At 34.9% G+C, this 238,754-nt stretch overlaps 3 protein-coding genes across 7 annotated transcripts; 2 read left to right on the plus strand and 1 right to left on the minus strand.

The window, feature by feature from the left end:
* The first annotated feature begins 58,345 nt into the window (after positions 1-58,345).
* LOC128223386 (GTPase-activating Rap/Ran-GAP domain-like protein 3) lies at positions 58,346-189,546 on the plus strand. Its single transcript, XM_052932667.1, has 23 exons — positions 58,346-58,856; positions 104,377-104,446; positions 108,955-109,032; positions 112,425-112,509; positions 114,466-114,584; positions 117,698-117,853; positions 122,013-122,088; positions 122,324-122,422; positions 122,712-122,815; positions 123,919-124,030; positions 144,221-144,266; positions 144,623-144,729; positions 145,928-146,034; positions 150,243-150,347; positions 151,368-151,442; positions 152,371-152,434; positions 154,746-154,793; positions 156,504-156,602; positions 157,569-157,682; positions 158,113-158,279; positions 163,354-163,527; positions 170,942-171,011; positions 189,410-189,546. The coding sequence occupies exons 1-23, from the start codon at positions 58,510-58,512 to the stop codon at positions 189,544-189,546; spliced, it is 2,559 nt and encodes an 852-aa protein (XP_052788627.1). The 5' UTR covers positions 58,346-58,509.
* On the plus strand, positions 173,005-177,052 carry LOC128224306 (actin, adductor muscle-like). Its single transcript, XM_052934117.1, has 2 exons — positions 173,005-173,221; positions 175,462-177,052. Exons 1-2 carry the CDS (start codon positions 173,096-173,098, stop codon positions 176,464-176,466), a joined length of 1,131 nt encoding a protein of 376 aa, XP_052790077.1. The 5' UTR covers positions 173,005-173,095; the 3' UTR covers positions 176,467-177,052.
* Positions 189,547-194,234: 4,688 nt separating the features above from the next.
* LOC128224170 (endothelin-converting enzyme homolog) lies at positions 194,235-233,681 on the minus strand. 5 transcript variants are annotated; one of them, XM_052933909.1, is made up of 20 exons: positions 233,599-233,681; positions 222,856-222,971; positions 221,309-221,439; positions 215,926-216,065; positions 214,479-214,682; positions 213,396-213,515; positions 212,732-212,908; positions 211,945-212,130; positions 211,208-211,300; positions 209,891-210,024; positions 208,751-208,863; positions 208,025-208,134; positions 206,677-206,853; positions 205,716-205,819; positions 204,906-205,016; positions 204,226-204,293; positions 200,707-200,831; positions 199,571-199,738; positions 199,173-199,249; positions 194,235-198,203 (listed from the first exon to the last, which is right to left on the minus strand). In XM_052933909.1, the coding sequence occupies exons 2-20, from the start codon at positions 222,957-222,959 to the stop codon at positions 198,104-198,106; spliced, it is 2,442 nt and encodes an 813-aa protein (XP_052789869.1). In that variant the 5' UTR covers positions 222,960-222,971; positions 233,599-233,681; the 3' UTR covers positions 194,235-198,103. The 5 variants fall into 5 exon arrangements, with proteins under 5 accessions (XP_052789869.1, XP_052789867.1, XP_052789868.1 ...); XM_052933907.1 differs by having other exon boundaries at positions 233,603-233,629; XM_052933908.1 differs by lacking the exon at positions 233,599-233,681 and adding an exon at positions 224,066-224,159.
* Between the last annotated feature and the right edge of the window lie 5,073 nt (positions 233,682-238,754).

Raw genomic sequence — 238,754 nt, forward strand, 5'->3', positions numbered from 1 at the left:
CTTCTTTTACATTGACGTACTATTCATACATTTTGAATAAAAATCTTGGCGCGTTTTCATACAATTCGTACATTTAACTTGTCGCATTTTCATTCAATTTAAACATTTAACTTGGTGCGAGTTTCATACAATTCGAACGATTAAAGGCCTAGTTTAAGGAATGTTTGTCCATTTCTATAATAAAACCTCCAAAACTGCACAGCAGGATACTCAGATCGGAGATCTGATAAGAGGGATCAAGGCAAGTAGATTAAGATCAATAAACAGAGGTTGTGTACTATACACTTTTTTATTATCTATTTTATTTATTTATTTATTTTTTATTCATTTTTTTTTGGGGGGGGGGGCGCACTTAAAGAAAGGCTAAAACTAGGCCTTTAACATTTTGCGTTTTCATTCCATTCGAACATTTAACTTGGCGCTTCTGTCATACGTATTGTCGATCGGTTTGTCTGAATTCATCTCTTTAATACCAACTGTATATTATATTCGATAAATTAAGGTCGTTATCTCACTGATATGAAACATATATCTTTCTTATAAATCAATTCAAACCCAATACATGTTGTAACAACCTCATTAAGCAATATCCGACGGTGTCCTACTTATTAATAATTGAATATTTGAAGCACTGATTTGATATCATTATATATCACCACAAGATGGAAGACGTCCGTCTTTAGCCCTTGAAGTGACGATGATATAATCAGCACACGTACTTATCCTGAGATTAAAGTGGTCTACCAATCAGTCTTGGAACATCGTAATCTAGCTGTCGTTGAATTAAAATGAGTGTAAGAATCTTCAGAGAAAATAAGGAAAAATAATATACAGATTAGAGAAAATCTATGATAACGTCTCCTTGATATTTCCAAATCAAATCAACACTTTCTTTGTGTGAAAAAGTAGGTCAATGCTAAAAGTGTTTAGAAGCACTTGATGTTGCCATCTTCCACATGTGTAGAATCATTATCTCGATGTCATTTGGACCACGAGTACAACGTCGATAAGACGAACATTTGATTGTATCAGAAATACAAATGCAACATCTCGATCTGCCTTTGAACCGGGGCCTTGTTTGAATGAGGTCTCTTAGTTGTAAATATATCGCTGCTTAAGAGGGTTCTTGGACACATGTAAAGTTACAGACAAAATTTATATGAGAAAAATATGCTCTTATGATATTTTTATTGAAAAGCAGTAACGTCCATAACGGGGTTTCGCATAGAAATTGACGATCTTTAGTTTTACGATCTGTATTAAAGTATGTATGGGGTTTTGTCTTACAAATACATCAAAAACAGTCCTTATGTTCGGTACATTTTGAAAGGCATTTACAGTCAAGTACTTAATAGCTGCACTCTTACAGATTGACTTTTTTACAAGTTTTTATTGTTTGTTTTTGAATATGCCAAATCGTTCTGCAAACGTCTAGGACCCAGTGATATAAGACTTCTGACGTTAAATCACATCACAGTTTTTCCTATTTACGTTCGAAAATTTTGCTTTCTGTTTAAAAGCGTTACTAACGCTTTAAGAAAAACGATTTTTACGGCTATTTCCCAAACAATTGAGACCAGTTTATCAGAGTTATCTTCTATGACTGAATAAAAGGTATTGAGGCCAAAATCAGCTGACTCTGAGACAAAAGTTCAAAATTGTCAAAAACTATCAATCTGTGAGAGTTCAACTTTAACCTTGATAGTGAGAGTTCAACTTTAACCTTGATAGTGAGAGTTCAACTTTAACCTTGATAGTGAGAGTTCAACTTTAACCTTGATATATTAGTTTGAGCCTTTAGAGCCCAGAACAGTGGTGCTTATAAAAACTTAACCTTAGAACCACTTCCTTCCTTTCATTTAGACAGGTCATTCTAGAATCCAATAATTCATACAGAGAGAACTACTGTGTAAGGGGAGCGACTCTTTGTTATTGGTGATAAGCTCAAATATTAAATGTAGGTTAAACGTTATTAACAACCCTGACGATAGTAACTTGTTTTTATATTCTTTTTTAAATATAAAGATGTAATTAATAGATAAATTTCGGCCAATCAAGAAACATTCTGCCTAACTTTAACCAAACCGAAAAATAAACGAATTTTTCACAATTGGCTACCAGGTAGTATGTCTTGGACTTATTTTTGTTTATTCGAGTTTATCAAGGTCTGCCCGCGCCCATTGGCTGCATTATGGCTTGACCCTGCCGTGACGCCATCACGACTTAAATTGTGTTTAAATGCCGTAAGTGACATGAGATTGAAGTGACAGCAATTCGCAGTCAAATATAGACATTGGAAGACTTCAAGAAACAGAGTGAGATACAAGAAATCCGGGTGCGATACCCTAGCTCTTTGCGAAGAGACCTCTTGGTTCTTTAACGTGCTCGGTGTAAAGCACCGATACACGGGATACAACTTTCCTACACAACTTTCCCAAGCACTACCCTTTAAATGGCAAGCGCCAGGCAAGGGAGCTACTTGTACCAGCTTTTAACGTCTTTCGGTATGACGCGGCCTGGGATCGAACCCACGACCTCCCGCTCCGTAAGCGGACGCTTAACCACAAGGCCACGGAGACGGTTGTCTTGGTCTTAATAGTTAACATGATATTATGACTTAAAGAAAGCAATCTATCGTAAGGATTTAAAGAAGTGCTTTAAGATATTAACATCGATATTGTTCCTTAGTTTAATTTAAATTGATTAACCATTATATTTTGTGCCTGGGTTACATGTTTGAATAACACCATAATGATGCTTCTATTATGATTTAAAATGTTTAAAGGGAAGTAATAAAAGGAAATTTTACTAAGGTTATATAGCATCTTTATGAATTGTGATTTTTTTTAATAACATTATGTCCATTTGAAAAAAGCTATGTATGAAAACTTTAAAATTATTCAAACTTAACATTGTTTAACTTTTAAATGAAACTTTACCAGTATCATTCTCTGTTTAAATAATAGATTGCTTACTGTAATGCACTAATTGGATTTTCATTAAAGTTGAAGCAAAAACTACCATAAATGATTATGGTAATTAAATGATATTTGTAAACAGCCCATTAAGGCAAATTTGCCGATATTCCAATATTCTTAACTGAACTGTTTTATGATGTGCACATGGTTCAATAATTTATATCACTGCATCATGGTTTGTTCCCCAGTTTGTGCATTGTATTTTCCAAGAACTGGAAAGCTGTGATGATCTCCAGTGGCGTGGAGAGAGTGCACATTTTGACAGAGATATCGGATACAGCTTCCCGTCAGCCTTTTGAGGGCCGTGTTCCCAGTATATTTACACTAGTTTTCTGCGTACATTGACTGATCTGTCAGACTCGACTTAAGGCAGATTATAGCAGTATTTGAACTTCGGTATCGGAATATTAGTGCTGGACTGTCGAAAAAAAAATCCGGATTTCTTACAAAAATGTACTGAGATATAAAGAGACAGTGAAAGTATTTATCGTAAACGCAAAATATTTATTCTAAATGCGTGTGGTATTTAAATGTGTTATTGTTATATGGGTGTAAATATCTAGACGTTTTTTGCTCTAGTATCAACTAGCCTATTTTACAAGTTTTAATTGAAATTTTGCTAACGACTTTTAATCTGAAGTACAACTTAAAGTGTATACGTGTAGCTACACATTCAAGTACACATACACACAGTATTTCGCTACCTTTACTTTTTCTCAATTTTAAGTATGACCGTCAAGAAAACCGTCTTAATATTAAAGGTCACCTGCATTCCTTTAATGTCATAACACTTGTGAAAACGTATAAAACATATTTGGAGATTGTGGTATATACGGAACAATGTTTGTAAACTCGGATTGAAGAAGTTATTTAACAGAATATTGTTTTAGATGTCACAAAACTCATAATATTTGAATAACGTGTTTTATACTTCTAGTTAAAATAACATACTATAATAGAAAACAATTTAACGATGCATCGACACAGTTGTACGGAATCCACATTAGATACACTGTCCGAGGGGATTTGTAACCTTCGTCGCTCGCTGTCCTCAATACGACGTAAGAAAAAGGGGCAGTTGTCCCCTTCCAGTGTAGCCCCTGGGATCAGCCCATCTGTCCACAGGCCTTTAAGAGCAGTGAGGTCCAATCCGATCTCTAGTGGGACAACAGACATGTAAGTTACCATTCTGTGGCTCATAAATAATCATTTGACATGAAAGAGGATATTAAAGAATATTCATGCTTCAAGAACAATTTCAAAAGTAGATCAACCAAATCTTGCACAATTGTCGGACATGCTTCATGATATCAGAACTAAGTTTGAAGTCAATCGCCGAAAGGTTTACGTCCGCATGGTTGATATGATGATAACATCCGTAACCTCTGATTAATTTACGGATTTTCTTGCCATACCGATCAAGGTCTGGTATTGACGAAACGCTCATTGTATCGACGAAATATAAGGTTCCTGTCTTAAGAGAATTGAGAACGTCTGTTTCTGGTATTGTCCAGCGTGAAACATTATTGCTATACCGACAGTCTCTAGCTTAAGAAAACGATATCAAAGGAAATACCTAACCCTAAATGTCTTAGGCGTTCATTTATTTCAATATATCCTCCGGGGATTAGAACACAATGTAATATATATAAGCATGTTTAAATATGTCAGTAGAAAAAGTTAATTTATGGAAGAAGTAGCATGAGAGTAATATATACATGTATACAATGGGTTCAAGTCAAACACAATATTTATGACAAACTAACAGCAATTGTATGATCATACAATATAGACATAATCATCTTACGGAATATATGCACAAATGCCACTGTATCAGTATTATTAAAATTTCTAATAATTAAACATTTTTTTAAACGTTAAAGATGCACTCCCCAAAATTGAACATTTTGACAGTTTTTGTCTTAGAACGAGCCAATTTATGCGAAATTTAAGACTGCTGATAAAAACATTAGGTCGCAGATTTTTATATTTAAATTCAAAAATTGGTGTTTTATGCATTTTATTAAACCGTTAGAAACGCCTTAAGCCATAAAACATTTATTTTCGAACGGAAATATGAAAGTCTGCGATCTGATCTTTTGTCAGCAGTCTTTTATCACTGGTTTGCAGATATTTAATAACAATATAATTTACTCATTCCAAGACGAAAAATAAAAAAAGGTGTAAAAACGGTGAATTTGTGAGAGCGCAGCTTTAAAGTTTGACCATTTTATATTTAAAACTTTCTACAATAGCGACATTCCCTGATATAGATCTGCTAGGTACAGAATCCCGTTTCTCAAAAAAGAAAAGAAAATGGTTTTGCCTCCCTACCCACCCAATTTGTTTTGGAGATGTTGATGGAAACCAAGAACTTTCCTTTGCCTTATGTAAGTTGTTTTCACCAAATAGGGCATCATTTCTTGGTATATTGATTCCTTAAGCTTCAAGTTTGATCGCCTTCAATAATGCAGTAGTCAGCTATACAAGCCGGACAAAAAGAGGGAGAACGAATTCTATGAAAATATACGATTAAATATGTTGGATAACTTAGATTATTGTTGTTCTTTATTTAAAAAAAAAAATGTTACTTAGATGTACATCTTTATACGTTTTTTTTAATCCTCAGTGAAATCGTGGGTCTTTTAATCGACCGTTTCAATGCGGAACCCCAATATTTATAAATAGTGTTCATTGTTTTTCCTATGTCGTACGAGATTGTTCGTGATGTAATTGCTTTTGATCGTCAAATCTTATTATAAACAGTTTCTTGATATCTCTTGACAAGTTGAAGGTTATGAAAACTTAAAATAGTTTGACCTCCAAGTGAACTCATATTTCGATGTCTGTTTCAGTGCGGTGCCCATAACATTTATTGATAAAGTCATCTTTATGTTAATATGTTGTTTCCCCCTCGTACAGTGTCGATTAAGCCATAAACAAGATATGTTTTTAAGTTTTGCTACTGGGCTTGACCTTGTTATGTCTATTGTTTTATCATTTCTAAAATCATCAACACGAAAATTTACTTTTGTTTTCACTATTGACGGAAAAATCTAGCAAATAGTAAACAAGAACCAGTTCTTTTAACTGAAATATATTAGTTGTCAATGTAAAAATCAATGCATTGTATGGTTAGTTCATAGTTATGTTGAATTATTTCTAAAGTAAATTGAAGACAGGTGTTTTTGCTGGTTGATTGGCCTGTTAAATTATTAATGCATCGGTTTTTTTTTCTTGTGTCCATTTATAATAGTTGCCATGCAACTAGACAAAAGATTGGATTTCAAACACCGCTCTTGTCCATTGTGTTTATCTGCTAATTAATTCCCGCCATATGGCGAGAATTCAACTGTTTACTTTCCACATGAACGGTCACTATTCTGTCAGATCTTAAAGGGACACTACATAGGTTGATGAAGAAACTGGTGTGTTTTTTGTTTTTTTTTAAATTTTAATTCATTATAAATGTTTTACTCATTTGACTCTTATGATTAAAACAAAACAAAAATTAAACATAAGCATTGTGTACAGGTAAGAAAATATTAAACTTTTTTATATTATATTTTATATTTTAAAGCTGCATTCTCACAGATTGAACGTTTTGACAACTTTTTTTTATTTTTTGTCTTGGAACGAGCCAATTTTAGCGAAAATCCATGGAAACCAGTTATATTAGACTGCTGACAAAAAATCAGATCGCAGATTTTTATATTTAAGTTCAAAATTGATGTTTTATGTATTTTTCTTAAACCGTTAGTAACGGTTATAGCCATAAAACATTCATTTTCGAACAGAAATATGAAAATCTGCGATCTGATCTTTTGTCAGCAATCTTATATTATTGGTCTGCAGATTTACGCAAAAAATGCTATTTCCAAGACAAAAATAAAAAAATGTTGTAAAAATGGTAAATCTGTGAGAGTGCTATAAAATATATAATAAACAAATATAATTGACTACGTGGCCATGAATTCCCGTGCTAGCTATAAAAGCGCCAACATAGCGTTATTTTATCTTTATCTGTTCAATAGTCAGCCTTTTTTGTTGTGTTTATTAAAGGCCATTGTGTGCAGCATAATAATGAATTTACATAAAAAATAAATAATAATTTTGGCACCAACCCATAGTGTGCCACCTTAATACCAGACGAATCACTCTGCCTTGACAGTTGGCAGAGGAGGAATGTCAGAGGTGATTAAAGTCATTCACTACAAATGAAAAATATAACCGTTCTTCATGCTGTTTTTTTCCACTGAATATTATTCAGTGTTTCAATTTGTGGTAAAGAATAACTATAAAAGATCGACATGAAAAGAATATTAAATCATGTTTCAATACAAAAATGTTCTTCAAAAGAATATTTGGCAACCATTTCAACATAGACTATTACATTCGGAATTCCTCGGTCATTCCCAACGGAAACAGCATCGGATGTATGTGGACGGTTTACAATATCAGAACTCATTACATTTAGCTAAGCTGCAAGTAAATCGCGTAGTGACTTCAAATTAGCAGTTAAACTCAAAGACATTTCTTTTGTTAAATTGTATTATCAATGCAATAATACACTTCATTAGCAATTAATTCAAACTTGCGAGTCATACAAAATACACGTTAAAACAATAGAATTAATAATTACTATAATTCAAAATTTTACGAACTACTTCTACTGATGTACCGACATAGATCCGAGGTTGATTTCGATGGTAAATTGCCGATGAGTTCCTATTGGTACTAATATTATAAGACAATCTGTTTAACTAAATGACCTTTTCAGCAACATTCTGACTAAATCTGAAATATCTAGTATGTAATTGCTTGGCATTTTGGCGAAATTTAACGATTGATATTACAGTTTTCTGGCATATGCGTTATAATGCATGATTCGTCTGCACTTTGAATATATATTTGTATATGAAATACCAAGGAAACATACTTAGGAAGCACCCAAAGGAAATCTCTGGCTATCATTTTACGACCATATAGTGCTCAATTGGCGGCGGATGATATGATTGTTTCACAAAACAGTCCGTCTAGACGGGAATACAGCAAATAAAGCAACAAACAAATGCAATATACAGCTATATGATAACTGGTTATACATATGAAAACAGAAAATAAATGATGTACACGTCGAATTATTAACATGTCTATACGCGCAAAAAAACAACGGATTCCGTTAGGGCCATCGCCTATGAATGAGTTGATCTGAAACGCGATACTTGATTGTACGATGATGAAAACGCGAAATCACGAAGCTACGGTAACGAAAACACTATAGTATAATGATGAAAACGTAACAGAACGATAAAGAAAAAGCGATACTACGACAGTGCGATGATGGTAGTGCAAAATACTTTACAGTACCATAAAACGATAACGATATCGCGATATTACGATGGTGAAATCACGAGTAGAGATTTATAATTGTAAACGATATTATCTGATATAACAACGATGAAATATATTGAGTTTAAAAAAATAAATATCTTGAGTTTGAAAAATAAGCTTAATAAAATAGATAATTTTCCCAAAAAGTTAAAAACACACTTTAACGGTTTTGTTCGACAAACTCACAAAAGAAAATTATTAAAACTCAAGCAAAACAGCAAAGGCAGTCAACTCAAACGTGCTAGTTCGTTCTTCTAGGACACAGACAGAACGGTACATATATTATATATAAGTGAACACATTGTGAAACATTTTGCGTACGGACTATTGGAGTATTTCTTCAGTATGTGATTTTGTTAGGTATAAGTATGTACTTGACAGAAGTATTTTTTTGAGAATCAATCTAATACAGATTAAGCTGTGGTAAACAAAGAAGAACCATCGGGACTTAAGGCACTGCTATTGTTTTATAATGGCACTTACATTCTTTAAGGATTCCGCTTAACTTTACGAGAAGAATATACTTAACTTTAAAAGCATGTTAATGCTTAAGGAAATTATAGCCACACTTAAGTATTAAAGTCTGAAATAACCATCATATTTACTAGGATTTAACGGAAGAAATCAGAATTTACAAGCACACTGTAATCACCTTTCCCATAGCAACGTTGGTAAGACTGGATTTGAAAACCTCAATTATGACAAAAAGAGCCTACATTAATAATCCGCAAGAACAAAGGAAGGTTTTTTACATAAAAGCCTACGATATAAGAGCTAAATTTGTTTAAAGGAATGGCAGTGTGTTGTCCCTAGCAACCACATTGGGAAAGGCGTACTGATTCCTTAAAAGGCGTAGGCAAAGACATGCCACTTTATTCCCAACGGCCCTTGTAGTTCTAATACCAGTAAATATACCTGTATATGCTTGAACCAATCGGAACTGCTCGGTCATTTTCGATCGAAAAAACTCGGATGTATATAGACGGTTTACAATGTCAGAAATATTTGCATTCCACTACGCTGCAAGTATATCGCGTAGTATTTTTAATTGAGCAATTAAACTCGATGCCTGTAGTCTTGTGAATCTTAATTATTTATGCAATACCATACTCCACTGGCAATCAGTTCGAACTTGGTAATACAAACTGCACGTTAAAACACTAAAATAAATTGATACTTATATCTAAAATTTTACGAACTACTTCTAATGATCCGAGGTTGTTTTCGATGGGAAATGGTCGAGGTCTTCCGAATGATGTACTGGTTCCTCTTGTGAACGGCACAAAACTACTTTAATGAACGTGATGGAGAAATGATATAAAACTGCGTTTAACGATGCTATGCTCGTGCGGAAACGATCGATTTGCATATTAATACCAGTAAAACGTGTTTGAAATTTGTATGATCATTCTTCACAAAAACATATCATTATCCCTACGAGGCGAATTAATATATCGATGTCTAGTGGCGAAAAGGTTGTATCTTCTCCTTTGTTTCGAAGTCACTTGGACCCTTATAGCTTTAAACCCCTAGAACTGTACCTTAAAAATACCCATGAACACAATTGATTAGCTTTACCTTGCATTAACCTCCCACGGGGTTTAGACATCGTAAAATTATAACCGATTGTTTACTGTCGTCGACAAATTACGAGTATAGTTTGTTTTTTATTGTTATGAATAAATAAGCAGCCTTTTTGCAACCGTTTGAGCAATTATTACGAGTTCCCCATGGGATAAAACACACACCTAACATTTGGAGTTGAAATAATCTGTACCAGTAAATACAACTTAAGAGAAAAGGTTAATATATTTGATATTGTTCCAAGATCTCTGGCTTTGTGAAGATCCGACTATATAATACATTAGATTCTCATTTATAGTAATGGGAAGATATTATCTTCAGTGTGCAATCTGCATATTACAGAAATGTGTTTCTTAAGGCTGCACTCTCACAGATTGACCATTTTCCTCCTTTTTTGTATTAGAAGGAGCTAGTTGTTGTGCAAAAAATGTAAATATTTATGTTCGAAAATTGATGTTCTATGGCTTAAAGCGTTACTTACGCTTAAAGAAAAAAATGAAATTTTCGGCAGTTCTCCAAACAATTGAAAGCTATTCTATAGTGAATTTTCTTATATGACTTGATTGAAGTCATTAGACAAAAATCAGCTGAATCTAAAACCAAAACGAAAATGAAAAAAACACTGTCAATCTGTTAGAGTGCAGTTTAAAGACTGCTTGTTCCGGATTCTGTTCTATTTTAAGGCCCTTCTACACTGAAACATCAGAAACATGGGACTATAACATCTGTCCAAACAAACGATTCGTTTAATATGTACTTGACATGAGTGTTATACGGATGAGGCTATGTATTTTACACGGCGAAGAGTAGCTGACATGGCTTGGAATAAATTGCTATCTTTAATATTTTGTAAACGATCTCCATCTAACCAAGTGAAACGGCGTGAAAACAGTAACAACGCTAGCGGAGTAAGAGACTTACACAGCGTTTTTGAGAGTAGGGTTTCCAAAACAAAACCGCCATCACTTAATTGATAATATTCTTGCATATCATAAATTAAAGCCCGACTTTGAATGTTTCGCTTACGATATGGTTTTTTTGAAACGCTGTTTATCCCACATCTGTGTTAACGCCTGAAAGTTTACAATTTAAGCCAGACGAATTTTTTTTAAACGATGTCAAGAACATTTCCTCTTGGTCTCACAATATCTCATTTTAACATTATATCAGTATAAGCTTTTACGAAGTGTTTCATCTGGTCTAAGTGGAAAGAGTTGTTTTAAAATCTGTACTTTAGAGAATTTATATTTTGTCACGAAGTGTCGATAAGTCATTACAGTGTCAACAACTTTGTCAGTGATAATATAAGACTACTTCAGATCCGTTCGTAAAGGAAAACTGTCCTCTTCTCTTAATTACTCCGATATTCATCCTCTATTTTGGAACAATATTAAGGGAAACAAACTCAATTATGGTCTTCGAAATAAATTCTATAATAAACTAAAAACCTTCAATGATGCGAATTTGACATTTTCATTTCTTTCTCAACGTAAAATTAACAATTCCTTGCAGAAAATAAGTAAAAGGGTTGAACAATTGCGTTCTATTTCAATGTGACATGAGCTTGAGCCAAACATTCAACGTGACCGCAAACTTTACCATGAAAATATTCAAATCACATAACGTGAACGTGAATACAACATCTACACAACGTTTTACACTGGTGAATATTTTGGCCAATCTGCAAAATTGAAAAGAAAGGTTTACGGCCCTTCATTATTTTGCCTTTTTCTTATTACCAGGTTTCTGTTTTCAAAAGGTGTCCAAATTGGTCATTCCAAACATGTTGTAGTCTTGGGCCTCATATGGGTCACTTCTTTTAAAAGTGGCTTGATTTAAGCAGTTTTTAGCTGCCTTCCAAATCCACCTCAAATGAATTAGCATTACTTATACCTGGGTTAGTATTCACTATTAGTTTTACTCGGATCTAAGAACGATGTAGCTAATCGGATTACGTGTGTTATAAATAGCGGACCTTTACAGTGAATGCAGGCAATGATGAATGACCTTAAGTTGCATTAAATACCACCCCTGGTGCAGTCCTCATTTGTCTCAAAAACGAGGTTTTGTTTGATTGTAAAATAACCCACCTCCATCGAAAAAAATATGATGATGCAAAGAAATTGAAGAAGGGTGTTCATCTTCAGTACAATCTTTATTGCCTTGTATCGCTTGTCGAGACAGTAAACAAGGCAAATAGCAGGATATTGGTAAGCCAAATTTGCAATTTATAAAAACAAATGTAATACTGCAATCGATTGGTTCAGAACACCCAAGTAATTTGGTGATTGTGCACAATAATAAGACAACTAAATAAAGTGTTATTCGGCGAAACAATTGTTATTTATATAAATGTTCAAATCAAGACGTTCAAACTGCGGCAATACAACTTGTTTCGACCGAAATATTCGCGCTACTATGTACTATCAACAATAGCTTGTGCAGGTACCCGTGACCCAATTGAAACACGGTTCCATGTCAAACCTTGAAACGTATGCTTAAACAGTGGGAAAAAATCCTACTAATATATTGTATGTTGATTTAATTAGGACAGCGCCGACTTTTTTCCGACAATTTACAACGAATGATAGTTTAAGTTCATAGTTAAGTTATTCTTCGTTTGATTTTGACGAAAACTGAGAGCTTTTAGAAGCTCTCTCTTGTCCATTTTCTGTGTAGAAACCTACATTTTTAGATGCCATGAGAAAGTACCCCAAGCTGGGATCAAACCCACAACCTCTTGGAACAGATGCGGACACCACTAGAGCAATCTTAACGTCTGAACTATTAATAGTACACAGATGCAATAGTAAAATGACGCCTCTAATCATCACACAAGGAGAATGGTGTCGATGTAACCGCTTCCATCGAAATTACCTTTCACTGTTTTGCTGTTATATAATTTGGTATCGTAATTGAATGTTTTGATGCTAAATATAGCAATGTTAAATTGTTTCCATGGCTATGGATTTAGCAGCCTTTTTGCACCTTATTTAGGAATATTTCTTAATGGACTTGTTTATTCGGAAGGGGGTACTTCAGGTTGGCAATTATTTATATATGACATCTTTAGCTATGAAATGCATTATGTCTATAATTTCTACATCGACCTGCTAGTCTAAACCATCACAATACCGGTCAACATACTCTTCTGATATTATGGGATGGATTTAACAGGCGTGAGACCACAGTTATTTTTACTATATGTTTCATATAGACACTAACCTGGCTTTTGACTTTATACACACCCCAATTGAAAAACAAGGACATGGCATCTCTAGAACAATTCAAGACATAAAATATAATCACAAGAAAACACCATGTTGACCATTGACCCGACTGTCAAAATTGAGTTCAAATACATAACCCTTCCGCCAGGGAGTCAATCGGCTACAAACAACTAATTTTCAGACTTCCACAAGCTATGATTTTTCCATTATTTACATTGAAAACTATCAATTTCTGCAATAGAGTGTCAAATTCAGTCAAGTTCTCTGCAAAAAGAACATTTTTTGCTTCTTTTTCATTCAATTTTAATAAAATATTGATACTTGAACACAAGCACTCTTTTTTTCTGTATTCACATCCGGATCTTGGTCAACGGGGGGCAGATAACTGTGGTCTTGAGCCAACAACCAGCCCACCACTTATAACTTACTTAGACATTTTACCTGGAAGTTTAAGATTATACTTGAGTCAATTACGTCGATTTGTACATCCACTTCGTATTCAAACTGGTAGATATGCCAGAAATAACATACCTAGGTATTGTCAATGCTGTAATTTTTTGGATATCGAAGATGAATTTCACTTTATATGCATCTGTTCTTATTTTGATGCTCTTAGAAGTAACTTTATAAAGAAATACTATTTTGTAAAGCCGTCAGTGTTTAAATATATCAAGTTGATAAATTCAACTAACAGAACGGAACCTATAATATTGTGTATCTTTGTTAAAATATCTCTTAAAATAAGATCAAGTAACTTAATGTCACTACTTAATTATATTTATAAGCCATGTTCACCTTCTCATTTATTATTCATTGTTTTTGCTTTTTCCACATATTTGTATGTTGTAATGTGTGTTTATTATTGTTTATTATCATAACTCATTCACGTTGACAAATTATACATTATATCATAATTAGGTTTCGAGGCAGCGTGGGTATATTTTATATGAAAATAGAAGGAAAAAAGTTTGGGACCAAGCTCCGACCTCGAGGGAACGCCGGTTCTCGAGCGACCGCTTGTTCGAGGGAACGCAGTTTCACTGTATTATGAAATGTATGTTTTGTGACGATATACTATGTGCAAGTCAATAAACTGTCTGTCTATCGAAAAAATATAATGGTCCGTCAATGTAACACCGTCAAAAAGAGTGATGAGATATATTCAATAATTAAATTTTGTGTCAATCACAAGTAAGCCAATTTATTAGCGCAACATCTGGTAAGGAATTATTACGAAAACCTTCAATTAATTATAACTTATGTAGGCATTCAAACAATCCGATATATTTCCTTGATCACCAGCATGTCTGCAATGACATTCTTGCACTTGGTTGATATTGTCGTCATTTTAATTAATTATTTCCTTAAATTTCTTTCCAAGTATATCTGAACATCTCTGTGATTATGTTTAAAAGTTGACATAAATAATATTATTATACTGGCTTGTTCTGTAACAGATCAGGAGAATACCATAAGGAAATGTAACACCTGTTGTCACATTATAGTGGCATTCTAGAAACCATGACCTATATATAGTACAGTTTAAAGTAGATATCTTGTTCAACGTGTTGACATTCAGTAACTTGTGGCTTTTCGAAGTGTTTTCTTCGGTATTTGACCTATGAAGTTTCATTTGATGTCAATGACTCACGGAGAACCTCTCCATTTCAAAACTATGTTGCACTTGGTAACCCCAATTTCTTATTTATTCTTCAATGTTTATATTCGTGTTTATTTCGTAAACGGTAATTTGTATTGTTGCTCTACTTAAACATTTATATCGGCATATTCTTTTAAAACTCAAAACACGCCCAAGTAGCAAGTCGCTCAATTGCCAAACGCATTAAATAATAGTTAGATGACATGAATTAAAATCTTCACGATTAAGAATGGGCGGAGCGAGAGCGTAGGAAACGACCAAACGCACAATCTGGCGCAGGGAGTGTATTGCTGATGAGTGGCAGAGGGTGGACCTTTAAACACCCGTGTACGTTGAAATTCTAAGTTCTAGTTTAAGGAATGTTTGGCATGACAATCCCCTGCTGTGCATCTCCTGCTAATTGCACTGATGTCAGAGTAGGGGCCAATTTCCTGTTTATTTGTTTATTGGCTCAGAGCCATTAAGGGTCCATTTCTATAATAAAACCTCCAAACTGCACATCAGGATATTCATATTTATTTTATCGAATCAACTTTAGATTTCAATGTTTGTTTTTAGTATTTACCTTGAAATTATTTACAGGATCGCATGCATTAGAAGATCATAAATGTGTTCTATAAACGAATGAAATCAATAAATAACTAGCTGTGTCGATGCTAAGCTTTTGGAAAGTGTTATTTGATTTTGATAACGAATACAGTCACTGTAAGCCAGACACCATAGTGAAGATAGTACTGTACTTCACATTTCAACTTTCAAGTATTTTGTTTAATTAAGATATTCAGTGCGTTAAGGCCAAGTTTGAATGGCATATGTTTTAAGAGAATCCTTAACAGTGCAACTCCTAGAAAGGTGTTTAATGTGAGTTCTCTGAGGAGAAGCCTTGAACTGGTGGTTATCTTAAGTGATTACTTTACAGCACTAAATACAGAGCTACCAACATTATGTTCGACCTGTAATTTTATTTGGTGTCTTAAAATCTACGCTTGATTGTGTGTCATGCTACGCCAAGAAGTCAGAACTTCAATGACAAATGCAGTCACTGTAAGACTGGCACAATTGTGAGAAGATTACTGTACTTCACTTTTTTCATACGGTGCGTTAAGGCCAAGTTAGAATGGCATATATTTTAAGAGAATCCTTAACAGTGCAACTCCTAGAAAGGTCTACAGTTTGAATTCCACTGACATTACCACATTCAGATTGCATTTTCGTCATTGTTGGTAGTGTAAGTGTCTACGCACATGCCCCCCGCCAATGTGATTACCTATGATAGGATTTTGATGCTAACATTTAGACAAAACGCTGAGCAAAACACCCGCAAAATTTCCAAATGGTCAAAAAGTGGTTTTATTTATTGAATTGTTTACACTAGCTAGTGTTTTTGCATTTGCGAGATATTTCGCACCAAACACTAATAAAGTTAGCAATTATTTTTGGTCTTCTAAACACTAAGTCGGCGCCCCCCCCCCCTTACCACTCATCCCCCGCCATCCCCCCCTCCGACCCCCCCTCCCCACCTCTCGGCCTGTCTACGTAAATGGCAAGAAGACCAAAAAAGAATACTTATTATTACTTAGAATAAAAATCATTATAATAAATGAGAACGAGACATACAGGAAGCTGGTGTATATAATTATAAAAGGTACAGTGTATGCTTAAAAAACACCACAAAATGTCATATTTGACCAAAATTAAGGCTGGCACCTTTTACCTTTGAACCCTCGATATATACATGACATTTCATCCAGCCGTTAGCGATAATGTTAACATTTAAATGCTAAGTGACCTACCTTGTGAAACGATCTTGGTATAATTTGAAATTTTGTAGGCCATGATATATACAAAATGTGTTCCAATGAGTTTCTGCCAGAGCATTTATAAAGGATATGCCAACAGTATGTTAGTGAGTATTCTTTGAAAAACAACAACATAATACCGTTCGTTTGAACTTGTTTTATTGTGTTAAATCACCGACTACTTAGTACAATACAAGCATAAGCACAAATAGAAGATTCACTTGGAATAATTAACGACCCAGAGAAAAAAAAATATACCTACAACTTGTGATTCGATTTCAAAATATATCTTGATAATTCGTGTATCTGTTGTCTAAAAAATACTGTAGCTCTATGTAACCTTACCTAATCGAAGTTCAATGAACGTTAATTATTTCCGACAATTTACAAGCGCTGTCTCAGTGAAATTATGGCGGTTATGCCTCCAATAATCACGCGGGGAGAGTGATCCTGGTGTGTGAACGATTTTATGGAAATTACCTGTCACAGTAACGCTGCTTTTAGATACAGGATTTTATATCGTAATTGAAGTTTTTGAACCCAGATTTAGAAGTGGCTAACTGTTTCCATGGTAATATGTTACGTTTCTTTAGAAATATTACTTAACGGACTTGTTTTTTTCTCTCTAACGAACTTAATTAAGGTTCAGACTTTATATGTAAAAATACAGTCATTAAATTAATTTTTATTAGTACTTTCTTTATGCAAGACTTCGTTTAAAGTATATCAAACGGGTTGTTTTCTTTACTTTAACCATTATATGCTTTACAACGATTGTGAAGGAAGCTATGATAGGTTATACTAAGTCACTCTCGTTGGCACGATGTTGCGCGAGAGTGTGGTCTTGTGGGGGAACCCGGAGAAAACCCACTTGTCCGGCTTGGTGAACACTAACCAAACTCACATGCGCCCGGGCCGGAAATCGAACCCGGGTCGCCTTGGTGAGAAGCGAGTGCGCTAACCACTGCGCTAACCGGACAACCTTTTTTCTTTGTAAAAGTACAGTACGGTCAACATGCTGTTAAAGTATTATTTGAACCCTTTTACAACCAGCGAACGACTTAATTATAATAATAGTCCGTAAAGGCAACAATGTCACCCTACAAAATGAATGATTACAGCATACAGTCAAATCCTGTAAGCTCGAACTCTTCCCTGGGACCGGCGAAAATACCACGGATGATTCGAACGAAGCGGGAATGCTTACATTCAGTGGACATAAATAATACAGTATATTAATAATCAAAAGTAAAACATAATAACTAGCTGTTAATACGCACTGCTTGGCCCTATTTCTGCATAGAACGCTATGATTAGCCTTTAGAACGCTTAAAGTCGCTGTAAGCCGGAAACCATATGGTGTTATTAATATCCGTGACATTTTTTAAGACGGGCTTTTAGGCAGATATAGAACGGCTTAGATTTGAGAGAACTTTCTAGAAAGCTTCATTAACTTTGTGTCACCGAAGTTCAATCGTTAACCCGATATGTTTAGAATTCGGGATAACTTTAAAGCACTGATTCTCTGTAGCGGGTTCATCGTTTAATATGATTCGCTGTGTGTAACATGTTGATGATGTAGATTGATTTTCATACACATTACGGAACAGTTATTAATTATTTATTTTTATTAAACCATTCATTTCGATATAATATATACATACTACATTTCGATTAATAGAGTACAACTTTCTAAGTGTTTGATGCGAATGGATCCACACTAGTCAGTGCGCATGCGTGAACCATTTGCTGTTCCATTTTAGCCCTAGGCTTTTTAAATATTAAAATCAGACACCTTCCGGCAATCAGATTGGCAGAGACATGACGGTAAACATTAAGATGTTTGTTAGAATTAGACCGATTACAAACTTACTGTCCTGTGATTGATATTTGAAAACCCAAAATACAACAAAAGCGAAAACAGTACTTCATAAACTTGAAACTCTCGCGTAAAATCGTGCCAACGAGAGTGATTAATATTTTGTTGTAATAACTTGTTCCACAATAGTTGTAAAATATATTTGTTAAAACTCAACTTTTAACCACACTCATTGATTTTATTCATTTGCACAACACCAAGAAAGTTTCGAATAAGTTTGCATCTATACAGCTGATTTAAAATACAAGTAAAGTAAGTACCCACGAAAATGTACTTTTTCGGAAAAACCACGAACTTTTATGCCAACGAATATAAATGATTTCACAGAAAAGTAAAATAATAAAAAGGCTGAAGAAGAGTAAATCGATATTATACGAAAAACAGGAGCAAAAACCGGTATTTTTTCCGACACTAGCACTTTGACTTGACTCCGGATAATGAGGATATCTGTCATACAGTGTAATTTTCTCAGCAAACAGTGGATCTCATTTCAGTCCCGTATCATTAAGGGCTCCAGCTTTCTAGATAATCCAATAAGTCGTTAATAATCCTTGACATGTTGCAGAGTCGACAGTGTTGATACATGCGTGCTCCGTTCTATGCCAGTTTGTTGACAAACGTGATACAAGATACAAGATACAAGAATATTTGTTTAAAGTTGGGTAAAAGATAACAAGAAACATTAGCTCAATGATCTTTGATTTTCCGATGATTTTCCGACGTGGCATAAAAAACTTACATAACATAACAAAACTTAGCAATGAACTGGTTACCTGGAAATAAGGCATAGAAGTTTAAATAGGTGATATATTGAAGAAGTATTTGCTAATCTCTTCATGTTGCTCTATCTATGCATATTTGAGTTGTTTTACTTTTGGTCCTTCGTTTGACCGTTGGCGAATACAGCTCATTTTTAGTATATATCTATGCATGTGAAAGCATCATGATACAACACGTAGGATTGATAAGAGCATAGTTTACAGTGATAACATCAAATAGTTTTCCTGGTTTCACGACCAGTTCTTTCAGATACGTATAGTATACATATTAAACAGCAAAGAGTGTATGTAGCATTATGTACATGAGAAATACAGCACGGTATGGTAGTGTAGTTGGTAAAAATAATGTTATGAATTACATAGAGGACAAGTGTTTGTTTCAGTCTAAAGTCGTAATATATTTCACCGAGTATATAGAGATATAAAATCTACGCCCCTCGTGACATATTCGCTTTTAGCGTTCATGAGGTGAAACATATTGTAATCTTACAGTAAAACAAACATGTAATTTTTGCCTAAATTTGAGTTGAAAGTCATTTCGGAAATGACATCGTTGAAATTGTGTCCCAGCCCTGTTCGCGCTGACTTGTGATTTGGAAATGAAAGCTGGTTTAAATGTAAAAAAGTGAAACAGTCATATCAATTTGATATTTTCGCTGTTTTCAGTTCACTGATAAATATCACTCTATAAACTACCGGGAAGCATATAATCGCGACATAAATCTTGACTTGCAAATCCAAATATGATTTTCATAGCGTGTTGTGATAATCAAACAACAATCTGATTTGATCACTTGTCTGGCTTACTCAATTTCTAACCAGACACGAAATTGCATTACCAATATGCTTTGCTTCAAATTTAAATTCAGAAAATATGAGAATATCGTGTTGGCATGCGCTCAAACAAACTTGTGTAAGGAACATTAAAATCACGCGATTTTTTGTATGAGATTTTAATGTACTAAAGGTTAAGAAAATATGAGACCAGACAGATTGAATGACTTCTCGAAATTTATATACGAAATGTAATTACAAACAAATTAATGTATGCGTAAGAACAATGCTTACCGTAGCGGATTTAAATTGTATCATGGAAAATAATGGTATTGTTGTTTGATATTATACACATCACCTAACGGTCATTGTTTATTTTTGCTACACTCAAATATTAATTCGACGTAAGTAGTAAATAATAGCTTTCTTAGTGTTTGGCGCGACACAGCATTACATTCTGACCTAATGCTGAAAGTGGCAAGAAATGTACAAGGTCCTGCTTGTGGTATATTTGCTCAGTCCAAATATAGTAGCGATAACTTTGGGCTTTTAACAACTTTTGTATTGTGTCATCCTTATTATCAAATTGCATGTTGTGAAAATAAATAAGGATGTCCTCATTTATTACTTTCTCTTACTTTTCCTACTATTTGTAAAGGTCTCATATTTGATTCGTTATTGGTAAAACCTTCTGTAATGAATTCCTTTTTTGTAAAGATTTTTTTATAGACAAGGTTTTTATATTTATTTGTTATTTAATTACCGCTTACCTCATAAGTCCAATGCAGCACATATTGAAACATTACCGACCTGTGATGGCCTGGTGCCTTTTAACTTTTTCACAACTTGAAACTGTCGCTCAGGGCTGGTATTCAATATCTTTATTTTAAGAAAGTAACACATTATGACATAATTGCAATGTCAACTATTAAACATCATATGTTCAATATGGCCCTTTAAAACAGAACATAATGACATACAGCTTTACAGAACGGAACAGAAAGGTGATTTATTTGGATTTAAACATGTTGTTTCTCCTCCATACAAATAATTATGACACAATTCACACATGTATACATTCTATTATACATTCAAATATACACTCTATTTAATATCAAAAACGATAAACAGCAATTCATATACAGCATTAATGAGTAATTAAACATGTTAATTATTACATAATTACTTATGCATGTACACAATTGCTTATTTTCATACTTTAGGACGAAAAAAATACTCTATTTTCTCCTTCTATTTTGTCATAAAATCTTCCATTGTATTCCTTCCCTGAAAAAACTCAATCTTGTTTGTATTTAACCGCTCGCAAAAGCAAAATTATTACAAGTTATGATAAAGTGAAGGAATAGTTATTACAAACTTTATCATTAAACTAGTTGATTATAGTGAACTCGATCTAAATAATTACCTGTTCGGCACTAAAACACAATTTGTAGTCCGTAATTCAGTTTACTAATAATTAGTTTAATCGTTTTTCAAATTACCAGCTCAATTCTGAACAATAATTTTAGTACCTAATTAAGGTTTTAATATCTTATTTTAGCTTCTTTCAAATTACCAGCTCAGCAGTAAACGTATTTTTTAGTCCGTAATGAAGGTCTTAATATCTAATCTTAGCGACTTTCAAATGGCGGCATGAAAACAGTCAATAAAGTCCTTGTTATAGGCATTTTCCCTTAATGCCTAGATTTCATGATACGGTTTATCTAAAAAAAATTGCAATTACGTCAGGAAATTATTCGAAGCTTCTAGATGCAAATTCATGTGTCTTTTTTCATATAAATAATCAATAAAAAGTCTTTAATTTGACGTCAATACGCGTACATATGTATATATAATTAGATCAATTTGTAATCTAATTCAGATGATACTTCAGAAAATGCGAAGGCCAAGTTCAAACGAGAACTAACAAAACTCTGTTTCATTGTCTTTCATTAAAACTATTTCTTTCTAATTATTAACAAGTCCCCAATATCTCGAAACTTCCTAAGTCCATTATAACTAAGCTCACTATATGTGTTATTTTACTTCTAAAACAGATTTTAGGCTTTAAATAGTATGTGGTTTGGCTAATCAAAATAAGTTACTGAAGTCTGTTAAGCTAAAGAAGTTTCTAGACATGTGGGCCAAAAGCGGCTGAATTTGAAGTTCCCCGTACCGTAATATTTATCTTTGGCTGAAAAGAAAGCATCATATTGATTTTTGATATTTCTTAGCTGCATACGAGTATCTGTACGTTTAAAGACATACGTCAATATATATTTTGACATGTCTGCATTTCCTACAGAATTGGTTTGTATATCCGTAATATTTTCAATTTACTTGTCTTTTTTACGGTGTGTGTCATGTCACAGGAATGTAATAACCAAACGGAACTAATATGCTGACAAAAGAGAGACACATTATTCAAATGCAACGCCTGACAGGTGTAAGACATTTCATTTGACCGCATCTGCATTTTGTCAGATGAACTTGAAATGAATATAACGCTTGCGTCGCTAAGAGATATCTTATTAAGAAAGATGGCCTTGTTGTTGTAGGTTAAGGTTTAATAACTATACGTCTTCTTTTATTAAGAAGAAACAAGTCAGTCTGCTTTACATCAACGGTTGTAATGTGATACCGTCTGCCATTTGTTGTCTGGAGTTCTGACAAGTCCCCCGCAAGTGGTTGTAACAACTATTGACACATGATTGTGACTGATGTCATAATATGCCTTAGTCGAGATTTACTTTTTTCGATGGTACAGTAAAACTGCGATTGCTCGAAGATGCCGCGGACTGAGCTTAAACCTCGAGTGGTCCGATGTTTCGAACGACCCAAAGTTCAAGTTGAGTCGGTTTTGAAATGTCTTATAATGTATTTTCAAAATTTGAAGTTGTAAGTTTACTTCGGCACCGATTATGTATAGCGTTGTAGAAATCGCTCATATGTTCAAAAGCTGTCGAAGTGTCGTCCGTATGAGAGTTGATTAGTTTCTTTTGCATTGTGATAAAAGGAGACTGAATATGTCTTCTAAATATTAGCAGCGACGAATTTTGTAATCTCAATGAATAATAGAAGGTGCACATACATGATTTGTCACCACTTCGCAAGAGTTCTGCGTATTCAATTTAGGTCCAGTAGAAAAAAATAAAGTCAACGATTTATGATCATAGGATTAACTTTAGTTGAATATTGAATACAACCCCAGGAGATTGACAGACTATGATAAGTTATATAGGTACAAAATGAAATCAATGCGGATAAGCCAATAAACGGTCAAGAAAAGACTATGCACAGTTTTCGTTTTCCCTTTCCAAATGGTGTATTAATCAAATGCACGTTTATATTTTGGAATATCTTCCTAAATGTACTTCTATTTGTTATGTAAGTATTGCCTTAATTTTTGGTATTATTTGACATTAAAAGAGTGCGACCGTAATTGGAAAACGAAATTATTCCCCTGAAGAATAGCTCTGTTCTTCTAAGATACTTCTGATAGAATTACAGCAAACCTTTTGTGACTTCTTTTAAACCAGTTACAAACGTTTTTGGCGACGCTTACTATTTTATATGCAAATTTCGTACAAGTTAACGTACATTTAACGTAATCGTTGTATACTTTCATATCTGTACAGCTTTGATGTGTTCATGGTGACGCTTGTGGTCTGCAATACTTCTTACACATATTGAAACATATGTTATCTGTGCTCGTTTAATAAAATATATAAACACATCCTGTAAACAATTCAACTTTAAAAGATAACAACGATGCCATTATCAACAACGTTAATACAGCTCTGAATAATCGATTCATTGTTTCGCAGGCTGAAAGAGTATAGCTAAATAACTTGATTGTTTTTCTTTCTTAATTAATCGCCTTTTGTTGTTGTTGTGTTTTTAAAATATGAGTAAGTAAAGTAATCTCTATAATAAAAAATATAACATGATAATAACTTAATGACTTATTTCATTTGTTAATATCTTAAATTAACCATAGTCCAATGACATTTTTTCACTGCATTGTGATTGTTATACTTAACATTTGTGGAGCTATGGCAACCAATTGCAAACGGAAAGCCATTGTCAGCGAAAGATTAACATCCTTGACCTTGCCATTGAGTGCTTTCAAGGAGATGAAGTGTCACTGATGAATTTGTATGAAAATGCTGATTAAAGAAACACAAGTAAGCCAATGTTTTTCAATGTTCGCCTGCACTTGTATGAAGTGGTTTAAACTTATTAAACGTACTCTAAAATATACTTTCAGTTAATGTCAATGTAGAACAACTAAACTGACTGACTCCAATTTAATTTCTTTGGTCCTTGTAGACAGTATCTTAAATGGAATTCAAGACAGTCCATTGAGATATGTGGATCTTATATGTCACGTATCAGTCTGAAATAGACAGGCTCATGTTCGTCCGAACACCCCATTTCTTTTTAAATGAAATACCAGAATTGAAATGAAACAAATAAATAAAGTTGTTGCGTAAAAACTGAACGTACGAAGGGAGAATACTGCATTCTCTATTGAACCATTTATACTGCAACAAATAAAAACAAAATAAAACCTCTGTCTGTGACCTTTATTTACAATATATCTTTACGAAGGTAAATTTGTACACTTCTCTATCTGCGCAGCGGTCCCTGTATTCATCTTTTGGTTGTCAAACATCTTTATTTTGATTCTCAGAAATGTTTCCTTAGACACGCTATAATTGTATTATTCCACCATCAGACATCATTGTCTTTTTACTGCTTCGTATCCACGTATTTATTGGTATGTATGCTCTCTAGACAGTCGTTGTTTGTGCGTAGATGTATTTGCGGTGATGATACTTAGGACGGTGCTCTAGCTCAGAAGGTCATCTCACTGTTATTACATGTACTGGGTAAATGTCTTGGGTTGATATGAATGTTTTCATTTACGTTCTATCGGTCAATGCTCCATGTATTGCTATTGCAAATACAGCCGGACTGTGATTATGTTCACACAACAGCTTCTTGACTTCGTTTAATATAAAGAAACGGGCATACTTACCAACACAATTTGCCTTCTTGCAAGACAAACACTAATTGCCATAGCCTTTGATAGTCCAGTCTAGAAGTAAAACGGTATTTTTTTGCATTATCCTATATTGTGTGCGCCTTTAGGTCCCGAGTTCTGGTTCAGAAGACCTGAACAACACGTACTTAGAGAGAGAGTGGGGTGGTTAAACCTCATGTTTTTATGACTGGAATACTCACGTCATGTACTTGTTGAGCAAATCTTTATTTTAAGCTCGAACGATTTACAACGCGGTCTTGGACCAGGGGAGTTTATCTTGTTTATCTGTATTGACAAAGATAAATAAAATAATATTTATATGTGCGAAAACATAAACGGTCTTTCTAATTAGGTATCTGTCTAACCATAAATGTTCCGCATCATATGATAAGGAAGATCTTAAAAAATATCTTTAACTGGTGTTTGTTTTGGGTTGTTTTCAAACAAAAATACATTCATATTTGTTAAAAACCCCACTGTTCTTTACGTTGGTAATATAAACACTAAAATTATATAACAATACAAAAGAAAACATCCTTGCAGTTTCAATCAGGAGCTTAAACTCAAAAAAATAAAATCCTAAAAACATTCTAGTAACATGGAAATAACTTTCCAGGGAACGGTACTGAATATTATTTACATTTGGCTTTTGAAAAATTAGCGTTTCAATCCATTTTCACAAAAACAAAACATTTCAATTTATAATGCTCTGAGAGATGAATTATTTTCGGTCAGCAAGCACTTTATCAGGCATAGAATAAAATTGAGCTGAGCTTCGCAGCTAGGCGGATTTAATGAGAGTTATTCATTGTGCAGCGCAAATAAACTGCTGTATGATTTATTTGAATGCCTGTAATACATTGGTTTGAACTGACTGCATATCATTTATAACGTATTTTGTACGGAAAAATACATTTAATATCTGAAACAATCAATCACATTCAAACAAAGGTATTCATTGACATGCATGGTACTGTCTACAAACAGTTTGGCTATTCGATATTTTCTGGAATATTGAAGAAATTGAAAAGCATTTGACTCGAAGATAGGGTGTCAGTGTTCTAAAACAAATATTTACTTCGTATTGAAAATACTCTTGTTCGTAGCAAGAATATATGTTTAAACTCTGCGCCCAAAAACATGTTAAGTATCGGGCTTTTGTTTGTCATCGTCAAGCATTGACAAGCTCAACTCTAATGAATTGTCTAAACATTGCTAACAATATCATGCCGGCTTCAATCGATATCGGTTGTCCAAAATCGATGTCACTATCATTGTTAATCTGCATTTACAAGGAAAGTATAAGAATATATGTGCGAACAGAAATATTCTTTCTTACGTTCTATGTGGTTAGGTATCTGTTTAATCTGAATATTTAAAAATGTCTTAAAATATTTTTTTTTATATTCTGAAGGCCCTTCGTTTGAATTAAAGGAACACCTTTCTCAAAATGATTAGCCAATAGTAAGTTTGGTTTTACTCAGTAACTCATTTAAAATGTAAGTAAAAATTCTCAGCAGCCAATTGTCCACATCTTATTCTTAGGCTAGTTGGCACGTTTAAATGATTTCATTGGTCAAAATTATTTTTTGGATAAATATTGACCAATCAATAAATATTTGAGCGAAATTAAATCAAACCATAGATTTAACCAGTTTTGTAGTATTGGCTGCAAGTCATGTTAATTGTTGACTTCTAGGTTCAGCCCAAACGAGTAGATCTTAATATTTGGACATATACAAATTCTTATCTTGCCCACGGGCAAAATAAAAAAAGTACCCGTATAAGCAAAAACTAGTTAAGATATTTGTTTGATTATACCAGTTTGTTTAACTGGGGTTGGAGTAAAAAAACATTACCATGGCCGCTCGTGTAAGATACATTTTGGTTCTCCATAATCCTTGAACAGGGTGTAAGGCGGAAACACGGCACGTTTCCGCATATAACCCTCCCGTCTTACACGAGCGGCCATGGAAGATACTTATATTGTTCACTCCATCCACCTTACTGACTTTTCAATGATTTAATGAACGGGCTGTTTAAAGACCATTGTACGTCTTGGAATGATATTAAAATGACAGAAAAAGGCAACAATTGCATTTTAAATTAAATGTTTAAGTGGTCCTACCCTCTGGTTGTATAAAAACAGTTCGACCGCAAGTTGACAACCGTCAGCCAAAAAGCAGTGTGTTTGTGTTCACGCATAAACCAGCCACCTATTCGATCCCTCCTCCATGACACATATGAAGGATGTCAAACCTTACGTGATGAACTCTTTTTGTTACCCTCTTCCACCTGTGTCTATTTCAATTATGAAATTAAAAATGTTGCATGAAGGTGATCACAAATTTTAGCAAGTTATTTATGCATACATAATTCTGCCTCACAGACAAATAACTGTCTGTGGAGAGTGCTAGTAGTCAAATCCGTTATAGTTCACACACAAGCAGCCAAATATTCAATTCAAATTTTTCTGACCTTTGGCCAGGATACGTTATGCCATAAAGATATTCTTTATCATCTAACTTCTCGTTGCCCTCCGCTGTCTTAGCCGTTTTCAATTTGATATCTTATAATGTGCAAGATTTCCCGCGGTATGTGAATTACGTATGTATCTGTCGGCCTTACAGACAAATAGCTGTTAATTCAATACCCTGTAGAGAGATTATAATCCCCTAAGACAGGACTAGACTATTGTAATGCCGATCTGTATGATATCTTTCAAGATGATGATTTGAGTTCATAGTATATTTGTTCATACCTAACTTTACGGCATACTTTATATATGCCCATAAACAGTGTGTGTATACCACGTGATAAATTACGTCATATATGCTACGTCGGAAGGCAACATTTTGCTTAAAACGAACACATAAAACAAAGATAACCTTTCTTTTACAACACCATTTTAAATGAAACAAAGGGCAGTCTATGCCGCTTTAAGAGTCCCCCACCCTAGTTTGATAAGGTGATTAGTTTCATCAAACACTTCGACATACCTGATTCCAAAATAATGTTTTGATAGTGCTCCGTCAGATGACCGTATTGTGGAAAGGTTTGTCGAAGTGTTTTAAGAAACTAAGCTCTCAATCAAACTCTGGTAAAATATCGAAGGCGGGGCTCCGTAAGCGGCGTAGACTGCGCTATTTTTCATTTAAAAAAGTGAAGAAAAAGTGAAGTTATCTTTGTTTAAAGTGTTCATTCGAAGCAAAATATTGCCTTCCGACGTAACATTTATGACGCAATTTATCACGTGGTATACACACACTGATAAACAAGGACTTGAAGTACCTCATTATTCCTTAACCGTTTTTCTGTCATATATCCTTTGAAATCCTAAAACAACTTGGTCAATGGGACATTTTGGAGTAAGGTATAATTTTCTGAGATATCAGAGCATCGCATCTTCTCTGTATCGTGTCATTAAGAAGCTTTTTTTTTCCTGAAAAAATACAGAGCCATCAATGGCATTGTTCAGAGTTGACTTTTTCTTTTATAAAAACTGTCCTTGGTGTCCGTTGCTGTTGCCGACTCAGCTAGCTTGTAGATCCAAATGGAAGTGAGATTCGTATGCTCGTCTTTAATTGTTCGCTGAAAGAATTTTTGGACAAAAACAAGCCACGCGCCCATTCTTTCGAATTCATTTTATGAATAAACTTCATTTGAGCCTGAATTATACGAGGAAGTGTACAGCTCTTCAAGTGCTTTTGGTACGTTTTTTCAACGTCGCGTTCGCTCATGGCTACTAAGTGTTGACTCATTATCCGTTAGTATTGTTTAATCATAGGCATACATTTGATATTTACAGCTAGTTTTCATCTTCAAACCTGTAAAGTAGAAAACATATAACTTTAATAATCTGGTTTCTTTCGAGTGTTCTTCACACAAGCTACCATTGTTTTTGTCTACAGCTGGACCACTCGAATACTTAGTAGATTAAAGATAAAGCGTCTTCATATATGGGGACGACCCGAACGCTTGAAACATTGAACCAGTGGCTGGAGCTCAGGTTTAAGGGTAATACTGGGAATCTTAGAACATGCAGTATTTGTAAACAAAATTGCTTAACAGGTTAATATTAATAATAGATTTTTAAACGGTATAAAAATTAGTAAAAGACAAGGGTTGCTGGTGTATCCTTTACGTACACCAAAATCTCAAATCGCGATACTTAAACCGACTTAAAGTTTCTGTAATAACAACGTACCCGGTACGAGCATCATTACCATTTACCGGAGGTCTTCTCCAAAATTAAACAGATTATAACATACGTAATTGGAACAAGGGTGTCTTTCTATGGGCGCACTAAGTTAATTTTAATCCCATAGAGAATTGCTTTGTTCTTCTTAGACACTTCTATTATATAATTACGGCAAACCGCGGATGGTTTTGTGCCATTCTGTGTTAACTTTGTTGTTCATCAAGTATGTTCTGTGGCTTTAGAGATGTTTTCTTTTCCGTCTGTAAAAATATAAATCACAATTTACCTACAGTGTACCATTCGCTTGATAAGACAGATAGGCAGGCAGACAGACAGAAATGTTTATTGTCGTGGACATGTTATATAAGAGCCTCTTGACAAAATATAATAAGTATAAACACACATATAAATATTCAGTATGGTCTCAACGATGCATGGCCTGAATACAAGGAAAAGAAAAAGGAATAAGTCAGTTAAAATACGAGAAATACTTTACGAGAAAAAAGATCGAAATCAAACTGTGATGTATATAATTAATAGAGTAATGAAATATTATGGGCGGCTATTTACAAACGTCAGAATACTTTAAAATTCGAAACGATGTTTGTTTTTTTATATAAGAATTTCTTTCTCAGAAATGTTTTATTTATACATTTACCTAAGCTACTAAGTATGCTTACGTTCTTTGATAACTTTAGGTTCGATACACTATAATACATGACGCACTCAATATAAAGTTTATTTTGAATACAGGTTCAATAAGCCTCATGGTCCGTGAGAAAAACAAAATACACGAATAAACATTTACATAAATAGGTTTCTTATAAAATGTGATTTAATCATTGTTTTACATTTTGATTAGTACTGTTATAAGTCAAAGCATTGCGTAAGTTTTTTTTTATTGTTCCGTATATCTAGAAACATACATATGTGAAAACATTCGCGGTTGCCCGTAACCCTAATCCTAACCCTAACCCTAACCAACCAGCATTCATTTCAAGATCTAGTGAATACATGTCTGTTACACACATTGATGCAGCTAGACTATCACTCTCTCTAATGAACATATCAACGTCTTCATATTTCGCCAACACAACCTACACGAATCGTTTATCAATTTATCAGATGAAATGCATTTCCCGGAATGGATATGAGATCTATGTTTCGCACTTAACTATACAGTTACTAGTGTATTATATTTGTCCTTGAAAAGACAATGAAACGACAAAAAAGGAACAATTTACCGAGATGACGGCCTTGACAACTTCCTTATCGGCCACAGAAGTTTACCCGGTACGTGTTATAACAGTGAGATGAGGTTCTGAGAGGACAAGTCTTAAAGTTATACTCTTATTCAAAATCAATACATACACATGAATAACAAACACATTTTGACTGATGAACCTTTAACTACTAACTAAATAATGAAATTTTGAAAAACATTGATTACTGATAACAAGATTAATTCGAAGTATTTAATAGCTGAAAACGCAAAAATATTAAATGATTGGTAAGTGCTAAAAGATTTACTGTGATCTACCATCGTCTTATAAGGTACAAACACCGTGTTTTCAGTACCTTTCTTTCAAAATAAACCTAGTATTCTTCATAAAAAAACACTGAATTAGACATCTATTCAGCCTTTTGCGTATGTTAAAACAATTGTATTAATTGTGGAAAATTTGATTTGGGAGTAAGACTGCATCTTTAAGCATATCTCCTTGACTACAGTGACGCATTGACTCCCTAGGTATCGTATTATACCAGTTGTTTTGATGGTACACTTCTAGGATATGCAGCAGTAAAAAGACGCCACTTTTGTTAAAGGGTGGCAGATTTTGAAATACTGTATTCAAGGAGTGCCTGTGAAAGAGAAAGGTATAGTTCTGGGAAAGAGTCCAGACGGAAATATGATACAAAAGGACGAGTATAAAAGGTGTAGGGCAGACAAAAGTTGTTGACAACAAGATTATTCATAAAGAAAACGAAAGGCTATGGTTACATAGGAGTTAAAGGGACATTATGTAGATTAATGCAAAAAAAATGCATTTGACGTAATGATCAAAACAAAACAAGCATACGATTTGTGAACAGATAAAAAATTATGAGCTTTTATATAAAATAATCATTGACAGCTTTGATCACAAATTAAATGGTGTAAACAACGCCAAAATATCGCCCATATTTTTTATCTGTTCACAAAAAATAAGTTATTTAAAATTTATATTTATCAGTCAAATGAGTTTATCTTAATAATGCATCAAAACTTTAACAAGACAACACATGTTTGCATCAGCATATATTGTGCGCCTTTATTAAAAGGATGTAGCATCTAATTGTTTTGATTTTTTACAGTACACATGTTAAAGCAAAGTAAGCAAGACGCCATTTTGCATTTATGTCACGTGATAGCTGTCGATGTATTGAACTTATAACCACTTCATTTGGAATATGTTTGGGTTTATATCTTTACCTTAGTGCAATAACTCAATAACTGCATATAGCAATGTAAGCAGATATTGAGTTCTTGAACTAAGGTGACGATATGTTCAGTAATAATTATATTTAAATGTATGAATCTCGACTTGTATCAGGTTCAACATAAAAAATGTAAAGCAGAATTCTTATTTGAGTATTTGATATTGCACGTTGCTAGGAAAGAAAATTATTGAAATCAGTTGAAAATGAATGGACAACACCTTAACATGATACAACATGTTTGAATTGCTTATCTTTATGGTGATTAAAGAAAGAATTATTCAATAAAAAATGATGAAATAAATGTTCTTTATTTCGAATTGCCCTCAGATGACACGTGTGTATTCGTTTAACAGTGAACTGGTTCAACAAAGCCAAGATATTGTGAACTCTTCAAAATATGTCGTCTGGAGACAATTGTTTCCGTTCGAGAACGGTTTCTATAGTTCACAAGGACAAAGACGTGAGAAGTTGAAAATGTCACTGTGTTAATTGCCTTTACAAATTTCAGGGAATAGAATTTGTCATTGTTTAAATTAAAGAGACCAGCTTGTGGTGGAATAAATTCATATACAGAGTACATGAACTGTGCGCCTCAAACATGAATGACGCAACGCCATTGGTCCAGGACTGGTCAAGCGGTGACCTCTTATTGTTTCATATTGGGCCACCAAATTTATATCGTACCCAAAGGCGTCTAATTTTCCGATCCCGATGAACGTTCCGATGAATAAATCAAACATTTAAACAAATAAACAGTTTTGTCGGCGTGATATACTCGTTACGGGGTTAGCAGGTAACCCGATATGGGATATACGAGGTAAAGGAACCATATTCGGGTTCGAGATTCGCCGTATATTCCATATCGGACCCCGTAACTTATAATATTACACGATCGGCCGTGGAAGATGCTTTTTCTCCCACCTTAATTTAACAAAATATAGTAGAAATGAATTTAATTTATTTTTTTATACGGGTACTTTTTTATCTTTGCCCTTTTTTATCTTTTGCCGTGTGTAAGATAAGGATTTACAGCATGGCAAAATATGTGATGTACGTATCTGGGTTGGGCGAAACGATCATTTTTTTTATGGAATAGTTCTGTAAATGTTCACTATTTACCAAGTATTAAACACCAAATTTTCAAATTAAAAAAACCGAGATCCATTACAAGGACTGGCGAAGACGTGATTTTGAATCTGGTTTTTTGTCAAACTGTCAATTTTAACTTTGTTATACAGTCGTTACAATACGTACAAAGACAATACGCGTGGAATTAACTTTCAAAAGTAAAAGCAAGCTTTATTATCACTGAATGTATTAGGTTTCTGTGTTTAAACCTCACTGACCATTTCAAATAAAATTTAAATTTTAGACACAGAAATATTTGTTTGCAATAAAATAATGCGCTTGATATTGTGAACATTCGAAGGAATTGTCTTCATAATTTATAGTAATTATTACCTCTTTTATTATTGCACTTTATTTGAACTGGCAGTTTGATAACTTCTTAACATATCTACGAATAGAACATTAAACATAAAAATGCAAGAACTCCATCCTTTCATAAATCCATAATATCAAACCCCAGGCGACCTTCAAATGATTATCCAAGAACGATTATGAGCTTTATGCACATTTGGCTTTCGAGAATAAATTCCTGTTGTTTTAAAGTTGGTAATCGATACACCGCATTTAAATCTAATTTCAAAACACAAGCTATTTTAATGATGGTATTTTACGGTCAGAAAGCACTTTGTCGTGATGTTGGTTTTATATGAGATTGACAGGATTTGGAAAATAAACCATGGAATGGAATCCCTCATTTTATATTTCCCGATGGTTGATTAAAAAAATACCGATGGCTTCTATTAAATTTCAGTTTAAAGGCCTTGTATTAGGAATGTTCGGCATTATAATCCCCTGCTGTGCATCTCCTGTTAATTGAACTGGTAACTCCAACTAAAAGACAAGATGTTTTGTCCATTTCTAAAATAAAACCTACAAAACTGCACAGCAGAATACTCAGATCGGCGATCGAATAAGAGGGCACAGGCAATTAGATTAAGATCAATACACAATAGGGTGTGCACTATACACACGTGAACACAAAAAGTTAATATTTCACTCGTATGAAATCCACTCTATATACATCTATAGTTTTTGGCGTTTACTCGGTGATATACAAGAATATCTTACTGTGACAACAAACAATTGTCCTCTATTGCTGAAGACTTTTCTTGAAAATTTCATTTTGAACTAGTATTACAGTCATCAAATTTAGTTCCCTCGTTGCGGATTTTAGGGTGGTGGAAAGGGGTGAGCTCCCGGCGCGCGTGAACAACCCCCCCCCCCCCAACCAACCAAGTAAAAAGAAAAAAAGGAATAATAATGATACTAATAACAAAACTTATAAAATGATAAAAGTTGTCCAAGTGAACTGCTTCAGACAATATGGTAGTACGTGTATACATTTAAAGCTGCACTCTCACAGATTTACTGTTTAACAACTTTATAATTATTTGTCTTGGAATGAGCAAATTTTTACGTCAATATCTACAAACCACTGATATAAGACTTCTGACAAAAGATCAGATTGCAGATTGTCATATTTCTATTCGAAAATTAATGTTTTATGGCTTAAACCGTTACTAACGGTTTAAGAAAAATGCATAAAACATCAATTTTTGAACTTCAATATTAAAATCTGCAATCTTTTTTTTTGTCAGCAGTCTTATATAATTCCTTTCCATGGATTTTCGCAAACATTGGCTCGTTCCAAGGCAAAAAAAAATTAAAAAAAATGTCAAAACGTTCAATCTGTGAGAGTGCAGCTTTAAAACACTAACTTTATCATTTTAAACTGATAAAGTCTAATTCGTTCTTCAACAAAATGTAAAGACTATATGTTTCGGTTTCGAGGCGGAGGGGGTTCACTCTTAATTGCGACCCTCCATCCGTTACGCCCCTTCACGCATTAAATCACGGAGCCGCACATGTGTGGCTGATTTAAATACTAGCTTTTATCAAGCAAATGAAAAACTGTTCGAACGGAAACACCCCTAATGAGGATGCATATTACTTGATAGTCCATTTTGCGAAGCTGCGAAAAGTTTCATCTAGAATTATGGTAATATTGTTGTTTAACAGAAAAAATATTATGGCAGGCGCTACAGTCTGTTAAAACCCATTTTATGATGAGAACTCATGCCTTTACAATTAAACATTATGTTCTGTATTATCACGCAGATGTTTAAGATTTAATATAATCATTAACCTTAATCATTATAAAGCAGACACCTTGTTCGTAACAGATATCATTTGCATTTCGATACACTTTAGATTTGTTATGTTCAATTGTTCGGCTCAGGCTTGGGTAGGACGATCTGCATACTTTTATAATTAAAAAAGCTAGAAACACACTTAAATATGCGCTCATAGTCCCAAATGGATGGAATACAATTAATGAAATTGTTTAAATACACCAAAATAGATGAATTAATGTCGAAAACAATGGTTCTTAAGAAGGATACCGAGTTTAATTTGAAAGGTACGTGCAGAAAATACGGTTGTTCCATCTAATGAGATGATAGTAGATCGCAGTAAATCTTTTAGCACTAACCAATCATTTATATTTTTGAGTTTTCAGCAACCTTGTTATCAGTAATTAATAATTTCTATAAATGCGTTATTAAAAAGTAGGTTTCTCACTCAAAATTATTTTTTTATACATGTGTATGTATTGATTTTGAATAAGAGGGTCACTTAAAGTGAAGATATTTTCAATTTACATACCGGATAAATTGTGGAATACTCATTATTCATACAATGACCAGCTATTTGGATGTGTTATTGTCTTTCGCCAATCGCCTGCAGATACAACCAAAGCCCACCATCACTGATTCCTAGCCAGGACGTTTTGCCATAAAACCAAGCGTAATTAATTAAACAATGCCATAACTTGGTCTGATCAATTGAACAATGTATGGTTGCATAACCAACTTGATTTTGTCTGCCGTTCTGCCGTTCCAGTCAGGAGGAAACATGTTTTAATTAAAAAATGATACGAATTGCCCCATTTTATGTAGGCATGTATGTGACTTCATACAGACAAATAGCTACCCTTAGGGCAACTGCATGCTCCTGAGAAAGATCCACTGTATGTACATATGTTTATATTGCATATTTCACTATACTAGTTTGTTTTTAAACTGGTGTACTGCATAATGTTCACGATGGCAAACTGTAGGAGTATTGCATGTAAAGATTTCGTACCTAGTACACAAGTAGTACTTTTCTTCTGTCTATCTTTAGTAGTTATCAAGAATCTAACACTTTTTAAAGAAACTTAGAGGGATGTTCAACAGCTTATATTGTTCTTGATTGTAACGTGTTCTACACGAGGACAAGGGGGCATTCAATATTGATCTTAATTGGATCTATACATGGTGTAGCTAATCGGATTATATGGTATTAATAACTTACCAATAGAGTGAATGAAGCAATGATGTATGACCATAAGAGTTACATAAGTTGCATATTGAATACCAGCCGTGGACTATATTATAAGTTCCGGGGTTATAAGACGACCCGATATGGGATATACAGGGCAAGGGAAACCTTATTGGTGAGAGCGTTCACCCACTATCCCCGTTACTTATATATCACGTCGACAACCTGTTAACATGTTTAAATGTTTCATTTACTAGTCGGAATATTCATCGGAATAGGAATATAGACGCCATTTTGGTACGATATATATTTGGTGACCAAATATGGAAAATATATGGGGTCACCGCGTGACCCGTCCTGGACCAATGGCGTTGCGTCATTTATGTTGGAGGCGTGATATACGATTATATTGGTCTTGATTGTGTCTTGTTCTAGTGACAAAGGTTGTTCAAATGACGCATTATTATCAGACATTGTAGTTCATCTGTGTTTCGATAAAACAAAGTGAGGTATTGTCATAACCCATCGGTGTGTTTATTAACGTCGCCGTGCAAAAACTTTGGCAAAGCTAAATTATCGTTCAAGATATTAAAATAAAATTTGGTTCACATGTTGTTAGAGACAACATTACGCATGCGCATAGAAAGTGTATGGTGTGTTTTTGTTTTGTCTAACTGACAGCAGTTACCCCTCATTAAATGTTGATAAATGCTCAAATATTGTCGTTGAAGACCACAATCTTAAAAAAGCGTTAGTAACGCGATTCAACGAAAGGCTGTAGAGTGATTGGTTGATTAACAATATCACGTGATGTTGCTTATGTATTCAATAAAGGTTAACTGAAATATCCGTCAGTGTATGTACTAGTTCGTGTGGTTGAGTGGATATGGTATCACATTTCTATTTTGTGCTTGTCTATGCCGGTGTCGGTTCATTTCTCACTACAACAAGGGTTTTGTTTTTACTTTTATTGTATTTTATTTCTGCAATTTTGTATTCTTTACTTACATACACTACCAATACACATAAAAAACGTTATAACCTATAACAACGAAATTTGACCAGCTTGCCTTTTGGGAATAAAAAGATGAAACTAATGTTCTATGACACTTTCTTGAGAAGATAAAGACTTTCCTGGATCATATGCTCATATCCATCATCCTAAGCTGGAAAACATTGAAATGCTTTTAAAGAAACCCGTTTCTTGGCGACTGTTTTGCATAAAACAATAAATTCGTGACATATCACGGTCTCTCAGACAGCGTTTCAGCCTAAGTGGAAACCAGATATGTGTGTATTTTGAAAACTTAAACGCGTATATAGGCAATTTTAATGCTATAATAAGAGTGATTCTAAACACTGAGACAGCAGGGCGCTCGTTGGAAACAGCACATATTTACAAGTGGTAGTTTTATAGAAACGTGAATTCTTTAAAGTGTATATCAATAGTATATAACACACCACTGAGATATGCCAGTCGTGTAAAACGAGTAACAAAGAACGAGATACATGTATGTAAGTCGTTTTCACGAGATGAAAAAACAACCATATGTCAACTCTACGCCACCGTAGTTTTTTAGCGATAAATGCTTTGAATTTTAAGCGTTTTGTTCCAAGCTCGGATCCAATCAGATGCAACTTTGTATTTATGTGTTAAAATAACATAACCACAGAAAAGAACTTTTATAACGTAATTCCTAGCTACATTAGTGAATGGCAATTATAGTGTTCGCTATACGACATATATGCAACCTTAACGATGTAGAAAATGGGTACCATTTCGTTTTAAGATGTCCACTATATGCTGATATTCGTAGAAGGTATTTGCCAAAATACTATTCAAGACATCCTAGTATGGAAAAATGTATTACTCTAACGCAAACAGATGATAAATCTCTTCTGGTTAAACTAGCGATTTATTGTTTAAAAGCTTTCAAAGAAAGAAATGATTATGTTTGAATACATTTATGCTTTTTCTAGAAATATTTATATCCTTGTACTGGATGTTATTGCATGTGTTTTATATTTGTCTTAAGATTAGTTGTATTGGTACTGTTATCTTTGCACTTATAACTATTTAGCACCGTTATTAAACCACTGTATTCCTTTAAAGTACCATTGCCTAACATTTGCCTAAACGTTCCTCTATGGAGAGTAGAGAGTGAACACTCTCACAGGTATCTATAGGCGAGATGAAAGCTGTTGTTTTTTCTCTATCACTATATATAGAAGTTGAATAATGAATCATGCATTTGTTCATCTATTTATTGTTTATCTGTATGTGTGTGCGTATTGTTTATGTTGTGTAATGTGACGATGAGCTGTTGATATGCTTAAGTCAAAATAAATTTTCTGTTCTGTTCTGTTCTGCTACACGCACCCTGTCTATATGTAATACTTCTTTTATTTTAATGCAACAATATTGAGCTCGCTTAATGTTTTGTAAAATGACAATGTACGCGAAATACAATAAGTGTACCTTGCTTTGACAGTGGTGCGCTTGACCATTACTTTTATTGATCAATTAAATCAAAACGTCGCTGTTGTATTTTTAATACGGAATTACAGTCGAACTCCGTTGGCTTGAACACGATCGGCGATAATACCTCGAGCCTCGAAAATATCGAGCCAAGGAGTAATGCTTATCTTCAGTATACAGAAATCGGTCCTTTACATCAAGTTCGAGCCAACGAGGAATTCGAGCCAAGTGAGTTCGAGCCAACGGGGTTATAATGTATTTGCCAGTATGTATTCATATCTTATATAATCATATACAAACATAAACATACAGCTAATATTATATGATGTTAATCATTGAAACATGTGTTTCTTATTATGTAATCGTTTTTATCTAAATATCATGACATTCGTTTCTTGCGTGTTGCTATTAAAGTAGTTCTAACCCTCAGAGGTTTTTGGTTTCCTTCGGATCTATCTGTTGTTCCATTTGAGTCGCTGTAATTACTCGTACAATCTCATCAAGTCACCGCCAATCTCTTTTTTCCTGCGACTTGATTAGAAATGTCAGTTCCTCGGTGTAATCTTCTTGTTGGTAAATTCAATTACAAATAGCGTTAGCTTCGAAACACCATAATTTGACGTTTAGTGCAAAGACCAGGCCATGAGTTACAGGAAAAGGTGATTCTTTTAACTTTTTTTTCGGATCAACTTCAGAGTTTGTTACAGTTAGTTCAAATTTGATTTAAAAAATGTTTGTTTCCAATTACCCGACGGGCCGTTTTTTCATCCTGACTCTGCACTTTTTGGCCGTAATTTCCTTAAACATGTGCATTTTTTAATAACATATTAACATTTGACTATTTTCTTTTCATTTATTTCTACGATAGTGATGTATCCTGATATAGAAACAGTAATGGTACAGAATCCCGGTGCCCAATCAATGTACAATCTTGTAGAAATATGACGAAAAAATAAAATTTTCAAAATAGTATCATTCCGTCAATGGGCGATTACCTTTCCAAACAAGATACCTGTCTCAACTCGAACCACCTTGTCATACATTTCATCGTGAGCTTTCAAGAAAGTACATAAATCCTATTTTCTTTAACGAACCCGAATGTAGACTGTTGCGTCGATCGGAGGTCCGTAAAACACCTAGTTGTTTTCTTCCATCTTGCTCTAGCTCCAACACGGGCCTAGCCCCATTTTCTCAAGCAAAATTAAATTTCTGATAACACGATCAAGCGTAGTTATGCAACGGTCCGCTGTAGGCGGATGTGCATTCATAGTATAACATTTCGTTATAGACGGAAGTACATTCATAGTACGAATGTTTGCTTGGTTGGTTTTATGCAAATAAGCAAAGCCAGGGCTCCGTGTGGATAGAAAATTTAGTGTATATAAAAGCCAGTGGACCCTACACGCTGAAATATGGGTTTCTATGAACGGATCTGTTGCGTCTTTGACGTCGCACTTTACAGTTAATTCGCTGTGCTGACAATGTTGCACGTATTAGTTCCTGCAAAAGCACTCTAGAGCTCAGAATCCATCCAAAATACTTTTTATTAATATCAAGTGTGTTTCACCCCCTCAGAGATATTTCTGAGACTTGGAAGGAAGTTAGTTTTAAGATAATCCAGTTTATTATTGTTAAATGAAATTAGTTTTTGTTTGTTTGAAATATTGGAGCCTGATGTTTTCCGACGTTAGCAAAATCATTTATAAATATAGTGCATTGGATTAAACCTAGCTAGGGTTTGGTAGCCTGTTAAAGTCCGTAAACTAAATGGGACGCCCAGGGACGTGCTGTTTAGTAAGTGGTCCGTGGTTTATCGATAGAGTTATAATAAACAACAATGAAATTCATAGTCATCAACCAGTTTCAATTACATAATAAGGGAAATAAATCCTGTTCATTTTAGGTCTAGATGTTCTTGAGTTTCCTCATCTTGAAACTACATTTTATTTTAAACATTCTCTCTCTCTCTCTCTCTCTCTAGAATAATATAAATACATCATGAGTTTGGACGTGTAATCAGAAGGAGATGGGAGACAACGTTGACAATGAGTTTAGTTGTCTCTTGAAGACTTGTCTCCCTTTCCTAGACTTTTAACAAAGGGAAGGAGAAGGGAGACAACGTTTGACAATGAATTTAGTTGTCTCTTTACGACTGATCTCCCTTCTCTACAGCACTGTATGAACTTTATGGTAATAATGAAATTGGAATTTGAAATAAAATGAAATGGATAAAAACAGTTCCTCCAGTTCAAATCAGCTAAGCGATTTGGCCACTAAGTTGATTGGTCCATGTTAACGTCTAACAGGACTGTTTTATCACTGTATATTTCATACTTTACTTATATAAGACAAATTGTACTTAAAAGAGTTACAAGCACTATTAAATGAAGACGTTATTTGCTTATCAATACATGCAAAATGTACTTTCCGATTTTTTTATGATTCTATAATTCTTAAATAAAGATGGTTGTGTTATATTTGTATAAGGTCATTTATTATGCATAAAAGAATCGGTAACAATCAATAGTTTAAGCAAAAATACAAGTACATGTTCATAAACTGCTATATGACAATAAAAGTCGAGTTTGATATTGATAAATGACGTGAGTAATGTTGTAACATAGGGGCAAGCAGATTATTTAAGGAAACAGTATGATAGCAACATTTGAACAAAATACCGAACTTAGTTTACTAAGCGCCTTCTTACACGTAGGAAAATCATTCGGAGCTCCTCGGTCATTTTCAATCGAAAATAACCTCGGATGTATGCCAGTACTGCAGTAGAAGAAGTTGAAAAACAATTTTGAATAATAGGTTAAATTAACTGTAGGTATTTTACGTGTATTTTGTAGATCGAAGTTTAAACTGATTGCCTGTAAAGAGTTTTATTGTATAAACAATTAAGATTATTAAGAGTAAAGTTAGTAATTTTCACTGCCAAATTGAAATTACTACGCGATCTTCTTGAAGCGTAGTTAAATGTAAAGATTTCTTACATTGCAAACTGTCCATATACATCCGAGGTTGTTTTCGCAGGAAAATGGCCGAGGTGTTCCGAATGGTAGGTTAACATGCATGTGACATTCCTACAGACATTGTCCATACCACGCGGTTTAAAAACATTATACATATTACAGACAAGATGGAATTTCATTTTTTTCACTGAAGCTACTTAATGCGACATAAGTAAATACAAAACAGCCGTATAAATCTTTGGTGGACGTGGACACATGCTTGCTTAAAACTATCGTGTACTTAATCCAATTTAAACAAATGACGCCACATGTGCTATTCTCATTTTCTTGCTTGAATAGTGAACAGTTCTAAAAGGGCTTTTACATTCGCATGTGGCATACAGAACAGAACAGAACAAAACAGATCAGAACATTTAATTTCACTATTGCATTACAACCATCGTCATACAAACACATATGCAAAGAATACAATGGCATGTTACATGTGAAAAAATATAATGCTAGCATATCATATTTCCATAAACACATAAGCAAAGTAGAAACTATAACTGGTGGGAGTACATGTATAGTATCTTCAAGGTTTAGTTTCAGGAAGGTTTGGCATGACAATCCCCTGCTGTGCATCTCCTGCTAATTGCACTGATTTCACAGTAGGGGCCAATTTCATGTGTATTTGTTTATTGGCTCAGGGCCATTTAGGGTCCATTCCTATAATAAAACCTCCAAAACTGCACAGCAGGATACTCAGATAGGAGATCTGATGAGACAATTAGGCAATTAGATTAAGATCAATACACAGAGGTTGTGTACAATATACGACTTTTGGGGGTTTATTTTAATATAACAAAATGGAATTATTGAAATGAGTCAGCAGTTAGTTACGAACACGGAGCTTCAGCGTGGGAGAGATAACAAAAAGTGAAAACCCTCATTTCCGGCTTTAAAAAGTCCGGCGTGTCTTTTTTAACAGACTGTTTTCTAGTTACTTCCATTTTTTCGAACCATTTCCGACTTGTGCTTGGATTATGTGTCCGGGATCATGTGTTATGTAAATGTATGTTTAAGTCTGTACTTCTACAGATGACTTCCGAGTTTTGTGTATATTTCGAGTGACCTGTCCTCTTACCAGATCGGCTTACAATGTTGCATCATTGTTCTGTTTTGATGGTAACTTAATATGCCATTAGAAATATTACTTGTATATTTATAGGCAAATCTGGTCTCGTCTGCATGGAAATCAATTTGTAAACGTTTTTAACCATCAAATTGAGAATTGGATTGGTATTTTTCAAAAGATATTATGAACTATAACATTTATTTCCTCTAATAGCATTGACGATATTATATTAACATCACGTATACATTTAATAACTTAATGAATGCTTTTATAGAAAAGGATATTCAGTGCTGCTTAAAGTGACACTCTTATTCAAAATCAATTCACACACAAGTATAACAAACATCAATTTTGAATGATAAACCTTTAACTACTTACTTTATAATACATTTATTGAACAAATTTAATACTGGTAACAAGATTGTAACCGTGTATTTTATAGCTGAAAACGCAAAAATATTAAATTTTTGGTGAATGCTAAACGATTTACTGAGATCTACTATAATCACAAATGGTAGAAATACTGTGTTTTATGCACTTTTCTTTCAATTTAAAATAGGTATCCTTCATAAGAACCATCCTTTTTCGACATTTATTCATCCTTAATAAAACAATAGTATTAATTGTGATAAATCTTATGTGGGAGTAAGAATGCTTCTTTAAGCAACCTGATATAGCATAGCGTAAACAGCGCAATAAATGAATTATGTGCGATGGATTAATGCCATTTTTTAGGCTTTATAAAATAATACGGTACCATATGTAACATCAGCATGACACGAGAAACGCTGCACTAATTGTCATTAAATCTGCTCCATGTTAAAATTGCTGTACCAATCCTCATACAATCCGCCCCATGTGTTAAACGCTGCACATTTTGTTATGAAAACTGCACAATATGTGTGTGTGTTTTTTTAATCAGCCCTGCACCATATGGGACCATTTTAAAGGTGCAGTTTTTATGACAAATGGTGAAGAACTTCAGATTTACTAGCGAATTGTTAACATTTACTTTTAGATGTCAGTATCGGAGAAAAAAAAGGTTCTAAATACACCATTTCGGGAGAAATGTTAAAAGTTTCTAGGTGTGTGTGTGGGGGGGGGGGGGCGGGGAGATTCCCCCCTTCAACATTTTAATTTCGGTTCAGAGGGAGGGGTGAATGGCAAAAGGTTTTGCCCCTATTTTGCGCCCCCTCTAACATCAATATCTATATCAGCCCTTGGATATGGGGCTTTCGTTACATACTGATTCAATGGAAGTTGCGTTTGATTCCAGCGAGTATTTTTATGTCAAGTGCGGCCCAGTCACCCACATTCTTACACAGTTTCACATCGAAGACACCGAAAACGATATACGCTGCCCGAACAATTTTCACTCGTGTTCATTCTTTGAAGTTTTTCCGCATTTACCAATAACAGGATCATCAAAAGCATATTCAAATATGGTAGTAAATATTTTTTTTAATAATATCATTGCATTGCAGGTCGACCAGGTATTAAATGTGAAGATATCAATACATAACAACAATTTCAAATCGTGACGATGTTGTTATAATTCTCAGGTCTTAACGATTTGTCCAGCTGCAATGTTCAATCAAAACTATGCAAATCTGGGGACGTCTGTTCTTTTCTAAGATACTGCAGACATGTTATCTGTCACAGCCAATCGCATTAATATTCCCAGAAAAGGTCTCCATGCGCGGATATTAGGTTTATAACGGATTTGCCTTACACAGATTTATGATTTCCTATATGCGTATCGATCACAGCTAAACGGCACGAGTGACAGAGTACAGTGAATTATTGTTGCTATCGTTTAAACAAAATAGTCACCATGTAATGCACCAGTCAATTGTAACCACGGCCCCCAGGTCCGGGGAATAGCGGGGACTTTGACTTTCGGTCCAGCCAACCCCGGATAAAATCCCCTCCCTGCGGGGACGAACTGATGGTAAAATCCCTGCCAAATGCCCCCGAACCCCAGGGGCCCTATGTAAGGCCCATTCTCCGCTATATTTTGCGAGAAGATAAAACCACCGCAGTCGACCGGCACTGCGGGACCACCTGGAAGGTAAAACACGGCCCATTTCCCCGGCTATCCCCGGTATACCCCCGGACCTGGTTGGGCCGTGGTTACAATTGACTAGTACATAATAGTCAGTGTTTATGTTTGGCTTTCTTAACTATATAGTCTTCCGGCCGACGCATCCCGGCGCCGACTTATCGTTTAGAAGACCAAACATTAATGCTAACTTTCTTAGTTTTCATAGCGAAATGACTTTATACAAGCTAATGCGCATGAACGAGCTTCCAAATGACTCACTTAATAAAAAAATAAAGGACTGAATGGAGATTTGGCGGTTTTGTTCGTCGTTATATAGAAAATTAGCGGTTGTAATCTGCTTAATGTTGTTGTTTTCTGGTCATCTAAATGATGAAACGTTAATTTGTCCGCCGATCCCATTGACGCAATCTCATTAAAATCATATCGTGACGTTCACTTCATTTCATTGCGTTATGTACGATCTGAGAACATGACGTTAGAGGTCACCACATAGCGTAACGTCGTGAAGCGTGTATTGGGGATCTGATTTTAATGAGATTGTCATTGACGGAGCCATTAGGCTGAACACAGGTCTTATAAATGTTACACTGTTTAGACCATAGGATAAAAAATCTCGTAATAAATCTTCCTCGTTTATATCTATCACAGACAGGCCATTGGTGGTATTCAATAACCAACTTAAGTTAATCTTATGGTCATACATCATTGACTTCATTCACTCTATTGGTCAGTTACTAATTACAAGTAATCCGATTAGCTAAATCGTTTTTAAATCCAATTGAAACCAATATTGAATTGCGACCGACACCTCTTTTAAGACAGTAATAAGGATAATGATCCGTAAAGTTAATTCTGCAATGAAAATAATCTTTGAAAGCTGCAAACGAAATATTTTGAAAAACAAATAGTTTGGTTCTTATGTTAAATTGTGTGCATTTTCCCCTAAAACCAATATAAAACAGTATTAGACAGTAGTCTGATATGTTATGATATCAAGATAAGTGTCAAAAAGCCATTATTCCAGAAAAATCCATAAACATAAATAAGAATTCTTCCATCATAAAGATGATTACAAATTTTGCCAATTTGTCTTGATAAATATAGTCTGAGAGTAAATAAGTTTCCAGCCTTCTAATGATTAGTTGTGTTTTGAACAAGTTTATTTCAAGGAAATTGCCTTGTAATGGTCTGCCGCGGATATTACACGCGTCGACACAGTAATTTAAATGATGTTCGTGATTATCGCTGTATCCTTTAACTTCTTCAAGATTCCGATTCTACAATTCTCAGTAAAGAATTTCAATTTCAACACAATGAAATAAATCCAGTTGCCAACTTAAAATCTGGCGCTTGGATATCTTCTTAAGTCTCTTATAACAAGATCAAGCCGCAAGCTAGTTGTATTTTGATTAACTTGGATTATTGTCTCATTTGAAGGTGTTCTGAGACTTTTTAACAAAATCCTCTGTTTCATTTTTAAAATTAACTACTTTTTGTATTTTTTTAACCTTGCTAACAATGGTACAGCTGGCTAAATGAAATAAAGTTCTTAAAGTGACTAGACATCAGATGGTCCAAAACTCGGCAAATACATAATTCATCACTTTACATGATTAAAAGAACATTTGTCTCAGCTGTCTCGGCTGAGTTTAACCGTTTTGAAAAAAAGCGCATAACGGTTTCCCAGTTTAAAGTGTGTATTTTTTGCACGTGAAAGTCACGTGATTAGTACATATACATATTCCGACCCTTCTGTTAAATTTACTGGAATTCTCTTTCTCTTGCAATAGTATCATCTGGTATCTAGTCCCGAGGAGTTTGGGCATGAGTCCTTAGTGTTTTATAGTTAAATCCTTGTTTCTCGGTCTTTTCCCTGTAATTAAAATTGTATTTTGCTATTGCGATCACCACACTGCCATCTTCATTGAAAAAACAGCTTTAGTTCAACTCCAAATCTCTTGCGAACTGCACAAGCGATGTGTCACTGATAATGCTGTTATTGTGGAACTTGTTTCTCGGAAAGCATGGTTCATATCAACATATGATACCGAATCTGTTTTTGTCACAAACTTGATCTGTTAAAAGGGTGATCCTAGTGGGAAACAAAGCCGCATTGGATTAGATTTAGGTGTCTTTATCTGAAGGCATGAATCAGTGATTAGAAACAAAAACATATCAACATTTGGTTTAATGAGACATTTGCAGATCACTGTTGATGGTAACTGTTATGTGGAAAACATGCATGTATCTATGCAGCGAGTTCAGTTACCAAACAGAGAGTCAAAGTGGTCTAGTGGAAGAGGCGTCTGCCTTCCACCCATAAGATTGTAGGCTCGACCCCAACAAACGTGATTGGTAGTGGTAAAAACGTGTCCGTCTCTGTCATGCAAGTAGTTATGGGTTCGATCCGCTTTAGGGTGAGAGTTGTCTTGCTGTATATGTGTCTGACTCTCACCCATAAGGTTGTGGGTTCGATCAACACCAGGGTGAGGATATATATATATATATATATATATATATATATATATATATATATAGAGAGAGAGAGAGAGAGAGAGAGAGAGAGAGAGAGAGAGAGAGAGTTATATATATATATATATATAGTTATATAAGTGTCTCCCGACCAGTGTTATAGTGGACTAGTGGAGTAAGTGTCCTCCTCTCACCCAATAAGCTGTGGGTTCGCTTCCCAGCAGGGTGGAAGTATTTCATTGGTACGGGTTTCCCCTCTCACCAAATATGTTGTTGGTTCGATCACCATAAGGGTGAGATTGGTTTGTGTTACAGGGGTCCGTCTTTCACCAAATAGATTGTGGGTACGATCCCCATCAAGGGTACACTCTCTACCAGAACTGGTTTCCACGAAGGAAGCTAACCCGAGAGTGATTTATATAAGCTCTCGGCCGTCTTCGAAATTCAGCTAAAATAAATTTGAATGAACTAAAATAGATCAGCATTAACAAAAACAAATAACAGTTTGTAAATTCCGAAGATTTTCGTAAATTCTATTTATTTGGTTGTTGGAAATCGCTCTGTTTCCATAACCTAGTAAATGTTAAAGCTTCACAGAATGAGTGTTTTGACATTTATAAAAATGTCTTAGACTCCGCTGATCTTGTCACCAATCCCTTAATTCAGTCTTTTAAGATATCTCACAATGTAACAGACCTCAATTGTTTAGTAAACTGCCATTTTCTTAAAGCGTTAGTAACGATTTTAGCCATAAAATATTAATTTTCGAAAGGAAATAAGGAAACTGCTAAATCTGCAAAACTGGCTCAAGACAAAAAAAATAAAAGGTTGTCAAGTTGTAAATCTGTTTTTTTAAGAATCGCTGACCATTAGTGACACAAAAGAAGTTTTGTTTTAGATAAGTTCCCTTCATAGTTAAAACAAACCCTTTTACTAGTCTTAATTTCAATACATTTTTGTTGTTTCTTCTCACTGTTTGAAGCTTAAGTGATAGATATTTGCATGATTTTCAAATGGCTTCCAGGAACGTAGCTAGCCCTTTAGCCATGTGGATTCATAATTGTGATAGGGGTCCGGGGGCATGCCCCCTCGAATTTTTTTGAAAACCATGGTGCAATCTTGTGCATTCCGGCTGTTCTAAGGTGCTTTATTTAGTACTGGAAAATGGACAGTATTTGGGTCATGTAGTCAAGTACGCATACTGCAACTTTGCCTGATTTTGTTTGTCAGAATAATGTGCGTTCGGCCCTGTACTCGGGTATAGGCAGCTACACGCCTGTCTTCTTCTTTGTAATGATCTACAAAAAGTCGAAGCTTTTTCAGATTTGACAAAGGAATTGGTTGTCGACGGTTCTGTGGAACATTTTTAAGTAGTTGGATGTTTTAAATGTAAAAAAAACACGAAAATGGTTCTAACTTGCATAGCTAAGTGCATGTAACATTAGCCGCATGGTAATTATGTGTGTTTTGTAAGCTATTCTGTATAGAAAAATATTCCATTTCCGAACAATTGTAATTGAATTGTGTAATTGAAACTCGGCAAAAGACTTCCCGCACGCATTAATGCGTTAAACGGATTTAGACACCTCATTGTGTATTTGTTACAGGGACCTTCAAACGAACAGAAAATGATACACGTACGTGTACATTTCTTAGTTCTTAGTTTATAACCAGGTTAAAGCTTAATGCACCAGTCAATTGAAACCACGCCCCCCCCCCACCCAGGTCAGCGGGTATGCTGGGGACAGCCGGGGAAATGGACCGTGTTTTTTCCCTTTCGCAGTACCGAGTTAATGCGGTGGTTTTGTCTCCGCGCCGAATATAGCGGGGAATGTGCCTTACCTAGGGTACCTATGGTACGGGGGGCATTTGGCGAGGATTTTACCATCAGTTCGTCCTCGCATGGCTGAAATTCTAACCGGGCTTGGCTGGACCAAAAAACAAAGTCCCCGCTATTCTCCGGACCTGTGGGGCCGTTGTTACAATTGACTGGTGCACAACATTGACTTCTTCATGTTGTTCATTGATGTTTTAAGGAAATGATTTCCAGATAAGAACGCCCCTTCTTTAATAGATCCTAGTTTGATTTCTACTCGTTTTCTGGAGTGGTTCATTAGAGACTTGAATAAGAGTTAATTTTATATCTAATCTTGGAGTTTTGATTATATTACATCGTGAAACCATAGCCTCGTTAGGATAATAATTCTTGGAAATGATACCAGAAGATTCCAGCACCTTTTATTGTTTAAAGCTGCACTCTCACAGATTGAACGTTTTGACAATTTTTATTTTTATTTTTTTGTCTTGGAACGATCCAACTTATGCGAAAAAGCATGGAAACCATATATATAAGACTGCTGACAAAAAATTAGTCACAGATTTTTTCTATTCTAGTTAATCAATTGATGTTTTATGCATTTTTCTTAAACCGTTAGTAACTCTTTAAGCCATAAATCATAAGTTTTCGAACTGAGATATGAAAATCTGCGATCTAATAATTTGTCAGCAGTCTTTTATTACTGGTTTGCAGATATTTATGCAAACATTTGCTTATTCCAAGACAAAAAATAAAGAAGTTGTAAAAACGGTAAATCTGTGAGAGTGCAGCTTTAGAAAATGTCTCGGCATCAGCTTACTTTGACATCAATGCTTTATTTAATACAGTCATTTAAGATAACCATCAATAGAGCAGATGTTTGGAAACTGCCGAAGTATCATATTTTCTTAAAGCGTAAGTACCGCTTTTAGCCATAAAACATCAATTTACGAACGTAAATATGAAAAACTACGATCTGATCTTTTGTCAGCAGTCTTATCTTATTGATTTCCACACATTTACAGAAAAATGGCCTTTTCAAGACAAACAATTGTGAAAACGATCAATCTGTGAGAGTGCAGCTTTAATTTCGCTTAATTCCTTCAAGCATTCACCACACGAATTATTTAAGAAAGAAGAAGAACATTAAAGAGACAATGCCATGTATTATCTTCGTGTTCGCGTATTTGCCTCGCATTTTTGGAAGAAAAAAAACTCTAAATGTTGCTGATTGTTAGACGCGTGGGTTGTACTTTTATACACAACTTCACTCGTAATATTAACATGAGTTTGCTTTATCAATCGTTTTGTTGTATTCATACGCCAAAATCGGAAGTATTCCACTCAAGATGTCAATTGTGATGACCTAAGTATTTGCCCCGACGTACGTTTATGTATAGTTTTTGTTGTTCATTGAGTATATGTCTAAGTGTTTCATTTTCATTGTTAGAAAGTATGTTCAGCGTCTTTGTTAGCAAGTTGTTGTACATAATCATATTTGAATTGATAAATGTACGTCATGTTCATGTTCGTGGAAGCATACTATTATAATACAGTTGAAAACACGGAATAAGTCTGTTCAATACATTACACATCATAATATAAGTTGTTTAAATGGAAATGCCAAATGTTAGACAGTTAAATAATAAGTACAACATAACAGAAGCGATAGAATCACTAGTGTTATAGTGTTATCAAGACACAATGGATTTAAAAGTTCGTCTGCGATTTGGCAGTCATCATCGATCGTACTCCCTGAAGGACAAACGGACGGTCTCGTACCGCGATACTGGGGAGAGACTACACGAAAGTCCGAGTGTTCCGAAACTGTCCTCCTACAGTCCGACGAAATTGGAACGTCGCAGCACGTGGAAGGACGAGGTTGCTAGGAAACGCTTTAGCAGGTTGGCTATACGAGGCAATCATTTAGCATGTAAAATCTCCTGAAGTAAGGTTAAGAAGAAATGTGGCTTAATCAGCTGCGACCTTACTGTAAGTCAGAGAATACAATTCTGCATGTGTTGTAACATGGATCCGCTTCGTTATATTTCGCCTTTGAATACAAATTAAATTTTCAGCCAATGCAATTGCAGATAGGCAAGCATAAAGTACTATTTTTATAACTGACCCCCCTACATCCGTGTATAGTACACAACTTATGTGTATTGATATAAATCTTTATTTTATTGCCCTGTGCTGTCTATCAGATCTCAGATCTGAGTGTCCTGGTGTGCAGTACTGGAGGGTTTATTAATTAAATGAACAAAACATATTATCGAATAGTTTTAATTTGTTTTTGTTTTTTTCAAATAATATTAAATTTATTGTTACAATGGTAGTAATTTTACAAATTACATATAGTATCTAAATAGCATTATTTGTATAATACAACGTAGATGGAATTGAACACGTTTTTACCCTTATTTGTTTACACTACGCACACTACGCACACTTCGCCCATTCTTAATCATTAAGAATGCACTTCATGTCATCTAACTTATACTCAATTAAGATTTTTAAACAAAATAACAGTTACATACCTAGCCTAGTAAACGTAGATTTAGATAAACAATAATACACTGCGCGTGCTAAGTTGATTTGTTTTATTTTATCTGGAAATGTAAATACACATTAAACTGCTGTCATTGACGAATGAGGTTAAATCCTGGTTTGTGGATAGAACATGGATATAGCATGTCTCCATTCATTACCCACCGCTTACAGGAGATGGAGTACTGTATAAATATTTAAATATTCGATTTTCCTGGACTTTTCCCTGAAGTTATATTTGACTGACCTTGATAAAATATATGCCCTCAAAATCAAACAATTACAAGATGTTTTACTTTGAATGTGACAATGTGCCGATTTCAAAACTTTGTTCAAGTAAACCATCTTGTGAACATCATAGTTGTTGACTTTCAAATCGTTACTGCTCTATAAGTTAATGAAACACTTTTGATCTGCTCTATTTCTTAAACGATTTGAGACAACTGTCCCAAGCTGTAACTGTTTATAATATTCAAATATGTGAGCACATCATTAAATAGTTCACGTTCGAAAGTTAACAACGATGTCTTTACTAATGATGTTAACTTTAATAAGTTCTGAACAATCGACCTATTGGGTGTAGAGACAAAGTCATAAATATTTGACTTTAAATTGGTATGTTAAATCGTTTCAAACATCAACATCACGGTTGTGACATTAGCCAATGGAATTCTCCGTTCTGTTCTATTAGTAGTTTGATTTCTCTAGTTTTGACGTTCCATACAGAACGTGTTCTTTATTTAAAGTAGTTTTATTTTCTCCAGTTATGGCATTCCGTACAGAACGTGTTCTTGATTTAAAGTAGTTTATTTTCTCCAGTTATGGCATCCCATACAGAACGTGTTCTTGATTTAAAGTAGTATAATTTCTCCAGTTATGGCATTCCGTACAGAACGTGTTCTTGATTTTAAGTAGTTTATTTTCTCCAGTTATGGCATTCCATACAGAACGTGTTCTTGATTTAAAGTAGTATAATTTCTCCAGTTATGGCATTTCGTACAGAACGTGTTCTTGATTTTAAGTAGTTTATTTTCTCCAGTTATGGCATTCCATACAGAACGTGTTCTTGATTTAAAGTAGTATAATTTCTCCAGTTATGGCATTCCATACAGAACGTGTTCTTGATTTAAAGTAGTATAATTTCTCCAGTTATGGCATTCCGTTCAGAACGTGTTCTTGATTTAAAGTAGTATAATTTCTCCAGTTATGGCATTCCATACAGAACGTGTTCTTGATTTAAAGTAGTATAATTTCTCCAGTTATGGCATTCCGTTCAGAACGTGTTCTTGATTTTAAGTAGTTTATTTTCTCCAGTTATGGCGTTCCATACAGAACGTGTTCTTGATTTAAAGTAGTATAATTTCTCCAGTTATGGTATTTCGTACAGAACGTGTTCTTGATTTTAAGTAGTATAATTTCTCCAGTTATGGCATTCCATACAGAACGTGTTCTTGATTTAAAGTAGTATAATTTCTCCAGTTATGGCATTCCATACAGAACGTGTTCTTGATTTAAAGTAGTATAATTTCTCCAGTTATGGCATTCCATACAGAACGTGTTCTTGATTTTAAGTAGTTTATTTTCTCCAGTTATGGCATTCCATACAGAACGTGTTCTTGATTTTAAGTAGTATAATTTCTCCAGTTATGGCATTCCATACAGAACGTGTTCTTGATTTAAAGTAGTATAATTTCTCCAGTTATGGCATTCCATACAGAACGTGTTCTTGATTTAAAGTAGTATAATTTCTCCAGTTATGGCATTCCATACAGAACGTGTTCTTAATTTTAAGTAGTTTATTTTCTCCAGTTATGGCATTCCATACAGAACGTGTTCTTGATTTAAAGTAGTTTATTTTCTCCAGTTATGGCATTCCATACAGAACGTGTTCTTGATTTTAAGTAGTATAATTTCTCCAGTTATGGCATTCCATACAGAACGTGTTCTTGATTTAAAGTAGTATAATTTCTCCAGTTATGGCATTCCGTTCAGAACGTGTTCTTGATTTTAAGTAGTTTATTTTCTCCAGTTATGGCATTCCATACAGAACGTGTTCTTGATTTAAAGTAGTTTAATTTCTCCAGTTATGGCATTCCATACAGAACGTGTTCTTGATTTAAAGTAGTATAATTTCTCCAGTTATGGCATTCCATACAGAACGTGTTCTTGATTTTAAATAGTTTATTTTATCCAGTTATGGCATTCCATACAGAACGTGTTCTTGATTTAAAGTAGTTTATTTTTCCAGTTATGGCATTCCATACAGAACGTGTTCTTGATTTTAAGTAGTTTATTTTCTCCAGTTATGGCATTCCATACAGAACGTGTTCTTGATTTTAAATAGTTTATTTTATCCAGTTATGGCATTCCATACAGAACGTGTTCTTGATTTAAAGTAGTTTAATTTTTCCAGTTATGGCATTCCATACAGAACGTGTTCTTGATTTTAAGTAGTTTATTTTCTCCAGTTATGGCATTCCATACAGAACGTGTTCTTGATTTAAAATTTAATTTCTCCAGTTATGGCATTACGTACAGAACGTGTTCTTGATTTTAAGTAGTTTATTTTCTCCAGTTATGGCATTCCATACAGAACGTGTTCTTGAGTTAAAGTAGTTTATTTTCTCCAGTTATGGCATTCCGTACAGAACGTGTTCTTGATTTAAAGTAGTTTAATTTTTCCAGTTATGGCATTCCGTTCAGAACGTGTTCTTGATTTTAAGTAGTTTATTTTCTCCAGTTATGGCATCCCATACAGAACGTGTTCTTGATTTTAAGTAGTTTATTTTTTCCAGTTATGGCATTCCATACAGAACGTGTTCTTGATTTTAAGTAGTTTATTTTCTCCAGTTATGGCATTCCATACAGAACGTGTTCTTGATTTAAAGTAGTTTAATTTTTCCAGTTATGGCATTCCGTACAGAACGTGTTCTTGATTTTAAGTAGTTTAATTTCTCCAGTTATGGCATTCCATACAGAACGTGTTCTTGATTTAAAGTAGTTTAATTTCTCCAGTTATGGCATTCCATACAGAACGTGTTCTTGATTTAAAGTAGTTTATTTTTTCCAGTTATGGCATTCCATACAGAACGTGTTATTGATTTAAAGTAGTTTATTTTCTCCAGTTATGGCATTCCATACAGAACGTGTTCTTGATTTAAAGTAGTTTAATTTCTCCAGTTATGGCATTCCGTTCAGAACGTGTTCTTGATTTAAAGTAGTTTATTTTCTCCAGTTGTGGCATTCCATACAGAACGTGTTCTTGATTTAAAATTTAATTTCTCCAGTTATGGCATTCCATACAGAACGTGTTCTTGATTTAAAGTAGTTTATTTTCTCCAGTTATGGCATTCCGTACAGAACGTGTTCTTGATTTTAAGTAGTTTATTTTTTCCAGTTATGGCATTCCATACAGAACGTGTTCTTGATTTAAAGTAGTTTATTTTCTACAGTTATGGCATTCCGTACAGAACGTGTTCTTGATTTAAAATTTAATTTCTCCAGTTATGGCATTCCATACAGAACGTGTTCTTGATTTAAAGTAGTTTATTTTCTCCAGTTGTGGCATTCCGCACAGAACGTGTTCTTGATTTAAAATTTAATTTCTCCAGTTATGGCATTCCATACAGAACGTGTTCTTGATTTAAAGTAGTTTATTTTCTCCAGTTATGGCATTCCATACGGAACGTGTTCTTGATTTAAAGTAGTTTATTTTCTCCAGTTATGGCATTCCATACAGAACGTGTTCTTGATTTTAAGTAGTTTATTTTCTCCAGTTATGGCATTCCATACAGAACGTGTTCTTGAGTTAAAGTAGTTTATTTTCTCCAGTTATGGCATTCCGTACAGAACGTGTTCTTGATTTTAAGTAGTTTATTTTTTCCAGTTATGGCATTCCATACAGAACGTGTTCTTGATTTAAAGTAGTTTATTTTCTCCAGTTATGGCATTCCGTACAGAACGTGTTCTTGATTTTAAGTAGTTAAATTTTTCCAGTAATGGCATTCCATACATCAGTTAAACAAAACAATATTATGTTTTGAAGATCCTTTGCATGTTCTTTACATTACAACTTAAAATCTGCATCATTAACTACGGTGAAATTAAGGTGGCATACGTGCTAATGTTTTATCTCGTTAAAACTTCATATTTAGCCAATCATAATCCTGCAATAACATCAACATTTTCTCAGCCATGTTTACAATGTCGCGAATTCGAGTAATATTATTACAAAATTCTGAAAGACCAATTATTTTTTTAACGAGAAACTTAAGTCGTTTTAATGAGTTACTAAGTCATATTGAAGAGATACGTAAGTTGATTTAACGAGTTACTAAGTCGTTTAAACGAGATAAAAATTACAGGTGTGTCACTATAAGCCACCTTAACATACAGTTCATATCATTTCAAGTTTATTTTGATTACGAGTGATGAATCAATCTTATTTTATATCTTCAAACACATTATTGGATCGTTAAACATGGCATGGTTGCTTGGTTTTCCATGTTCAGCAGGACAAATGTTATGTAAATAGTCTAAATACTAACCAAAGTTTATACAGCGTTCACATTTGTTGTGACTAGATATTAATATTATTTCAAACGGCAGTAGTATTGTTCTCTATGTTAATAGGATACACTTCGTATTTGTCGGTAAGGTTTCTGTGTTAAGTGTTTTAGCTGCACTTTCCGACAAAGTTATACGAGTGGCATGTGGATGAAGGAATTTACACTGTGTTAAGTACTTCATTGTCCATAAAAATGAAATGTTAACGGAAATCATAAATACATGAATTAAAAATTAAGTTCAAACTTACAAACTTTATAAATCCTGATTTGAAGAACAGTTAAATATGTGAACATGTTCATGTGTTCATAGATCGTGTATATATTAAACAGTGCCGGTATTTATTCAACATCTTAAGTCATTTCTATACTTAAAGGAACTCGCTCACGTTTTTTTTTTGTTAAAATGCATTTTTTGGTATAACGAAACTAAGTGTGGCAAATCATCAGGAGTGTTAAGACTAAGAAACCAGAAGCTGGAATCCTTCAGCAAATGCTTATGTGTTCTCAAATATCGTCTTTGAAGACCACAATTTTCATTAGCGTAAATAACGGCTATGAGCGATTCGTTGGTGCGTGATTGGTTGATTGACATTATCACGTGATGTTATCGGTGTATTGTTAAAAGGTCAAAATATCCATCACTTTTGAGTAAGTCCTGGAGGCCTAGAGGTTATGGCGCTTGTTGACTATTTTTCTTGACTTGAACCGGCGTGTGTTCGCACCCCACTTAAACCAAAACACTTTTTTATGCTATAACTGTTTATTTCCTGCAATTTCGATATCATAAAGTACAATAACGATAAAATGAGTTTTTCAGATGCATTAACGGGAAAACCTATTTTTGGTCTAAAAACATGAGCGAGTCCCTTTAAGTCATTTTCTTAAATTGGGTAGCTCACTGGTCATATGACATAATAATTTAAATTTTATTTGGGAGTAAGAGTGCATCTTTAAATTGACAACGAACATTTTAGGAAATAAATGAATGACCTAAAGCTGCACTCTCACAGATTTACCGTTTTTTCAACTTTTATATTTTTTGTCTTGGAATTAGCAAATTTTTGCGTAAATATCTGCGAACCAGTGAGGAAAGACTGTTGACAAGAGATCAGATCGCAGATTTTCATATTTCCATTTCAAATTTAATGTTTTTTGGCTTGAACCGTTACTAACGGTTTAGGAAAAATGCATAAAACATCAATTTTGGAGAGGACATATGAATATCTGCGGTCTGATCTGTTGTCATCAGTCTTTATCCCTGGTTTTCAGATATTTACGGAAAAATTGGCTTGTTCCAAGACAAAAAATAAAAAAAGTTGTCAAAACGTTCAATCTGTGAGAGTGCAGCTTTAAAATGATCTTATAGCATCGTAAGCATTTATCACTGAATACAAAACTGCGGGGGCTGATGGTGGTCGCCAAGTGTCATATCCACAGATAAGAACTATTGACATTGCAAAGGTTTGGTTGAGAGGAAATTATCAGCTCACACATGTTGATTTTGCCGTGATAAATATTGGTTGATATCAGATTTACTAATGGATAGCGGACTGACGTAATTATGTAATTCCAAGTAGGCGGGAAGGTCATGTTCTCTATTTCAAACGTTCTTAGACAACAACAGTGGTGAAATCCCAGGGTACCCACAGTTTCCCCCATCCTCCTAAACTATGTTTATTAATAGGAGAAATTCTGTGTTATAATCCCCAATAATTTAATGTTGCTTACTGCGTTTCACAGGAACCATTTCCAATTCATTGCTTAAGGCTCGTGTCTCTCAGACTATGCTTTTACGGAATAATTCTTGCCAGATATGTTTTCTTTGAAGAGGAATTTAGAATTTGACTAAGCCGTCAAAACCCGTATGTACATGGTAATAAAATTGTGCCTAGACACAAAACAAAGTTACATTGCAAGGCAAAGAGGTAAAATGGAAGGATTTCTAGAGGGAAAAAAGGAGGAATAATCAGAGTTTAACTAGCCTGTGTCGAAGAAACGGAACTCATATATAATATTCTTCCGCCGCGGTAAGACAAACTCATGATTAGTTCGTTATTAATAAGTAATGAAGCTGAAACCGCCTTGTACTGCCGTTACTGGAAAGGGTTATAATAAACACAAACAGATAGAGATACTTCGTTGAAAGAAATAGATGCGTTAAATGTAAGACAAGCTGTGATTTTATTTTTTTAAACTTAGAAAAATCAAAATGGAGCGACTTAAACTGAACTTTAGGGAACGGTCGGTGAGTGAGCCGAGAAGACCGTCAAAACAATTGTTGGAGAAAGTCACCGCGTTGCGGGCAACGTCCGCCAGCAAATCCAACGTAAGTGTCCGACCCGGAAACGGAACTGAGAAACAACACCGAAATGGAATAGAGAAGAAACGGGACTGGGATTTGCTGCATATTAAGAAGTTCTGGGTCAAACATGGCTTCAGGTTCAAGAAAGACAGACCAGCCGTCGGCATGAAGCCGGGAATTTCTGTGCCCCAGCTGCACGTTGTGTTTGTTGATAAGCCCAGCCTAATGGATGATTACAGGCTTCGTGCAATGAGGTAAAATCAGATAAAGGCTTTTAGGTGGAATACACTATTTTAATCTTTTTCCCCGAAATAATAATAAAACTATTTCTACCAAAATGATATTTCTAAGGCATAAAATGAGATTAAATAAGAAATAGCATTTCATTTTACATTGTCACGAAAACGGATGTGTTATAACATACGCCTACCTCAATATCTTTAGAAATTTGTTTCCAATAAAGTAAATTTTATGTGTTGGCGTATTCATATTTCGTTGAGATTTTGTTTGATATATATAACAATATTTGGTTTTATTGTCGTAGCCGCATAGTAGTAAAAACTTATTGCAAATAAATTGTGCCGATTTAAAATACCGTCATGTTTATTTTTCAGTCACTTTCGACATGCCGAATGATAGTACAATACCTGTTATGGTGTAAAACCAATCGTGGCTTATGTAGTTCTTTTATAAGATTTCAAGTACGATATATTGTCATATGAAACAAGTATTCATGGGCTGATCTTTTTAATCTCCTGATATTGCTATGTTGCTTGATGGACAGTGACTCGATTAAATAAAGATCTAAGTCGATATGTGTCGTAAATTTTAGTTATCTTGTCGCATCGTTCCGTTATTTTGCAACATATAAAATTGAATCGAACTTTAGCTGGTATTATACATAAACATAAAGTTGAGGAAATAGATAAAACAAATCAATGGTTTGATTTTTGTGACTTTAATAATATTTAAGAATATTGAAATAGCGAATAAAATCCTATATTGAAACTGGCCCCAGGGTGGTAATTGTTCATGAGTTTGTGCGTGCGAAATACACAAACCTGACGGCTCTCTTCGGGCCTATCCAATTTCAAGTCATACGACTCAGGGGCTATGATTACGAACAGTCTCAAGACCAAGTCTAGACTCAGACTCAGATTTACATTTTTATAAAAAGAACAAAAAATGTCAAACATATTCGCGTGACCATCTCAGCATAAATTGTATATTATATTATTTATGATGTTTGTGTCTGGTCAAAGGCTGATATTGCCAATAAACTGAAACTGTTTTTACATTTACATGTATAATACGATTCGTAACCATATAACCGCACCGGCAAATGTTTTACAGTTACACCCAGTAGATATAAAACCATCATTATTAGAGGTTATTAGCTGGATTTAATTATTTTCAGCTAACTACTAAGCAATTCATGACTGTAGCACACAATACTTTTATGGTCATTTTCCATCATAAACCTAAATGAACATATATATATATATTACCCCCATTGATGAACGTAATTGGCCAAATCAACAGGTCAGCTGTACGCCATCTATTCTTGGCGCAGACATCAGGGAATTGTCCTGACTTCAACACGTATCTATTGAATTGCCTTGAGACGAATAAGCTGTAGAATCATCTGCATATTACCGTATCATATTAGTAATATCTTGTCTCTTTGCGCGGAACAAGACAACATTTCCAATATAACACACCCTGTATATCTTCAAAATATTTTTTTGTATATTGCATATTTGTTTTACATTTCGTCGACAATTACCAAAAATAATTTATTCATAATAATTGAATACAGACCCTTAAGGACAAAAACATTGTAACGCAAATCGAATGTTTTTTATATTTGAAATTGATAATTTGTTTGTAAGGACCATTTCCCTTTCATTTAACGTTTGTACACGATCTGGGGTTTCCCCAATTCATTTGTTGTCAAGGTTACAGACGACGTTTGTGTTATTGTAAGAAACAGTTGCATTCGGAACACCTCGGCCATTTTCAATCGAAATCAACCTCGGATGAATGCCGGTACGTCAGTAAAAAAAGTTCGTAAAAATTTAAATAAAAGTATTATTTAATTGTAGTATTTTAACGTGTATTTCGTATTTCTAATTCTAAATTGATTGCCAGTGAAGTTTGTTATTGCATAATATAAATATTTAAAATTGCCAAGAGAAAAGTCATTACGTTTATCTGTTAAAATCAAATTAATACGCGATCTACTTGCAGCGTAGTAAAATGTAAATATTTCTGACATTGTAAAAAGTTCGTATTCATCAGAGGTTGTTTTCGACGAACAATGGCCGAGGTGTTCCGAATGTTGCCTCGAGTTTTGTTATTATATTGTCTCTACATGGTTACCTTAACCTTCGTCATGAAAGAGTTTTTAACTATATTATTGGTCACCACATTTTTTTTGTCAAACGAGAAGGCAGTTTTTCTCAAATCAGCAGTCAGAAGTTATTGATTTAATCAGGAAAAGCACTATATAAACAGTGACTGGCCCATGTTGTTGGTACTTTATACAATAAAATGTAGACCACTAAAATGTTAAAGATGGTAAGTATGTAGTTACACGAATTAAAAGGCTGTGAGACTGCGTCGCATCAAACTATTTATTTGCGTACGTACATACCAACAACTTTTAACCATTTCATGAAACGCATATTCAGTTCCTGTTTAGTACGAATAACACAAAAAAAACCACAACAAGATGTCGGAATTTGAATTATTAACTTCATATTGAACCTAACAGATGGTTGGATGTGTTGTCAATGTGAAACAGAACCGCGAAACAAATTTCCATTGTTTTGTATCGGCTGACTGTGGCGCCATGTTCGGCAATATTTAATGTATAGTTTTAAATTACGATTTTAATCGTAGAGGTTTCCCCGTAAACCCCTGAAAGATGGTATCTTTAATCTCCCAAGGGAGTTATTGATGTGATTTGACTTGAGCCAGAATCCTATCCTGTCTCAATTGCTTCCACCGTTATTTTCTACTTCGCTACAACTAGGAGTGTTATATTTCGATTTAAAGTGTGTTCATTTTAAAAAAAAATATCTATTTAGAATGGTTCGTGGCATAATATTTTGTCATTATACGGTAAAATATGTTTGCCTCTGTGACCAGACTGCAAGTCATGTATTTTAAAGGGATTCCCCGTAATATTTCGTCATTATACAGTAAAATCTGTTTTCACCTGTTACCAAACTGTACGTCATGCTATTATTGGACTAGGGCACTTGTGGCCTAGTTCATAGCGATACTCACGATATCTGCATTCTCAAGCCGCATCTGGGGGTTCACTGACGTAATGTATTCATACGCTGTATTTTGATTGGTTGTCGTTAGCGAATTTGAATAATCAAAGTAGTAACAGAACTGATTACAATGAAAAAATCCAATTAAAATAGTTCTCCTAACAATTCAAGCTAACCGTATGTTCTTTTAATGAAGCACAAGAAATTCATACGTAGCTAGTGAGTTAATCGGGTTAACTATATGAATGTTCTTGCATACGGTCAGATTATATGCAATAAGAATATGAACATATTGGAAAAGTACGCATCGAAATTTTCCCGTTCAATGCTCTGTATTAAAACTGGTACCCTCTTTCTCTTTTATCCGAAAAGAAACCAGTATCAGATAACCGCGGTGCCCATCGTGCATTCCAAATGTCTTGTGAATTCATACGTAAAGCGACTAAAGTGTGCGGTCTAAGTAGAAAATAACCAGGAAAGTTTTAAAAAAAGTATTGTTAATATCCTTTGTATAGAATGTTGGTATCTATTTATAAAAAACTATATCAATTGTTATAAAAAAATCCGAAGTCGGTCCCTGTTCTTTTTTTTCGACATAATTTGCATGTTTCCGTGATATTTTCTTTTCGATACAAAGTTTATTTTTAACTAATCATTGTATGGCACTAAGCTCTTTTTCAAACACAACATGATTTTTGATATTTATTGTTCAAATATTATTAATGTTAACTAAAACCCATATGCCGCGTACCTGTATAACTTTATATTTTTGAGGAAAAGTAAATCAGGGTACCAGTCTACTGTATTGACCTCATTTACTCTGATCAGAGCGGCCGAATGATTCAGACATGTATGTTATCATTACTTCCGGATGCTGATGATGTGAATTTCATACGTGTTTTATTGAAGAAATTTATCAATAAAGACGCCATTGAATGATTACCACCATCAAACGGATTTATTTTCATCTTACCGTGGGTAGCATTTTTAATTTGACACGTAAATTTTCAAGCAATACAAGTTCGTTTGATAAAATCATGTGATTTCAATTTTGCATGGAGATAAAAAATATCAAATATGCGCATACTTATTTATGAAGTTTCATTCTAAATGAAGCCAAATAAATGAATATGTGCACAGCATCTGGCTTATGAATAAGATGATTGTTTACCTATGTGCATAGAAAAGTCTTGGAGCCACTCTCAGTGTTAGTACATTTTGTTTAATGACATTGTGATAAACCATCGCCGTAGGTAAAACAATCTTGCCTGCTCAATTTTGATTTCCTCTCGTATAATGCACCAGTCAATTGTTACCACGGTCCCTTGGGGATATACCGGTGGGGGGAAGGGTTGTGTTTTAACCTTTCAGGTGTCCTCGTAGCTAAAGAACTTCAGCGAACACATTATATATTACCTTTTTGGACTTGTTCAATGTGTTGTAAACATAAAAAAAAAAAAAATATCAACATTAAAGTTATGGAAGCCAGAACTAGTGTCCTCGCAATGCCGGGAGATTGCGGTGGTTTTGTCTTCCCGCAAATTATATCAGGGAATTGCTCTTACCTTAGATCCCCGGGGTGCGGGGTTATTCACGGGATTTTACCACCAGTTCGTTCCCGCAGGGCAGGGATTTTACCGGGGACTGGCTGGACCGAAAGTCAAAGTACCTGCTGTGCCCTGCGGGGGGGGGGGGGCGTGGTTACAATTGACAGGTGCATACTTCACAAGTTCTTTTTCTGAAGACGCTTTGTGCTCACTTTTTGTTTTCTAGCCAAGAATGAAAATCAATAATCAGTCAGAGATACAGTATGGTGATGCATTGTTGTTGATATATCAATATAAATTTGTGAAATATTTGAGGGAAAGGTATTTGGTTATATAATTTACAAGTGTAATTTTTGAGTTTTTTTAACAATGCAGTGCCGAATATTGTGGAGATAGAAATGAATTAATTTGTATTAATCAGTTGACTTGTGGCGTTTAGGGAACAAAATTAAAATCAAAATATTCAATGAAGTTCCATTATCACCCAATGTTGTGGAATAGTGAAGTAATGAAGATTTAACCTCACAACAGTCTTTCTCAAATACTGTCCAGTTTTTTTATGCTTAAGAATAACTAACCTGGCAATGTTAGAACAGAAATCGTCTTGGCATGAGATTGGATCACAAGGATCATTATGCACCAGTCAATTGAAACCACGGCTCCCACATCCGGGGGTGTACCGGGGATAGCCGTCGAAATGGGCCATGTTTTTACCTTTCAGTAGGCCCCGCAGTGCCGGGTCTTCCCGGAAAATACAGTGTGGATGGGGCTTAACCTAATGTCCCTTTGGTGCGGGTGCATTTGGTGGGGACTTAACCACCAGATTATCTCCGCAGGGCGGGGAATTTAGCTGGGGTTGGCTGGACCGAAAATAAAAGTCCCCGCTATTCCGGGACGGGGGGGGGGCATGGTTACAATTGACTGATGCATTAGCTTGTGTATTCAGATTCAGGGTTTTGGTGCGCAGTTGAAAAATTAACTAATTGTCTAATTACATATTAAAAGTTAAGAATATATATTTATTTATATAAGTTATACTTTACAATCCAAATCAAAGATACATTGTACTATCCAACGCAAGAAATGTTTGTTTATTCAAGTAAATAAAGCAATCCCCATACCAAGGAAACCAGCTTAATTGACATTATGAGTTGGAGTTCAAATTGCTGCAATTAAAGGCACATCCAGTTTTCAGAACTATTCAAACTTTGAATTAGCAACCTTATTATAGTTATCTGAACTACTTTTGCAAAATGAAAGCTTTTTTAGATTTACAAGGACGGGTGAAAAGTATTTGCCAAATGTACTGCAACACCTGATACATGTTGCCTACGAATCCAACAAATTCTAGGCACTCCAAATGTTACAGTACTATTCAATTCGAAGTGCCTGTAAAGAAAGCTACTTGATTTTACATTCAACATCTTATTTCTGTATGACATATTGGACCAGGGAATCATGAACCTACAACCTTTTGCAACTATTGAGATAGGAAGCTATCAGGACAGTGACAGAGGACAATACAAGAATGGTCAACTGTTGCATTTATTGAGTTATCTAATGCATACAAATTAAAACGGAGAAAATAATTATCATTTTTCCAAACTACTTCCTTAGCATCTTGTATGTAGTCTGACATGTAGTTGTCTTTTACAATGATTGTTCAAAGTTACAATGGCCCTGTGGGTTAAAGATGCTCTGTCCATAGGGTAACCGGTTTTGTACATAATAGGGTTATAAGTACTGCATACAATGATTGTTCAAAGTTACAATGGCCCTGTGGGTTAAAGATGCTCTGTCCATTGGGTAACAGGTTTTGTACATAATATGGTTATAAGTACTGCGTTTTGATCCAGGAGGTTGTATTCGACTCAAGTAGATTTTTGCAGATTCGGTTTTCACAAGGCACAAGCCGAGTAAAATCAAAATCTACAAAAAAACAACCAGAATCGAATATGACATTCCGCCATATCCGGATCAAAACGCAGTACTAATAATCCTTTATTTTATACATTTGAGATTAGATCCCTTAGAAGCCACATCTTTGCATAATAAATTGCATTTTAAGGATGCACTCATTGGTTTAATGACGTCAATTTAATATTGGGCAACATACTGGTTATGACATGACATCACAAGAGTGGTATATGGCCGTATTGCACTGGAGCGGAGTATGGATTAAAGTATTTTGTGATATGTATTGCATGTGGATTGATGATGGGTATATAATAAAGAATATGTTTGGTATTCCATTCTCACAAGCAGTGTGATGAACTGCTGACACAATTATGAAATTTGATGGTCAATGTATTTAAAAGACATTTCAATATTTCATACTTGATAAACAATATTCATCTCATCTTAGTCTACTCAACTTGCTTTGTACAAAAGTCTGCAGCAGTAATAAGAATAGCATGAGACAGAAGGCAGTGCCTAATATTTATCAACAGCACTAAGTTATCATGGGAACATTTAATATTAATTGAATACAAAGCACTAATTAAGAGGCAGAAAATAATTCTTCACTTTTCAAATAAAAACTACTTCCTAATAGCATTGTGCATGCAGTCTGACGTACGTGTACAATGTAGATGTCTTTTACAAAGATTGTTCAAAGTATGGCCCTGTGGTTTAAAGCTCCCCTGAAAAAAGAGGTGACAGGTTTTTCTATATAGTATATAATTACATCATTGAAAATCATCTCTGAAACTGCAAATAACAGACCTTTGATATAAAAGATTTGATCAAATTAAAGAAGTATGTGTACTTTGGTTAACATACGCATAACACGTAAATTAATTTGTACAAGTCTGATTAAACGACTTTGAGAAATTCAAAAGAACTATGAATTTATCTGATTTAACGCTTTAGCCCCACACCCTCATTCTACACACACTTAACGAGATTTTTCAAATTTCCTTTGCAGCTTGCAAGCAATTTAAGTCAAAAATTTAAGCTAGCCAATTAAACAGTGACCACTTGTGATGTGAGCCGATTTTTTCAATGCTTAGAACATGGTTGTCAACATTTCCCTAAATGAAGCCCTAGTCCATCAGTGATATTTTAAACTGACTAGACACCAGATGATACCATTGCAAGCAAAAAAAAAAAAGAAAACTGTTAAAAACTCACATAAAATTAATATCCTTCTGTACAATGCATTTAATCATACTTACTGATGCATCACACCGCTAACGACAAATATATCGTTCGCAGTCTTTTGCGTATTTTTCCAATTCGAAATTTATTGGTTTTGTCTACCACGTAAATCACAGTAAACTATAAAAATAGCGTCGGTATATTATCTTAACTAATCACGTGACCTTCACATACTAAATATTCCCACTACAAGACACCATTAAACGCTATTCTTAAAGGGGTAAACTCAGCAAGCTGAGACAGCGACGAAATATTATATTAATCATGTAAAATGAGGTATCATCGGCCTCATAAAAGTTCGTATTGAAAATTCTAAGCTTTTTAAGGAACTACTGTATATGCCGCTTTAGGGACCATCTGGTGTCTTGTCCCTTTAAATGTTCCTATCTTGATTGAACTGTATTTCCGTGTGTCTCTTCCGCTCTATCGCTGCAAATAAAATTAAGTAGGTTTATCTGCTATAGGGTAAACTCTCCCAATTAAAGGCTTGAACGTTGGACACATTGATTGATGAACATCTTTTTAACGATTTCTATCCTATATGCTGGACGGTGACAGGTAGACAATTGGGGGTACCATTATTTAACGAGCTGCGGAGTATCAGAATAAGTACCCAGACCTCACACTCCGAAAGCGGATGCCCAAACCACTGGGCTACGGAGGCGATATATTATGTGATGTAATAAAACTACATAGATCTTCCCAATAGTAAAAATAAACCTGGTCTCTTATGATTTGACAAGGTTACATATCATTTATAAGATATGTGTGTCACAAGGTTGTATGTCAGTTTTGATAACAACATAATAAAAGTGCGTTCCATATCAAAACGTTGGTGCATGCTAGTTTAAATATCAGGCTTAATACTCTTTCTAATCAGTATTTGCAAACACAAATAACCTTGATTCCACCGTATGTGAAATACACAATTGTTTTCTGTTCATATTTTGAAATATACGTAATAACGCGGTCATAATAGAGGCGATCCCTTTTCCCGGTCTCTTCCTGTATTAGCCGGTCTCATCCGGTCTCCTTATTCCCTAATTCGTTTGTTCCGCCAGTCAGATTTTTGAAATGCTTTATAACTAACAGTGGCATAAACGTTTTATTTTCTGGCGAATATGGAGCACCATAATAAAAGTTATTCATTTTCTGGCAAATTTGGAGTACCATAACAAACGTTATTCAGTGTCTTGCGAATTTGGAGTTCCATAATAAAAGTTATTCAGTTATTCTGGTGAGTATGGAGCACCATGATAAACGTTATTCAGTTTCTGGCGAATATTGAGCACCATAACAATTCAACTGCAAAACTCTCCAGTGAAGATATCTGGAAAACTCTTATTGCTGCCTCTTACCGAGACAAAGACGTTCTAGTCGCGGTAATGTGGCTATCTAGCACGAAATGCCAGCGGTCAGACATACTCATGTTATCTTACGACATATGAACAAATAAGCTTTTTCTCTGTAAGTGCCATTAACAACGACCTTTTGGTGCCTGGTGACTCCATATAATGTTGGTAACAATTGAAAGATAACTTTATGATAACTAATATTTAAAGCTGCACTCTCATAGATTGAACGTTTTAACAAATTTCTTTTATTTTTTGTCTTGGAACAAGCCAATTTTTGCGAAAATCCATCGAAACCAGTCATATAAGACTGCTAACAAAAAAAAAGATCGCAGATTATTATATTCAAGATAAAAGATGATGTTTTAAACATTTTTCTTAAACCGTTAGTAAAACATTAATTTCGAACGGAAATATGAAAATCTACGATCTGATTTTTTGTCAGCAAACTTATATCATTGGTTTGCAGATATTTACGCATGAATTTGCTCTTTCCAAGACAAAAAATAAACAAGTTGTAAAAATGATATATATCTGTGAGAGTGCAGCTTTAAGTTTAATTCAATTATTACAGTTTGTATATTCGCTCTTAATTTCAACTGAAAGTGTTCGTAAAATAGTTTGGTGTTTTAAGACTAAGGAAGTTTGTTTGTTGTACTACGAGTGTTTGTTCTTCGAATTTCAAATGTTTGTTTAACGAACATCTTCAGCAATATGTGATATATATATACTACATCCGTCTCCACTAAAACGCACAAGACGCGATCTTTTCAATTTAATGTAAAGCTCTATATAAATGCAAAGCTACTTGATGATATATTCCGAGGATGACATTGATTTAGTGTCTAAAGTCCCTGGAAATTCTGCTTTTAGCAAGAGGATTTTCAATTCTGTCACAACAATATTGTTCTAGATGTTTATGTTCATTTAGGCGACTTGTTTTTATTCGTTGATTTCAATATACCAATAGGATTCGACTGATCAAGAAAAGGGTTGACTAATAATTTAATACAGGTTGTTTTTTAATTGAAAAATATCAATATGGTATTCGTATAACCAAAAACAATTAAATATACTTTTTGATAGCTGTGCTCGTTCCCTAAATTAATTACAATTTTATCGTTTCGGCATTTAAGCAATCGATAGTGCAGATCATGGTAAATACTTTATTAAGTTAAGGACTTTTGCGAAAAAAACTTTAAAACAAATCAATTCTGTACATCAAAAACATCATGGGGCAGCGGGGGGCGTGTGTGTGTGTGTTTGTGTGTGTGTGGGGGGGGGGGGGGGTACTTACTGTCTGGTAATAGCGTTAAAATGTGCATTTGTTTGCATTAATGGAGTTTTTATAAGTGGAGTTGTATTACTGGAGGTTTCTATTACAGGGATTTACATTAATGGAGTTTGCATTAATTGAGTGTGCAATACTCGGGCTTTTATTACCGGGGGTTTAATAACTGGGGGTCTTAATACTGGGGGTTTAATAACTGGGGGTCTTAATACTGGGGGTTTAATAACTGGGGGTCTTAATACTGGGGGTTTAATAACTGGGGGTCTTAATACTGGGGGTTTAATAACTGGGGGTCTTAATACTGGGGGTTTAATAACTGGGGGTCTTAATACTGGGGGTTTAATAACTGGGGGTCTTAATACTGGGGGTTTAATAACTGGGGGTCTTAATACTGGGGGTTTAATAACTGGGGGTCTTAATACTGGGGGTTTAATAACTGGGGGTCTTATTACCGGGGGTTTAATAACTGGGGGTCTTAATACTTGGTTTCATTCGCATTACTGGGGTTTGTATTACTGGGGTTTGTAATAGAAATTTCTTTTATACTATGGATTGTCTGGCTATGAACTATAAGTGCCACATACATATGCAACATGTACAGGTCTAATCTCATTATCTGAAATATATATGAGGTGTATATATATGCTATTTTAAGTGACCTGCATTATATTCAAATTGTTATAAATAAGTATTGCGTTATCTGAATGATTCCAATTATATTTTGAATGACATCATAAAAAACTAATTTACTTTTTGTTGCTATGGTGACGCCGAGCGGTGCTGAAGTAGTTATGGTTTCTTGGCTAGGTGCTAATTAGTCACTGTTTCAATATATGCAGTTAAAAACTAAATTCTTAGAAGGACCTAGTACTAGCTTTGAGTGCACGAACATCAAGGAATTGTGATAGAAGAAATAGAATTACAGAACTTAAAACAAACGTAATATGTGACGAAAAAACGCAGTAGTTGAAATAAATGGTTATGTTTCATGAAAAAAATATTCTGTTACTTCGGTTTGTTAACGTTTTAAAAGCAAAATGGATTTACTTAAGCCTAAATTCAGAGAACGCTCTGTTAGTGAGCCAAAGAAACCTTCCAAACAGCTGTTGGAGAAAGTTGTCGCAAAACGGACAGCCTCTTTCAGAATACTGACCGCTAAAGTAGATAGTGCCGAGAAACTTACCGAAAAGAAACAGTATTTGGTTCATGTTCAGAGGTTCTTGGACAAGCATGGCATCAGACAAAAGAAAGAGCGCCAATCCGTCGGTATAAAACCGGGTTTAGTCGTACCACTGCTGAAGGTTGATTTTGTTGATAAGCCCAGCCAAATTATTGATTACAGGATTCGAGCAATGAGGTAAATTTTGAAACAAGCTATCTAAATATAAAACTCCTTAGATTGATCAAGAAGGGACAAAACCTTGATCGATAATTGTCAAAGAAATGATCGCTGAAAATGATCGTTGAAAAATTACTACATCTTAAAACGTTGCTTCCAATTTGTTTTTCGTTAAACTACTTAGGTTAGGTGTTTAATAGCATGTAAATAAACCTTTGATTGCATTTACATCATCGGAAATTGATCGAAATGACTTGACCTAGTATTTCCGATATTCGATTGTGATTTTCAATCCCTAGTTTCAATCATACCTTTATTTGTATATCTAAAACAATGATAAACAACACAACTTTACTGCCATGCAAATATTAATACCATAAATACTACAGAAAAAAGACCCAGCGTCCGTAATCACTTACGCCTCAGACTCGGGAAAGCAAAACTTTAATTTTCTGACCAAAATGCTATTACAGGAGCAAGTATGGTCAAATTGCTATTCCTTTTTTAAAAATATTCGGTTTTACAATGAGACACACAGCTGTTGTCAAATATAGTAAGTTGATAGAAATTTTGAACATTAAAGAATTCAATTTTCTGAATGAGTTTCAAACTGAGACTTAGGCGTTAGTGAATACGGCAAAGCCAAAAAGACTAAACGAGAGACAAAAAACAAACATGACAACACACACTTAGCTATACCAAACACCCAAGACTTACCACAGATGCATCGAAATATATACAGTCGAAACCTGTTGATTCGATATCCCAGGTTCCGGCTAAAATACTTCATCGCGAACATCGAGCCAAGCGAAAATGCTTACATAGAGTATAACATCGGTTCTTTACATCAAGTTCGAGGAAACGAAGAATTCGAGCCAAGCAGTTTCGAGCAAACGAGTGTAAAGCAAATTTGGGGGTTTGAGACAAAACGCTTCGCGACAACAAACATCAAACAATTATCAACCGTGATAATTATGCTATTATTTACACAAGCCAATATAAGTAAAATATTGGACATCCACGTCACCGATATAAAAGTTCATTGCTTTTATCAAGAAGTATATTTATAGAAATATATTCAAAACACTTTGTGGCTCGCTTCAGGGATCAGCTACAATTGTTATTTATTGACGGTTGAATGAACTATCTTAATTATTTTCTGGCCTTACTCGGTAATAAACCTTAACAGAGTTACCTCCTCCATCGTCATCAGTGTTGATTCGAAGCACTCAACATCTGTGGAACTAATTGCCAAAATAAACAGGTCGACTATAGATCGTTCCTAGCGCAGACATATGGGAACTTTCTTACTTCAACACGTACATATATTGAAATGTCTGGAGACCAATGAAAGATACAATCATCCGATTCTTATTGAGTTATCATATTAGTCGTCTCCTGGCGCATTTCACGGACAGCAAGGCGCGGAACACGCCAGCTTTTCCAAAGATATACCAATCCTATATACATTTAGTTTCCAGTGTGTCTTACAGTTCGTGAAAAGTATCTCAGAGAAATCGGTAACTTAACCCACGTGTTATAAAGACAAACCTCTTAGGATTATAAGTTTTGACCCCATTCGTTGTTAATATTAGATGATCTCTTGTTTCTTGCACACCGTCAATATTGCCGAACTGGAAAATTCACTCCGGCACCTGCGCAACAACGCGAAATTTCTTATTTCTGATATTATATTGTTTATGAGAACTAAGTTTTGACAGTTCAATTGAACGTCACTGAATACATATTTGAATAATAATAATTATATAATCACAAAACGAAACATATCTTTTAAAAAAGTTGTCTTTGAAAAACTAGTTGACGTCAATATTGCACTAAAATCTCCACATATATTATTATTTTTTTTTTTTTATATTATTATTATTATCATTATTATTATTATTATTATTCATCTAATTCGACCAACTTTTTTCATTGACCTAATTTGGAGTCCGATTGGCGGAAAAACAGAACTTGAACAGTATGATCTCTTGATCTCTTAAGCGAAACCAGATCCACTAAACAAAACGTTTTTGTTTTGTTTCTGATGTTTCAGATATCTTTTTCGAACAACACAATTTATATTGCATGAAATGCCCGTAACACAATGACAGAGACTACCCTCTATATCCCTAGCGACGTCTGGCGCTATGTAATTGATGTTAATTGACTTGGGCTCTCAATCATATCTGTCCACGATCCGGCTGAGCCTGTTGGCGGTGGACGTTTTCTCTGTACTGTAATGCTAAAAGATGCACTCTTACTCCCAAAATAAGATTTACCACAGTTAATAATATTGTTTTAATATTCCAAAAAGGATGAATAAATGTCGGAAACAGTGGCTCTTATGAAGGATACCCAGTTTAATTTGAAAGAAATAAGCATAAAACACGATGTTTCTACCTTTAGTTATGAGACTATAGTAGACCACAGTAAATCTTTTACCATTCACCAATCATTTAATATTTTTTGCGCTTTCTGCTGTTAAATACACTGTTACAATAATTGATGCTTTCCAAAAATGCATTATTTAGTAAGTAGTTAAAGTTTATCAGTGAAAATTGATGTTTGTTATACATGTGCATGTATTGATTTTGAATAAGAGTGTCACTTGAAATAATGTGTGGTATCTTTTATTCAATTTGTGTTTTGTGTCGGTGCACTGTGTCTTTCTAATCTTCCAGGCTAATGTTTCATCAATATACGGTAAAATGTGCATTCCCAAGGAATCCATCTGTTAGTGGGGTTTCAGATCTCTGCTCTTCCTTCAATAAATGTGTCTAACTTAATTACAAAACATACACGATGTGTCTTCTCAGTCTTATCGCCGGAAATGTGACATAAAAGTAATTGATGAAAATACAGAGTGACAATCCTATCTGCTGAGAAATCATAATGATTGTTCTTTATGGTAAAAGGTGAAATGATAAAAGATCTTACATACAAACAAAAAATCACCCTATTTTTCACATTACCTTCCATTAGATCTGCTGTAATGTAGTGAGTGACGTCAGTAACGGTATTCATAAAAAACTTCTTAAGCCATAATTATGATGTCTTAAAGGGGCTGTACTCCGTATGATAAAATAGCGAAAAAAAAGAGAAAATTGTCGAAAAGTGACATAAACTTGGCATCGATGTGTACAATGCATTGGAACTTACTAATTGAAGTACCACATAGTTTACAATGTATTTAAGTTTAGCAACTATTTCGTATTTTTCCATTAAAAAAGATTACTTGGTATGTCTACCAGGTAGAAATCATTCCTTATGCGTGATTGGCTAGTCAGTGTTAGCACGTGATATTACCGATGTAGGTCTAAAGCTTAATTATGTCACCATATTAGCATAAGTCTTTGTAGCTCAGTGAGTAAAACTCTGTTCTTCAATTTTGGCGACGCGGGGTCGAACCCGGTCTCCGACACATTTTTTCTTTTACATTTTGGTACCTTTTTTACAATTATGATATCAAAGCGTAACACATTCTATTAGATAATTGTCCAGAGATTCGTAACAGAAAAAAACTTGTTTGATGCCAATCTGTGACACAGTCCCTTTAAGTCATTTACCAAAACTTTTCATAGTCAAAATTATAGCATTTCAATTTTAAAAGGGGCATTAAAGTTTGATTTTTTCTTAATGTTTTATGAACATACCTTTTTCGTCATTGTTAAGAATTCATATCATTTGACCTGTAAGATACTCAAAGAATTGAGAAAGGTACTTAACTCAAGAAATGACTTAAGCAACCAATTGTATAAAACTTGGTTAAGGTATATAAAAGTTATCTTTTGGTTTATTTAAACATTTAAATGATTTGATTGGTTAAAAGTAGTTTTTGGATTAATACTGACCAATCAATAACCTTTTCGGCTATTTTTGACAAAACCAAATATTTATCCACTTTTACACAATTGGCTGCAGATGTTCAATGAATACTGACCAAGGTACTCCGTCCTCAGAAGGTTTTTATACCAGGTCTTTCAACAGAAATTTGATACACATATGTCATGCAATGTATGTTATTATTTCTAGTTCGAAGAATCCATATTTAACACAATGGCCATTTTTTCTTTCTTGTCTCATTTTAAAAATGTATTTTCTTCATTACCGCACCTAGTTTGCAAAAGTGCGAATTTTTACTGATAAATCTAGACGAACACGGCCATAGTGTTGGTTCTTAAGGATTGCAAGTGGTGAGATCATTATTCTAGCGAGATGAAATCTTTAATTGAAAATGTCTGAAACTGTTTAATCCCATCAGCATTTCCTGCAAACGATGTTCACGTTTATTAGGCAATTTTCAGACAAATTCCTGTTAGCGTGTGCGAACATTTCGGAACAATTACATTAAACTTTTAAGAATTTGACATATTTTTGTACTTTTAAAAATAGTGTTTAACACTGAAACTAATAATCATTTACAAATGTACTCTGTAAGTACGAACGAGTGTTGATGTTATACAGTTAAATTTACAAACAGTCATTGAAATCCTACCGTTCCAAGATAGTTATTCTTATGCTTAGTTTGTTTTCGTAATTTGTGGCAGTCTTCTCCATTAGTCAAGGGAAATCACTGCGTAGGCAATTGGTGTTCTATTTTTATCTCTGTGCTTGGCTCTTGTCCCATAAAACAAGATTACAGGATTTTTTGCTACAATTCCAGTTGCGGAGAATCATCATGATTGTACTTTATTGTACAGGGTTAAATGACGTAAGATATGCATGCATATACACAAAAAGCACACTAATGTTTGTACATTCTATTTCATAACGACTGTGGTAAGGTTGTGAATGGCATGGTGGCTGTAAAATGTCCCTGGGGCCATGATTACGAACATGCTCAAGTCTCGAGTTCAGACTTAAGTGGCAAAACTGCAAATCGTCATTTCATTGTAACTTTTCGTATTGTTGATTATTGATAATGTAATTTGATGTTGAAATAATACGGAAACAAATGGAACAAAGATGATTATTTGTATTTCAACTCTTAGCCTAGACCTGAGGCCATATTACAGAAGCATCTTAAGTTAAGAGTTTACCTTTTTCTTGAATTCAACAATTTGCTTAACTGCTTTATTTCACTGGAAGATCTTAGCGTATTTTCTGCAATTAAATTATGGACACCAAAGTTTTTAAAAAATGAAAACCCCATTTTAAAGAAACAGTTTTTTGAAAAGAATTATGACTATTCCAAATGTTACACTTAAGTTTGAATAAAAAATAAAAACTTAAGATACTTCTGTAAATTAAATACGGACCCAGGACTTGATATTGTTCGTAATAATAACCCCAGGTAATCCGTCTTCAGTGTTTGTTTTTTTATTCAGGTCCTACAGTAAAAATACGCTACATTAATTTTCATAAATATTTTATTTTATTATTTCTAGCTTATAGAGTTTAAAAATAAGCTACAGAAAAAATCCTATTATTCATATAATCTAAATACGCATTTTTTTCATTACTGCTTCTAGTTTGCAAAAGTACGCACACTTAACTGTAAAGTCTAGACAAACACAGCCCAAATATGGGTTAAACACGTCTTAAAGAGTTAAAGTATTGATAAACAAAATTAGTTTTTTGTTTTATTTTAAGACGACGACGTGGCGGGATTTCTAGTCTAGCAAGATGAAATCTGTAATTTAAAATGTCTAAAAATGTAATTCCTTTAGCCTTGCCTGCAAAACAATTTTCACGTACATTGGGCAATTTTCAGATAATTTCCTCTTAGCGAATGTGACGGCAGGAATTTGTCCGTGTGTAAAAATCGTTTCAAGCTAAAGGCTAAAAGGAATTTAAGACATGTTCAATTATAAATTTCATCATCTCACCATAGCGTCACCTCAAAATAAAATACGGATTGTGTTTGTGTTATGCCGCGAGGTTTTTAAAAAATAAAATAATGTGGCTCTCGTTGCCTAGAGGAGTATTAAAGAGTGCACTTTTGCAAAAAAGGACGATTTTGCATTTTCAAATAAATGTTGACTTTGGCCTCTATTTGATTGTGGGTTCCTTTAACTAGCAATACTTAAAGATATGTAATGAAATATATCGAGCAATTTCAACATACCAAACGGACATTTTACTGACGAAATTAAATCTATCTTTGATCGGAGGTATGGAAGCGTATATCGTATATACTAATGACTTGGTCATGTAGATTTGACGACCTGTTTTATGTCGACTTTACTAGTTATATTACGACAATTGTCAAACAAAACTCGACTTGTTATATATTCACTTATGTCGACTTTACTGTTGTCGACAAAACTATTTCGACAAGATTGTGTCGAACCTGTATTGACAAACCCAAGAAGTAAAGTATCCAAAATGCGTATTGCTGAATTTATTATCTAAAAGGGGCTAGCTTATTTTTTTGTGTAAGTCACTTATATGTATGACGAAATAAAAAAATCGCAAACCAGTAGGAGTGTTAAAACTTAGATACTGACATGCTAAAATATTGTCAATGAAGTCCATGGTTTTAAATAGCGTCTGTAAAGTTTTTCAACAAAAGGCCTAAAGGTTAACTTATCCTCATGTTATGTATGACGCCTTACATGAGGTTGAGTTGTCAGTTTCTTAATTTTCCTTTTCTGTACCGGCGTGGGGTAAGCTCCAAACTAAGAGCCAGACTAGTTGTTTATACTTCACGTGTATTTGTTCTGTAATTGCGGTATAAACGAGTAATAAAGTTTAAATATAAGTGTTTTCAGCTGCAACATTGGGAAAAACGATGCCAAAACATGACCTAGTTCCTTTATACCAATCCATCGTAAATACAATACAGTAACTGTTACATTTTACAATATAACGAATAGAACATAATATAAAACACTTTCTGGCAATCTCTCATCTTCGGCAACCAGGGTATTTATTCCTCTTCATGTTTTTCAGCTCTAATATCAAATTTCCCGTTTTCAATTATAAAAAACGAAATTAAATGTTCTTTATAGTATTGATTCATTCAACTGAAATAATTCAAAAACAATAAAATGCAAATGACTTGGCGTAATTAACAGCTGTTTGCAAGAAATGTGTGTATCAGCCAGTGTATTATTTTTAAAGACATTCAGATACTTTTTGTTTGTTCTCAATATATATATATGTAATTATGTATTATGTATATATATTAATACGTCTCCCCTTACACATACTACATACAGTATAACCACGTTGGTTCGAACTCGCTTGGCTCGAACTCCTCGTTGGCTCGAACTGGATGTAGAGGACCGACTTCTTTAACCTAAATATAAGAGTTCCCGCTTGGCTCGAGTTTTCCGAGGCTCGAGGAATTTTCGCCTATTCCTAAGAGTTCGAGCCAACGGAGTTTGACTGTACATAACATGTTTGAATCTAATTGAATGGAATGTCAGTCAAAAGTGAAGACTATTTGTCAGAGGGGGTAGGGTGTAGAGAGCAAAAGTTTGCTGGATCATTCTCTGACATAGGGTAAATGGTTTGGCTTATGACCAGATGAGCTAGTTTTCAAAATTAGTCTTAACTGGATCCAAGAACGATGTAGCTAATCGGATAACTTGATTTTCATAACTGACAAAAATAGTAAATAAAGTCACCGATGTATTGTCATACGATTAACTGAAGTTTTATATTGTATATCACCCCATAAGTCTTTCAATAACCGTTTGTTTTCCCATGACACAAATGAACATGAACCGTAAAAACTAATCTATTTTTACAATATTTTACATGATGAAAAATGCAAAGGTGTGGTAAAGTGTTACGTGGGCAGTAAATTAGTATTGTAATATTTCAGATTGACCCCTGTTGTTGCTAGGTGACACGAAAAGGAACATCATTTTTTTTAACAAATAATACCTCGCGTTGATTAAAAGCACTCTTTTCACACATTGAAATTGTCACATGTGTTACAAACATGTACGACTATGCCACAGAGTATGTATGGTGAAAACTACGAGCCCTCTTTCTTTAGCACAGCGTTTACCTAAACTGATTTTTTTTATAACATTAGATACATGTTATAAAACACGAAGATGTGTGTTATTTCAAATCATATCATTTTGTTAAAGGTAATTTTGCTGTCTAAGGGTTTTGAAGTTTATAATTGTTATCCTCTTCCTGAATTGAATGGCGTGTATATAAAGCATAAAGATTTGTGTTATATCATATCATGTTATTTTTCTAATGGTTATTGTGCCTTTAGGTGGTTCAAGTTGATCTTCTCTTCCTGCAATGAATGTTGATGAGCTCTTCTGTTAATAAAAAAAATAAGTTTCAATAATTTTATTAAAACAATGAAAGCTAAAGGAACAAGCACAGTAGGCAAAAACCGTGTTTACGCGTATTAGGTTTGGGTCCGACAAGCCTTGAACGGGATACACACAACAAACAACACAGACCGACCACACTTGCATCAAAAAGCTTTATTAATAAATGTTTTGGTAACCGGCTTAGAACGCTCTGTTAGAGGACGAGTTCACTGGGGGTCTCAACTAGTTGATGCGCGCTTAACCTCACACTTGTTAAGACGATTATCCCAAAACTACCCTCCCAATAAATAATTATAAGGACTTCTTGGCAGTCGTGTACAATCCTAAGATCTTAGTTTATAAACTACCAAGTAGTAGTTCGATTACATGAAGTAAAATATTAATGATTAAGAATGTGCATAGTGTTCGTAGTGAACACGACTTTCTTAATCAGTAAGATTTTACTTAATGTCATCTAACTGATTTAGAACACAACCTCATAGGGTTACACAATCAGGACGCAAAATCTGACACAGAGAGTATGCATCGGTGGGTGGTAGTAGGCGCTTTTTAAAAAAAAACTCGAACTTTGAATTAATTATTGCCTCTTTGCAATTTCATTGATTAAAAAAGTTGGTTGTATTCTAAAAGGTGCTAGTACTTGACTTGTCTGTGTCGTCACAGTTAATATGAGAAGTTTTATTATTAGCCATGTTTCCTGTTATGTGTAAAGTTTAAAAAAATAACGCGCTTTAAAACATAAACGGAGAAGATCTAACAGTATTGATATTTAACTGCCCATAAAACTCCCTGACATCATTAACGTAAGTGAAACAGTTGATTCAAGAGATTGGAAATAACTTGAGGAGGAATGGAGATCGAAGAGAAATATAGGCGAGGCAGGCCACAATTAAATAATTAAATGAGAATTTGTTTCTATTTATACCAAAGAGGCTGAAAAACTTTCGTGTCGCGTTTTTTTGTGAGTCGGTCAGTGATGGTATTCAATATTGGTCTTTATTGCATCTAAGAAAGGTATAGCTAATCGGATTACTTATGATTAATATCTGACTTATATAGTGTAAGAGTTCAATGAGATATGACCTTAAAATTAACTTAAGTTGCAAATAGAAGACCATCCCAGGTAAGGCCAAACAAAATTTATATCAAGTTTGGCCTACTGTATGTTGTATGCTGTTTGATCACTCGTAGCTCAATACCTCACAGCATAGTACTGAAAGGAGATAATATGATTATTCATGAGAACTTGCGAATAATTTAGATTACTTTACGACAGAGAAGCTCTTCTACCATATAAAGTATTAATAATTCACGTTCAGTGAAGGTGTACTCCCTGAGTTACTCCATCGAAAACAACCTCGGATGTATACATTAGTAGTAAAATCAAATCCTAATAATAATAATTAAAATTATAATATATAATAGTAATAATAATAATAATAATAATAATAATAATAATAATAATAATAATAGTAATAGTAATAATAATAATAATAATAATAATTATAATTATAATAATAATAATAATAATAATAATAATAATAATAATAATAATAGTTAAATGTAAAGAATTCTGATATTGTAAACCGTCCATATACATCCGACGTGTTTTCCGACGGAAATGGCCGAGGAGCTCCAGATGCCCGTATCTAAGTTATGTTTGCGATTCAGTTTCCCGCTTGTAGTGTATACGCTGCGATGAAGCCGGGATACAAAAACAGAATGATAACGTAAGATAATGTAACCCTTTTATGAAAACTCAGGGCTGAAATATACAATATTCAAATGACTTGTTTTCTCAGAGCAATTATCCCTTCGCTCTTGAACTATATATAACTATACTAGCAAAAACCAGAAACTCAATGTCTATTTGTCTAAACTAAGCTTCCGGTGTTATAACATGATACTTAGCGCAACTATTTGAGACATAAATGTATGTATTGAGGTACTACCTTAAATCTTGTGAAAATTATAGAATTAGGTCATTTTTTACAAAAAACACACTATTTCTGGGGATTTTAAAAACCTGTGGTGTTTATACCAGCACAATTTCGTTATTGCGTTATTATCTAAGAATGTTAGAACTGATATAGAACTGCCCAATCCATATTAGATAGCCAGCTGGGAAAACTGATGACTTATTGCAAGCCAGACAAAATTATCTGCACACATATCTGTTTTATTATGCTCGTGTCATTTTGGTGTAATAATTTTAATGTAATTAATATGTTTAATGCATAATGGAATATGTTTCTAAGCAACTATACCTTATATATCTGGAACTTCATTCATGGTCAAAACATAGAAAGTTTCTTAACATTTATATATATATATATATTCATTGTTATCCGATAAATAGAATGTGTTGATATTAAAGAGACTCGCTCATGTTTTTGCAAAATGCACTATTTTAGGTATTGATGACTGAACCCTTCAACAAGTGCTAATGTATGCCCAAATATTGTCTTTGAATTCCAGGACTTTGAACAGCGTTAGTTAAGCCATTCAACAAAAGACTTATCAGTTAAGCTATCCTTCTGTTTGTGTATGAGTCCATGTGGGCATGGCGCTGGTTTTATGCATGTCTAAATGTATAAACTCGTAAACCGTGAAATCTTTGATCATCACAAGACTTAGTTATGTATGCGTTCAATAATTTTGTTAAATAGTCTCTTTATATTAGTTTCACTTTTTGGATATGCTCCTTTTTATCAAAAACTTTAAAACCGTCTGATGTGTTTCTTTTGTTTTTAAGTATATTCACACTCGATCTAAGGCAAAGGCCATTATGGGAGCGTCCCGATAATTCTTTTTGTCATATTTGTTTTTTGAAGCATAGTGCACAGCCAGAATGTAACCCTGGTTAGAGGTACCCTATTTTTATAACGTGCACCAGTGCATATATAGCACTCTCACACGGGAACCCCAGTTAACGTCCCTCCCGAAAGACGAATTTTATTTTTAGTGATGCGACGGCGAATCGAACCTGCGACCCCTGGATTGATGGTTCGATTCCACTTGTTAGAGCTACCCTGGCTCTTTTATATGCACCAGTGTATAGCACTGTCACGCATCACCCCCATAAACGTCTCTACCGGGATACGATAAATATTTTTATTTGTGGTGCGGCGGGGAGTCGAACCTGACACCCCTGTATTGACAATGAAATGTGTTACCACTAGACAACGGATCTGCCAATGTTTCATACGCCACTGGCCTTCTTTCATACTACATGAATGAATATTATTTAAAGAACCGCCGCCTTTATATCCAACCTCTGTGCTACAATTAGAAATTAATATGAGTGCATTCGTATTATTTAAATGTCAGGACTATTTCTGTAGATATTTCATTGTACTTTCAAAGCACGCTATGGTACCATTAATGTTAGGGAGATTTTACTTTAGGACATCAGAAAAACCTTCCATTACAGCTGGGGCTTAAAGTCAACGCATGCTAAAATATCATTACGATTTACAAATGAATTGTGAATATCGACAATGAAGTTATAAATGTATGAACAGTGCTTCTATATTAAAATCATTGCTTATGTTCATATAAAAGTTGCACTCTTACTCCCAAATAGGATGTGCCAAAGTTGATACAAATGTTTTGATTTTCCGAAAAGAATGAATAAATATTGAAAACAATTGTTCTTATGAAGAAAACCGTGTCTAATTCGAAAGAAAGGTGCAGAAAACATGGTATTTCTACCTTATGAGACGATGGTTGATCACTGTAAATATTTTAGGACCCGCCAGACAGTTAATTTGTGCGTTTTCAGCTATTAAATAAACAGTTATAATCTTGTTTTAAGTAAATGATTTTTTCCATAAATGCAATATTTCGTAAGTAGTTAAAGGTTTATCACTCAAACTGTATGCTAGTTATATATTATGAATTGATTTAGAAAACGAGTGTCACTTTAATTATGGTAGATGTGCTTTCCAAGTATACCCTTTGAGGGGGGGGGGGGTCCAGGAAAAGGACTCTGAAGCAGTTCATTTTATATATACAATGTATATACTCGTATATATGTGTGCATGCGTGCGTGGGTATGCGTGCGTGCGTGCGTTGTTTTAAAAGTGGGCTTAAATATATTCTACAGCTTAAACGGCGGCACAGGTGCGGGAGCGTTTACCTATATATTTAAAATAAATTAGTTGCTTTTATAGAAGGCATTCCATTAATAGTTTGGAAGAACGGTTGGTAATTGTTTCACCTTCGCTTGCTCCGTGTCAGTAGTGTAGTACAGCATGCAATGTTCAATGTCATTTGTTTCGGCAGCAAGCGACATCTCTCCACCGATTGCAATCAAAGAGGGAAAACTCCGTGTGCAATTCCCTGGCTTGTTTTCCGATAGTTCTTTCTCTTGTATCCATTCTCATTCATCAGAAGTGTGATAATGATCAATTTAACGTAGCACAGTACTTTAAAGGGCCGCCACTCGCCAACCCGCGGTGCGTTCGGGGCGATCCAGGTACTGTTGGAAAGGTATCGACGAGACCAGTCCAACGGCGAGGCGTTTAACCAGGTACCCGGCCATATTCGGGGACCCGCATTACTCTGGTGTACAAGAATGCTTGTATCAGTCACGGGCATTCTTGACTTGAAAGAAATTTATTGATTCTTTAAAGCTGCACTCTCACAGATTGAACGTTTTGACAACTTTTTTTTTATTTTTTGTCTTGGAACGAGCCAATTTATGCGAGAAAACATGGAAACCATTTATATAAGACTGCTGACAAAATATCAGATCGTAGATTTTCATATTTAGGTAAAAAATGATGTTTTATGCATTTTCCTTTAACCGTGAGTAACGCCTTTAACCATATAACATTAATTTTCTAACGGAAATATGAAAATCTGCCAACTAATTTTTTGCCAGCAGTCTTATATCACTGGTCTGCAGATAATTACGCAAAGGTTGCTCATTCCAAGACAAAAAAAGTTGTCAAAACCGTAAATCTGTGAGATTGCAGCTTTAATGGGCAACGAAGAGCAATAATGGTGCGATATATTCCGATACACTAAATGATTCTCTAAGTTCACAAACGTATTTAAGATTATCCTATATAGCTTTATTGATCGTTTGCTTTGTGCTCTGTTATTGCTCTCACTACATTACTGCATGTATTTAGTGGTGATTAAGTTGATGCTAGACACAGAGGCTGCTGGTCGAGAACTTTTTTAACATTTGGTCATTCATTATGTTTCCTTACATCGATTCATACCGATGTTAAATAAATTATTCGACTGGAACTCAACAATCAATCTGAATATAATATAAATATAAGTGATCTCGTAGCCAATATAGTTTATTTATTGCACTAGTGTTCCATGAAAAACTGCTGCAGATCAGCTTCTTTGAACTTTTCATTAAAAAATTGGTTTACTGAAAATGACTTTTTCTGTTCGATTATTAACAGATATTCATAGCGCTAGGATTTGGCATGGGAAAGACAAAGTGTATAAATGACACGTAGAGTAGCCCAAACAAAAACAAGTAAAAAAAACTTCAAAGCGGCTTTTATATGGGTTAGTCTTGTCCCTGGTCTTTACATTTAAAAGTTTAAGGGTAGAAATCATGACTGTTTTCCGAGTTCTTAAGAAAGTTTCCCGGCGCGGATCGGACCAATATCCGCTAGGTTGAGAGGCGGACACTAGACCACTCCCACCAGCAAGAAATTCGGGCCAGGACAATAAATAGGGGGTTGAGGAGGGGGGGGGAGCAAATCCACTGACAACCTAAGACACATTTTTATCTAAACTATGAATGCAATAAGAATTACAACGACAAGCCACAGACTCACTGCGATGATGGTCTATGAAGTAAAGACTGAATTCCATGGTAAAACAGATATTCACCACGAGCCAAACAAGTTCACATACTCATATCTTGATCGGGGTACATATATTGGCGCAAAAACCGGTGTCAGATCATGATATATGGACATAGATTTATCCTGTGTTCACCTAGTTGTTTCAAGGGGGTTCGCCTACCCAAGGGAGCTCCATTACCGGTACAAACTTGTCATTATTGACAACCAAGGTAGCCAAATGGTAAAAAAATATTGTCTGTGGTATTACCTGTGTGCTACTGTGTCTTAATCACTTGTGTTCTTACATCATATATCCAGCATTTTATTGCTACTTTTTGTTAATATATCATAACTATATCTGCTGTACATAAATATGATCGTTTTATTTAACTGGTCACGTTTATTTGCAACTGGTTGTGGTTAAATATAAAGAAATATTATATAAAACTCCCGAGGATAAATCTTCCATAACACTGTCATATAAGAACGTTGCTTCCCTCAGAAATTGTAGCAATTTACCTTAATATCTTGCCTACGGTAGGTATGACCTTGACCCGTGCTTATATGACAGTTATTTTAAAATTAGTGTTCAATATGAATAGTTCGTAGCGGAATTTTTTTAAGCCAATTGTGTACGAATTAAAGCTCACGTTTTATGTAGGAAATGCGTCAATACACTGAACGCCTTTGAAAACACACCACTTGGTACAAACATACATACATAATGTTCTTCAACCGGTGTTTTTGCCGTTTGTGCGACGTCAATTTCCACATTGACGTTACATGTTTCAGCATGACAATGCTCCCGCCCATACAGCCCGAAGGACCACTCAATTTTTTGTTCAAAACAATGTAACTGTATTGGACTGGCCGTCGTTGTCTCCAGACATATCTCCTATTGAGCATCTCTGGGATGAGCTCGGTAGGAGGTATAAATGCACGAATTCTTCCTCCACGCAATGTTGCAGAATTACACAATGCTATTGCGCAGGAGTGGGCCAACATCCCACAACACTGCATAGCAGCTCTTACACTGTCCATGAGGCGGGCCGGGCCATACACTCCTTACTAGCAAACTGTGATTTGCGGTGTTCGATCGTGTCTTACGTTTACAGTTGTTTTTCAGCTAATACCACACACGTGACTATGAAATTTGCATACAATATTCATAACATATTGTTTGTTGTAACTCGAAATTTTTAAAACATTCGATAATCCATTTTTGAATAAATTAATGAAAATGTAAGTGGTGCGTTTTCAAAGGCGTTCAGTGTAAGTACCTTGTAAACACTAGGGGATTTAGGAGGGCGCACAATAAAATTGATAATCCATTTTCAAAAAAATGACATGTTATATAAAGAACTATGTAAATATTTCGTTAATGCTAAATGTGTCGTTCATGCTAAACGTATTGCTATAGTTAAATGTATCGTTATAGCTAAATATATCGTTAATGCTAAATGTATCGTTATAGCTAAATATATCGTTAATGCTAAATGTATCGTTTATGCTTATGGTATTGTTATAGCTAAATGTATCGTTAATGCTAAATGTATCGTTATAGCTAAATGTATCGTTAATGCTAAATGTATCGTTATAGCTAAATGGATCGTTACAGCTAAATGTATTGTTATAGCTAAATGTATCGTTATAGCTAAACGTATTGTTATAGCTAAATGTATCGTTAATGCTAAATGTGTCGTTATAGCTAAATGGATCGTTACAGCTAAATTATCGTTAATGCTAAATGTATCGTTATAGCTAAACGTATTGTTATAGCTAAATGTATCGTTAATGCTAAATGTATCGTTATAGCTAAATGGATCGTTAATGCTAAATGTATCGTTATAGCTAAACGTATTGTTATAGCTAAATGTATCGTTAATGCTAAATGTATCGTTATAGCTAAATGGATCGTTACAGCTAAATGTATTGTTATAGCTAAATGTATCGTTATAGCTAAACGTATTGTTATAGCTAAATGTATCGTTATAGCTAAATGGATTGTGACAGCTAAATGTATCGTTATAGCTAAATGTATCGTTATAGCTAAATGGATCGTTACAGCTGAATGTATCGTTTTAGCTAAATGTATCGTTAATGCTAAATGTGTCGTTATAGCTAAATGGATCGTTAATGCTAAATGTATCGTTATAGCTAAACGCATTGTTAATGCTAAATGTATCGTTAATGCTAAATGTGTCGTTATAGCTAAATGGATTGTTACAGCTAAATGGATCGTTATAGCTAAATGTATCGTTATAGCTAAATGTATCGTTATAGCTAAATGGATTGTTACAGCTGAATGTATCGTTATAGCTAAATATATCGTTAATGCTAAATGTGTCGTTATAGCTAAATGGATCGTTAATGCTAAATGTATCGTTATAGCTAAACGTATTGTTAATGCTAAATGTATCGTTAATGCTAAATGTGTCGTTAAAGCTAAATGTATCGTTAATGCTAAATGTGTCGTTATAGCTAAATGGATTGTTACAGCTAAATGGATCGTTATAGCTAAATGTATCGTTAATGCTAAATCTGTCGTTACAGCTAAATGTGTCGTTATAGCTAAATGGATTGTTACAGCTAAATGTGTCGTTATAGCTAAATGTATCGTTAATGCTAAATGTATCGTTAATGCTAAATGTGTCGTTATAGCTAAATGTATCGTTAATGCTAAATGTATCGTTAATGCTAAATGTATCGTTAATGCTAAATGTATCGTTATAGCTAAATGGATCGTTAATGCTAAATGTATCGTTATAGCTAAATGTATCGTTAATGCTAAATGTATCGTTAATGCTAAATGTATCGTTATAGCTAAATGTATCGTTAATGCTAAATGTGTCGTTATAGCTAAATGGATCGTTAATGCTAAATGTGTCGTTATAGCTAAATGTATCGTTAATGCTAAATGTATCGTTAATGCTAAATGTGTCGTTATAGCTAAATGTATCGTTAATGCTAAATGTATCGTTATAGCTAAATGGATCGTTAATGCTAAATGTGTCGTTATAGCTAAATGTATCGTTAATGCTAAATGTGTCGTTACAGCTAAATGTGTCGTTATAGCTAAATGGATCGTTACAGCTAAATGTGTCGTTATAGCTAAATGTATCGTTATAGCTAAATGGATCGTTACAGCTGAATGTATCGTTATAGCTAAATGGATTGTTACAGCTAAATGGATCGTTACAGCTAAATGTATCGTTAATGCTAAATGTATCGTTAATGCTAAATGTGTCGTTATAGCTAAATGTATCGTTAATGCTAAATGTGTCGTTATAGCTAAATGGATCGTTAATGCTAAATGTATCGTTATAGCTAAACGTATTGTTAATGCTAAATGTATCGTAAATGCTAAATGTGTCGTTATAGCTAAATGTATCGTTAATGCTAAATGTGTCGTTATAGCTAAATGGATTGTTACAGCTAAATGGATCGTTACAGCTAAATATATCGTTAATGCTAAATATATCGTTATAGCTTAATGTATCGTTAATGCTAAATGTATCGTTATAGCTAAATGGATCGTTACAGCTAAATGTATCGTTATAGCTTAATGTATCGTTAATGCTAAATGTATCGTTTATGCTAAAGGTATTGTTATAGCTAAATGGATCGTAAAAGCTGCATGTTTCGTTAATGATATCGAGAAGCAGTTTTAAAATGTGTAACAAATGAACCTTTTTACAACATGAATAAGTGCATTTGAACTTGGTGGATCTGTTTACACACAGTTCAAGTTGCACAAGATGGTCTCTACTTTTCAATTAATCCATTGATTTGTTAGTGGGATTTCATTGTTTTTTATCAAGTTTCGTTCCATAATTATTGTTATTCTCTGAATTTTATTCTACCCAGACAATTAAAACTGACATTTATGCCATCATTTTGATGGCTCAGTAATTGAAGATAATACTCCTGGAGTGAACTACCAGAGGCCATTAAAGGAATTCCAATTTGTTCTTGAATCTTTTCTGTGAAGCCATCTTAGTTTTAAAGAGTTTGTTAGTTTGAATTAATGTGGTATTCTTTGATAATGCGAGGTTTGCATAAATAGCAGTAGTGGATGTAATATTAATTGTTTTCGAAATGTCCATGTTTAAAATGTGACACATGGAATTTTGTAGATGATATTAATGTAGCATGCTGACATACTTTGTCATTATATGTACAGCCGAAACCCGTTGGCTCGATGCCCTATGGGCAGGCTAAAATACTTCGAGCCTCACGAAGATCGAGCCAAGCGGGAATGTTTATATAGAGTAAAATACATCGGTATTTAACATCAAGATCGAGCCAACGAGAATTTCGAGCCAAGCGATATCGAGCCAACGGGTTTCGACTGTACATCGTTAAGTTACTTGTTAAACATATGACAATAGCGGGCGATACTACCAGACAGTGTACTTGTATTATCATTTAGCCATGTGGATTTCAAAGTAATGACACTTTGGTGCCACATTAAATGTTCTCTCAACAATTCCGAGGTATAGCGTATCGATTCTGAAATGCCCAGAGTTCGGAGTTAAACCTTACTGAAGATTGGGAGGGCTTGCAAGAAATATTTGGATATCTGACGATCGTTCGCTTGGATTCCGATAGTGGTGGACAGCTTTTGTTATAGCGTGATGATTGTGCTTTAAGAATTGTTTGTCTACTACCAGTCTCTTTAGCTTTGTCGACAAACAATACCATCGCCGTGACCATTTGCTGTTGTGAGGAAATCTTCTCCAGAAGGATTGAGAATAATTTGTTTTACGCTGGACAAATTTAATCAGATTGCTTTCGCTCTATTTCAAATAACGACGTCGTTTGTTGAAGCTTAGTTTGCGAATACAAATATAGTTTTCATTTCTCTAGATAAAATCCAAGGTTTAGGTAGCAAAACTGGCTTGCTTGAAAGATTCGATGGAATCGTTTAAACTCAAACTCCGCTCACGGTCAAATTCTATGAAAGACCGCATACGTCCACACGTTTATAGGGAACGTCAACGTCACCAATCCGAGGTGTTCCGAAGTGACTTTCGAGCGTCAATAGCTCATTGTAATCATGAATTACTGCCGACAGTCTTACTTGCGGATTATTACCGGCGTCGTGCCCTAAGGTATTATAATGTGTTGTAGTTAATTTATAAGCCATTGTTGTTCGTTTGAAATGTCTCCCATTCACAACAATTTTTCATCTAGATATGAGTTTGTTTTATTATCGTGTTTTATGTACCGTGACACAAGAATACCAACCCTCGTAGTTTAATTCTTATTTTATTAACGATATCTTATAAACTGAAGTTTCTGTATTTAATTGAACTATTTGTGTTATGTGATTCATGTACGGTATATGTACGGTATATATCGTAACTTATATTTTAAGAGTGGTTTCGAAATACTACGAGTACGTGTACGTGTACGTCTGGACTTCTTTTTGTGTACTACGTCATCAAGATATGCGTATTGTACACGTTTATAGTTACGTGTACGGTTACATAATGAAAGTGAAAACAGTGTTCAATTTTAATGCATTATTATGGTTATCTTACTCGGGCACAAAAACCACATATGAATTGTGTACATGTAACAAAGTATAAGCCTTAATGAACTGGGGTCTCAATAAATATATAATATATTCTAATAGCAAGTGACCACAAATTCTACCGTTAAAAACGCTAAAATATCCATTTTTATCTATTCACAGATCAAATGTTTATTTATTAGTAAAGTCAAATGAGTTAAAACGAGTTAAACACAAGATTTCATTAAAATGAAACATAGTTATAACATAAACCTACATAGTGCGCCGTGAACATTACCTTTACGTGTATGTGTTGGTACACGCACAAGTTCACGCAAACTTCATGTTCAGAAAAAATGCTCTCATGGATTTATTTATATTCAGGATTTAAAGGAACACAACATTAATGTCTGTCATTTCGAACAAAAAGATAAACCAAACTAAAAGACCATTTAAGAATACCGTACGTTATATAAAGTTAAGCTTCACATTCACCTAACCTACATTCGGCCCTTCGTTAAGCGGCCGTAGTGCCTGCTTCGTAGAGGTGACCGTTTAAAACAGGTTAGACATTATAACATAAACTGTGGATAAATACAGAAATAATAGCTAAACAGTTAAACATTAAATGGGACCCGCTCATGTTTTTGTCAAATACACTTTTTTGTATGACGAAATAAAATGTGGCAAATCATTAGAAGTGCTAAATTAAGGTACTAACGGCTGGACCCTTCAACGTTGATATATGCTCAGAAACCGTCTTTGAAGTGCACGATTTTAGAACAGCGTTTGCAACGCTTTTCAACAAAAGGCTTAAAGATAAAGTCATCCTTATGTTTGTGTATGAGTCCTTGTGGGCGTTTGGTTTTGTTGTCAGTTTTCTGATTTTTCCTTCACTGTACCGGAATGGGTTCGCTCCCGCGTTATAATATAAATGTTTACTACGGGGAAAACGTTGGTGTAAAACCATGAACAAGTCTCTTTAAAGAGTAGCATATAAACTAAACTCAGTTATTATTAGCATTATTAACGCGGTATCTTAGAATTTATATCAAAACTGACACAATTCAACTCTGATATTAATTTTACAATTGAAATTTGAAATTGCCATGCAAGTGTCAACGTATTAAATATTTAACGGAGATTTTTTTCGCATTATTATTGAAAACACGACACTTTTAATGAATTGTTATTAAAAAAACACTGGCGAAATGAGTTTGTGGCTCCTTCTATTTTTCTCAATCCGTATAAGTTCACACGTTCTAAGATGAAGATAATATTATTTGTGTTTAAATATGTTCAACAATTGGAATGGCATGTTACATTTTCTATAAACGTTTGAACTCTTCTCCTGGGCTTTGTATTTTTCTCCATTAAATGACAAACTCGAATTACCTTTGTATAGAAATAGGGAAATCTACATCGGTGTAACGAGTTCATTGTTTAAAATTAGACGATAAATAACGAGCGGAGTTGTGTATCTGTTCCTCTACAAGACAGCAGAACACTGACACCAATTCCCATGAGACTACAGCTAGTTAAAGAAAACATAAGTATTTGCTCATGAGATGTGACATGTTTAAGCAAAACAAAATGTGAAAAGACTGAAATGGATTCAAAACTTTCTTTTTTCTTTTTACGTGACGTATTTTAAATTGGTCCGTAGCTGATGTTGAAATACAAACTCGTAGATCATCCTTTGTATTACATTTTCGACTTGAAGTATATATTGTATTTAGCCATTGTTAAGCTTTTTTTGTTCTATTGCTATCTTTATTATCGCGACCCGCTGGTCAGCTTGTATTTTAATCATGAACGAATAAGTAGTATGTAACCGTTGGGTTGTATTTACTCTGAGTCACTTATTTTTCAACCCGCCGGTCAGCGAGTGCGTCTTTCATAAAGAATAAGAAGTATGTAACCGTAGGACTCTTCGGTTGAGTATTAATGACTTTGAGTCACTTGTTTTCGCGACTCGCTTGTAAGCGAGTGTTTTTATCACCAACGAATCAGTACTTTGTAACCGTAGTGCTGTTCAATGGAGTATAAATGCCTTTGAGTCACTTGTTTTCGCGACTCGCTAGTAAGCGAGTGTTTTTATCACCAACAAATCAGTACTTTGTAACCGTAGTGCTGTTCGATGGAGTATTAATGACTTTAAGTCACTTGTTTTCGCGACTCGCTGGTAAGCGAGTGTTTTTATCACCAACGAATCAGTACTTTGTAACCGTAGTGCTGTTCGATGGAGTATTAATGACTTTGAGTCACTTGTTTTCGCGACTCGCTGGTAAGCGAGTGTTTTTATCACCAACGAATCAGTACTTTGTAACCGTAGTGCTGTTCGGTTAAGTATTATTGATTCTGAGTCACTATTTTGGCAAGGCATTGTGTTATTGTTTCTTCACGAAATAAGATATGATTAAATCCATACGTTTCGGCATTGATGCAAATATTATATTTGGGGTATTTGTTTCAGCAGCAACGTTTTTTTTACACAGCCGTACACAACAATGATCCACGTGGTCATCGTCAAAAAACAAAACACGTGTAAATACGGATCTTTCGTTGAATGTTTTAAATCCTCAAACAAACAACATTGTACATTAATTTTAGCTGGCTGGCTGCCTTAACTCAACAAACATTTACAGGGATTATGGAAATATCCCCACATAAACCGTAATGATGAAGATTTAAAACGGTTAATAATGTCGCTGGAATTAAATCGGCTTAAGCAGGGATCCATTGGAAGTCAGGAGTAGCTTTTAATTCACCAGTAATTATTTAGCTTTGTATATCACGACTCCCATCCTGTATATTGGAATTACGTCGATATTTATTGCTCTATCTTGCCCCATCAATTGGTGTAATTGACCAAAGTACATCTAATGTTAGGACGAAATTGGAGTGATAATAATCCAAATATGGGCACATGGGTAGTCCAATTACACTTAAAACACTCACGCATAAGTACACATGCAGATAGATAGATGCTCTCCTTGATGAAGTCAACTCAATTTGACCTATCCGCGGGAAGGGGGGGGGGGGGGTATTAATTTTATTTAGGTTACACTGTCACGATTGCGTATGTGACGAGGTCAAGCCATTATAGGGGGTGGGGAAAGCTTATATACCCTCGCCATCGGGTAAAACCCATTCGGCAAGCCATTATAGAGCGCGGGCAGAGCTTTATTAACTCAACAACAACAATAACAACAACAACACAACAATAACAACAACCAGCCCAAGCAATACACAATCCATTGTTTATATATGTGCAGTATAGTATACAGGTTGGAATCAACATGTGTTCGTGTGTTTTTGAATGTATTTAGAAATGTGATACATTAATAGAGTAATACAATATTCGTAATTATAGTAAAGAGCATAATAAGGAGATACGCAGAGTCATTAAAGGTCATTATAGGTTAATTTGCTTTGAGGGAGAGGTGTTTTTGAAAACAATATTAAAGTTCAAGGTCATTTAAATTAATGTCATTTGAGGGAGAGGTGATGACACTTTCATGTTTTTGTAAACAGTATTAAAATTCAAGGTAATTTAAATTAATGTCGTTTGTGGGAGAGGTGTTTAGACTCATATTTATGTAAACAGTATTAGAGTTCAAGGTCATTTGAATTAATGTCATTTGTGGGAGAGGTGTTTAGACTCATATTTATGTAAACAGTATTAGAGTTCAAGGTCATTTGAATTAATGTCATTTGTGGGAGAGGTGTTTAGACTCATGTTTATGTAAACAGTATTAGAGTTCAAGGTCATTTGAATTAATGTCATTTGTGGGAGAGGTGTTAAGACTCATGTTTATGTAAACAGTATTAGAGTTCAAGGTCATTTAAATTAATGTCATTTGTGGGAGAGGTGTTTAGACTCATGTTTATGTAAACAGTATTAGAGTTCAAGGTCATTTAAATTAATGTCATTTGTGGGAGAGGTGTTTTGACTCATGTTTATGTAAACAGTATTAGAGTTCAAGGTCATTTGAATTAATGTCATTTGTGGGAGAGGTGTTTAGACTCATGTTTATGTAAACAGTATTAGAGTTCAAGGTCATTTGAATTAATGTCATTTATGGGAGAGGTGTTTAGACTCATGTTTATGTAAACAGTATTAGAGTTCAAGGTCATTCAAATTAATGTCATTTATGGGAGAGGTGTTTAGACTCATGTTTATGTAAACAGTATTAGAGTTCAAGGTCATTTAAATTAATGTCATTGTGGGAGAGGTGATGAGACTTTTATGTATGTGTCAACAGTATTCAAAAAGATTTTCGAGGTAATCTGCTATTTTTTTCACGAAGACAGTATTAAAGTAAGTTATTGAAGGTAATTTGCTATGAGTAAAATGTGTTGAAGCTTTCATGTTTATAAAAAAGGCATTGCAAATTTTGGAGGAATTAATTGCTACGTTAATTTTCAAGATTTTCGTGTTTTGGGGTGATAAACGGTTGGGTATAAAAGAATTGCCGGACCGGACCAAATCCGGACCAACGGAAATCCCCGAACTGTTACCGGAATCAGAATCGGAATCGTTCGGAAGTTTAATACTGAAACAAAATCCTTAATCATGATCGGAAGGGGAGGTTGTTGTATATTGTCTGTAAATCATGGTCGAAACAGAAAATCTAGCACTCTACTGTTTGTTTTAGAAAAATCTCTCTTTTTATAATATTAACATTTTATGAAATCCGCAAACTATATCTAGCCGAAAAAAATCATCGGAATAATTTTTTATAAAGAGACGAAAAATACTAGTGACTTCTGTCTAGCAAATTACCTTAATAATTTATGAGAAACGAAATAATTATACTTATGATGGCCAAACACAGATTTAAACGATCACATTTCAACGCTCTTATTAATTTTAAAAGCTGGAAAAGAAAATTGAGATGCCAGTTTATTCGCATCAAATAACAAAAATACGATTCGTTATGAATAATATATACGGGCTCAGAGAAGTTATGTACTAAAAACGATGTTTTAAATTCAAGAAATTTACTTTTTTTATTAATTCTCATGACAAGGAATAGCTAGTTATTTTAATACGTTGGAAGAAAGTTTAATAATGTGTGAGTTTACGTGTTAAAAGTAAAGTATTTTGTTTGACTAAGAAAAAAAGTCAATTGATTCTAAAGACATATTTAAGCAGAAACAATTTTACTTCGTTTTTCTCGTTTTGTTCCAAAATAGATTCATATTATTTTGCATATATGCATCTGTAGACAACGCGGAAACATCAATCACCGCATTTTTCAATAAAATATGACTTACTTCGTAATAAATCACGCTACCAGACTATCTCTGAAGCATTTATTTCCATGTGCCGCCATAGAACATGTGTGTTTTTATTTATTTGCCTAGCTGCCCGAGTTCCAATACTCTTCTTTGATTTCTGCTGCATGCTATTTATATTGTGGCCGGTAGCGTCCATTTCCATTCCGCGAGATATTTTGTCTGCGGTACATGAATAGTCGCGGGTAAGCCTCTGCGATTGTTTTTGCCTTTTGAATTAAAAATGTTGCTTTAATTGTCTTTGTTGTCTCAGACAACTTATTCATGTCTTTATTAACCGTTGCAGTAAAAAAATGCTGTTGCTTAAAATGATATTCGCGACATGTTCACACGCTAAGATGAAACAAAAAATCTCGAGAGTTGTATCCCCTACCCGTGACAAACTCAACACCGCGGTTACTTCCCTTTGTCGTACAATAATAACTGCAGCCACGCATGACAGAATCACGTGACGTCATTTAAAAAATTAAAATGATACTTTTTTTGAAATAAGAAAAAAGAAAGGAAAACAATGATATTGAATGGAAGTCTAATAAAACGAAATACGTGAATATGTGTTTAAAACATTTTCCCCAAAAAAGAAGAAGCTAAGATCCAGCTATTTTCTTAAGTGGTGGCAAACAGCATCTGTTCTAGTCAAGGGTGATCACTGCGTATAAGTTTGTCTAGAAAATACACAAATGAACATTCTATAGAGATATTGCTTCTGCTTTTATCCGTTGTACGAGTTTATTTATAAATAAATGGAGAAGTGTGTACTAGGGAATTGCAGCTGCAACTGCAGGTTTTAGTTATTGAAAGTCTGGAGCTCTTGTATAATATGGTTTATGGCACCATAACAGTTTATAGACCAAAGACAAACACAACTAGAGTTAACTGTCCCATTTGATGGCAACACCATCTGTCGAGAATCGTAAATCAAGCAGCATCATGTCAACCTGTAATATATGTTCCTAGTGTCTACAGTCCTCATTGCTTGAGTGTCACTCAAGGAGGCACCGGGGGTCGATATTTATAAAGAGCGCAGTCGTAAATTTCAATTATCTTAATGTCAGACATTCAATATTTTGATAAATATTAGTAAGAATTGATCTTTAGCCAGTAATGAAAATAAATTTAAAGTCAAGGAAGTTTGTGTCTGTTATACATATTTAAGATTGATAAAGTTGCGCCTTATATCCTTTATGACCCCCCCCCCCCCCCACACACACACACCCACCAACCCGTCCCCTCTTGGTCGGTATACATAAGGCATTTGAATCATTACCAAACTTAATTCTAATTAATAGAATATACATAATCTAATTAAAAGCTTTTTGATACATCAGGAATATATTTTCACTAAAGTGTATAAAAACTAAGTCGTGCAACAAGTTGTAACATATTACCATAGAGACACTTCAAATTGGCAATGGATTTTCGAAAGGTATGGTATCTTATGAATATCAGCATTAGTGTAAACTGTCACTCGTATAATCATGTACCAGAAATATTTTGCTTGTATCTTCGTTATTGTATAGAAATTGTGTTGCTGTAACTAGAACTCACAACTTGTTTTATACTGTTGGCTTTGATGTTTTTCTCTAAGGCCTAAAAAAATTGTTTGGTTAGGGTTACATCCTTTTCAAAAATAGGTAGGGTAGGTAGGCTTTTTTTTATTATGCTTTATATTAGAATGTCATTTTCATCATTGGAGAATGGTGTTAAAGTTCTCTTCTTTATAAGCATTTAGGGTTTTAAATGACATATTGAAAAGCAAAAAAAAAATTTTTTTTTTTTTTTTTTTTTTTTTTTTTTTTAGTTTTTCATTTTTTTTTCAAACTGACTATAAAAACGGTAGGGTCGGCGCCTATTCCGTAGGTAGGGTCGGGTAACCCGAACCAAATGTATTTTTTTAGGCCTGACAGAAACCGAATTCAGGAAGGTTTAGTTCACTTTGTAATGTTTTCAGACCTGTGTCCATACTTAGTAACGTTTAATGTATAGGTTTGAAACACGACCAAGATATCCATTTTTGAATGTATCGAAAACCTCTATATATCTTTCTGTGGTTGCCAGATGTGTAGATTTGTTATAACAACTCTCTTATTTGGGACATGTGCAGCAATATTTATCGTATTTTGAAGCTTTAAAAGCAGCACTTTTACAAAGAAAAATAATAAATCATGTTTGTGTCCTGAAGATGAAACTCAGACTTGGGATGCTAGAGAATGTTTGGTTCTTTTCTTGTACTGATAAACCCCTATAAGTAAGCTTGTATCATTAAACACGTTCACAGTGATAGGCTTGTACCTGAAGTTCCATTAGCTTACACCATTAAACTAGACCACGGTGATAGGCTAGACTTGTAGCTTCATTGACTTGCTTCAATTTGCTGGCAGAAGGATTTTTTATTAAGAGTTATGCTGTTCATGAGTTGCTTCAACCAGATTTGCTCTGTGAGCATTATCAATTAATCACTCTCGTGCATGACCGGCTTGGTAAAGAGTGGGATTAAAGGCTTGAAATAATCTTAATCGATTTATTTTTAGACAGTAAACAATGAATAATTATCAATCACACATTTCTTTCAACTTTCCTTCATTTATGGTGCAAAGTTAAGAAATCGTAATATAACATGTTTCCATAAAGAAATGTTAGCCAGACGGCTAAAGCGATAATTTACCAAATTATTCGCTAGCTTTAAATCGAGACTGGTCGCTAGTCAGGCGCAGGGGTTATTTCCTTTTATCAAGGGAAAACATTGCGATTGAAAAAATCGCTACATATTTACGTGCAACGATAAGAAACACTTGGTACAAGAGTTTGTGATTTTGTTACTGAAATAGCCGATTCCTTTATTCCACGCAATTACGCACATTAAGCTATTTCGCAGCCATTCCAGGGCGAGGGAACATGTCCGTTGACATTTACTCCGAAATGAATAATTGGCTGCCATTTGGGTGGTGGGGGATACATGTATTATTTAAGGATTGATCGCATTATTTCTTGCGTTTATGCTGTATGAACGCAGTACGGCACGCGAGCAAAGTCGTTGAAGTGCACTAGCGCTTTTTGGTCATTTGATTGCTTGCCCTACTGCGTTCATACAGCATAAACGCTAAAAAAAAAATGCGATCAATACTTATATTGACATTTTAAAAGAAATTTTCACCGTGATTAAACATAATAAGTATTTTCTGCAATAGGATATTTGTTTTTAAAGGAATGAAAAAGACAAGATACGTTTGTATGAAAGAAAAGCTGATTTTGTAACGTCGTATGTCATTGGTTAATTGACTTCTTGATTATCCAATTGGACTGCAATGACGTCATAATACCTTGCGTGGTATTCTATATAAACGTCAAGTTTTATCTACACAAAGGTTGAGGCGACTGTAAATATTTAATTTTGGCTGCAATTTTCCCTGCTTAGTTAAATCACTTATTAGAATGTACCAACTTATGTTTACTCTCATTCGAATTATGATAAAACAGATAATTCAGCCCGTCTTTGATGCCTTGCATCAAAATTTGTCTTGCAAAAAATCGTAACCCTGTTAGCTGGTCTCCGCCATAGTAGTGGGTGTTGTGTCGTATTGATTTCTCTTGTCTAAACGACTGCTAAACATGCCAAGTGGCAGTCAAGTCTGCTTTATACACGACTCTCTTCCAGCCCGACATGACACTTGAATCAGCCAAATCTGAACATGTCATTTAACAGTTGTTATCGACTCGACACAAATTATCACATTCGTAAAAGAGGTTTGATAAAACTACTGTTTTGTTTCTGTCATATGTAATTTCTGTATTGAACAACTCAATATCTAGCGAGTTTCCATGCCCAGAAATCTCCGATAATAATAGCATTCAGTCATAACGACGCCTTTGGAAGTGATGGTTTGACATATCTTTCAATATACTTACTTTAAGATTTTGTTTCTCAGTTTTTATATTTCATTGTGTATCAAGAACTGTCATAAGGGAAGACTGTGCTATTGATAAAACCTGAGATCTCATAAGATCGTCAGTGAAAAACTGAGAAAAAAATAAAAATACTATGTGGCTATAATTATGTGGTAAAACAATGATACAATGAATTATTTTTCGGATAAAGTTGATGGGATTAAGTGTAAGATTCGATCACGGTCGAATTCCATCGATGACTGGTTCCATGCACGTAAATCTCTTCACCAAAGACGTAACCGCTCGGACGATGCACGTGCCGATCTCATGCCGTCCATCGAAGAATCTGACGGGAACGCGGCAAAATCCGTGGATCATTTAATGACACATTATTTTAGGGAGCGGACGTTCAGGTACTAATGGGGTTGTCGAGTTAGTGGAGTTGTATACGTACTGGCTTCTCACATATTCGGCTCTGGCTCGATTTCCGGCCTGGGCGCCATGTGAGTGTGGTTTGTGGTCACCAAGGCAGACAAGTGGGTTTAAACCGGGTACTCCGATTTCGCCCACAACACAAGACCATTTCGCGTAACATTTTGCCAACGAGAATGAATGGTAAAATGTGGTAATAACTTGTATTACAAACGTTGTAAAATAAATCAGTTTAAAGTACTAATTAGATAAAATGCGATGAAATAGGAATGCGTTACATAAATTCAGTCAATCAGTTGTAAATTAACAGATGATCAGACATGAAAATTTTCATACGGTGTCCTGATGGGGGCTTGTTCATGGTGGCGGTAAGCAAGTCGTAGAGGTCACTCGCAAGTCCTCTGAGATTAGCAGCCAGTTCTGTTCTGTTATTGTATATTTCATATAACTATATATCGTATATTCTTCTATTGCTCTACCTGTGCGAGCACCGTATCACACAATGCGTTGATTTGTAGTCATTCATAAACAATCAATTTACCTGAACAGGTGTTTTCGTTCATGTGACTTCACCCCAGATTTTGATTGGCTGACCGATAATTTGGAATTTCCTGCTCGGAATATCCTCGGAGCCACCCGTTTATACTCGGTAAACATCGGTATAAAATGGTATATTACCCGAAATGATTAACGTTAATGTTATGACGTAGCGTTCTAGGCAAACATTAATCAGGGACAAGGTCTCACGTTCGATTTCCGTCTTTCTTTGGGATAGCTACATGATCGTTATGTTTAACAGATTTCATTCTTCCACAATAAATTAAAAAGCCATATTAAATTTCAGCTTAGAGTAAATCACAAACACAAATAAAACCTAATTATTGTACTTAAAGCATGTAGAGAATGAATGTGTTTAACGGAATAGGAGTGAATTTGACAATTGAAAAAAGGTTGTTTCTATTTTAATGAATTCACCAATATATTTTTTACGTTTTTTTCCACTAAAGAAAGAGATCTTTCGTTGCGCAATTAAAAACTCGTGGACTAAGTGTTTGCGATTGTAATACAACTTTGAAATTACAAGTAATCTTCACAAATTTCCGGTTTCCATTGGTAATCGATGGCTTTCATGACCTAGACTTTGCCATGGTTCAGTGTCGAGTGTTATCCAATGATTGTAAATACCTCTCATATCCGAATCAAGTGTTCAAATATCACACCCAATAAGTGATTACCCTAGCTTTGTTCAAAGCAAATGCTTCCTTCACACTTTCATTTATTATCGAAGTGACCTGGGCGGTGGATTGTAAGCTTATTTATACTCGCTCTCGGGCCTTGCTCATTCGACGAGTGCTCCGATAAGACTGTTAGTCATATTTTTGGAGCATAGTGCACAGACAGAATGTAGCCCTGTTGGTAAGAGCTACCCTGGTTAAATATGCGCAGTGTATAGCACTGTCACACCTGACCCCCATTTAACGTCCCTCCCGGAAGACGACTAGTATTTTAAGTGGTGCGGCGGGGAATGTAACCTGCAACACCTGGATTAACTGTCAAGTGTGTTAATTCTTCACCAATGATCCGCTACAAACATGGGGCCGTATTCTATAAAAGAAAATTATCTTTAGCCTTAGACACGCCTGAGTGATTTCAATGCATTCCATTTGCCAATTATGTTTTTAAGCCAGTCAGAACGATCAGATTCTACTCTTAAATTTAAATTTAATCTGAGTAGTTAATGGAATGCAGCCCAAAGAATACGGAATGCGTACGTGCTTTTACTTACAAATTGTCAAGATCTTTAGATGGGGATTCTTTTCTTTTTCGAAAGAAACCGAAGTGCAATGTTGCTTAATTTCACTCGGTTAACTTTATTAGTGGACTTAATGAAATGCGTCTGGTATGAAGATTGGGAAGGGCTTTCTTTAATACTTGTGGTGATTCTTCAGAGAGCTGTTGTTACCTCCCACCAGGGAAGTTGCCTTGAAATAATTATTAGGTTTTCTAAACGGAACAGCCTTCATTGTATGTTTTCCGGAAGTTTATAGAGAATTATCATTGAAATAGAAATTGATATTTCACAGTTTCAAACAGTGAAAATATCGTATCAATAATTTCGGAACTGTTTTGAAATGTAAGCCCGCCCTCGCCTCAAAATCAAACATTAGCGCGCACTTGTCTTGGACACAACTTTCGTGACGTCATTTCAGGAATGCGGTTTCTTTTAAAAACTATTTGGCGCGCTTTTCTAAACACTACATTTAACTGATATTTTATATCTTTTAAATGCATAACATTAAAAGAAAAAATATTTCGTTCGTTACTCTTGTGAAATACAGCTTTTGGTGCATACTCGGTAAAATATATTAAAATATTTCACTTAGACGAATAAGTATCCTCTATATATCATTTTAAACATGTACTTTTATAGATGTTGATCTATCTCACATATATATGCTTTAATCTTTCATTTTAATGTTAAGTTGCGAGTTGATGATATGGATAAAAACATATTAACAAAATGCTCGTGGATATCCGAATTAATAGCAATAATTACGTAGATTACATTTAATTGACATAAACGTTGATTTTCTCCGCAATGCTGCAATTCACAGTAAGATATATTTCCGAGGATAATGAGACATAATTACAATGTTGTTTTTTTGCAATCAAGTATACTAAAGTTCATATAAAGCTGTCTAAACTGTGTATCGTTGTAGGGTTTCAAAAAAAAAGAAACCATAGCTCGTCACACGTTTCTTCGTCAAAGCTGCACTCTCACAGATTGAACGTTTTGACGACTTTTTTATTTTTTGTCTTGGAACGAGCCAATTTTTACGTGAATCCATGAAAACCAGTTATATAAGACTGCTGAAAAACAAATAGATTGCAAATTTTTATATTTAAGTTAAAAAGATGATGTTTTATGCATTTTTCTTAAACCGTTAGTAACGGTTTCAGCCATAAAACATTAATTTTCGAACGGAAATATGAAAATCTACGATCTGTTTTTTTAAGCAATCTTTTATCATTGGTTTGCAAATATTTATGCAAAAATTTGCTCTTTCCGAGACAAATAATAAAAAAGTTGTAGAAATGGTAAATCTGTAAATGAGTAGCAGCTTTGAATAACCTAAATGTTCCGTAAGAAATAGTTGAACAAACGTCATATTCCAATGAGTAGGTGGTTTTGTAAGAGCTGCCTTATTTGCTGGCCTGCTGTTACATGTACTTAGAGGCAATTTCTGATTACATAAATCACTGATCCATCATTCGGAACAATGAGCACTGTCTTATATTGCCCGGCCAATATCCACGCTGCCTTCTCCATCTCGCGGAATGAAAACGAAAAAGTAATATCTACCTCTGTGTGTCATGTTACTTAGGACGTTCTAGCTATCGACCTTCGATCTGGAGATGGAAAATCACGGGGAAGGTTATCGGTTGATGAAGGCTTGTGGATTGCCTTGTTAGACGTGATGTATTTCATTACGGAATGTCTCCGTTCTTCCCAAAATTTTCGTGTGGGAAGTGTTGTGACATCATTAAATTTCACGTAGTTAGTGAAAGTCAACGGATGTTTGTTCAGCTTGTTAACGGTTCAGTAATTCATCAAGTGTAGTTAAGATTTAATAATTAGCTTACATTTTGCTCTAAAAACATTAGATTTTCTTGGGAAGGAAAACGTTCTCGGTCCTGCTATTCACTTATGCCTTGAGTGAGTTTGCGACGCAGATTCGGAGTACCAAAAATAATAGTTTGGTGTAAAATTGTTGTTACAGAAGCGAAAGTGCAGTTACTGTTGAAAATAATGCTTTTTGACAAATCAGGCATACATCCGTTTCCAAAATTAGTTATAGTAGTGTTATTTTGTTCATTTAAGAAGTCAGTTTTCGTAGACCGAGTCCTAAACGAGGACTCAAGACGTTCGTAAATATATGGACCCAGGTTTTTATTTATTTTGTATATGTTTAATAGCCCGCGTTATTGAAAGCAGTGTCGTTTAAGGTTTGCTTTGGCAAAGAGGACGGGACTTTCGTTCAATACCCTATTTGTTATTTCAACTCGCAAGTAGCGCGAGATGAAATAACCCGCGGTGTTCAAGCATGGTAAAAACCTGTCACACCAGCACTCGTTGTCATGTCTGCTTACTTCATGTGGTGGTGTTAGTAGTTTATACTCCGGGTCCCGGTGTTAGCACATTGAAGGGTCAGACACAGAGTGACAGTTCAACCACCGCACACCTATCCTGGGAGGTTAACCAGTACTAGGTGCATTCACCTCTGCAAGGAACTGACAACTTCTGTACATGCCAGGGGCAGTGGTACAGTGCGAATGGTCGTAGAAAGGATTTCATAACCAATCACAACAGAAGTGACCTGCTCCGCCCGGTTTGTCCGATTCACAGTCCACTGCTCTACCGATTGAGCTAACCGGGCGGACTACTTACTTCATGTACATGGACACAATCCCAATGGGAGCGTAACTAAGTTCAGCGCTGCCTCCGTTGTGGTGTGACAAATTGACTTCACACTTTCCGGCAATGTCATCGCAGTGTTTATCAATGTTTTCTCTTTTTCTATTTCCAGTTCGCCGGCTTCAGACCTTGCGGCGCGCCGAGGTGTTTTCAGCAGACGACATTATGGATCTGTGGAGTTGGTAAGTGTAAACACACACACACCCTCTCCCTCTGTGACCATATTAACAATTTTCTTCACTTTTAAAATGCACTATTATTCCCAAATAAGATTTACCACAGTTCATCATATTGTTTTATTATCCAAAAAGGGTTAATACATGTCGAAAAACAATGGTTCTTTATTATGAAGGATATCGAGTTTAATTTGAAAGACATGAGCATAAAACACGTTATTTCTACCTTATGAGACGATAGTAGGCCACAGTCTTTTAGCATTCACCAATCATTTAATATTTTTGGGCTTTCTGCTATTAATTAAATACACGGTTAAAATCTTGTTATCAGTAATTAGTTTTTGCATCAATGCATTATTTAGTAAGTAGTTAAAGGTTGATCAGTCAAAACTGATGCTTGTTATACATGTGTATGTATTGATTTTGAAGTGTCACTTTAAACTCTTTACACTAAATGAATATCGTTGTAAATTGGCCAGTACAATCTCTTAAGATGTTATACTTTACTCGTTTATCAGTATGTTTTTGAATACAGATGTGGACATAGTTATAAAATACTTTCGCATTTTATACCATCAGGCGCGTAGCTGACTGCACGCAAATACGTAGTTGCGCAATGAAATTTTGACATGTCGAAGTTTTTGTCATACCATACCGCCGAGTTTGAATTAAGAACCGAAGTGTGTGTGTGTGTGAGGGGGGGGGGGCTAGGGGTGAAGGGGTTAATATGATGTCCTTCATCGATCTGCGTAATCCCAAATTGGCCCTATCTACGCGCCTGGCCATCATGTGTCAATTAAATGAGATTGGTCTACCTGGATTCTATTTGATTTCTGCAAATTATGTATATTATCATCATTATTATGACATTTCTGAATCGCTTGTATGCATTGACATAAAACAGATATCATGAAATCGTGATATACTTAGATATGATATTTATGCATAGCTAAATAACTGTCAGGTAATTTGAACCTATATATTCATTCAGCACGAGTTGTAAGATCTCTTTGTATGGGAACAGCTTGTGAAAGTATTATGAATATAAAAATGCCAGCTATCATGTGTTTCCCTGGCTAGGCTGCGTGGCAGGTTATCGTCCCGGCCGATATCCGGTAACATGATCGGAATAAATAATTTACGCAAGTTCCTCAGTGCGCGTTCGGCAAGAATCGGGATATTCCGCCAGTTAAAATATTATAACGGTTATGGTCATGATCGTAATAGACAAAGAAGGAAGTTTCCAATCAATGGGTTATTTGTCCGTAGCATGATAAAATGTGTTTTCAATCTATAGCTAACGGGAAGACAAATAAAACTAAATTAGAAAGAGTGAAAAAGTTATTTTATGACATCAACATAGACGTCATAGTTTTTTTTATTATTTTTTAGGGCAATATATTCTGTGAGAGTGATTCTTCGGGTGCACGAACAACGTCTTAGACTGCCATTTGTTTAATTTAAAATAAATTATCTTCCATTTAAGTCCTCATTCGAAGCAAAATGTTGCCTTCCGTCTTATCATTTATGACTTAATTTATCACGTGGTGTACAGACAATGTACTTGTAGGCCACTTTTCTCCTTGCGCATTCCGTTGCATATGCAGCAGTTAATGTTCCGTTTTTGCAAAGAGACAAGTGCCGTACCTTAGTTTAAAAAATAAGTACACATTTTTAAAAGTACCACCTGGTCGTTGTGGTTTTCCATGGCAACGCAATGTTGCATAATGTGTACTTATACGAAGTGATAAGCACGCACCCAATTGAGGTATTATTATATCATGTAGAATTATATCCTTTAGAAAAAGTCCTTGTCGTCAGCAAAGTACTTCCTCGTGTTACAGTGGCTTCTGTGGTAGTACACACAAACCAAAGTGACAATATTAATGTTTAATATCTGTTTTTATCATGATTAATGGCATTTCTTCGTGTGTTTATTAAACAAGTATGTGAAGGAAAGTATCGTTTTTTTATTATTTTCAATTTAAGAGTTGAAACAAAGTTTCCTTAAATGAAACTCGAAATTTCGATTTATCCTTGTCGAATTGTAGATTTGTTAAAAACAATATCAATTTCCAGAAATGTATTCCTTAGATGCATTTGTCAACAACATCTGGTAGATTCGATTTGCATACCAATGTCCATATGTTCCCCTGTGATATGCAAATAAGGCGTCAAGTAACTGGGCCTCTCGTGGCAGTGATTTCCGTACACTTATCTGTATAAGTGACAAGTTTTATCGTGAGGTTGCTTAAAATGATGCCTGCAGTTGCCAGAGTGTGTCGTTGACTATAAAACTCACACTGATATAAAAAGCCAGGGACCGTTTCAAAAAAGATCACAGTCGATTTTAATTATAAAATAATTAAAATGATATCGGAGTCAAGAAAATGAAGAAATTGATAGCCTACTATTTGTGAAGTTTATACAGCTTTAAGATTATTTGCTTTACGAATGAAGTCTTTTCTTGAAACGAGCCCCAGAACTCATATAGCATTGTTGGACTACACAATTTGAAAACCACATTTTCACAGAGTTTTGTAAACATTGTGTTCCGTCAAACAGGCGGTCACATACCGAAGGACATATTTCACCAAAGTTGTCCTATGTATCCTCTGCAATTATACAGCGTCTGTCATCAGTGAGATAGTAAACGTCTTTCATTCGTTCGTCTGTATTTGTGTCTGTCTGTCAGTTACTTGGCTAGACGACCAACCGTGGCTGGGTGCACCTGCTCCTCGATCCGTTAGTTCATATTATGTTGCACTCAAGACCTAGTCGATATAATATAAAGTTCACATGTACTAGTCAAATTACTTTTAGTATAAACGCATTCTGTAAGTGGAACTTGATTACTTATACTCGGATTTCTCGAAAACTCTTACTGCTACAAGCTTAAATATAATATTTTGTTTAGCGAAATTACTTTTAAATGTCTCAGAACTAATCGAAGTGAACATATGAATCCACAAACGGTGAATGCTTAGCTTAATTTGTTTTTTAGTGACTTAAGATTGTACTGGGAATTGGGGCGTATAGTTGCGCTAATTACCGTACGGCACAAGACACAATATTGCTTGCATGCATGCAACAGAAAACAATTTCCTTTGCTCTTCAGGAATGGTAATGTTGCAATTAAACTTACAGGTCGAACATTTGCTACCAAAATAAGTTTAACAAGTCTAGAGAGACAATTTTTTCTTGACTGTTTTGTCTATGCATATTGAAATGAATCATAAATACAGGAGCATTTAAAAGACCTGCTTTCGTGAGCTGCCAATATTAAACGTAGAGGTCTTATGATGAGCACCTTGCAAGGCATATATATTGTTGGAAGCGTTTCTGTATTTGTTAATAACGTCTGCGGTACACATTGGGCTGTTGTTATTGTTTATCTCATACTAGCCCCAAAGTCTCGAAACATCTTAAGTCTCTTATGGCAGGATTAAGCTAGACTCACTATTTTTGTGTGTGCGTTGCCCTATAATTTGCGTTATATCTACATCCTTAATACTTTGTAGACTATGAAAAGGAATCATCTTTATGATAATAACAATAAACCATTTTTCCTCAAATAAAATTTAAGTATTATTTTGGCTAATTGAAATAAGCTACATTAGCCTGTTAACCCGTTAAGATTTCTATGTCGGACTAGACCCGACACCACTGAATTTGATCGGTAATAGCGCAAGGCACAAGTCCAAGCCGAGGAACTACGATTGTGAACAAGATTGTCCATCGCTAATAAAACCCATCCAGCCGCATCTTTAATGCCTTTCATATCAACATTTGTCTTGTACTAACAATCAGTGTTTGTATACCACGTGATAAATTACGTCATATATGCTACGTCGGAAGGCAATATTTTGCTTAAAATGAAGACCTAAATAAAAGATATATTTTCTTTTACCACACCATTTTAAATGAAACAAAAGGCAGTCTATGCCGCTTACAGAGCCCCGCATTCGTTTCATTACCGGAGTTTGATTAGGTGATTAGTTTCCACAAACACTTCGACAAACCTTTCTCCAAAATAATATTTTGACAGTGCTCCGTCAGACGGCCGTATCGTGAAAAGGTTTGTCGAAGTGTTTGAAGAAACTAAACTATCAATCAAACTCTAGTAAAAGACCGTAGGCGGGGCTCCATAAGCGGCGTAGACTGCGCTATGTTTCATTTTAAATGGTGAAGGAATAGTGAAGTTATCTTTGTTTAAAGTTTTCATTCGAAGCAAAATGTTGCCTTCCGACGTAGCATTTATGACGCAATTTATCACGTGGTATATACACACTGATAATGAGATCGCTGAAAAGTTAATGCTTTTATACATCTGTTTCATCGAGAAAACCCGTGTGTCATTTACATGCGTGTGTAGCTTTCTCGCTGTAATTAGGCTAATAGTAACTTTGTGGAAACACAATAAAAAACAAAAGCAACATTACGTTATATGTTAGCATGGCGAATTGCACATAACATGCTTATTATCTATCCATGCTTATGACCTATATTTTCAGTTGAACTCGAGTGACAGTGACTCCCCGCTGAACGCTGGTCGGTTCCGGGTGGAGACGGGGGATAGAGCACAAGAAGAGGTTTGTAAGATGAAACTGATTAAAACCAATCCTTTCTTAGATTTAAGCCTACATGTCCAGCAAATGGAAGCACCTATCGGCTTTAAAAAAGTTCATGCTAAATCGTTACGAATTGCAGTTAAGAACTTGCCAGACATTTGGTCATTTTTGTTCCAAGTCTATCAAAGTCAGATAAAAACTATCGTGTTAAATCTTAATGTCTAAAATAGGGCTCGTTCGCTTTGTTCGTTCGCTCTTTTATTCATTTGGGTTATACAGATATATGCTTTATGATTTACACTGACTAGGGACTAGTTTAACGAAAATATAAGAGACAACACATAGGTTTCCATCCTTGAATCCTATGATCCGATTAGACCGAAAAGTCTCTGATTATTATTTTAGATATATGGATTTCTTCTTCTTATGATGTATACAAACGTGCGTGGTATAATCGTGCGTGGGGTCTTAATGTTAATTTGTGGTGCTTGGTGACCCCATTTAGTGGTCAACACTTTTTTTGATGAGAAGGCAGTAAACTTTAAATTTGCCAAATCATTTAATTAAGTAAATCAGCAGTCAGCCCTTATTGATCTTGATCAGGTGAACCGGAAAATATAAGCCGTGACTGGCACATTTAGTGGTAGCTGACACAATAAACTGTATACTACTAAAACATTACAGGTTTTTAATATGTACTAACAATGCGAGTGCGTCACAACAAAGCAATTCTTTGGTTAGTACATACTAACACTATTTAACCACTATACACACATTTGGTTTCATCTTAAATTTGGTATTACTTGCTGTTACAGTTTTTATTTGTGTTCTTTATTTCAACTGAAATCAAACGTCAAATAGCATAAAAAAATTATGTTGCCATTTCGCGAGGCTAAAAAACTTTATTTTATGCGTTGATGTATTTTCTATGAAGTCGCCATCCTACCGGAAGTGTCTATGTTGTGCTTAAAGATCTTGATAATATATGTGTCTTTTATCCTGAAAGGTCCAATTATCAATAACATGACAAACTCTTCTAGTGCGTGTCACAATATTGTTATGGAAACGAAAAATATAGATTAAGTATAGATTAAAAATAAGTTACCAAATAGTCTTGTTCCCAAACACGCAAACGGTCCATAAACTATTGCCCTACAACTAACAATATGTATACTGTTAATTAAGGTCTGATATTTAGAAATAAATACTCAAATGAACCTTGACATATTCTGTTAGCAATCCAAGGGCCTTGGTTTCAGAAGTTTGTAAAATTTATCAACGTTGTTAACGTCATCTTTGTAAACTTAAAGATATGTATTACTCTTGAAGATAAAGGCATATACTTATACATAATTATGCAATTATCCTACCCAGATTTGGTACAATGTTTAAGCTGTACTTGTTTAATTGAAACATAGGTGCACATAGAATGTTTCACCTTCAAAAGTTAACAATGATGTGGTTACTCACGTTGTTATTTTTACCAATGTTCTGAACAATCGACCCAATGTATACATTCAAGATGCACATTTCTAGACGGTGAAAAAATCTTAGATCACATTTTATGTCGAAAACTGCAAGGGTAAAATAATTTAAATAATACTCGATATTAGCTGAGGACGTTTTGACTATTTGACTCAGGTAAAGTAAGGCAGTGTCTTGTAGTGAAATTCCACGAAACACATTGTTTGACTCTGGAGTCATGATTTTATAAAACAAAACATAATTTATCATGCTTTAAATGAAACAACTCTTAAGGCTCAAAATCAGCTTTTATATAGATAGTGACGTCAGTGTAAACAGCTAATAAAGATGTTGTTTAAGAAATTGTCTTTTTCACTATGTATTTAAAAGCAGGATTGTTCAATATGCTTTACTATTCGGTATATTGCAAAGGTACATCAGTATAAATTGTACACATATGTACCGTGTCAAACAGCACATATATATAGTGATGCTAACATGTCCCTAAGGTAAAAACGTTAGAAGAATTTTACTTAGACTGTATCTTTAGTGTGAATAGCTTGGATGGTGATATACTTTCCTCAAGGCGATGTACTTTAAATTTGAGATTTCTATCTCAGATTACATATTTATTTTTTTTCTTTAAGAACCTAGAGATTTATCTAACTTAAAAGTATGCAATAACAATTCTCAACGTTTTGTTCCGCCAATGAACTCACTCCGATCAATACTGACTTAATACAAATAAAAGCAAGTTTATTTCAAAGGCATTTTTAATCAAGATCTTACCAGCATACAGCATTCAAGACGTTCCTTACGGCACAAGCGATCTAATTCAGGGAAGAAACCATAATGGTAAACTTTGTTATAAAAATATGCGGTACAAGTGATGTGCAGTTATAGAATATCAAATACTACTACATGTATTATTGAAAGAAAGATATATAAATGCTCGCGGTTACTTTGATCTTTCTTAGATCATTTGATAGTATGGCATATTAACTACTATGTAATAAAACAGCAATCTTGTTTGAAATGCTATATTTTTCGGCAAATTGACAAAAGTACAGTAATATAAATAAAACAGCATATATATTGATGCTAGCATATCCTTAAGGTAAAAACGTAAGACGATTTTTTAATTAGACTACATGTATTGTAAAATGAAAGATATGTGAATGATCTCGCTTTCTTTTATCTTTCTGAGATATCGGCAGCAATATAGCATAAATCTTGAATAAGTTGTCCATAGGTTAGCGTTAGTCACTTTTGCGAATTTAAATGGTTTGATTGGTTACTATTATTCGTTGGATAACTTTTTTACCAATTTATAAATGTTTTGGCAAACTTTAACCAAACCTGAAATTTAAACAGTTTTATGCGATTTGATGCATTTTACGTTTTTTTCTTATTATTTTTGAAGATATATCTTTAATAAAATTGGTTGGCTGTACTATTTAATCAGTTTTCATCAAGAAAACATGGATTTTATTTACAATGACTACACAAAAAATCATATAAGTATATTATCTTAACTTTGTAATTGCTTGACACTATTTACACGCAGCTTATACAGAAATGGAATATTTAGAGCAACAAAATTAAGAACAAATCAGTATTGAAAAAATAGGAAATGTTAGATTTTATCAGCCAATTGTATAACACTGGTTAATTCTGATTGGGTAAAGTTAACCAAAAGGTTTATTGATTGGTCACTATTTATCCACTGATTACTGTTAACTAATCAAAATGCTTGATTTCGCTAGATTGCCAAAAGATACCTTGTGGATATCTTATCCAGTTGTATGCAAATGGCTACTGATAAGAAACATAAATGTACATTCTGTTAAATGTACATACAAACATATTGAAATAACAATAGATGTTTACAACGTGTTACCATCGATTGAACACACGATATATATTATGTTGTCATGTTTTTCTTTCAGCCTTCAAGCCCACTGAACAGCCCTATTCACCTTGAAAACCCCGAATTTCAGACGAGATGGTATTTCAAATACTTTCTTGGAAAATGTAAGTACGAAATACCAAGCATTTTTCCAGTCGTTAGTAATGATTATGTTTGTACTCGATATCTGTTGTAAATAGAAAGCATTAGATCTGCTGAACTACTAAAGGGCGTGACTGTTATCATCTGATCGCCATCGATTTTTTTGCTAAAGAACATGCAAAAGTAGGCATGTAGCTTCAAACTTTCAACAATGAGAAACTAAGTCAAGGCACGGAGTCTTCCTTTTCCAAGTTGGCCCTCATGTTTCCCTCGTCGGATAACCCGGAAAAAACTACTACGCTATGCTTCGTTGTGTACCGTGGGTGATTGGCTAGGAATTTCTCGTTCTCATGAATAAATAATGCGGCAGTTTCATTGGTTCCTCAAGGTAACAGATACTTTCCTTTTGAAAAAATGTGTGGCGGAAGTTGAAATTGAACCGTGTCCGCCTTTTCAGTACAACAATAGTTGTCAGCAGTCGAAAACACTCGGCCATGGGGGCTACTGACACTTTAAGTTATTGAAGACTATTTATTTGTAAAATGCGAACTCTTTGAGAGAAGAGTTATCTCCCCTGCCTTATTCATATTCATTAAAACACGATTTTGATGGTCAATTGACCCAAGGTATTGATGAAGTATAACGGATTAAAGTACAATGGTCGCCGACGATGTACTTTCAATGACTTTGAGTCCATACGTCATTCAATGATAAGAGTAAATCTCCCTTTTGGCTTCTAGATTTCTCTTTAATACTGCTCGGGGATGAGTTGGGGACATGACATGCTGCAGCCAATAGGCGCAGAAATAACTTAACATCTCTTACACCAGGACAAGAACATGCGGTCATAGACGGTGCTTTGTAAACAGTCTATAAATAAACATCCCGACCTTAAAACTGTACTCTCACAGATTGACCGTTTTGACAACGTTTTTGTCTTGGAATGAACCAATCTTTGCGTAAATATCTTGAAACAAGTAATATGAGACTGTTTTGTGGCTAAAAGCGTTACTAACGCTTTCAGAAAAAAAGAGAGTTTTTTCGGCATAAAACATCTGCGATCTGATTTGTAGTCAGCAGTTTTATATCACAGGTCCGTGAGAGGGCAGCTTAAAGCATGCCTCATAGAATTCAGTGAACAAAATCCACAATAAAAGGATCAACATCCACGTATTCCCCGAAAAACGTTAGCAATATTCAATTTTCTTCACAGACTAGAAAACGATATGTTCTCTTATGCTTTTGTATAGTTGTCCCAAGTGAGTGTCCCCGTATAAATATGCTACAGAAGATTGCTCTTCCTTTACGGCAAACCCATTTCCTCTTATTAAATCCTGTCTGGAAAGACACAATTGGCTAAATTCTGAAATAGAATTGGCTCTGTTTGATTAAACATTATTTTTCTCATATGTCTGGTTGGATGACACTGTTATTGGGGATAACAGAAAAGTACAAATGGCAGATGTTGTATTAACGGTTAAGCTCATCAATGCGTTCTTCTGTTTCCTTCATTTCACTAGTGTGATTTAAAGGGACTAGACACCACGTGGTCCTCAAATAAGCAATTACAGTATTTCCACCAAACAAGCCTAGAAATTTCAATACGAACTAGTATGAGGCCGATAATGCATCTCTTACCATGATTATAAGAATACTTCGTCGATATTTCATCTGAGTTTACCCATTTAAAAATAACGCACAGTGGTTTCCCAGTTTATAGTGTGTATATTGAGCACGTGAAAGTCATATGATTAGTACAGATACATATACCGGCGCTATTTTTAAATTAGCTGAGGTTTACGTGGTTAAAACCTATGTTTTAGTTAAATCACCATGAAACAATAACTTGCACTAGTTTTTTGTTTATGATATTTGATGCAGGGCTGTTTTAATTCCATTGTGCCAACTTTGTTATTTGGGTGTACGCATCTGTAACATAGCTGTTATTTATTTATTTATTTATATTGTTTTATTGCCAGTGTACCAGAACTATGTTTACATCGACAACGAGAAGGACGTTTACCTACTATCTGTGGTGGTCACCGACGCCAACAACCACAATGTGCCACAATACAGAGCTATCCTTTGGACCAAAACCGTAAGTCTTAAGTGTGTTTTTTCCAATTGATATGTCATGCTCTGGGGCAGTATTAAATATAATTATTATCCTTAGATGTGCCTCAGTGATGAAATTCAGTTTGTCGGACAGTTATTTTCACAGTCCTTTAAAACTAGTGGATACAACTCTTAAACTTAAGTTCTATGTTAATTGGCTGTTGAATACAGCCGCATATTGGTCTTAATTGGATTTAAGATTGATGTAGCGTATCGGATTGCGTGATCTCAATACAAACCAATACAGTGAATGAAGTCAATCATGTATGACCAGAAGATTGATTCAAGTTGAATACTGAATACCACCTTGTTGCAGTTGCTGCGGATGTGTTATGACCAATTGATATTACATGCTCTGGTGTTGTCTACTGCATGGCCGCAACTAATATATGTATTTTTAGTTTTCAAAGAAATAAATCAATGCTTTGTTTTAACCTTGGATATATAATCTGTGTTGAGCTCTCGACTCATTACTTTTCTCAGTTCCACTCATGCACTAGGCCAGTAGCCATGGTCCAAAGTATGCATCTAGTCCGGGGATTGAACCCTAAACACCCTGCGATCTGATTCTCTATCAACTGGGCTGATTGGCCTGGATAATTTGCGTACACTCTGATCTGCTGGAGTCAGTACCAGAGCTTTGCTTCATAATTGTGTTTGTTACTTGCAGAAATATTAAAATGTTCATTGTTGAAATATTTTTTATATTAACAGACCATAGCACTTTGAAGACTTTTAATAGTTATTGAATAAAACCCGTAATTGAAAAAATAGTTAAAGGAAGTCACTTTGATAACCCATTCCAAGAATATTTTGACTTTATATTTGAGTAACCCAATCAAAACTTCAGGAACAAGCAAGGTTGCCTAAAATTTAACCAATAAGGTTGCATAGTGGTACCAGTCTCGCATGACCTTGACCTTCAGCCTGGATTCATAGAATTGAAATCGCGGTGTGACAATAACAGCCGCAAAATGAAAAGAGACACCTCTAGAGCAAATGATTGAAAACAAAACAAATATCAGTGTCGAAAAGGAAAACAAGTTCCTACTGTTCAATCACAACTATGCACTTTAACTATTCAAATACAGAAGCCGATATGTTGAGCTCTGCACTTTTAACTGTTCAAATACAGTAAGGATCACTTAGGCGAGTCCTGATATAGCTGTTCTTCACTTTATATCAAGTATTGACATTTTCGTAAAACTTTAAATGTAATTGCTAGAAAAAATATCATGACTCTTTAATACTTTTTTAAAAGATGTATTTGTTTAAGCCCATTCAGCGTCATAAACTCACGAACAAGCTTTACATTAGCAGAATAAAAGTGTTCTCAAATAAAGCGTGAATCTCCCGCCATTTCCTGGTTTTACATTTTTACGACAAATTAATGAACACTTGTACTGAAGGGACTTATCGCCTTTCCAAAGAATTGAGAAGTAACCGACTTGACCGATTCTGAACTTGTATATAAGGGGGTTCCACAGTGCAAAAGTCGTTTAAAGGACCAAACCTAAAACTGTTTAGAAAAACAATTTTTATTTAGTTTTGAGGTCCAGTATTTAGCAAGCATAATTCATATATCCATTGCAACATATAAAGCTGTAACAAGGAGTTGAGCAAATTTTACGAAAAAAGATTTTATCAGATTTCTAATAAAAAAGCATTAACATTTTTCCGGTTATGTCTTAATACAAAAATATGTTTGTGTCAAATTGTCAGTACTTCCCAATCATCAATGTCTTGAGGCTTTGAAATGATTGCAGCTATTTAAAAAATATATATATTTGCATTTTTGTAACCTAGAAATTAAAATAATCCACAATTTGTCATTATTTTATTGAATATCATTCTTTTTTTAAAAATATATCATTAGAAACGCACAAATTATAGTCTCGGCCATTTTGACATAAAAACAAAGTTAAAAATGTCGACAGACTTTTCAGAAAAAAATGTGACTGCTTTTTGATCCAACATCTGACAAAATCTTCTTTCGTAAAATTTGGTCAACTGCTTACCTCCCAAAAACATGTCACAACAAATATATTTTTACTCCGGAAGAAGATAATTCCTCAAAACTAAATAAAACAGGAACTTTTGAAACATTTTAATTTTGGCCTTCCCAACCCATTTGTACACTGTGGAAGGCCCTTAACGATTCTTTAAATTTTTATATTCGTTATTTAAGAGTTTGTCTCACGGAGCATGCATTTTATTTTAGTTTCGGTTCCTGATTGACTTTAATGCAATATCTTGATTACTTGGAGGACTACTTTTTTCTTGTTCTGCTCGGCAGTAATGAGAAATGCGGATATTTCCTCGGGAAATAAGGAAACTGCTTGCGACTGAATGAGTCTTTAGCATGAAGTGAACTTTCTTTAGGTGTATAATAGAAGCATATAAAGATAAATGGTACATTTTCTTTAAATTTAACAATTTTGAACAATGTATTCCACTTGGAGAAAGTGTTATGCTCAACGCATTTTCAGCAAATCAAATATTGAAACTTTGGAAAGTTATCATTAATGAGAGCACTATTTTAATGCGTTAATTTTTTTAAGAAATATAACAAACCAAAATCGGCACTTGATTTAAATGTTTTAAACTTATCTCAAGATGTCTTATGTCTTTGTCACATGTTCTGATTTGAGTCAAGAACATACTATTTACGATGATAATGATGATGATGATGATGATGATGATGATGATGATGATGATGATGATGATGATGATGATGATGATGATGACGATAATGACGACGACTACGATGATGATGATGATGATGATGATGATGATGATGATGATGATGATGATGATGATGATGATGATGATGATGATGATGATGATGACGATAATGACGACGACGACGACGATGATGATGATGATGATGATGATGATGATGATGATGATGATGATGATGATGATGATGATGATGATGATGATGATGATGATGATGACGATGACGATGATGATGATGATGATCTGTCGACTTTCTGACTTTCTTTGTTGTACTGAAAAGCTTCGTTTACACAAATGCTTGGCTAAAGCATTATGTTCTCCAACGTCTAATATCTTTCTTTTTTCTTTTTATTTCAGGGTGCTAAGCGAATATCGCTTCCGTATAACCCGAACAAGCCACAAACAGTAAAGGGGATACTGAACCACCTTGACATGGACCGCATAGAGAAGGGCCCGAAAGAAATATTCAATCCTGAAATACAGAAGGAAATCCTCGTTCTAGAGGAGCAGGAGGTAACAAGAATGGTCTGAGTTAACAACGTTCCGATTGTTCACTACTTTGGTAACGTCATCGTTGTTTACTTTCATATCGTTACTGCTCTGGAAGTTTAATGCATACACTTTTCATCTGCAGTACATTTTTTACATTTATTCATTTTTCTTATAGGATTTGAGACAACCGTTTCAGCTGTACTATTTGTATTCAATGACAGTACATATTGTCAACATAAGGGAAATACTGTTTCCCGAGGTGAAGCCGAGGGTAACAGTATTTACCCGAATGTTGACAATATGTACTGTCACACTGGAAGCCATGCAATATTTATTTTATTAAACCGAACACAGTTACATTTTATACAAATAAAAAGATGTTTCACCATTACACAACTTTAAAGTTTAATCAATTTATTCTGTTATTATTGTTTGATTTCATTAGTTGTCATTTTGCTGCACATGTCCTTTAAGAAATAATGCAAACACCGGAAGTGACCAGATTTAGAACACATTTTAATAAGCGCTTACCACCTCAGACTTGGGAAACCAAAAATGCCTATATTTAGACGCGCGTGCTATGTGACAGTATCATGTCAACCGGTCAAAACGGTACTGTCAGTGTGTGACAGTACGAAATTGCCCATGATGGGTATATGAGAAATTAACATGGGCAGGTCATGTGAGGTATAATAAAATAAAATAGCTCACCTTTAAAAGTTAACAATGATGCCGTTAACTTAACAAGGTTCTGAACAATCGGCCCACTTTTTACATTAATTGAATGACAGAGATGGCGTTATGTAGGACTGTATGTCTGGACTAGACACTAGATGATAAATTTGCAATAAAAAAGGAAAATTGTCAAAAACTTACATAAAATTGATATCGTTGTGTACAACGCATTGACTCTTTCATTGTATCACATCGCTTACGACGTATAAATCAATCGCAGTTTTTGCGTGTATTTCCAAATCGAAATATACTGGAGTTGTATACCACATAAATCCAAGTAGTTTTAAAAATGGCGTCGGTATATTTTCTGTACCAATCACATGACTTTCTAAACGTGCTAAATATACCATATCTAAACTGGGAAACCATCATGAGCTACTTTAAACGGGGAAAATCCGATTAGACAGCGACCAAATATGGTGTTAATCATGTATGATCGGTCTTATACTAGTTCGTATTGACAATTCTAGGCTTGTTTGTTGGAAATAATGTATTTGCCGATTTTGAGACCATCTGGTGTCTAGCCCCTTTAAAAGACAAAGTAAAAGCTTGTTTATGTTTTTGCAAAAGAAATAATTTAATGCATGCTGAAACACAATGAAATGCTTTGTCTGGGGAGAGTTAAGTGGAATGAAAAAATAGCACCATTGTTTATCATCTGAAACAGGAAAATACGCTATTCCCAAGAGAGGCATCTCTAGCAATTACATCGTCAGAGAATAAAATATACGTAAATAATACCTTTCAGCTGAAATGCACTGCTTGCGTGGTAAGGTTGATCTATATTGAAAGATAGGTTGTCTAATAAGAGTATCGTGCTACCAAAAGCATGCGTCAACACATTAGCAAACGTCATTTCAGTAATGCATACAATATAGGCTTAAGCACTCGGAAATGTTCACAACAGTTGAAAAAGGCTTTAATATGGGATTCAGATAAAGGATTGTACCTAGACACCTTAATGCAACATTGCATTTTGGTTTCAATCTTGACTTAGGAAATAACCTACATTTACAGCCAATGACAACTTTCGTGGGTGTTTAAAGGCCCCCCTACTGCCACTCATCCGATACACACTCCCTGTGTCACATTTTGTTTTGACATTATGTTTACAATTAGGTAGTATTCTAAGACAGTTTGATGACCTGAAGCTCGCTACGATCACTCAGCCCATTCTCAATCATTAAAATGTTACTTCATGTCATCAAACTATTACTAAAACAATAAACAGAAAACTACAGGGCTATGCAAAACCAGTAAAACTAGCTGTATCACGAAAAGTTGGCGTTATTACATTGGATCGGCCTGTGAAACACGAGAAAACAGGAGGATTAAGACTAGCTAATGTTCATGCAACCTCATAATGCAACATTGAAATATAATTTTGGAAAATAATTCTTCGACGACAGCGCCGCTGTTTATTGAATTATTTTAGCTGAACCATTGTTCATATCGTTTTATCATTTTAGTGGGTGGTTGTTCCATCGACAATTTTGGAGTCTCTGTTTAATTGTTGTTTATTGCTACAATTAAACAAGAAACGTTTGGCAAAAGTGAAACATTCAACTATAATAAAGTAATAGCATTGCCTGAATTGGTGTTTAATGTGTTCTCGTAGACCGATTGTCGCATGAATAGAGATTTCCGAAATAAGTAGATTTTATGTTTGTTTTAATTGTTTTTAAATGGTGAATTAATGCTTAAATGTTTATTATATTCTTATACAGTCGAATCTCCCTATGTCGAAGTAGTTGGAACCTCTAAAATACTTCGAGATAACGAACATTCGATACAACCGAAATGATATAAACAGTATAAATAAACAGATAAATATAAAAAAAAAACTTCAACATAACCAAACATCGAGATAACAGAGTAAGCGAGTTTCGACTGTATTTAGAATCACGCAAGCAATACATTACTGCTGGCATTCCAAAATAAAGTCCTGCTTAGTTCTAAAACATTGTAATTCTCAGAGAAAATTCATTAGGTGTTGACAAATCCATAGCATTTTAGTATGTACAGTTCATGTCGGTACACAACACGGTTAATGCACTCTCCATGAAGTGCAATAAAAGGTAGCGATGACGTCAGTGTTGATATAAAACGAGATAAATTCGCGGGATTTCAATCCATTAAATACTTACCCAAAGACAAGTTGATTCCGCAAAAACATCATGCCAGAATTTACTGTGATTGCATTTTAGGGGATTTACGCAAAACATAATTATTTATGGTATTGTGTGATTGCGTTTTTGTCTCTTAAGCGCATTTGACATAATAGTGCTACTAATACTGACAGTATCTATAATTACGAATGCGATGTTGATCAGTGTTATTTCAGTTACATTAATTGATTTCAAACCATTAATTTCTTACTCAAAGAACAGTTGATTCCGAGAAAATATCTTGCCAGAACCTACAGCCATATCTTGAATGCCAAAACCGCGTTTGCTCGAACTCTCATGAACCGATGAAAATATCTCGAGCCTCGAAATATTCGAACCAAGAGGAAATGCTTACTTTCAATATTAATAAATCAGTCCTTTACATTCAGTTTGAGCCAACGAGGAATTCGAGCCAAGCGAGTTCGAGCCAACGGGGTTCGTCTGTATTGTGATATCACGTTTTTGTCTTTTCAAAAGCATTTTACGTAACAAGAAGTGATATACGTATATGTAAGAGTTAAATTTGGCGATCTACAGAAAAAAAGAGCTCGATCAGAATCGATTTACTCAAAATTATTGAACAGAAAATTTGAACAAAACCCTCGAATTTTCTTGGCCAAAACAAAATGCTAACACCAATAATACTTTGACTCTGATGGTATCAATCATTACGGATGCGTTGTTAGTAAGTTTAACTTCAGTTTCATTACTTGATTTTATATGACTATATTGAACATTGTTAAAGTTATGGTCAATACTTTTGCATGAAGTCGACGATGCCGACAACAGCGTCGCCAAGGCAATGCCATTAATTCGACCTTAAAAAACAGACGGTAGAAAAAGATGTATTTATATTGATTACAATTATTGTAATGTCTTCATGTGCTTGTGTCTTAAATTATACGAACAATATTAGAACACGTAAATGTATGACACACATTATCAATGATATAACTCCCCCTTTTGCATACGCAATTTTTCTCAGCGCATACAAAGCCATCGTGTATCTGTTATCCATACTGTAAATATGAGGAGTTCTGGCGTTGATATGACACGCAGAATGCATGGCCTGTCTGAAACGTGGCCTGTCTGAAACATGGCCTGTCTGAAACGTGGCCTGTCTGAAACGCGGCCTGTCTGAAACATGGCCTGTCTGAAACGTGGCCTGTCTGAAACGTGGCCTGTCTGAAACATGGCCTGTCTGAAACATGGCCTGTCTGAAACGAAGCCTGTCTGAAATATGGCCTGTCTGAAACGTGGCTCGTGTTCTATTTCAGGGATCTATCAATTTCAAATTCGGTGTGATCTACGCGAAGGAGGGACAGTCATCAGATGACGAATTTCTCAGCAACGGTAATACGCTTTCTTGTTGAATGTACCAGTCAGTAATCATGAACAGCTTTGTCAGCAGTAATTTGTAATAAAAAATGCGGACCCGGTTCAATTCCGGCTTCTGGTACCTTGTGAAACCAATGAAACTGCCCTGCCTTTTCACTTATTCATGATTACGAGATGTTCATAGCCAAATTATTTTTTTGTATATTTTCGTTCGGAAGTAACCATAATTATGATTATTTATTTTTTCCAGAACGGGGAAGCGAACACTTTGAGAGATTTTTAAAACTTTTAGGCGACCGTGTGAGATTAAAAGGATGGGACAAGTTCAAAGCTGGCTTAGATGTTAAATGTGAGTGAATCTGAATAAATCAGAATGTTTTTTTTCTAGAATATTTAAACTTTTAAGAAAGGAAATATAACTGTTTTAAAACAGATATGACTTTTGTGAAAGAAAACTCATTTTGTAAAATAAATGTTAAAAAATCAATAAATCGTGAAAATAAAACGTTTGCAAGATACGGCGTGTTTCTTAAAGTATGTCATTGACATGGTATGACCCCTAACAGTCTTTAAATTTTAAACATACTGTAAATTAATGATCGTAGTTAATTACCAGACGTTGATGTTTTCCTTTGAAGCAAACACGACGGGAAAAGAATCTATATACACAGTGTATGAGGGTCACGAAATCATGTTCCATGTGTCCACAATGCTGCCATACTCCTCAGAAAACAAACAACAGGTATGAAGTGGTGTTCCTACTTTACTGTTGAAACACACACTAGGTTTGAATTGTGTTCCTTTATTTGTATTGGCACCATTGAAGGGATGGTGTATAGATGCTAACACATATTTTAATGATATGACCATATTAAATGCCGACTTGATGAGTTATAAGCGCGCTTAATGGAATTCTTCTACTGCGTGCATACAGGATAATCGCAAGATATAATACGATCAATACTTATATTGACATTTAAAATAAGTATTCATCACGATTAAAAATTAACAGTATATTCTGCAATTGGGTATTTGTTCTTAAAGAAATGTAACCGACAACATACGTTTATATAAAATAATAATAAATTTGTAACGTCGTATATCATTGGTCAAAAGACGTCGCGCTTATCCAATCGGAGCGCAACTTTGAACTAAACAATTACGTCACAATTTGTTGCGTGTTAAACAATATGAACGTCAAGTTTTATCTATACTAAGGTCTAGGCGAATGTAAATAGTACAACACATATTGCACGCAGGATAAATTGCCGCTTCTTATTATTTGAGTTTTAAAATTGTATTTTACTCATAGAATATCATTTTCTCCCACCTCAGATAAGAAGATCCAATAATTTAACCATGCTAGAAATTCTAATCTTGCCCACGGGCGAAGATAAAATGCCCGTATGGAACTCCTTTTTAATGGTCACCACATTGTAATTACCCCCCTTGTAGAAGACAGTCGTCTGTAGCATCATGGAAATCTTGTCTTGAGGCAATATTTAGAACACTAATTAAGTATTTCGCCAGTGTGGCAGAAAAAGTACCTACCATAGCCGCTCGTGTAAGAGCCTCGGTAAACCTCGTTTCCGCAAAACACTCTCGGGTCGGTATGAACCGTTCTTACACTCTCGGCCATGGAAGATACTTATAATCCTTAGGTTGAAATGAATGAATGGTCTTGATGAGTAACTGATCCTGTTTAAATTGCAACATAATATTTCTAAGTGTACTCTTAACGATTGTGTAAATGAAAAGAAAATTCCAATTTAAATTGAAGAACATTATATCATCAAATACATTTGATAGCTTTATGGTATTCATTACCTTGTCATTTGGTTTCAGGTGGAAAGGAAAAGGCACATCGGCAACGACATTGTAAACATAATATTCTGGGATGGCGACCCAACAACGATACCTTCGTTTAAACCCGGGATGATGAAGACACGCTTTACACGTATCCTTCAGTTAAGATAAGATTAGAAAAGATAAGATAAATATAAAAAATATTTTACACGTATCCTTTAGAAAAGATAAGATTTGAATAGAATAGATAAGGTAAACATACCCCATAGTTTACACTTATCCTTCAGATAAGATAACATTAGATTAGAAAAGATAAAAAACCCCATATATTTAACACATATCCTTCAGATAAGATGAAAAATCCCACGTTTTATACATATTCTTAAGATGAGATATAATTAGGTGTGCTAAAATATAAGACACTTTTTATTCCTGTCCTTTAGGGAAAATAGATTATATCGGATAATAATAAGTCATTTTTTATACGTTTCCTTCAGATAATATAATTAGGTAAGATAACACAACATCAGATAAAACAAAACCTAGATGAGATAAGACCGACTTATTTAAAAATATCACATAATTCGCAAAATATCTGTATCTAAAGCTCTATTTATTTTATTAAAAAACACTTCTACTTATATCAATTTATTCTATGAAGTCGACTGATCATATATGGATTTGTTGTATTATTATGTTGCCTAAAAGGGTTTAATTCTACGTAAACCATTTAGGTTTGTATGGCGATAAGCAAATTCAGGAAAACAGCGTGGTCTTTTGGGCATTTATTGTAATCAAATATAAATTGCAGATGCAATTTACTGGACATTCCCTGCTATCTGGCCAGTGCGTCTTCTCTTTTGTATATTAGATCTCACGGCACCGATAAAACGTAAGCTTGATCAATACTGGTGTCTTTGATAAGCGGTCGTACAATCTCTTTTCCGGTCATTTCTAAATGCGCTAAATGACAGCATAACTGTACCAAGCCATCAATCCGGTCAATAATAGGCTATTAGCGTAAAACCGCTTCAGTATTTGGACCTTCATAAAGCTTGTAGGGTGAGTCTCTAAGATAATTATTATTTCACGCCGGGTAATAAGTATAATTGATGTACCCAGTAATTCATGTTACATTGAAGGAGATTCGCTTCCCTCAAATTGCAATCGTTTCATTTACACACGTCAGTTTCCCTTCGAAAAGAACCTCGGATGTATATAGACGGTATACAATGAACGAATTCTGTACATTTAACAAGGTTGCAAATAGATCGCGTAGCAGTACTAGGATATATAAACGTTGTCTTCAATCTCGTGAGTTTATTGCTATTGTAAAGTAACTTAATTGAAACCCGATATTGGCAGGTGACGTTTTGACTAATTGCTGTAGGTAAGGGAACCATAATTATCTATAAATATCCGTTCCTCTTGGTTCCTCATCGAAATAATTTAAGATTCTTCGGCTGGCTTTCAATTCACATTAACGTACTTTAAAAAAAGGTCTTTCCATTCGCTATTTATTAAACCGAAAAGCACCACCCGTCCAATTGTGCAACCCCAACACATTAAATCTTTTAATACATCAAGTCAAAAAGTAGATTTCACCACACCTAATTTCGATATGCTGTACTAAAGTCTGTAGGCCCCACAACCTAAAACCCATTTACGAAGACTAGTTCAGGAAATGGTTTTATTTTGTCTGTAACATTGTAGTTTAGTAAGAAATATTTGTATTGTACCTGGCAATCATTTCAAGGACACGCATACCAATGCGAGCTGCGAGCACATCTCAATTGATCAGTGACAAAATAGCTGATGTCAGGCAAATGTCTGTTAATTTCCAATGTTTTGGTTTCGTAATCAATGAATCAATGACGCGCGAGCGACTAAATTGTCGAGTGTTAACATGATATCATTGAATAGCGGAAATTAAGAATTGATCATGAATAACTGTGCGTGCAAAATAAGCTTTAATGGAGTTTGCACATTCACGTTTATCTCATACGTAGCTGGCGATTGATCTTTTGCTCTTGATTTAGAGCTGTTGGGATATGTGAAAAGAAGAAAAGAAGTTCAAACCAAAATAGATCATCACTTCTACTACAACCCACGTCCAATTAGTTCCTTTTAATGAGTATATTGATGTTATGTCCCATTCTATTTTAATGAGTATATTGATGTTATGTCCCATTCTATTTTAATGAGTATATTGATGTTATGTCCCATTCTATTTTAATGAGTATATTGATGTTATGTCCCATTCTATTTTAATGAGTATATTGATGTTATGTCCCATTCTATTTTAATGAGTATATTGATGTTATGTCCCATTCTATTCTAACGAGTATATTGATGTTATGTCCCATTCTATTTTAATGAGTATATTGATGTTATGTCCCATTCTATTTTAATGAGTATATTGATGTTATGTCCCATTCTATTTTAATGAGTATATTGATGTTATGTCCCATTCTATTTTAATGAGTATATTATTGTTATGTCCCATTCTATTTTAATGAGTATATTGATGTTATGTCCCATTCTATTTTAATGAGTATATTGATGTTATGTCCCATTCTATTTTAATGAGTATATTGATGTTATGTCCCATTCTATTTTAATGAGTATATTGATGTTATGTCCCATTCTATTTTAATGAGTATATTGATGTTATGTCCCATTCTATTTTAATGAGTATATTGATGTTATGTCCCATTCTATTTTAATGAGTATATTGATGTTATGTCCCATTCTATTTTAATGAGTATATTGATGTTATGTCCCATTCTATTTCGATGAGTATATTGATGTTATATCCCATTCTATTTCGATGAGTATATTGATGTTATGTCCCATTCTATTTTAATGAGTATATTGATGTTATGTCCCATTCTATTTTAATGAGTATATTGATGTTATGTCCCATTCTATTTTAATGAGTATATTGATGTTATGTCCCATTCTATTTTAACGAGTATATTGATGTTATGTCCCATTCTATTTTAACGAGTATATTGATGTTATGTCCCATTCTATTTTAATGAGTATATTGATGTTATGTCCCATTCTATTTTAATGAGTATATTGATGTTATGTCCCATTCTATTTTAATGAGTATATTGATGTTATGTCCCATTCTATTTTAACGAGTATATTGATGTTATGTCCCATTCAATTTTAACGAGTATATTGATGTTATGTCCCATTCTATTTTAATGAGTATATTGATGTTATGTCCCATTCTATTTTAATGAGTATATTGATGTTATGTCCCATTCTATTTTAATGAGTATATTGATGTTATGTCCCATTCTATTTTTAACGAGTATATTGATGTTATGTCCCATTCTATTTTAACGAGTATATTGATGTTATGTCCCATTCTATTTCAATGAGTATATTGATGTTATGTTCCATTCTATTTTAATGAGTATATTCAAGTTTCGTTAGAGGTATGTGGATAATTAAATATATATTTTTCTCAATTACTTTCCTCATAACATTCCAACATTTTGCTTTTCTTTGATTGTTCTTCAGGTTTGCCAGCACAAAAGTTATTTTTTTAAGAATATTAGATTTGATTTATATTGATTGGCAGGCAGTTATTTTAGATCATTCGTTAATGAGACGAAAATATCTTGATAAGATAATATCACTTTTATTCTCGTCATAAGTTCATCTCTTCAAGAATTCTTTGAAGTGATTTGGATTATGAATTACGTTTTGTCTTAATTTCCTGAGATATTTCATGTTAAACGTCGTAATTTACATTTATTTTAGGGAATTCATTAATGTTTAAATTGTGCGGTTTATCATTAAGAAAGGTCAATCCTACTTGAAGTTAAAGAAATAATTCCATTGACTGCCGTTCGACTCAAGCGTACATTGATAGGTTTTAATCAAGGACACGAACCGCAGATATTCAAATAAGCACGACTGAAAGTCATATTCAATTCGGCCTTTATATGTTTAGACAATGAAGAAAAATTATACTATTAATTGTTATCAATAAAAGACAAAGATATAATAGGATATCAGGTTTCCGTTTATTTGCACCAAACCGAAACATATGCGAAATAAATACAACGTTTTACTTTTTAGTATTTTAACACACACATACCTAGGCTTGACATGGGACTTCTGAATGATTTAACTTGGTATAAGCACTAAGGTGATTAAACTTTGTTGTTTTAAGTACTTGTTGTTAATAGTAGTATGAATAGTTCGAGGGCAAAATCGTTTTGATAGTAAATGAAGGCAATATAGTATTTTTCGGTTTAAACAGGGGCTGTGTTTCTAAAGAATCTTAGTAAAAAAATTCAAATTAGTGACAAATTGCTTATATTCTAAGGTGATTTGAAAGGAAAGTAACACTGTTTACTACCAAAATATGAAAATAAGCAAAAAAGCAGAATTAAAAAACGATCCTAAATCATCACTGCGTTAAACATGTTCACTAAGAAGCTTTGTAAATACGGGCCCTTGTGTGTGTGTTTTTTTTTATTTATTTGCCCTCCTGCCTGCTCAGATAGCGCTGCTTGTAACTGACAGGTGTATCCTGTTATCTTATTTATAGAAGGTGTCCATGATTCGTACCTCAACTATTGTCTTTGCCATTCTCTATTCTTGAAACCTTGAATTTAAAAACTACAAAAACCAAACGCAACAATAACAAAAAAAAATGACAAATTAACAGAGTTCTAAGGCATTTTTCTTTGCTAACGAGGCAAGCCAACATTTTCTTAATTGAATTTTCCCTGCATGCGCTGACGTCCTCGAATGGTTCCAAATTATTGATCATTTCACGTGTTTCAAATATTAAGTTCGCCATTCTCTTAAAAGTAGGAATTGACTGTTTTTGCTTCAAGTTTTCTCTTGAATTCTCTATCGACCACAACCTAGTTCTTTACTTATTTGACAATCACATTAGAAATATGTGTCTGTGAATAGTAAATGAATGACAATGTTCCATTACATGGAATAAATTGTCCCTTTGACAATACCGTGAATATATTCTGTTTCGCCATTCAACAGCTTTGTGATAAATTTCAGGTTTCTAGTTTCAATATGTGCAAGCAATACGAACTGTGATACTAGATAATTTTAATGCGTTGTACAACGGTTATTACTTACACGCAATTCAAGTAACACAATGATTTATAAAACATATGTACAGGTTTCCATGTTGAGAACATATTTTCTCCCACCTCAGAGAAGTAGATACAATAATTTAACCATGCTAGAAATTCTTATCTTGCCCACGGGCGAAGATAAAATGCCCGTATGGAACTACTTTTTAATGGTCACCACATTGTAATTACCTCCCTTGTTGAAGGCTGTCGTCTGTAGCATCATGGAAATCTTGTCTTATGGCAATATTTATAACACGTATTAAGTATTTCTCGCTTTAAATGTCACCATAAAACAGTTTTCACGCACCTTTCAAGAAATAATGCTTCACTCTTCTTAGAACTATTTAAAGACCGATCTGACTATTAACATAATCTGAATCACTGCGCGCATATCTATGACAACCACGATTTATCGCATATCCATACGCAATTATTTTCACTAAGCACAAAAGAGTTTCAGCAAAAAATACATTTTTGCTTAATTTTGTTTAACTGAGGTGGGAGAAAGGGCATCTACCATAGCCGCTCGTGTAAGATAGGTTCATCCCGACCCTCGCGCACGGTGTTTTGCGGAAACTCGGTAAACCTCGTTTCCGCTAAACACCCTAAGCTTGGGTCGGAATGAACCTATCTTGCACTCTCGGCCATGGAAGATACTTATAATCTTCTTCTTTTATTAATATTGTATTAAATTCCAAAAGGATAAATACATGTCGAAAACAATGGTTTCTTATGAAGGATACCGAGTTTAATTTGAAAGAAATGCGAATAAATCACGGCATTTCTACCTAATGAGACTATAGTAGATCACAGTATATTCTTTTAGCATTCACCAATCTTTTTTTTATTTTTGCGCTTTCTGCTATTAAATACACGGTTACAATTTTCTTATCAATAATTGATATTTTCCATAAGTGCATTATAAAGTAAGCAGTTAAAGGTTTATCATTCAAAATTGATGTTTGGTATATATGTGTATGTATTGATTTTGAATAGGAGTGTCACTTTAATTATCGAGTTATGTCGAATTACTTAAGTAACATTATTATCTACCTCAACAAAGTTTGACCAATTTCCAGTAACTGTCATTGACCATTTCCGTTCGGGAATAACCACTTTTGTATTTTGAATCAGTCAAATGAAATGATTACTCGGGCAATTCATATGTTGTAATCTGGTCCTTGTCAATACAAAGTCGTTAATTTCAAAATTCGATTTGTTTGAATTAGAACGTTATACCCGCTTTTAATTCATCTATCTAAGTAAAATTTCTGATAAAGCTTTAAAAGCATCAATATTATATACCGAGAGCTAGTTTATATGTATGGATACACTCGTACAAGTTCACTTATGATACAGAGTTACAGTCCATTAGTGAAAGTTGAGAGACATAGGATTCTACATATGATGGTGAATGTAAATTTGATGTTGTTTTTTTCTAAGAATGCTTATTGTAAATAATGGTTTTGTTAGCACATAGAATGTGAACCAGTCACATTAAACTAATGCTCATTGTGTTTCTATACCAGAGAATGTACAGTTAATGCTATCCTATTCATGTTGAAATTGTCATCTGTTGATTTATAAGTTTGCGTTTTATAAAAATATAAACTAGAGTACAAATTATTCAACCAGCCTGTTAAATCAATCATGTGTTCAAAATTTATATGCTACGATGTATCGGAATAACACTTCCATTTAAAATACAGCTTATCAATTTAGTGTAAGAAGTCGATTGAAAATAAATGGCATTGCTTTTTTATCGGGTTGCCTAAAACAATTTTAAACTGTAAAGGAAGACGCACTATTTGAACATTTTAAATTTGTATGGCGAGTAGGAAATTCCGAAAGACAGCCAGACATTTTGGCATTTATTGTTATCAAATATAAATTGCAGATGCAATTTGCTGGACATTCCCCGCTGTCTGACCAGTGTGTCATCTCTTTTGTATATTAGCTCTTACAGCACCGATAAAAGCGTAAGCTTGATCAATACTGAAGTGTCTTTGATAAGCGGTCAGACAATCTCTTTTCCGGTCAATTCTGAATACGCTAAATGACAACATAACTGTACTAAGCCATCAATCCGGTCAATAACAGGCTTTTCAGTATAAAAATGCTCCAGTTTTTCGTCGTATATAAAGCTGGGAAGGTACGTCCTAAAGATAATTATTATTTCACGCCGTGTTATAAGTATGATTGAAGTAGTTCATGTAACTTTGAAGGAGATCGCTACCCTCAAATTACAAGCGTTTTCTTCACAAACACTTGAAGCACCTAATCTATTCTCCTACAAAAACAACCTCGGACGTAAATGGACGGTCTACCATGAGCAAATTCTTTACATTTGGTTTAACAAGGCTACAAAAAGATCGCGTAGTAGTATAAGGATTTATAGCCAGTGTTATCAATCTCGCTAGGTAATTGCTAGTGTAAAGTTAATAAAATCGAGCCCGATATCCGCTCAGGACGTTTGACTATTAAGGGAAGGTATTGTCTTTTAGGCACCACATTCTTTTTTCTTCGTATTTTTCTATAACCATTCGCACCCTTTCGTTCCCAACCGAGATTGTATTAAGATTCTTCGAATATTTGTCAAATTCACATTGACGTCGCAATCCTATAAACATATTTGAAATAAAATGGCCTTTCCATTAGCACTTTTTTAAACCGCATAACACCATCTGTCCAATTTCGCAACCCTACCACATCAAATCTTTTAACACATCATGATAAAAAAGGAGATCTCACGATACCTGATTTCTATTTGCTGTACTAAAGTCTGGAGACCGCACAACCTAAAAACTGTTTACGAAAGATCTTTCAGGAAATGGTTTTATTTTGTCTGTAACATTGTGGTTAAGTTATGAATGTTTGTATTGTGATTGACAATCATTTCAAGGACGTGCATACCAACTGCGAGCACATCTTGATCAGTGGCAAAATAGCTGATTTCAGGCAAATGTCTGTTAATTTCCAATGTTTTGGTTTCGTAATCAATGAATCAATGACGTGCGAGCGACTAAATTGTCGAGTGTAAACATGATATCATTGAATAGCGGAAATTAAAGAGCGATCACGAATAACTGTGCGTGTAGTATAAGCTTTAACTGAGGTTGCACATTGACGTTTATCTCATACATAGCTGGTGATGGTTCTTCTGATGTAGGTTTTAAATGGATTTAACATCAAAAGGTCCAAAAATCGGCAAAGTCAGTATTTTCTAGAATTGTCAATGCGAGCAAGTAGGATGCCAATAGTACATATATTTTTACAATAATAAACGCTGTTGCTGTTTCATCTGTGTTTCCCTGTTTAAAACAAGAGCATAATGGTTTCCCGGTTTAAATTATATCTGTTCATGAGTACAGATAAATATACCGACTCTATTTTTAAACTTACTGTAATTTACGTGGTAGACATCCCCAATACATTTCGATTTTGATAACTGCGCAAAAACTGCGAAAGATTCATGTGTCGTAAGCGATGTGATACATCAGGAAGTAAAATTCAATGTGATTTACACAACGATGTCAATTTCATGAAAGCATTTGACTTTTTTTCTTGCAATCCTATCATCTGGTGTCTAGTCCCTTTAAGCTGTTGAGAAATGCGAAAAGTACGTTCAGACCAGATCAGAATTCCAATTATGTCATTGCCTTCGTCCAACTAGTTCATTTAAATGAGTATATTTAGGTTATGTTAAGGGTATGTGGATAGTTTAAAACGTTCTTAATTAAGTGGCTGATAGCATTCCAACAATTTGCTTTTCTTTGGTTGTTCTTCAGGTCTGCCAGCACTAATGTCCTTGCTTTAAAAATATTAGATTTGATTTCTATTGATTGGCAGACAGCTATTTTAGATCATTGGTTAATGAGACGAAAATATCTTGATATAAAAGTATCCCTTTTATTTTCATCATAATTCCATCTCAGCAGAATTCTTAGAAGTGATTTGGATTATTAATTATGTCTGGGTTTAATTTCCTTCGTGATACAAGATATTACATGCAAAACATCGTAACTTACATCAATAATACGAGGTCCATTAATGTTCATAATTTATCATTAAGACATACCAATGCTATTTGTAGTTCAAAAATAAATTTAATTGGCTCCCGTTCGACAGAAGCTAGCCTTGATATGTTATACTCCAGGGAACTGACCCAAGACAGTTTCAAATATATCTCATTCAAGTTCCTGATCATTCAATTTGCACGGCTGAAAGTCATTTTTCGGTTCGCCCATTATTCTGTTTTGACACTGAAATTTTTTTTATATAAATAGTAATTAATAATAGACAAAACATGATATATGATATCAGGTTTCCGATTATTTCAGACAAGCCGAAACAAAGGAGAAATATAAAAAACAATTACTTTTTGGTATTTTATCACAAACATGCTTAGCCTTCTCATTGCAATTCTGAATGATTGGCTTGTATAATGTACAAAAATAACAACGCTTTTTTAGCTCGACTATTCGAAGAAAAGGTGGGCTATACTACTCGCCACAGCGTCGACGTCGGCGTCGGCGTCCGGTTAGAGTTTTAGGGCAAGTTGGGATTTCCACTTATAAGTCCAATACTCTACATTCAATTGACTTAATACTTCACACAGTTGTTCAGGGCCATCACATGATGAGGTAAGATAACTCCATATTATTCTTTACACAGATTATGGCCCCTGTTTGACTAAGGAACTTAGGTTAAAGTTTTTGGGCAAGTTGGAATATTTATTAATAACTTCTATATCCTTTGTTCAAACGACTAAATACTTCACACAGTTGTTAAGGACCATCACACAATGAGGTTACATAACTCCATATTATACTAAATACAGGTTATGAGCCCTGATTGACTTAGGTTAAAGTTTTAGGGCAGGTTAAAGTTTTAGGGCAAGTTGGGATTTCACTTAAAACTCCAATACCATTAATTCCATTGACTTAATACTTTACACAGTTGTTCAGAGCCATCACATAATGAGGTTAGATAACTCCATAATATCTTTTATACAAATTATGGCCCCTGATTGACTATGGAACTTAGGTTAAAGTTTTAGGCAGGTGCGGATATTGTTTAATAACTTCTATACCCTTCATTCAATTGACTTAATACTTCACACAATTGTTCAGGACCATCACCAAATGAGGTTACATACCTCCATATCATTAATACAAGTTATGGCCCCTGATTGACTTAGGTTAAATTTTTAGGCAAGTAAAAGTAATGGGCAAGTTGGGATTTAAAATAAAAAAGAACAACTTCTATAACGTTCATCAAATGCACTAAATAAAATTCAAAATTATTTACGACCATCTTACAACAAGAAACATAACTCCGTTTTAAGCCAAAATACAAATTATGGCCCTTGAATTTTTTTATTTTTTCATTTCCTTTGAAAGGCATATTTGTATACTCTTAACCACATTTTCATAATGGGAAATCAAGTTATTTGAATGACTTGCGTCATTGTTTGGGCGGGCTAGTTGGAGAGCAGCATCAAAGTCACCTTATGTATCGAATGATTTTAGTTAGGTTTGACATAAAGAGACCAAACATGGTATTATTACATCGTTATTGTATTCTAAGTCAAAGCGGCGTAGTCGAGCCCGCTGTCTTACGACGGCTCTTGTTACGTTATTGTTTTTAGTTGTAGTATGAATAATTCGAGGGCAAAATGGCGTTGACAGTTAAAGAAGGCAATCTGGTGTTCTGTTTTAGCAGGTGTTTTTGGGTTTTTGCTTCATTTGCACTGCTGTCTGTTCCCATAATACTGCTTGTAGCAAAACTATGTCTCCTGTTATCTAATTGAAAGTGTCCATGATTCGTACCATAACAATTGTCTTTGTTCTTTTCTATTCTTGTAGCCTTGAATTTGAAAACGATGATTACAAAACATAACAAAAACAAAAAATGACAAATTAACAAGTTCTGAGGGATTTTTCTTTGCTAACGAGGCAAGTCATCATTTCCTTTAATTGAATTTTTCCTGCATGCGCAGACTTCTGCAAATGCTTTCAAATTATTGATCATTAGTTCACGTGTTTCAAATATTAAGTTTGCCATTCTCTTAAAAGTAGGATATTAGTGATTTTGCTTCAAGTTTTCTCTTGAATTCTTTTTCAACCACAACCTAGTTCTTAACTTATTTGAATATCACTTTAGAACCATATCACCGCGTGTGTCTGGGAATAGTTAATGAAGGACAATGGTTCGATTCATGGAATGAATTGTCCCTTTGACAATACCGTGAAGATAGTTTGAGCAACAATAGTGTGCCATGATATTTTAACAGAACCTTATTCAGATATTTCCTCCATTCAACAGCTTTATGATTAATTTTAGGACTATAGCTGAAACCAGGTTCAACGTGTGAATGCAATACAAACTGTGATACTAAATATATATGATATAATGCCTTGTTGCACGATTTTAACTTTCACGCAATGCTACTTATATAATGATGAATAACACATCTATACAAGTTTCCATGTTGAGAACATATTTTCTCCCACCCCAGATAAGTAGATCCAAATATTTGGCCATTTTTGAAATTCTTATCTTCCCCACAGGCAAAGATAAAAAGTACCCGTATAAAACTACTTGTTACTGTTATCACGCAATTACCTCACTTCTTGAAGACCGTCGTATTTGGCATCATGGAAACCTTGTCTTGTGGCAAATTTCACAATCCAAATGAATCATATCTCCTTCAAATGGCACTAAAATCAGTTCACGATGCATTCACAAAATAATGCTGCAATCTCCTCAGAACGATTTTAATATTTTAATCACTGCGCGCATTTATATGACACCCGCACATTATCAAATATCTATATGCGAATTATTTTCACTACCAACAAAAGAGTTTCAGCGAAAAAAAAATACATCTTAACTTTATTTTTGTTTAATTCAGGAGGGTAAAAGGCATCAACCACAGCCGCTCGTGTAAGAAACATGTAGGTTCATCCCAACTCTTGCGCAGGGTGTTCTACGGAAACTCGGTAAGCCTAGTTTCCGCAAAATGTCCTCCGTTCGGGTTGGGTTGAACCTATCTTCCACTTTTGGCCTTGGAAGATACTTAAAATCTTACACGAGCGGTCATGCAAGATACTTTAATCTTCTTCTTATTATCATTTTTTTTAAATCATTTATTGACGATCGAGATATGTCTAAATAATTTGGTAGCATAAACTTCTAATTTACCTGAACAAAGTTTGACCAATTTCGATTTACTATCGTTTACCATTTCCGTCTGCGGAATCATCAAGTTTGTATTTTGAATAAGACAGCCAATTATATAAAATAGTTTTATAAATTGTATAAGCCATCTATTCTTTGTAAATACAAAATCGTTCATTTCAAAATAGTTTGCTTTTTTTCATCTTTCGTCGGCACCTCTCCTATACAAAGTGGGTAATAAAGCTTTAACAGCGTGTTTATCTGAATGGACATATTGATACAATTCAACTTATGATACAGAGTTACTCTTCTTCTTATTATCATTTTTTTTAAATCATTTATTGACGATCGAGATATGTCTAAATAATTTGGTAGCATAAACTTCTAATTTACCTGAACAAAGTTTGACCAATTTCGATTTACTATCGTTTACCATTTCCGTCTGCGGAATCATCAAGTTTGTATTTTGAATAAGACAGCCAATTATATAAAATAGTTTTATAAATTGTATAAGCCATCTATTCTTTGTAAATACAAAATCGTTCATTTCAAAATAGTTTGCTTTTTTCATCTTTCGTCGGCACCTCTCCTATACAAAGTGGGTAATAAAGCTTTAACAGCGTGTTTATCTGAATGGACATATTGATACAATTCAACTTATGATACAGAGTTACTTACATTCAAGAAGTGAAAACATAAAATACATGGGATTCTTTATATCATGATGAATGTTCATTCGGTGTGTTTTTTTCTAAGAACGTTACGCTCACTGTAAATAATAGCTTTGTTAGCACATATAATGTGAACCAGTCACATTAAACTAATGCACAATGCGTATCCATACCACATGATGTACACTAATGATATCTTATTCTGGTTTAAGTTGTCGTCTGTTGATTTATAGGTGTGTGTTTTTTTATAAACAGATTACACCTTATTCAATCAGCCTGTCGTATGCATTATGTGTTCCAAATGTATTTCGACAATGCATAGAGAAGAAGAGTAAAGGCCCTCAGACCTTTGTACCGCACATCGAAATCAGGTATCCTGCGGTCTACCTTTGGACATGACATGTTAAAAGAATTTATGAGTCAGTTTAAAATAGTTCGAAATAAAATACCACTTCATTTAAATACGGTCATAAGATTGTTACAAAGAAACCGTTCAGTGTAAAGCATGTACATTTGAAAGGCGTTTAGAAAATGACGAAACACGGCTTGGTCTGTTAGGCCATTTTTGTTATCAAACAGAACATAACAGAACATGTATTGTTAACTTGAATATATACAGTTCATCGTTATTACAATAACATAACACATGGCATGGCAATAATTAATAAATGCGAGAGTGCATAAACATATATAAAGACATCAATGGTTTCAACATTTTAAAAGCAATAAAATTTAAGTATTATTATTCAAAGCGTTATATCGTAGCTTAAAAGCATGTTTGTAATACAAAGCTAGTTTCCGTAGACATGCAGTATTCTTAGAGTGTAATAATTGAATAAATTAAACATATTTGGTCTTGCATAGTAAAATTTATTTATGTATGTTTTCCTAATATTATTATATTGCGGACAAACCGTGATAAAAAAGTGATATTCGTCTTCAATATCATTACGAAAACATCAAACACATTTATGTTAATTTCTTTCCATATTAACATATCTGCCTCTTTTAACATTTAACATATTAGAGGACCATCTTAACCTAGCAATAAAATTCGTAAGTCTATAGCTATACAATTTATCTATATACAATGACATCAAATATAATTCAGACTCGGAGATTCATTTTGCTGGAGATTCCCCGCTGTCTGGCCATTGCGACTTCTCTTGTGTCCATTAACGCTCACGTCAGCGATAAAACCCTCAGCTTGATCAATATTGATGGACTGTGAAGTGTCATTAATGCGAGCTCAGTCAGCCTCTTTTCCGGTCATATCTGAATGCGCTAAACGACGACATATCCGTACCAGTCCACCAAGCCGGTCAATTATTGTAAAGCTAACACAAGTTTGTCCGTACAATACCCTTGGCCGTATTACAGAACTGCATTTTTTTTTAAATGTTATAGTTTATACTAAAGACTTACGCAACAAACTGGTGTTTAATTCTTTTTAGACTTAAATTTTCATGGATTAACTAATGAATATACCCTAGGCATAAATCTTTCTGCCAAAAGAATAAAGCAGAAAAAGGTAGATATTCAACTTTCTAATTGCTTTTGAAATTACAATCCCTGACCTTTAGAATATATGTATTTAATTCATGTTTCATTGGAGGAGTTTCGTATCCTCTTAACACACTATGCCGTGTATTGCTTTGTCCTAGTACAATGTGATTGCGTGATAGAGAAAAGTCAATATTTTGTATTTTTCTTTGTGGATTTAAAAAAAAAATGTCAGTATTTTGCTGGCAACATTGTCGTGTATAAAGAATCATTAAAGGTTGATAATATCAATACAAATATAGGACGATACTTCCCATTGACAAAACCTCCCATGTCACTTTTGCCTAGGTGAACAAACCCACCGAAATCTTTTTGACAAGGTTGACTAAACATACCAGATCATTTGGACATGACGGATAAACATCCCAGATCCTTTTGACACTCAACGCCCTCTAACAGTTAGGTAACAATCATTTATTTTTTAGACGTAAGTTGATAACTTGTGAAAACACCTTTGATGTGATGATAAATTTGTGTCCATCTTGACAAACATTTATGGGATCTAATGTCAAGGATGTAATGTTTTGTCTACAAGCTTATCATCATGTTGTGGGATGTTTTGTCCATAAGCTTATGATAAAGTGGGAGTCCATCCTGACAAACATTTATGGGATCTAATGTCAAGGATGTAATGTTTTGTCTACAAGCTTATCATGATGATGTGGAATGTTTTGTCCACAAGCTTATAATAAAGTGGGAGTCCATCCTGACAAACATTTATGGGATCTATTGTCAAGGATGTAATGTTTTGTCTACAAGCTTATAATGATGATGTGAAATGTTTTGTCCATAAGCTTATAATAAAGTGGAAGTCCATCCTGACAAACATTTATGGGATCTAATGTCAAGAATGTAATGTTTTGTCTACAAGCTTATCATCATGATGTGGGATGTTTTGTCCACAAGCTTATTATGATGTGGGATGTTTTGTCCACAAGCTTATCATGATGTGGGATGTTTTGTCCATAAGCTTATCATGATGTGGGATGTTTTGTCCACAAGCTTATCATGATGTGGGATGTTTTGTCCACAAGCTTATCATGATGTGGGATGTTTTGTCTACAAGCTTATCATGATGTGGGATGTTTTGTCTACAAGCTTATCATGATGTGGGATGTTTTGTCCACAAGCTTATCATGATGTGGGATGTTTTGTCCACAAGCTTATCATGATGTGGGATGTTTTGTCCACAAGCTTATCATGATGTGGGATGTTTTGTCCACAAGCTTATCATGATGTGGGATGTTTTGTCCACAAGCTTATCATGATGTGGGATGTTTTGTCTACAAGTTTATCATGATGTGGGATGTTTTGTCTACAAGCTTATCATGATGTGGGATGTTTTGTCCACAAGCTTATAATAATGTGGGAGGTTTTGTCCACCTGGTCAAAATTAACATTGGATGTCTTTGCCCATGGGATGTTTTGTCTACAAGCTTATCATGATGTGGGATGTTTTGTCCACAAGCTTATCATGATGTGGGATGTTTTGTCCACAAGCTTATCATGATGTGGGATGTTTTGTCTACAAGCTTATCATGATGTGGGATGTTTTGTCCACAAGCTTATCATGATGTGGGATGTTTTGTCCACAAGCTTATCATGATGTGGGATGTTTTGTCCACAAGCTTATCATGATGTGGGATGTTTTGTCCACAAGCTTATCATGATGTGGGATGTTTTGTCTACAAACTTATCATGATGTGGGATGTTTTGTCCACAAGCTTATAATAATGTGGGAGGTTTTGTCCACCTGGTCAAAATTAACATTGGATGTCTTTGCCCATGGGATGTTTTGTCCGGTTCCCTGCTAATGCAAGAAGATCGTAATTGATCCTTTATTAGAGCTCATGTTATTTGACATTTCTGGTAAATGTCCGTTACCATCCGATCAATGAATCAATGACGTAAAAGCGATCTAATTGTCGAGTTTTGAAATGATATCATAGAACAGCGGAACTTAAGAATTGATAATGAATAACTGTGCGTGCAATATAAGATATAATGGAGGTTGCACATTGACGTTTATCTCATACATAGCTGGTGATCGGTATTTTAATCTAGGTTCTAATTGGTTGAGAAATGTGAATAGACGTAAACACTGTTAAACCTAAACGGATCTTCAAATAATACTATCGCCTACGTCCAATTAGTTCATTTCAATGAGTATATTGAAGTTATGTTAATGGTATGTGGATAATTAAAATACATTTTACACAATCACTTTCGATATAACATTCATATGTTTGTAGTTTTTATCCTTTAGGCCCACAGTCACAAGTGTGCTTGGTTTAGGAAACTATTTTTTACTGCGAGCCTTTTTGGGAAATTATTTAATGGGACGCGAACCTCGATGCACTTATATCTATTTTATTCTCGTCATGAACGTTTTCTTAGCACAATTCGTAGCAATGAATATGAGTTGAAATTTTTAATTTCCTTTAAAATAATACAAGATATGACAATAAAACACGTCCTAGTTAATATCGATAATATGAAGTTCATGTTTGATTTTCCATTCATTTTTTGATTTATGTCAATAAGGAAGGACAAGCCAGTGGTGTAGTTTAAGAAACTACTATTGTTTTACAAACACGTACATTGGTAGGTTTTAATCTATAAATATACAAAATAATGGCTGATACTTATCATAATTGTTGTTCTTTTCTGTTCAGAGTAGAAATTGATTATTTATTTTCATATATTTATTTTATATATTTATTCCTTATATTTGTCTTTGAAAGGAATTTGCAACACCAAACGGTGGGGGACACTGCACTGCCAATACTCTTTTCTTTTACTGAACCAAACCATTAGTTAATATCCTTAGCAATACCTTTCTAAATGAGTACACACCCTGTCAAGGTGAGTTACCCTTGTCTAGTGATGTCCGCGTACCACCAAAGCGGTTTTTGGTAGTGTCTCATGACCTCTCAGAAAGGCCACAAGTTCTGGTGTCCATCCAGACAACAGACATAAGAGTGATTCATATCAGCTCTCAGCTGTTTTCACATTCAAGCTTGATTATATATATTATTTATTTAATACATATTCTTTCCTGAATTGAGAAAAAAAACAATAAAGGAGTAATATAACCCCCCCCCCCTTTTACTGTAAGTATTGTAAAACAAGCATAATAATTAAGCCTATGCATATGTGCCTCTGAAGAATCATTATCTAAGAATGTGATTCGTTGATATAACCACAGTATGTTTTGTTCATCTGTTATGTTCGAAGAAAAAAGGTCGAATAAGTGTCATTGCTGTTGTGTCTTTGTCGGCGTTGTAAAGGATTAACCTTGGCCATACGTTTGAAACCGTTCAAGATATGCAATGCAACTTGGTATACATGTTGCCAGAGACATATGCTCATGAATAGCACGGCCCATTTCTCGGGCGTTAATAATTAGAATAGTTATGTTTACAATTTTTCCATGATTCCTGCCTTAAGTATGTTTCTTTTTCATCGGCAAACTTGTTGCCTTTAATTTGATAAATATAAACACAAAACATAAATAAACCACAACATGACTTTTCAACATAATTATAGAGGATTTCACTTTGCTTACGAGGAGAGCAATTCTTGTCTTTAATTATACTTTCACTGCATGTGCAGACTTCCGAGAATGATTCCAAGTGATCCATCATTTCACGTGTATCAAATATCAAGTTTGTCAATATTTTAAGTAGGAATTTACTGGTCTTGCTTGAAGCTCTATCCTGAATTCTCTACCAACCATAACCTAGTTCTTTTCTTATTTGAATATCACATGTGTCTGTGAATAGTGAATAAAGGACAATGACACATTACATGGAATAAATTGTCCCTTTGACAATGCAGCGGAGATATTTTGAGCAACAATAGAGTGCCATGATATTTCAACGGTACCTTATTCAGAGAACAGTTTTATGATAAATGTCAGGAGTAGAGCTGAAACCAGTTTTAATATGTGCAATACACACTGTGATACTAGAATACTTTAATGCATTGTTTCAGTGTTTGTGACGAAAGTACTACAAGGCTTTGATGCATGATAATTCTTTTCACGCACTTCAACGTGAAGGGATGATGTATTATTCATCTGTTTCTATATCCAGTGATCATTTACTGCCAACCATCGGCCCTCCTGTGAAAGTATATATTTTCAGGTACCCACCCCCACCCCCACCCCCCACCCCCCACCCCGTTTTGAAGGAGCATTGACCTATAAACAAATAGCAAATGTAGCAATACAGTACCATTCATAATTATGTCGATGGTTGGTTTGATATAAAAGGTTTGAAAACAAGTTGAACTTTATATCAACCAAGTTTCCCCTATCAAAAGGCCCCACCAACATCCCCATAACAGTGAGAAAAAACACTGAGTTTGTTTGGTTTAAAGAAGAACTATCTAGGCCAATCTCTTAACATTTGTTTACGTACATTTCCCATAACAAACAAGTAATAAAGATTTAATAGGTGCAATACTATATACGGTGGAAGCTTGATTATCTTTATAGACAAATCGATACAATTCCATTTCTTATAAAGGGTTTTATTCAATCAGTGATAGCATTCAAGACACACTAGCCTATCCAAATAGGGTGATTGTACTGATGATGGGTTTTTCTTAGAAAGCGAACTTGGATAATGATTTTTTGCACATAAATTGTGAACCGGTCTACAAGCACCTGACACATTGAATTAATGTTTACAAAGTGAAATACAGTTAGTGATATCTTATTCTAATTGAAATTGGCGTTTACTGATTTATATTTTGTCTTTCGTAGTAAAACACCTGAGTACAAATCATTCAACAAGCCTGGAATTGTAGCACATGTGTTATAAATGTTTATGCAACAATGTAGGAATCTAGGTGACTGCTTTTAAAAAAGAAGGCACATGCAAATATGCAAATACTTGTGAGTAGTGTTCTGAATGAAAATTTTATTAAAAGGGAAATATTTATCTTGAACGTTCTTTATGTTGTTTTTTTTTTTTACAAAATCCGGAGCAAAGAGAGAAACTTATGTACATGCTTGTGGAATCCTTAGTATAATATGGGGACATCCAGAATCCAAAATGAAATAGACGTAGTCGGTACTTTATAGGCGTTATTCCCATTTTTTATCGGAACAGCTATTTGGATGTGTATTGGTCTGTTTGTGGTGTGTTTTACGTGTGTATGTGACGTGTGTATGTGACGTGATGTGACGTGTGTATGTGACGTGTGTATGTGACGTGTGTATGTGACGTGTGTATGTGACGTCTGTATGTGACGTCTGTATGTGATGTGTGTATGTGATGTGTGTATGTGACTGTAACGTCTGTATGTGACGTGTGTATGTGACGTGATGTGACGTGTGTATGTGACGTCTGTATGTGATGTGTGTATGTGATGTGTGTATGTGACTGTAACGTCTGTATGTGACGTGTGTATGTGACGTGTTTATGTGATGTGTGTATGTGACGTGTGTATGTGACGTGTGTATGTGACGTGTGTATGTGACGTGTGTATGTGATGTGTGTATGTGGTGTGTGTATGTGACGTCTGTATGTGACGTGTGTATGTGACGTGTTTATGTGACGTGTGTATGTGACGTGTGTATGTGACGTGTGTATGTGACGTGTGTATGTGATGTGTGTATGTGACGTGTGTATGTGACGTGTGTCGTTTAGACCCTTGATTTGTGTCTCCAAATAAAGTTTATATTTTAATGTTAGATAACTATGCTTTTCCATGTAGTTTGATATCATATCTTGGCTGTAAACTTATAGAAAACAATTAAGTTTCCTTAACTAGCACCTTCAGATATCTTTGCAGTCGTGACGTATAACCCAGACATTCTACGATACAGGTAACGTTTGATTGAAAGGTCACACAGGTTATGAAAACTACGTGAAATACGTTATTTATATGCTGTATGTTTTATCATGTTACCAAATATATGATAGCATTCAAATTATTAGGTTGTTGGCATGACTCATTTTTGGTTTACTTGTAACCATAGTGACTTAAATGTATTGTAATAATAAAATGGTCTTTGCTGGTCCATTGTTACACAAATACATTATATGTTCTCTAAAAATGTGTTTGCTGGGAATAAACACTCATAAAGTTAGACACTGCCGTTCAATTATTACATTATAATATTGAACATGTATTGCAATTAGTTTTAATTAATCACATATATACATGGCTAACTATTTACAGATTGATAGTGTATTCTCAAGAGTCTGTACCTCTGTTCGGGCCTCCGCTACCTACACCACCAGAGTTCCTGGACTCAGATGAATTCAGGGACTTCCTCCTGGTCAAATGTATGTTCTGTATTTATGTTAAACCATATTTTAGAGTTATATTGAGATTTTGATATCACTGTTTCAAAACTGTTAGCGTTGCAATTCTTTGGTAAAGTGCAATTGGTAAGTACTGGATGAGAGCGAATCGTTACGTTAAATGCTTTTAGGTAATTAGATCTATAAGCTTCAAGCTTTACTATCAACTCGCCCTTTGTCCTTGATTGGCCCTCATTGGCCTCTTGTTTTATACGCCTTTCGGTTGGTTCAAGCAATATATATTTCAATAAAACATTTGCAATTTTCAAATTTACTTTATAAGAGTATTATCAAAGGATAAATTGTGGTAATAATACGTGAAAAACAGACAAGTGATATTTGCACAAAACAAAATACTCACGACAGAATTGAGAAGCATACTTTGCGACTATTTGACAATGAAGGACGATTATTGGCCGATTTTTCAGAACTTTGTTAACGTCATCAACGTAGTAAACAACACCGTTGTTGATATTTAAAGATAAAATATTGCATGATGTGCTCATTTGTTTTAATAAATCAAGCACAGCTAAAACAGTTTTCTCAAATTGTGTAAGAAGAACTGCAGATAATAAGTGTGTTTTTGAAACTTCAAAGGTTGTATAGATTAATTTCTGTTTAATCGGTCCAATATGTAGTTGAAACTACTGGGACACACACAATATTGGTTGTCAAATACCTGAATTTGATTTTGTTGAAGGGTACGCTTGTTCGGAAGTTTGTTTTAGTTAACAATGTTGTTAAAGTCATCGTTGTTAATTTTCAAATCCTAATTGCTCTTGAAATAAATGGATACACATTTGATCTGCTGTATTTCTAAAGGGATGTGGGAGTAGTGTTTCTGTACCTGTTTATATATTAAAATATAGTATCATTATCAGATAGTGTCCGATTTTTAAAAAGGTCTGAACAATTGGTTGCGTGCAAACGACATATATATATCAAGTCACACAAAAGCCAATAATACAAGCAGGTTAATGAATTGTTATTAATACATCGCCTGTAATTTTATAGCTGAGCCAATGTATGGCACTTGTAAGTGTTCCTGGCATGATATATTCATGTATAATGTATACTATAAAATTGTTATGTTCCGTATACTTTGAAATTGAAAGGCGACATACTTTAACATGAAACCAATACAAACCAATTGTACATGAAGTCCTATTCCATGCTTCAGTGATAAACGGCGAGAAGGCGACAGTAAACAATCCAATGTTTACCCAGAAGCGTGAAAGGACGCTGGAAATGCTCATCAAGAACATCTACCTGGACTACATGCCAGAGGTAAGGGAGGAGTTTGTATACTCTGAACTCGGGTTGATAACCCCTTTGGTTTTGCGACTTAGTTTAAACTTAATCTATTATACATTTACAACGATTGTGAAGAACCTTATGCTTCGACATTCTCGATGGCTTAAAATTGTGTGAGAGTGGTCTTGTGTGGTGGTGGATACCGGAGAACTCGGAGAAACCCCACTTGTGTGATGGTGGATACCGGAGAACTCGGAGAAACCCCACTTGTGTGATGGTGGATACCGGAGAACTCGGAGAAACCCCACTTGTGTGATGGTGGATACCGGAGAACTCGGAGAAACCCCACTTGTCCGGCTTGGTGACCACCAACAAAACTCGCATGAACCCAGACCGGGAATCAAACCCGCTTTGGTGAGGAGCGAGTGCGCTAATCACTGCGCCAATATGGCAATGGTTTTCTAAACGTGACAAAGGTGCAGGGTACGTTTTCACAAACGTTCTTCTCCTAGCAATATAAAAAAATAAGATTGTGAGTTTCAAACTCAGACTATTGACATAAGTGAGAATCGATTTGGAATAGCGGATGATAAGCTTATGTTGCGCTCTCATAGTAACATTAATGAAGCTTAAGAAAGTCTAGAGGTATAGCCTAATAGCAAACCATGTTAAGTGACGCTAGTGTCAGGAAATAAAAAGTGTTGTTTTTGCAATCCTCGAAACAGTCGCGCAAAAAAATCAGTTTTGCCAGAAACAAACTTTGGATCTCAAAAAAATGAACACCAATCCCAAAAATTCAACTAGAAAAGTCACAATTAATAATTATAACATTTTAAAACATTGACCTTTATGATTTGCCTTTCGATTGTGTTGCATGTTTCCTAAATAGTATATCTCGTGGCGAAAACATTGAATCAAACGGCTGTGAATACATAAGATGTACCAGATGGTGGCAATTAAACAATTGGTGTTGTGGATCTATTAATTTGTAAACAATAAGCTGCCGTGCATTAATAACCATGTTCAACAATTGATCGGAGATGTTTCAATACTATTTTAACATGAAATGCAGCTGCAGTTTTAATACGGATTTAAGTATGTTTATACAATCCATGTCCAAAAGCCGGAGATGCAATAAGCCAGCAACAACACAAAAATTCGTTGTTAGGCAATATGAAGACTTTAAATAAAGATACCTTTCCTGATTATTCACCATTTTAAATAAAACATAACACAGTCTGCGCCGCTTACATAGCCCCGCCTTCGGTCTTTTACTAGAGTTTTATTGAATGGCTTGTTTCTTAAAACACTTCGACAAACCTTTTCACAAAACCGCCGCCCGATGAAGCACTGTCAAAACATTATTTTGGAGACAGGTTTGTCGAAGTGTTTGAGGAAACTAATCACCTAATGAAACACCCGTAATAAAACGAACGTTGGGCTCTTTGGGTGGCATAGACTGCCATTTGTTTCATTTGAAATGGTGAAATAATAGAAAAGTTATCTTTGTTTAAGTCATCATCAGTAGCATTTATGACGTAATGTATCACGTGGTATAAAAAAGCTGTACAGTTAAGAGTGACTTTCTATGAATTATTTACACTTTCTATCTATTCAATATTTTTTGTTCAGCTGTTAACAAGAAAGGTCATATATATATATATATTATCCATAACTATATTATACCATCTGTTTTTCCTCAAGTAATTCTTCAGTTTGCAATATAACACTTCTCATATGAAATGTATGTCAACTGTGCTTTGAAATATATTTCAGAAGACATATCTATGCGATGGAAAATTTGACCTTTCTTTGAAAAAATATATCATTCTTCTTTTAATTCTATCAAAGACATGATATATTCTCCACTGATATCCTCATACAATTCTTATTTAATAAGGAGATGTTATTCCATCAATTATAACAGTAATCTAGTATGCAGAAGGAAACACATTTGTTAAACAAAAAAATAATGACTATTCGGTTTCAATTTGTGTTATTTGATAATACAGATATGATATGTATTCCTCATTGAGCAATATTTCTTTTCTGAAATTTTAAATTTTCCACATCAGATAACTGTAAAGATATTAATTATAGATAAGCATGAAATGTCGTTCGGTTTACAATTTTCATTAAAATTACATTGACAATTTAAAGCCCTTCACGACACCTGGGCTGGTATTCAATATTGATGTAAATTTGAGCTAAGAATGGTGTAACGAATCGTATTTCGTGTTATAAATAACGGACTATACATTAAATAAAATTATTGATGTATGATCATCAGATTTATTTAATTCGCTACTGAATACCAACCTTGGGTATATTTACATTTTACTGACCGTTCCAAGGCGGTACCTAACAATCCTTGATAAAGATACCTAGTTTTTATATATAGTATGTGCATGCTGTGCTGCTTGTGGAGTTTTGTGCTGTTCTTCCATGTTTCTGGTTTGTGATTTTTTGTTCTTTGGCGTTTACCCAGTGCCATTAAACCGGGTTAATGTTTAAACCTTTTGCTACTGAGCTTGTTTCTGTAGCTTTTCGCATAAATATTCGCTTAATTCTAAGTAAAGTAAAAAGTTTCTCGCTGTAATTTCATAATTGCACCTTTTCTATAAGAATATAAAATGAAAACTAAAGGGAAAAGCCAAGGCCCAAAAATCACGAAAATACATAAGTCAAATCTCATTTTCGGTCTAAACTCATTTTACCACATAACATCAAGAGAAATTAAAAATTATATATGTTTTAACACCTTTAAAGCGCATTACATCATAGAATATCTTGATAAGCGTCCTTATTAGAGATTCCAAGGGAAACATATAAAACCGCCAAAAATGTATGCGTACAATTAATTTTATAAAAAGTACTCAAGTATATTTTGAGTTTTTAAAGAGAGTCATCCTAGACTGTTTGGCTATCACCTTGTGTTTTTTAACAAAGTGATCGTGAACTGTTCAGCTGTGGCCTTGTGCTTTTAAACATAGTGATCGTGAACTGTTCAGCTGTGGCCTTGTGCTTTTAAACATAGTGATCGTGAACTGTTCAGCTGTGGCCTTGTGCTTTTAAACATAGTGATCGTGAACTGTTCAGCTGTGGCCTTGTGCTTTTAAACATAGTGATCGTGAACTGTTCAGCTGTGGCCTTGTGCTTTTAAACAGAGTTGGCGTGAGCTGTTAAGCTATGACCTTGTGCTTGTAAACACCATTTCAATCATTTACAGCTAATTATGTTTTTGCTTCATCTTTGTATAAAAGCAATGTTTTCAATTAGTGAAAAAACGTATAATTACCCAGATCACTACAACAAAAAGATTCCCATTTGAAAAAGCTACCGTCTGCCAATAAAAGCTCTTTTAACCATTTATTGATGTTGTCTTAGGTCATAAATACATTTTATCTCTCCAGAGATGTTGTTTAAGGCACGTTAAATTAACTGCAGCTTGTTTTAATTTCGCGAGGCCCGCTTTAGCGATTTTCTGGTAAAAGCCAAATTTGAGAGGTAACAATACACGACGCCCTTATTTAATTATCTCACAAAAACTTTTCATTGACCTTCTTTACATTCTTTTCGCGACCTGATTCATATAGGTACTACATAAATAGTAATTAATAAGAAAACGTTCACAGCCTGTTTTATATTTCCGAATATGAGCACAACTTCGGATCGCCCAGGTACATTATTACGTCCTATATGTACCTACTGATGTAGTGTAAACGGGGCAAGGTGTAGGGGGTACGGTATTGCATTCTTAATGAATATTCTCTCGTAGTGTTAACGGGGGGGGGGGGGGGGTGACGTATTTCATGTTCGTACAGACGTAGTGTAAACCAAGAGATAGGTGAGAACGTTATTCGTGTACGTACTAACGTAGGATTGACGGATAGATACAGAATTACGTTATTTAAGTACGTACTTACGTAGGGTTGACGGAAAGTGTACCGAGGATGCCGACGATGATAAACACTATTGGGCTATCTTACCAACGCACGCATAATACGATCGACATTTTGAATATTTTTCTGACTTATCGATTTCGAAAATATTGGTCAGTTTTTGGCATATTTGATTTGATTTTGCAAGTGAAATTATCAACTTCAATTTTGCAGTCACCAAGTATTTAACCTGAATTCTAGATATTACGATATTTTTGGTGATATGCTGGGGCCATTAACTGTACTACTTTGCTCCAAATATTTATAAAAAAATTAAGGTTTGCTTTAATTGTATTGCAGCACAATATGTTGAACCGACGCGCGTTCAGTGACGTCATACAGGACGCCAACACTAGCAGACGGAAGGAAGATGCACGGCGAGCGGAGTTCGTTCGTATAGGACAGGTCGGTACAGTTATGAATAAAAGTGATTTTTAGGGGATGACATCCCACTTTTGTAGTGTTAAGTGTTTAATGGATTGTTTGAGTTGAACAGGACAGTTGGATTGAATCAGTCTGTTTAAATCATTGCTTCAAATTAAGCGATGGTTAAAAGATTGTTAGAATTTACTTAAAACATAAATAGTCTGATATGTTTAAGCTATCATTCATCACAGGTTTGATAATGAGAAATCTAATTGCACGCATAGCATCATCGCTCTGGTGTACAATATTTGTTTTAGTGGTCTACATTTTATTGTGTAAACTGGGTCAGCCACTGTTTGTATATACCACATCACCTGACTAAAATCAGTTTCTGCTGATTTACCCAAATACATGTATTGGAACACTTGTGTTTTAGGGATACTCGTACAATATGAAGTGCAAAAAAAATCTGCAATTGGTTGATCGGTCAGCCATTGTTTATATCTACCGCCTCACCTGATTAAAATCAATAACGGTTGACTGCTGTTTACTGAAATAAATATATCGAAAAACTTGTCATTGTGTGATATTCGTACTGTATAAAGTGCAAGAAATCTGTAGTTGGTTTATTTGCCACTGCATTTATAAATCGCATCAAAGGGAAGCAACTAGACAATGGTCTAGAATTACAAGATTAAAGGAACCCCAAAACATATCGTTTTATTTCATTCTCGTACACCACACCGATGATGCTATACGTAAAATATAGATTTTTCATTATCAGCCGAGGTGTTCCAAATGGTTAAGAAAATGCGTTTTTCTTTTCATTTTATCAAAATATTTCCCAAACAAAAATGTTGGAAAGTTATATTCCGTGCATTTTTGATAGTTAAAATTGCTTTAAATATAATTTCAAAATAAGGCAATTTCAAATCACCCGACCAAACTGATATATCAGTAAACCAAAAAAAGGTTATATTTGTTTGACTGAAAGTATCGGCGATATAACTACAAAAGCAGATCTTTTGTTTGTTGAGTACGTTTTGTTTTCTATTTCAGACCTTAAAGCTTAAGACTATATTGAAGGGTAACGCTCCAACCAGTCTAGTGAGTTCAGGACTCCTAAAAACACAGGTAAGATGATAGGCATCACGTAATGATATACATGTGTATATACAAATATCGATTACAAAATGGAATTATAATAAACAATAGATGTAGTTTTGTAGTCTGCAAGCGATGTTTTCGTCACTGTTGACTAGTTTAAGTTTATTGGAAATATCAGTTAATACATGCCTAAACAACAAAACTTATACAATGATGGCCACTTAAAATAAATATAGAGAAAAAATCCGATAAGTTTAAGATGTTACTATTTTATAGATGTTATTTAGCACATCACATTAAATTAAAAAGCAACAACAGTAAGAATATCAATAAGTTTGTTATGATTAAACAATGCATAAACATTAAGAGAGATTCCTACTATTCCGACTGTTCTTATTAGACTTTATGGTTGCAAAGCCTGACTGAGACTCTGTGGGAACAAAAATAACATTCTGTACACCTAGCGGCAAAAGAAAGCGTATACTTAAACTTTCTGGATAATATATCTGAATCAATTGTTATTAGTATGTTTTGCTCATGCTTATAACGCTCAATAGTTTGGTGATTTTATCGAAAACTGTATTTTTTGCGGAAACACATGATTTTATATTTTTTGTCAATCATTATGAGACATTTCGAAGAAACTGCCACTAGCAGAATGTGTTGTGATTGTTTCTTTGCTGGAAAATCTCATTTAACTACACTGGATAAAAAACACCGCATTTAAAGGTATCATTTGCATTAATTTGTTCAAACCATTTAAAAAAACACCGCATCTAAATGTATCATTTGCAACAATTTGTCCAAAAATAATGAAGATGTTTAGATATTTTGTGTCATTTATATATAGAACACCTTGAGAAATGTAGATCGATTATATTTGAATATACAATATAAATATTAAAAACAATGGTCCTCTTTTTCTTCTAAACCTCTTAGTCTCCTTCGCTTTCAGCCCTGGGAGCCACAGCATTGCCATAGTGATTTCAGTCAACCAATCGTAGCCTCGGACACATGGGGTAGGTCTTGTGAAAGCTTGCTTACTTAAATAATCAGCATTTGAAATGGTATAGTTTGAGCATACTTTACGGCATATGCAATATATTCAGATCTTTAGTAAAGTATAATGACAAATACGGTTAATTGATGCTGCCTCGTTAATAAACAGCGGCCAAAGCTTAAAGGCCTTAGGCTAGTTTAAGGAATGTTTGGCATGACAATCCCCTGCTGTGCATCTTCTGCTAATTGCACTGGTGTCACATTAGGGGCCAATTTCCTGTGTATTCGTTTATTGGCTCAGGGCCATTTAGGGTCCATTTCTATAATAAAACCTCCCAAACTGCACAAACGGATACTCAGGTCGGAGAACTGATAAGAGGAATCAAGGCAAGTAGATTTTGATCCATATACAGATTTGGTTGGGGGGGGGGGGGGGGTCCCTTAAAGAAGGCTTAAACTAGGCCTTTTAGACGTTTTTCTTCTCCTGTACTGGACGTTTTTAGTTCATCCATACAGTAACCGCGACATTAATGGCGACCTTATAACCTACAACTTTTGATGTAGTTAACCTTTGTATTCCGGTAGATTTAAGTATCATTCTAAAACTTAATTAACGTTTGCAGAATCACCTTTCCATCAATGTGCACGGTATGGGGTCTTGCACATGCTGTATACAACTGATCAGAGTGTTGTTAACGATGAGTCTTACAACAGCCAGATGGCGTATCAGTTATTGAAAAATCCCCGGATATTATGAATACCTTATTTGCAGGGTTTTCTGAATGTAAACTGGTTCAGTTTTGCGCATGGTGCACACATTCAGTTAGGTATTTTGTTCGATAAAAGACTGACACATGCACGTGCTTCATAAGTCACGAAATTCGTAATATTCACAGAATTTTATCTGATTCATTTTTATGAATGCAATTTGTTAATAACAACAAGTATTTAAACCTTTGTAAGTCAAAACTCACTATATTCATCAAATATATAATCTAAGAAAGGTAGGCGAAATCTTCAAACACATTTTCATGAACTATTACATTTTCACTTCTAGAGGGTTTATATTATAATCAATTTATTAAAAGTAATATCTTTGAGTGTCAGATTATGTGAAGAAAAGTTCTAATAACGATACTGCGGTTGTTAAATCACGGTGCAGACATATTTTACATGAACGCCCATACACGACACCATGCGCTATCAAAGTCGATTGGGTTTTCTAATCAGTAATGCTGCAAGCAGAAGTTGCACCAAACATTCGAGAAGCAATGTCGTTCCAAATAGTAGTACTTGTTTCATCAAACATTCTAGAAGCAATCTTGTACTAAACATACGTACTGTTTTTTTTTTCATCAATTCTAGAAACAATGTCGTACCTAACAGTAGAGTACTGGGGGTTTGTTTCATCAAACATTCTAGAAGCAAGTTCGTACCTAACAGTAGAGTACTGGGGTTTGTTTCATCAAACATTCTAGAAGCAAGTTCGTACCTTACAGTAGAGTACTGGGGTTTGTTTCATCAAACATTCTAGAAGCAAGTTCGTACCTTACAGTAGAGTACTGGGGTTTGTTTCATCAAACATTCTAGAAGCAAGTTCGTACCTTACAGTAGAGTACTGGGGGTTGTTTCATCAAACATTCTAGAAGCAAGTTCGTACCTTACAGTAGAGTACAGGGGTTTGTTTCATCAAACATTCTAGAAGCAAGTTCGTACCTTACAGTAGAGTACAGGGGTTTGTTTCATCAAACATTCTAGAAGCAAGTTCGTACCTTACAGTAGAGTACAGGGGGCTGTTTCATCAAACATTCTAGAAGCAAGTTCGTACCTTACAGTAGAGTACAGGGGTTTGTTTCATCAAACATTCTAGAAGCAAGTTCGTACCTTACAGTAGAGTACAGGGGTTTGTTTCATCAAACATTCTAGAAGCAAGTTCGTACCTGACAGTATTACTGGGTTGGTGTTGGGTGCGTTTTGTCAAACATCCTCAGAGAAATTTGGTACCATACAATTGAAATCATGAAAGTACCGATTTCATACAAAGTGTTCTGTTTTATACTGATGCTTTTTTGTTTGTGTGGTTTTTTTTCTTTTGCATAACCACTGTGGTTGTTCTATTCCATAACAACTCGTATAATGTTGCTTCATTATTTTTCCGCCAGACGAAACGAGCGCCATAACTTCAGTACATTCAATTAGGCGAGAAAAGTCAACGACAAATTCGATTTTGTTATGACATTAAACACCCTTTTCGATTCATTTACTGGTACGCGTTCCAGTTTCTAGCTGCATTTATCAAATTAGAAATCCCTTCCTTTTTTCATTTTTCAGGAGATAAACTCGTTATCGCCACTGAACAGGGCACCTACGTCTTAGAAGGTAAGAGTACACCATTTGGAACTCCTCGGTCATATTCCATCAAAAACAACCTCGGATGTATGTCGGTACATCAGTAAGATTAATTCGTGAAATTTTGTAATAATAGTTTTAATTAACTGTAGCGTTTTATACTTATATTTTGTATTTAGTCGAACCCCGTTGGCTCGAACACCAAGGAACCGACAGTCGGAAATTTGGGGGAATGCTTACCTTCAGTTTATGGAAATCGGTCCTTTACATCAAGTTCGAGCCAAAGAGGAATTCGAGCCAAGCGAGTTCGAGCCAAAGGGGATTTGACTGTGTCTAAGTTTTAAATAATTGCCAGTGAAGTTTCTATTGCATACATAATAAAGGTTCCCGAGAGTAAACTCGTCAATTTTTACTGCTAAATTGAATTTATTACGCGATCTACGTAAACCGTCCATATACATCCGAGGTTGTTTTCGATGGAAAATGGCCGATGGGTTCCGAATGAGAATACACGTGATAGGTATTTTTGAACTTAGACAAGCTATCACTTATCTTAAGCATTTCTTCCACAGTGTATTCTTGAATGAACTATAAATACGCATACAGTCGAACCCCGTTGGCTCGAAGTCCTAGGGATTGGCTAAATATCCTCGAGTCTCGGAAATTTTGAGCCAAGCTGGAATGTTTGCATTCAGGATATAGAAATCGGCTCTTTACATCCAGTTCGAGCCAACGAGGAATTCGAGACAAGCGAGTTCGAGCCAACGACTATTTATCGGGCTAGCGTGGTTTAGTGGTATAAGTGTCAACCTCTCATCCAAAAGGTTATGGGATCGCACCTCACCAGGGGTTCTTTCCGATGGGCTTTTAAAAAGGACACAGTACTGGTTTCTGTCAAGGAATCGAAAATAAAATTTGTATAACGAATGCAAAAATGTGTGTTTGTTAATGGACATTTTAATGTCCCATGCCCCAATTTACGAAAAATATGGACTCGCTAATAATAGAGCTTAGCAAATTGTTTCCTGTGTTGGTATTCTTTTTATTATACTATAATTTCGAAGAATTATAAGAGTTTTAAAAGAAATTACTTTAATTGCAATGAAGATAAACTATTACTTTTTATTTTTAATCATGTTTAAGTTGTATTTTTTTTCCAAGTAAAAAGTACTTAATCTTGTTTCACTTAGTGACGCTTTTATTCAAAATCAATACATACACATGTAAAACAAACATCAATTTTGACTGGTAAACCTTTACTTCTTTCTAAATAAAGCAATTATGGAAAATATTAATTACTGATAACAAGATTGTAACTGTGTATTTAATAGCAGAAAGCGCAAAAATATTAAATGATTGGTGAATGGTAAAAGATTTACTGTGGTCTACTATAGCCTCCTAACTAAAGGTAGAAATACCGTGTTTTATGCGCATTATTTTTAAATTAAACTCGGCATCCTTCATAAGAACCATTGTTTCCGACATTTATTCATCCTTTAAGGAATATTAAAACAATAAATTGAATTGTGGTAAATCTTATTTGTGAGTTAGAGTGCATCTTTAAGATTTTTTGAAACCTTATGGCAATATCTATAAAGACACTTTCATGAGCTGTGGATATTTCCAACACTGTCTGCTTGGATGTAACGAGATCTCAGGGCAAGGCAGTCGTAACTTTATATAACAATATAAGGAGTTATGAATGTCTTGCGCTAAACCATTGATGTTTTGAAATTTCAGAGGGACTACCTCCGCGGCTAATATTCGACAGGAGTGTCTGCGTGAAGCAGCTGAGTGTCGTTGAAGCCCACGGATTGCTCATTCTGCGGAGAGACAAGGGTAGGCCACAGACTTGTTAATGATGTGCTTCGTATATCATCTGTTGTAGAGATTTTCCTCAGTCTTGTGTTTCAGATTATTGCAACTTTTTCAGTCCTATGTAATAGTTAGATGACATAAAGTAACATTTTAATGATTAAGAAATGGCGGAGTGAGCGAAGCGAACGAGCCTTTTTTAATCATTAAAATGTTACCTTAAGTCATGTAACTGTCTAAGAATACTACCTCTTGGCTGAAACATTGTCAACGCAAACTCCGAAGTAAGTGTGTATTGAATGAGTGACAGTAGGTGGACCTTTAAACTTTTAAAGTTCAAGCCTAGTTCTTAATGATGGCCTTTCTGCAATTTAAACTATATTATTTTTGAAAGATTGTGAGGCAAGTCATGTTATTTACGCTCTATCAAGTCCCTCTAGTTGACACGATGTTGTGCGAGAGTGTGGTCTTGTGTTGTGGGGGAAATCGAAGAACCCGGAGAAATCTCACTTGTCCTGTTGGGCCATGGATGGGAATCGAACTCTGGTCGCTTTGGTGAGAAGCGAGTGCGCTTACCACTGTGTTAACTGAACAACCTAGCGCTATTGATTTAAACGAGTGTCGTTTCTGGGAAGATTGTGAATGTTAATGTATTCACGGTTCATTTTCTTTATCAAAATGCAAGGAGAATTATCAGTCTGTAGATGGCATTTTTTATTTGGTTAACTTATGATGCTTTAACATGTTATATACTGTAAAAATGTAAATCGCATATCGCATATACCTCGCTTAATTGTATAACGTTGCTATTTTACAACTTAACAGACTAGAAATCATAAGTTGGAACATATATATGTAAAACAGTTTGTTCTTTATTATGGTTTTTTTCGAGAGCCAGCATTGTCCATACTTAAATTTCGCTTACATAACCGCAATAACTCAATGTGCGAAGTGCTTATAACTCTTCAAAGTTTCCCGTTCTTTCCCCAGGTAAGGACGGAAAGGTATGCGTGTTCCGGCTGCTGGATTTCGAGGGCGAGGCGTCCGAGGGCCAGGTGCTCTCTCGTGCTGACTGCAAGGAACATAAGATGGAGAAAACTAAAGGTACAGCTGAACGTTTTCAAAACTTACAAATGTTCTGATACAGCTGAAGATTCTGTCGGCTTTTTTGTCTGGAAGCAAATATTGGTATATTTATAAATATATTAAAGAGAATTTAAAACTATTGTAAGCCAACGGTTAAAATATATAAGATGGAGCTGACTGTGTAAGTTTTGTTCTGTAAACAACATTGATAGAAATGTTATGACAAAGCTGGCGACTACGGTACCTATGTCGAAGTCGATTGGACCTCGGGAAATACTTTGAGATATCAGTTATTTGATCAAACCGAAATGCAAAACATGTCTTACCCAACAAATTCCAAGAAGTTCGACACAACCAGGGCATCGACTTAGCAGAGTTCGACATATCGAGATTCGACTGTAAATGTTTTTATAGTTAAGTTGAAATGATACCTGTCTCTTCCTGTTAGGTTGTCACATATACGCCGTCAGTCGTCCGGGCGGAAGTCATCTACGTATGGTGGTAGCGATTGGCCGGAAGTTGCTTCTGTTCACATGGAAACACCCGGCCGAGTGGCTTGTGTGGTGCTGTCCAACCGTGGAACTGGACTGTGCAGACGGGTTCACCTTCGTCAGGGTATGTAGTAAGGGGAAAAATGGGAGGGAATACCAGGGAGATATCAGCATTTGTGAGTCCCTTGAGTGACTATAGGCGTAAAAGAGAAATATATATACATGTAGTAGTTAACGGGGACAGTATTCCAACTTGTACATGTATCGAATTTAAAAAGCATAAGTATACTATGTGATGAAACATATTTCTGTTTTAATCGTGTCCTGTCCCAAAACTCTCAGTCAATGTGTACTTTATAACTATACAGAAGTGTTTTGGGTAAACAATTTCTACAGTTAATGAGGACACTGTTCACATGATCACCTTGAAATGTACTATTGCAAAAATAGATGCAATCTTATTTCACACTGGGATGCCCTTAAACAGTTGATTCAGATCAACTTCAAAATACACTTAATAAGAAATGTTCAGCGTCATGTTATATAATAGTAAGCGTTTTTGACAATACGTGTACTCAAACTTGTCTGGTTAGTGCGTGTATGCAATGAAGTATTTCCGAAACTCATTACAACGCTTTAGCTTTTGTCCAATGAGAAGGCAATGTACTATTGATTCGCCAATACATATATGTCAGTAAATCAGCTGTCAGCTGGTATTGATATTAATCAAGTGAACCGGTAGATTTATTCAGTAACTGGCCCAATTAGTTGGTAATTTACACAATAGTATGTAGACCACTAAAACGTTACTTGTTGTTAGTATGTACTTACACAAACAAAATGGTTATGCGACTGTGTCACATTGAACATTAATTTTGTAAGTACATACTAACGACCTTTTAACATCAAAGCATTTATTTATGTAAGTACATACGTACGACCTTTAACCACGTTCACTTGACATAGATTAAACTTATGACATTAAGTGTACTTTAGGAAACTGTAAGGCGTCCGACAAAATGAGATAAAATATTTCTGTCATTTCGAAATGGCCGTAAAAGCTATCATATATCTCATATTATTAAATCGGATGAAAGAGGATTTCCTTGCATGGACAGGGAATAACGATTTGATTATTATACTCCTTAAACTTGACTTTTTGTCTTAGAATGAGCCAATTTTGCGAAGAAGCATGGAAACCAGTGATATAATACTGCTGACACAAAATCAGATCGCAGTTATTCACGTTTATGTTAATAAAAAATAGTTTATGCATTTGTCTAAAAGCGTTAGTAACAAGCCATAAAAACATTAATTTTCGAAAGTTAATATGACAAAATGAGATCCGATCTTTTGTCAGCAGTCTTGTATCACTGGCTTTCCGATATTTACGCAAAATTCATATGAACGGTGGGGGGGGGGGGGGGGGGAGAAGACTCATTATAAATTGGTAACAAATCATTAAAAGATGAAATCGGACTTACCGGTATTGACTTTTCATAGAGAACAGTTTATTCTTATCCCAATTATATGCGTTGTAATATGTCCCATTCATATCAGTTTGTCTGTTACATAAATGCTTAAATTGAGACGCTAGAAGTTAATATGTCTCGTTCAAAAGACGACATCTCGAGATTTAATTAGGAATGGATTGCCGGATTGATGTCATTTTCGGGGTATGAACAGTTGGTGGGCTGGTTAAAATGTGTGGAGTCCGATGGACGCCACCCGTTCCTTAAACAAGCCCAACTGCGTTCATATCTCCGATTATGACATACATCCCGCAATTCATAATTTATATTTACACATTATTTCGGTCAAGAATAGTTAAAACATACTTCATTTCATTTAAGAAAACCGTACAGTAATTTGTTCTCACGCATTCTGTAAATAGAACGACTCGCCCGTTACCAGAAACAGTTTATCAATTGACGTCACAATAACACTGTAAAAATAATTTACTTCAAATTACGTTTAAACGTAAAACGGAAGCTCTAATGACAACAATACTTTTACATATCATAAATTAACACTTTCTAACACGTTGATTTTTTTCAGAGCCTGTTGACACAATACAAACAATAAAAAGATAAACAATTTTCAATTTACATGTATATTAATTTGCGACGAGTCGCGATCCGAACATATCCGAAGAGGTTGCGTTCATCGGAAAATATTCGCTATTGCCGAAAGCCAGCTCATCTAAGGAAAGGAAGCTGAGGTGTAAATAATGATATTTTAATATTCATGCAATTTGTATACGTTGTCTTGAGATGTTATAAGTCGCTTGATGCGTGTAAGACCTTGACCCTCGTGCTTATATTTAAGACCGATGTGCTTATTTCTATAGTTATATACCTGAAAACAAACTTGGTCGATCGGTCTGTCGGTCGTTCGGGTGGACTTGTTGAGTGAACTACATCCACACGTTCAGACGGATTGTGTTAAAACTTCTCACACACGATCACCATGAATTGTTTAAATGCGTAACACAGTTGTCGTCAGTTGCTTAAAAGTGGTAAGAGAATAACGTGCCCATCGCTTTAAACTTGAATTTAACAGTTATAGCTATAGTAGGTGAGAAGAGACAATTACTTCAATAGCTTTAAAAGGGTTGCTGTGAAACTTGGTATGCATGATCACAATTAAGTGTACGTAAAAATCCTTATTTATGATTGTTAGTTGCGCTTAAGTTTTTCAAAACACTTATTCCCGTTATCTCAATTTTGACTTAATAGTTACTGTAAACGGAAGTACATGGGATGAACTAGTTCCAAAGTTTTAGAGACACTGTTCTGAAATTTGGTACACATGGTAACCATGACTTGCACTATTGCTTAATATGCCCTTCAGTTTATTGTTTGCTGTGTTGCGGTTCTAAGGATTGAAGACAACATAAACAGTATATTTCTAAACTTTGTATACATGCTCCTCCAATCTACTACGCAGTGATCTCCCCTGACAAGCAGACTAAAACGCTACCACCATGAGCGTGTGTAGCTTTATAAACTATATAAAAATAAATTATGTGTTTTTCTTCTCCCTTTTTTCATAGTGTTTATCAAAATTTAATTATTCAAGGTTGTATTACAAAAAAATAAAGAAAATTTACAATTTTTACCGATATGATATTTGAAGTATCTATGGTAACGTGATTAATGTACTGTAAGGGAAGTAATACTGTGTGGAGTCTGATGCTCCTCTCCTGGCCGGGCCTCAACCAACTCATTTTACAATTATTTGCCCATTATTTTAATTATATTTATGACTAGTAAAGTCAACTTTTATCATAGTGTGATTTGTTTCTATATTTTGTATTGTACTCCCCTTGTGGCAGAATAGAACGACTGTTCTTGAAATAATCATAAATCATATGTTAATGATTTATATCTCAATATCTATCTGAATCAATAAGTCGGCGTGCGGTGATAGTCATCCGTCATGTGAATTGTATTATTTGTATAATTGGAGTACTCCTATCGCGAATAGACACGGGTGATGGTCATCTCTGTTATCAATTATTCCATTAGTTTCCATGAGAGTTGCAGACCGATTAACATAGTGGTATCTCAGGTAGACAGAACGCAGTGCACACGGTGTGTGTGTGTGGGGGGGTCTAATATTCACATTATCTCAGCAATTTTCTTCTTTGCCTTTCTCATTCATCATAGGTTCGACAATGCTGAGTCTAACGCATAGCATCATCACTCTGGTGTACGAGATTGCCTCTTTGCAAAAACGGGTTGTTTTAAGACCAGCCTATACGCTGATAAGCAAACGTTTATTAAGTTAACATATAATGGTTATAAGTTTTTAAGAGTAAAATTATTTTTAGGAACAAATATCGTACCATGACGTCGATTAATTTCAATATATAACTCTTGCCTTGAATTTCATGAACAAATAGTCTTTAATTCCCTTAAATATAAGCGATTATCCAAAATAAGAGTCAATAGTAAAATAAATTCAGGAATAAAATGTAGTATTCACTGTAAATTCTCTCAATTCTTTTCATTCAAAATAGTTGGAGTTTAGTGCCATGCAAAAACATCCCTGTACGTTGTTTTTAGCTTCTTTATTTTACACATTTTTTTGTTTTTCCCAGGAGTAAGAACGCGTTTCGAGGCGATGTAAATTAATCTTTCAAGTGGTTGAATATACACGATGCAAATTTTCTGATAATTTGTCTTTTATAAAAGTGGTATCCTTTTATGGTGTTTTTCTTGAAGAAACCATATCCGTAATAAGTATCATTTCTAAAAAGAGTTTAGTTTCTGTATTTGAATTAGAGAGTCTGCAATTAGCATTTCTCTTTCTTCCTAAAAAATAAAGCAATTAATCAAATGCAAGGAAATGATGGAAAATTAACTTAAGATGCTTCTTTTAATAATACGATGATTTCCATCCTAGACATTGAAGCGTTTCACACCACCGTAAGCATTCTATATCACACACGTCACAAGTATTTTATCACAAAATTGTCTCCACTATTCCCATTCAAAAGATTTGAATTTGATTGAATGAATTCACGACTTCTGCAGGACCAGTATTCAATATGGATTTTATTATTTTCGTTGCCTCCTATCAGCCTATTGGTCAGCTTAATATACATGCCAATCAAAACACATAGTTTTTAATCTTAAAGTGACACATTTATTCAAAATCAATACACACACACACGCACGCACGCACGCACGCACGCACGCACGCAAGCACGCACGCACGCACGCACACACGCACACACACACACACACACACATGTATTACAAACACACAATTTGAGTGATAAACTTTTGCCTTCTTACTAAATAATGCGTTTATGGAAACTATTCATTAACTGATAATTAGATTGTAACCGTGTATTTAAAAGTGAAAACGCAAAAATATTAAATGACTGGTGAGTGCTTAAATATTTACTGTGATCTACCATTGTCTCATAAGGTAAACATACCGTGTGTTTAACCTTTGTTTATCAATCCTTTATGATATATTAAAACATTTGTATTGATTGTGGTAAATCTCATATGGTAGTAATAGTGCATCTTTAAGTTTAAGCTCAATCTTAGTTACTTATTGAATACAGTCCCTGGGCTTGTTACCGTAGTTTCCATTCCATATTGAGCTTATCGCCGATGGTGCAGACCATGTCACTTAACAATAAGTGGAGTATACATGTCTTTAAACCTCTATCATTTCAGGAGCTGGAATGTTTCGACACAGCGCAGATCGTGTCCCTTATAGATGGTACGAGGTGCGAGGGAGAGGGTGGTCGAGTGGACAACCAGATATGTATCGGCTACAAACACCAGTTTGACCTCATCAACGAAAAGAATGGGGACACTCTGCAGCTATTCCAGGTCGATTCTACAAAGGTAATTGGTGTTTAAAAAAGAATTTAAATCAACCTATTGCAAAAGCTGTTAATCTTACTCGTAATAGTACCACAGATTGCGAAACACTTCTTGTATGGAAACGTGTACCTGTGTTTTATTTTTTGCGCACTACGTCATCAGGGTTTGTGTAAATTTTAATTTAAGTTCAGAATGACAAGTACGAGATTTTAAGGAAAGTGCTTTATGCGAGTATCAGCTAGCCTACACGTACAAGATTACATGTAGTTAGCAATTTCCTTAACAAGTTAACTGCAACTTTTACATATACGTGTAGCTACGCATACTAGTACACGTACACGTCGTGTTTCTCAATCTCTCCAATATTCGTGAGATAATACGTTATACTACTAGTACGCGTACACGTCGTGTTTCTCAACCTCTCTAATGTCCGTGAAGCTACACGTACAAGTGAACGTACAAGTCGTGTTTCTCAGCCTCTAATGTGCGTGAAGCTACACGTTCTAGTACGCGTCGTGTTTCTCAACCTCTCTAATGTACTTGAAGCTGCACGTACAAGTTAACGTACAAGTCGTGTTTCTCGACCTCTCAAATGTCCGTGAAGCTACACTTACTAGTACGCGTACACGTCGTGTTTCTCGACCTCTCTTATGTCCGTGAAGCTACACTTACTAGTACGCGTACACGTCGTGTTTCTTGACCTCTCAAATGTACGTGAAGCTACACTTACTAGTACGCGTACACGTCGTGTTTCTCGACCTCTCAAATGTACGTGAAGCTACACTTACTAGTACGCGTACACGTCGTGTTTCTCGACCTCTCAAATGTACGTGAAGCTACACTTACTAGTACGCGTACACGTCGTGTTTCTCGACCTCTCTTATGTCCGTGAAGCTACACTTACTAGTACGCGAACACGTCGTGTTTCTCGACCTCTCAAATGTACGTGAAGCTACACTTACTAGTACGCGTACACGTCGTGTTTCTCGACCTCTCAAATGTACGTGAAGCTACACTTACTAGTACGCGTACACGTCGTGTTTCTCGACCTCTCTTATGTCCGTGAAGCTACACTTACTAGTACGCGTACACGTCGTGTTTCTCGACCTCTCGTATGTCCGTGAAGCTACACTTACTAGTACGCGTACACGTCGTGTTTCTCGACCTCTCTTATGTCAGTGAAGCTACACGTACTAGAACGCGTACACGTCGTGTTTCTCGACCTCTCTTATGTCCGTGAAGCTACACTTACTAGTACGCGTGCACGTCGTGTTTCTCGACCTCTCAAATGTACGTGAAGCTACACTTACTAGTACGCTTACACGTCGTGTTTCTCGACCTCTCTAATGTCCGTGAAGCTACACGTACTAGTACGCGTACACGTCGTGTTTCTCGACCTCTATAATGTCCGTGAAGCTACACGTACTAGTACGCGTCGTCTTTCTTAACCTTTGTAATGTCCGTGAAGCTACACGTACTAGTACGCGTCGTCTTTCTTAACCTTTGTAATGTCCGTGAAGCTACACGCACTAGTACACGTCGTCTTTCTTAACCTCTCTAATGTCATTGAAGCTACACGTACAAGTACACGTACACGTCGTGTTTCACGACCTCTCTAATGTACGTGAAGCTACACGTACAAGTGCACGTACACGTCGTGTTTCTCAGCCTCTAATGTACGTGAAGCTACACGTACTAGTACACGTACACGTCGTGTTTCTCAGCCTCTAATGTACGTGAAGCTACACGTACTAGTACACGTACACGTCGTGTTTCTCAGCCTCTAATGTACGTGAAGCTACACGTACTAGTACACGTACACGTCGTGTTTCTCAGCCTCTAATGTACGTGAAGCTACACGTACTAGTACACGTACACGTCGTGTTTCTCAGCCTCTAATGTACGTGAAGCTACACGTACAAGTACACGTACACGTCGTGTTTCTCAGCCTCTAATGTACGTGAAGCTACACGTACTAGTACACGTACACGTCGTGTTTCTCAGCCTCTAATGTACGTGAAGCTACACGTACTAGTACACGTACACGTCGTGTTTCTCAGCCTCTAGTGTACGTGAAGCTACACGTACTAGTACACGTACACGTCATGTTTCTCAGCCTCTAGTGTACGTGAAGCTACACGTACTAGTACACGTACACGTCGTGTTTCTCAGCCTCTAATGTACGTGAAGCTACACGTACTAGTACACGTACACGTCGTGTTTCTCAGCCTCTAATGTACGTGAAGCTACACGTACTAGTACACGTACACGTCGTGTTTTTCAGCCTCTAATGTACGTGAAGCTACACGTACTAGTACACGTACACGTCGTGTTTCTCAGCCTCTAGTGTACGTGAAGCTACACGTACAAGTGCACGTACACGTCGTGTTTCTCAGCCTCTAATGTACGTGAAGCTACACGTACAAGTGCACGTACACGTCGTGTTTCTCAGCCTCTAATGTACGTGAAGCTACACGTACTAGTACACGTACACGTCGTGTTTCTTAGCCTCTAATGTACGTGAAGCTACACGTACTAGTACACGTACACGTCGTGTTTCTTAGCCTCTAATGTACGTGAAGCTACACGTACTAGTACACGTACACGTCGTGTTTCTCAGCCTTTAGTGTACGTGAAGCTACACGTACTAGTACACGTACACGTCGTGTTTCTCAGCCTCTAATGCACGTGAAGCTACACGTACTAGTACACGTACACGTCGTGTTTCTCAGCCTCTAATGTACGTGAAGCTACACGTACTAGTACACGTACACGTCGTGTTTCTCAGCCTCTAATGTACGTGAAGCTACACGTACTAGTACACGTACACGTCATGTTTCTCAGCCTCTAGTGTACGTGAAGCTACACGTACTAGTACACGTACACGTCGTGTTTCTCAGCCTCTAATGTACGTGAAGCTACACGTACTAGTACACGTACACGTCGTGTTTCTCAGCCTCTAATGTACGTGAAGCTACACGTACTAGTACACGTACACGTCGTGTTTCTCAGCCTCTAATGTACGTGAAGCTACACGTACTAGTACACGTACACTTCGTGTTTCTCAATCTCTCTAGTGTACGTGAAGCTACACGTACTAGTACACGTACACGTCGTGTTTCTCAGCCTCTAATGTACGTGAAGCTACACGTACAAGTGCACGTACACGTCGTGTTTCTCAGCCTCTAATGCACGTGAAGCTACACGTACTAGTACACGTACGCGTCATGTTTCTCAGCCTCTAATGTACGTGAAGCTACACGTACTAGTACACGTACACGTCGTGTTTCTTAGCCTCTAATGTACTTGAAGCTACACGTACAAGTGCACGTACACGTCGTGTTTCTTAGCCTCTAATGCACGTGAAGCTACACGTACAAGTGCACGTACACGTCGTGTTTCTCAGCCTCTAATGTACGTGAAGCTACACGTACAAGTGCACGTACACGTCGTGTTTCTTAGCCTCTAATGCACGTGAAGCTACACGTACAAGTGCACGTACACGTCGTGTTTCTCAGCCTCTAATGTACGTGAAGCTACACGTACTAGTACACGTACGCGTCATGTTTCTCAGCCTCTAATGTACGTGAAGCTACACGTACAAGTGCACGTACACGTCATGTTTCTCAGCCTCTAATGTACGTGAAGCTACACGTACTAGTACACGTACACGTCGTGTTTCTCAGCCTCTAATGCACGTGAAGCTACACGTACTAGTACACGTACACGTCGTGTTTCTCAGCCTCTAATGTACGTGAAGCTACACGTACTAGTACACGTACACGTCGTGTTTCTCAGCCTCTAATGTACGTGAAGCTACACGTACTAGTACACGTACACGTCGTGTTTCTCAGCCTCTAATGTACGTGAAGCTACACGTACTAGTACACGTACACGTCGTGTTTCTCAGCCTCTAATGTACGTGAAGCTACACGTACTAGTACACGTACACGTCATGTTTCTCAATCTCTCTAGTGTACGTGAAGCTACACGTACTTGTTAGTACTCAGTCAAGTCGTGTTTCATAACCTCTCTAATGTTGAAATTAATGTAACAGCTATGAAAATCAAAGCGCTTTTAGTGCTGCATGAACAGGGTTTTATACGGGTTTTCACCATTATGATTCACGATCATGTATGTATTAATAAGGTGCTGATATGTAGCACAGTGAATCTAAGAGTCCCCGTGTAAAACAACTACAGGGGCCGCCCCAGGTTTATTGAAGCATGATAGTAAATGACAAATTAATATTTTATTGATAATAAAGTTAATGTCGCTGTGTAAGCATGCAAACCAGGATGGAGAATGTAACCAATCCCAGCATAACTCCATCCTATGGTGTTACAATATGAGTTAGGCTTGCCAAGGATTTATTAACCAAAGAAATAAAATAAAAATTTGTTGATCATCCAGGGTGAATTTAAAATATACACTAAAACACGGTTTCCGGTTGGTAATAGATGTTGGCATTAACAAAGACTATACTAATTATGAAATTGAAAACGATCCTTTTCAGGGCCACTGTTAAAATTTTAAATAGTAATTTAAAATGATATATAGATTATTTACATAAAAAATGGATTCTAACCCGGTAGGAACGATAAATAGAGGATATGTAACGGCTGGTGAGTTATTGAAACAGCATAAAAACAAACTCCACGAAGTCTTCCTCCCCGTAAATGTGTGGGGTTTAATAATAGAAAATGAAAATATAAAAAAAGGTGAATGCTTGTGCTATCCCCAACCAAGAAAATGAAATATATACTAATCAAACTTTACTTATTAGCAAGAGTTTGCCTATATTTGCCTTGTTATTCAAAAAACAACTTCGAAAATACAACAGATTAAAGAGAAATAGTTTCTTAATTAAAATGATCAAAATTAAAATAAAGATTTCAAACAATTGTAAATGAAACACCTAAACAAGTTATCGAATCCGTGATATTTTCTCACATTTACACCAAACCAGCAAAAACGTATAACTCAATTCATTTCAATGGAATTCCATTTTCAAAAATAAATACACAAACATTCGTCTATACGTACACTATAAAAAGTATATAAAATAAATTAAACAAAATCAGTCTTGTTTTATTTCAAAACCTTTTTTTCCTTCTTGGTCTATATGGTCAGCAACTCTCTTCTATTTCTATATCGTAGGCTAACTCGTCAGCACTTTCGTAGGTGCCTGTCAAAATGGCGTGCGTTTGTTATTCCCACGTGGGCTATCACGTGATGTTTTAAGGGGGAAACTGTGCGATCATTGAGATCAATGAGATCATTGTGTCACGTGATGGAATGATGTGCTTTGAGTTATGATTGCTTCTTGCTTTGTCAAATCTAGCTCGGTTATTGGAAACATAGATTGCAATTTGTATAGTCCGCACTTTCCCAAACCATATTTTTGATGGTTAAGAGGCAGACGACACTTGTTACTATTAATAGGCATTTTATGTTGTAAGTATCGAGTTTGTGGCTACACTGAACAGGGTTGAAACCCTGTTCAAAAACAATCCTGCCTTTATCTCTACATGCACTTTTTTTCACCAAGTGTTCTTTATGAGCAGCCCTTTAAATTGGATTCTTGTGTCTGGGGAACAGATTTATTAGAATTAATTTTGCCGGTAAATTTAAGTAATAAATCGTGTTTATTTTTGGATACTGCATTATTTTTAAGGCGTTAAATGCGAAATATCAAGCGACTGCATTGATATTAACCATAGTACATGCGTGTGCCTTTAAATAACTCGCTTAAGATGCACTCTTACTCCCAGATAAGATTTACCACGATTAATAATATTGTTTTAATATCTCAAAAAAGATCAATAAATGTCGAAAACAATTATTCTTATGAAGGTTACAGAGTTTAATTTGAAAGAAAAGAGCATAATACACGGTATTTCTACCTTATGAGACTAAAGTAGACCACAGTAAATCTTTTATCAGTCACCAATAATTTAATGTGTTTGCTCATTCTGCTATTAATTCACGGTAACAATCTTGTCATCAGTAATTAATATATTCCATAAATGCATAATTTAGTAAGTAGTTAAAGGTTTATCAGTCAAAATTGATGTTTGTTATACATGCTTATGTATTTATTTTGAATAAGAGTGTCACTTTAGTAAAACCAAGTACTGTAACTTAATGGAATTTTGGCGGTTGTTTTCGTTACTTAATGGAAATTTGATGATTGTGATCTAATCAATTGATAATTGGTTGTCAGAACTCTACTAAATTTTGAAATATGAATCTGTCCGGCGATCACGTCCACGAAGGCATGAAAACATAATAGCTGGTTACATCAACACTTCACTGTATAACATTACAATGTCATTCCATGGATTCTCGGCTTTTAGATGAATATTATACTGGTACAGTCATAAACTAATAAATAAAAACAATTTTATTTTTCTCTTCAACATAAAGATTAGCCAAATAGGAAATGTTCATCAAATAGTTGATGAACTATTCTACAGCTTGTTGAATAAACAAAATCACAAACCATTCAGACTTGCTCCCATTGTCTTTGCATACCACGTCATTTTCTTTGCATACCACGTATGGAAATAAAATATAATTAACTGCATTTCCGTTACAATCAGCCGTCTGCTTTTGCTAATAAATCTTCATTATCGTACCTCGTGTCTTGCACTGCTGATGCTAGTGTCATTGTCTATTTATAGAAACACGTGTTTCGCATGTATGACGTATGTCGATACACGCCAAGCGACAAATTACCTTTACCTATATCTTTGTAGTCTTTATTTCATGCAACAAACCGCTCACATGCGCGTAGCTAGGGCCAATTTGGGATTACACAAATCGATGCCTAGGGATATATTTACCCCTTCACCCCTACCATCCCTTCGGTTTTTTATTTCAAATTCGGGGGTTTTGGTATGACAAAAACTTCATCCTGTCAAAATTTCATTACGCAACTGCGTATTTGCGTACAGTGACCAGCTACGCGCCTGGCTCATCTTAAATATCTACATGAATACAATAAGTCGGTGCGCCTACTGTTTATCATTATCGTTGCATTTTTCCTATTTTTATTAATTTAAAACATGTATTTCTAAATTAAATGGCTCCATCTGGGACCAATTACAAATCCTACTCCTAGACTCTATCTAAGTTCAATCTAATCTCATAATCCTAAAAGTTTTATTAAACATTACTCTTTTACTAACATGTGGTTTGAAATTGAAATAATAATAACAATAATAATAATAATAATATAATAATAACAATAACAATAATTATAATAATAATAATAATAATAATAATAATAATAATAATAATAATAATAATAATAATTTAAAAACTAATTATAATAAAAATAATTATAAAAATCACTATATTAAAAGAAAATAATGATAATAATCCAAATAAGTCCACTGTCACCATGACAACGGTTAGTATGTGTTTTCAGAACGTGACCCTGGTATCAGCCATTGACATCTACGAGGACGAGGAGGCGGAGCTTCTCTTGTCTTACAACTGTGAGTAACCTGTTGTCGTTTATTAACAGATTCACTGATACAATCAAACAGCAATATTGTGTAAAATCTTCTGCTGTGTGTTTTGGGCTTATCAGATGTGATGATGATAGATTAATCACTCTCCAACCACGCGGGACATTTTAAGAACACATGGTTATTATGAAAGCAGCAGGAGGTGGTCCGATCATTTCTGACCCTCCAGTATGGGTCTGTGCTATTGATTGTGGTGAAAATATCGCTTATGTACGACCTCGCTACTTGGATTCATGGTTTAACGGTCCCTGGTTTTCGATGTTTATGTCTAATGCTATGCGTGCTTATTCTATTCAAATTGATGATGTTTTTTTATGAGATTCAAAATTCAAGATTCAAGAATTAGTACAGAATATACAAAAGGCCATGGCCTATGCGGACAAATAAATAATATACAATATAGTGTTTTCGGCTGAATCAGTGCATACATATTACAAAACTTAACAACAACAACAACAACAACAACAACAACAGCAACAGCAACAACAAAATATCGAATATACAAAACATCAACGTCATAAGTTCAGTAAATATGAGTGATGGGGTGTTGTGTCCTGTGTGAATTTCGCGTATCTTATCCCTATCTTGTGGTTATATGAATTCTACTTGGTTTGTCACTCAATTTTTGTTTGAATCTGATGGCTACACAGCATATACTGCTGTCGAAATGTCGAAATAAGTTATCTCGATTTTCTGGTTATGTCGGAGGTGTTAAGTTTAGTAAGACATGTTTTGTATTTCGGACATATCGCGAATGTTCGATATCTCGAAGTATTTCCCGAAGTCCGAACGACTTCGACAAAGCGAGGTTTAAAATACTTGTTATTTGGGGGAAAATACAAATTGTGTCATATTTTCTCCCATTGTACCACGTATTGCTATATTGCATGACTTTTGAGGCGTTCAAACGGCGGTCTGTCGTTTTGGTAAGCTGTGGCACATTTTGTGGATGTAAGCATACTGTTATACTTAACGTTAGGTATATGAGTGGATAAGAATTTTGGTATAGTTTTAATACAAAAGCCCCATTACTAATGCATTCAACGTGTATGCGAACTGAAGTGCCGGTGTACTAGTATGCAGTTCTGCCATCCGAAATAAGGAGAGCGCAACTTTGGATATCAAAAAAATAGATTGGCCTTACTTTTAGCAGTTCAAAGTTCAATAACGTAAATAAACACCACTAGCATATATAAGAAAAAAACATTGCGTAGGCTTTAAGCTTTCATATAGACTTTGTCAAAATCTCAATTATTTAACAAATCAAACACTCCACGCCCCCCACCCCCACACACACATGATATTTCGTATGAAACTGCCCAGTTTATCCATTTAAAGAAATCTTAAATTCTACACAATGTAAAACGCGAATAGTTGTTATTGTTCCTAAACCTCGTGTTGTGTGAGTACACAAATGAAATAATTCTTAATACATGCTATTCTAATACAAAAAAAACAGACTTGTCAGCGCTGCTTACAGTTAAAATACACGATAGCTGAAACGAATTCGTTTGTTTTTTTATTACTAAAGAGATTTAAGGTTAACCGCATCAACACCTGGGCTAATTTTGAATATATTGTTATGTTTAATGTGTTATGCTCATTAGTAACGCTTAAACATTCCAGGGTTTTCATTGCAATCTACCATGAATAAGAGACTGCACTTCAGAATATTTGTACTAGCAGAAATATCTGTTCCGAAATACCATAACCGCATACATCACTAGACTTTCTTTCTTTAGCCTTACAATACCACTACAACCAATCAGCATATGCGTTACAAAATCAGTTAGGCACAAACAGCTGAGTTCCACATTCAATTAGCGTTTTCATTGGTTAGATTAAAATCTACCCCATCGCGCTTAGACGGCATGCACCGAAAAAGGAAACCACACAGGTAAGCTTGGGAAATTTCTAGGAACTGAGTGAGATCGGCCAGTTATAAGCAGCCTGCCACAGTTCTCTTGCGTCAGTAGCTTCTGCAATTCAGAGGAACCCGTACCAATCTTTACTTTGTATTCCGTCGGAATAAACAACACTAACAAACAAATATGTGTGACGACGAAGTTGCCGCTCTGGTCGTGGACAATGGCTCCGGTATGTGCAAGGCCGGTTTCGCCGGTGACGACGCACCCCGCGCCGTCTTCCCCTCCATCGTCGGCCGACCCAGACATCAGGTATGTGCTTATTACTTTTCTTTTTATAACTGCATTAACTTTGTTTGAAAAAGATGATATAACTGGTGATATCTATACTACTGTTCTGTTTATTTAGCTTTGTATTCTTATTTTTTTCATGTAACAGTACTTAAGTATTCCGTCGTCGGCATAGAGAAACGGATTAATATAAAATTTTCATACTTAGAAAGATTTGGTGTACAAATTGTTTGTCTTTCCATATCAGAAATAGAAATAGCTTTATCTGGTTACAGTATGTAAATGTATATCGAGTATGAATTTAAGGCTAGAAATCTAAATTCAGAAAGCGTTCGATGAAGACCATAGAATATCTATTCTGTAAAAGGACTATCCAAGCAATAAAATAACGCTGACTCAGCACTTATGTGAACCACGTGCTTGCAAGCTAAACAAATTTATTTCATATATTTCGCTGAATAAAATACATTAGCAATCTAGCTTTAAATCGAGGTTTACAAGCTGCTATGACTGAATGACTCATGCAGTGAGAAGGCTTGGCTTATCAGCGAGGGGCAAATATGGGGAAACACGAGTTGTGTAGTCAATGAATAAAAGCCTAGCAACGGTTATTGGCTGCATACATTCTTTCTCTTGAGATGATGATGAGATAAAAATAGACCGCATAGTTTGGCAAGATGCATGGTAATTACCTTGGGGAAAGCCGATCTGCTGATAAGCCAGAAATATGAAAACCATATGCACAAGTGATAGTATTAATTTGATATCAACGAATGATAATGAGATATGAATTGCATTAAGGAATGAATTGCTGACTGCTGCTATATCTACTAATTAATATTACACTTTAGATTATGATTCTTTTTAATATAATATTTTTAAGAATCTACATATCAACTGAATCCATTCAATCTTACCTAAGAACAAAATTGACACATACTTATGTGTTTAATTATTACACATGGTTATATTTTACACATTAGTATTTGGCAAAACTTTAAATATATATATGTATATATTAAATGAAATATTTATTTATTATATTGTTATCGGTTAGATAAATCACTAGTAAGAGATTGAATACTGAACCTGTTTTCTTTGTGCATCATCTAAACTCAGGACGGGCAATGAATGGAGAAACTAAGTATGAAATAATTATGTTAAATAATGTGAATTTGGATGCCTGCCTTACCCATGTTTGTTTCGTGTCATTCGATATGTTTTAATAAGTGGAAGAAAGATATACATAACATATTCTGAATAAAATATGTCAACCCTGAAAGATTAGAAAATAAATCATTTCACGTTTGATTTCTGTTGAATTAACAAAAACTGCAAGTAATTAATCTAAGAATCAGTAATATGATCAGGCATCAAATCTAACATTACTCTTAACGACACGATAAAAACAAAACGAGTCTTTACATCGACCACCTTAATTAGAATTAATGATTCAGTGACATAAATAAACAAAAAGGCGCAAAATTGCCTAGATTTGCGCCCTGATATTATTTACACAAATAGTTATACCATTCTCTATGTCGATGACAGGTACAAATGTATTTTGTGACATTGTAAAAAATACACTGTTGAAAAAAAAAATGTGCGCACTTTTGTTTAATTCCATTATATAGCGTGTTTTCGTAAGCGTAAAGCGTTCTAGTTTTTCATGATACCGAAATTATTGCCCTAAGGATCGCCTTCGGTATCAATTTTGGAGCAAATTATTATCATTCTGAAATGACTGTTTCGACTGCAGTTTTGACCGAACGAAAAACACCCTGAAATAAGTAAAAGCAAGTTACACGTGCACCTTAACTTTTGCAAAAGAGTACAATTACGTTTCTATATGTATAACGAATATAACAATGTGTTCTATAATTAGCGTACGCGTAGGCGTTCAAAATAAATATATTTTCGGCGCACCGAAAATGCAGTTGCAACACCAACAAAATTGCGCTTTTAACATGCATACCAATACCTGCATTTATTCTGATCAAAATGATATATAAATCACATATGTAACTTGCAGTAAAATGCATCTTTTGCGTTGATACCAACGATTTGGCATATGTTATACGTAAAATTACATATCTGCATCGGCCACTAAATGCCCAAACTGCATATCCGTTGTTTTATTTCATATTTTAATAGGCCTTTTTTTTCAATGAAGGAGCGAAATCACACTTGCTTTGTTTGATACGTTTGTAACGTATTGTATGAACAACGTGCTAACGTTGATTTTTTTTCCTATCTTCCAGGGTGTGATGGTTGGTATGGGACAGAAGGACAGCTATGTAGGAGACGAGGCCCAGAGCAAGAGAGGTATCCTCACCCTCAAGTACCCCATTGAGCACGGTATCGTCACCAACTGGGACGATATGGAGAAGATCTGGCATCACACCTTCTACAACGAGCTCCGTGTGGCCCCTGAGGAGCACCCCGTCCTGCTCACTGAGGCTCCCCTCAACCCCAAGGCTAACAGGGAAAAGATGACCCAGATCATGTTTGAGACCTTCAACACCCCCGCCATGTACGTCGCCATCCAGGCCGTGCTCTCCCTGTACGCTTCCGGCCGTACCACCGGTATTGTACTCGACTCTGGCGATGGTGTCACCCACACCGTCCCCATCTACGAAGGTTACGCTCTGCCCCACGCCATCCTCCGTCTGGACTTGGCCGGCAGAGATCTTACTGACTACCTGATGAAGATCCTCACCGAGCGTGGTTACTCATTCACCACCACCGCCGAGCGTGAAATCGTCCGTGACATCAAGGAGAAGCTCTGCTACGTTGCTCTTGACTTCGAGCAGGAAATGGCCACCGCCGCCTCATCTGCTTCCCTCGAGAAGAGCTACGAGCTTCCCGACGGTCAGGTCATCACCATTGGTAACGAGCGATTCCGTTGCCCAGAGTCCCTGTTCCAGCCTTCCTTCCTGGGAATGGAATCTGCTGGTATCCATGAAACCACATTCAACAGCATCATGAAGTGCGACGTCGACATCCGTAAGGATCTGTACGCCAACACCGTCCTTTCCGGTGGCACCACCATGTTCCCCGGTATTGCCGACAGAATGCAGAAGGAAATCACTGCCCTTGCTCCTTCAACCATGAAGATCAAGATTATTGCTCCCCCAGAGCGAAAATACTCCGTCTGGATCGGTGGCTCCATCTTGGCTTCCCTGTCCACCTTCCAACAGATGTGGATCTCCAAGCAGGAGTACGACGAGTCCGGCCCATCCATCGTCCACAGGAAGTGCTTCTAAGCTGGATGACTCTAAAAATAGACTGCTTTTTCAAATTACACACATTCTTGACCTACGTGACTCTATGCAAATTAATAATGACGTCAGAGCACTTTTAAAAGAACTCGCAACATTCGTTTATTATTATTTGTTATTTGTAAAATTATTTATTTTTCAATAACTTATTATGAAGCCTATATGCTCGTTTTTATCTTTGCCCGCATTTCGAACAATGCTTATTTTTCCGTTCAAAGATTTTGCACAACTTTTAACTAACAAACAAAAATGTCATAAGTCACATTATGAGGAAAAAAAGTTGTAAAGAAATGTGATTTTACTTCTTTTTTTAAATTGGGTTGACCTTTGTTTCGAACCTGACCCGGAAGTGCCTTCTTGAGAGGTGAATAACGGGCGACAACTCGGAAATGAATACATATCTGGTACATGATCGTGTCAAGAACTTGTATTATTGTATGGTTTCAGTTTTAGTCACTGTTTTTTGTGACTTTAGGCTTTAACTATTTACATGCCCATATGCTGTTAGTTAAATATAAAATGCTGGTATTTTTGAGAACCGAATTCCGCGTAATAAATGTTTTAATTTGTACACGATTGCCTTTGTTTCATTTAAAAAACAAACATATTATTGGTTGATCGAACTTAAAAGTAGATCAAATTCAGTTTTATTCGGAGAAAAAAATGGGATTTTCAAGACAACTTAAAGTTACATCAAAATGTATTACTAAGTATATCGATACAAAGACATGATGGTAGATCATGTTCAGTGAATTCAATGGCGATTTATAGGATTTCAAAAGTGTTGTCTTATACGATGGTTAATAGGAGCTTAAATCGAACATGGCTGGTATTAAAAGAAATTATTTTTTTTTTAATTTTCCTTTGTTCCGAAACAAGCATAAATTGCATATTCATTTTTATTTAAGAATGAAGGTCTAGAAGAACACATTATTAAAAATAAAACAGATTTAAGAACGCTCCAGGAACGTACTTAGAAATAGATTAGCTAAAACATAGCGAATGAAGTTTGTTAAATGAGACCACGACTAAATCTGGAAAATGAAAATGACTTGTTAAAAGAGGCTGAATTTACTGATCTATAAACTGGTTAAAACATTACGATAGAAGTTTTGCTTAAATACGACAACCAGTTGTTGGAGAAAGGTTATCTTTTGTAAAAAATAAAATAAAAACGACTGGTTAAACAGGGTAATGAATACTTGTGAAAATAGATGTTTATTAACTAGGACAACACTTGATTGAATAACGGCCAAGCTATAAGAGGACATTGATAAGAACATGATAGGTCAGCACTTGAATGCTCTATGAATTAAGTGTACAACTGTACAGTGTACAATAAACACATGTATTGGTTTATTGAAAGTTTTTATGATCTGTTTAATGAAAGTCGCCCAAAATAAAAACGATATAATTATCGTGAAAGTGATTGGTCAGAACGGGCTATACTGAAAAAATATTGTCCAAAGATGTAAATGACGTAAGCAAGGGTTTGTTGAATGAACGAATAGAATGAAATAATTGGTTAAAACGCTAAACATCCGACTTGCATCCCCCATCCAAGCCCTTCATTGCTACTCTATTTGAATTAAATATTTGTTATGGTTGACCGTTCCATGGCGAAAGCCGAGCGTTTAGGCCAAAAACAACCTCTTAGTTTCCACATGTCCAAAACAAATAGGGTATGTAGGTAGGTAGGCATATTTTTCCCCATTTTACTTTTTTGGTTTGGAGAACCGGGATTCTGTACTCAACCATGCTATTACAGGGTAGATCACTTGGAGAGAAATAAAATATAAAATGGTCAAGTTTAAACAAATGCATATTTGTTAGGAAAGTATTAAAAAAAAACAATACTACGGTAAAAAGGTGTATTGTCGGGAGGACAAAATAAAATATGACGGTTGGTCAGGTTAGTGGAAACAGGTGCAGTCTGGGCAACGAAATCAGTGTTAGGTAGCGGCCCATACAATTAGTTATTTTTAAAACTAAGTCCACGCAAATGGGCTGTACGCACATAAACGTATGCCAATGGTTTTCGTTGAACAGAAATGTCTGTTTAAGGTAATCCATCCATGATTATTACAAAACATACTACAATTTTAAAGTTACAAAATGTTGAGTTAGAATATGTTTCACCGAGAGCTTTTTAATATTATGATTATAAAAAAAGTATATATATATTTTTATTATTTAATATAATGTCTTGTACTGTGTTTATTTATTACCTCCCTTGGTATATCATACCATAATAGTAGCGTCATTATGGTGTTATCAAAATTGTAATCTATGCAAAAAATACAAAATTAATCAATATAAATTCAACCGTAAATATTTAAAAATCACTACCTCATCTTTGTATCTTAATGAGAGATATCATACCTTAAAAAAACCTTTACCGGTAAATTAATGGTCTGTCACAGGATCTTAGTCGTCAATTCAAACCCCTTATTTAAGAGCATCGTAGATGGCAAAAAGTGGATTTTTATTGATAGACCACTTTGTCTTTGACTTAAGGTAGGTTGGAGTCTCTCATGAGGACGAAAATACAAACTTCTGTCACAGGGGCGAGCGAGTTTGAAATAACCTGATTTTTAATCCTTTCGTTTCATTATATCGATAAGACAATGATGTCCCTTTTCCATTATTTCCATTTTCATAATACATTTTCAAAATAAATTCTTAACTGTTTAATCACCTTTACTTCTTATTACCATACATTCCATGTTAGTAGAATTGGTTATTGATCAACTTGCTAATAAGGGCCGAGCCCAGGATTTGACGTTATAGGGTGCGCACTTTAGGGACCCCTAAAAGAGGCTGTGAATATGCTTATGGGGTTTGGCTTTTTGAAGTCTAAAACGGTGCATTTTGGTGTAGTTCATGCATAATTTCTCTCCCATAAGTACCATAATGTCATGAAGTGTTCACTTGCACAATTTTATAAGGGGGTGTGGGGGTCGCCAGTTGCTCCCATCTCCCCGTGTCCGCTTGTGGTGATGATGAGTAAGAATGCTGCCGAATGATAAAAATCTGCTTGACTTGTAATACTATGTAAAAAAAGGAACCAAAAAAATAGCGTAAAGTGGAAACTAAGCGGAATGATAAGCGAATCATGATCATGGTAATTCATGTTACCTCTTTTCTAAGCATGTTCGTGAGATAATTCTAGGAAATATTACAGGTACTTGTCTGATTCTTCCTCGATACAAGAATACTATTCATAGCAACCCGTGGAATGTGCCCCATGTAACACTCGCGCACGTGCCCGTGTTTTCCAGGTAGACAGACACAAATTGTTTTCTTATATGTCCGTGTCTTTCTGTTCTCGTACAATGGAGCGATGTAGCTATGCGTATGATTTATCATTGTCGAACCTCTGATTTTCCAGGTAGAGAAAAACGATTTGAATGCTAATATGTACGAGTATGATAGTCTAGTCGTTAGAGCATGAGGGCAATATTTCGAGGATCTGAGTGATTATAACATGCAAGCAGTAAGGACTAGCAACATAAATATGTTGTATATGTGTTAATTATATGTGTGATTAATGGTATGCGCCGAAATGATTTTACAATGATTTGATTTTGTGTGTCTGCCGGATTGTTGAGAACTTTGTTCAAGTTAACAATGTTGTTAACGTCATCATTGTTAACCTTCAAAATATTACTGCTCTTGACGTGTTTATTTGATAAGCTTGTATAGCCAATTGTATAAAACTGGTTAAAGTTTTGGTTTTGTCAAAGTTATCCAAAATGTTTATTGATTGGTCAATATTTATCCAATAGTAACTTCTAACCAATTAAATTGTTTTAAACACTCAACTAGCCAAAGATAACCCGTGGAGAATTTATTAGAGTTTTATACAATTGGCTGCTGCAGTATATCTAACAAGATATCAATTTGTTAACTTTCGCATTATTACTACTTTTGACGTTTAATGGATAACCTTTTGATCTGCAGTATTTCTAACAAGATTTCAGACTACTAGATCAGCTTAAGTATATAAGCACATCAACAAATAATTCACCGTCTAAAAGTTAACAACTATCTCTTCAATCACGTTGTTCTCTTCAATACAGTTTTGAGCAATCGGCCCACTGTGGCTAATAAAGGCGTCCCCACAGCCCTATGAGTCACGAAGCCCTGTTTTACATCATTTGAATGTGATTTTCAAAACAGGTTTTAACAGTTATCGAAAAATAATCCAACAATTCCCACTTAAAATACTGCAAATAGGTGAAAGTTACCCCCCAATCATAAGTCAACCACATAATTCAAAGAAATTTCACTGTGTTGAAACGTTATATATTTCCAATGTTAACATGGTAAATAAATGATTTCTGTTGAAACGATACATCTACAGGTTGACATTATTTATATGGTGATTTTTTATGTCTTACCTTGGTGTAGAAAATAATAACATATATAATTCGAAAAAAGAAAGCTGCATTTATTTAAATTCATAACATGTCTCATGGGGATATGCTGTGTTTAACTCGCAGACTTCAGAGATTTTTATTATTTGATTTTATTTCCAGTTTATGTACAAAACGAATAAATATTTTTCTTTTTTAAACTGTATAGAAGAAACGTCTTACTAAATAAGTCTATAGCTCAGATCAACATAAGCATGACTGTCTATCATGTGGCATTGATCATGACAAATTCCTAATCGATGATGCTCGCTATCAACTTGCAGGGGATAAGCAAGCCTCCTGTGGCTGATGGTCTGGTATTTAGAATCTGCTAATGTAACACATTATCGTAAACCAGAGTGTAATGATGCTATGTGTACAACATGCGTCTGGTTTAACCTCTCATGAATGAGAATGATGTAACATAGCATCTGGTATTTGTCTTGTTTGCGTGGAGTGGAGTTTGCATAGTTCTGCCTTTATCATTATCATCATTACTATTATTATTATTATTATTATTATTATTGTATTTATTATTATTATATTTATTATTATTATTATTATCATCATTACTATTATTATATTTATTATTATTATTATTATTATTATTATTATTATTATTATTATTATTATTATTATTTATTATTTTTATCATTATTATTGTAACTTTTATTATTATTGTTATTATTATTATTATTATTATTATTATTATTATTATTGTTAGTATTTATATTAATATTATTTATATTAATATTATTATTAGTTTTTTTATTAATATTATATTTATTTTTATTATTATTTGTTAAAGGGTCATTTACTTTTTTTCAAAACTTGACCTAAATGTTTGGCATGATTATCCCCTGCTGTGTGCATCCCTTGTTTATTGCACAGATGTCACGGTAGGGGCCATTTCCTGTGTATTTGTTTATTGGCTAAGGTCCGTTTATGGCTAACACTTTTGGAATAGATAATCTCATTGTCTCACTAATACTTTTAAACAGTATGCATAGCTAATGTTTTTATTAATGAAACCGATTGGAAATATCTTAAAGACAAATAAGAGTGCTTAGTTTTTATATAATTACAGAACATACATATTAAAGTCCATTTTAAATGCACGGTCACCGTTGTTATATTCAAATAGTGAAGCATCCTGGTTATATCACATTAATTGGCTACTTTGTATGACATAACTTGTGGTCTTATTCTAAGTTATTGTAATAATAATGTTTATTATTATTTGTAAAGAAATACAACAAAAAGATAAGATGTTTTGTCCATTTCTATAATAAAACCTATAAAACTGCCCAGCTGGACACTCAGATCGGAGACCTGATAGACAGCACAAGCTTATAGAAAGCTTAAATAGAGCTTTTAACAATCGTTTCATTTCAACCAGGCAAACCTTCTATTATTATTAATTTTTAATAATTGATATGCTGCATTACGTTGCCAGTCAATAACGAGGGGTGAATGAGAAGAGGTTCTAATTGACATTAAATATAGAAGACGATAGAACCTTTTCACTTTCACCCCTCGATATATTAACATTCAATATATGTTTTCATTTAATTTTCTGATGAAGTTTTTTATTCCTATTACTATTGCTTCTGTTTCGTTTTAGTGTTTTGGCAATTACGTTCGTTGAAGGTGAAGGTCATTTATCCATTTATTAATTCTGTGATATTTTATAAGGTGTATGTATGAGTAACTGTTGCGGCTCGTACTTGGGTTTACGCCATACCTTACATATTTTACGCTTACTAAACTTCATAAAATCTTAGGATTGTATTTTCTCTTCATTCAGGAGTAACTGAAAGTCTAGTACATAGCAAAAATGTCCATTTCAATGATATTTATCGACCTATAAATAAAATAATCTGACAAATACAATAGATTTATTGAGTATTCAGATATAATTTTTTTTTTTTCATTTGCACGCTTGGTAAGCAAAGGTTAATTAGTTTCGCTATTCTGATGATGGCAAATATACATAAGAAATAAGGCTCAAGATAACGCTATTTTTTTTGTACAATTTTCCAATTTATTCAAGATTACTCGGTATTAAATCGGTATATGGTTAGGTAATAAATATACGTTTGGAAAAAACCTACACTTGTGTGATTTTCGTATCATACAACATTGTTAACAGTCAAGTCACAAACGGCCTTTTCCCGATGCGCAGTGCTATTTTCTCCTTCCTAGAGTACTTGTAAACTGTCTAGCGGCCTTGTAAAAACCTGCATGTCTGCATATTTATAAGAAGGTCACACGCACTGATGTGTATTTGATTGTTGTTTCCAGAAAATTGGTTTCTTCGAGAATCGTTTGGAAAAATGGGTGCAAAATGGTCTTTTCGTCTCATTAGTCTGAAGGCACTAAAATGATATATTTAGTGTCATTTCAGACAATCCCAATTAAAGTTATATTTAGCTCTACACTAGCAGATTTTGGGGAAGGGGTAGGGCTCATCGGGCCCCTTCTCCCGCCCCTTAAGCTGTTAGTTTTTGGTCATCATTTTAAGTTATACGAATTTCGTTTCAGAAGGACGGGCGTATGTTAAAAGGTTGCGCCCCCAAGCTATCCCCCACCTCTTATGTCAATTCCAGGAACCGCCCCTGCTCTTTATTTGAAACGTTTTCTTCCCTATTGTCATATCTAGCGCTATTCTAGATTTAATTCAATAATCTAACAACCATTAAAATCTCACTGTTATAAATATAATTTCTATAGCGATTTCGAAGACAAGATCTTTAACGTCTGAGTCTAAGATTAACTCCACGCGACGAGGGAATCCTGTCTGCAGTTGCGAAAGCGAGGCGGATGTCCTACATATAGTTTCTCTTCGCCTCATGCAGGGGTATTTTGTTGACGTTTATGGCCACTGCAACACTCTCAACGACCTTGCGTTATATCCTGATTTATTTAAAGCTGCAATCTCACAGATTAAACGTTTGACAACTTTTTTTTTATATTTGTCTTTGAACGAGCCAAGTTTTAAGGAAAATCCATTGAAGTTATTGAAAATAACTAGTTAAATAAGACTGCTGACCAAAAATAAGATTGCAGAATTTTATATTTAAGCTCAAAATTTTTCGTACGGAAATATGAAAATTTACGATCTGATTTTTTGCCATCAGTCTTATACACAATTGGGTTGCAGATTATAAGTATCCACCATGGCCGCTCTTGTAAGATAGATTCATTCCGACCCGGATTCGTTTCCGCAGAACACCCTACGCGGCTATGGTAGATGCTTTTTCTCCCCGCTCAGTTAAACAAAATTAAGTAAAAAAATATTTTTTGCTGGAACTCTTTTGTGCTTAGTGAAAATTATTGCGTATGGATATGCGATAATTCGTGGTTGTTATGGATATGCGCGCAGTGATTCAGATTATGTTAATAGTCAAATCGATCTTTAAATTGTTCTAAAGAGAGTGAAGCATTTTTTCGTGAAAGGTGCGTGAAAACTGTTTTATGGTGACATTTGAAGCGAGAAATACTTAATAAGCGTTCTAAATATTTCCACAAGAAAAGATTTCCATGATGCTACAGACGACAGTCTTCAACAAGGGAGGTAATTACAATGTGGTGACCATTAAAAAGTCGTGGGCAAGATCTGGGAGTGGGTTATATTATTTGTCTTAGGCAAGATGTTGCAGGAGAGTGTGGTTTTATGTCGTTTGCGAAACCGTAGCGCCACTTGCACGTACACCCTGGTCTCTAGAAAATGGAACCAGGGCATTGACAAGCGAGTGCGCTAACCTTTGCGCTTGCCGGGCAACTTGTCAACGGCATTTAACGCCGACTGCATTTCTTTTCTTGAAATTAACCGTTGTTTAATCGTTATATGCAATGATCCCTAAAGACAAGAAAATGAATGGCTCAAATCTTGGCAAAGTGAGAAACGATATTAACGCCTGTCGGCAGCTGAAATGGAAGATAAATAAATTGACGAATGGTGGTCGTGATGTAACAGACTAGATTATGGAAATACCAGTCTCGGCCTGATCTTGTTTGGAAGTAGATGGCAAGTCGGCAAGTAAATAATAGTTCAAAAGTAGCATACCTTTGGGTCTTAAGCAAAATATTTGTGAGATATACAAGTGTCTTACACAATTGCAAAAAATTGTCAGTCTTTTATTTATTTGGTCTTGACATTGCAGTTTGACCTTCTTTCTTAGTGTTGAACCTTTTGCAAATGAAGTTTGGACCACGAGTACAGTTTTGCAAATCGATACCAACATTGCACTTGCATGACCTTTACCAAGACTTTTCGACCTACCTATTTATGTATTTTTTATGGTCGTACACGTATGAAATATGCCTCTTATCGTGGAAAAGAGGGAGACAATCCATGCAGTTATTTTAAATAGCTTTACAGAGTAAAAGGGATAAAAGGGATATACAATGTACAATGTAGTGCCAGATTTCAAAGGTTGTGCATTGAACAAGCATATGATTATCGTATAAATACGTTACAAACGGTATTGGGGAACTCAATATAATAACTTTTATTTAACAAAAATGGAAGAAATTACACTTGTTGACATACGTTGCGTATTGAATGTTTCACAAATAAGGCTACTCTTGTCAATAGTTTAACATGTGTGCAAGTTAACAGTTCCTTGTATGTAATTGTATTTGGCCTCTTAAAATTATAGTTTGGTAGATATCTTCTTCTGATATTTGAAAAGGATGGGCAAGCTAGTAAGTAGTGGTATTCATCACCAAGGTCTGACCTACAAATATGACAGTATCTTTCTGCGTAGTCAACATTATTATACAGTACCTTCTTATTTCTATCGGGAATTTCTGGTTCGCCATACGGAATTTACTCCGATAAAGGTTTTTTTTTGCAGTATTGTTGATATATTTACCGAATTCTCTAAAACAATGTGCCTTTTTAGTGAACATGTTAAAATTAACCATTTTATAACTACATGTACAATGTTCTACAACAGTTATATACCATGAAATAGGTCGGTTTGGAAAACATCCGGCCCTCATGCATCCGGCCCTCAAACTTTAAAATTAAATCATGCCTACCTTCCTACCCTATTTTTGGAGATGTTTGTGGAAACAAAGAACTTTTTGGGGCTTAAGAGCTTGAGCAGACGGCAGAATCATATTTTTTTAATAGCATTCCTTGGTTATTCTTTGCCGTGGTAGGTCAAATCAGTACACATGACCTGTAATGTATATTGTCTCCGATGGCCAATCTTTCATATAAAACATTAAGACAAAAGTAAATCTTTATGGATCATTTGCATGACGTTCATGTATTTTTACGTGTCTTTTGTTCTCTGTGTTGGTTTCATTTTCGTGCAAGATATACGGTGGCCGTCCCAATGGTCGGTAATACCACAATATGAACTCTTGATTTAAAAGGATCATGCGAATCTGTAGCATTGTCTTAGAAGTAAAAAGAGACCCTGGTGTGTCATTAGACTGTATTAGTTTTAGAAAGATCGCTTTTTTTCTTGATGTTTTTTATTAGGGCGTTGTTGTTGGTAATAAACTTAGATTATGGTTTTATGTTGGTTTCACGAACTGTGTATTTGGTGTGACAGTTTCACATAAAAATGGAAAACCGGTTTTATCCTTCGTTTTTACGAGCACCGAAACTGTTTTTTTGAAACTATCGAAACCCCCTCCGGAGGCGGTTTCGTTGGTTCGTTTCATCCGAAAACTAGCTCACTTTGAAAAACAACAACATGGCGGAGAGTGAATCAACACGTGTGTTAAATCACCAATTTAAAGATAAAACAAGCGGACGACCGTCTGCGGTATCATTGTTTTCGAAGAAATTCAGTAATTATAAATGGTTACATGTAGAAGCTCCCTCATGTTAATGAAGCTGAACACAACTTCAAGCAAATATTTCGAAACAGGTTTTCAAACCGCCGAAACCATTGAAACCAAAAATGAAACTAGTTTGGTATCAACGCATTTGGGGGTTGCTTTGTCGTTTTCCCATCATCGCCTCGCCGGATACCCCCCCCCCCCCCCCCACACACACACACCCTACTACGTTATGTATCACTGTGAGGTGTTACGGAATAGGTACGATGGTTGCCGACGATGTTTTCTCATGAATGTTTTATATTTAATACACAGTGGGAGGGAATGTTCAAACAAGAAACTGTTTCAATCACTTAGTTTTCATTAAGTTTTGAGGAATATTTGTTTGTAAAGGTAAACAATTCATTATTTGCTTCATGTGTTATACGGTGTGAGCGAATTCTACGAAGGAAAATATTTTTATTTAGCGATTTTTTGGATTTCAGTTCTCATTTAATATGAAGTTTGTGTCTTTTGACCGATTGAAAAAAGTATTGTGTCAAAGTAATTGCACAAGATTTTGATGATATCTTTTCAAAGTAGTTAAAGTGTTGTTTTTTCATCTGACTAAAATTTGCTTTTGTGTTTCAAAAATGCAAATATTTTCTTATAAGAAAAATAATCACCTCAAAGCCAAAAGTCATTGTTGATTTAAGAGTGTCAAATATTTTGGCATCTGAATCCATTCCTTATCTTCTAACACTCTGTAAAAATATTCGTTCATTGAATTTGATCAGCTCTCAAACACATGTTTTAACGGACACGTTTATTATGCACCAGTCAATTGTAACCACGCCCACTGCCCCCCAGGTCCGGGTGTATACCGGGGATAACCGAGGAAATGGGCCGTGTTTTTACCTTCCTGGTGGGCTCGCAGTGCCGGTTGAATGCGGTGGTTTTGTCTTCAAGCCAAATATAGCGGGGAATGGGCCTTGCCTAGGGTCCCTGGGGTGCGGGGGGCAATTGGCGGGGATTAAACCATCAGTTCGTTCCCACAGGGCGGGAATTTTACCCGGGCTTGGCTGGACCAAAAGTCAAAGTTCCCGCTATTCCCTGGACCTGGGGGCGTGGTTACAATGGACTGGTGTATTATGATTGCTAAATAGTGAACCTTTAACAAAATAGAACATTTTGTCGTATGGTTTTTCAATCCCAAATTCTATAGTGGCGATTCCTTAAACATACTATAAGCTAACCCAAATGTGAGAACACATATGAGAAATGATAGAATCTGATTGAACGCGATAAATAAGATTAAGTATAGATCCTTCTTACAATATCAAATGGATGATTGCCTACATGAACAATAAATACAAGTAAAGGGAAACTACAAATACAACGGAAACAACAGCGACAATTCAAATCGCCTACGCAGTGATCTCCCTTGACGAGCAGATAAGATTTCTGTTACCACGTACTAGCTGGATCGCAGTGTTTTCTTGTTTAATACTTAAATGTTTTAATTTATTTATTTTTTAAATAATGTTTCACACTGAATATTCATGCGATGTGTTTGTAAAGGTCCATTAAATAACGATGTTTACAATTTATTTTTAGTTTTTTGTTGTTTTTTTTCGTGTGTTTTTTTCAAATGATTATTTTTACTTTTAAATGCCGTCACGTGATTTTGCGATTCATCACGTGATATGCGTGATTTCTATAAGGAAAAGGGGAAGTAACCGCTGCATTGAGTTTCGGCAAAGCCCTTGGGCGTTATTCATAATACTACTAAAGTAATTTCCTAACTTAATTCAATTTCCATATATTTTCCTACTCAAAATAAAAGGAAAGTAGTATGTGTTTTTAATTAAATTATTCATGTATTTTCAATAAAATCAATGAAAAAAGTAGTTCATTTATTATAAAGTTATTATTTCGAATACTTAATTTTGGAAATTGACTTTTATAAAAAAATGATGTTTTATGAATACCAATCCAGAAGCCCAAAGTTTAAACAAAATTCTTCTTGATGACACAAAGATAAAGGCTAAGCAAACGCTTAACGAAATACTTTCAACGTCGCAAGACAAAACACATACAACGCAAATATCAATATATTATTATTAGTTAATGTTGGAATTATTGCTTTGTTACTGTCTAAAGGCAGCCAAAACCCATTGAAAGGAGAAAACGATACTTCAAGTTACGTAATTGTGTTAGTTCCATTTACAGTTGCATGTACTGCAGTGTAATTTATTTATGGTTACATCCATGGAAACAAAATATTAATAAAAAGGATAGTTCGTGCAATTAAACAGTATACTGATTTTAATTGAATCAATGAGAGGTTTTCGTAAAAAATGATTTAAGCGTATGTATTGATTAGATGAACCATATTATTCACTCCAAATGCATCAGTTTGTTTATGTTTTGTATATAAACAAGTCAGTTATTCTTCTGTGAAATATACGTGCAGCCGATGCGCGTGCGCAAAATAAGCACAGCTCATATTTATGCAATTTATTGACCATTCATTTGTTTCTTAATTGGCAGATACAGTTCTAAATCAAAACGCTTGCTTTGGATTTTTTTAATTTACCTTTAACACTAATGGATTGACATACAGCATATGGTTAATGCATTAAATATTATCAATCTCCATGATTTATTGCACGTTAGAGTGTTTTAACTTTACATCTCACAGGGTTATGTTTCCTCTATTTCAGATGTAAGCCACTTCCAGAAGTTAAAAGAAGAAGTAAGCAATGATTTCGATATCCACTGGAACGCCGAGCCTTTACATATAGGTGCGGTAACTGTTACAGTTTGGTTGTGTAGTGGTGTAACGAGCCTTTACATATAGGCGCGGTAACTGTTACAGTTTGGTTGTGTAGTGGTGTAACGAGCCTTTACATATAGGCGCGGTAACTTTAACAGTTTGGTAGTGAAGTGGTGTAACGAGCCTTTACATATAGGTGCGGTAACTGTTACAGTTTGGTAGTGTAGTGGTGTAACGAGCCTTTACATATAGGTGCGGTAACTGTTACAGTTTGGTTGTGTAGTGGTGTAACGAGCCTTTACATATAGGCGCGGTAACTTTAACAGTTTGGTAGTGTAGTGGTGTAACGAGCCTTACACTATATAGGCAATCTTGGTAAAAGACCACTAGACATAACTACGACCCAAATGTATAACCTGTAGTCCTTGTCGTGTTGGAAAGATAATCACCATATAAGTGCCAGTTTCCCAGCCCGTGCGGGCTTCCTTTAGGAGTGTATCTCCCCAATTGCGTCAAAGAGGTACGGTTGTGAATCCGAGCGGAGTTAAAAGGCATGATTCCTGAAAAATAAAATATAATATGTACGTCCCCTTTTTCCCACTGAGAGTCAGTAAACATGAAAGTAATACTGTTTTCTGTTTAGGCACTAAAGGTCGAACTGAATAACTCTTAGATCAATGTCCTGGTAACAAAACCCCTATACTTGTGGTCTGATTTAGATGTCAAGGGAAAGGGTTTCTGTTATGTCACGAAGGGAAAACCTATTACTTTTTAGAGCGGCATTCTCACAGATAACGTTTTGACAACTTTTTTATTTTTTGTTTTGGAATATGCCAACTTTAGCGTAAATGTCTGGAAACCAGTCATAAGAAGGCTGATTAAAGAATACGAGTATATCGCATTGTTTCAAATTTATGGTCTAAAAAATGTTTATGGCCAAAAGCGTTACTAACGCTTTAAGAAAAAATGAAATGTTCGGCTGTTCTTTCGAACAATTGAGATCTGTTCTTTTGTGAGTCATTTTATAAGACTGAATTGAAGGCATTGATGCCAAAATCAGCTGATTCTGAGACAAAAAAGAAGAACTGTCAATCTATGAGAGTGCAGCTTTAACCAAAGTTTCATGTTTACATATATCTCTTCCATAATTCTTCAATTTATCATCGTTGATGAGAACAATATAAACACATGTTGTTGTTTTTTAAATAACGGAAACATTTTCTGTTTTTAGATATAAACTGCCGAACCGGATGTTTTGTAAAAATATGGACAAAAGCAAGCTTACCTACAGTAGCCATGATCAACAACACAAACATGCGGAACACGAAACTCTGTCCGCACTGCATATCGATATACTTTCACTTTCTTATACTATTAAAAATCAAGTTACACTATTTTCTGTTAGCGACGTCTTTAATCACGTTCTTAACACTTTGTCACAAAACACAGCATCCTCATACAGTATATATAACCAAGAACCGGATGCAAAATATAGGCTTAACATAAATGTTTCCAACGACCTAATTTTATTTTGTGTACATCTTTTCTGTGGTTTCAAGCTTAGAATGAACCCTAAAGTGTATTGTTTTTAAAGCTGCACTCTCACAGATTTACCGTTTTTACAACTTTTTTATTTGTATAAGAGCAAATTTTTGCATAAATATCTGCAAACCAATGATAAAAGATTGCTGACAAAAGATCAGAGCGCAAATTTCCGTTCGAAAATTAATGTTTTATGGCTTAAACCGTTACTTACGGTTTAAGAACAATGAATAAAACATCAATTTTTGAACTTAAATATAAAAATCTTCGATCTATTTTTGTCAGCAGTCATATAACTGGTGTCCATGCATTTTCGACAAAATTGGCTCGTTTCAAGACAAAAAAATAAAAAGTTGTCAAAGCGTTCAATCTGTGAGAGTGCAGCTTTAAAGAGCGATCTAGTTAACGTTTACCCAGATCAGAAGGCGCTGGTTTGAAGTGTGACCATCAATATTCAGACAAATTAAAAAACACACCTCCCAACAAACAACAAACAACTGTAGATTTTGGCTTTATTGATAAACTGCAACAGGACTTTGTGTATGCCCATGCAGTTAAGTAAACGTCTAGATAGATACTTGAATTTGAATGACATTTTACTGACACATCATTTTTTTATTGAAACCATCCTTTAATTGCGTTGTCACGATCCTGAACGCAAATCGGATTGGCAGGCTCCAATTGTAACATTTTTTCTAAGAAGAAATCAACCAGCCGTTTTGTTTTAACCTTTCATTAATAATCTCAATATTTCTGAAAATTCGCATTGCCTATACGAAACAATATTTCTATGGGCGTTTTTGTTCTTACCAAACCAGTTTCAGTTATGGTTTTAATGGTTCATCTAAAACGGCCATGTCATTTTGGAATTATTTAAAAAAAAATCATGATAGAGGAACTCTAGACAGTGCTTCATTCCAAATATCATACTTCTTGGCATTGTCGTGTTGTAGAAGATTTCGTTATATAATTCGATATAAAACAATCGACCCAGGGGATGGGCCAATTTAAACCCCAGTGGCATAATTTGAACATTCTTGGTAGAAGATCTCTACGCAAAGCAACATTCCACATATCTAAGCCTTTCACCTTGTAATTATATAAAAAAAAATCCAGGTACCCTAGATCTCAAGTCTTGGACCATATACATTACACTACTGTAGAAAGATAAATGGAGGGTTTTCTGTAACATATAAACACAAATTAAAATTGTTGCATAATTTTTCCACATTGATATGAATGTCGTCAACATATCGTCATTGTTGTTATGCTCCTAAGGGCGGCATATAGTTATTCGACCTTCTGTCCCTCCGTCCCCAAGGTTTTCGATCAATAACTGAAGAACGCTTAAGCCCAGAGACCTGGTAGGCAGGTTTGCAATGACTAGCAATATTGGCTCTGAGGACTGTGGGTCAAAGGTCAAGATCGTGGTGACATCGAGGTTAAAATCCGTTTCCGATCAATAACTGAAGAACGCTTTTCCTGAGGGACCTTAAACTTGTAATGCGGCTTTGGAATAACTAGCAGACGAACCCTTTTGATTTGGAGGTCAGTGGGTCAAAGGTCAAGGTGACCCTGAAATGAAAATCCGTTTCCGATCAGTATTAAACTGAAGAACGCTTAGGCTAAGATACCTTAAAAATCGTAGGCAGGTCGGTAATAACCACTTAAAACGTTTTGATTATGAGGACATTGAGACAAAGGTCAAGGTCACCTTGAGCTGAAAATCCGTTTCCGATCAATAACTTTAGAACGCTAAGGCCAAGAGACCTCGTACTTGGTGGGCAGGTTGATAATGACCAGCATATTAACCCTATAAGTGTTGAGGTCAGTGGGTCAATTACGTGGTGATCACGAGCTGGAAATCCTTTGCATCACTGAAGAATGTTTAGGCCCAGAGAAGAGTTGACATTCACTCCATTTTTCAATGATTTTTACATTTTTGCTCCTTAAAGGTGTTACAAACTTCATGGGAAGGTAAAGTAAATTTAGGTCATCGTGATTTTTTTATATACTATCTGTCCATACAGGCCCAAATTCTAACGGCTATCTACCCAATGAGGCTTTTCAGGGGGGATTTGTCGCATTCCTACATGTATGACAGTTCTTGTTTGAACATTATTTAAAACAAAGCTATCAGCTTCGTTCAGGTCTTGCTATCAGGTGGTAGTTAATGAGAGACTTTGCGGGGTTATTCAACCGCTATTTACTTCTTTATTCATTAATATAAACAAATATCCTGGCAATAACGGGTAGAGCTGCTTTAAATTGTATCGCACACATTAGCTTTGATTGATTTTAGTATTTATATATTGGATGAGCAACTGATTTTGAATGGCATACAAGTCGCACATACTATTTCAAAGGGACTTGTTCACGGATTTTATATTAAATTTTATTAACTTTGTTCGCTTTTACTAACGAAAACCTAACAGCAAGTTGTAGATATTGATATAATAGAAATGTGTAGTTATACTAAACACATTCAAATTCTAATAGCGTTATTACTTCATTTTGAAAAAAATGGAGCATTTGTGTTGCATTTTACCATATCAGCTAATAATATAGCTCTTATTTGAAGTTGTTAATGTTTTATCACTGTTACAAGCTTTTCGTTTACATTTTACAGGAAATTATCGTTTATCTTGTCTTGACCCTATAAAAAAAAATTAATGTGAAGAAGTCCCTTTAATGAAAATAAAAAGATTTAAACTCATCCTCTGATTGCTGTTCATATGACCATGAACGCAAACTTGAATAAAGTGACAATCTCATTTTATAATAAATACATACACATGTATAACGCACATTAATTTTGAGTGATACACCCTCAACTACTTACTAAATAATGCGTTTATGGAAAATACTTATTACTATTTACAATATTATAACTGTGTATTTAATATTTGAAAACGCAAAAATATTAAATGATTGGTGAATGCTAAAAGATTTACTGCGATTTACTTTGGTCTTATGATGAAGCAATACCCTGCTTTTGCACATTTCTTTTTAATTAATCTCAGTATCCTTTATACATGTATTAAAGCATCATTGTTTTCGACATTTGATCATCCTTTTTTGTATATTAAACCAATTGTATTAAAAGTGTTAAATCTTATTTGGGAGTAATAGTGCATCTTTAAGTTTGTTTATTCATTACTCACCAAAATTTCCATGTGGGCGAAATCAATTACAATTTTAAATTTTCTAAGAAAAACAACCAACCAATATATTATTTAAAACTGTTTTTTTTTATTAATCTTTGCATTTCTGAATGATCGAATGAGCATTATATACAATAGCATCCTGTATTCACGCAATGACAAATCAAAAGAAAATTTTCTATAAATAAACTACAACTAAAAGTAAAAATAACATATCTTCTCATTCTTCATGTCAATTTGAAGTGCACAGGGAAATGACAGTATTCACCGAATGCATTTGAAGTGGCAAAAAGAGTCGAACTACATGTACATTCACAAACAGAACACATCTACATGAACATTAAAGGGCATTAATAATTCAAAACAGTTAGATCAAATCAGTCTGTTCAATGTATTGATATTAGTATAAAAAATACTTTTATTAGACACCCATTGAAGCTGCACTCTCACAGATTGACCATTTTGACAAATTCTTATTTTTTTGTTGTGGAATGAGCAAATTTTGGCGAAAATGACTGGAAAGCAGTAATACAAGACTGCTTACAAAAGATCAGATTGCAATGTTTCATATTTACATTGGGAAATTGATATTTAATGACTAAAGCATTAGTTACGCTTTAAGAAAAATGAAATTTTCGGCAGTTTCCAAAAGAATTGAGATCTGTTCTATTGTGAGTTATCTTATATGATTGAATTGAAGGCATTGATACCAAAATCAGCTTTTTCTGAGACAAATAAAGAAATAAAGTCAAAACTGTCAATCTGTGAGAGTGTGGCATTAAAAGGATGGTTTACGTTTCAAATGGATCAAATATCGAAACAAATTGTGTGCAGCGTGAACAAAGTACATATTTCAACTATAAAACATCACAATTGTATCATATGAGAGCTCCAATGTTCTTTAAAATGTGACAGAAAATAAACATTTTTGACGAAAGTATTAGTAACTTTTTGAAAATGTAATTACATTGATTTAATTTATTTTTAATTACATGAGGTTGGATAAACAAACTTTTGTTCACGTCAGTTAATCAGTTGCTGATTAGTGATTATTCATAAAATAAGTAAAATAACTAAATTTCAAAGATATTAAAAACCTATATGTGTGTTCCCTTTAAGACAAGTATTTTGTTGCCATAACAACCATGGATTATCAGAGTAATTCAAAAGTTCAAGACATATTTTGGTTCAATTTGTTTCACACCTGACCACAATTTCTCGAACAAGATCAAGCTTAGCTCACTTATTTGTTTGCAAAATTTGTGTAATTTTGGCATTTTAACGAGTTTTTACAGGAACTAATTATAAGGAAGGGTGGCGCCTTCATAGAATTAAATGCCACAAACAGTCAAAAATTTCTTTTGTTTTTATTAAAACAATCCTGACAAATGTACAATAGACTTAAGTTTAAGGGTCTCAATCCTGAGTTTACGATTACTGCTCAACTTAAGAATCCCTGCATCATGTGACGTTGTCAGTGAAAATCAGCCCTGTAATGAATGTTTTCATTTTGTCTGAGAGTTTATGTCTCCAAACTAGTCAACCACACCTATCTATAAATACATAGTAATTTGTTGTATTTTTATTCCTTTTGGGTGGATAAATCTTGATAATGAGACCGCCTCCACAAAATTCAATTTCCCTGACAAAATCACACATATCTCTTATAAAAGGCACTTAAATTTGACAAATGGATCTAACCTAAATTGTAACATCACTAAAGTCAAACATAAATTAATCAATGAAACATTGAAGTCATATAGCACATGTATACCTATACATGTATATACTAGCCGGAAACAAAAACTGTGCATAATACAAAATTTGCCTAAAACAGTCATTCAATGATGACATGATGGTGACCATATTGATTTGACAAATAAATGGAGCTGTTGTACAGTGAGATACAACCTCAAAGCTGGTGACAACATTCAGAATGGAGTCATCTTTAAAAGTTGTTTTTTCTGGAATTATTTAAGATCTGGTGTATTTTTGCATGCACAGATTTTTATTCTGCTAGCATATGAAAATTGCGAGCAAATTAACAATCAATGAACAATAACAATCACAAGGTAAAAACAAAATAACGTAGAATCACAGAGTTTCATTGCAGAAGATATTAAATAAGTCTGAGAATTATACAGTATTGATTAAGTACAGCTTAGAAACAAGAACTGAACATATAAAATCATAAAAGAAATCAGACATAGGTTATATACATAAACGAGGTTACATGTGACACAATTCTAGTTTCTTACATTATGAGATTCCAAACATATGCAATTTACAGTCTCCCCCTCACAAAGCCATGATGCTCAGCTACATTTCACCTAATTAAGGCCATTTCAAATATTAAAGAAAAAACTATCACAAAAATAGCATGCACAACCTAGATGTATTATCAAAAGAAATGAAATAAATAAATGACTAGTCACAACCACATTTGAATCATAAACATACCATGGTCACAACAAAACATCTCAGTGTCAATTGACCACCAAACATCTCAAGGTCATATTGGTTACCAAAAAATCTCAAGGTCATAACCAAACATCTCAAGATAACCAAACATCTCAAGATAACCAAACATCTCAATGTCATAACCAAACATCTCAAGGTCATAACCAAACATCTCAAGGTCATAACCAAACATCTCAATGTCATGACCAAACATATCCAGGTCATAACCAAACATCTCAAGATAACCAAACATCTCAAGGTCATATAGGTTACCAAACATCTCAAGGTCATAACCAAACATCTCAATGTCATAACCAAACATCTAAACAAAGGTCAAAACACAAGCAATAACAAAAATGGAATGCACAACTTGGATGTAATATAAAAATAAATCAATTAAAAAAATAATCTGTCACAAGTCACAACCACATTGGTTTCTCCTGGCTTCTGGTTAATGTATTTTAAGACAATAAAAATAAAGACAATAAAAATAAAAGACCCCCCCCCACATCACTTTATAAGACTATCAGGGAATGCTAAGTAAATCAAGTTATGTATCCACTATGAATATGATAAATTACAATACTTTTTCTGTCACAAGTCACAACCACATTGGTTTCTCCTGGCTTCTGGTTAATGTATTTTAAGACAATAAAAATAAAAGACCCCCCCCCACATCACTTTATAAGACTATCAGGGAATGCTAAATAAAGCAAGTTATGTATCCAATATGAATATGATAATTTACAACACTTTTTATCAAAAACGAAATGAAAATAAATGGCAAATAAAGTGTGTCAAAATGCCACAAAAGCCTTTGAAGGGATAACCGCAAAAAAAAACTAAATGGGCCTGAGAGGTATATACACAATGGGCCGAACTTTGTTCAAGTTAACATCGTTGGTATCTTTTAAAGGTGAAATATTTGTTCATGTACTCATATATTTAAATAAATCAAGCACAGCTGAAACAGTTGTCTCGAATCTTGTTAGAGATAATGCAGATCAGAAGTGGATCTATGGATTTCCCAGAGCAGTAAAGCTTTACAACAATGACGTTCATGACATTGTGAACTTTAACGAGGTTCTGAGCAATCAGCCCAATAAATGACAAATTCTAAATTAGGCCATCTTATGCACAGGTAAAAAACCAAATTTCGCAAGATTATATTTGTTGAATAGTTAGTGTCAAAGTGTTGGTTCTGAGCAATCAGCCCACTAAATGACAAATTCTAAATTAGGCCATCTTATGCACAGGTGAAAAACCAAATTTCGCAAGATTATATTTGTTGAATAGTTAGTGTCAGAGTGTTAGAAATTGAATACAAAATTCAATTTGTATATCTAAATAAATGTTCAAAAATAGTTCCAGCCAAACTAAGTTTAAACATATTTTTCATAACATCTTGCGATCATTGATAAAATGGCTGATCTGTCCCCTAGGTCATTTTTATTCCCAGAATCGTGTGGTAAGCATCACCACACTTTACACTTGTGTTCAGGGTTCATGCTTGATCCACTTGGACACTGGAAGGCTTCAGCAAAATATTTGGAATTCGGCATTGTTCCTACAACCCTGAAATAGATTATTACAAATTATGCATAATATGCTAATACACCACCAAAATTACAATGCTTTTCTCTCCATTTTCCTTGATTTAGTTAACTTTGATGATGAATCTCTCAAAAACCAAATCAGCATATTTTGAGACATGAACAAAGTTAAGCATGAAATCAAATACATCAGAAGTCATTTTCATTTTTTGAAAAATGTGTATAGTTGCTCTCAATCATTTTCTGCAATCTGTCTGTAGCAATTGCTTTTATTTTTTATGTTTATTCTAACTAGGCCATTTTTGCAAAGAAGAACCTTTGAGTTACACATCTTTTCATACACATGTTTGAAAGCAAAATAGTAATTATTTGATTTTAAATTTTGTTTAAAGCAATTAAAATCAATTTAATTAATATATTAATAAACAAGAGAACAGTTGTGTGAACACCAAGCTTGTCTGTTGCTGTTTTTTTTGAAAAATAGGATAATAACTCTAATGAAGCTCGAGTTTTGGGTCTTGATATACATATGTATATTGTCCCCTCTAAATTGTGTACCATATTTCATTTCAATATCTTGAAAGGGCCTAAAAAAAAATTTGTTTGGTTAGGGTTACATCCTTTTTCAAAAATAGGTAGGGTAGGTAGGCTTTTTTTTTATTTTATTAGGCTTTATATAAGAATGTCATTTTCAATTGGAGAACGGTGTCATCTCCTGTATAAGCATTGAAGGTTTTAAACTCAATATTTAAAAACCAAAAAATAAAAGTTTTTTTTGTTTTTTTTTTTAAACTGACTATAAAAACGGTAGGGTCGGCGCCTATTCCGTATGTAGGGTCGGGTAACCCGAACCAAATGTATTTTTTTTTAGGCCAAGGGTAAAAAGTGTGAATGCCCCCATATTTGATGATAAAAACACTAAGGCTATGACCATAGAGTGACTTTTTCCTTTGAAAAATGGATGAACTACAAATTAAAATAATGTTTTTACCTGAATTTGGCTATAGAGTGGACATCGGTCAGTATGGCCTGTTGCATGTACTCCGGAGTGTAGTGAGTGCACCATAACTACAGGTATAAATACAAGGAAATGTTAATCATATGACCAGTGACAGAGGTCTTGTAGTAAAAATGGCATAAACAAATAATTTATGTCAGTGTCCTGTACTGAAAGATATGAGATGAGATCTATCTGTATCTGAAGCTTGAAGTCAATACCTCAGTTGTTTCTAGTAACGCTCTGGACAAGATTACTCACACAGATAAACGTGCACACGCCTACCATTACTATATTCCTTTGCTGTTCGGTAGGGGATAACAAGGTCAGGAAATTCAACACAATCTGGCCTACCTCAAAAAAAGCCACTATAATTATAATGATGACATTACCTGAGCCATGCCTATAAAGAACATCTGGTCAGGGGTGTAGGTAACCCCAGGGAGGTCGAGGGAGTCCCCTCCCCCGTGCTTGTCCTTCCACGCCCTCCAGGCCAGGTATGCCATCTTCATACCGCCATTGTCGGCTATATTCTCACTCAGGGTTGTCTCTCCATTCAACTGTATAAAAGAAGCATGTACAAATATACAAGTTTATTCTCAGTGGTGGATCCATGCCTTAGTGGTAAGACAATTTGAATGTCTATCCAGGGGTCATATGCCTGAATCCCCACCTCAACAAAAGTACCTGTCTTCTGGGAGGGTATATAAACGGCGGGTCCTGTCCGTCTGTCATTAATTATGCATTCCTATGCACATTGCGCTCTATGGTACACAACCAAGACTAATTCTTTAAAGATGCACTCTTACTCCCAAATAAGATTTACCACAATTAATAGTATTGTTTAAATATTACAAAATGGATGAATAATTGTCGAAAATAATGGTTCTTATGTAGGATACGAAGTTTGATTAAAAAGAAATTAGCATAAAACGTGGAATTTCTACCATAAGAGACTATAGTAGACCATAGTAAATCTTTTAGCACTCACCAATCATTTAATATTTTTGCGCTTTCTGCCATTAAATACAGGGTTAAATTCTTGTTATCAGTAATTTATATTTTCCATAAATGCATTATTTAGTAAGTAGTTGAAGGTTTATCAGTCAAAATTGATGTCTGTTATACATGTGAATGTATTATTTTTGAATAAGAGTGTCACTTTAACTGAGGCTGATGTATATATTTCCCATTAGTGTAACAAAAATTGAACGTTCACACCTCCCCCACCCCCTCAACTATACAGGTGTATTGTACAAAAGGTTTCATATGATAATTGACCTAAAAATGTGTCTATATTAACAGGAGATGTGGACCGATATTGATCAATTTTAAAAATGTCTCTTTTAGCTCTTTCTCAGCAAATTATTCAACTCATACATGGCATGCCGTTTGCTGAAATTAGCTGGATGGGTTTTCTTTCAACTACAGAATATTTTTTCTCAGCATTGACCAATAAACAAGTAGCTAATAATGAGACTTAATACAAAATCAAAAGAAATGCCATCAAATCTGTCAGTCCACTTACATGTGTTCCTTCTACAGTAAAATTGGAGTAGAAGTCTACGTAGCACTGGGAGAAATCCTTAAACTTCTGGGACGACTTGTCCGTCCACCATGTTCGCATGTTGCCATCCTTGTCAAAGAAACGACCTGAAGTGAAGGGTGACAAATATATAATCACTCTTGTATTGGCAATGGCAATCAAATGCAACATTGGATTAACTCACAGACTTGTACACATGTTTTGATGTTTTAACTTATATCCCTTATACCTAATACTACCATATGGACTGTGTTTGGAATTGTAGCGGCCGCTAGAGTATCACCAAAGAGAAAGAACTACAGTTGTCAAAAATAACACAAGACCTAAGCCCTGCACTGGTAAATGTGTTCTGGGCTTGTTAAAATTACGAATTTTATATAGCAGGGCTTCTTAAAAATGTTGATGCCAGGCAAAAGTATACGAATTCGGGCTTGTTCATCCAAAAGTCAAATTTCCATAATGTAAGTTCAACTAATGTGAGATCTAGCCACGTGGTCTAAATTTTGTCTCGTTTCCGACGTGCACAAAATCTCATGGTTAACGACAACAAGAAATGTATCCGAACGCATTAGAAATGGCATCTTGTAGCTAAGTAGAAAGAAATATTCTTAGAATATAATTTGATTTATCTTTATGCAAACATAATTTCTATTATTCCATTTTATATTATCTTTCATAGTCAATCATTAAATGTTGAGCAATTTTCATTTTAAATCTTTTAATATCGAGAGTACTTTCAACAAGGAAGACTTAGTATACATGTAAGCTATCAGACATGTAATGGCTCTGACCCAGGTTGTTAAGCATTTGCCTTGTAAACAAGGAGGCCCAAGTTCCATCTCTGAATTGCCTGCATATTTCTTACAGCCTGTGACACATACAAAATATCTTGCCTGAAATAATAGTGATTCAATTGACAAATGTAAAAAATAATACTTCTAAGACCTTGTACCAATAATTAATATCCTGTTCGCAGTCCGTACAGCTCTGGGCCGGTATTTATAAAACAACATGAGGTTTTCTAAATTTTGGAAGATTTCTTAAATTCTTCATAGTCAAATTAAAAAGTACATGTAAGTATTACTGTTTTTGAAATAAAAGTTGTTTATTCAATAAAAACAATATCAACTAGAGCTGTCACAGGAGTGACGAATACCCCCAAATGCCGCCTGGACACAGGAATGGCAAACCATTCCTTTGAAAAGAGGCCATAACTCCAAGGTTACTGCACACTGCATCTTCTTTTATCATGCATGTATTGTTTTATTTAAATCTGTTGGGTAATTTAGAAGTTACACTGCTGACAAGAAAAACTAGCCTTTCATGAGTTATCGTCCGGAAACCGTTTTTCTATTTTTAGTTAAAGTGACCTTGACCTTGGCCCCACCAGCCCCAATATCGAACTTGACCTGTATCTTCTGATGTTACACCTGTGTACCAAAAATTGTTCAAATCTGTCTAGCCTTTCATGAGTTATCGTCCATAAACCGTTTTTCTGTTTTTAGTAACAGTGACCTTGACCTTGGCCCCACCAGCCCCATATCGAACTTGCCCTGTATCTTCTGATGTTACACCTGTGTACCAAAAATTGTTCAAATCTGTCAAGCCTTTCATGATTGATCGTCTGGAAACTGTTTTTTCTATTTTTAGTAACAGTGACCTTGACTTTGGCCCCACCAGCCCAAATATCGAACTTGACCTGTATCTTCTGATGTTACACCTGTGTACCAAAAAGTGTTCAAATCTGTCTAGCCTTTCATGAGTTATCGTCCGGAAACCGTTTTTCTATTTTTAGTAACAGTGACCTTGACCTTGGCCCCACCAGCCCCAATATCGAACTTGGCCTGTATCTTCTGATGTTACACCTGTGTACCAAAAATTGTTCAAATCTGTCAAGCCTTTCATGATTTATCGTCCGGAAACCGTTTTTCTATTATTAGTAACAGTGACCTTGACCTTGGCCCCACCAGCCCCAATATCGAACTTGACCTATATCTTCTGATGTTACACCTGTGTACCAATCTGTATCTTCTGATGTTACACCTGTGTACCAAAAAGTGTTCAAATCTGTCTAGCCTTTCATGAGTTATCGTCCGGAAACCGTTTTTCTATTTTTAGTTAAAGTGACCTTGACCTTGGCCCCACCAGCCCCAATATTGAACTTGACCTGTATCTTCTGATGTTACACCTGTGTACCAAAAATTGTTCAAATCTGTCTAGCCTTTCATGAGTTATCGCCTGGAAACCGTTTTTCTATTTTTAGTAACAGTGACCTTGACCTTGGCCCCACCAGCCCCAATATCGAACTTGACCTGTATCTTCTGATGTTACACCTGTGTACCAAAAATTGTCCAAATCTGTCAAGCCTTTCATGAGTTATCGTCCGGAAACCGTTTTTCTATTTTTAGTAACAGTGACCTTGACCTTGGCCCCACCAGCCCCAATATCGAACTTGACCTGTATCTTCTGATGTTACACCTGTGTACCAAAAATTGTTCAAATCTGTCAAGCCTTTCATGAGTTATCGTCCGGAAACCGTTTTTCTATTTTTAGTAACAGTGACCTTGACCTTGGCCCAACCAGCCCCAATATCGAACTTGACCTGTATCTTCTGATGTTACACCTGTGTACCAAATTTTTTTCAAATCTGTCAAGCCTTTCATGAGTTATCGTCCGGAAACCGTTTTTCTATTTTTAGTAACAGTGACCTTGACCTTGGCCCAACCAGCCCCAATATCGAACTTGACCTGTATCTTCTGATGTTACACAAGTGTACCAAAAAATTTTCAAATCTGTCTAGCCTTTCATGAGTTATCGTCCGGAAACCATGAAAACCGACAGACCGACAAGCTCACTCCTATATACCCCCTCAAATTTCGTTTGTGGGGGTATAATAAAGTAATGCATATATTTTTAAATTATTATATCATATGATTAATGACTGAAGATAGGAAATGACTTAAGATAGGAAATAACTTAACATGTTCTAAGAATGCTATCCCTCTTGTAAATCATTTAGTGTACAATGATATCAATCGAATCAGTGTTATTTGCAATTAACTCAACCGATGACAACATGTTAAAGATGCACTCTTTAACTCCCAAATGAGATTTACCACAATTAATACCATTGCTTAATATACAAAAAAGGTATAATAAATGTCAAAAACTATGTTTCATATGAAGGATACCGAGTTTAATTTGAAAGAAAGGTGAAGGAAACATGGTATTTCTACCTTATGAGACGATAGTTGATCAAACTAAGTCTTTCAGCACTCACAAATCATTTAATATTTTTTCGCTTTCAGCTTTTAATTTTTCATTTACAATCTTGTAATCAGTAATTAATATTTTCTATAAATGCATTATTGAGTAATTAGTAAAAGATGTATCACTCAAAATTTATATTTATTATACTTGTGCATGTATTGATTTTGAATAAGAGTGTCACTTTAAGAATGCCTCATAAATTACTGCTTGCTGTCTTTCCCTTCATCTCACCTTTATTATCAAAGCCATGGGTCAATTCATGGCCACAAATCATTCCAAATGATCCAAAGTTAAAAGACCTGAAACAAGCACACAAATTATTAGTTAAACATAACATCTGACACTGAAAATACAAAATAATAATACTCCCATTTCCCCTCAAGTATATCAAGCAGAAAATCTTTCATTATTTATTATTCATTGGGCCAAGTGTTCAGAACTATTAACTGTGAAGTAGTTGATGATGTCCTCGCATTTTTTATATGAACAAGCTGTCACAAATCCTGTTATAGATACAGCTATTAACAAGTGTATCCATTTGTTTTAAGTTATATATTTCATAATAATTGTGAAACAAGTTATTACCACATTATATTAATCACTCTCATTGCACGAGAGAGTGTGTCTTGTGGTACACAGGAGACCAGTGTACCCAGGGAAAACCCACTTGTATAGCATGGTGACCAAAAACCAAATCCACATGAGCCTAGGCTAGGAAGCAAATCCAGGTCGCCTCGATGAGAAGCGTTCATAATAATGACATTAACAACTTTGTTAACTTAAAACCTAGTTCTCAACAATCGGCAATCATCATTTCAAAAAATTCAGGTACATAGTCACTTTCAAATCGGAGTTGAGGCCCACAAACTTTGGTAAAAAAAATTGTATATTGCAATTGTCGAGGTCCTTACTTTGGTGATGTGGGGTTATACAGTGGGGGCCTCAGTATGCCAGCAGGGAACGCTATGTGGTTAAAGTCAGGGCTGTAGTACCCATTCACTTCTGTCGGGTACATCTCCCACCTGGAAAAAAGGAAAGCATGGTGAGAAAACCATCAATTTCATTGTGAATATAATACTTGGTTGTTGACACATATTTGTGGGCCAATCACTGGTACAGATTCACCATTCTTACTGCAGCTCCATATCATGTAGAGCAGATTTGACAGTGATATAAACACTTATTTTCATACACAGTATTTTGTCTTTCTACATGATTTGGTAAAGTTGTCTATTGCGCATAAATCACTCTGCCCTCTGCGCATGAGCATTTAGAAACTATGATTGACAGATAAGGGTGCAGTTTTCTGGAGGCAGTTTAAGCGTAACATCATGAACCAAAATTGACAATAGAGGTGTATTCAGCTATCAAATCGTATTGACATCTATTCAGTGCACAATTCAAATATTAATGTGAAAATATTCAAAACAAATCTCATTTACGTTTCTTCCTAAATGTTCAAGGAAATCCTAAACTGTAAGAACATATAAGGTAGTATTTCGGCTTATTCAAGAAAATCTCAATTTTAATGTCTGACCCTTCTGTCATATGAAAATCAGCTTAAAAGTGATGCAATCAAATTTATCTATAATACAAATCTTACTGAAAATATAATTCTTGATCAGGCATTGACTTGTAGTAACAGCAATTTCTAATGCTTAAGAAACCGTTATTTTCTTAATAAATGACAGCACTTTTTGATACCCAAATTTTCAACTCACTCTGTCTTATCTGGAACTGTGCCGTAATGCTGCAGATTTTTCTGTCTCCCATGGATGCCTATTGCAATCCTGCTCTCGAAGAACTTCCCTTCTACTAAGGTAAGCTGAAAATGATCTTACTTGAATAAATCATTGCATATTTTTGTTTCGCTTTTGTATTTAAAGCTGCACTCTCCGATATACCAGTTTTACAACTTTTTTTTATTTTTTTGACTTGGAAAGAGCAAATTTTTGCATAAATATCTGCAAACCAATGATAAAAGATTGCTGACAAAAGACCAGAGCGCAGATTTGCATATTTCCGTTCGAAAATTAATGTTTTATGGCTTAAATCATTAGTGTGGTTACTAACAGTTTAAGAAAAATGCATAAACAATAATTTTCTACCTTAAATATAAAAATCTGCGATCTGTTTTTGGTCAGCACTCTTATATAACTGGTATGATTATATTTACGCAAAAATTTGCTCATTCAAAGATGAAAAATAAAAAAGTTGTCAAAACGGTAATTCTGTGAGAGTGCAGGTTTAACAAAGTTGTTAAGAAAAAAGTTCAATGCAGTTTTTACCAATCAGGATACCTTGTTATTGCATGTGTGTCACTCCTTTATTAAGCCTTACATATAACATTCTTACACAAAGCTTAAAAAAAAGTCTCATGTATACGCTATTCAACAGTGCTGCCAAGTTTGGTCAAGATTGGGTAAAATATGCCTAAGTTAGAAAGCGGAAATATTTATCTGCGAAGCTACACAGGCGAAATAAAAAACCTTGGTTCTTTTCTATCTTTCACCAAATCACAAATACCTTGCTTTATAAATCACTAAAAATGTTCTATGCTTCAATCAAATTAAAATAGAAGGTTTTAAAACTGTGGCACTATATAACTGTTATTATCACAAAGTGTATCTAACATTGATTTATTTAATAAACAGGGAATACAATTTTTAACAAGACCCTTACATTTTCATAGTGTTCATCAAGCAGCTTGGTGTCTGTGATGTATTCAGGGTATCCCAGCATGCTCCCACTGGCGCGTGCTTTCTCCCGTGCATAATCTCGAGTTGTGTCATCCATCCACGCCAAGTCGTCTAGGTTACTAAGGAAGGCGGACCGCACCTCATCAAATAATTCCTGAACCTGAATTAGGCATTTAAAACTAAAATTATAGTGTTATGCATCATGTTCTGAATACAACCCTTGATACACCATTATTCAGGTTTGCAAACATAATAAATAACAGGATTTCCCCAAAGTAGTTCTTGAGAGATATTGGTCGGCCAAGGGGTATGTTAGGAATGTGTCTCCTCTCCTGTCTGTTTGAAAAATAATGTTACTTCAATTTTAAACGATGCAATTTGACGTATGTTTTAGATTAAAGCATTGTTTGAAATTAACAAGAGTGCAGTAGCTTGGGACTCGTTAAAATATCTTTTTTTCTCTAGGTGCCCGTCTTCTTGATTTAAAACTCCCATTGTACACAAATCATATCCAAATCTTATATTGTCCAAAAGGTATTCCTTTCCTGCCTACCAAAATAAACCATGTTTTCTGATTTGCATTGACTGTTATTCAATTCTGTCAGATTTTTATTAAAAGCTTATAAGCCCTGCCACAAAAAAATGTCAAATTGTAATAAAGAAGTCATTATCTTAGTGCAGCAGCTGCTTCCGTTCACAATACACCATTCCACAAACAAATAACGCTGATTGAAACACCTATAAACGCTATACCAAATGTCTTTTTCCACTATTTTCCGAATGAGGCTGGGTTCTTCCCAGTTAAGGAAAATGTGTCAATAGTAAATACAATAGTTAACAAAAGTAAAATCCAATTTTGCCTAGAAATAAATTTTAAAGGGATATCGGCACCAACATCCCCAATGGGCCAGGGGAAATACCGATTAAAATTGTTAAAATGACCATATAACATAGAGTTAACTGCAAAAAGTAGTTATTAATTTGATATGATTTTTAAGAAATCCCAACGATAATGTTTAAAGGACCAACATAACATAAAATTAATTGCATAAAGTATAGTTATTACTATGACATGGTTTTTAAGTAATCCCAAAGAATTTCAAAAAATTAATGTAATTAGACCAACATAAACATTTTATTGCACAAAGTATACATACAACTTTCACTCGATTTTTAGTAATCCTAATGAGTATAACACTATCACAAACAGATTTTAGTGCTGCTGAATCACTTACTCAACTAATCAAGTGGTCCACTTTAATAGAAGGGATACCGAAATAACTTGTTCCTAACATTACAGGAGAAGTTAATAAATTTCTATTGCACATTACATCTTGTTTGCTGCTGCTCTTGAAGTGTTTCTGCACATAGAGGGCACCAGTTGCAAATCCGAGGGCAGAGGTCACCTTGGTTAGACAGCGCTTCCAGCGGGGGGGTAACTCTAAAGGATTATAAATTGTTGGGTGTAAACTCCAAATAGCCCATAAATTCTCGAAAACAAAGTGTCATATAACAGCATAAAGCTAAGCTCACTCTTTTTGTTTTGGGTATAAAGTGGGTATTTTTTTACTTTTAAAGAGTTTTGAGTCTTTTAGTCATTTGTTTACAAGATAATTACGATAATTATGTTCTTGTTGAGAACATTAATCTTAATCCAAGGGATTTGGCTAAGTGAAATTTTGTACTTCAACCTATTATGCTTTAAGATGCTTGAAAAACTGGGACCAAATGGAGCATTAGAAAATGATAAGTTCACAGTGCAAGCAGACCAGTAGTTTTACAAATGTGTGTCAAGAGGTTTACAAATGTCCAACACAGGTAGTTATGTATTTAACATTTTGCTTTTCAATGACAAAATTTGATTAATTAACAGACCCGTAAAACAATCCTCAATATTAATCAAATATCAATACACCATATATAAGTGTTCCTATTCTTCAAGTCGTTTACACATACAGCTGGGATGTTTTTTACAATGAGGGTCATTCTCTTTCATACCAAAGACTAGCAGTTTATTTGATTTTAATAAGGTATGACAAGAATGAGTGGACTCTGACCTTTAACCCCATTCTCAACCTTTTCCAGTTTCAAAGAGGCGTCCTGGAACGGCTTGGGCAAATATCCCATCAGCGATTCTACAGCATGCCAAACCAAGTAGTTGGCCAAGACCCTGAAATTTTATAGTCAAGCACCATGTTAGTAAGTTTTTCTTCTGGTAGGTCATGGTTTCTGTAGCATGTCACACCATACAGATGACGAAGACCCTGAAATTCACAGTCAAGTACCATGTAAGGCTATTTTTCTTCAGACAGCTAATGGTGTCTATGGCATGTCACACAAAACAGTTGGCCAAGACCCTGAAATTCATAATTAAGTACCATGTAAGGCTGTTTTTCTTCAGACAGATAATGGTGTGTATGGCATGTCACACCATACAGTTGGCCAAGACCCTGAAATTCACATTCAAGTACCATGTAAGGCTATTTTTCTTCAGACAGCTAATGGTGTCTATGGCATGTCACACAAAACAGTTGGCCAAGACCCTGAAATTCATAATTAAGTACCATGTAAGGCTGTTATCTTCAGACAGCTAATGGTGTGTATGGCATGTCACACCATACAGATGACGAAGACCCTGAAATTCACAGTCAAGAACCATGTAAGGCTATTTTTCTTCAGACAGCTAATGGTGTCTATGGCATGTCACACAAAACAGTTGGCCAAGACCCTGAAATTCATAATTAAGTACCATGTAAGGCTGTTTTTCTTCAGACAGCTAATGGTGTCTATGGCATGTCACACCATACAGTTGGCCAAGACCCTGAAATTCACAGTCAAGTACCATGTTAGGAAGTTTTTCTTCGGGCTGCTCATGGTGTCTGTGGCATGTCACATCCAAAAAATGGCCAAGACCCTGAAATTCACAGTGAAGTTTTTCTACAAGCAGCTCATGGTGTATGTGGCATGTCACACTCTACAGATGGCCAATACCCTAAAATGTCACACTATAGAGTTGGTTATGTGTAAGCAGGTATTCAATATGTATATAAAAGCACTAAATACACGGTCTGGCTATAGAGCTTGCATAAATAGCAATGCAGTAGTGTCTGCCTGCAGAGTGAGAGGTTGTGGGTTCAATCCCCACCAGATACACACAGCATTTGCACAGTCTGTTATTTATAACCCACTTCACTCACTCTTCGCTAGTTTTCTTTATGACATCTTGCAGTTTGAGAAAGTAATCCGGAGTGTAGACAATCACCACTGTCTCCATGGTAACATCGGAATCCAGGCCGTCAAATATGCCTCGCATGTATGAATCCAGGCTCAGCTAAAAATACAGATAACAAAAATAATTAAACATCGTTGCTTTTTGTGTCATGAGTGCAATATTCACACCTCAACATTCTTAAAATGAACTGCCTTTTGGCAAATACGAATATTTTCTGATATACGCAACATCTTTGGATATTTTCAGATTGTGAATCCCACAATTCATTCCTTAAATGAACCATGGCATCATCGCATTTCGAAATGGGCAATTTTGGACATCTTTAGGTAACTTAATTAATCTTGAAAGTTCCAATGAATTTTGAAACATGTCACACCCTGAGTGCCACCATTTTATTTTCTTTCACAAGAGACCATGATGTCATGATTGCTGCTTCTGTCATATTTACTATAGTAGGGCTGTCTCTCACATGTCATCTTACATAAAGAAAAGTGTAATTACATGATTGTGCCATAAAGACACAAGTTCTAACTGATTTTTGTGACAGCATACAGCAAGTAGGGTGCATATCTCGATTTTTGTCAGATTTCAATATGCCTGTACATATAATATGCTCTCATTTGAAATATGGCAAGCAAATAGCAGCTTGTGCCTTAATTTTTTCAAGGATAATTTAAACAATAAAGCATTAACATGACTGCAGCAAGTGAAAGCTAACACACACCATAAAGAACTGTTTGATTCAATCTACTCAGTATGCATGATTGTTTGTAAACAAGCTGTGGCATCACGAACACTTGTCAGCTGAAAAAAGGTACTTGTTACCATTTAAAGCTGCACCCTCACAGATTGACAGTTTTTAGTTTTTGTCTCAAAACCATCTGATTTTGGCATCAATGCATTAAATTCATTCATAAAAGATAACTCACAATAGAACAGATCTCAATCGTTTTGGGAAACTGCTTAAAATTGATTTTTTCTGATGTTAGTTAAGCTTTTAGCCATAAGACATCAATTGTTAAAGTAAATATGAAAAACAGCTTGTTTTTCAGCAGTCTCGTGTCACTGGTTTCAAGTCATTTATTAAGAATTGGCTCATTCCAGGACAAAAAATAAAAAAAGCTGTCAAAACAGTCAATCTGTGAGAGTGCAGCTTTAAAATTGTTTTTAATAAAAAAAAGTGACACCCGGCTCACTTGATAAATTCCTCCGCCTTGCCAGGTAAACTTTGTCCCTAAAACAGCACTTACCTTGTGACTCTCTCTATATAGATATAACCTACCCATTCTCCCATGAGCGAGCTCTGGAAAGTCTGTAGAGTCATGTTGTGGTAGTTCTTCACCGGGTCCAGCAATGATTCTTTCGACATCTGGATCTACAATGTTCACTCTGTCCTATTACTAATAATACACTTCCAGCCTTAAAAATTCAGATTTTTAAACACTAGCCCACATCTGTACATTCTTATGTAAAACTTTGAACACACACAAGCCTGACTCTATGTATATCATAGGAAAATTTAAAACTTTCTACTAGTCCAAAAACAGTTTAATTATCTTCGGGCTAAAACAAATCACTTCACTACTGGAAAGAATTTACCTGCAATTCATAATATTGAATGCAAGTTTGACTTCTTAGCATTCATGATATGAAATATCCTTTAAATCTGAATAAGGCCATCCTTAAAAAATCTTTCTTTGCTGTTATTTTCGACCAAATCGGCCCTACTCAAAAATTATTTTGGCCATCCGCAGTGTCATAAAAAGGAAGATTATCTGTCCTAAGATAACTTAAACACTAAATATCAGTATATGAATTCAGCTTCATGTACCTCAGCTAGACACAATGTTTAGGTGTACATTGATTCTATGTTATTTTATGACTTGCTAAAGCCCACCAACGCCTAGACTCAAAAGTCTTTAATGACCACTTTTTTCCTGAAATTTGAGCAAATTTTATCTTTGCTCCATAATTAAAACATACCATACTTTTGCAGAAAACAAGATGATGGACAAGTACCTGAGCCAATCTTTGTTCAAAGTCATATATATCTCCGATACTCTCCTTCAGTCCATCTGTTTCCCCACCAAGCAGAGTGACAACATCCACACCAAACTGTATGAAGGCAGCCTTCAGATCCGCATAGTTTGAGTGGTTACTAAAGTATTCACGGCGATCTCCCAGTGTCAACCCACTCTGATCAAACTGTGAATTGAAAAGTACATCTAGAAGGGGAAGAAAACTTAAAGATTTTAAATAACATTTAAAAAGGAAGTTCTTCAACCATTCCTATCAAAGTCAATAATGCTGATCATGTTTTACACAAGACGCAAATTAGCTTCAGCATTACTCAAATCTTCCTATGACAATACATTTTAGATGAAAAGCGCAATGTTCAATATATTTCCTGTATGGTAAATGCAAACATGCCCTTTTTAAAAATTCAGTAAATATGAGCTTGAATAACAAATAATGTTGAAGAGTAATTTGACCAACAGTTTGTGAAACCCATCTAGTCGTACCAGTCCAGTCTGGTAAAATATAAGTGGGTTTGTTAAAAAAATCTGCTAAATTTACATCACAAAAAATATTGATAAAGACTTCAAACCATTTAATAAAGTCTTTCATGAGGTCTGTTGACTTCTGGTCCAAACACATCTCATAAAGGGTTTATTCAAAATATGCATACTAATTTTACCGTTTTGTACCGTTTTTACAGCATTTGCTGTATAAGATCAGGAATCACACCAGGACGTATAAGTGAGAAATGAGTGTAATAACCAGACAATCTATTAAGCAAAATTACCTTGATCTTGTACTGCGAGTTGTTGTATTCATCTGTGCTGACAGACATTGAGAACAGGGGAGAGAAGCCACGTCTGTGTGACAGGAGTAGCGCGTCCTGAATATTCCAGGTGGCCACGTCAAACACACCAGAGGCGGGGTCTGAGGTGAGAGTCCAGCTGCCCAGATCCTTTATAAGCTGCAGTGTGGAGAATTTATTTAATTATACAGTATGGCTGTTTTACAAGAGTAATATATCTGGAGTAGTCGGGATGCAAACAAATGGCAAAATTGATATCTGAATGTTCTGTAATTTTTTCGATCAAATATTCAATTACCAAAATTAATCTTAACAGTTGTAGTAAACTATTACTATAGTAAAAGCCAGTGACTTTTAACCCTTCGTTGTCAAAGCCGGTAACCAGCTTCTTCTCCAAGCGACTGGCCCAGTTTTTTTTCTCACCAAATTAGTCCCTGAAAATCCCATTTCTATAAAAAATTCAAACAAAAAAACTAATATTTTCAACAACCCAAATTTAAAAGAATAAATTCTATTCCACTGCATTCATTGGGAGATCTTAAATCACAAAATTCACAGTTAGAATATTCCAATATTCATTTGCAACCCTATATACTAGTCATTCATGTTTCATAATATGATACATAAGCCCAAAATATGTACATACCTGGAGTGCGGGTGTGGTTCCTTGTTTCTCTATAGTTGCTTCATCCATACACAGACTATGGTACTGGAAGGCTTTCTGTATGGCGCTGGATGACTGGCCTTCATTTCCTTCAGCTAGTATCTAATGTAACAAACAGGAAGTTATATACACAGACTTTGGTACTGGAAGGCTTTCTGTATGGCGCTGGATGACTGGCCTTCATTTCCTTCAGCTAGTATCTAATGTAACAAACAGGAAGTTATATACACAGACTTTGGTACTGGAAGAACTTGTGTATGGCGCTGGATGACTCGCCTTCATCTCCAACAGCTAGTATCTAATGTAACAAACAGGAAGTTATATACACAGACTATGGTACTGGAAGGCTTTGTGTATGGCGCTGGATGACTCGCCTTCATCTCCAACAGCTAGTATCTAATGTAACAAACAGGAAGTTATATACACAGACTATGGTACTGGAAGGACTTGTGTATGGCGCTGGATGACTCGCCTTCATCTCCAACAGCTAGTATCTAATGTAACAAACAGGAAGTTATATACACAGACTATGGTACTGGAAGAACTTGTGTATGGCGCTGGATGACTCGCCTTCATCTCCAACAGCTAGTATCTAATGTAACAAACAGGTAGTTTTATACACAGACTTTGGTACTGGAAGGACTTGTGTATGGCGCTGGATGACTCACCTTCATTTCCTTCAGCTAGTATCTAATGTAACAAACAGGTAGTTTTATACACAGACTTTGGTACTGGAAGGCTTTGTGTATGGCGCTGGATGACTCGCCTTCATCTCCAACAGCTAGTATCTAATGTAACAAACAGGTAGTTATATACACAGACTATGGTACTGGAAGGACTTGTGTATGGCCCTGGATGACTTTGTTTTTATTTTTAATTTGGCAAAGCATTGCTAACATAATATTTTTCCAGACATGGATGGTCCAGGCCCTGTTTTACTTACGCCTTGAGTCTCAAAATGAGACTCAGACTTAAAAAAACCCATTTTTTTATAAGAAGACCATACACAAATTTTCCTTCTTAAGGGCAGAGGCACTAGTCCTTAAGACTGGAAAAAACCTGTACCTCTTTCATAATCTGCTTGATCTCATCATCAATCATCCCGAAGGCACCATACTTGTTCTTGGAGGGAGGAAAGGGCGTGGTCTTCAGCCAGTTACCGCACGAGAAGGTGTAGAAATCTGTACAGGGGTCTATGCTTGTGTCCATCTTATTGAGGATGTATGCAGCACCTTGCACACACTCTGTGCTTGTACATGGACTGTCTGTCTGCAAGTACAGGTCAATGTCACTATTGGGAAATATGAAACTTTAATTAAATGTGGGGCTTCTTACAGCTTTTAACTATCAAAACTAAAAAAGGGAGGAATCTGTTTTTGAGTATGAGGAGTTGATATGAGCCTAAAACGGTAAAAGTTTGAAGACCCCTTCTGAAAATGCTTCAAAAGTTATTTATGACCATTTCAATGTACTTTTTAACTATTTTTGATGCAAATTTTTAAGCAAAAAAAATTTCATACAACTGTACAATTGACTGAAGTTGAAAGCTACCAATCCTGAATTCAGGATTAAACCTTGACTTTGAAGCTCTGTAAAAAGTACCAGGGCCCGGTTTCAATAAAGATGTAAGGCTTAAGATTCTAAGTTACCAGGCGCAACCTCGCTTTTGGCGTGAACTGAGTTTCAATTATTATATATCATAAGGACATTATCGCATATTTCCTGCCCGTACTTTACAGGTGCACCTAAGCATTCTTAAGCCATGTGTGGTTAACAACTAAAATATATTATTAAAACAGGGCTGATGGGTATTATAAAACACTACTGGAAACCAGAGCTAGTATTACAACCTGTGCTAATATTGAAGTAACTTGGACAATTAAATGAATTGGTAGTTATGAGATTGAGCCTAAAAGGAAGACACAAGACTTAATGAATGTCAGGTCAGTATCTTTTTCTTTCTTTTTTTAATTATTCCCCCATCTTGTCACACAATCCCCTGAAGAGTGGGAGGAATGAAAATTATCACTGTAACAAGACATGTGATGGCAACGGCTGGAGACTAACAAGAAAAATCTTATATCATCATCGGCAACAACGATACTTTCTTCCATTACACTTCATACATATCATGGGAAAATTGACTGACAAAATCTCGCATGAGGCAGGGGAGACAACTATCCTCCTAATGAAATCACAAGTTATAATTAAATACTTTTTACTGTCAATTTTGTCCGCAGGTGAGTAATCTAAGAGGCTGGGTTTAAGTTGTAGTAATCAGGCAAACCCAGTTCAATTTGTGCTTTCGCCCATATACTTTTTCAATGGAAAAACATAAGTTACATTCTGTGCCCAAGAGAGATTTCCTTGCGGAACCAATGAAACTGCCTCATTAATTATTCATGATATTCCTAGCCAAATCACCCACAGTACACAACGATGAATAGCGCAGTAGCGTATAGGGGATATCCAACAATGACCTTGTATATGAAAAAGAAATTATTATCTTCACCTGGTCACATTTGCCGCTGAAGTGCTGGAAGAGTATGACCACCACAAGACACGTGATGGCAATGGCTGCAAACACAAAAATCCCCTTTGCCTTCTGCCATCGCCTCTTTTCTACACGGTTCTGCTCATCCCCTATAGGATCTGGAAAACAAATTGGGTAAAAAGGAATAATGGTCTTAAATAAAAACGAAACATTATCTAAAGGCAACATCTATGCTTGTTTCCAAGAGTATAGTGTGTGTGTTTTAACTTACTAAAATAAAATACTTAACTAAGATTAGAAATGAAAATTCCATCCCACATGCAAACAAATAAATAAAACAGATTGATAAAACGAATGATTACACCACATATGCCTTTTTTATTACCAGTGCTTCTAATTTATGAATGTCAATGTCGTGGAAACTGTAAGCCTGGAAATGTTCTTACCCACAACCCCTTCATCCCCATTAGAAGAGAGCACCTGGTACTTGTAACCCTCGGCAACCATCCTGTTACGAGCTTTCTTCTCTATCCCCCTCCTGTACTCACTGTCAGACGTTACCGGACTGAGGTCATGGGATTGGCTCATTATAGGTCACATTCATTTATGCGTCAAGGTCACATATGATTAGAGGTTATAGCCAGGAAGCACATTTAACATTCAAAGCTTAATGGTTAATTGAGAAGCCTAGTTAAAGGTCAATGTCAGATTTTACATTCAAAGGCTCAATCTCAATGGCAATTTATCAAGGTCAAATATCACAGAGGTATGAGCTAGAGGTCAAGGTAAGAACTAGCATTTAAAGGTCAAGGGGTTGAGAAGGTCACTGTAACAGGTTTTCTTCAGAGGATGTTCATAATGGGAAAACTGAAAATACAAACACAAATATCCCATCACCAAACTCAAAGAAAACTTAGGGATATCAGGCCCCAATATCATGAAAAAACTTAAGTCAAATCTCAATCTCAGTCTTAACTCATTTTACCACATAGCATGAAAAGTTATTAAAAATAACGGATGATTTTACACCTTTGAAAGGGCATTCTATCATGTAATATGTTGATTTATGCCTTTGGTCAAGATTTCAAGGGAATAATATTCTATTGCCAGAAATGTATTAGAGTACAATTTCCTTGTCTTAACAATTACTCAAATCTATTTTTTTGCCCTGGACTTAAGTTTCTTTGAAATATTTGACAAAAACTTTTATCAAAACATTCCATGAGAAAATATGCTTTCAAAAAGTATAAAAACAAGCAAGATTTTTAATCATATTACCGTATGGTTTCATGTTGTAAAATGAGTTAAGATTGAGATTTGACTTGAGTTTGATTTTTGTGATATTGGGGCCAGGTAAACCATTACAAGGAAGATTATAAATACCATGCACAAACCAATAAATCACATTTAAGTCTAGCAAAAAATGGTTTATTGCCATAATGCTAACAGTGAAATAAATTGTACACTGTTCAAATCATCCAAACAAACAAACATGTTTATTTTATTGACTCTTTTAATTAATTCATATTGTGCACATTCACAATGAATAATTTGAGTTTAAAGATGCACTCTTACTCCCATATAAGATTTACCACAATTAATAATATTGTTTTAATATTCCAAAAAGGATGAATAAATGTCGAAATCAATGGTTCTTATGAAGGATATCGAGTTTATTTCAAAAGAAATGAGCATGAAACACGGTATTTCTACCTTATGAGACTTATATATAATAGTAGACCACAGTAAATCTTTCAGCATTTACCAATCATTTAATATTTTTGTGCTTTCAGCTACTAAATACACAGTTATAGTTTTGTAATCAGTAAATAATTTTAACCATAAATGCATAATTTAGTAAGTAGTTCAAGGTTTATCACTTGAAATATATGTTTGTTATACTTTACATGTGTATGTATTGATTTGAATAAGAGTGAATAAGTATTACAATGTAAACAAAATGTAAACTATTCACTTTCAGCTTATTTTTATCAATTTAGATCTTAAAACACAAATACAAACATAATACTAGACATTATAAACCCACTTATGAAATAAAACTGTTTGTACTTGCCTTTCAAATTACAAAGCTAACTTGATAGATTAACAAGCGAATATGATAACAATAGATCCGAGTATATCAACTCTGTCCCTGAATAATTCAGCTAGTGCATTATCATAAACATTTATTGTAATATAAATCAAACCTTTTTCTGATCACGTAAGGTAAACTTTATCAGATGTCCACTATTTTATACATAATTTTGCAACGTGTCTATATCCTTTATTGCAATGGTAGAAATTTAAATACATTTTCCAACCATTATTGAGGTAAGTTAAACTCACTTTATACTATATAGAACACAGAAATCATACAGTATACAGTGTTATTGGAGCTTTCAACCATGACATTTACAAATAGGATGTTATTTTGCTCTGTCAACCATGAAAAATATGAGTTTGGAGAGTTTAAAGCTGCACTCTCACAGATTTACCGTTTTTACAACTTCATTTTTTTTTGCTTTGGAATGAGAAAATTTATCCATAAATATCTGCAAACCAGTGAAAAAAGACGGCTGACATTAAAAGATCAGATCGCAGATTTTCATATTTCCATTCAAAAATGAATGTTTTATGGCTAAAAGCGTTACTAACGGTTTAAAAAAATGCATAAAAAATCAATTTTTTAACTTAAATATAAAAATCTGCGATCTATTTCTTTTGTCAGCAGTCTTAAATGACTGGTTTACATTCATTTTCGCATCAATTGGCTTATTCGAAGACAAAAAAAAAATAGTTGTCAAAATGTTCAATCTGTGAGAGTGCAGCTTTTAGCCTTAAATACAGGGTATTGAGTCAATAGTTGCATTTTGCAAAAAACAAAATGTTTATTATATAAAACAATAATTGAGGATCAAATGACTTTCAACAGTACAGGCGCATAGGAAGGAAATTGACATTGGGGCGGCGGAAGGGGTGTGCTCGGAAGGGGTGTCCCCTACCGTCGAGATTTTTTTCAATTTTAAGCATTGAAAGACACGATTTCCAGTGAATTTAGGTTTTATTTTCATGTTTTTATCTAAACCTTTTCCGGTTAAAATAGTTGATAGATATAAAACTATTATCGTTTAATAGCATTTATTCATAATTGCGCAGTCCCACAATTTATGTTAAATAACAAATTATCGCAGTTTACCTTTTCATAGTGAAGCCACGAGTGACTTTGGAACCATTGCCAGTTGAATGCCATGTGTTCAGTTTTTTTAGTGCTAAAAGATCTCTTCGGAAAACGTTAAGGCTGATTTGAAAACGTCCATTTTAAAGTCAAGCTTTAATGTGACGAGTTTGAAATAATACGTGTTGCTGGCTATTTAATGACAATTCTATTTTAACGAGAAATTGCAATTATCACAATAAACTACAGTTTTTTAATATTGCCTCTTCTTTCACTTACATTTGTAGATGGTCACAGGTTTAATTATGACATGGTGACCTGTTTATTCAATATCGTGTCAGACTGGTATTGATCTATATGCTCGTAACTTTATTTAAAATACGATCATTAAGAAAATCGTTATCAAATATTCGCAGCCCCATTGCTGTTACTTAAGCCAGAATATTGGGGCTGCGGTCGCGGCCCCTGCGGCCCCAGCTCCTACGCGCCTGCAGTATACATTTTATACATCACAAATACTTTTGTAAACCCTACCAAACAGTGAGTGTCAAAAACTAGATATAGATGCAACACCATGAATATTTCAGTTCAAATGTTTATCTTTGTATAAGCTATCTTATTTATGACATTTATAGTTATCCCAATATTAGGTTCATGGCCTTATTATTATTAGAACACAGGTTAAATTTATATAGAAATTAAAAACCAATCCAAGAAAATGAAAATGCAAAATAAACATTCATAGCCCATGCATAGTGTGTAATATAATTAACATTTGAAAGTTACACGAGAAGTGTTCATTATATTATGCAAGTTTATTTATGATTCAGTAAATATATTTATGTTTTAATAGGTATATTAAATCATATTTCGATAAATCAACCATTCCTGTATAATTGTATACTCTGAAATACTTTTTAAGTACTAGGTAATAATTAACATCTACCAATCACCTATACTAGCCAGTGTGAATACCTGGGCTTCTTAATAACTCCATGGGCTTCTAAATTACTCTCTTAATACAGCCAATTTATGACTAAATGGAAGTCTGGCAGTTATTCTTGTAAGTTAAAATCCAACTTTGGCAGTTGTCATCCGCTTAATTGATTTTGTCAGAGCTCTTCTAAATGATTATATTTGAATGACTTTTTGGTGATCCCATGGGTGTGGGGAAGGTGGGGAGCGGGGTGCCTTAGCACTAATAGGTGGTGTTGTGAATGAGGCCCCTCCATAGGATATGCCTCAACTTTTCACAATAAATGGGTAACCAAGATTGAGTTGAATTAAGCTGATATTTGAATGGAATTCCCTTTTTTTCTGAGATTTAATATTCAGCATTTATCAACTCCTTTACTCATACATCAAAATAGCTCTGTATCTAGAGCGGAAATTTGAATCTCAAATCATGGGTTCAAATCATGCCAGTGCTCACCTTTTCTGCTGATTACCGTAAACCGTAATAGCCGAATTCGGCCTGAAATCAACTTTAGAAAAAAATGTCAAAAGCTTATTACTGTTTGTAAGACACAGGAAGTTTTTAGACCAATATTCGAGGGAAAAAAAAGTGTCTTATAATCAGTCATTCAGGGTTTCCTTTTTTTATTCAATAAATCATTGCAATGCACAGTCAATTTGGAAAAAAATAAATACTTTGATTAAATTGCAATATATATTTCAATATTGACATGAAATGTATTTCTTTTTGATGTCCTATATGTTTATATATCAATATGTTTAAAAATATGTCTATAATGACAAAGAGTAACTTGAATGAAACATTCCGCTGTAGGTGGTAGTGCATTCATAGTACATTTATGTACTTTGTTCGTAATATGCAAATTGGCATAACTAGTTCTCTGTTTGGAGGTTCAGGACCTATGTATTATAAGACCAGTCAACACCTTCAGGGTCAAGCTTGCTTTTCTCTGAACCCATCTGTTGCATCTTTGGGCCGAGACGTAACACTATGTGTAATATACATGTAAGTCAATAAATGATCTATTCTGTTCTGATTCAAAATTTCGTAGTTTCATCAATTATTTATATTATGTAGGAACATGGAATTTTAGAATAAGTTGGAGAAAGACCAGTAGGAAATACTGAAATATAAATAACAGTAGCATCATATATTAAATGTCTCACATAATTGATATTTTATGTAAACAAAAGCTATGATTGCCATACACACTTTTTAACCACACTAACAATCAAATACTACTAACTTACCTTTAATCTGTGCAAAAACAACATCGGAATTTACAGAGTCATTATCATCATCATCATCGCCGCTGTTGATGTGACTGTAGGTATTATTTGAATCACATACAGAGCTGTGGTTGTTGCCAAGAGTGTAATACCTGAAAGAAGCCCGAAAAGGTAAGCATAATGCACCTGTCATTTGTAACCACGGCCCTCCTCCCCCCAGCCAATGACAGGTAAAATCCCCGCCCTGCGGCAACAAACTGCTGGTATAATTCCCGCCAAATGCCCCCTAACCAAACGACATCCTAGATAAGGCCCATTCCCCGCTATTTTTGGCGCAAAAACAAAACCAAAGCATTCACTCGGCACTGCGGTCCAACTTGAAGGTAAAAACACGACCTTTTCCCCCATTATACCAGGTTTACCCCCGGTTCTATGGAAGCCGTGGTAACAATTGACTGGTGCATAATTCATTCAAGATCTAAGAACAAACTACAAGTTTAAAAAATTAAAAATCAAATACCATAAAGTTTTGTAGCAATTAAGTTTGGATGTTATTTTTTTAAAAGGGCATTCTTGGCTATTGCGATTTCATATGTATATAATAAGGAATAAAAGATAAACATTAGGTTAAATTAGACCTTATTCACATGATATAAAAAGCTCATTACTCAATTACGATATAGTAAACAATGCCAACAAAAAATGATAACTTTGTTTTTAAATATCTTCCCACATCCCACCTCAGTTATCAAAACAATAAATATTCAAATGTTGAAACTTGTTAAATTGTGTTAATTTCCTACATAAAACCCTCGCAAACTAACTGTGTATTGTGGTGTAATGGCTTCGGTCCCTGACTCCAAACCCAGTGTATCCGGGTTCAGACCCTGATGTTTGAATGTCATGCCCTAATTTATCACCTTTTGATGTTTTTCAAAATTTTCTGGAAAGTTATACATGTACATTTAAATACACAAAAAAAACCAGCTAAACGGCTATTAAATTTCAACATATTTAACCATCCTTTTCATTATTATTTTTTAACTTCACAATCCACATTTCCTTCAAAGGCATCAAAATTAATAATGGCATTTACGGTATACACAACAGTTAAATGATGCTGTCATTTTAGTTCAAAAACGTACCACAGAAGGAGATATTACGTTATCAAAAAGTATGAATACATTCAAGATTTTGAATCAAACCATGCTTTTATGCGGTCAACTGAGTGAAATTGAGATTGAGATTTGACTTGAGTATTTTTGTGATATGGAGGCCTGGGATACAAACCCTGTTGTAACATAGCTATGGTTATGCGCAGCCACAGGGCTGTTGAAGGAACTAAAAGGGTTTCACAGCTTCATCCACCATAATAGCCAAAGACACGCAAACACAGACCCCCCACCCCCCCAAAAAAAATACAAACACTATTGTAACATATCTATGGTTAAGCGCAGCCACTGGGCTGTTGAAGAAACTAAAAGGGTTTCACAGCTTTTTCCACCATATAGCCAAAGACACACAAACACAGACACCCCTTGCGAAAAACAAACACAGTTGTAACATACCTATGGTCATGCGCAGCCACTCGACTGTTGAAGGAACACAGCGGTTTCACAGCTTCCTTGTCCACCAGATCTAGGGGCTGCCACTCACCAAGCTTCGGCTTCATTACACACTGCACCTAGGAATAGAAATATAGACTACTGTATTGAACTAGAAGGAAGTTTTCATTTCATAACGGACACTGTTAATTTAGTAACAGATAAAACAAGCAATTACCTTGAATTGATATGCTCTGCCTGATTAGGCAAAGTCAATGAAATGAAAATCAAGGTCCAACCGAACATGCAATATGGCTCCAGGGTGATTGACCCTTATGAATGTTAGATAGGAGTTGGTTTGCATTACATGTAGTTTGAAATAAAATAAAAATATATTTATAGTTTAGCATTAACTTAGTAACCAAGTTTTTGACACAAAATTACCTAGCTTTAAATCTAAAAGTAGATTTAATCAAAGCAAACATTCTGATAACATTTTATGAAGATTGGACCTCTAGAATGATTGTTCAAAAGATTTTTCTAAGATCTGACCTAGTGTCTAGTGACTTACGTTTTTGACCCCAATGTGACCTAATTTCAAACTAATTTGATTTTATCGATACAAATATTCAATGTTTCATAAAGATTAGAGTGGATACATTGCTTCTGTTTGTTCCCAAGATTTCTCAACAATTTGACCTAATGACGTAGTTTTTGACCTCATGTGGCCCACTTTAAAAAGTGGTTGAGACTTAATCAAGTTGAAACATTATCATACCAGTCTCAACCAAGATATGGTTCTGGACAGTAAAAAGTGTGACAGACAAACAGATGGACAGATAGACGGACGGACAATGACAAAACACCTTCCTCCTCCTGAAACTGGGTCGGCGGGGTATAATATTAATCTGCTCAATATTAAGAATTACTTTATTCACATCTGGTCAAATTCCTCAAAATAAAACATGAAGTTAGTTTTTCATAAAATTAAATACTGGGTGTATAATATTATTGTGCTTAGTGTAAAATGTACAGGAAAATGTTGTTTTTTTTTGGTAGTTTGCACCAATGCTGAAATGTTTGCAAGACATTCATGAACTGCTTAATAAAACACTGAATTGAATTTGAATAATTCAAAATTAAAAAGTAAGAAAGTAACAGCCTCAGATTTTTACCATCAAATATATAAACCTAAATTTATATTTAATAATGTATATTGAATGAAAACACTCACTTTAGTTCCCTGCAGAATAACAATCCAAGCTTGACCTTTAAAAGCCAATTTCTGTCACAATTCTAGCTATTCATATATGCTACAAACTACTAGCCAAGTGGATGACATGTGCAAGAAATCAATGGTAACATGAAGCTAGAGAAATGACTCAGATGTGAAAATGTAAATATCCAGCAGACTGTTAGAAATAGGAATCCAAATCTGAACATCTGCTGCCATAGGTGACAGCTACATGCAGATTATTATTGACAGTGTGGCAAATAATGCCTACCGGATACACCTGTATGATCTGTTGACATTTAAACAATACATGCATGTGGAACATGGTCACGTTCTACTAGAATTAAAGTTACTGCCGCATTCTCTTTTTAATCTACTTAGAATATTAAAAGGGACGGTCTTGGCTTTGGCATGTTCATTTGTTTACATGTAGGAATTAAAAAAAAATGATAACAGGTTAGAAAACTACACATTACCAAACTACCTCACAGCAAAAAGTGCCAATAAAAAATTATTACTAGTTATTTAATTATGGAGATCTAACAGATGATAATTGTGAGCCCTGAAAATAGCCAGGGTTAGATTGAGTATTAGGGAGTCATGCCCAAAGAAGGGTAAAGGAGTTTAAAGGGACTGATCGCTCATGTATTTGTAAAATGCACTTTTCTTTTTTTTGTATGTAAAGAGTGGCAAATCATTAGCAAGTGTTTTTGACTCAATAACTGAACAATACACAATCTTTACAACTGTGCTATAATTTGAAGTTAATAAATCTTAATTCCTGAATTCAAGATGAATCCTGAACTTAAGAACATCTGAGTTTCTTCCATTAATCTTAAATAGTTTCAAATTATCTTAACTTTGTTTCAATGTTGACAATTTTTAAATTGTGTTTACACCTTATGCACTGCAGCAGTCAATTGTAACAACGCCCCCCCCCAAGGTCCTTGGAATAGCGGAGACTTTGACTTTTGGTCTAGACAAGCCCGGGTAAAATCCCCGCCCTACGGAAATGAACTGCTGGTAAAAACCCCGCCAAATGCCCCCGCACCCCAGGGACCAAAGGTAAGGCCCATTCCCCGCTATATTTGGCGCGAAGACAAAACCACCGCATTTATCCAGCACTGCCGAGCCACCAGGAAAGTAAAAACACGGCCATTTCCCTGGCTATCCGTGGGGGATGTGGCGCATGGATACAATTGCCTGGTGCATTACATTTAATGCTTTCTGAGTAACGTCCTGACTGCAGCACCAAGTAAATGCAATTCGTAATGGTGATAGAAAATAATTTCAGATTATTGTTCTTGTGTATGCGTGTGTTAAATTTTTACAAGTGTTAGCAAAATATCATTTGCTTCTTGAATGGATAATATCATAGAAAATAAAGTCATGTAGACGTACTTATTTGATGTGGTGTTTGAATGTTATAAATAAAACACAGTATTGTATATTCACATGTACATATAAGTCAAAAGCCAAGTGCAACTACATACTCAATTCAATAAATGAAATTCTTAATGGTAACTAGTGTATTAGTCTATTAAGTGACATTGGGCCGATTTTGCAGAACTTTGTTAAAGTTAACAACGTAATTATCTACATTGTTGTTAATTTTTAAACATAAAATATTTGATAATGTGCTAACACTATTTAAATATAAACAAGTGCCTGTGACTGACACACTTGTCTCAGATTTAGTAATTTAATCAACAGATCTCAAGACTTTCTGTATCTATTACACTTCCAAAGCAGTAAATTAATGATTTGAAAATTAACAATCATGATTTAACTTTTTATTTCAAGATTAAATTGTGCTGGTGGTTGTATAGTCCAACTTGCTTTAATTTCATAATGTTTACAGGACTAATTTTGATGCAAAGCGTTTTCAATTTTTGATAAGAAACTTGACCTTTGACCCACTGACCTCTAAGGCAATAGGGTATATCTGCTGGTTATGACCAACCTGCCTCAAAAGTTTGAGGTCCTTGGGCCATAGTGTTCTTCATATGTTGATCGGAACCTGATTTTTAGCTGAAGGTAATATTAAGGTCACCACAACATTGACCTTTGACCAACTAACCTCAAAATAAAGAGGCTTTATCTGCTGGTCATGACCAACCTGCTTCCAAAGCTTAATAAGCACTCTTCAGATATTGATCGGAAACCGTGGGGATGGATGGACAGACATACAAACGACTAGAAAACTATGTGCCACTTTTTAGGGCATAAAAATCCCAGGTGTTGTAATAATAAAAATTATGAACTTTAAGGATTTATGTTTTAAGTTATGAGTTAAATGTGGCACAAGCTTTGGGTGAATAAGGGAAATTGTATACTCTTCCAATTTATAAGGAGTATGATAATAAGAACTGAGCTTGTATGCATAAAACATCTTAAGTCATTTCTTAACTTAAGTTGATTTCCTAAAATGTTCATGATCAAATTAAGAAAAAACTACAAGTTTTTTAACATGAATTTTTGTGTATTTCATAACATTTATGAAAATAAAGTATTTCAGATATTATTAAGTGATTATATCATATGACCAGTGAAATAATTAACCTAAACAAGAGCTGTCATAGAGACAGCGCGCTCGACTATTCCGCCGCTTTTCGGTGTATGGATTGAAAAGTTTTGGCAAAACATGCATGGATCACTGTTAGATTAGATTTAAATGCAATACATGATGTGCGGAGATATTTACATTAATTGTCTTTTTTATTGAATTGGAAAATATTTGAGGTGGTACGCAAACTCTAACATAAATTCTAAGTAGAAAAAGGGGCATAATTTTTTCAAAATGGTTGATAGAGTTACCTCCTCCTGTGTACAGGTTGGAGGCATGATGGTGAACAAGCGTGCAAAGTTTCAAAGCCATAGGTCAATGGACTTTAAAAATATTCCAGGTGGTACGCAAACTTTAATGTAAATTCTTAGTAGAAAAAGGGGCATATTTTTTTGTCAAAATGCTTAGTAGAGGTACCTCCTCCTGTGTACAGGCTGGGGGCATGATGGTGAACAAGTGTGCAAAGTTTCAAAGCCATATGTCAATGGACTTTGAAAATATTTAAGGTGGTACACAAACTTTAATGTAAATTCTAAGTAGAAAAAGGGGCATAATTTTGTCAAAATGATTGATAGAGTTACCTCCTCCTGTGTACATGCTGGGGGCATGATGGTGAACAAGTGTGCTAAGTTTCAAAGCCAGATGTCAATGGACTTTGAAAATATTTGAGGTAGTACGCAAACTTTAACGTAAATTCTAAGTTTAACTAGAACTCTGCGAGTCGGATGTGTCGCCTGAAAGTATGAAAATAAAGTATTTCAGATATTATTAAGTGATTATATCATATGACCAGTGAAATAATTAACCTAAACAAGAGCTGTCATAGAGACAGCGCGCTCGACTATTCCGCCGCTTTTCGGTGTATGGATTGAAAAGTTTTGGCAAAACATGCATGGATCACTGTTAGATAAGATTTAAATGCAATACATGATGTGCGGAGATATTTACATTAATTGTCTTTTTTATTGAATTGGAAAATATTTGAGGTGGTACGCAAACTCTAACATAAATTCTAAGTAGAAAAAGGGGCATAATTTTTTCAAAATGGTTGATAGAGTTACCTCCTCCTGTGTACAGGTTGGAGGCATGATGGTGAACAAGCGTGCAAAGTTTCAAAGCCATAGGTCAATGGACTTTAAAAATATTCCAGGTGGTACGCAAACTTTAATGTAAATTCTTAGTAGAAAAAGGGGCATATTTTTTTGTCAAAATGCTTAGTAGAGGTACCTCCTCCTGTGTACAGGCTGGGGGCATGATGGTGAACAAGTGTGCAAAGTTTCAAAGCCATATGTCAATGGACTTTGAAAATATTTAAGGTGGTACGCAAACTTTAATGTAAATTCTAAGTAGAAAAAGGGGCATAATTTTGTCAAAATGATTGATAGAGTTACCTCCTCCTGTGTACATGCTGGGGGCATGATGGTGAACAAGTGTGCTAAGTTTCAAAGCCAGATGTCAATGGACTTTGAAAATATTTGAGGTAGTACGCAAACTTTAACGTAAATTCTAAGTTTAACTAGAACTCCGCGAGTCGGATGTGTCGCCTGACGAATTATTTACTGTCGACATTATAGCTGTTAGATTGGCATTTTATTCATTTATAGACAATGATGTTGCCATTTAACTTTCAAGTGTAGGTGGCATTTGAACCCTCAATCAGATATACCTACGGAATAAGTTTCAGGTTGAAACCTCCTATAGTTTACGAGATATGCCACGGACAAAACCTAAGCAAGAAAATTAACAAAGGGCAATAACTCTAAAAATATGGCAGCAAGAGTAACGGTTCTTGTGCACTGCACTTGCCCTCAATGAGATCTATCTAGCTATGAAGTTTCAAGTTGATACCTCTTATATTCTTCAAGATATGCCCCGGACAAAACTTTAAGCATGAAAATTAACAATGGGCAATAACTTTAAAACTAAGAAAGCAAGAGTTACTGTTATTGTGCACTGCACTTGCCCTCAATGAGATCTATCTAGCTATGAAGTCTCAAGTTGATACCTCTTATATTCTTCAAGATATGCCCCGGACAAAACTTTAAGCATGAAATTTAACAAAGGGCAATAACTTTAAAACTAAGAAAGCAAGAGTTACTGTTATTGTGCACTGCACTTGCCCTCAATGAGATCTATCTAGCTATGAAGTTTCAAGTTGATAACTCTTATATTCTACAAGATATGCCCCGGACAAAACTTTAAGCATGAAAAATAACAAAGGGCAATAATTTTAAAACTAAGAAAGCAAGAGTTACTGTTATTGTGCACTGCACTTGCCCTCCATGAGATCTATCTACATATGAAGTTTCAAGTTGATAACTCTTATATTCTACAAGATATGCCCCGGACAAAACTTTAAGCATGAAAAATAACAAAGGGCAATAACTCTAAAAATATGGAAGCAAGAGTAACAGTTCTTGTGCACTGCACTTGCCCTCAATTAGATCTATCTACATATGAAGTTTCAAGTTGATACCACTAATAGTTTAGGAGATATACCCCGGACAAGCGAAAATGGGACGCGGACGCCGCCGCCGACAAAAGTAACCCCTATATGTCGTCTTTTCAGGCGACACAAAAAGGGGCATAATTTTGTCAAAATGCTTGATAGAGTTACCTCCTCCTGTGTACAAGTTGGGGGCATGATGGTAAACAAGCGTGCAAAGTTTCAAAGCCAAATGTCAATGGATTTTGAAAATATTTGAGGTGGTACGCAAACTTCAATGTAAATTCTAAGTAGAAAGAGGGGCATATTTTTGTCAAAATGCTTGATAGAGTTACCTCCTCCTGTGTATAGGTTGGGGGCATGATGGTGAACAAGTGATCAAAGTTTCAAAGCCATATGTCAATGGACTTTGAAAATATTTGAGGTGGTACGCAAACTTCAATGTAAATTCTAAGAAGAAAGAGGGGCATATTTTTGTCAAAATGCTTGATAGAGTAACCTCCTCCTGTGTATAGGTTGGGGGCATGATGGTGAACAAGTGAGCAAAGTTTCAAAGCCATATGTCAATGGACTTTGAAAATATTTGAGGTGGTACGCAAACTTCAATGTAAATTCTAAGTAGAAAAACAGGCATAATTTTGTCAAAATGATTGAGAGTTACCTCCTCCTGTGTATAGGTTGGGGGCATGATGGTGAACAAGTGAGCAAAGTTTCAAAGCCATATATGTCAATGGACTTTGAAAATATTTGAGGTGGTACGCAGTGGTCGAAATTAACACAAGCCCGCAAGCCCTGCACTGGTAAAATATTTTTCGGGCTTGCTCAAATTCTGAATTTTATATAGCAGGGCTTGTTCAAAAATTTGACGCCAAGCACTAGTATAAGAATTCGGGGCTTGTTCATCCGAAAGTCTAATTTCAATGACTGGGTATGCAAACTTTAACATAAGTGGTTACGCCGACGCAGACGCTCGGGTGACTAGGATAGCTCTCCTTATTCTTTGAATAGTCAAGCTAAAAATGATTGAACATAGTTAAAATAGGAAATGATATGTTTTATGAGGAGCATACATGTACGAGAAAGGAAATTCATAAAGGTTGTTTTTTATCAAACATTTTTATTGAGCCTCAAGATAATGGGCACCTGCTAGATAGTTCCAAAATGGCGATGTTTTGTTGACAGAAGTCGATCAAAATGAGTGTTTTATGAAACACTTAAAAGTGTAATAATAGAAAGTATTTGCTAAAAATAATTTAATTGTAACTTTTTTGTTTTTATTATCAATGCATTGTTAAATATTCAGGAGTTTCAGTTGAAGAATATTTTTTACATTGGTTTAAAACAGTCAACTTGTGGCGTTTAGGGAACAAAATGAATATCCAAATGTTAAAGAAAGTTCCCATTACTGTGGTTAGTCCATTTTGATCACGACTGACTCTCCATGGAACAACATTGAAACCTATTCCAAACAGATGTTGCGTTTCCACTCGATTTCAATAATTATATTTTTCATGCTGAGGGAAAATTAAGCTTAGTACCACCTCCTGTTTTTTAATTAAATAATGCAATCAAACATTTCAATCCCTGACATTGACATTTTGTATAAGAAAAATCTGTGTTATCAAAGTGTTCATAGCTTGGACAACAAACTATGACCCTTCAGTCCTTTAATATTGTTTAAATAGTAATATGACATTTCAATACAATTCTAAGGCCAAAAAAAAAAAATAGGTTCGTTTCCGGTCTCCTTCCCAAAAAAAAGAGGGTAGGTAGGTAGGCATTTTTTTTTATTTTTATTTTTTTTTTTGGGGGGGGGGGAAGTGATCTAGAATAGAAGGCGGCTGACTTTTATTCAAAAACAACCATATTAACTGCGTATGAGACAATTTTAAAAGGTACTAAAGCATGAAATGTAAATACAAGTCCATTCATTTATTAAGAACTGTATAATGTGTATTAATTATAATGTATAGATATACATTTTCTAGAATATAAATGCATGTATTGTTGAACATGTTTGTCTGTATGACAGATGTCGAAAAAGAGTGCCTCAGATTTGTCAATTTTTCATATTTACCAATTTCACATTTGTGCTATAATGCTATTCTTATATTTGATAGAATATTAAAATTCCAAACATTGTCAGAAGCTGTTTTTGTCACTTCAATGATCTCCGAAGTACACCTGACCCGTGTTCACAAAGCGTTTCCATTCTCAACTGAATTAAGAGCAGGGTTCGACACTAACGGTAGTCCGGTAGTCCGAGACTACCAGTTTTGTGCTCGGACTACAAGAAATTTTAAATCATTAGTCCGTCGGACTACTAGAAAAAGTAAATATGACATCAGGTAATTGAGCATAAAATATTTATTACATTTAAACTCGCGTAAAACGTGTTGCTAAAATTTAAAAAAAAAAAGCGAGTATCACCGGTAAGTGCTCATTCTAAAGTTTGCCGAAGATGGCCGAGGAGTTCCGGACAACCTGGACTGTTACGTGAGTTTCGCGCGCAATTCGTATAGCCTTTCGATCAATATTAAAACCAGTCTGTAGAATGTCTTTATTTAGAAAGGGAAAAACCATTTTGCAGTGTACCAGTGTGTTTTAATCGTCAGACATGTGAAAGTCTGCCCGTGTCAGCGAGGTAGATTGGGGTTTAAAATGAGGTAGAATTTCTAGATCCCTTGCATTTTCGGTTAGAAACAATGATAGTTACGATGTTAGCAAAAACTTAATGGTTGTTACTATTTTTAGATTTTCTGAAAATACGTCATGGTAATTTATTTATCGTTTAGAGTATTGTCAAATGTCGGTGTTTTGATAAAGCAGACAGAAGAAACATTATATTATTATAAATGTATGGCTTGTGAAATATTTTAACTGGCATTTAGAAGAGCAGCTTAAAAAAATAATCATACTGGTCAAAAATGTCTAATTCAGTGTAAGTGCAGATGACGGCAGAAATTGTGTGCGTTAATTTTCGCGCCAAAAGGTCGTAACATTTTATACATTGAAGTGAGGGCCAATAACAATTCTTATCTTTATATACTCCCAATTAATTAATAACATTTTGGGAATTAATTCCATTATATTTTTAAAGCATTATTGTATGTCGTTTTAATAGATTAACAAAGGCTTCTGAATAGTAGGATGCCAATATCAGTTATCAAATAGCCATTTGTGCCGTAACTTAGCAACGATCTCGGTCGAGGTGTCAATTGATTTATTGCACCATTTTCCTGAAAGTGACAGATTATGGGGTATTTTAGCATGGTTTTTATTCTGGGGTATTTTAGCATGGTTTTTAGACTTTTTAAGGTTTTAAAATTGAAGGCCAAACATTGTTTTGAAGAAAGTGGAAAATTTAAGATTGAGACAGATAAGAAACATGATCAAAGGGTTGTTCTGACGATGTTTTTATGGAGAAGTCTAACAGAACACTGAAGAAATCTGTTGCAGGCTTGCATTTTTTTTGGACTATCAGAATTTTTGCTGGACTACCTGGATTTTAGATCCAGTAGTCCGAGGGACTACCTTGTGAAAAATGTTAGTGTCTAACCCTGAAGAGTATGAAACTTAATTTATTATTTAAATCTCAAAAATATGTTTAGTACTAAATTTAAGACACTAACTATTTGAAAGTGATACCGTAATTCACCTAAGAGTTCGGACACCTTAAATTAATTATTTTTTTCGCTGTCCGAAAACATAGAAAATTACCATTTTTACATTTTATTTACATGTTTGTTTAACCTGCCTTTTTTCTGAATGTTTGCATTTTACCACTTATTAATTTATCCGTAGTAATCAATGGTCATAAACTTATTTATTAAGCCTGTAGTGAAAATCCTTCATCAAGTTAATTAAAACACCATTTTATACATGCATTGAACTGAATAAACACATTCTATCGGCTTCAGATCAAAGAGTCACACTGTGTGACGTCACATAACTTACAGTTATACCCACGAGGATCTCGTGGAGAGCATGGACATTGCTATGCAGGATTAATATATAACTGTACGATTATTGACTGACGAACTCGACATTGGTGCCGACATTTTAATAGACTGCTTATCAAATTACCGAATTCGAAATGAGACCAAAGAATTAACGGAAAGAAAGTACCGAAAAGTACTAAATATGCGCGTAGTTAACTTTTACACCAATAAAAAGTATAGGGTCGGCGCGGAAATAAGGAGTCGGTCGGGCGACCGGAAACAGACCTATTTTTTTTTTTGGCCTAAGCATTTTACTTGAAATCATATAATTACATATGTGATAAGAGCCATGCTATGCTAAGCCTTAGGTTAATTTTAGCCAGTATAATCATATAAATTATATTGGTCTCCTAATCTAGTCTAGCGGTCGTGGGTTTGAGACCTGAGGGTGTCAATCCCCCACCCCCTCTTTTGGTATACACTGGCCATTTCAGACGTTTTTGTTTTATTTCCAAAATTTGTGCCACTGAACTGCGCACAAGAGCACAATTATCGAATAATTCTGCTGAAACATCATTACCTACAAACAAAATCATAGTCATGTAAGACTACATTCATCTTTGTGATGTTTACAGCAACTGTCAAGATTTGGCGGGAAGAAACTAAGGGACACAATTGCGAAATCGTTTTTCTACAGGTATCGAATTAATTTTTCACCATCAGAACGTTCCTGAAATGCGGAACGGGCCTTTTTTGATATACCGGTGTTCTACTCCAAGACCCTAACAGAATCTAAATCCCGAACACCTTAAAATCAATTATTGTTCTATTTTAACATGTTCAAACATTCAGCTAATAAAAAGGTAGATGATCAAAATACTTAAACAAGTCGATTTGTTAATCATTTATGGTTTGTGAATTTCGGATGCCTGTTGATCCCCAATTCAGTTTGGAATTGTTTGAAAGAGCTTCGTGTGAAGAGAAGAAAATGTAAATGGACTTCTGCACAAAGATGGCAAAATAGGTTAATTTCTGTCCGATTGTATTTGAAATAAAGAGCAAATATATAATCTGTACTACCTAGCATGGGTGTTTTTCTGGCATACTTTACATGACATAATCAGGGGCGGATCCAGGAATCAACGTTAGAGGGGGCGTAGCTTAGGGGCGCAACCTTTTGACATGCACCCCTCCCTCTGAACCGAAAGTGTATGGCATAAACTGATTGCATATGGATTGGGGGTTAAGCAATCAAGAAAAATTAACAATTTGTAGTTGGAAATGATGCATTATGGGCGTATTTTATTATTTTTTATCTCCTAAATTGACATGAAAAGTAAACTTTGACGATTTTAGAGGGGGCGCGCGCCGGATGCGCCCCCCTCTAAATCCGCTAGTGATAATAGTAATCAGCAAACAGATACCTTTCAGACGGCATCCAAATTAGTATGGCAGACATCCCATTATAACATTACAGTTAATGGAACGTTCATGTATCTAGCTTTATTTGGTCGGATTCCTTAGAGTATCCGGTGAGCAGTGCAGTCATCCTGGTGACCCCATATTATTTTGATATCGTTTGAAAAGTATTTAGACAAACATTGCAAAATGGGTTATTTAACTCCCGAATTTCTTTGAAAATAAAAACTGCTTTGTCTTTACCTACAGTATATAATACGCATTTCCAATCATCAATCTTTGAGATCAATTAGTAATCAGAAAGTAATACCCTTTCAAATGATACAAACATTATATGAAGTCAACCAGGCCCCAACTCATGATTTACACACACCAGCAGATCCCTTCAGAGAAAAACATGCACCACCCTGAAGGGGTCCGCTGGCCTTTATATACACTAAATTTGTAATCCACACTGATCCCGAGCTTTGCAAATTTGCAAATTACCAACCAGGTAAACATACGTTCTATGAATGTTCGTCCGTCTATAACGGAATGTTATATTATGCACGCACATCCGCCGCCTACAGCGGACCGTTACATTACTTTCCCCACCGAGAAGACTCGTGCCGAGTCTTGGACTGGGAATCTCATGGATAAGCAACTCCGATTCGACAGTTGTCAACATCCCTACGCTGCCGCCATTTGTAATGTGCGACGTCAAACAAAGTCAACAGATCCCTTCAGAGAAAAACATACTCGACCCTGAAGGGGTGCACTGCTTTTTATATACATTAAATTATTAATCCACACAGAGCCCGGGCTTTGCTAATTTGCAGAATATCAACCAAGTAAACATACGTACTACGAACGTACTTCCGCCTATAACGGAATGTTATACTAAGAACGCACATCCGCTGCCTACAGCGGACCGTTACATAAGCTTAAGTATCTTAATAATCTTATTTCATCTTTAAGATACTTTGGTTAAACATTCTTAACATTTTTCAAAATAAAACAAAAAACATTTGAACAAATTATACCGAAGCTCAGATTCACCCTGACTTTAGCCTGGGGTAACTGCCCTTACCATTTCATTATCGTTCTCTCGGAGTGCAATAGGCTTAAGGTTATTCGAGAAATCGGGACCGGGCACAAATTTTTAACATTATCGCCGAAAGAACGATAAATGGTTAAACAATTAATCTGTACATCGGGTACCGTATTTTTTTTGCCTTTGATCAGTGTTTGTGACCAATATATATATATATATATATATATATATATATATATATATATATATATATATATATATATATATATATATATATATATATATATATATAATGCGATTTTCAAAACCGACCCTAGTTATTTTTTATTGGGTAATCCCCTATATGCTGTGTTTTTTTTTATAGAAAGAACGCTCTAGGTGACGTTAACCCTGGCCAAATGATGGTATGTTGAAGTCTGACAATGATATTCAGACAATACTTTTCCAAACCAAGAGACTCCGACCAACTTCCCATTGTTTACAATCTTTGAATTATGGTCAGTTTATATTGAAATAGTATACTGTGCTTTTATTTCATGGAAAGTATATCATCAGTCTTAACCTGATGATCAGGACATGAGCTGTGTATGGTGCTGATACCGAAAAATGTTGCGTACAGGCACACATTATGATGATTAAACATATTGTCTAAGGTACTTAATTTGGAGCAAAAGAAAAAAAAATGATGAAAGCTGAATGAAGGAAAATGTTTTTATACGTTTACTATCGTAATGAAACAAAAAGAAGCGTAGTTAGTCAAGGCAATCCTTTTCACTTTTAAAACCTTGATGTAATTCTTAGTTTAACTGATTTATTATAAAAAAAAGAAATGTGCACATCGGGTACAATTTTGAAACTTGTTACACTTGCAGTAACTGAAGCAGTTATTCCATCATTGATTGATGAAGCCATTTTGACGTTGTGGTGTTTGTAATGATAGTACGTGAAATGTGTCTCCCATTCAGTGACGTACGTGCCCTATATTACTTTGCCCTTAAAACAGTGTTTAAATCACTGGACCCGGTCCTGTAGTTTTAAAGGTAGTATTATAGTTAATAGGTAACGTAATTTTCCTTGCTTGAACTACGCATATAATATTATATGAAAAATTACAGAAACAAGCTCAGTAGCCAAAAGTTTAAACATAACCCCCGTTTAATGGCACAGGGTAAACGCCAAAGATATAGAACAAAAACACAAACAAGAAACATGGAACAACCGCACAAAACTCCACACTTTAACAACACAGTACAGAAACTAAATCTAAATAGGCAATACTTATTTGCATGCAACAGATAATGACAAGTTCAAAGAAAGTTTCCAACATACACACTTGAAGGAAAAGTCTATTTACAATTGGACTTGAAACAAGAAGTGTACTGCAATTCGTCAGAAATAGAATAGAATTGTCATTTTAATAAATCAAAGCGCGAATACGCTGAAAGACTATCTGCGGGCAAATATGTGAGAGTTGCAAATTTTATTTGAACAAAGTGAAAACTGTGCTGAGGGTCAAGAGCGCTTGTGCCAAGATTGGGCGAGGAAAAAAACATATCTATATCTATTTTATGGCGTCTTGTGTCATTTTGTTTATGTAAATGTCACTTCAATCCCATCCCCATTATTTTAATGTAACAATGCATGCCCCTTTCAATCGTTTCTAAAGGTTTTTCGTTGCTTTGATTATATATCATACGATAGGAAAGTATAATAACGCATATATATATCATTTCCTTTTATGAACGTACACGTTTTGCTTAAGGAAAATCATTTGTTTACAAACAACTTCAGCAATAATTCCATTCAAATTGCACAGCTTATCACTTCAGTCGTTGTATCCCCCATCCCCATGTATTTAAAGTTATAATACATGCCCCTTTCAATCGCTTCTAAAAGTTTTTCGGTGCTTTGATTAGATATCATACGTTAGGCAAGTTTTATGAACATACACGTTTTAATTGTTTAAGGAAAATGATTTGATTTTACGAACAACTTTAGCAATAATTCCTTTCAAAATGCAGAGTTTATCAGATGGTCGTTTTTCCGCGGTGAGGACAAACATGTGGTCAGTTAATGTATGTAGAAACTATGTTTAGAATATCGGTCAGCTAATGTCGATGAAACTATTTTTAGATTATCGGAAATTGTCTGTTCAAAGAATGAGAATATGATTGTGCTTTTTTAAGTTTCATTGATAAATAAATGTTATTTATGTTTTATGTAAGTATCTGTGTAGAAATAGTACTAGTTCGGTAATGAATGCTTCACACTCTTTGGGTGTTTAAAAAGGTTTAATCCGAACTACTTTGCTTTACCAAACGTGCATAACTCACTGTCGTATCAGGGCATGTGTGCTAATATATATTGAAAGCCTAATCATGTCTAAAACTATACCAAGAATACACCGGAACAAAGCTTTTATGCAAAATCTTATTTGAAATATAAACGCATACAATCATAGAATGAGAAGTATTTTGTTATTGTATAGCAGGCAAAACATAGTATTTGAAGCATTAGCAACGCGAAACCTGAGATACAACTATTTTGACACTCAGACAATCATTTTTGTTTCTTATTTCATAAAAGTAATATAAAAATACACCATTACAAATAAGCGTGCTTCAGGGGTCATGCCAGGTTATATAAGAACTTACTCTGCAGGCGATGGGACACTTGCGGTCGGTAATAATTTCTGGAACATCTTGGGCCAAACTCAGAGTGAATATCATTATGTCACCTTCCTACCAGAGCCTCCATTATTTTGACCCACATTAATCTGATAAATATAGCGATCTAACAAAAGTTATATTCTGCTAAAAATAAAACGCCGGGATACAGAAATACAGCGCGAAAATAGCCGAACAAGCAATAACTCATACTCGGAATGCAATACAACTAATCTATTTTTATGGTTTCGACGTCATTCTGTTAAACATAGAGCGCATTGAGACAAAAAATGGGTTAAATCGTCATGAAAAGAAGTAGTTCTTTGGAGTTTGCGGTCTTAAGACTACCTGCGCGCATGCGCAGAGAGTCTAAAAAACGAATATTCCTCTTGCCACGTGTTTGGTTGTGCTAACATGTAATGGTGCACAATCGAGCAGTTCTTGTCACCCTGTTGGTCGTGCTTACTGGTTGTGCTATACAATATTGCAATTCTTGCGACCTTTTTCGACAGTGCTTACATTATATAATGCTGCTCAATCGTGCAATTATTGCCACTTCTTAGGATGTGCTTACTTGCTATACTGTAAAATCGTGTAATTTTTGCCACCTTTTCAGAC

The sequence above is a fragment of the Mya arenaria genome, chromosome 17 (genome assembly GCF_026914265.1).
Source record: "Mya arenaria isolate MELC-2E11 chromosome 17, ASM2691426v1".
Taxonomy (NCBI): domain Eukaryota; kingdom Metazoa; phylum Mollusca; class Bivalvia; order Myida; family Myidae; genus Mya; species Mya arenaria.

What these genes read in the sequence shown, in the direction of transcription:
- LOC128223386 (XM_052932667.1), top strand. Translation starts at nt 58,510, where the DNA reads ATGGAGCGACTTAAACTGAACTTTAGGGAACGGTCGGTGAGTGAGCCG. An exon ending in TGACGAATTTCTCAGCAACG is followed by an intron (nt 122,089 to 122,323) that starts GTAATACGCTTT and finishes TATTTTTTCCAG; the next exon opens with AACGGGGAAGCGAACACTTT. An exon ending in CATTCTGCGGAGAGACAAGG is followed by an intron (nt 156,603 to 157,568) that starts GTAGGCCACAGA and finishes TTCTTTCCCCAG; the next exon opens with GTAAGGACGGAAAGGTATGC.
- LOC128224306 (XM_052934117.1), top strand. Translation starts at nt 173,096, where the DNA reads ATGTGTGACGACGAAGTTGCCGCTCTGGTCGTGGACAATGGCTCCGGT. An exon ending in TCGGCCGACCCAGACATCAG is followed by an intron (nt 173,222 to 175,461) that starts GTATGTGCTTAT and finishes CCTATCTTCCAG; the next exon opens with GGTGTGATGGTTGGTATGGG.
- LOC128224170 (XM_052933907.1), bottom strand. An exon ending in ATAAAGAAAACTAGCGAAGA is followed by an intron (nt 208,864 to 209,890) that starts GTGAGTGAAGTG and finishes ATAAAATTTCAG; the next exon opens with GGTCTTGGCCAACTACTTGG. An exon ending in TTGATGAACACTATGAAAAT is followed by an intron (nt 205,820 to 206,676) that starts GTAAGGGTCTTG and finishes GATCATTTTCAG; the next exon opens with CTTACCTTAGTAGAAGGGAA.